General features: G+C 37.8%; 32 protein-coding genes and 1 long non-coding RNA gene across 45 annotated transcripts; 14 read left to right on the top strand and 19 right to left on the bottom strand.

Annotated features, from left to right (window-relative positions):
• The first annotated feature begins 8,628 nt into the window (after window positions 1-8,628).
• Window positions 8,629-13,027, top strand: LOC137722644 (probable LRR receptor-like serine/threonine-protein kinase At3g47570). 2 transcript variants are annotated; one of them, XM_068461693.1, is made up of 3 exons: window positions 8,629-8,837; window positions 9,497-12,216; window positions 12,318-13,027. In XM_068461693.1, the coding sequence occupies exons 2-3, from the start codon at window positions 9,498-9,500 to the stop codon at window positions 12,752-12,754; spliced, it is 3,156 nt and encodes a 1,051-aa protein (XP_068317794.1). In that variant the 5' UTR covers window positions 8,629-8,837; window position 9,497; the 3' UTR covers window positions 12,755-13,027. The 2 variants fall into 2 exon arrangements, with proteins under 2 accessions (XP_068317794.1, XP_068317795.1); XM_068461694.1 differs by having other exon boundaries at window positions 8,629-12,216.
• A 4,062-nt stretch (window positions 13,028-17,089) lies between these two features.
• Window positions 17,090-20,616, top strand: LOC137723287 (uncharacterized). Its single transcript, XM_068462442.1, has 5 exons — window positions 17,090-17,411; window positions 18,034-18,073; window positions 18,194-18,354; window positions 18,441-19,193; window positions 19,962-20,616. Exons 1-5 carry the CDS (start codon window positions 17,208-17,210, stop codon window positions 20,295-20,297), a joined length of 1,494 nt encoding a protein of 497 aa, XP_068318543.1. The 5' UTR covers window positions 17,090-17,207; the 3' UTR covers window positions 20,298-20,616.
• Window positions 20,617-21,563: 947 nt separating this feature from the next.
• LOC137723269 (RNA polymerase II C-terminal domain phosphatase-like 2) lies at window positions 21,564-28,971 on the bottom strand. 4 transcript variants are annotated; one of them, XR_011066886.1, is made up of 11 exons: window positions 28,535-28,971; window positions 27,776-28,246; window positions 26,024-27,166; window positions 25,849-25,906; window positions 24,857-24,990; window positions 24,688-24,741; window positions 24,123-24,219; window positions 23,874-24,022; window positions 23,155-23,225; window positions 22,288-22,672; window positions 21,564-21,852 (listed from the first exon to the last, which is right to left on the bottom strand). XR_011066886.1 is itself a non-coding variant. In XM_068462425.1 (10 exons), the coding sequence occupies exons 1-10, from the start codon at window positions 28,802-28,804 to the stop codon at window positions 22,567-22,569; spliced, it is 2,553 nt and encodes an 850-aa protein (XP_068318526.1). In that variant the 5' UTR covers window positions 28,805-28,971; the 3' UTR covers window positions 22,055-22,566. The 4 variants fall into 4 exon arrangements, 1 of the variants encoding a protein (XP_068318526.1); XR_011066888.1 differs by lacking the exon at window positions 21,564-21,852 and adding an exon at window positions 23,644-23,796 and having other exon boundaries at window positions 22,606-22,672; XM_068462425.1 differs by lacking the exon at window positions 21,564-21,852 and having other exon boundaries at window positions 22,055-22,672.
• A 6,915-nt stretch (window positions 28,972-35,886) lies between these two features.
• LOC137722923 (cold-responsive protein kinase 1-like) lies at window positions 35,887-39,808 on the bottom strand. Of its 2 annotated transcripts, none has more exons than XM_068462047.1 (8): window positions 39,404-39,808; window positions 39,100-39,233; window positions 38,148-38,260; window positions 37,769-37,979; window positions 37,339-37,576; window positions 36,872-37,022; window positions 36,482-36,670; window positions 35,887-36,395 (listed from the first exon to the last, which is right to left on the bottom strand). In XM_068462047.1, the coding sequence occupies exons 1-8, from the start codon at window positions 39,577-39,579 to the stop codon at window positions 36,213-36,215; spliced, it is 1,395 nt and encodes a 464-aa protein (XP_068318148.1). In that variant the 5' UTR covers window positions 39,580-39,808; the 3' UTR covers window positions 35,887-36,212. The 2 variants fall into 2 exon arrangements, with proteins under 2 accessions (XP_068318148.1, XP_068318147.1); XM_068462046.1 differs by having other exon boundaries at window positions 39,100-39,275; window positions 39,404-39,807.
• Window positions 39,809-42,998: 3,190 nt separating this feature from the next.
• On the bottom strand, window positions 42,999-46,290 carry LOC137723068 (endochitinase A-like). The gene is made up of 5 exons (XM_068462222.1): window positions 45,919-46,290; window positions 45,691-45,811; window positions 45,157-45,271; window positions 43,815-44,768; window positions 42,999-43,634 (listed from the first exon to the last, which is right to left on the bottom strand). The coding sequence occupies exons 1-5, from the start codon at window positions 46,121-46,123 to the stop codon at window positions 43,380-43,382; spliced, it is 1,650 nt and encodes a 549-aa protein (XP_068318323.1). The 5' UTR covers window positions 46,124-46,290; the 3' UTR covers window positions 42,999-43,379.
• A 3,676-nt stretch (window positions 46,291-49,966) lies between these two features.
• On the bottom strand, window positions 49,967-53,634 carry LOC137722959 (pentatricopeptide repeat-containing protein At3g54980, mitochondrial-like). Its single transcript, XM_068462094.1, has one exon. It carries the CDS (start codon window positions 53,492-53,494, stop codon window positions 50,912-50,914), a length of 2,583 nt encoding a protein of 860 aa, XP_068318195.1. The 5' UTR covers window positions 53,495-53,634; the 3' UTR covers window positions 49,967-50,911.
• A 791-nt stretch (window positions 53,635-54,425) lies between these two features.
• On the bottom strand, window positions 54,426-57,125 carry LOC137723006 (protein yippee-like). 2 transcript variants are annotated; one of them, XM_068462159.1, is made up of 6 exons: window positions 56,996-57,125; window positions 56,631-56,770; window positions 55,488-55,531; window positions 54,954-55,062; window positions 54,795-54,850; window positions 54,426-54,723 (listed from the first exon to the last, which is right to left on the bottom strand). In XM_068462159.1, exons 2-6 carry the CDS (start codon window positions 56,724-56,726, stop codon window positions 54,642-54,644), a joined length of 387 nt encoding a protein of 128 aa, XP_068318260.1. In that variant the 5' UTR covers window positions 56,727-56,770; window positions 56,996-57,125; the 3' UTR covers window positions 54,426-54,641. The 2 variants fall into 2 exon arrangements, with proteins under 2 accessions (XP_068318260.1, XP_068318261.1); XM_068462160.1 differs by having other exon boundaries at window positions 54,426-54,748.
• An 8,141-nt stretch (window positions 57,126-65,266) lies between these two features.
• On the bottom strand, window positions 65,267-67,389 carry LOC137723647 (uncharacterized). 2 transcript variants are annotated; one of them, XM_068462844.1, is made up of 5 exons: window positions 67,068-67,389; window positions 66,699-66,915; window positions 66,538-66,610; window positions 66,278-66,464; window positions 65,267-65,757 (listed from the first exon to the last, which is right to left on the bottom strand). In XM_068462844.1, exons 2-5 carry the CDS (start codon window positions 66,862-66,864, stop codon window positions 65,650-65,652), a joined length of 534 nt encoding a protein of 177 aa, XP_068318945.1. In that variant the 5' UTR covers window positions 66,865-66,915; window positions 67,068-67,389; the 3' UTR covers window positions 65,267-65,649. The 2 variants fall into 2 exon arrangements, with proteins under 2 accessions (XP_068318945.1, XP_068318946.1); XM_068462845.1 differs by having other exon boundaries at window positions 66,278-66,443; window positions 67,068-67,381.
• Window positions 67,390-68,055: 666 nt separating this feature from the next.
• Window positions 68,056-69,773, bottom strand: LOC137723535 (chlorophyll a-b binding protein CP29.1, chloroplastic). The gene is made up of 2 exons (XM_068462737.1): window positions 69,229-69,773; window positions 68,056-68,578 (listed from the first exon to the last, which is right to left on the bottom strand). The coding sequence occupies exons 1-2, from the start codon at window positions 69,727-69,729 to the stop codon at window positions 68,219-68,221; spliced, it is 861 nt and encodes a 286-aa protein (XP_068318838.1). The 5' UTR covers window positions 69,730-69,773; the 3' UTR covers window positions 68,056-68,218.
• Window positions 69,774-70,794: 1,021 nt separating this feature from the next.
• Window positions 70,795-73,341, bottom strand: LOC137723061 (E3 ubiquitin-protein ligase AIRP2-like). Its single transcript, XM_068462217.1, has 5 exons — window positions 72,980-73,341; window positions 72,207-72,357; window positions 71,989-72,055; window positions 71,641-71,875; window positions 70,795-71,204 (listed from the first exon to the last, which is right to left on the bottom strand). Exons 1-5 carry the CDS (start codon window positions 73,102-73,104, stop codon window positions 70,997-70,999), a joined length of 786 nt encoding a protein of 261 aa, XP_068318318.1. The 5' UTR covers window positions 73,105-73,341; the 3' UTR covers window positions 70,795-70,996.
• Window positions 73,342-76,075: 2,734 nt separating this feature from the next.
• LOC137722974 (protein root UVB sensitive 5) lies at window positions 76,076-79,823 on the bottom strand. 2 transcript variants are annotated; one of them, XM_068462113.1, is made up of 15 exons: window positions 79,439-79,823; window positions 79,290-79,349; window positions 79,024-79,181; window positions 78,822-78,922; window positions 78,673-78,731; window positions 78,416-78,462; window positions 78,256-78,334; window positions 78,096-78,168; window positions 77,806-77,895; window positions 77,578-77,637; window positions 77,351-77,464; window positions 77,184-77,244; window positions 76,979-77,097; window positions 76,783-76,875; window positions 76,076-76,688 (listed from the first exon to the last, which is right to left on the bottom strand). In XM_068462113.1, exons 1-15 carry the CDS (start codon window positions 79,612-79,614, stop codon window positions 76,458-76,460), a joined length of 1,521 nt encoding a protein of 506 aa, XP_068318214.1. In that variant the 5' UTR covers window positions 79,615-79,823; the 3' UTR covers window positions 76,076-76,457. The 2 variants fall into 2 exon arrangements, with proteins under 2 accessions (XP_068318214.1, XP_068318215.1); XM_068462114.1 differs by having other exon boundaries at window positions 78,822-78,881; window positions 79,439-79,520.
• A 436-nt stretch (window positions 79,824-80,259) lies between these two features.
• LOC137723192 (probable envelope ADP,ATP carrier protein, chloroplastic) lies at window positions 80,260-83,752 on the bottom strand. The gene is made up of 10 exons (XM_068462363.1): window positions 83,231-83,752; window positions 82,646-82,702; window positions 82,293-82,355; window positions 82,128-82,184; window positions 81,956-82,039; window positions 81,649-81,717; window positions 81,456-81,568; window positions 81,198-81,367; window positions 80,886-80,964; window positions 80,260-80,716 (listed from the first exon to the last, which is right to left on the bottom strand). The coding sequence occupies exons 1-10, from the start codon at window positions 83,579-83,581 to the stop codon at window positions 80,617-80,619; spliced, it is 1,143 nt and encodes a 380-aa protein (XP_068318464.1). The 5' UTR covers window positions 83,582-83,752; the 3' UTR covers window positions 80,260-80,616.
• A 2,853-nt stretch (window positions 83,753-86,605) lies between these two features.
• Window positions 86,606-92,832, bottom strand: LOC137723704 (vacuolar cation/proton exchanger 3-like). Of its 2 annotated transcripts, none has more exons than XM_068462896.1 (12): window positions 92,480-92,832; window positions 89,515-89,582; window positions 89,250-89,278; window positions 88,890-89,086; window positions 88,453-88,671; window positions 88,050-88,175; window positions 87,847-87,963; window positions 87,652-87,705; window positions 87,441-87,557; window positions 87,249-87,339; window positions 87,093-87,161; window positions 86,606-86,989 (listed from the first exon to the last, which is right to left on the bottom strand). In XM_068462896.1, exons 1-11 carry the CDS (start codon window positions 92,750-92,752, stop codon window positions 87,100-87,102), a joined length of 1,353 nt encoding a protein of 450 aa, XP_068318997.1. In that variant the 5' UTR covers window positions 92,753-92,832; the 3' UTR covers window positions 86,606-86,989; window positions 87,093-87,099. The 2 variants fall into 2 exon arrangements, with proteins under 2 accessions (XP_068318997.1, XP_068318998.1); XM_068462897.1 differs by having other exon boundaries at window positions 86,606-86,992.
• A 9,143-nt stretch (window positions 92,833-101,975) lies between these two features.
• LOC137723143 (vacuolar cation/proton exchanger 3-like) lies at window positions 101,976-105,539 on the bottom strand. The gene is made up of 11 exons (XM_068462314.1): window positions 105,169-105,539; window positions 104,851-104,918; window positions 104,733-104,761; window positions 104,190-104,386; window positions 103,834-104,043; window positions 103,319-103,453; window positions 103,113-103,229; window positions 102,967-103,020; window positions 102,746-102,862; window positions 102,562-102,656; window positions 101,976-102,288 (listed from the first exon to the last, which is right to left on the bottom strand). The coding sequence occupies exons 1-11, from the start codon at window positions 105,448-105,450 to the stop codon at window positions 102,276-102,278; spliced, it is 1,317 nt and encodes a 438-aa protein (XP_068318415.1). The 5' UTR covers window positions 105,451-105,539; the 3' UTR covers window positions 101,976-102,275.
• A 1,277-nt stretch (window positions 105,540-106,816) lies between these two features.
• LOC137723609 (uncharacterized) lies at window positions 106,817-109,101 on the bottom strand. Of its 2 annotated transcripts, none has more exons than XM_068462807.1 (7): window positions 108,910-109,101; window positions 108,764-108,825; window positions 108,153-108,286; window positions 107,801-107,946; window positions 107,535-107,606; window positions 107,255-107,359; window positions 106,817-107,172 (listed from the first exon to the last, which is right to left on the bottom strand). In XM_068462807.1, exons 1-7 carry the CDS (start codon window positions 108,968-108,970, stop codon window positions 106,982-106,984), a joined length of 771 nt encoding a protein of 256 aa, XP_068318908.1. In that variant the 5' UTR covers window positions 108,971-109,101; the 3' UTR covers window positions 106,817-106,981. The 2 variants fall into 2 exon arrangements, with proteins under 2 accessions (XP_068318908.1, XP_068318907.1); XM_068462806.1 differs by having other exon boundaries at window positions 107,252-107,359; window positions 108,910-109,098.
• Window positions 109,102-109,857: 756 nt separating this feature from the next.
• On the top strand, window positions 109,858-113,128 carry LOC137723016 (26S proteasome regulatory subunit 10B homolog A-like). Its single transcript, XM_068462169.1, has 10 exons — window positions 109,858-110,276; window positions 110,509-110,628; window positions 110,733-110,869; window positions 110,963-111,124; window positions 111,248-111,334; window positions 111,483-111,569; window positions 111,654-111,791; window positions 111,952-112,143; window positions 112,220-112,318; window positions 112,809-113,128. The coding sequence occupies exons 1-10, from the start codon at window positions 110,171-110,173 to the stop codon at window positions 112,881-112,883; spliced, it is 1,203 nt and encodes a 400-aa protein (XP_068318270.1). The 5' UTR covers window positions 109,858-110,170; the 3' UTR covers window positions 112,884-113,128.
• Window positions 113,129-114,463: 1,335 nt separating this feature from the next.
• LOC137723017 (GDSL esterase/lipase WDL1-like) lies at window positions 114,464-116,673 on the top strand. Its single transcript, XM_068462171.1, has 5 exons — window positions 114,464-114,579; window positions 114,975-115,052; window positions 115,361-115,501; window positions 115,623-115,846; window positions 116,063-116,673. The coding sequence occupies exons 1-5, from the start codon at window positions 114,469-114,471 to the stop codon at window positions 116,292-116,294; spliced, it is 786 nt and encodes a 261-aa protein (XP_068318272.1). The 5' UTR covers window positions 114,464-114,468; the 3' UTR covers window positions 116,295-116,673.
• A 1,450-nt stretch (window positions 116,674-118,123) lies between these two features.
• Window positions 118,124-123,593, top strand: LOC137723018 (GDSL esterase/lipase WDL1-like). Of its 2 annotated transcripts, none has more exons than XM_068462172.1 (6): window positions 118,124-118,362; window positions 121,995-122,072; window positions 122,360-122,500; window positions 122,629-122,705; window positions 122,801-122,950; window positions 123,091-123,593. In XM_068462172.1, exons 1-6 carry the CDS (start codon window positions 118,252-118,254, stop codon window positions 123,320-123,322), a joined length of 789 nt encoding a protein of 262 aa, XP_068318273.1. In that variant the 5' UTR covers window positions 118,124-118,251; the 3' UTR covers window positions 123,323-123,593. The 2 variants fall into 2 exon arrangements, with proteins under 2 accessions (XP_068318273.1, XP_068318274.1); XM_068462173.1 differs by having other exon boundaries at window positions 118,149-118,357.
• Window positions 123,594-125,911: 2,318 nt separating this feature from the next.
• LOC137723019 (LIMR family protein At5g01460) lies at window positions 125,912-130,119 on the bottom strand. 2 transcript variants are annotated; one of them, XR_011066837.1, is made up of 15 exons: window positions 129,519-130,119; window positions 129,312-129,397; window positions 129,010-129,119; window positions 128,797-128,907; window positions 128,328-128,426; window positions 128,116-128,238; window positions 127,928-127,990; window positions 127,781-127,845; window positions 127,227-127,336; window positions 127,027-127,141; window positions 126,850-126,915; window positions 126,618-126,728; window positions 126,453-126,519; window positions 126,073-126,359; window positions 125,912-125,997 (listed from the first exon to the last, which is right to left on the bottom strand). XR_011066837.1 is itself a non-coding variant. In XM_068462174.1 (14 exons), exons 1-14 carry the CDS (start codon window positions 129,866-129,868, stop codon window positions 126,312-126,314), a joined length of 1,524 nt encoding a protein of 507 aa, XP_068318275.1. In that variant the 5' UTR covers window positions 129,869-130,119; the 3' UTR covers window positions 125,912-126,311. The 2 variants fall into 2 exon arrangements, 1 of the variants encoding a protein (XP_068318275.1); XM_068462174.1 differs by having other exon boundaries at window positions 125,912-126,359.
• Window positions 130,120-133,911: 3,792 nt separating this feature from the next.
• On the bottom strand, window positions 133,912-137,988 carry LOC137722080 (uncharacterized). Its single transcript, XM_068461066.1, has 3 exons — window positions 136,491-137,988; window positions 134,826-135,497; window positions 133,912-134,570 (listed from the first exon to the last, which is right to left on the bottom strand). The coding sequence occupies exons 1-3, from the start codon at window positions 137,986-137,988 to the stop codon at window positions 133,912-133,914; spliced, it is 2,829 nt and encodes a 942-aa protein (XP_068317167.1).
• An 8,325-nt stretch (window positions 137,989-146,313) lies between these two features.
• LOC137722808 (E3 ubiquitin-protein ligase APD2-like) lies at window positions 146,314-149,985 on the top strand. Its single transcript, XM_068461904.1, has 10 exons — window positions 146,314-146,822; window positions 146,916-147,022; window positions 147,127-147,252; window positions 147,348-147,441; window positions 147,948-148,022; window positions 148,105-148,187; window positions 148,545-148,691; window positions 148,777-148,849; window positions 148,933-149,272; window positions 149,531-149,985. Exons 1-10 carry the CDS (start codon window positions 146,498-146,500, stop codon window positions 149,604-149,606), a joined length of 1,446 nt encoding a protein of 481 aa, XP_068318005.1. The 5' UTR covers window positions 146,314-146,497; the 3' UTR covers window positions 149,607-149,985.
• Window positions 149,986-153,311: 3,326 nt separating this feature from the next.
• Window positions 153,312-154,504, top strand: LOC137722479 (pyridoxal 5'-phosphate synthase subunit PDX1.3). Its single transcript, XM_068461488.1, has one exon. It carries the CDS (start codon window positions 153,374-153,376, stop codon window positions 154,301-154,303), a length of 930 nt encoding a protein of 309 aa, XP_068317589.1. The 5' UTR covers window positions 153,312-153,373; the 3' UTR covers window positions 154,304-154,504.
• Window positions 154,505-155,948: 1,444 nt separating this feature from the next.
• LOC137722082 (uncharacterized) lies at window positions 155,949-170,404 on the top strand. The gene is made up of 16 exons (XM_068461067.1): window positions 155,949-156,154; window positions 156,258-156,405; window positions 156,554-156,658; window positions 156,734-156,839; window positions 156,923-157,091; window positions 158,055-158,229; window positions 159,079-159,136; window positions 160,554-160,744; window positions 160,842-161,141; window positions 161,319-161,414; window positions 161,508-161,588; window positions 161,673-161,744; window positions 169,599-169,682; window positions 169,955-170,058; window positions 170,149-170,173; window positions 170,237-170,404. The coding sequence occupies exons 1-16, from the start codon at window positions 155,949-155,951 to the stop codon at window positions 170,402-170,404; spliced, it is 2,088 nt and encodes a 695-aa protein (XP_068317168.1).
• A 360-nt stretch (window positions 170,405-170,764) lies between these two features.
• On the bottom strand, window positions 170,765-173,107 carry LOC137722864 (uncharacterized). The gene is made up of 6 exons (XM_068461966.1): window positions 172,705-173,107; window positions 172,193-172,321; window positions 171,981-172,101; window positions 171,809-171,890; window positions 171,350-171,503; window positions 170,765-171,245 (listed from the first exon to the last, which is right to left on the bottom strand). The coding sequence occupies exons 1-6, from the start codon at window positions 172,984-172,986 to the stop codon at window positions 171,120-171,122; spliced, it is 894 nt and encodes a 297-aa protein (XP_068318067.1). The 5' UTR covers window positions 172,987-173,107; the 3' UTR covers window positions 170,765-171,119.
• Window positions 173,108-176,643: 3,536 nt separating this feature from the next.
• Window positions 176,644-180,118, top strand: LOC137722973 (uncharacterized). The gene is made up of 3 exons (XM_068462111.1): window positions 176,644-176,967; window positions 177,068-177,498; window positions 179,394-180,118. Exons 1-3 carry the CDS (start codon window positions 176,803-176,805, stop codon window positions 179,830-179,832), a joined length of 1,035 nt encoding a protein of 344 aa, XP_068318212.1. The 5' UTR covers window positions 176,644-176,802; the 3' UTR covers window positions 179,833-180,118.
• An 864-nt stretch (window positions 180,119-180,982) lies between these two features.
• On the top strand, window positions 180,983-182,835 carry LOC137722367 (uncharacterized). The gene is made up of 3 exons (XM_068461354.1): window positions 180,983-181,198; window positions 181,590-181,996; window positions 182,214-182,835. Exons 1-3 carry the CDS (start codon window positions 181,091-181,093, stop codon window positions 182,644-182,646), a joined length of 948 nt encoding a protein of 315 aa, XP_068317455.1. The 5' UTR covers window positions 180,983-181,090; the 3' UTR covers window positions 182,647-182,835.
• Window positions 182,836-182,864: 29 nt separating this feature from the next.
• On the top strand, window positions 182,865-183,338 carry LOC137722368 (uncharacterized). The gene is made up of 2 exons (XR_011066756.1): window positions 182,865-183,018; window positions 183,100-183,338. It is a non-coding gene; the product is annotated as an uncharacterized lncRNA (long non-coding RNA).
• Window positions 183,339-184,055: 717 nt separating this feature from the next.
• On the top strand, window positions 184,056-186,580 carry LOC137722494 (PHD finger protein ALFIN-LIKE 1-like). The gene is made up of 5 exons (XM_068461509.1): window positions 184,056-184,365; window positions 184,471-184,503; window positions 184,916-185,138; window positions 185,660-185,780; window positions 186,088-186,580. The coding sequence occupies exons 1-5, from the start codon at window positions 184,275-184,277 to the stop codon at window positions 186,337-186,339; spliced, it is 720 nt and encodes a 239-aa protein (XP_068317610.1). The 5' UTR covers window positions 184,056-184,274; the 3' UTR covers window positions 186,340-186,580.
• Window positions 186,581-188,551: 1,971 nt separating this feature from the next.
• Window positions 188,552-190,334, top strand: LOC137721893 (myb family transcription factor PHL7-like). Its single transcript, XM_068460917.1, has 6 exons — window positions 188,552-188,816; window positions 189,099-189,175; window positions 189,295-189,334; window positions 189,436-189,493; window positions 189,624-189,696; window positions 189,909-190,334. Exons 1-6 carry the CDS (start codon window positions 188,705-188,707, stop codon window positions 190,332-190,334), a joined length of 786 nt encoding a protein of 261 aa, XP_068317018.1. The 5' UTR covers window positions 188,552-188,704.
• Window positions 190,335-195,734: 5,400 nt separating this feature from the next.
• On the bottom strand, window positions 195,735-198,397 carry LOC137722656 (jasmonate-induced oxygenase 1-like). The gene is made up of 3 exons (XM_068461707.1): window positions 198,266-198,397; window positions 197,641-198,179; window positions 195,735-196,445 (listed from the first exon to the last, which is right to left on the bottom strand). Exons 2-3 carry the CDS (start codon window positions 198,144-198,146, stop codon window positions 195,863-195,865), a joined length of 1,089 nt encoding a protein of 362 aa, XP_068317808.1. The 5' UTR covers window positions 198,147-198,179; window positions 198,266-198,397; the 3' UTR covers window positions 195,735-195,862.
• A 40,098-nt stretch (window positions 198,398-238,495) lies between these two features.
• On the bottom strand, window positions 238,496-244,853 carry LOC137723045 (calcium-dependent protein kinase 13-like). Its single transcript, XM_068462196.1, has 7 exons — window positions 243,850-244,853; window positions 242,310-242,453; window positions 242,042-242,194; window positions 241,493-241,608; window positions 241,233-241,400; window positions 239,212-239,442; window positions 238,496-239,090 (listed from the first exon to the last, which is right to left on the bottom strand). The coding sequence occupies exons 1-7, from the start codon at window positions 244,469-244,471 to the stop codon at window positions 238,941-238,943; spliced, it is 1,584 nt and encodes a 527-aa protein (XP_068318297.1). The 5' UTR covers window positions 244,472-244,853; the 3' UTR covers window positions 238,496-238,940.
• An 11,761-nt stretch (window positions 244,854-256,614) lies between these two features.
• Window positions 256,615-258,273, top strand: LOC137723590 (trihelix transcription factor GT-3b-like). Its single transcript, XM_068462786.1, has 2 exons — window positions 256,615-257,321; window positions 257,647-258,273. Exons 1-2 carry the CDS (start codon window positions 256,992-256,994, stop codon window positions 258,181-258,183), a joined length of 867 nt encoding a protein of 288 aa, XP_068318887.1. The 5' UTR covers window positions 256,615-256,991; the 3' UTR covers window positions 258,184-258,273.
• Window positions 258,274-277,715: 19,442 nt separating this feature from the next.
• LOC137723283 (uncharacterized) lies at window positions 277,716-279,536 on the bottom strand. The gene is made up of 2 exons (XM_068462439.1): window positions 278,496-279,536; window positions 277,716-278,269 (listed from the first exon to the last, which is right to left on the bottom strand). The coding sequence occupies exons 1-2, from the start codon at window positions 279,391-279,393 to the stop codon at window positions 277,911-277,913; spliced, it is 1,257 nt and encodes a 418-aa protein (XP_068318540.1). The 5' UTR covers window positions 279,394-279,536; the 3' UTR covers window positions 277,716-277,910.
• Window positions 279,537-280,270: the final 734 nt, after the last annotated feature.

The following is a 280,270-nucleotide window of genomic DNA, read 5'->3' on the forward strand; positions in this document are numbered from 1 at the left end:
TTTCTTCCTTTTTTATGTACTTTCATCATCTAAAAGTAACTTGTCTTCTGATTTTATCCGTAACTAGAACAAAAAATGGCGCATTCACGTACCTGTTCTTGCAAGGTTTTCTTCAAATTTCTTCTCCTTTTATGCATGGCCACAGGTCTGCAATCTGCAACACTTTCCACTTATAGAAATGAATCCGATCACCTGGTGTTGCTAGACTTCAAGAAACGAATTACTCAAGATCCTCTCCAAATCATGAGCTCATGGAATACTTCAATCCATTTCTGCAGTTGGGTAGGGATTACATGCAACCACGCCACCAAAAGAGTCATGATTTTGAACCTGGAAGCTCAAAAACTGGTAGGCTCCTTATCACCTTCCATTGGAAATCTTACTTACCTTGCTGGAATTAACCTGATAAACAACAACTTTCGTGGTGAAATTCCTCAAGAAATTGGCCGACTACTGAACCTACAACATCTCAACCTTTCTTTCAATTCTTTCAGTGGAAAAATACCAAGTAATATATCTCATTGTACACAACTAAGAGTACTCGATCTTGTTTCCAATGAGATTATTGGTTCGATCCCAAACCAACTCAGTTCATTGTATCATTTACTTGGTCTGGGTATTTCGGCTAACAATCTTACCGGAACTATCCCAGCCTGGATTGGACACTTTTCATATTTGGAAATTCTATTGCTTCCTGTCAATAATTTTCAAGGAAGCATACCCTGTTGGAAATTCAACTCAAAACAAGTTGGTGCTAGCCATTGTTGAAAATCAATGTCAAAGTTAGGCATTGAAAGTTAGGCAATGTTAGGTATGGTTGAATAAAAATTATTAGGTGCAATTAATGTGTTTTGTGTGGTAATAAATAATCTTAGTTTAATCATTTGGTTTGCTATAAATACCCAAGCTCTCAAGCATTGTAAATCATCCCATCCAAATCCCACTTCCAATTGTGAAGAAGCTTGTAAGCTTTCTTATTCCAATAGTTTGTAAACCTTTTTCATATATCAAAGTCCAAGTGTTTTGCCAAAGCTTGTTGCTTCCCTCCTTTCTCTATTTCTTTCTTTGTCCAATTTTATTTGAGAGTGCAAAGTGAAAGAGGTGTGATAGAGTTTGTAAACTTATCACCCACATATTTTGGTATTGAGTTAGTAAACTGTCAAATACCAACAATTGGTATCAGAGCCAGAATACCATTCTGGCAGGTGCAGCAGTTATGGCGTCCAACTTAGTGCAACTCCAAGTTCCCACATTGAAGAAAGAAAATTATGAAAGATGGTGCATCCAATTCAAAGCATTGTTTGGATCACAGGAGCTATGGGAAGTTGTCAGTAGTGGGTATGTTGTACCCACTGCCGAGCAAGAAGCCGTATATACTGCGGATCAAAGGAACACTCTCAAGGACTTACGAAAGAAGGACCAAAAGGCGCTGTATCTTCTATACCAGGGTTTGGAAGATTCAACGTTCGAGAAGGTTGCAGAAGCAACAACGAGCAAGCAAGTATGGGATACACTCAGTACAATCTACAAAGGAGTAGATCGAGTCAAGAAAGTAAGGTTACAATCACTTCGAGCAGATTTTGAAACTGCTCATATGAATGAAGGGGAGAGCATCTCCGACTATCACTCAAGGCTCATTGTGATAGTAAATCAGATGAGGAGAAATGGCGAGAGACTCGATGAAGTACGAGTTGTGGAGAAGATACTCCGGTCACTCACATCTAAGTTTGAGCATGTGGTGACTGCCATTGAGGAATCCAAGGATTTGGAGGTGATGAGCGCAGAAGAGCTACTAGGATCCCTCCTAGTTCACGAGCAACGCATTCAGAAGAATGCAAGCCCCACAACGCTAGAGCAAGCTTTGGAGTCAAAGTTGAATATTGACAAACCAAATAAAGGTCGTGGGCAGTGGAACTCACGTCGTGGGAGCTCATCCAACCGTAGCCGAGGACGAGCCCGAGGAAGAGGTCGAGGCTATGCACAAAATCAAGGTCAGTCTCAGGAGTGGAGATTTACTCGAGGAAAGGCGCATATCCAGTGTCACAACTGTAAGCAATATGGACATTATGCCAATGAATGTTCACATAAAAATGGTGAGCATGTCAACATGGCAGAATCAAGTGGAAATACTGATGAAGAACTTACAGTCTTACTAGCACACCATGATTCCAGTAGCCAACAAGATGTTTGGTATTTGGACTCTGGTGCAAGCAATCACATGTGTGGAAAGAATGAGTTTTTTGCCGAACTCAAAGAAGGGGCCTATGGATCTGTAAGTCTTGGTGACTCCTCAAAGTTGCCAGTTGAAGGCAAAGGGAAAATCAAGATCATCCAGAAGGATGGAAGAGAAGAATACATCTCCGATACCTACTACATACCAGGTATGAAGAGCAACATTCTGAGCATTGGTCAACTGCTCCAGAAAGGGTACATTATACATATGGAGAACATGCTTCTCACTCTCAGGAATGCAAGGAGAAAGCTTATTGCACGTGTTCGAATGTCAAAGAACCGGATGTTTCCGTTGAATTTGAACACAAAGATTGGAAGCTGCAACATCGGTGTAATGGAAGATGAGTCATGGAAATGGCATCTTCGATTTGGCCATCTTAATTTCAATGGCCTAAAGTTGCTGTCAAGTGGAGGAATGGTTCGTGGTCTACCCCAGATTGAAGCCACACGCCAAGTATGTGAAGGTTGTGTGCTTGGCAAGCAAGCACGACTATCGTTCCCTGTTGGTGATACATGGAGAGCAAAGGCACCACTGCAGTTGGTGCACACAGATATATGTGGTCCATTGGATCCCATGTCTTATGGAGGTAATAGGTATTTTATTACCTTCATTGATGATTTCAGTAGAAAGACTTGGGTCTATTTTCTCAAGGAGAAGTCAGCTGCCCTAAAAATTTTCAAGGAGTTCAAGGCACTCATAGAGGCAGAAAGTAACCACAAGCTTGTGGCTGTGAGATCAGATAGAGGTGGAGAGTACACCTCCAATGCTTTCCAAGCATACTGCAAGGAGCAAGGAATTAGGCATCAACTTACTGCTGCCTATACCCCACAGCAAAATGGGATAGCCGAAAGAAAGAATCGAACCATCCTTGACATGACAAGGTCCATGCTTAAGGAGAAGAATTTGCCAAAAGAGTTATGGGCAGAAGCTGTAGCTTGTTCGATTTATTTGTTGAATCGATGTCCAACAAAGAGTGTCAAGAGGATGACACCACAAGAGGCTTGGAGTGGATACAAGCCGAATGTTACACACCTAAGAATTTTTGGGTGTGTTGCATATGCTCAAGTTCCAGAAGCCAAGAGGAGGAAACTTGATGATAGAGGTGAGAAGTGTGTGTTTGTGGGCTATAGTGAAGAGTCCAAGGCATACAAGCTCTACAACCCACTAACTGGCAAACTAGTGGTTAGTAGAGATGTCATCTTCAGTGAGGAAGAGACATGGACGTGGAACAACAAAGAAGTCAGTAAAGAGAAGATCGTCTCCACTGATTTTGAAGAACCAGAAGTTGTACCACCGATTGAGCAACAGCCTGCTCAAACAATCACAACAACTCCAGTGCACAGAATTGCAAGGAGTGGTCCTACATCTAGTGAGGAAAGCAGCTCCTCAACTCCAGTGAGGTTAAGGAGTCTCACAGAGATTTATGGACAAGAAGAAGAAGAAGAAACCAACCTTTTCTGCTTGTATGCAGACCACGAGCCTTTCTCATTCAATGAAGCTGTGGAAGAAGATTGTTGGAAGAAAGCCATGGAAGAAGAGATCCATGCCATCGAGAAGAATGACACTTGGGAGCTGACAAAACTCCCACCAAATCAGAAGGCTATTGGTGTCAAGTGGGTTTACAAGATCAAACGCACTGCAGATGGGAGTGTGGATCGATACAAATCAAGGCTTGTAGCAAAGGGCTACAAACAGAAGTATGGAGTGGACTATGATGAAGTCTATGCTCCAGTTGCGAGACTTGACACGGTAAGATTGCTAATCTCTCTTGCCGCACATCATAAATGGAAAATTTATCAACTAGATGTCAAGTCAGCCTTCCTTAATGGAGTACTTGAGGAAGAAGTGTACGTGGAACAACCGGAAGGCTTCCAAGTACAAGGAGAAGAAGATAAGGTGTATCGTTTGAAGAAGGCTTTGTACGGCCTCAAGCAAGCACCACGAGCTTGGAACTCAAGGATCGACAACTACCTTCACCAAAATGGATTTCAGAAATGTCCATACGAGCATTCAGTTTACATGAAGAATGGTGAAAAAGGGGAGTTCTTAATTATTTGTCTCTATGTAGATGATTTATTGTTTACAGGAAACAATGAGGCAATGTTCCATGAGTTCAAGCAATCCATGTTCAGTGAATTCGAGATGACTGACAATGGATTAATGTCATACTTTCTTGGCATAAAAGTGAAGCAAGAAAGTGATGGTATCTACATCTCTCAACAAAGGTACATGAGAGACATATTGAAGAAGTTCAATATGGACAAGTGCAACACTGTCAATACCCCAGTCGCAACTGGATTGAAGCTGTCCAAAGGAGGAGAGGGTGAGTTTGTAAACTCAACAGTGTACAAAAGCCTCGTTGGAAGCCTAAGGTACCTTACAATCACAAGACCTGATATAGTTTATGGTGTTGGACTCGTGAGTCGATACATGGAAACACCAAGGGAGTCTCATTGGCTGGCCGCCAAGAGAATTTTGAGGTACATAAGAGGTACTCTAAACTATGGTCTATTTTATAATTTTGGTGAAGATGCAAAATTATTTGGTTATTCAGATAGTGATTGGGGAGGTGACCAAGATGAAAGGAAAAGCACAACTGGCTATGTGTTTTTTCTAGGATCAACAGCTTTCTCATGGACTTCAAAGAAGCAATCAATTGTTGCTTTGTCATCATGTGAAGCCGAGTATGTTGCTGTAGCCTCAACCGTGTGTGAGGCAATTTGGTTAAGAAATCTGTTGAAGTCAGTGTGTCATCCACAAGTGGAATCGACTGTGATTCACGTAGATAACGTGTCTGCAATCAAACTTGCAAAGAATCCTGTTCAACATGGAAGGAGCAAGCACATTGATACCAGGTTCCATTTTCTAAGGGACCATGTGAAGCAAAAGACAATTGAACTTGTCTACTGTCACACCAAGGAACAAGTGGCAGACATCTTCACAAAGCCATTGCCAATTGAAACATTCCGACTACTGCGTGAAATGCTAGGAATGAAGGCGTTTTGATTTGAGGAGGTGTGTTGGAAATTCAACTCAAAACAAGTTGGTGCTAGCCATTGTTGAAAATCAATGTCAAAGTTAGGCATTGAAAGTTAGGCAATGTTAGGTATGGTTGAATAAAAATTATTAGGTGCAATTAATGTGTTTTGTGTGGTAATAAATAATCTTAGTTTAATCATTTGGTTTGCTATAAATACCCAAGCTCTCAAGCATTGTAAATCATCCCATCCAAATCCCACTTCCAATTGTGAAGAAGCTTGTAAGCTTTCTTATTCCAATAGTTTGTAAACCTTTTTCATATATCAAAGTCCAAGTGTTTTGCCAAAGCTTGTTGCTTCCCTCCTTTCTCTATTTCTTTCTTTGTCCAATTTTATTTGAGAGTGCAAAGTGAAAGAGGTGTGATAGAGTTTGTAAACTTATCACCCACATATTTTGGTATTGAGTTAGTAAACTGTCAAATACCAACATACCCAATGAGCTAGGACGTCTAACAAACTTGAGAAGGTTTGTACTGTGGGGAAATAATTTGTCTGGTACGGTACCTGCTTCACTCTATAATATATCATCCATATACTATTTCACTGTTGCTTCAAACCAGCTGCACGGAGAGATACCACCAGATGTCGGCATTACGCTTCCTAATCTCGAAGTATTTGCCGGTGGGGTCAACAAGTTCACCGGAACTATTCCACTATCATTGGCAAATGCTTCTAGACTGCAAGTGCTTGATTTTGCTATAAATGGTCTCACCGGGACACTCCCTGCTGAAAACCTTGCAACCTTGCAAAGCTTAGTTAGACTGAACTTTGATGAAAACAGACTAGCAAGGGGGATAACTGGTGGCAAGGATTTTCTTGGTCTCCTCGCTAATTGTACGAGTCTAGAGGTGTTGGGTCTTATGGGAAATTATTTTGGAGGAGAATTGCCCGGATCAGTAGCCAACCTTTCTACGCAACTGAGAATTCTTACTTTGGGGTCAAATTTGATGCATGGCAGCATCCCCAATGACATGGGAAATCTTGTAAATCTGACCAGTCTAGGACTGGAAGGAAACTTTTTGGGTGGTCGTGTCCCCGATGGAATTGGGAAGCTTCAGAAGTTACAGGGACTGCAGAAGTTACAGACGTTACAGGGACTTTTTCGTCTAGCTACATTCAGAGGGGCACCCAAACCTGATATTAAAAAACAAAATATCCAGTATAATGCAAACAAATCAATATGTAGTATCAATTTAGGATGCATAATTCAAGGCTCTAAAGCATTGAGAAAGAGGCACAACTGAGGATGCAAACTTTGTCCAACTGAGCAAGGGGCTTAATTTTGGAAAGACGGCTAAAATGAACACCAATGTATTCACTCGAAGTAAATGTGCCTAGAAAACTCTACTCATAGTTTACAAATCTGCAATTCTCAAAGGTTAATCATATAAAATCACACACACACACACACACACGTATATGTATATATTATGTATATTATATGTATGTAGTAGCTATTATTGCTAACCTTCGGCAGAAGTAGAGTTCTGTGTGATAAACTGAGGTATATTTGACCTTTACCCTCATTTCCATGGCCTTAGGTGGAGCAAACTTCACCCTCTCCATCACCAATGGCTTCCCTGCCTTCCATGCAACTACTGTTGCAAAATCTACAACACCAAAATCCCAAATTGAGGAGTATTAAATCTCTAACCTCAAATATCCATCGAAAGACATTCAAAATGAAGAACAATGGACCTAGCGGGCAAAGAAGCTGATTGGTGTTCATAAAAAGGATATTTTAGTTTTAATTACCTTGTATTTGATAAGAGGTTCAAAACTCTATTCAATTTCTTTTGGTTCTGGTTTGGCTTCAAGCCTAGCCTCCTTTGTCGCCATTGACAAAAGACGGGCTCTTAGGAATAGAAGTGGATGTGAATGGAGCTTGATATGATCTAATTATGAAAAACATATACTAAGCAAACATAAAATTTAAGGTGCATGGACGAATTTATCCAATGAAATTATCTAAATATGTTGAGAGGGATATCATTTTTTTTACATATTTTCTTGACAACCAAACAACAATTTTGTCACCGGTGTTCAGACGAAAAAAATTCGCCGAAATTTGAAGACCGAACCCCTAAAACCTTAACACTTGAGATCGATTCGATTAAATGTCGATGGAACGGGATCCCATGTGTTTCAGAATGCTGCTGCACTTGACAGCAAGGCAAAATGGCAAAGTTGAAAAAAGGGGAAAAAATAGGGGCTAAAATCGGAACAACATTGTGCTTATAAATAGTGCTTCAGTTCATTTTCTCTTTTAGTGTATGTGTGTGTGTGTGTGTGTATATATCATTTATATTAAATTTATTAAATCCGTCTAGTCTGCCTAACCATCCGCCTAAGTTCTACCTAGCTAGTCGCCTAGGCGCTAGACTCTAGTCTACCGCCCAACTAAGGCCTAGCGTTTTTTAGAACCATGTTATTCGGTGAGAGCATGAGCTCCTTTATTATTTTAAACCGCTAAGCTTTGTTCCTTTTTTAATTCTTGTTATTATTTCCAGAGTTTTAAATTATTTTCTCTTATTTTCTTTTAAAGTTGAGAGATGTTGAGTTTGAGTACTTGTTTCATGATGTACAAAAAATTTGTGAGGAAATGATGTAAATGACTTTAAGACCGTTTTCTGCTATGAATATTGTCAAAACATCATTGCATACAAAATAGGAGATCAATGATTGAGTGATAGCTTTGTTCTTAACATTGAGAGAAATGTTTTTGTTTTTATTGATAATGAGCTTATTATGCGGCGTTTTCTGATATGAAACCCCGTCGGTAACCATTATAACTTGTTTGTATTGATAAATTATGAATGACATTAATATTGTCTAATATCTAAAAGGATTTGGTTGTCTACATTTTTTTAAAACCTTTTTCACATTTAAATTTTACAATCCCCAACAATTTCTGGCTTCGTCACTAATGACACTTCACCTTCTTGACTAGTAGTCTGTGTTATATGATTTTTTTTTATCTGTATCTTGACTAGTAGTCTGTGTTATATGATTTTTTTATCTGTATTTCGAACAGGATGAAGCGTTCGTGAAGTCAGTCATCATGATCGACTGCTCTAATACCATCTCAGAAATAATGGGTTTGTGGTCAATTTTCTGTATATTCCTTTGTCTCCCTTAAGACCTCTTTATATCACAATCTATACAACTAATATCTAAAGACTCTATAATTTGGGCGGCTAGTATTAACTACATTTCCCACCCCACTTGACAATATTTATAATAGGTAGTAACTGATGTTGACAATATCCATGTTGGCAGATAGCAACTGTTGTCAACATCAGCAGCCCTTTTTAACAAAAAAAATAGCATCCAGAATAAATCAGTGGATCACGCTTATCTTATCGTAATCAACCGACGAACAATTTAAGATCAAGATTAATAGCAGCAGTGGTACCAAGCTTTCAGAAACTCAGATTTTTTATTTCTAGCAAACAAGAACGGAAAAAATCACAAATTTATAGCTGCTGCAGACTGCAAAATGTTGAAGGCATGATCTCCCCTTCCCCCAGCTGAGTATTTCAATCAGGCACTAACTCATCATTTAGGTCAGTTTTTCTATGATCTTTGCTTATTTCTGATAAATTTCAACTAAAACAATTTTGATATATTTTCGGGCAATTGAATTTCGGTGCATTGTTGACGATTGTTTGTCTTTAATATAATACATGAATATATGAAAGTGTTGTGGTTAGGACTACTCACACTAGTTTTTCTTAGAACATTTTGCACATTAAATATTTGAATTTGACTATCACATCGTCACGTTGTTCATATTAACTAACATACTATATTAATCGTTTACAATAAGAGTAGACAACATGATTGATATTTGATCTCTCGGCTATGACACTTCACCTTCTTGACTAGTTCTGCAGATGCAAGAAATACGCATATAAGTCTTAATTGCTTCTCGACTAGAAATCTAATCTCCACAAACCAATTGAAAACAAAATCCACATTCATATTCAACCAAATCACTATAATCATTTTTCGCATCATAGAATAACCCTACAATTAGTCTAGTCCTTGCGAAATTTTCGAAAGCAATTAGAACTGGGAAATGAGATCTAAATTTTCTGTCTCACAAGTTTTCCTAACGCCGTATAGGACGTGAATGCTGGTCTTTGTTGAATTCCTCTCCATGACTCTGTCCTAATCATGTATACAAACTTGGTTGCTGTTTTTTTATCGGTATTTCAAACAGGATGAAGCATTCATCTATGCACGATGGGAAGCAGATTTTGTCTAAATTCCTTCATGGGTTCATTCTTTTATACATGAGCAAAGGTCTGGAACCTGCAGCACTGTCAAGCAGTACTTTCGGAAATGAATCCGACAGACTGGCACTGCTAGACTTCAAGAAAAGGATCACTGAAGATCCTCAAAATATCATGAGCTCATGGAATGATTCCACCGATTTCTGTGGCTGGAGAGGTGTTACATGTAACAATTCCAACAAAAGAGTCCTGACATTGAAGTTGAATTCTCAAAATTTAGTAGGCTCCTTACCCCCTTCTATTGGAAACCTCACTTATCTTACTGGGATTAACCTTACAAGCAACGGCTTCCATGGTGAAATTCCGCAAGAAATCGGCCGATTAAGAAGCTTGGAATATCTCAACCTGTCTTACAATTCCTTCGGCGGAAAAATTCCAACCAATATGTCTTATTGTACCCAACTAAAAGTGCTCAGTATTTATTTCAACAAGCTTACTGGGTCGATTCCTGACCAACTCAGCTTGTTGTTGAACTTAAACCATCTATGGGTTGATTACAACAATCTCACCGGAACCATCCCTTATTGGGTAGGAAACTTTTCTTATTTGAAAACTGTTTATCTTGGCAGAAACAATTTACAAGGAATCATACCTAAGGAACTCGGGCGTCTAACAAGCTTGGAGATATTCTCACTTCAGGCGAATAATTTATCTGGTACGGTCCCTTCTTCAATCTATAATATTTCTTCCATAAACTTTTTCGATGTTCCTGAGAACCAGCTGCAAGGAGAGATACCACCAAATGTGGGCAATACTCTTCCTAATCTCATAGGGTTTTTCGCTGGTGCCAACAAGTTCACAGGGCGTGTTCCTGTCTCATTTGGAAATGCTTCTAGACTTGAGAGGCTTGATGTGTTCGGAAATTCTCTCACTGGGGCACTCCACGGTGAAAATCTTGGAAGCTTACGGAGCTTAGTTTGGCTAAACTTTGAAAAAAATAGACTAGGAAGTGGAAAACCCGGTGACTTGAATTTTCTTACTTTCTTGGCTAATTGTACTCGTTTGGAGACTTTACGTCTTTATGGTAATCGTTTTGGAGGAGAACTGCCAGGATCGATAGCCAATCAGTCAACCCAACTAATTACTCTTACTCTGGGGGATAATATGATACATGGAGTCATCCCTGAGGGTATTGGAAATCTTGTGAACTTGACAGCCCTAGTACTAGAACATAACAATTTTGGTGGTACTGTCCCTGATACAATTGGGAAGCTTCAGAAATTAGTGGAGTTGTATCTGAATAGAAACAAACTTTCTGGGCCAATTCCTCCCTCCCTGGGTAACTTGTCTGCATTGACAAACCTCTACTTGGACTGGAATATGTTCGAGGGAAGCATCCCTCCAAGTCTTGCCAACTGCCAATTTCTACTGCTACTTTACCTTTCTCATAACAATCTATCTGGTTCCATACCTAAACAGCTGCTTGCGCTTTCATCCCTTTCCATTTCTTTGAACATGTCTCACAATTCTTTGACTGGTTCACTACCATCCGAAGTGGGTGATTTGGTAAATCTCGCAGAGCTAGATGTATCAGAAAACAAGTTATCAGGTGAAATCCCACAAACTCTTGGTAGTTGTATAATGTTGGTGCGCCTGCATTTAGAAGGTAATAAATTTGAGGGAATAATTCCTCAATCTCTTAAAAAATTAAGAAGCTTGGAAGAAATAGATGTTTCGGGCAATAACTTATCTGGGCAGCTTCCTGAATTTCTAGGCAAGTTTACATTACTTGAGAAACTTAATCTTTCTCATAATAATTTTGAGGGTGAATTACCTAAAGAAGGGATATTTTTGAACGCAAGTGGCGTGTCAGTTCTTGGAAATGATAGGCTCTGTGGTGGCATCCCACAATTGCGTCTACCTGCATGCAAAAAGCCCCATTCAACTCGAGGACTACTTGCCCTGAAAGTAGTCATCCCTATAGCTTCTTCTCTTGCACTCATAATTGTTGTATCGTGCTTTATTGCTGCTTGTTCAATGGTGAAAAGATCAAGACGCAAACCTGTGACTTTACGTTCTTATGAGGACTGGAAATCAGGTCTCTCGTACTCTGAACTCTCTGAATCAACTAATGGTTTCTCTATGGACAATCTGATTGGTTCGGGAAGTTTTGGTTCTGTTTACAAAGGGGTACTGTCAAGTGATGCAGCAATAGTTGCTGTTAAGGTATTGAACCTTCAACAACCAGGAGCTTCCAAGAGCTTTATTGATGAATGCAAAACTCTGAAAAGTATAAGGCACCGTAATCTCCTCAAGATCATAACTGCATGCTCAAGCATTGACAATCAAGGTAATGACTTCAAAAGTCTAGTTTTTGAGTTCATGGAAAATGGAAGTCTAGATCCGTGGATTCATCCCAAAGGTGATGAGCAATTTCAAACAAAGAGAATATTGAGCCTTACCGAAAGACTAGATATTGCAATTGATGTTGCTTCTGCATTAGATTATCTACACTACCAATGTGAAACGCCTATTGTTCACTGTGATCTAAAGCCAAGCAATGTGCTTCTTGATGAAGACATGGTAGCCCATGTTGGTGACTTTGGATTAGCAAGGTTCCTTTTGGAAGCTTCAAATTCGAACAATCTTGCCGCAAGTCAAACAATGTCAGCAGGTCTAAAAGGTTCCATAGGCTACATTCCTCCAGGTATGAGTTTCTATCATTTTCTTTATTGAGCCAACTCTGAAACAAGACCTAAATCCAAAAGGTCATTTGACTATGGCATTCTTTTGTGTATCCATTGGCAGAGTATGCCATGGGAGGCCAAGTTTCTATACTCGGAGATACTTATAGCTACGGGATACTGCTGCTAGAAATGTTCACAGGAAAAAGCCCTACCGATGACATGTTTATAGATGGTCAAAGCATTCACCGTTTCACAGCCATGGCGTTGCCAGACCATGTCATGGACGTTGTTGACCGTTCATTGCTCCTTGAAATATATGATCCGGATGGTGATGATGAAGAATACAACAATGAAATACAAGAAGGACCAATTACAAAATATCAAGATCGGAGCTCAGCCCAAGCGAAAAGATTGGAGGAGTGCTTGGTTTCTGTGATGGAAATAGGGCTCGCATGCTCTTCAATATCGCCCAAAGAGCGGATGCCAATGAATTTTGTTGTTAACAAACTGAAGGCAATTAGAGAATCATACCTCAATCGAAGACGAACACGCTACTGATGCTCAAGTAAGTATGTTGCCTAATTTAAACATGCATCCCCATATATCTGCAAGCTATTCTTCCACAGTTCGTTATACGTCAGCTCTAATTTTCTTTCGAAATGTCTTTTAATTTAAAACCAATCTGCTTCGTATTAGAAGGCATTGCAGTCGTGTGTTTTTTTTGTTTCTTCTCTTGCTTTGTAGATTACACGTTATATATTCAGTTCAAGCAGACGATGTGAGCTTCTGAATTTTTATGTCTATCTTTTGTAAACATATTCGTTAGTTGGTCCCGAGCTCGATATTCTTTCCCCACTGAATATATCGCTTGTTAACTTTCTGTAAACCTCAAAATCAGTTGCAACTTTCCATTCAAACTTGCTTCTTTCGGTATTGAATTCCCGAATATTTGAGACATTTGGATTAAGATGGTAGAGTCTAGCCCATACTATTTATTCAAGATTTAGAAATTTAGTCACGCGCGAAACCCTGTCTAGAACTCCAAAAAATGCGCAAATTCTTTATTACTAGGCTTATTTCATTTCTTGCACACACACCCTTGTTTTCTCCTTCAATAAAGTTCTCTGTAACTTACATCACATTCATTTCATGTTTTGATACCACCTAGTATCTACTAATGGGAACGATTATATGACAGCCTGTCTAACAAAGCTACTTATGCTATGTTTAATCATATTTATTTCTTGCATGCACCCTCTTTGGATATGCGTTTTTGAGGCATGTAGTAGTTTTGATATATATTTTTCTAAAATTGTCAAAATAACTCATAGAGTTACGAATTCTCACATCATTGACCTTCCATCGCCAAGTTATACTTTATTATTTGGGTGTAGTATTGAAATTTCTCATGTTTTGCACCAATGGACGTTGTACCATGTTGAATAATGAATCTCATTTGATTGATGATAGTTAATTTTTTGTGTTTGATGGATGGAGGGGTCAACGGTGTAATAGCCTATAACTTTAAAAGTTAATTTTGGTTTGTCAAAAAAAAAAAAAAAAAAAAATCTTATAAGGATGTCACATGCTATGCATGCGTTGGATGTTAAATTGTAGAGAAAATAAAAAGAAATTGAGTTAGAGGATTGACTGAAATTTCTGAAAAAGACAAAGTGGGAACCAATCAAACCCTCACTCGACATATTTCACATTTTTCCTTTTACGTCATCCATATAAGTCGAACTCTATACCTTACACTTATAAGTAAAGTAAACCAAAGTTTAATTGAAACCTTTTCTTATCTCCTTTCCTAGAGGGGTTGATTTGGGCCTATATCTTTTTCTCAGTAACAAACGTGTGCTAGCAAGCTAGTAGTGGGCTTTATCAAGATTTCATATCTAATGGGTTTTGTGTATTGTAGGCCCAGAAGGCTCTTCTAGCCATCTAAAGTAGACTTTTTAGTCAAAATAGTCTATGAGATTTGCATAACTCCTCAATTTGGTCATTGAGATTTAAAATCAATAGAATTAGTCTCTGATTTTGTCCACCATCAATCGTACTAGTCCTTCATTGAAAAATCTCCATAAATAAGAATAGAATGGCTGAAATACCCTTAATTTTTATTAAATCATTTTGGCCCATTGTTTATTAAATTGAGGGTATATTTGTTACTTTGATCCTTATTTAACATAATTTTGCACGGAATGACTAAAATGATTAATGGTGGACAATCTCAATGACCACTTCTATTGATTTCAAATTTCAGGAACCAAAGTGATGTGTTATGCAAATCTCATGAATCATTTTGGCTAACAAGCCAAAGAAAATTACTGGCACTTTCTCACGAAGTTTTCTCTAGTGTACATCAAAAGTACAAATTTATGTTGCACATGTGAGCAACTAAATTGTTTGATCTAATTAAATTTAACGACTCTTATTTATATATAACTTAAATGCACACTTTTTCATGTGTGAGAAAATTCAACTTTCTGACTCATTGAGTAATTGACTGGGAGAAGAAAGTTGCCTCAACTAGAGGCAAAGAATGCAAGTCACCCTGTCTAAAATCCGACCCGAAAACCATTCAATATTACGATCTGGTGATATTCCTCTTTATTTGAAAGTGAGAGGTCTTAGATTCAAATCTCATGGATGAGGAATTCAAGACCAAATTAGGCTACTCATTGTGTGGCTTAACCGAACTTCACATCCCTTTAATGTAAAAATATCAAAGTATTAAAAAATATATATATATATATATTCCGACCCAAAAATCAAATAATATTTTCAGCCAACCCAACCCAACCCAACCCAATCCAAGACCAGGTCCAGCTAACTAGTATTTTAATTTTCCTCGGGTCGATGACAACCCGGTAACCCAGGCGGAAACCAAGGCCTATGGCCCATTTACCATGAATTTTTGAACAGTTTTTAATATTTATAAATTACCAATAAATGACCATCAGCTGGGTCGCGTGACACAGTAACTGTCCAAAGAGTAAACTCTACTACAACTATTTTTAAATAAATAAATTTCCAAAATTTTATGTGATCAAGTGAAGACCTGTAGGGATAAGGGATGAGTTTTGGAGGTTTTCTTGTTTATCAAAGACATTTAAATATTGCTAAGGCCAGGCTATTTCAGAAATATTAAACGATAATAACTGCTTATGAGAAGATGGAGCATACTTAGAGTGAACTGAACTAGAAAGATGAGAGAAGCTCGGGTTGGCCAAGTCCTTAACAACAAAATTCATCTCACAATAAGTACATGCATCATATTATATTTCCCGCGACGTTATTTTGTAATTTTCCTTTTGTCGGGTTATTAGCCCATTTACTTAAAAAAAATATTGATCAATGGTAAGTCTTGTATATGCTAAGTAAAAGTTATCATTTATCCATTATATTATTCTAACAAGTTACTTTTTATAGATCGAGAGACATAATTTGAACCTATGATCGTTCTCAATATCAGAAGGAGAAATACCACTAAAATAAGAGCTACTTGATGTTTTAACAACCTTCAACATCGGAAGAGAGAATCAAACTTGCTATCAAAGTGCAATAGAGGATCTAGATTTGCTACTTAGCATAGCATAGAGGGTGTTGGATAGAGGAATCAGCTTCTCACGACTAATTACATAATACTAACGCCAACTTGCATTTGCCAATATATAGGATAGCAAGTGTGATGTTTTATCGTAAACTGTCTCGGTACAATGCACAATATGATAAAGATCTTCATCAACAGGGCGACAAGACCATTGGCACATTACGGTTTCTTTCAACTAGCAAGTGATACCTCTCGATCACTGTCAAATTCTGCAACCAAGGCTTATTATGTCTTTCTTTCAACCAGCAAGTAACCGAAAAATCCACAATTTTTGTCATATGAAAGTTGGATTAATGCAATGAGTCGAATGACGTTCGAATCTCCCAAAATATTCAATCCAAAACTTGATAGGCATTAGGCATTTTCCCTTTTTGTTTATCTACTCTACCCTTGATTCATCAGCCACAAATATTCACAAGGCCCCTATAAAGAATGCAAACCTAATGGCGTGTTTATGAAACCGGAATGAAATAGAAATAAAGTAAATTATACTTCTTGAAGCATTCGAGCGTTTATCAACATTTTAGTAACAAGTAAAGGTGGGATCCACTCAAAATCAAGAATTGAATTCTAAATCTCTTATAATTGGATCTCCTTCAAGGAGGTGGTATCTAAATTCCAAAGAGACGCCTCTTTCAGGAATCCAACTTTTCTATTCAAACTATCCCTGCAACTTCTACCTTTCAGCCAAGTCAGCTGACTCTCTTGAACATTCACCAACTCAATCTCATCCATCATCGATGAGTTTCAAAGTTGAAGTTGGTGAAGAATAGGTTGTTGTTGGCAAATATTAGATTTATAACTTATTTGGTGCACATCTAACGAATACGAGATATAAAACTCGTTCAATGCGCATCCAGCATTCCAAATTCATCCAACACTTAACAGGAATTAATTAGGCATCCAAAATGTTTAAATTATTAGTAATGATAGATGAGTGAAAGTTACTAGTTACTAGTTCAACTTAAACCTATTTAGGCACACCAACGTAACGTTTGCCACTTTTTTCGTGCTTACCATTTGACACTAAAACAAATTAAGGGTTGAGATTGTCCGATCTGAAAAAGCAGTCATCACGGAGTATATGATGCTCAAACAGTTAAAAAAACAGTTGGTTGGGGTTGCAAAGCAAGATTCGATTCAATTCAACCCAAATTACCGATGACGTGTCCCCAAGCTACACGTGGCAACGGATCCGATCCTTTATCTCCCCACGAGGACCCACCGCTATATATACCACTAGAACTCGATTGCTCATTAGGAAAAAGTGACAGAGACCCCCACTAGCAAACAACCCAATACTCTCTCGCTCTCTCTGTGGAAATCCAGAAAGCAACAAACTTTGAGTGCAAGAGCAACTCGGGAGGGTTGATTCAGTGAGTCAGTGACCGAGTCATGAGAACCCTGTCGAGTCCGAGTTCGAGGGTGGCGGCAGAGAAGAAGTGGGTCGGCGGAGAAAATGTCTTTCTCCGCAAGCTTGAACCTTGTTTTCTCAGGCCAAAGAGAAGCAGCGAGAATTTCCGGTTCTTGAATTTGGTGTGTTTTCTGAAACAGAGCAAGCCCATCAGACCACTCATTTGCCTCTCGTCAAAAACCCAGGTGGAATCTTTTTTTCGATTTTCTGAAAACCTTTCGTAATTTCAGTTATTTCGTTTCTTGTTTTTTGAAATTTTGGTGAAGTTTCCATTTTTGTTTTCTCTGTTTTCAAAAATTCTAGAATGTGATGTTGTTCTTGCTTTTTGTGATCATTCTTTTCTTTGGGTTGCCAAGAAAGTTTGGAATCTTGCTTTTTCGGGTTGGGAAAGTTTGGAATCTTGCTTTTTTGGGCTGGGGCTAGATTCTTATTTTTTGTTTTTGTTTTTTGTATGTTTATTTATTTTGGAGTAGATTATTAATTGGCAGCTTTATGATGCATTGAAGATTATATAATCATTTTATTCGTTTAATTTATTTTTAATCTTGTTCTTGAAGCATTTTGTATCAGAGAATCAATCATGCAGTGTAATCGGATGTACAATATATACATATATATATATATATATGTATGTATATTATAATGTATGTGTGTATATATATTATATATACTCAAAGCAATATGATTGTCTAAGATTTATGATCAGTCTAATAATTTGTTTTCATTCTTTAGGAATGTTGTCATAATTTAAAATATTTCTTTGAAGAAGTTGTTTCCATATCTGATTTCTGAGCACTCTCTTTGCAGACAGAATTGGAGGTTGCAGATTCTCAAATGCAGGAAGCATGTAAGTTCTTGCCTTTTCTTTTAAAATAATATATATATATATGTGTGTGTGTGTGTGTGTGTGTGTCTATGTTTGTATATATGGGCATATTAATCTTACTGACAATGCCATGTTGTGCAGATCATACAAAAACTATTCATGTGAAATTCCAGTTGCAGAAAGAGTGCTCGTTCGGTCAGGAGTTCCTCATTGTGGGGGATGATCCTATGTTCGGTTTGTGGGATCCTGCAAGCGCAATACCGATGAACTGGTCGGATGGGAATGTGTGGACTGTTGAGATGGTGAGTGAAATCTACCAACAAGTGCAATTTTTTTGTTAGGTGAATACCGGATTTGTGGTTTAATGTAAGTCTTTGTGTTTGATTAGGATATACCAGTTGGGAAATCGATTCAGTTCAAGTTCATACTAAAAGAAAGCACAGGGAATATCTCGTGGCAGCCTGGCCCTGATCGGATTTTCCAGACCTGGGAAACTAAGAATGCGATCACTGTTTGTGAAGACTGGGCAGATGCTGAGCTTCAGAAAATAATAGAGGAAGATCGAGTTTCAGATGAAAGCGATGGTTCCAATGCTAATGCAGATATGTTGATTGTGGATGAGAACCTGACACAGCCGAATGATGAACTGGCTTTCAATATAACCAATGAACCTACGATCACCAATAGTAACACTGATCCGGCAGAGAAGCCATTAGTGGAACCATGGAAGGAACAAATTGGTGCCGGAAATGGTTCTCCTTCACAAGAGAATGTGACCCCTAAATGGCCAAATGCATATGTGGAATCATATGAGGAACCAGTTGCTGCAAGAGCTGCAGTGCTTAATGAAGAGAGAGTTATTTTTCCGAGCGAGGATTGTGCAGCCATCTCAAGTAAGGAGTTGTTGGTGGCAGACAACATTTTCGGAAATAATGGTGGAGCTGCAACAGTAATGAACCTTTCAAGCACTCAAATCGAGGGAAGTCTAATTAACTACGAAGAAGGTCCTGTTCTGGTACCTGGGCTGACTCCTTCACCACCTGTTCCAACTGAAGAAGCGAACAAAGAGGGCATCGACAAACAGATGTCTTTTGATGGTTCGGTTGGAGCCTTTGAAGCTAAGGATCGTAATATGCCAGAGGTAACTGCTTGATGAGAGTGACGTATCTTTTATCTTTTTCTGTTTCTTCTTGTACTGCATTTACCTCATCCCTGAAATAACAATCCATTCCATTTCCGTAAAACTGCAAGTTGTCCAGGGCTATAGGAGAGATTCTTTACTACTAGGTAGTTTTTGGTTTCATCTTGTATGTTGTTGGAATCTATGTTTTCCTTGAAGAGAAGTTCATGATGATGGTGTATGGCAAGGCAATTATTTAATTTCATCGAAATTGAGCAATCGTCTATAAATTCTCATGAAGAAAAGTTCATGTTATATCTTACAATCATTAACCAACAAAGTAGACCAGCTTCGCACAATATCATTGCAGTGTAATTAACGTTGTAAATATAAATCCCGAGCCAAACATTCTCCTATTGCAAATCGAAACTGCGCTGTCTGATTCAAATCGAAACTATTAACACTCTGGAATATGACACCAAATTATCTATCAAGCATTTTGTTTATATATTTTGTTTCTGCTGGCAATTCATGAGCATTTCCATATGGTCAACTATTCATATGTAGAGGGACCCTATTCCTAAAAACATATGAAAGAGTTCATATAATCATGATTATGATCAAAGTTAGACCGCCGATCATGATGAATAATTTTTCCTTGCCATGCATAAGGCGATGTATTGTTGCCGAACAGCAGTATTTGATTTAGATGTTCTTGTCCCTTGATTATGCTATTATTGATGTTCTCCTTTCTGTTATCTTTTCGTGGCCTCAAACAAATGGATTCAGCTAGAAGAGAAGCAAGAACAGTACAGTGACTTACCTCAAGAAGTAACTAATGTAATGATCAACGCTAATGAGGAGAATTTTGACGATGAAATCAAGCAAACACCTCACCCTGCAAATAAGGAAGAACAGTTCCACTCAGAGCCAGTCAATGATAAGGTCTTGTGCAATGACCAACCTCAAGTGGAAACAGCTGCCGCAATCAATGATAATGAAGAGAATTCTGCTAAAAAGGAAGAACAGTCCGACTCAGAGCCAATCAACGAGGTCTTGCACAATGACATGCAATGGGGTCGTAAGATGCTGCAGAACCTTCTGTCTAACTTCAGATTGCAATAGCATGCACATTGCCGATAACCCGGGAAGAAATTTAGGGAATTCAATTGAGCCTGTAACTCTCCTGCTTTGTAGCTGATGTTTTCTGGTGGCCTACAAAGAGGGGGGAGAGAGAGAGAGGCAATCTTATAAGCAAACTGTTATATGTGCATATGATATGAACATAGTTGTTTGAGACTAATATTGCCACTTTCCTGTGATGTAAGAGTGCTCAGGTTTTTGTATTCTTTTGGTTTGGCATATTAGAATTTGTTCCAAATACAAAGTTTTGTAAAGCTTCTTCACAATGCTGATTTGGTGAGGATTGGGTTGCTTCTTTCTAGTACTGTCATAACGTGATGTTGGTTGAAAATATGCTACCCTTAGGGTTGAGCCCCGGGGAGGGGGTGGGTGGGAAAATGAGTCAGGATTGAAATAAGTCAAGACTCGAGAGTTCGATTCCTTACATTGTCTGAAATGGTATCAACTGATTAGCCAGCCAATGCTACCAACACGATTTATTTTCTCACCACATTTTATATTAATCCCTTATAAAACCTTGAAATTAAAACGCTTTTTTTTTCACCCATCAATATTGTTAAACTGTCCGTGCATCAATTTAAATATTTTCCAAAATTTTAAAATTAGAACTGAAAATAAAAAAAACCCTACTCCAACACCACCCAACACAATTTAACAACGCCCTTCGCCCACCACCACCGTCTCTCCATCTCTCTCTCAAACTGGAAAAACTGAAAATCTCCCTCCTCATCACCCACCACCACTCCATAACCCAGCCCCCACCCCACTGTTGTCCACCTATGTTCCATCAAAATTGCATTTCAACCATCGTTGACAAAGAGAGGGTCTTCATTCTCTCTCTCCCGTGCTTCTCTCTCTTCCTCCCCTCCCGTTTATCTCTTCCTCCCTTCCTGTTTCTCTCTCTACTTCCCTCTCCCATTTTTCTCTCTTCCCAAAGGAGATGCCACCAAGCAGGTGTCAAAGGTTTTGGTTGCTTACCGGGGTGGGTGAAGTTTTGAGGGGGTGGTGCGGCCAGGGTGATGACATTCTAATAAATTAAAAGAAAATGAGTTTAGATATAAATTAGAGGGTATTTTAGGAATAATAGTGGGTGAAGAAATAACATTTCAATTTTTTAACTTTTTATAATGGGTCAAGTTATAAGTTGAGTAGAGAAATAAAACAATGGGGTGGGTCTAATAATAGTTTTTTGTTTTTTTGTTCTTTTTTTTTTTTTAATATATGAACGATATTGAAAAGAAGAAATCGAAATTATAACCTTTTTGTGTTTAATGGTGAATATTCTTAAACAACCGAACTACAAACTTATTGAGGTCGGTCTATCCTCTAATGGGATTTATGATTTCAATCACTACAGCTAGATTATATTCTTTTTATCTGAGATTCTGAAGCTGGATTTATATAATTTTTTTTACTTTCGCTTCAATCAAACGAGAATATTTTGGACATCAAAACTCACCATATCCTAACATATTTTTGGGGCAAATGACTCCCACTTTCCGTTTCTTTTTCTTCACCCCTCGTTCATTTCTAACACCTGGATTGGATAAATCAACAGAAAATCGAATAATATAAATGAAACATACGGGGTGTGCGAAAATCATTTCCGGACCCAAAAATAAGGTCGATATTTAATTTACTTCTCCAGCGATTAGGGAAAGAGCTAGAGCTTCTTACATACTCGGAATCTGTTTGTATCTAACATACAGCCGGCATACAAAGATAAAAAAATTTAGAAAGGAAGCAAACACAATGTCATTATTTATCGACTTTGACGGCATAACAAATTTGTTACACGTCTTGGGAACAAGATGGGTCTCAAATTTCAGTTTCCATGCTCAAAATCTTATGATCAACCACATTTACGTAAAATGTATGTTGTATTCAAATATGGCAATCCCGAACCTCAAGACTCACGACAATGTATGCAAGCAAGAAAAGATGGAGCAAGATGAAAAGAAATATAGCCCACCTTTCCACCAACAAAACTTACACGCCGCCTTGGCGATATTGAAACCAGCATTCCGCAAGGGGAAAAGATATTCTGAATGTACAAGATGCCAGAGTCGTGCGCCTCAAAACGCCAATCTTTTCAATTTTACTTGTTCCTTTGTTTTCCAAATCTTCAAGCTAGTGGTAAAATCGGAGGCTGGGAAGAGATGGAGGCACTGAACCTCTTCGAGACCTTCGTTTCATTTGTGAGGAGAGGAAGAATGTGCTAGCAGGAGCCTTGATTGAAATGACTTCTTTCTCAAAATTTGTCTGTAACCCCATTCTTCTGTTGCCGTGAAAATGATAAACTTCGTGAACCATGCAGTATTTCTTCCTTGGATCGTTTTGCAACAGACTCTATCAATCTGCAAAAGGACAGTGGTAAGGACAGTGGTAATGAAAAAATTTGGGGAACAAAGATTTGTGAAATAAGAGCAATGAACTCATAGATCGTTTTATTATTCAAGAAAGTTCCATGAGAATATCGGGGCCTTTTATTCTAGATCCCAGGCAGTGTCTGACCATCATCTTGTCCTATTCGTCAATCTTACAGATACACAATTGCGTATAGGCTAGAAGTTTGCTTTGTTTGGCTTCTAGCTTAGCAGCGGCAAGCGGGAAAAGAAAAAAAAAAAAAAGAACCTCATTGAATGCTTAAAATGGACCATGAAGACATCCAATAAACAAGCAGAAAGAAGCAGCCAAAAATCAACATTAACCATAACTTGGCCGTGCTCTGTCCAGCCAAGAACCCTTGAGGATTCCAGAATTAGCCCAGAAAATAACAGAGAAACTCAGTTTCGGACGTGTCTCAACTCAAACAGGGTGAAAAGACGCTTAATGTTACCTTGGGGAACTGGCACGCTTTAGAACTTGCTGACTCACCGTAGAAGTACTCCCAGGTTCAACTTCAGCAGCCTGTATATTTCGCATTGAAAAGACAGGAATTTAATAAGGAAATTCAACAAAGTCAAAAAGTTTACACGCTAGATTGAGGTCTCCTGTTTTCTATTCCTCCAGAAAAGGAAGAAACTTTGGGTTCAGAAGCATCTCTTTCACAGGAGGAAAAAGGAGATGGTTTCCACAATGCATAAGTTAGATCCAGCACAAACATTGGGAAGAAAAATGAATCTGTGAGAAGTTTAAAACGAGTCTATGTGAAGTTTAACATTCAACTAGAAGTGATAATGGTGATGAGGATGTCTAAAAACCTATCGATTGAGGTACAAAATAATTGTTCACTCAAACCAAAAAGAGAAAAGAACATAGCTAAATCACGCACGTTGGAATACTTGGATAACGGGTAGAAATGAGGGACTGACAACCAAGCCCATACCTTTCAAAACAGGAATTGATGGAGCCAATAAGGCAGCAGTAGCAGACATTGAAGCCAGCTCAATCCGCTTTCAGTGTTTTAGCCATCACATCTTTGTCAGATGCAAAATTCAAAATGGGAGTGGTTCTCCTTTCAGTGTCTTGCCCACATACCCTTTATCCAAGCATCACCTATGTTTTTAAACATTGAAAATCAAATCAACTAATGAAAGCATCATCAATTATCCCCACCTCAGAAGTGCTTTCTGTAGGCAATCCATCCCTTAGTAGCTCAGCCGATCCTGGACCAACCATGTCCAATAGAAATCCGTTTTCGTTTCCTTTATCTAAATCTCTGTCCACGACACCAGTATGAGGTGCAACATATGCTGCATATTTATCTGCCACCCCACACAAGAAATATATTCGGCACATGCAAACAAAAACATCTCAAAATATTGCAAGGAAAAAAGAAACTTGTGGTTTTCAGAATAACATTACCAGCCAAGCTGTGAAGGGCATTCTCAGCAGCCTGTTGTTGAGCATCCTTCCTCGTCCTACCGGTTCCAAAACCTATCTTCTCTCCAGTGAAAAGAACCTTTAAAACAAAGTTAACAATGAGCACATTAGAGTCCAAAACTGATAAAAGATCACTCCTCAAATCAAAATTAAAACATAAATACAAAATGTATAAACAAACAAATTGAGAACGAAGCGAAGTCTTGAATTTTTCTCCAAGTTTTCTCTTTTCATTCTACCAAACTAAAAAACATTTTTTTTATGACACTGTATTATTGATTTGACATTTTTTTTTCTGACTCTATTATTGATTTGTTCTGCTAAAGAAAGAAATATGACAAATCAGGGTCAGCTTATGTTAGGAAACACCACACCCTAAGACAACATTTTAGTTTTACAATATCTATTGTCTATAACTAAATCATTTCACAACAACTTCATGCATTTAACGCATGTAAATAATAAGTACAACAGCCGTGATGTAAATAAGTAGTAAAAACTACCAAAGTACAAAGGGAAAAAAAGTATAGAAGGAAAGTTCACTGACCTCAACAGAAAACTGCAAATCATTGCTGGTGCTTAAAACAGACCTGAACTCAATCTGAGCAATGGGCAACATCATGATAAACTCCGTTACGAAAAATAAGAAAAGAGAAGAGAGAGAAAGGACGGAATGGGGCACTGTGTTGGGGAGATAAAACTAAAGCTATTTGTACCTTTGAACTGCACCTCCGTCCAATTTCCTGCAGCACTCCAATAGATAAAGGGGATGGCAGCAGGGTCACTTTACCAGATTCTATTTGAGATTCTCTATTCAAAGAAGATGCTTGATTCTGGGATACACCCGCCTCTGAACGAAAAAACTAAGTTATAAAACGATAGGTATCACTCATAAAAAATACACCATACTATTAATCCTAAAGGAAGATTATAACTTAAAACCATACAAAAGCGAATGATAATCCTATTCCCATCCTCCAAGTTGTGAGGTTGGATAACAGGCTAAAACTAAAACGAAAGGATGGAAAGATAAAGAAGAGAGGAAGGCTCATTAGGCACAAAGCAGAAAACTTTCAGTCTCAAAACCAACACAACAATAATCTATACCAAAACGGAAGGACAGTAGCCTCGGACTCTTGATTTCTTCTTAATATCTCAAAAACATTCCTCATATAAACTTCAAAATTAAAAAGTAGAATGATGATTAGGCAGCAAGCATTTCAAAAAAGAAAACCTTTCAAACCACTTGAGAGAACAAGGACACATCAAAAGGAAACTTAACAATCTATATCTAAGATTTTCCAAGCTCCAAGGAACATCAACATCTCACATCTATGTTTAAAATTTGTAAATATATGGATTAATGCATTGACCACTCAAATCCAACACATCATTCAATGGATCTTACAAATCCATATGATACTTTCCATTTGTTTGACAATCTCTTCTCAGGTTACTTAACTTGTGCATGAAAAAGAGGACATAAGAAGACTCATTTGCACAGAGTGTACCATGAAACTTTGACTGCAAGCTATAGTGTTATTCTATAATATCATCAAGGTGACATGACCTAAAATACAATGCAAAGCCCAGCAACCTACTATTCAAAAGATGATGGCTAGGAAGTGAAAGATACATTCTAATGAAATCATCCAATTCATTCCAGTTCGACATGTAGGTTTCTATACCAGGCGATAAATTAAATTACCTGACGGCTGACTTGGAAAAGGAAGATTCTGTTTTTGCAAATCACGCCCAGAAGATACCTGCAAATAGAGAAAGTTTTGGTCACTGAGACATTTCTGGAATTCTTATAGTAACACCTTAATTCAAATTGTCAAAACAAGTGACTCCGAAAGAAATTTAACAAATTCTGGACATACCTCTTCCCTCTTCAAATCAGATTTGTGTGAGAGCAAACCAGTGGGTGTAGAACCTGGTGTAGCAGGACCGAAAGGATTCTGGTAAACTAACTTTTCAGGTTTTGAAACACCAGGCTGTTGAACAAGCTCAGAAGTGTGATTACTCGAATGTCCTCTGTTGTTGTCATCATCAACCAACCATCCTCCTTGTGCATTTATTGAGAATGCTGGCAGTTGTGCAGGCACTTTAGATAAAAGAGGGGGCTCAGCAGAGCTTTGACTCCTTATATCTAGACCAGGATTTGTACCAAGGAGTCCTCTCCTCATTTCATGGTCACGATCAGAAAAGCTATCTCGTCTAACAGGAAGTCCAAGCAGACCAGGTTTCTGAGAAGGTATGACCGGCCTCAAAGAAGTCGTACCAGCAGCATTGGGAAGAATTGCAGCCGGTGCTTGAGAGTTGTCAGATCTTGACTCAGCATGATTTTTCACAGAATGAACCACCGACTCCACACCACCCTTATCATCAGATTGGTTTAATCTTCGTTCCACTTCGACACCATTCATTCCTTCACTAATGGGAGCATTAGGATTTCCATTTGGTGCAAAACCAGCATCCTCGGACATCAAGTAATTGCTCACATCAGGGGCAGGAGGCAAATTTACCACCTCATCTTCATAAAAAACTCCAGAAATTCTTCGCAACAAAATTTCATCAAACTCTTTGAAAAAACAACCTCTGACATTGCATGCAACATTTCTTGCTACACAGAGGACTGGAACTGCACTAGCTGTCTCTGCTTGAGGAGCATAATAAGGGCTGAAAGCCGGAACAACATGGACTCGAGGTTGATCCTTATCTTCCCAGACATTGGAACGGTCATCAATAACCAGTGCCATCTTTGGATGGCACACTCCTTGTTGGAAGACATTCAGTAAAGATTTCTTGGAACCTGATTTAACACAAACAACACGGTCCAGAAGTTGCTTTGAGCCTATTAAGTGTGACCCCGGGTCAAGAAGCCTCCACATTTCTAAGGCATAATCTCTTTCAGCCATAGTACAGACGTAAACTTCAAACCTCTTGCGTCCTTTTGCAGTTAAATAACTTCTCAAATCTTCCCATGCAGGTCGTAACCGCACAAGCACACTGGTATCACGAATCTGCAATAAACAACAAAATTGTATTGTAGTCTTTTGCACACTTGTATGAGAATATGTAGCTATATTTGCAGCTACTATGACGAGATTGACTTATCAGTTATCACCCATTCTACTTTTTTGTAAGATGACAGTTGTTTTACTAAATAACTTCTAAAAGCTTCCTGACTAATCAAACTGCCACATGAATTTTGGAGAACTCAAGGGAACATATCGCACAGATAGGTGAATGTATCAATGGATCAAAAAGTTAACAAACATATGTTGATCAAAAAAGCACTGCAAGTGTTTGGAAAACCTACCGAGGTCTAGCCAAATGAAAAAAAATCTAAAATTCTGCAAACAACATTAGGCTACACTCCTAGCGTGCAGCTAAATTATCTCTGCCTAAAGAACACACTACGTTGTTTTCATAAATTTTACATTAGGATGGTGTTGTTCTCAAGTCCTAGCAATGAATGATATTGCAACATATTGTCTCAATGCACTCATTCATTATCTTCAATAACAGCATTTAGGGTATTGAATTCCTATAAAACAAAAGGGAAACAAACATATAAAACATACAGAAATAAAAAATTAAAAAATAAAAAAACATGACTAGAGGATCACCTCGGGATTGATGCGAGTGAGCACAATGTTCTTCTCTGGCAATCTAATGATAGGCCGAATCATTTTCTCGTGGTTATCAGACAGTGGAGGAACCTCCTCCAGTTGAACTTTATACAACTTTCCATTATCCATCACACAATCGTTATCTATATACTGCTTCAACAGCCACCTCTCGTCCATGTACCGCTTCATTTCAGCAGACATACCGGCTATTCGCATCCCATCACTCTCCCGTGTAATCCAACTTCGTAAAGCCTCAATCCTATCCTCAAAAGACTTCATGGTGTTGGCAACAATCAACGTCTCATCGAGATCAAACACAATTGAGAGAACCCTCAGATTCAGCATTCCTAGAGAAGCACTGTACAGACCAACAGGAACCGCATAGCACCAAAAGCACGGAAATTTCTTCTGCTTACTCGGCATGGCTACCAAGTGAATCTCCTCATCCCCTACCAACACAATCGCCGTCTGCTTAAGACAATTAATCACCTTATTAGTACATTCCGCCTAATTAACTCGAAAAAAAGAAAAAAACTAAATCTGGATCACATTCTTGATTTAACCACGATACTAACTGAGCTAACTTTACTAGGTCAGTTAACTAAACGTTTATCCAATCGAATTCCCACCAAAAACTTCAGATTAAAATTTCTGTGCTGCTGGTACATTTTCTTGGGAGCCAAACAGAAAGCTCAATCTAAACAATCTATATAAACAAATGCAAACATCGAAAAATGGAAGCAATTGAGTGGGAACCTTGAACTCGTAGAAGCAGGAGGCGTGGAGATTGATCAAATGCGGCTGTTCGGCAGGGGAGGCCGATTCGAGTTTGCATCGAACAGAAAACGAAGAAATCGTCTGGAGAATTGAGAGCGGAGGACACCTCTCGCTTTGCTGCGAAATCCGGTGGATACGAATCTCATTGTTCGGGAACTGGAAATTCCCGTCCGCCACCGGAATAGCGTCCAGCTCTCCCAAACGCAGCTCGCCATGGTAGACCACGGACTTGAACCCTAAACGGCTCATTAATTTAGATCAAATTTAAGAGGGAAAGCGCGAAGAATTTGAGGTCAATTCGTAAATGTTGAAAAGATCAGGGGGTTTCTGTGAAAAATTGGGGAGTAATTCTCCAGTTTTGCTCTCTGCTCCTCCTTTCTCTCTCACTCCTCTCAGACCTCTTCGCTCTCTCTCGCTCTCTCTGCCTTCGGTTTCAAACAATGAGACTCGCCGGTTATTTATATGCCCAAGGGGGAAGTTATGTGTCCGAAATTACCATTATATCCATTCAGTCCGGAAGTCCGTTGATTTAGGATGGCCGCCTCTGGACCGTTTGATCAAAGGTAGGATTTTGGACTTTTGCGCATCCTTCAGTTGTTTTTTTTTGTTTTTTTTTTTTAAAAAAAAAAAAAAGACAATTGACACAGTTATCCATCATTTTTGAAAATCAGAAGACTCACAAATGTATTTTAGCTTTTTGTTGCCATAATCAATTAGACTCACCAGCTTGGGTCTCAAACCTAAAATTTCCTTGTCTTTTTATATTTTAAAAGCCGAAATTCACGTCTTACAACTAGATCACTTGTTGTGGTTTGTGAATCTTTTAGTTCAAGATGCATAAAGTTATAAGGTATTATATTTTATTTTATTTTGAGTTTAATTCTTTTTTATATTTTATTTTTAATCCATGGGAATAATTTAATTTTTATCAGCTAATCAACGGAAAACAGGCTGAATTTTGTTGTTAATTAACCATGGTCTTAAACATTAATCTTAGTAATGTTGGAGTATTTGTAATGAGATCCATTGGGCTTTATTTAAATGGGCCACTAAAAATTGCTTGCAGCAACTTGGCCCTCAAAATCCAATTAGAAAACCCAAATAGCATTTGACAACTCAATTTATTGAATGGAAAAAACCGAAAAACCAATTATGCAACAGAAAGTTCTAAAGCTTTTATTTCATAAATAAGAAGTTGGTAGGTTAGTTGGGCTAGTTTGGTATTCTTGTGTTCTAAAAAAAAAAGATTGTTTTAAAAATAAAAAAAAAAGGTTGTTTTTGTTGTGTTATGAGAATAAACAGCTGTAAAATAAAGTTGTTGTGTGCTTAGTAAATTTTTTTTATTGGTAATAGTGCTTTTAACAAAAAAAAAAGTGTCAAAGCTTTTGATAAACTTTTAGATAAATTGTTTTGAATATGTAAATAACTAAAAAGGATATGGTATTTAATGTGATATTAATAATTGTCACAAAGAATAATGTAGGGGCAATCATTGTAATTTTGTAAAATATGGTGAGATATATTTGTCATTTGAAAATTTCATTAAACGAGCACTGATTATTATGCTTTGAAAAAAAAACACTTTTTTCAAAGGCATGATAAAACCTGCCTCTGATTTTCTATGATTTTGTACTGTCACTTACAGCAATTTTTTTAAAAAGTACTTTTTTTTAAGGGCAAAAGACTGTTTACTACCCTCATGTTTCGTGGTTTTCAACATTTAGTACATCAAGTTTTTTTCGTCTTAAAGTCATACCTAAAGTGTAAATTTTGGAACAATCTCATACATCCGTTAGTCAAACTGTTAAATCTCCCGTTAACTGTGACGCATCCCATGTGGACAATGACTGGGCTCCACGTGGGTCCACGTGGATTTTTTTATTTTTTTTATTTTTTTAGAGAAGGGGTTTCAATGACAAAAAAAAAATTCAAAATTCAAAATTCGCAACCCCCTATCTCCCCCAGCAAAAGTAAAAAAGTGAAAAAGTGAAAAGTAATCGCGACCCCCCATCTCCGTCCGAAACCCTACCCACGGGTCGTCACTCGACCTCGCCGTCACCCCACCTTGCACGCCGTCGCTCCACCTCTCACGCCATCGTACGTTGCGCACACGTTTCTGGGAAAGATTGTTGTGAAGTCATCGCTAGCGATGGGGTGGGAAAAAAGGAGGATCGAAGTGGGTGAAACACCACTTTATTGTAAGTAACCTACCTTTTTCGAAGTGTAGATAATATGGGTTTAGGCTTTCCGATTTTTCAATTTTGAATTTTAGGGATTAGGGATTAGGGATCTATGAGTTCCAATCACTTTTTTTTGTATGGTTTCTGGAATTGTGTTTTGTAGTGGGTTGTGCATGTGGTTTTGTCTTCAATCGTGGTCCCCATGGTTTTGTTTTCATCTTTTTTTCTATGGTTTCAGGAAAAAAGGTGGAACTGTATTCATGGTCCCCATGGTTTTGTTTTCACCTTTTTTCCTCATGGTCTTACTAGTGTTTTCACCTTTTTCCCCATGTGCTCTAGGATTTTATGTTGTTTTCACCTTTCTCCATGACTTTGCAAGCATGCCCAAATTATTTAGCCTTAAAATTAACCATGGTGAGAAGTGGTCTAAAAGTGCATATACGGGAGGGTTTGAGGCTTGGTTTGATTACGTAGACAAAGACTTCATGTCATTTTTCGAGATTGATGAAATGGTTAAGGAGTTAGGATATGATGGGTTTATGTTGTATCACTATAGGATTCCTGTGATGTCTTATTGGGAGGGATTAAGGCTTATTAAACGGGATCAAGACGTGGGTGAAATGTGCAAGTATGTTCCAGGGGTTAGGGAAATAGAAATGTACCTAGAACATCTAAGCCTGAAGCAAGCTGCCTTGAAACATAAGCTTTTGATGAATCTAGATGAGAGTGCCATATTAAAAAAAAGGTGTCATTATAGAAGATATTGAGGAATCGAGGGTGGCGATTTCGATTACAAAAGGAAGTGGATCAAAACTGAAGAAGGGTAGAGCAAAATGGGGTGCGGATGACTTAGAAAAATGGCTATATCTTTTAATTGACATAGCCTAAAATGGTGATGATGAACATGAGGCTAAAGCAACTGAGGGAGGACAAGGAAGTGGAGATGAGGCTGAAGATGGTCCTCTCAATGCTGATAATGAAGGTGAAGAAACTGAAGAATGTCACGAAGCTGAAGAAGTTAATGAAGGGACCAAAGTAGAAGCTAATGCTAATGAAGGTAAAATTTTTGAAACATTTATTTTTACAATTTTAATTTCAGTATTCACTTATTTTTGCAAAGTTTAGGTATTTAACAAATATTCATTTTTTGTGGCAGTAAATGCAGAGGATGACACAACAGATAGTGAGTTTTTGGATAATGACTATAGTTTGGAAGATGATGATCATCATGAAGTAGATGATACGGCTGTAGAAAATGTCGTTGGAGATGCTGAAAGGGGTGAAGGGGTTGGGAACCAACATCCAGAAGACGTTATTGATGAAAGGGATGTAGAAGACGTTCCTCTTGATGATGAGAGACAAGACTCAGATGGCCTGCACAATGTTGACGATTCAAGTTCAGAATGTGACGAGAAGGTCATTTATCCTGAGTTTAATGAAGAAGCCGACAGGGATGATCCAAAGTTTGGAAAGGGATTGAAGTTCAGAGATGCTGCATAGTTGAGAGAGGCAATGTGGTCTCACTCCATTAAGAATGGTGCACCTTCTATTAAGCTAAAAAGGAATGAGAAATGGAAGATTAGTGCAAGGTCTAAGAAAAACTTTCCATGGAGATTGTATGCTTCCAGGATGTACAATGAAGATTCAATGCAAGTGAAAACCTATGTTAGGAAACATGAATGTTCGAGGATTTGGAAGGAAAATCCTCACTGCAAAGTGGCATAGCTTGTGAAGAGGTATGTGGACAAATTCAGACTCAACCCAAGCATGCCCATCACTACATTTATGGAGACAATGAAAGATGAAAGAATGGTTGAGATCCACATCAAGACAGCCTACAAAGTAAGAGCACAGTGTTTGAAAATCCTTGAGGAGAGTAACATGGATCAGTACACAAAGTTGTGGAAGTATTGTGATGAGCTTATGAGGACAAACCCGGGTAGTACAGTTCAGATGAAGGTGCTACTCTATGATGATGCTCATGTGATATTTCAGAGGATTTATATTTGTTTGGGGGCTTTAAAAATGGATTTAAGAATGGATATAGGCAGCTTGTAGGGTTGGATGGTTGTCACTTGAAGGGAGTGTTGAAGGGTCAGTTACTATTTACAGTAGGTATGGATGCAAATAACCAAACTTAGGTATTGCATATGCTATAGTAGAGCTCGAGAACAAGGACAATTAGGTTTGGTTTCTGGAACTACTAGCTGCTGACTTGGGAATTGTGAACCAGCATGCATGGACTTTCATTTCTAACAAACAAAAGGGCTTATTACCAGCTTTTGAGAAGGTGGTGCCTAATTGTAATCATCGATTCTGTGTTAGGCACTTATACACCAACTACAAGGTAGATGGGTTTAAAGGGAAAGGATTAAAGGATGCTTAGGGAGAGTATGGCTGAGGTGAATAGGATGAATGAAGAAGCTTATAAATGGTTGGAGAATAGACCAGCCTTGCATTGGAGTAGGTCACACTTTGAGAGACACACTCAGTGTGACATTCTTTTAAACAACCTCTTTGAGAGCTTCAATTTTTTTAGCCTCAGGTCTAGGGACAAGCCTATTATTACCATGTTGGAAACAATAAGAGTTTTATTGATGAAGAGGATATGGTTGAGAAGAGATGCAATGAGGAAGGATAAAGGAGCTATCTACCCAAAAATCTAGAAAAAGTTGGAGGAGTACAAACTGAAAAGCTCACACACTATAGCTACATGGTCTAGAGGAGAAAATTTTGAAGTGGATGAAGGCAAAGGCAATGTATTTGTGGTGGATTTGAATGGGTGCACTTGCTCATGCAGAAGATGGGATTTGACAGGCTTTCCTTGCATACATGGTTGCTCGGCCATCTATTATGCAAGGAGACAGCCTGAGGAATTTGTTTCCTCTTGGTATAAGAATGAGAAGTACTTTGAGGCATACGAAAACTTGATTCAACCCGTCCAAGGCATGAAATTTTGGGAGCCATCTGAAAACAAATGCATTCTTCCTCCAACTTTTAAAAGGTAGTCGAGGAGACCAAAAAAAAGGGTACATAGAGAGGGTGATGAAAATGAATTCAAGTTAAGCAAGAGAGGGCAAAAAAGTGTGAAGTGTAGTGTTTGCAAGGCCTCGGGACACAACAAGGCCAGATGCCCTACCACTCATCCTCATCCAACTGCTAGAAAAGGAAGAAAAAGCAAGAAAATGAGGTATAATTTTGATATTTTTTGTTGATTTTTCATTTGAATTTGTTATTTGTGAAGTGTAGTATCTGTCAGTGCTAAAGCTATATGGGTTCATTACTTAGGCCTCAACATCTAAGGCATCATAACCCTTTCAGTCATCGCAGCCATGCACTCAGGAAGCTTCACAACCTTCATCTCAGCCAACTCAAGCCTCTCAAACCACTTCAAAGTCTATTGCAAAAGGTCAGAAAAGGAGGAGGAATGTTCCATGATGCTGCTTTAATGTTTTAGGTTGTTTAAAGGTTCATTTTGTTATAGTTGAATATGCCCTTAGTTTTTTTGGAAACAACTTTTCGATAGATCTTTAGTGTTTTGGATAGAGTTCAATTAGTTGTTTAAGTTGACCCATTAGTATTTTGGACAGTGATTTGGACAGATCTTGAGTGTTTTTGGAAGAACACCTTGACCTATTAGTTGTAAAAGTTGTGGTCTTTTGATACTTTTGTCTGAATTGAAGGGTGTATATTGAACTTTGTTGTGAATTGAAAGTTGTTGACAATTCAACTTTGTTGGTAGTTTAAATGATGAATTTGCATATTTAGAATTCAAAGTTTGTTTAGAATTGACTTTGCAGATTTGGAATAGAAAGTTTTGGCCTTTTTTCCTACTTAATTTATTTGTTTTTTCAAAACATTTTGGCGGGAAAAAAAATGTAAGTTACATGGTTGTGGGAAAAAAATTTTGGACGGGAAATTTTTTTTTGAACCCCTAAAAAAAAAAATCCACATCGACCCACGTGGCGCCTAGTCATTGTCCACATGGGCGCCAAGTCACAGTTAATGAGAGACTTAACAGTTTGACTAACGGATGTATGAGATTGTCCCAAAATTTACACTTTAGGTATGACTCTGGAACGAAAAAAACTTGATGTACTAAATGTTGAAAACTACAAAACTTCAGGGTAGCAAACAGAGTTTAACCATTTTTTTTATTTTACCAAACACATTTTATGTTCCAAATTTGTTAATAAGCTTCTTTTTTTAGAAGCACCACCCCTTAACTAAAAACACCTCTTATATTAGAGGTTCTAAATTCGATACCTCCTCCTTGCTATTATTTGTATTAAATTTTTTTGAATTTTTATAAAAAAAATAGTTCCACCTCTTCAAGCTAGTTCCTGCAATTGAAAATCGTTCAATGTAGTCTTTGAAATGGATGTCTGAAATTAACGTGGTCCTTCCTTCACAATTCTATCAAAGATTCTATTATGTGTTGATGTGGCACGTAATCAGGTTTCATAAGTCTAATTAAATATTACCATGTGAAATAAAAATATTTAAATAAAAAAATGTATAAATTTGGCAACGCACGAACCACACTGATAAGACAAACATGGTTTAGCATAAAATCTCGAACAAAGGATGTGAGGGTTAAATCATTCATGCGGATGTCGCCTGAACACTAATCAGTCTAGAGAAATGTTGAACAAAGAAACAATGTTCTGAGAACTATAAGCCAAAAATGATGTACTTTGTCTTAAGTTACTCGGGTAAGTCTTAATAGTCTGAGTTTTAGAGCTGTAAATTGGCTCGAAACAGATCGAACTTGTACCGGTTTCTACTGGTGTTTGGCTCGTTGAAGCTCGGCTCATGAAAGAACCAAGCCAAGCCTGATTCAGCTCGATTAAAAAATAAGTCAAGTTTGAGCATTAGTATGTTTGCCTTGTAAAACTCGTGAACAACTCAAAAATTTTCATGAGACAGGTCGAGGTAAGCTTGAGCTCGGCTTGGTCATTCAAGCTCGACAACTATTGAGAAGTACGCATCCAGAGTCCCAAGTCTAACTAGCTCAATTAACAAAACAAAGAATATCCATTTAATATTACAGTTTGATTACAGCCTAGTGGTATTCCTCTTCACTTGAAGCGAGAAATCTTAGGTTCAAATTTATAGAATGTGAGTTCGCAACTAATTTATTCCACCTGCTTAATGTAAATATATTGTTGTATTAAGAAAACCTAGAAATGATACTTTGATGGGGGTTCTTTCTCATGGAACCAAGTACAAATAGGACTTCATGGTTGTCGCTCAAAGAAGCCTAAACCATACAACAAGATAAGTAATGCCGCACTACGGAAGTTACAAGTTTTCAAGAAATCACGCGTCACCTAACAAGATTAAAAATCAGCAACCGCTTGCATACTATAAGCTTTGTTACTCATTTTATACTAACAAATAAAAGGAAAAATGTGAAGCAGCCAGGAACTTTTGCAACGTTCCCGCAAAACAGTTATACGACACCGTGCGAACGATCATCTGGGAAGTATTTGTGTTTCAGAATCATCAAAGATCAACGAGCTGGTGGAAGTTACATCCGGGTTTGCTGTTGATTTCTTGCGTTTCTCTGAATGAGATGATGACGATGTCTCCTCCAACGAACTGGTACCGCCAAATTTTCCAGATGCATGCATCCTCGGCCTTGGTTTTGTTAGTGCCTTCTCATGTTTCAATCGGAAGAGGACGTTTATTAACGATTAAAATGTGTAACATCATCATTCAGCACCTGGGAAATCATAAGTACCTTCTCGTTTAGGTGGACCTCTTTGGAAAGCATTTCCACAACTTGCTTCATTGTTGGTCTCTGTTGTGCAGTGGCTTGAGTACAAAACAGTGCAACCTTGATGAAGCGCATAACCTCGGCCTCTGGATATGCAGTCAATTCTGGATCAACAAGTTCCAGGAGCCTTTCTTCTTCTCTTAGTTTCCATACCTGAAAAAGCATTTATACGATTGTCAAGGGACTCGGAATATACCTCTTGTAAGTATGTTTTAAGTTAAGATGAATGCACGCAAAACATCCTGTTAACGACCATTGCATCAAAACATGAAAAGGGTTTCTATGATTCATTGCCTAAGAATTTTGTACTTTGGCTGAGCACAATGTAAAAATTTATACATAACAGAAGCATACCCATTCGACGAGAACCAGCAGTTGCTCCCCGAAGGCTGCCTTACTACTACTTCTGCCACTAATTATCTCAAGCAAGAGCACCCCAAAGCTGTACACATCTGCTTTCTTCGTAAGTTGTCCCAAAAGCGCATATTCTGGGGCGAGATATCCCCTGCAGAAGCAGAACATTATTGTTGTTAGTGCACAAAACATTAGTAGGAACATTTATATTATATCAGTTGGTAATGGCTATTGGTTCCTACTCTCCTACGCAGTACGCACTACAAGATTATTGACTAAATTTCTGGCAGATTAAGAGCAACTATGTACTTCGTAAACTCTGATACTGAATTGAACTTGAAGTTACTACTCAATCATATTGGTCATTCATTTTAAAGTGGAAACCTCCAACACACCACATTCAAAAACTAAATTCTGAACTACATAGCTGGGTTGCAGTTGAATTAAATGTTATAAGAAATTCTTACTCCGTTCCAGCTACTCTAGTACTAAGATGAGTGACATTATCAGGAAAAAGTTTTGCCAGCCCAAAATCTCCAATTTTAGGACGAAAATTTGCATCAAGAAGTATATTGCTAGCCTTGATATCTCTGTGGACAATTTGCTGTTCAGCTTCCTCGTGAAGGAATGCAAGACCGGTAGCTGTACCAAGGCAAATCGAAACTCTCGTTGGCCAATCTAGAAAAACATATTTACTTCTCGAACCTGGAAAGATAGTTGTTGCATATTAGCATATACAGAATGTTTGACAGATTAGAATAAAAGGGAAAAACGATGAGATAAACAGCTCAACTAAGCGAATTAAATCATGTCAATTCCCCCGCGGGTGGGTGAAAAATTAACTTTAGAAAATGAAATCTGAGATAAAACATAGAACTTAAACATTCCAATAATTACCAAGCAAAGATTTAGAAAGACTGTTGTTCTCCAGATATTCATATACCAATATCCGATGATTGTCCTCCACACAGCAACCAAGGAGCTCAACAAGGTTCGGATGTCGTATACGCGATATCACATTAATCTCTGTCAAAAATTCATTTGCTCCTTGTCTAGATTCTGCAGAAAGACATTTGATCGCAACTTGGGCATCGTCTCTTAGAACTCCCTGATGTGATAAATGATATTAAAGTATCAGAAATAAAGAAACCGTACAGTAGTCAATCTTGAACCTTTAGACCTAGGATTAAAAATCTTTCATTTTTAAGTGCTTCAATGCTGGCCATCATGAAGAAATTTAGACCTACTACACAAATAAAAGCTTCATTGACCTCACCCTATAGACAACTCCATAACCTCCTCCACCTATCCTGCTCGATGGATGAAAGTTCCTAGTAGCTGATCTCAGAGAATTATACGAGAAAAGCCTTACGTTGTTGTTGATAATCCCTAATTTCCATACATACAGACATAAAAACCCTTGTGAGATCAATTTATCCAGTTCAGAAATAATATAAGAAAACTTCTAATAGCATGTATGTATCCGACAGCATAATCTAAGCCTAACACAGTAATCTGCATACACATTTTTCGGTCTTTCTTTTCTGCTTCATATATGTGATTTCTAAATTCATTAGTTGAACAGATGGTCAAAGAGGTGGAAGTAGAAATAAATAAATAAATAATTAACAGGGTCTTGCAGAAATTAAGGACATAAGACATACGAATCTGCATAATTTTACTCTTCTAGCTTGCTATGAAAATTCAATTTATCAGGGAAAGAAAATAGAACTTGGACACAACCATTCACCATGGTGGTGATATACAAACACGACACTACCATTCGTCATGGTGATGAAATACAGACACAACACGACCAATTAATTTACGCTACAGCAACAATAGGAATCATTGTATTCGGGGAGCTTGCGTTCTGCTAGATTTGAGAACTCTCATTTCTTACATGCAACACAATAGATGTTTCACAAGCTCAGAACTTGAGCTACATTGCGGCCGTTGCCCACAAAAATTTTAACCCTTGTACATCCACTGAAAAGGTACAAAGGTGCAAACTAAAGCTCTAACAGAACCCTTTTGCATCCACTTGAAAAAAACCTAGACTTTGGTTCTGAAATTCAATAGAGACCCAAAAATCTGCAATCAAAACAATAATTATGCTACAAGCAACTCACAGAAGGGAAACACACAAAAATGGAAAGTATTTACTATTTTACTGCTTTTACCATATAAAGAGTTCATTTGCTAATTAATTACTAACAAATCCTTACCTTGCTCCTGGAAGGAAGACGAGGAAGCTCTCTCTTCTTTACGCCATTTCAGCACAGAGAAGCAACCACAAACCATTGCAGCACACAATTTAGTTGCCCTAAAACCCTCACACCATATCTCCTTAAACCCTAATCTGAAAATCACAGAATCAAGCTCCAAAATCCAGCACAACCCACTAAAAGCAAAAGCACAAAGAACCAAAATTAAAGTCGAGAACTTTTTGTTCTACAAAATGAAAATTGAAAAAGCAAAAGCTGGGAACTTTGAAATAAAGCAGATCACTGCGGAATCTGGAACCCTAACCTGAATTGGGAACCTCTGGAATTCTTCTTCTGCAACAGGAAAAAGCCAGAAAAGTGCTTTTGCTTTTCTGGGCCTGTTGGGTTTTTAAGCAAAAACAAAAACCCAAATGGCATAGTAACAGGGAAGGCAGATGAAAGGTGGGCAATTAATAGTGGAGGATTAAATTGAAAACCCATGTTACCTATGAACAAGGGTATAAGAAATAACAAGAAGTGGGAAACCTGATAAATTTGAAGGGGTCAAAAGTCTGCTATTTACAGAAACGAGTGAACGGCTTCTGATGGTGACATTGTTTTTCTTTGGTTAAATTTCTTACCCGAGTTGCAAGAGAAGGGAAAGATTAATCAAAATTAAAGTTGGGGTTTTGGCGGAGAGGGACATAGTGGGAGTGATCACATTGGTAAGTCAAAGTTGAAGATTTGGGCGTTTATCCTCCGTAATACTTTAGGCCTTTTCTGGTGCTGGTAGGTAATCGGTCACACACGAATTGCTGTAGTTTCAAACTCACCCACCAAGTTTTTGATTCTTTTTTTTTTATACGCGGCAACCATTTTCTTCCCTTGACCCCGACAATAGGTTTTTGGGAAAAATAATGAAAGTGGTTTAAAAACTTTGAGTTTTAACGATAAATACAAAATAAAAGGTAAAATAAATAGTACCAGAATTGATTTTTTTAGTATAAAAAAGTGGATTTTCGTTAAAATAAACAATACCGGAAGTTTTTCGTTAAAATCCCCTAATTTTTTTAGTGTATCCAAAGACCATCACATAATATTAATTTTCAACGCATGACAAATGTTTCGAGTACACATAATTTCTCATATCCCACATCAATAAGCTACCTAAAATTAGTATAGACCAGATAGGAAAGTTGGCAAAACTGAAGTTAAAAAAAATATAAAAATAAAAATAAAGAGGGTCATCTTGGAGTTGATTGAGAATCGAACTTAAGTTAACATGTGGACGTTATCAACCCACCTAGTTATTCTTAATCTGTTTATGTTAAAAGGATGCACACAAAATTAACATTCTTTAATTTATATTAGAGGTAGACATGCAAAATTGACATTCTCTAATATAAATAAGATCTCGTATTATGAGTTTTCTTTTCTTTGCTGGACTATGATTGAACACACAACACATCCATCTTTCTTTGATTTGTAAAAGTTTAGGAGGAGATTGGTTTCTCTCACTGCTAATGTCAGGACACACCCACAATCTCGAGCATGAATAATTTACGTTTGGTACCTAACTACCGGTTGTCACCGGTAAGGATTTGTATAGGAATTTACAAATAGCAAACCAACAAGGACTGCTGACAGTGGAACTCGAACTTTGAGAGAATGACACACAAAACAAGAACCTTATCAATCATTTGTTACTATTGAACAAATTTCTCCTTTAGTTTTCTTCTTATTCTTTGCCTTAACGCCCATTCGGGACAAGTTGGAAGAGGAATTCCCAATTCGTACACGGACCAGACCATTGAGCCAACCCTTGTTGGCAACACATCAATCTTTCTTTCAAAGGTTTCCTTGTTAGAGTTGAATTAGACGAACCAACCACAGTCCACACCCTTCATTTCCCCTATGCATCATACTTTGACAAAACCCAAAGGTTTTTTTTTTTTTTTTCTTCTTCTTCTTTCTTTCTTTCTTTCTGTCAGATAATAAATTTTTAACTCGGTTAACAACATAAAGTGCTATAATAACAACCATCAAAATTCGATTTAACCGTTGCACAAGCTGTAGAGCAGGTTACTACGATCAGGATTTTGCTTCTTTTCTTTTCAATGTACACCAACTTTAAAGTCGGTTATGATTAATGAATAACACAACGTATACATCTTTAATTTAAAGATTAATTACCTAACCAGTCCTTGGAAATGGATTAGTTGAACTAACACCTTTCCCGCATCTGTTATATAAGAAGGCCCACATCTCATAGTCTTTAACGATGGAGATTAACTGCTTAAAAACCATAACTTTTTAATGTGTAATCCTATGAAAGTAATAATGTTTTTGAGTCCCCATATTACTGTTCTAGATACATGATGCACATAGAGAGAAATAAACACAAGAGAATATACAACTGATTACATTGTAGAATCTTTTATGCACGTGTGAGCAATTCTTTTTTATTAATTCAAGCATTTTTTTAAGGAGATTTTTTCAAAGTAAGACTCTCAATAAATTATTAACAGTTTAACGTCAATTTTTATACCAATATTATAAAAAATTATGCTAAAAAATAAGTGACATAAAACGTACAGAAAATCTCACGTCTAAAAAAGTTTTCTTAGCATTTCTCCTTTTCAAAATATCTGTAAATAGGTTGGGTATTCTTGCCAGACTAGTGGAGTCTGCACTTCTGAAGCAAAACGAAAAGATTGAAGTTTGAACGTTTTCTTCCTTTTTGCTAATTTTTAGTTTATTACTGAGTGGGTTCGGTGCGGAAGCAGTAGGGGAAGAACACGGGAAAATGTTGAATATAATATATATGCAAAGGGATCCGGATTAGGTGTGGACCTCACTTCACGTCGAACTTTAACAATCCGAACCGTCTATTTTATAGGTCTCGATTGATAGATCATCCTTGCAAAAGTTCAATTGAATCCGAAACCATTTGTCTATTTAATTATCAAGATAAAATTTCATTATTTCTTATATATCAAAGTATTCGTTAATTTCTTTGAACTCAATTAAATATCTTAAACATTTCCGATTTAGCTAATATCTTTCAAGGATGATCTATGAAGTGCAACTTAAAAAATAGATGGTTCGGATCGTTAAAGTTCAATGTGGTGTAGACCCTACAACTAATCTCATTTTTATAAAATAAAATAAAAAATGGAATCCCTTTCCTTAAAGGTTCCTATATAAGAAAAGGATTCTTGCCGGATCTTTTTCCTGAAAATCCTGTGATCGTGACCGTTCATCATATATCATGTGGTCAGATTCCCTCTATACATATGTGTTGACAATTGACAGGGACATGTATTCATTCACGCAGAGCATATGAGCACTTGTTCGATTGTCAAACGTTTGTAATTTTGTCTCCCTCCGCAATATATATGTTGACAATTGACAGGGACATATTCATTCATGTGGAGCATACTTGAACAATTGTTCGATTGTCAAACGTTTGTAATTTGGACTCTCTTCGCAATCCGAATTGACTTGTTGTCTCTAGTTTTCAATTGCTTGGCCTTTTTCAAATAGAAGTTTTAACAAAAAACTTACGTACTGTTTATTTTAACGAAAAATTATATTTTTACACTAAAAAGTTAATCTTGATACTATTCACTTTATCCTTTATTTTGTCTTTATCATTAAAACTCAAAGTTTTTAAACATTTTTCATTAGTTTTCATTTTTCAAATTGCTTTAAACACCCGTTTCCTTCATTTGGTTGTCTATTGTCAAGATGCACAATTACGCAAGAACTGATTTCCACACTCCCATTTTCTCTTTTGCACTCCACCCTTTTTCGTTGTGTTTGAATTGAATAAATCAAAAGATAATGAACGGGCAAAGAAAAGGGGATAAGTGCAAAAGTAAACGGGAGCGTGTAAGCAACTCCCATGGAATGTCATGTCTAATATGATAGCAATATGAAGAATGAAACCTTAATAAATTTCAATTTTCAAGTTTCATAGTATGAACAGTAAATTGTAAATGCTGAAGGAGGTCTTCAACTTCCAAATCATCGAAATCTAGTACAAACAATCATGGCTACGGATAATATGGTTCATCAAAAGCACCTGATACTTGTTCTGGCATAGCGAGGACTGATACTCAGAATCGACACGACTCACAAACTTTCTCTAACATTTACAGATCAGCTTCGTTCAGGTATGCGCTGTAGCATAAATATCGCGCTGAGTATGCCAATCCCCCGTGTAAAATAATACTGCTGGGAGAATGATGAGGTTGGCTGCAAATAATTCGGGGTCGATGGTCCCATGGGGCGGTCAGCTACCTTGGTGTCTTGCAGGAGGAGTTTCCTCTCTCACTTCCAAGATCAATATCTTCAATTTCACACCCCTCTAAACTAAGAGGAATGTTGTTGACACTTGGTTCGGAGCTAGCATTGCTGCATGTGGCAAGAGGAGAGTCCATCGCACCAGTTGTATTGCTTTTTGTTGGTTTAATTCTGACACTATACCCAGAGGAAGCTGGAACATTCGTCAGAACTGGCCGTAGATTGCCTGGCATGCTTCGCCTTATATCCTGTATAAAGAAAATTCCAAAATTTAAGTTAAATGCTATTTCTAAAAACGGGTTTTGCTAGTCATGTGGATAATTTATGTATCACACCAAGCATAATTTGGAATTGGATAGTATAAAGTGGAATGCAAGATCCAAATGAAGGGAAACAACGTGCACTTGAACAAGGAAAGTGATGCATACCATGTGCCTCATAGCCATATCAATGGACTTCTTTGAAAGATTTCTTCCAAAGCCTGAGCTTTCAGAGGATGAAGACTTCCCATTGGAACCGTTATCAGTATTATGATGGTCATAATGCTTAGGTGGTGCCAATTTCCGCGAGTTTACTACCCTCTCAACCATTTGTGTTCCAATAAGTACAGGGTTCACATCATCATTGTCATGAGAAGATGCTCTGCTTATGACTCGATGAGAGTTCCCATTGGTAGTGGTACTAACATTTGAAGCCCGTGCTCTAGAAGGTGAACATGATTGCTGTCTTGGTTTTCCATTAGAACCAGCCATAACAGAAGATGATTTAACACTTGGCGCTCCAGGCCTATCCCTAGAGGCTGAAGCCGGCCTTTGTGGCACTGATGTTCTTAATGTTGGGGGCGCATCATGTGAGAAACCAGGAATCTCAGAGGATTTCAAGGGCCTTGGTTTTACTGTTGGAGAACTTCCACGTGATGAAACAGGATTTTTTGAACTTGTGGGACGTAACTTTGATGCTGAAGAAGATCGACCAGGAGGGGCAGATACAGCAGATGCACTTGATGAACTTGGTCGATGGGTTGGTGTTGCTGATCTTGATGTTGACCTGGAAGCTGGTGCAGAGGGTCTGGTAGTTGGTGCAGAAGGTCTGCCAGTTGGTGTAGAAGAACGAGCTGTGGACCTAGAAGGAGTTGAAGACCTTACGGGAGGAGCCACAGGCTTTGCGGATGATAAGGTGGCTCGAGAATTTGGGGTGGAGGATCTTGAGGGCTTGGTTGTTGAAGGTAATGTGGACCGTCCAGTTGGTGTTGCAGATCTACGAGTAGCAGGTGATGAGGGCCTTCTTTTACCGGAACTGGAAGAGTTCAGTCCAGACGGCAATGTTGGCTGCTTAGATGTTATATTGTTCCTTGAAGCAGATTCTAGCTGGTTGTTTGATAGCTGAAAGTCCCAAGTTATGGGAAACATGACAAAATAAATTTGCAAATGACAACTTCATAAGTAAAACGAAATGTCTCCTAAAACAATCAATAGAACACCATTTGCAGTCGTAAGTTTGTAACTTGTAAGTAAGGAAGACTAAAAACTATGGGAAGATTCAAGTCCAACCTTACTATGACACACATACATCTCATAGAATCTACTATCAATGAGTCAAATGTACAATTGCTGCACATACATTTCGTAGAATTAATATCAATGAGTACAGATGCTGCGCATACACTTCATAAAATTAACAACAAATGAGTCAAATGTCCGAATGCTACACATACATCTCATAGAATTTAACGCTTATATGTATTTAGAACGTGTTAGCTAAAATCCTTACCCGAGATTTTGGGGCGGATGCACGGTCATTGGTAATCTCACTCTGATTCGTTGTAGTTTTCTGCACTTCCATATCCAAGGATGAAAAAAGTGGAGTAGCAGGTGGAGTAAGAAGCCTGGACACAGAAAAGATCACCGATAAATCCGATACCACAACAAATGACTCAACTTTACTACGACGCCGGAGTCCAGACCAAAGCATAGAGATTAGAGTGAGAACTAGAAGTCTACAAAATTGAACAAGGATTTCTGTCATATGAAGGCTCAACCAGTTTTTCTTGAAAACAGTCCTTAGAAGCAGAACCGCCCCTGATTTTTCAAACACCTCAGCAAAATGTTTCAGAAATCAGATCCCAGTTCATTAGTCCTAGGATAATTTAATCCCACCCAATTTAGAAACCCAACAGTTTTCTTCATCAATTCAACAAGCTACCATAACCAGAGACTTAAACTTTGATTAGTCCTACGGAAATTTAATCCCACCAAAAAATAAGCATAAAATCAAAGACTTAAGCTTTGACAATAATTTACTCACCAATCGTAATCAGATTTCTCATTCTCCGAATTTAAAAACTCATCCACCCGGATCTTCGGCTGGGGCGGCGCCACCGTCCCAACAGTCCTGGAAACCGCTGCGCCTCCGCGGTTGTCAGATTCTGCAGAAACCAAACACAACCCACCATCAAAACCAACCTCAAAACCCAAAAAAACAACAAAGACCGAAACTTGAAACCAAAAACAAGAAACCCAAATGCCGTCGTACCCGGAGGAGCAGCAGCAGCGCCAATAGGGTCGAGCTCGTCGGCGTTCTTGTTCGGAGGAAGGAGGAGAAAGCCGGCATTTTTCTCCTTGTCCTTCTCGCGCCTCCGCATCTCAAGAAACAGAGCGAGCTCTTCGTCTCTGTCGTTGACGTTCACCACCTTCCCGAAGCTCCGTTCTCGCGCCCTCGACTCCACAGTAACTTCCATGGTCGTCTCTGCAGCTTAGCAAACACAGAGGCTTCAAAAAGAGAGAGAGAGGAGCGGAGTATTTCTGTAGCTGAAATTTCGGGTGCTGAGTTTTTTTTGTAGTATTTTTCTGATTGCTTTGACAAGAAATAGAATTTCTCAGTCAGTCGCTCTCTCTCTCTCTCTCTCTCTCTTTTTGGAAGCATTCAGAAATTTGAACAAAAAAACAAGGCATTGGGAAATTAATATTTTATTTAATGTGGGTAATTTATGAAGATTAGTGCTGAATATGGGCTGAGATATGGGGATAATTACGACTGTGCCATTGGATTTGCTCTTGCGAGACGTGGCCTTCTCTTGATCATTTTCCTCATAAACGGTAGACATGTGAAGATACAAGATTCGTGATGCATGTGAATTTTATTGAAAGCTTTTTTATTTTGTTATTGTTTTAGTCTTTGGGATCCAACAGGATCGTTACCGAGGAACTTTTATTAAAACAAACACACATTTACAAAACAAACAAAGACCCAATTTATTCCTATAAACAAACAAAGAATTGGCCTAAAAACAAAGAAATCACAAAAAATGAGTCCAACAACAGTGAAGCCCAAACATAACAGAACGTCCGAGAACCATCCACTGTGCTCTCCACCACCGATCTAAGAATCAGCTAGCCATCCGATTCTCTGTCCACCGCCAATCATCACCTCCATAGACGCCACTTGCACACAGCCATCAACAAGAGATAGTTGATGAGAGAGAAAACAACCATAAAAAGAAGCTCCGGGAAATTCCCGAGCAACACCACTGAAAACGGCAGACAACAAAAAGAACGTGGTGGTGTAGGAAACACCTGAGCCGGATAAAACACCGGAACTCTACACACGAACTCAACAAAAAACATGACTGAAAATAAATGATTTTGGGGTTAGTGAAAAGCTTAGAATTCCTGTTATAAGATGCTCATAATATTTGCAAGGAGGATGATCAAGATTTGAACACGTAATTTTAAGTGTGCAAGGCTAACGTTATTAAAAACTTGAGTTACAAAATTTTTAATTTAACAATTTAGCTTGTAAGAAGTCATTGGGAGAGGATTACATGGGGTTAATTTTCACATTGTTTGTAACTATAGTCTATTAATTTGGTATATCTTATGTTCTTGATTTTTAATATTATGTATGATTAGTGATCACGTAAAATGTGTGATTAAGATTGACAATCTGACAACATAATATGTTGAGTGATAGAAAATACTATGCTATGACAGCAACCTCAACCATACCTAGGTTTTGTAGTTAAGCATAAGATAAAATCAATCATCAATTAATAGATAACCCTATGAATTTTGATGATAAACAAGTTTAATTTTATTAGAAAATATCTCCATACATCACAGTATGATTCTCTCTCCTTCAAATCTCCTCCCCTCCCTTTTAGTCTCCTCCTCTCTCACTTTCCTCTTTTTCTTTCCCTTTCTATAAAGATGTCAACACCAGATGTTAACGTGATTTAATCGTAACTGTTCAAATAGAAAATGGTAAGGACTGAGTCACTAAGGGACTAGAGTGGTCCCGGTCCCACCTTGACTACGGTGTGAGAAATTTCTTAGCAGTCCCAAGCCTGCAGTTACTGTGAGACATGAGGAATAAGATGGATTGTTCTTGTGAAGAAGTTGAGTCGGATCATGTTGTACATTTTTGGTGAGTTTGTAAATGGGGGTTTAAGATTTTAATATTATTTCTAAAACAAACTTGAATTATTTGTGTATGTTCTTTCTATATTTTTAAATTTTTTAGCGGTTACCCTACTCTTTACCTCCCACTAAGTTGTATTGCAAAGTTTTTTTTTATTCTCTCTATTAAACTGAATGGGTCTTTCAGTTTTGTAAAAATTACTTCAATTACTCACGTGATGAGTTCAAATTTTTTTCCCATACATATATGAAAGGCACTTCCTCATGTAGAACCCTGACTCTACCACAGTGAGAGGACCATAAAGAAGAGGAATTTGAAAGGAAGAGAATCCTACTCTCCGTAAAAGATTGAAACTTGCATAAAATACTTGATTACTTGCAATAAAAGTAATCTCATAATTAATAGGTAACATTTCATTTTCTAATAATAATTGAGAGAACAATATCCGTATCCCAGATTTGAAGTTAATGACGAAATCTGTGGCAATATTGTAATTAAGTGCGACGACAAACCCATTTAATTATGAGATTTAAAACGGGAGAGAAACATTCCCGTTAACAGTGGCACATGCTAGAAGCCAGGAGCCTTGACACGACACGTCGTATTAAAACGCCGAGGAATTTAATTCAAACTTCGTTGCTCAAAAGATGCTCGGATTTAAACGTGGGCTGTTGGATTCCTTTCCTCGAGATGACCTAAGCATCGGACGGATGCTGTTGGTCGGCGAATTTAAAAGGGGCGCATGGCGTGGGTCCCGCCCCGAGAATCGTGTGGTTTAAATTTTGGGTATCTTTCTCAATTCGTGGGCCCCGATTAGATTGCAGATTGCCGTGATTGGTCACTAACCTATGGCCCAAAAAAAGCCCAACCTGAAAAGGATCATTCATATGGCTCTTATTTTTGTTCAGCTAAAAAGTTCTTTAATTCTTTTCTTTATCAATAAATCTACACTTTTAGGCTTTTTTAGTTTAAGATAATTTTCACTTTGAATATGTAATTTAAGTTTTAGAAAATTTTAAACATGCATTTTGTGTACTAGTGTAATTTTGAGTTGCTAATCTCATTAGAATTGACGATGAAATATGATATAGCAGTACATACTTGTTTCATATGTTAAATTTTAAGACAAAGTCTTTCCAAATCAGTTCGAGAAAGGATTTTTAGCATTTGAACTAGATTTCCAAGGTTCATGATGAAATATTAAATATCATTTTAGGGCACGTTTTTCGAAATCAACGCACTTAAAATGTCAACAAAGTACAATATAAGTAACAAAAATGATCCTTCCATTTTCAATCCTCAAACAAAAAATCTAGGAATCGATTTTTATCAAATTTCATTTTCGCATACCAAACATAGTGTGTTTTTAAGTTTCGAGACAAAAATGAGATAAGACCAACATTTTGAGTATGGATAGGAATACATGTTTGTGTTACTTGTGGTATTTTCGGGAAAATGATCATCTCCGGATCCCTTCCACTAAATCACCTGATCCGGGCCTTGGAAATTTGATCAAACAACTAAAGTTATTATAACTTTTAAAGAGGCCTCATGTTTATAATCGTTGGATCAAATTTCAAGGATTCGGATTGATTGATTTGATGGAAGGGATCCGGAGAGGATCCCTTTCCATTTTTGGGGTCGGAAGCGAGTGAGACGTAGGGCATGTCGCATGCTTAATCCCCGATGTTTTGAGCCCCATGCAGTGGGTAGGGGCACGTGGTTGTCAGATTAAGTGTGGAATTTTTGGTGATGATCCGAGCAATCAGTGCCAAAGACACAAACAAGACAATGATCAGGTCCTATCGTCCTCAACACATATAATGCATCTCTGGCTGCAGGGAATAAGAACAATAATTGCACGGTGGTGGGCATCACCACATAATTGCAAGGGAGAAGTTAGCTACCTTTTCAATCCAATATTCTCGTCTTACTTTTTTGGTTATCTTTTTCATTATTGATGATTTACATTGATTAAAATCGTTTACTTTTTAGATCATCCTTAACAACCAAATTATGAATCATTTAATGCACAGCTAACATTGTCAAGATTTTGGTGCTTAATTGTAAAACATGATTTGTCTATGATTAGATGAATGTTAGATGACAAAAAATTTCGGATTTGGTTGATTTTGGCGAGTTGATCTTTAAAGAGTGATCATCGTGCAACATTGCGGATTAAGAAATAGAGCCAAGAATCTAGAACGACAAAGTTCAAACGAGAAGGTTGCTACCAATCCTTTAATTGCAATATCTGATATTTCTGTCCATGTTCCTGATAGGCAACTCAATCACTGTAACGCGAATGTAAACTCAAGTGCTTAAGAGCAATTATTCGCTCCTGTCGCGGTAGGTTTGTGTCAAAAACTGTCGCAGGCAATTAGATTCATGCATAAATGATGAGCTCATAAAAAATATTTTGTTTCTGTTGGGCAACTTTTTACTAACTAGAAGCAACAGTTACAGGAAGGTGAACCTCTTCTAACCAGAAAAACAAAATGATCCATTTAATTAGACTCGCTCGGACTAAACAAAATCATCCGTTTCATCCTAGGATTTTCGAAGGTTCTTTGTCGGAAGAACCGTAACGCTGTCAGTTGGTTCTTCAGGAAAAGCGTCCAGCAACTCAATTCGCCGTGGACTAACCACTGCTCCAACACCTCTCAACCCCGAAGAGGCACTGCATCCATATTAAAGCACTGAACGTGAGGAGCCTCCGGTGGAAATTGGATGAGGCTATATGGGAAGATGAAGAATGGCGATCATGAAAACGGTCACACCACAATAGCCATCACAGAGGGGAGAAGAAGTGCAGACCATTATTCCTTTCACTCCAAAGATACCAATTGATGAATAGGAACCAACAAAGGTCCCGCCCTGACAAGACATGCCGCAGCTGCTTCAATAAATCCACACCAGCACCTCAACACCTTTAGGAAGTGCATCAGTAACAGCCGTCATCTCCTACTTGCCCAAACCATACTGCATGTCAACGGTTCAGAACTCACCCCACATCTGAAGCATGAGGCTGAAAGGCATTTTTGTTTCCCCACCCAGTGCTTGGAAACAGAATGCAGGAATGCAGAAAGGCATGTCATAAACAAAATAATCAAATCCTTGTACCTTGGAACTTCCCATTTACAAGAGTATCATATGTATTGTCATCTGGTACAAGGCCCTTGTCAAGCATTTCATCATGCAACCTAAAAGCCTCTTGCAAATTACCCTCCTTGAAGTTTCCAGCAATCAAAGTATTATAAAAATGAACACTAGGAGTCATACCCCGCCTATCCATGTCTTCCAAGTTCTTGCGTGCACTCTCTAGCTGTCCTTTGTTACGAAGGGCATTTATCAAAACCGTATATGTGTTTGTATCAGGTATAATTCCCTTCTGAAGCATCTCTGAGTAGAGGTCTGTAGCAGATTGTAACTCACCTTCTCTTAGCAATCCATCGATTAATATAGTGTATGCTTTCACATCACAAGGAATACCGTCTCTAATCATCTTGTTGTGCATGTCAAGAGCTGCTTCCATGTTATTTAAATTCCGGAAGCCAGATATCATGCTACTGTAAACAACTACATTTGGAGATAAACCAACTTGAAGGAGTTCTGAGAAAAGTTCACGGGCAGTTCTCATGTCTCGTCTTTTGCAAAACCCATCAATGAGAGCAGAATATGCAGTAACATCCACTTCAATGCCCTTGTTTTTCATCTCATTCCACATTTTCAAAGCCATATCAATTTGATTGCTTTTGCAAAACCCATTAATAATGCTGGTGTAAGTGACAACATTGGGGGAGACTTCACGTTCACACATTTTGCTGTACACAGCCAGTGCAGAATTAATGTCACCCTCCTTGATATACCCATCAATAATGGTATTGTAACTAATACATCCAGGAACAAAACCCCTTGCAACAATTTTCTTTAGCATCTCACTTGCCTCAGACGTACGACCAGCTTTGCACAAGCCATCAATGACAATGTCAACTGTGAAGCCTGTGGGAGAAATCTTGGCAGCCACCATATCATCAAAGACATCAAAGGCACGCCCTACATCACTATTCTTGAAGTAGCCATTTATCAAGATAGAATAAGTCACATCATTTGGTTTCAAACCCCGTTTAAGCATCTCCACGAATACACTATGTGCATGCTCCATATTCCCTATTCTGCAATAGCCATGTATCTTGCTATTGTAGGATACAACATTAGGTACCACACCTTTAGACATCATTTTATCCCATAAACTACAAGCTTCACTTACTTTACCCTTCCCACATAGCCATGATAAGATATTATTATACGAGAAAACATTAGCAACACCACACTCAACGGCCTCATCAAAAGACTTCGAAGCATCTTCAAATGACCGATATTTCAAAAATCCTCGTATCAAATAATTTACAATGAAGACATCAGGCAAAATATCCATGTGTTTCATTTGCTTGTAAAGCTCATACGCCTTTTCCATGTTCCCATTCTTACAGCAGTATTCTATAAGAATTGCATATGTAACCCTGTTTGGAGTAAGTCCATCCTCTATAATCGTATTGAACAAAGCCAAAGCACTCTCCAAATTCCCTTGCACACAATAACCCTTCATCAAGCTTGTAGCAACAACCAAATTAATTGGGTTCCCACAACTTACCATTCCATCCTTAATCCTTGTGGCTTCAACCATATTCCTCTGCTTCACACAAGCTGCGATGACACTACTAAAAGTGACCACGGAAGGAACCCACCCCATTTCTCTCATTTCATTCAACAACTCCAGAGCCAAACATGAATTGGGTTTCTTACAAAAAGCCTCAATAGCAACACTATATGATGCTGCATCAAGTTCTACCCCTCTTGCCCTCGCCTCTCTAAAGTACTCCTCTGCCTCATCCGGCTTCCCCTGCTTCAAACAACCACGCATCATAACGTGTAGAGTGACACGATCACCTCCAATTCCTCTCAAAGCCATTTTATCATACACCTCTCGTGCTTCCCCAATCATATTTCTCCTAACCAATTCTGTTAAAAGAATATTCACATACGTAACACAAGGATACATCTCAAGCTCTAGCATTCTATTAAAGCAATCAATCGCACATTCGATTCGATTGGCTCTAACATAACTGTTCAATAAATAGCCAAAAACCTGAGATTCTAGTTCAAAATCAAACCTTTTGGCGCAGTCCACCAAGTGATCGACAAAGACTCCTGGAACGGGGCCCGAATCACCTGAAACGTACTGGTTAAGCAACATCTTGGCACGCTCCTGAGTATTCGGAGAGCCCATCAAAATGTGAAGCAACACACAGACGGCATCGACACCTCTGACAAAGCCTCGCTCCCTCTCAGCCCATTTGAAGTATTTAACTGCCGAATATGGCTTGCTTTTGTGGCTAAGAAGAGTGCTAATCACACTGGTTTGTGTTAATTCGGAGTCTTGTGAAGTTGGGGCGGCGAACTCGCCCTGATTGGGGTCTGATGCAACTGGGTTTTCGTGAAATTCGTTTTCTAAAGTGGGTTTCCCGGGAAAATCAGATTTTGGAGCGATTTTCTCTGGAAAACCTGAGCTCGGATTGGGATTCTCGGAAAATGGTGGCGATTCTGAATGGGGTTTGGAGGATAGGAATTTAGGGTTTAAGAAAGGAAGGCGACGTAGTGGAGGAAGCGGTGAGGAATTGAGGGGCTTCATTGTTTTAGGGTTTTTGCTGCATAAGAAGAAATAGCAGAAACCCTAATCGAGATTAAAGGTTTCGGCTCGGCGGCGAGAGTGATGAAGTGAGGAAGGGGACGACAACAGAAGCTGTGGCGCGAGCTTTGGCCATTTTACGATTTACCCCTTTGAGTTAAAATTCAAAAGCCAAATACATATCAAGGATTTTTTTTATTTTTTTTTATGGGCAAATCAGAAAATGGTGCTTGCTTTATAAAAAAATTACCACTTGATTATTTGTATATATGTGAATGTGTTAGGTTGGATTTTCGGATTGGGAGTTGAATACCACATGCATATGGTGGGCAAATTATGTGACATAAAAATACTACTATATTCCACGGAAAATTATTAAAACTTAGTGCTAATGGACGGAAACATTGACTTGACGAACTTATTTACTTCACATTTGCATTGCTTCTTGAATCATCTATTTTGTTTACCAAATAATTTGAGTGTTTCTTCTTATCCAGCGCCTTTAAGTTTATTTTGTAAGGAACTTGTAGCTCAAGTGGTTAAGAGTATTTAATTTAAAACTTGTTTGTTTTTTTTAAGAAGAGAAAGTCAAACCTCGAGAGTGCAGAGGCAAATGCTTTAAATCACTTCTCCTACAAGCCTGAGTAGTCTCTTTTTAAGATTAAATTTACTAATCCATATAGTTTCTTTTACCAACCGAGAAATCAGTTGAATATGATAAGCATCGAGAGTGTACTTAGTTCAAGAACTTGAATCCATGAGGCCATTTGCCCTATCTTTCGGAATATATCCCCGTACGAGTGTCTTACTCGTCACGTAATTTGGCTATGCGAAAAAGACTAGAGATTCAGTCTCGTCACATGGGGATTCATCTCCAATGAACCTAAAAGCAATAGCAAACCAGATGTACACTAATTTTTTTTAATCCGAGTACTTGATTAACTGTACTGTATTGGTATTCAATGACCATGTTCTAAAACAATTAGCAATTCACGACGGTACGAAGAACTTAAAGAGTCCTGGCCTACATCATCGATGAAGACATTTTTAATCCCAGTAGCCTACTCGACGAAAGAAAATAGGTTGCTAAGAATTTACATTTGAAATTAATAGTTCAATTTTCCTGAATGGATGGTAAATCAAAGCCTCATCAGTCATCACCATCGCTTCCACCAATCTGAGCTTCGAGAGCAATCGAGTAGTTGCTTCCATCAGGACCGAGAATCTGAAATCTGCTAAAGAACAAAGAAAATCACTCTAAAAATTTTTAATGCAGCAACCACAGACACCAATTTGGTTTTACCTCTCAAGGATAAACTTTCCTTCCTTGTACTTCTGGGATTTCTCATGTGCAGCCTCCTGAAACCGATAACCAAAATATGAGTTTCATACAGCCATCAGCGATGAAAGTACTGTAAATATCCACACAAAAAACATAGTTTTGGAGAAAATATCTTCTTACATATTTCCACCCCACATTTGAGCCACATGAAACACAAAATATGTCAGCAACGGTATGCAATCCTGTTATCATGATCCGCTCTTCTTGCTCTCCAAGTGTGACATTTACACTGCCATTGGGGAAACGAAAGGTTAATTCAGAATTCATATGTATAAGCTGCAGTTGGTGTGAGTTACGCATAAGCCGCCTTCATAGGATTCAAGTGAACGAAAATGCTTTTTTGAGACAAATACATTATGCTGTTATCGATTCATTATTCTCTTTCTTTTTCCACCCTCAAAGTTAAGCTCTCAAATTTATCAACATGAATGAATCTTCTGGCCAACGTCAAACCATGTTTGGTTTGCTGCTATAAGTCATTCTGTATCGGTGGACAAGAAAAAATACGTGCACATAGAATGAGCAAGTTTTTTGTCACAAGTGAGACCAAAATAACTTGCACACCCATGACCCTAAAAGTACATAAGCATGCATCAGCATAGCTATGGGTGAATCAATTTCAAAATTCCAACATTAAAATAGTACTGCACTTACACTTTATCGAAAAGATAAGCCTTTCCATGCCTGCAGTGAAAAGACTGGAACAAAAACAAAAGCAAATCACAGGGTTAGAATGTCACTAATCAATCCTGATATCAAACACATAACATCATAAAAGAGGGATTAATGTACATAAGCATCAAGCAAGAAGTGGGAAGATATGATTGAAAAAGACAAGCCAAGAAAAACCTTGCTGCTCTCAGATGGGTGATGAAATCAGGACAGTATAAATACAGCTTTGCCGCATAAGTTTTACACCGATGCAATATTTACAGGGATGTTCAAGCTACTTACAGTTAACCAGAATTTAAGAGTTATTATAGTGCGCAAATAAATGATTAAAGAGCTACCAAACTGCATCGCTTTTGTTTCCATATAGTTGACGTTGAAACAACAATAAGGCAAGTACCCCGGACAACATTTTGGTCTAGAATTAGAGTCTTAGAGAACAGAGACGCAAGTTCCCATCTAATCTTCCAGCCAAATTTAACTATTAAACCAGGAAAGTGTAAAGTAGATATCTTCGACCTAATCTTAGCAGGAATTAAGTACCTAATTCTTCTCCAGCAAGTAAAGCCATAATCTGTGTTTCTAGAATTGCATAATTAAATCCAATATCATCATAGAGGCTTTACAGATAAAGGTTCTAAATTTTGAGCATTTTGCCCATCCGTTCATCAAACGTGCAAGCCATTTCACAAGAAGCCAAAGCTGATTGTAATGAGCCATAAACACAATTAGGAAATGAAACCCTGCACCACGAATAAAAGAAGGAACCGAGAATCAACCCAATGTTTAAGCTTCCAATGTCAACCACTTTGAACATGAACGATCGCATTGCACTACGGTATAAAGGTACCCCAACTCCTCAATATCACAAACAAAACACTCCAAAAAAATACCTAAAACCAACAATGTACATATCACAACTCCTATATATCCAATGATTAGACCCCCACAAATTACATTCATACGCCTAATACCGATAAATCTCTCTTCGAAAATCGCCACAGATTTACATATCACAACAATGCATCCCAATTTCACAGAGTTCATGAATGTCTAGGTAGAGTGCATTATGCAAATAAACAGTAACAATCCATAACAAACAGAATCACGGAGAAGGCGATTTCGGACCTTAGAGATTACGTCGTCCACAAGACCGAGATGGGTTCTGCAGTGCTTGCAGCTATACATGTTTTCCTCAAGAGTGGTCACAAACAGCCTTCCCATTTTCTCAATACAATTCAGCTTCCTTAATTTCTTGATTTTCTTTCCTGCAAAAACACCAAGATCGGCCGCCATTTTAGAAATTCAAGCATTCCAAACGAAACCCAGAAATTATGTCGACGAAAATTTGAGAAGCATCAATGTGATTAAAACCTGAAAATTTAAGGGAAAAAAATAACGAAAAAAAGAAAGAAAAGGTGTACAATGCAGGCATGTATTTCCAATAACTGTGTGATATGAAGAACAAGAAGAAGAACAGAACGACGACGTACAAATGGGTTTTGTGTGATCTTTGCCGGTAGTTACAGAGGTAGCTGAACAGAAACGAAAGCTTTCATCGAGAATTGAGAAGACGAGAAGTGCCAGCTTTTAAACAGAGAAAGTGCTTTTCCGAGTGTAAATATACAATAAGATAATTAACTTTTTCCATTATTTCATTTTTATTTCTTTTATCCTTTTTAAGTAAAATAATTTGTCTTTAAATTATAGAAATGTAATTTTTTTTTAAAACAAAATTAAATTACAATGAATCTGATAACTTCAAGGAAAAAAATGTAGATTTTAAAGAAAAGATTAATACCAGGAAAATCTTTGTGTTGGGTGGATTTCGAAGGTCTTGTTTTGGTATGTTGGGTTGTTTATCGCTAATCTCTCATCCCTTATTAGAGTTAGCAAAATAAATGATACGTTTTTTTTTTTAACAAATGTTATTATCTATATTAAAGGAAAGAGATGTAAGTTTAACTTCACAATGATTAGCATTAGTGCTTTTCAAATTTGCTTGTATTTAAAAGTTAGTATCCTTCTGCCACTCAGTACTACGGTTTGATGATATTTCTCTTCACTTGAAAGTGAAAGGTCTTACGTTTGAATTTCACGGATGACGAATTTGATACCAAATTAGGCTGCCTATTGTGTGGCTTTGTCGATTTACTAAAAAACAAAAAAAAGTTAGTATCCTTCTTTTAATTTGATCTGTTAATCTAGAAACTGTTAATTAATAGTCTTTGCATCACTATCGGATAACGACTCGTCAAATTAAAAAGACAATGTATTTCATTATTATTCTTATACAAACAGTCTTTAACTCTAATCTAATCTAAACTGCACTAAGAGGGAAAAAGAGATTCAAACTCAAGCGTTAGGAGATCACTCCACTCGCTAACGTGACTACGTTCATATGCATCACGTTATTATTATTATTTTTCTGAAAGAAATAAGGTTTGCACATGTTTAAAACTTTTCAAAAGAAAAAATACCTCCATTTGAGGAAAAAGAAAAAAGAGGAAGAATTCTCATGGCCTATTGTATGTTAATCTAGAAACTGTTAATTAATAGTCTTTGCATCACTATTGGATAACGACTCCTCGAATTAAAAAAACAATGTATTTCATTATTATTCTTATACAAATAATCTTTAACTCTAATCTAATCTAAACTGCACTAAGAGGGAAAAAAAGATTCAAACTTAAGCGTTAGGAGATCACTCCACTCGCTAACGTGACTACGTTCATATGCATCAGGTTATTATTATTATTTTTCTGAAATAAATAAGGTTTGCACATGTTTAAAACTTTTCAAAAGAAAAAATACCTCCATTTGAGGAAAAAGAAAAAAAAGGAAGAATTCTCATGGCCTATTGTATGTTAATCTAGAAACTGTTAATTAATAGTCTTTGCATCACTATCGGATAATGACTCCTCGGATTAAAAAGACAATGTATTGCATTATTATTCTTATACAAATAATCTTTAACTCTGATCTAATCTAAACTGCACTAAAAGGGAAAATGAGATTCAAACTCAAGCGTTAGGAGATCACTCCACTAACGTGAGTACGTTCATATGCATCACGTTATTATTATTATTATTTTTCAGAAATAAATAAGGTTTGCACATGTTTAAAACTTTTCAAAAGAAAAAATACCTCTATTTGAGGAAAAAGAAAAAAGAGGAAGAATTCTCATGGTGTTGAAAATACTAGTGGGTAATGAATGCCCACAGTATTGAATACCTGCCACAACATTGAAAACATTGCCAAAGGGTTGAAAACCTTGGCAGAATATTGATATGTGGAGATTGTAATGTCAAAGATGTGTACTTGGAGTTGCTCTATAAATAGAGCACTCCGTATACTTTGAAGAGAGAGCACAGAGAGAAAAAGAGACGAGGGAAGAGAAAGAGAGGAAGAGGAGAGGAGAGAATTAATAGAGTTATCTTTGTACTCTTATTATTCCAATTATAATGAAAGCATCACTACTGCCCGAGGACGTACTCCAGTCACACTGACTGTAGAGGAACCTCGTAAATTTTGTGTCTTATTCCACTGCACACACACTGTCGATTTTACAACACGTTATCAGCACGAAAAGCTCTCATGTCAGTGGAAAGCATAACGCCATAAATCCGGTAAAGCACTATCCACCTCTCACCTCAGTCATCTAAAATCTTACAGAATAAAAGGTATGTCCATTTTTCGTCTCTCCCACTGCGCCAGAAGCGCCCCACCGAATTCCGGTGAAAAAATTGAAATTTACGACCTGAAGTCGTCACGAGATGAGAAAACTCGTACTTGACAACTGGTTTCCAGAGATCCAGAAGAATCTCATCAGACTTGGAAACCCAAATCACGTTGTTTTCGACGGATCTTGAGAACTCCCATGAATACTTGGTTGTTTGAGATGGTGATGGCAAGAATGAATCCACACAGGCCTCCCTCTCTTGTGCCTTCGTCAACCCCACTGTCATATATGTCTCTGTAAGGAGGTTCTTGCTTAACGATGACATGTTCCCTGGGTCATGCAAGAACCACGCCAGCCTCTGGTAGCGTTTTTTGGAGTGAATTGAATTTTGAGCAACCTCCATAACTACCCAGCAGGTCCTGCGTTTCGAGATTGGCAGAGACAGAAAAGAAAAAAAAAGGGAGATGTTGACTGCAACCTAACAAAATATATATATATATATATATATATATTGGATTTGAATGGTGCAGAATGGTGCATGACACCATTTAGTCAAAATGACATAAATGGTTTCTGTTGGTGCATGGCACCATGCTACAGAAATAAGAAAAGTAAGGTTTGAATAAGTGCTGACAAAAAGAAAGAAAAATAATAAATAAAAGGAGGTATGATACTTTTTGTTATTTATGTGAATTGGTGTTGGTTTAAAACCCTTTCACAAGTTCTATTTCCTTTAAATCAATTTATTTATCATGGACGGTTTTACCGCCTACTGCTTTAAGTTTTGATTTATGTGAATGGTGCTAAATTAAAGTCATTGTCACAAGCTTTATTTACTTAAATGCAATTTATTCATTATGGCTGGAATTACCGCCTATTGCTTTAATTTATTTATTGTACTTCTTTTTGTTACGATGAGTACATACTGGACCCGAAGTTCCTTGATTAGATCAGAACCTGTAGTTTCTTGATTCTCATCAAATAAAAATGATTGGACCTGAAGTTCCATCAAACAAAAGGATCAGGACATGAAGTTCCTTGATAAGTACCTTAAGTTTGAAGTGCCGCAGTGCCTCAACTTAATTACAATAAAAGCCATAAGAATCTTAGTCTACAGACTATTAAATAAGGACCAGAAGTTCCTTATGTCCATCCTCAAAAATGGTTTAGCAGAAGCATTTATTAAGCGGATGAAATTGATTACCCGCGTTCTGCTGATGAAAATAAAATTGCCAGTTTTTACATGGGTACATGTCATTTTACATGATACATTATTGATTTGGTTGAGACCTGTAGACAACCATCAATACTTCTCAGTACAACTCGTGTTTGGGAACCAGCCAAACATTATACATTTACGAGTTTTTGGTTGTGTTATCTATGTGCCTATTGCACTGCCACAACATACTGAAATGAAGCATCATTGCGGATTAGGCATTGATGTTGGACATCATCTATCATTCAATATTTAAAACCCTTGACTGGGGATATATTTACCTCGTGGTTTGCGGACTGTCATTTTGATAAGATAATTTTCCCGCCGTTAGAAGGAGAAAATAACTTCGTTTTAGAAGAACGATGAACAAATATCATTCCAGAAGAATGATAAGAAAAAACCGTTCCAGAAGAACGAAGAGAATTTGTCTTATTTTGATTCATGAAGCAATCAATATACAAACGAAGTGAGAATAATTGAATGATGCATTTAATGATGCAACGAAAGTGATGAAATCACATATACTTGCTGCAAATGTGCCTACAAGAATTAATGTCCCTGTTGGACAAAATAATATGGCAGCAAATGATTTATCTGTTGCACGCCTGAAGTGTGGCAGACCCTCAGACTCAAAAGGTTCAGTCTTTCGAAAGAAGAAAAATATGGCACTACTGAACTATTGCATAACTGTCGCATGCCAGAAGCATGACAGTTGTTGCAAGGATACTTGTCCCGGAAAGGTCAATCCGCAGACATGAGAGTATTGATGTCTCATGCATGAAGCATGATAGACGTATAGGTTCTAATGACTCAACTCCCGAAGTGGAGATTAAAATCCAAGCTCTATAACGCTCAAAAGGAGGTTATGATCCGCATTCTCTAAATTATAACTATCCTGGAAGAGATAGTGTAATGCCCTTGAAGAGGCAATGGATATCCCAAAAGAAATGAAAAACTTTTATGCATGCGCATGCACATGAGAATGTGGGATCACAGATTGATAATAACCAATGGTAATTTTGGTTTTTACCAGTAACTACTAAATTCATCAATGAGCTGTGGTGATATTGAGTCCCGTTTTTTTTTCCATCAACAAAATTATGGGCTAAAGATGGAGAAAGGCAAATTCCATTATAATTTTGTAAGAACTTAGAAAAATAGACCTATATACTTGGATATAATACAAATAGCCAAAAGATGTTGAACCTAGAAGGTTACATATGGGCATTTGTAATACCGTGAAATACACTCATATGATAAGACACAGGGTTGGAAACGAGTTCATATGAATGGAGAATTATATATGAAGGGTTATGAGTCGCCCACATAATATCTCCATAAATAAATCCTTCAAATATACATGGAAGCAAATTGCTTTGTATAAATTCTAGAGGAAAATGTGTCATGAAATGTAGAAAATCCCTGAAGGATTCAAATTGCTTGAAGAAAGCCTCGGAAGGGTAAAGCATGAAATATGTACTCAATACCAATGAATGGTATGAATTGCCTTAGTGAGTACTTCCATTATGGTATTGTTGCAACATACTAAAATCTCTTGCAAGAGTTGATGATGTTAAATTGGGACTCCTGAAGAGTTAAGAAAGATTATAAAGTGTTGAGAGAAATATTGTCTCGAACTGCAGAATCGAACAATATGTCAACACGAATCTTATCCATGATGTTTACGACATTAAAGAATCATATGGATTGAAGATTATGAGTTGAATACTCAAATAATTAATACACTAAGAATGATCATTTATCTTCGCGAGGGGTAAGGATAAATTGATATTTGGTCCAGAAGTACCACATCTTAGTGAAATATATGCTTTATTGTATTTAACACAATACACTGAATGAAATAAAGCTTATATCTCCGAGAAATTACATACACATGAGTTAAAACAAACAAATAGGAGGGATCCTTTACAAAGGTTGCTCATGTGAAGCCTCAGTACTCGGAAGTACCCCAGAAGGGGAAGACACCAGAAGTTGATTATTTGGAGTCTCAATACTTGGTGGAACTCCAGACAGCTAAGACAATGGATGTCTTTGGAATAAAGACTCGAACCCCCGATTGTCATTTTGAGTCCGACCTTCGGATTCCAGTAGCTGGTCGAGTTTTCTTTTCATGCTCGTAGAGTAATTATTTGCAAGCATGTGTAACACTTTATTCTCATGCTTAAGCCCTCTAATCTCTTGTTTAAGACTTGCCACCTCAGCCATTAATGATTCAACTTGGTGGGTTCGAGCAAGTAAGCGCTGGCCCATATTGGATACAGAGCCCGCACATTGAACACTGAGTGCCAATGAGTCTTGAACGGCCGCTTCATCAGACCGGTTTGAAAGGATTATGTTGTCCTTTGGAGTGAGAAAATTCCTGGCTACCACTGTAGCAGTTATGTTATCCTTCATCACAGAGTCCCCAACCGTAAGAGGACCATTAGAAGATGAGAAGGACGAGCGCCATATGTTATCCTGACGCTGCTCGTCTGTATCAATCCTGAGACTCAAATCTAAGCAAATGTTAGATGGGCAAGCCATTTTCAGAAATGATGAAGGAAGTCAGATAAAATCTCAGAAGTGCAAGAAAGGGAAATTTCTGCAGGCAACAATTTTCTGAGTGTTTCTGAACAAAATTGATATCTCTATAAAAGGAGGGGCAACATGACCACTTATTCAAAAATCGAAGAGACACCGATTTTCGAATTTCAAAAGCCGGATTTCTCTGCATGATGTCTGTCAACATTTTCTCAGACGCAATCTCAGCTCTTGGATATCACGTGCAACTTTGTCAAAGATCTCTGATAAAGTTGAAAACGCGTGAATCTTACTGTTCTAATTACACCACAGTTGCTGATAAGAGTAAAGGCACATCACTACTACCTGCTATTGGGAAATCCATATATATGTCAACCTCTGTCCTCCATGGCAAGGCAGAACTGAAAAATATTTAACTCTTCCTCATCTCCGAGAATGCATCTTTCACAAAGTATCTCGAAATACTCAGTTTTCTTCCTCTCTGAAAATACATCTACAAACAAGTCACACCAGAGTAAGAGTATCTCATATCATCAGGGATGAGAGCAAGAGTATCTCATATCATGCAATCTCCCTGTCCTTTCCTTTGTCCTTGTTCTTACCTGCCAAGACAAGGACAAAGAAAGCAATATGTCGGAACCTCCACTCAAACTTTCGTTGCCACCAAGAAGTGATGGTCCATTCAAATACAAGGTTTGCATCCCACTCCTGTATCAGAGGACAAATACTACACGAGAAGATGCCAAACCTGCATAAGGAAAATACCACTTCTGCAAGGGGAGCAAGTAAGGCAAGTGAAAATGATACATTGAAGCCTGTGGAGACAACCACAACAAACACATGTCAGTTCATCCCCGACAAAGTCTAAGATCACTTGTCACATGAAGCTCCTCATGGTCCAATTTCATTCAAGATCAAGCCTAGACGGTCTTTGAAGAAATCACAAGTCCGATTCAAGATTAAGTGTCCACCACCCTTGAATCAAATTCAGCTCCAGATAAAATAGGTAAATTCAGACCTTTGGAGGAAGTCTAGCAGAAGACCCTCTAACCCAGTTCAAGAACAAGTCTGTGGAAAGTTAACAACAAGTGAAACACCTCATTCGACAACTATCACCGCTAAGAGACTAAAGTAGCAGGATCAATGATCAGCCTAAAGAATGTGAAATCAGGGGGAGAAACTCATCAAGGGGGAGCATCCAAAAATAGATCAAGATTTTAACGAGGCAACTAATGTTGATATGTGGGCATCCAAGGGGGAGTGTTGAAAATACTAGTGGGTAATGAATGCCCACAGTATTGAATACCTGCCACAACATTGAAAACATTGCCAAAGGGTTGAAAACCTTGGCAGAATATTGATATGTGGAGATTGTAATGTCAAAGATGTGTACTTGGAGTTGCTCTATAAATAGAGCACTCCGTATACTTTGAAGAGAGAGCACAGAGAGAAAAAGAGACGAGGGAAGAGAAAGAGAGGAAGAGGAGAGGAGAGAATTAATAGAGTTATCTTTGTACTCTTATTATTCCAATTATAATGAAAGCATCACTACTGCCCGAGGACGTACTCCAGTCACACTGACTGTAGAGGAACCTCGTAAATTTTGTGTCTTATTCCACTGCACACACACTGTCGATTTTACAACACATGGCCTATTGTTTGGTAAAACAACTCGTCGCCAATAGGAAAAGGCGACGGTAGAAAGGGGTTGGCGAAAGAGTGCGAGGAGGAAAATGCCATTATTTAGCGGGACATGGCATGAAGCCCAATGAGACTCTGATTTGGCTGGAGAACGGAGAGAAATATACAATTCACCAATCCCTTTCCCAAGAAGGTGCCAAAGGACACGAAGGAAACGTTTCACTTGGTGTGACTAGACCAAAGCAGAAAAGGCCAACCCAATCCAACTAGACATGGTTCCACAAGTCTAGCGCCTAAACATCTAGGCGGCTGTAATTAAATATATTATATAACATATAAATACGTAATTGCTCTTAGAACTCGGTGATCCCACATCCAACTAGACATGGTTTCACAAGTTTTATGCGGTCATGTGTTTACATTTGTTATCACGCGACTATTCAAGCTGTGATGAGAGATAAATACGTAATTGCTCTTAGAACTCAGTGATCCCACATCATATAACGTACCTTAATTCTTGAAGTGGTTTAAGGAGCTCTTGGTCACCCTTCCCTTACAAGTAGAATTTTAGGGGCAAGTTTCTGCTCTTAGTAATCGGTACTAGAGCTAGTTTCACCACGCAACTGAATCCAACTCCAGGGAAGGGGCAAGCCGCCTCAACGAAGGGCTACCGCTAGGTCAGGGTACAAAGCAAAACTTCCCCAGCCTCTAAATGAAATCAAACCAGTTGACAGAAAATTAACTCACAACGAAACTAAGTTTTTCTTGAAACGAAGTTTTTGTTGAATCAATAATCTAGAGACTGTTAAATTGACCAGTGGACGAGATTTAGCACAAGAAAATAACTAGATAGAGAACCAAACAAGAGCTAAGACAAAGGAACTTGATGAGCTGATGGCTAAACCTCAAGGAGGGCCGGAAGTTCAAACGACCTTACTTGATCTACCTTGACTAACAATATTCCAATAAAAGGCTGCTGCCATGGCAAATGGTCAAAATAAAAGAACTCCAGAAAGAAGAAGTATATGTTCTCCCGTTCAAAAGTGGGGATCAGCAGGTGTGTCCAACTATGATGATGAAATCGTGTCTTGCGGTGTTATTCTCTCAACAGCACCCATTCTCTGAGGAGGCCACACAATGTGGGTAACCCTTCCTTGAACTAAACCCAGAGGAATCTGCCAACAACAGCTTGTTTAACTTAGCCAAAGTGTCCAAAAAGTAGAAGAAAGCCAACATTTTCAAATTAATTTGCAAAAATGCAATATGAATTCTGATGCAGACAATTGAACAAAAACGATCATAGGTAACTTCTGAAAGAAATTCCTAAAACATGTCAAGCATTACAAAAACATCTAGCATAGCCTCGGGTTGCAAACTTCTTTCAAAATGATAAGTCTTGTGCTAATGCCAAACTAATTATCTATACAGCATTTCAACTTCATCGTGTCCTGAAATAACATACTGTCTCATTTAAACGATTTCCATCCTACTCCGCATTTCAAAATTTTTTAGAGTATGCATAAACAAGCAGAGTGATTTGCCATAAATATACAGAAGTAAGTTCAGATACCTAGTCTGCGAAGGGTTTCACATCTTTAGGCAGCAAATCAAAATAATGAAGGCCATGATGATAAATTATACTATCACTAAACTACTTGTTTGTAGTGCACAAACTTAGCAGTAAGGGGAACTTACTGGTCCAAACGACTTTGAATCCAAGCTAGAAGATGAATTGTCTCCCTCAACCCAACAATGTCCTTCTGGAATTTTCACCACATCATAGGAACGACGTGTTCCAATCCACTCACCAGGTAAGGCAGTTATTCTCTTTATGTGACTCTCCTTGTGGTTACTTGGGGAGCTGCAAAATGTTCCAACAAGTCTAGTTTCTTATTACAATTCACCAGACAGGCACACACAAATGGTATTCGACCAACATTGGGGGCAAAAATTACCGGAAAACTACCACGTCACCATGTGAAAACTTGTAGCTTTGAAGACACCGTTTCTCCACCAAAACATAGTCATCTGCAACCAAATCACAATCAGACCACTAAATAAACCATCACATTGCACAGCACAACAATCTTAATAAGATATCTTTCAATATACCAACCAATTGGCAAGCCCATCAAAGAAGTAGTTCCAGGGTTTAACGTAGGCGACATAGAGGAACCACGCACCGGAGCAACACTCGCAAATCGGTCTGAAACATATAAGCCTATGATCCCACATGTGAAAAACTTGTTGCCGAAATTCCACAAACCACTCCGAGTTCCCATGTCCAATCTTTTTCCGTAAATATTCACATTTCATGTGCAAAATGCAACCATCTGTAACATTATCATCAAATTTACCAAACATAAAAGACAGTTCATAACCAACGTAAAAGATTTATACAAGCAAAAACAGTATCCAGTCTCTCAGAGGCAAACAATCAAACACCTGGTGAGCCCAGTGGACGAGAGGGAAAGGAGAAGGTTACCATTAGGAATGTTTCGAATTAGCTGTCGAAGAAGCTTCCTTCGCCGGCCGGAGTCTTCTTTAATGGAGATAAGGCGGGAGGAGGTAGGTCGTGTACTGCCGCCGTCGTGGACTCGTGATTTGGAGGAGAAGCAGAGTCTGGAATATTTTTCGGATTTGAGCTAACAGATGCTTTTTGCTCAAAGGGATTTGAATTTTACCGGATTTGGGCCGTTTGAAGTTGCAAAAGTGGGAATTCTAAGCCCAATCCAATCAAAGAGTTAAGATTCTACTGGAGGAGGGGAGTTTGAATCTACAACGGTTGTAGTGATAAACACTCTTTGTGAATTTGAGCTATAAGACCTTGTAGAACTCTATCTTTCTTTTACGCGATAAAAAATGACTCCAATTAAGTTGATTTATTGTAGTTTCAATCGTTTTTTTAAAAGAAAACGACATTTTATAAGGAGTGAGATTCTTATTCGTCGCCAAATTGGTAAGTTATGTTATTATGCTTGAATCTCGAACTTGATATGCTATGTTTTCTTTTCTTCAATTGGGTCCTTAGGGTTTTGAATTTTTCAATTAGATAATTGTAATTAGAGTTTATTCACCCATAAGAATATCTTAAATAGTCGATCAAGGCTAAAAGAAAATTGGTGAATGCAATATGTTTATTTTCAATCAAGTTTATAAAGTGAAAATAGGTTAACTTTTTCTACCTTAAAAAAGGAGTAGTTGATGACTTCATGATTTCGACACATAAGTCTATCGTATCGGATATTGGGAAGACTCATAAAGACATTTCCACATTCCCTATCCACCATCATGTGATTCATCAGCGCCAGAATCAAACTCAGAACGTGTCATATAAAATACGAGTCTAGAATTCATCTCCAACCACTGAGTCGTCTCATGGTGGTTAAAAAATATACTTATTAACTCGAAATAAATTGTTTTACGTCTAAAGCAAGCAATGTAACATATCAACCATGTAGTCATTTAGCAAATAGGAAAAGCTCACATGCCATTGCATACACTAATCCTTTGATCCCATCACAATCTTTACAAGCTTAAGCAGTACATATCATGATTCAGCTAATTAACCAACGGTACATGATCATGGTCTACTGATTAAAAAACCAAACATGATATGCACATAAAGATACTTCTCTAAGAAGAGAAGGCGTCAATAATGGTGGTGTGGAGCGGGTCACTCAAATGGGTAGCCCAGTTATTAAGTGGTCCCTTCCCGGTGACGGCGGCTTGCACGGCAAACCCCAGGAACGCAACCATGGCGAGGCGGGCGTGCTTGATTTCGGCCAGCTGAAGAGTGGCCTTCTTTTCCGGGTCAGCAGCAAGACCCAACGGGTCGAAGAACTTGCCACCCGGGTACAACCTCTTTTCCGGGTCGAGCTCGGCGTTCCTCTGGAACTCGATGTAACCAATCACTAGAACTTCGATCCAGATCAACGTGGTTAGCGAGAAAGGGAGTGGCTGACCCAAGTAGGATGATCCTTCGATGAGCTCCACCTGTACAAATAGGTCAACATAATTAGTGTTGACTGTGTGAAGTGAACAGGCGAAAAAAATACACTTCATGTAAGCATTTTAAAAGATACTAGACACTAGTTAGGTGGTGGATTAAAGTCTAGGGCTAAGGTTGGATTTAAGAAAATTTGTTATATATTGTATAAATAAGTGTCTACTTCTACTTAAAAAAAAATACATAATTTTATTGAGATACTAACTTGCAAAATAGAATGATATATAAATTATAAAGTATTAGAAGTTAATGAAAATATGAGAAACAAACATATAATATGTATTCATCTAAATATTTAACAAGTTTTTTAAAATTTATTAAAAAAAAATGCAAACTGAAAGTTATGTATTTTATGTCTAAATGAGAGATATAACTTAGGCGGATGCTTAGACAAATATGAGCAGATTAAACGAACGCCTAAACAGGTCTAAACGTTTTTTATTAATTTTCAAACGACTAGAGATTAATCGACGTGGTAACCATAGAAAGAGCCTAATTTGTTTCTTTGTTACTCTCTGAATTTTTTCTATTTAAGTGATCGTGAGGAGTGAATCAAATGACGAACTTCGTAACGAGGGAGAATATAGTCAATTTGATTTGGCGCCAAATCAAAACATGAAAAATGGAAGTTAAGTACCTTTCCGGCGTCTTGCCATGTGATACCGGTGACGGACTCAACAGTGAGAGCACCGAGCGTGGCGAGCATGGCCCACCTTCCATGAATCAGCTCGCACTCCCTAAACCTCTGCAGCCCAAACACCTCCGTGTAAGGCTGAAACGGCGTCGACTGGACGTCCGCGGTTTCGGTTCGGGTCCCGATAACGTCACCCGCCAAGTTCTTGGCCAAATTCTGGTCCAACCCGTCGTAGTCGTACTGTAAATACTCCGCGGGTTTGCCCAAACCGAACGGGTCGAACCCGTAGTCGCCCACCAAGCTCCCGTCCAGCCATTCAGGAGCCTTGGCGCCCGGGTACCAGAGCGGGCGGTCTGTTGAGAAAGTGGGTTTTGTTTTCTTGGGCTTCTTGGCGCCGAATCCGAAACGGGCCTGGACCCGTCCCGAGTTCGAGTACGCGTCGGTCGGAAGGCGTGTCCCGATGAATGAGGATGCAGCGGCGGCAGCAGCTGTGGTTGTTGCCATGGTTGTGTGCTAAGATTGCAATGTATGTTTTAAGTGAATTTGGTTGGGATTTATGTGGAGGTGGAAGTTGAAGTATTTTATCGGGTTCGAATGGATGATCCGATGTGGCGGGTTCGTGGGCGTTGGATTGAGGAGAGTATCCATCTGACGGCTGTGAGGGTATCGGCCTTATCTTTGCCTTATCTGAAGAGAGGGGGGGGGGGGGGGGGGTTTTGGAAATTTGTACACAATTGACTGTTGTGGCATTTCTTGTGGCTGAGGTTACAAGTACCATAAAATCTAGTTTGTTTTTTTCTTGTGGTTGCCACTTCCTCAGTGATTTCTTCCATTTCGTATTAATTTGGTACAACAGAGCATTGCTCGACTTTTTTTTTTCCTTAAACGAGTAATTTATTTTTACCACTACTTTTAACTTTTTTTTTTTTTTTTTACCTAAAACTGTGAATTATGTGAGATAAAGGTGTTTTCCTAAAGCTCAATCCACAAGGAAGACCCAAGGTGTCTTAGCATAAACCCATAAGATTAGAAAATAACTTACATATCAAGGCTTATTTTTATCACAACTTTTAGTTTTTTTTCATCCAAAACTGTGAAACAAAATGTTGAAGTTGAATGTTTACCAAACACAATTTTTTTTTTGATATCCGTTTTTTTTCTTTTAAAACTCATCGGTACCAAGCTAGTACTACATAGGATCAAAGCAATGCCATCAAAATGCACTTGTTTCTGTACATATATGCCCACCTCTTTTGGATATTAATATCTGAACAGTTGATTCTATGTTGTAATGTTCAGCTTTAGATGCGTCTTTGTCTTTTTAAGAGAGCTTGTGCATAAGCATCTGAAAATTGTAATGTCATGTGTAGGTCACTATCGGCACGGCGTCTACCGCGGTCTGGATGATCGACGTGTGTGCGGCAGCGCCGCATCTTCCACCAAACAGGTTCCCGGCCCTTGGAAGAAAAATCGGAAACTGGTTGCTTACACACCGTGTTCCGCCTTGCCTTTCCACCAATAAAGAAAACAACTTTCATGCTTGCTTACAAAGATAAGGAACCTCTAAACTAACACAAATAAAATGGTAGTATTGCAATTAATTACAAATTAAAGAAAAAATTGTCAAAGTAATGCAACACTATTTACATTTTCCAATTTAAATGGGAAATATGGAAAGAATTGTAACGAGAATGTCCCAGTTGATACTCCAGCCCCTGTTAATTGTCCTTACTGATAACAAGGACCGAAAGAACATGCGAGTATGAACCCCTTACCGACGAAGATCATACGAAACAAACGCAGGATTTGGGGCGATGAGAGGAAGCTTATCGATGTACATAAAAAGTCTCTTCGAATTCTCCCTAGAGATTGCAGACAGATCAACAATCTCGCTGTTGCTGGTGTAGATCCAAAGATCACTTGAGTTGACTCTTTTGAGACTGTCCCGACAGAAGGGGCACGATTGAGACCGCGTACGCCTACACAAATCAAAGGGGAAATCTTCTCAGCTGTGCATATTTGCATGAATTGGTGTAGCCAAAGGAAAAACATACGTCTTAGATTCCGATTATATATGCTAGTGACGACTCGACCTTCGTGCTATGTTATCACTTATGAGAACCGAACATCATCTTCTCACTTTCAATTCATTCTTGTTAGTGTTTGTCTAACTGTAATTCACTCTTGCAGTATAGAAACGTCTACCCTAGAAATATTTCCGTCATCTGGTATATCGACTGCTAAATTTCGAAGTATACCGATCTAAATTATTGTGTTTCAGCCAAATTTCAGCCTATCTATGTGCAAGTAAAGATTACTAGAATCTTCAACCACTTGTGCTTTCGTTAAGAAAAATGAGAAAATAAAATCAACAAGCAAAAGGGGAAAACGAAGGACAAAGTAACAGCTGCTTACCAGTTTCGGTAGCACTTCATACACATAGAATGACTGCAATTGGGCAATACGACCTTGCTGTTCATCTCCATGCAAATACCACATTCTTCTTCTCGCTCTAAATCAATTTCAGTGAGCTTTCCTTTGTCCGTCTCATTTTTTCTCTTGTACTTGGCGGATAAGATTTCTTTCTGTTTCCTATCTTCTACATCAGTCATTCCTCTCTGGAGTTGCAATAACGAGGGAAATATCACGCCTGTTTTGAAACAGTCAAAATGGCATTGCTAAACAGTTGTACATCGTTATTTTATAAACACTTCTGTTCAAGAATTCGAATAAAAGAACACAAATCGCCGTCAATTTACTTACCATAGAACTCTTTTAGACTAGCTTCTCTTTCATGAATAGACATGGTGGTCTTCCCATCCTCGTACGCCTGCGACAAAATTGACACCATCACAGCAAAGACAAGAAGCTACCATTTCTTTATTACCAATACACCAGATTAAAAGTTGGACGGAGGGGTCACTATCTATCAACTAAGCTAAAAATAACATTACATAGGCGTGGAATAAACTGCAATTCACCTTGTATATTAGAATTCTGAGCAATCCCAAGGCTCCAGCAAGGTGACAATCAGTCCACCGAATAAGAAACCAGAAGAATTGTGCGGCCGGCCTATAGGATAATCTCATTTGGAGGCAGGCCCCGTCGTATTCCCTCGGATAATCAGAAGCCCTGTATACAATAAAATTTCAATGGATAAAACCCATAAGATACATCTCTCCCTCAGAAAATTCCAAAGCAAATGATGCATCAAAACAAAATTTTAAGAAAGTAAAACATTAGATTATGCAGTGCACCAACAAAAGTTCCCAGATTGGCAAGATGCGAACAGGATCAGGATATTATCCTATATCAAAATTAACTGCAGATTTAAAGTTCTACCGAAATAAGTTATCCAATCCACCACACAAATCAGTGTAAAAGCAGAAAGAACAAGCTCAAATCCCCCTATACCAAATAGTAAGAATTTGAACAAGAACAACTACCAAATCAAGAGGCAGTTTGGATACATCGAGCCTAACATCGGAAACAGAAGTGAATTGTTCAACATATAAGTAAATTCTGCAATGCTAAGTACATGAAAAAAATCCAGAAACATAAGAGATTAACAAAAATTATGTGAAACAGAGAGCCCAAATTCTGAAAAATCATCAAATTGCTAATACGATAATTTTCCATAAAAATCACATAAACCCAAGGGAAAAATTGGGAATTGGGTACGACCCAGAATCTGAAAGTTTTATAAAATTAACAAAACGGGATGAAATTTGAGAGAAAGAACAGGAGTTCTTACAGAGTGTTGGCGAACTGGATATCAGCTTCGAGCGCCTTGATAGAATCCTTGAAAGACTTACGCATTTTGCTTTTCTTGATCGTTTTTACTATTTTCTCATCCCTCCCATAGAAAACCCTAAACATCCATCACTCCCAACCACCTCAAAAATCCTCTCTCTCCAAAAACAGCAGAAAATATATGACCCCTTCTCTCTCTACAACCGGAAGAAAAATCTGATCAAAACTTATAAAACTGGTTTTTGTGTTTGTGAATCTGTAACTCCTCAGGTGTTAGAGAGAGAGAGAATCGTGCACACTGTGAAGGGTTTTAGAGAGAGAGAGAGAGAGAGGGGTTGGGGCTTACTTGGTTTTCGCTTAGAGCACACGTAACAGTCTATTAATGAAGAAAAGAAGAAGAGCGAAAAAGAACAGAAAAGAAAATATTAATTGTGAAATAACTAATTTGCCCTTCTCTACCCGCTTCGGGATTCATGACGAGACCGTTTGCCGATATCTTTCATCATCACCGCGCGAGTGACCGTTTGGCCTACCGACTCGCGATTTATGTTTGCGGAAAACGACGTCGCTGAGGCGGTGGGTTGCAGAGGTGCTACGTGCACGGTGACAGGGACGAAGCTATATTCGAGCTGTGGGTGTGACGATCTGGTGCCACCGTTTGTTTGTGGGTCCCGCGCTTGGTGGTTGCTTCAAGCGCGACGTGTCGTGATTGGTGAAGGGACGGGGCCCTTTGAGCTGTATTGTAACCATTGTTCTCCGAATCTCTCTCACTAGATTTTAAGGATTTGAATATTCAGAGTTTTGAAATTTCATCCAACGACTATAAATAGAAAGTTTTTTTAAAAGTTATAATAATTATAATCGTTAAATCAAATTTTAAAGATCCAAATTTCCAAATTCCAAGAATTTGGTCGAAGAAATCCGTAGGAATCTCTTCCCTTGTTCATCATGGAGTCGGGAGTATGCTATTATTATTGGCCTATTAAGTGAAAAATAATTGATATAATATAGCGACTCGGACATTTGGTTTTCATGCCCCATGTGAATGGAACTCTATCAGTTTGTACAACGAATAGAGTTCGTTTTTCGTAGAGATTTTTTTCGTAGAAATTGTATTATTGAATTAGAACGTTGCATAATGATAATTTTATTTTACATAAATTACTTTTCTTTTATTGCTTCAGTCAATTTTGTTTGAGCCGTATGAGGTGCATTTCTTTTATGCAAGGCATAAATACAGTAAAATAATCAAAGTAAATTAAGGGAAACCTGAATGTATGATATATCAACTTATAAATAGCACCACATGTGATGAGTGTTCTAAGTACACATAAAAATATTATCATCAAACATAATATAGGTAATCAATGTTAAGACAGATTAACTATAGTTAATATATAATGTATCTCATTGTTAATGTATGGTAATGCTAGAACCATATGGGATGGTGGTTCCCTGATGGGGAAAGATAATATATATATATATATATGCCATTAAAAAGGAGGTTTCTTGCAAAGTTGTAGTCCATAATCATGTATTTCTATTGCTTTAGAAATTAATTATTGTCCACCAACATTGTTTAACAAACACTAAGCAGAAAATAAAATAATTATCAAGATTAACACATTTTTTCTTATGCTGCACGGTGCGGAGTTGCCAATAAAAAATATCATAAAAAAATTACGGCATTTTGTACTGCTAAAACGTGCATAAAACTTCGTACATGTTGGTATATGAAAATGATTAAGTTAAAGACAATATTAATATTGATTAGAAATGAGAACTACTAATTTAAAATCTTAACGTGATATTAGAGTAGACATGCTAAAATTTTGACGACCAACGTATAGTTATTAACAAGATGGTGTACAAATTAGAATTATCTTCATCAAATACCACTACTAACATACATTAAGCATCGAACTGACAAACGCAAGCAAATGCAATCAAATAAGGATTAGAGACTTAATGATTGGTTAATTGGATGATAATGACAAGGCAACCCAAGAGAGATTGCATATGTGATCAACAAATTAATTAACTTGGCTGCAAACAAGGGCAAGCATTCCCTTTTTGTGATTCGACGTCAAACCACTAATTCAAGTTGTATATAATTAAGTGCTCCATGGACTATTATGCATCACAAATTCTTTTCAAATATAAGATCAATAGCACTGGGATCTATTAACCCTTATATTTTTTATGGTTAAACCGTGGTTCAATCGCGTGAATTATTATCCCATTGGAAATTGATTCTCTGAATTTTTTTTTAAATAAATTAACTCTGTGAACCAGGGTTGATTCAGTTGGTAAGGACGTGCTTGTGGTTGACCTCAATCCAAGTTGGATCCCCGCTGCCAACAGTTCTCGTTGGTGCGCAGCTTGTAAATTCTTTCGTAAATCCTTACCTGTAGCAGCTGGCAGTTAGATGTCACGCATAAGTTTTTTCTGGCTTGAGGTTGTGGGTATGCCTTGGTGCTGGTGGTGAGAGTAGGCAATCTTCCCTTAAACTTTTTGTTACAAAAAAAAAAAAAAAAAAAAAAAATCAACCAATTAACCACTCACTGAAATATTCGATGACATTACATCCACTTTGCCCTTAAATACTGGCATGACTTTACCCTCAAAATTGATTCACGTGCCAGTATTTGACGACAAGGTGGAGAAACTTCATCAAATTTGACGGGAAGGGGTTAATGGTTAATTTCAAATAGTTCAAGATTCAATATCAACTAGGATAATAATTTAGAGGTTAAACATCAATTTACTCATTTTTTAATACCAAAGATATTAAGGGAGAGAAGTACAAATATGGGATGTGTGCTGAAGTAAAAGCTTTTACCGTTTGAGCTACAAACTCTTGACAATCGCTTCTTTAGTTAAATTATATAGGAAATATTTGGTTTAATTCTTAATTCTTTTACTTTGCCACTGATTGGATGAGTAGTGAGTGGTAAGCTGTTTATTAAGAAAATCCAAAGCTAGAGTATGGGCAACAGGCAGAAACCTTCTAAAATGATCCAAGTTGAAACCTTGCCGTGCAAGATCCTTATCACTAGATTAACATAAAATGTAACTTCTAAGACAATATCTCTAATAGTATGGCCAATTTAAGTAAATAAAATTATATAATATAGGTTGATGTGGCATGTTGCTTACTTAAATGTTTTATGGGCAAACTTGGCTGTTCCAAAGTGGTACAAAATCGTATTTTTTTTGTAATTTTCTTTTACAAAAAAGGATCAGCTAGTGGCTTCGTCACGACAGTCCATCATTCTGGGGGTTGGGAAGACTCATAGAGGTATTTCACCCTCACCTTTTTACTACCATTGTGTGATTCCCCAGTGTTAGGAATTGAACCAGACCTCACCTTGGTACAATTTACTTCTTGGAAGAGCTATCCAAACCTCATCATCCTTGGTGCTTGTTCTGTCATCTGTGAAACCTACATGCCTATTTTGATGCCGGTATATGAAATCTCAAGCGGGGTTCAATTCATCAAGGGAGATTTCCTTGGGGACCTTCAGATTCATTTGATTTGTATCCCATCCACTTCCATTTAACTGCTGGATGAAGTCCTCGAACCGGTCTTCCATCTCCAACCGGCTTTCTGTAAGTTGGTCAAATGCATTTCCTAAGCTATTCCGGTTGGCATGGAGCCAATAAGCCTGCCACACACTTCGTAAGACCGAGATACTCGTAGCTCCAACCTGCATTAATATTATTCTTTTGTCATTTCAAGGTGGATGAAAAGTTGAGAACAACAATCTTCTGTATACCCTTACTAGCAATTTATATGCATACCTTGAACGAAACAAAGACCTCAAACTCGCTTATTTGTCGGTTCACGACAAGAATATACTTCTCCTTTGCGTATAATTCCAGAAGTTCCTTCACCTGTTATTAAGGGATGAAAGACGAGAAGATAAAAGAATGAAGGACTGTATAACAAACAACTGACAAACAGAGATGGTGAGATGTTTGTAAGCGTAACCTTTACCGTAGGAGCGGCTCTCTCTCCAGAAATCATCTCCTCCAAGGGCACACCAAATGTAATTCGTGGTTTCATGAATCTTTGCCATATTAATATGTTTTCTTCCCTATTGCAATCAACAACACCTAAATTAAACCACCAGAGAGAAAGGTCATTGTTTATGATCTAACATCTCTATAAGCAGAGGATGAGAAAAAGGTACATATCTTACCAGGTACAATAGAATGTAATACATGCGATTTAATCAGTAGACGAGCACGCTTAAGATTTAGCTGTAAGAAAGTAAAACAGAAAGAATAGTTTGTATATGAACTAACCCTTAAATCAAATCTCCTAGTTTTCCCCTTATTATCCAGTGCAAGAGAGAGACAGTCTTACCGAGTCAAATTGGAGAACAGAAAGTGATTGATAACGTAACCAAAGATGTAGTAGTCGCATGAACATCCATGTCGTTGCCAATACTGGGTATGCTTTTACAAGGCCTGGGGTGTCCTGCATTCACGATTCTAGATCATTTAAATACATCAACAAAAGAAGCTGGTCACTGCTAAGTTCACATTACTTTCTAGAGAATAAAGATCATCATCAGAAACAAAATAACTTACGAGGAACAGTATGCCCAAGCCCAAGCCAAGCAGCTGAGCAGCCACTTCCCATACTTCCTCCTGAAACATTTGATCAATTAATTATGAGAAGAGCGGTCTCTTTTAAAAATAGTTCAATGAAAGGGGGAAAGATATAGCGAGGCAATATTGCTTTACTCAAATCACGAGAAGTTTTTGTCTTCTTTTGTTGATTAAATAATTATGTGAAGTTTGATTAAAAAAAATGACCTTTGCTGCTATCTCCCCAAGATTTCCCTCAACTGCAAAATGATTTTGAATAACACGGTTTGAAGGATCTTTTAGCCCTCTCGCAACAGCCTGTTTAGATGCCAACATCATGTAAATATTGGAATTCTCAATCATCAGCTGAATGCTGCTATGGTGGAAAAATATAGAATTAAAATGACTAGAGGGAATAATGCATTTTTCAGGAACCAAACTTATAGAGATAACAGAAGCTAGTGCAGCAGATGTGATTGTACAACCAATCTAGGCAACATAGGACAGCAGTTCTATACCTTTGCAAGATTTCCGAGAGATGCCAATGGCAGGAAATAGGCAGGATACAATGGTGTAGTAAGATCGAAAATGCTGCATAATATATTAAAAATCTAATTACCCAACAATTCATTTTAATTTCAATCATGCAATATCCAACAGAAAGTTTGTTAGATGAACCTTCCAGCACTGCCAATAAAGTCTGCATACAAGCGCCACTGCTTTGGATCATCATCAAAAACATTTCCAAATCGCCCACCTGAAAAAGGAGAGCATAGTCACTGACAAAATTCAGCACATAACCTTGTATTCCATTTAGCTCTCTTTATGATTGGCAAACCGATAAATAAGCGTCCAACAGCTCCAATTCCATCTTTTGAAACCCATCTGCAGAAACAATCTTATAGCCTACAGTTCAGTCTAACAAAAAGAATTGATACACAAACGTTGCTTTATACATAAAAATGCTGAACAGATGATGTCCTTTGCTTTCGAGTCTTAGGCAAATCTCTAGATTCAAATCCTAGAAGTTGAACGTAACTTGCACGTATGATTCCACAAAAATTAAAGATACAGAAAACAAAAAGGAATATCCACCTTATAGCAGCCGCTGAAGCAGCAGCCGTACTGCCTGAGAAAGAGCCAACACCGACAGCCTGCAAGTAGCGCACGATTACAATGTAAAACACCATTTTCAAAAGACAAATGATTCATCCACTAACTAACTAACTAACTAACCAACCAACCTTTAGGAGACTAGATGTGACTAAGGTATGGCATATCCATGCAGTAACATTGGTAGGGAACTGTAACAACATGTACAACAAATAATCATCAGAAACCGATCCTGCACGAAAGTGAAAAACACGAAGTTAAAAACTTAGCACCGCGAATCATGTTTAGGTCTATTCTTCTATACAATCTATTAAATAAAGGTATGTCAGTCACCTGGGAAGCCTGCAGGAAAGATAAAATCTTTGACAATATCCGGAAGCCATGATAATTTTTCGTTGTTGAAATGTGAGCTCCCGGAACTATCTGATACCGAACCAATAAGTTCGTCCTCGACAAATGTCTGCACTTGAAATTCATCATCTACCACATACCTGCTCGCGAAACCAAACCACAATTCAATAAAAACAGCACAGAAATCAACACCATTTGGGGGTTTAAAATTTGAACAGGTTAATCAAATTTCAAATTTGCAATCTGACCTCTTAGCAGTGCCATTTCCATATCTCTCCACTAAAATCACTTGCGTCTGCCGTTGATTTCTGTTAAAAAAACACGAATTTACAATCCAATCCTACTCTTTTTCTTTTCCTGCAAAAATTTTCTCGGGAGCCAAACAGAGAACTCTTACCTGCCGTTTCCGGCTCGATTTTCGTCGTTAACATCTCCGTCTTGAGAGGAGGAGGAGGAGGAAGAGGATGCGACGGTTCGGAAACGGCAATGTCTGAAATTGAGAGGCTTTCGAGAAGATTTGTTGAAAGCGCAGGTAGGAAGCGAGAGTTGCAGAGCAGCAGCGCCACAAGGCATTGCGATTTGTTTGAAGGACCTTGAAAAGGGGGGGGGGGAGTTTAATTAGGGTTTTTGAGGTTACAGAAGCTGCAGAGTCAGTCTTCTTCTTCTCCAAATCTCCACTGCTCGCTGCAGCAAAACGGAATTAACGGTCAAATCTATCTTCCATCTCTCTTCGATCCTCTACCACCCAAACTGTACGGACATTGAAAACGGAGTTTATGCCTACTTACCATACCCACCTTCCAAAACGACCTCGTTTGGCCCCCTGAATGGAGGCTTTAAAGTGAGAAGGGGATGCCAATGTGGTGGTGTCCAAACCCGTTACCCGCATTTTGACTTACGATACCAACAAGGTGTCTGTGATTTTATTTTTTTTTTTGGTCGAAGTTGTGTGATTAATTTAAGATACCATCATTTTGAGTTATCGTTTCATGCAGTTCCTCCTAACATATACCGTCAATGTATTTTCACAAGACTTTGTATCATTAGCCTGGAAATTGATGCATATAACTCAGAAATTGATGAAACATAAACAAGTTTTTTGCAGTAATACTTGCCTAGACACATTTTTCAGCAGTCATAAAATTTATGAACTAAGTGTCACAAACATGTTGACGTGTTATAATATCGTGTGTTCAATTCTGATAGAATTGAGCCAAGCAAAGAATTACTACATGAAAATTATATCAGAACAGCTTCCATTACCTGTAGCGATTACATTACAACAAGGGTTTCTACCTAACATAATCTCAAACTCACTGCATAGCCAGGTGGAATACAAAATTCCACAAAAAATAGGCAACCTAACTAGAACTAGAACTAGAACTAATGATTGTCCTACAAAAATAGAACCTCGGGACAAAGCATTCACTAGGCAGCTCAGTCCTCACAATACAAGTCCCACCTGATGTCGGGAACAAAATTCGGTGAAGGTTAAGCCTCCTAGTACTCGCGTAGTTTGGTGAGCCAAAAACAATACAGCAGCACAAAATGTTGGACAGTTCAACTGACAGCCTTTTAACTGTGTTTACTGCGATTTTCCTCCACAATTCTCTGAAACTCTTTTTGGCTGGTTGAAATGAGACGCTTGACCATGTCGTAAGTAGTGAGCCTAATGCTGCAGTTGAAAGAAGGAGATTTCATCAGCTAATACAGTACGAGGATTGAAAAATCGATAGATCCCCAAGCATGGAACAATAACCAAAACTGCGCTTAGGAATGAGATCATTCGACATATACTTTAACATAATGCGAGAGGGAAAAAATAGACAGGGTGTGCATGGAACCTGCTGTTCGGTAAAGTTTTCAAAGCATTAGGCAAGAAACCCCTATATAAGCCTACAAGTCCATCACGCTCCACAATACCTGCACAAGCAACATCAACTCAGATCAATGACTTTGACTATGGACCTAAAAATGTAACTTCATTACAAACAGAGACAGAAGCGACGAACAAGATAATAAAATTTTCCTATATACCATAACTTGAGTCCCACACACACACACAAACCTGTTAATAGAGAGAACATGTGTGAAAATATTTAACACCATGCGTCACTTGTATCTCAGTGCCAGATGGTAAAAATATTTAACACTACCTGGAATGGCATCCAAAACCGACTTGTAAGGTGTGCCCTTCATTTGCATCTGTCTTCTCACAGTGTCCAAAGGATAACATGTGAGTGTGGCAAGGGAAGCTGATACCAAACCCGTTAATAGAGATGCTTCAGCTTTCTTTTGAAAATCCTCCGGTAGAGACTTCTTCACCCTGCAATCCAAAGACAACTATAACTAACATAGAATACATTATCGTATTATCCTTATTGTGACAAAGAATGAGGTACGAGTGGACTCACAAGTCAAAAATGCAAAAGTTCATAGCAATATATGGAGCAATTCCAATCAGAGAAGGTCCAAGACCATAGTAGAAGGATGCAACTCCTTCCTCTTTTAGCATGTTTAAGGCAATCTGGAAACAACACTTCAAAATTCATCTTTCATGAAGATAATGGCAGCTATTCATAAATAACACTATCAGGTCAGTCATACCTCAGACATAGTTCGGTACCCTGGTTCAACTGCTAGGCGCAACCTCAGAACATCCAATGGATATGTTACCTACAAGGAGGAAAATGGTACATCTTTGAATAGTTCGACATAACAGGTAGAACGAAAAAAGGTAGATAAAAAAATCAACAATATTAAAGACTACCCATAGAGTAGACTTTAGAAGTAAAATACACGGTTTACATGTTCCATGGAGTACTACCCTGACAAACAGGTTGACGATAACACGAAAAGGCTCATCAAATAAAAATGTCGCAGTACCACAAATGACCATAAATGTATTACTCACAAAGGTGGATGTCATGCCAGCACAAGCACCTGCTGCAAGTCTTCCTAGAAGAGATAGCTCACCATCTTTGCCCCTAAAGAGTTTCTTCAAAATCAAATTAAAAAAGAAGCTTTAAGATCTGAATACATGGAATGTTATACAAACATTTTTGTAAAGAGGGTTTCACTATTACCTTGTAAGCTTCATAAGCAAAAAGCTGGACAGCACTGTAAGGGAGAATCCGTATCACCTAAACAATCAAAAGAATTTTCAAAAATTAAATGCAACTCAAGCAAACCCCTTCCGTAGAGCATGGGAAAGTAATATAACAAAATGGGAAATTTAATCAGCAAAGAACCTGAGGAAGGTTGCCTTTCCAGTACCCTTTAATCCCTTCTTCCTTCCCTATCATTGTTATAGCCTGCAGGGTATGACCCGACATTAAACATGAGGAGGTGATCATACAGGATAATGTCAAATGCTTCTAAAAGATATGTTAATAATAAAGTAATAAAATTTTGAAAGACCATAAACTACGCAACTCTTGAAAAAATCTTAAATCTACATTATGTAAGCCACAAAACCACAATATGAGAAATTAGCGAGCAGGCAATGGACTTGAATGCATGACTGTAAGACAAATGCATATAATTTATGAGGTTTTAAAAACTGGGCAGAGCCAGAGGATGGTCCGGACCAACCATAACATACCTCGACAAAACTGATAGCCTTCTTAGCGCTTTGTTGCCCAACTCGCACGCCATGAGTCTGCAAAGATGTGAACATATTTTCGAGTACTGAACATTTCCAATTAAACTACTACTTGATTTAGATCGAAAGCAATAGTGAAGAATACGATTTGCTGCTAATTTACGGCCCTTAACCACAATGCAATTAACAGAATAACAAATCAAATATTGAATTTTTTTTCCCCGCAATCAGAAATCTTTGCCTTCCTTGCAGCAAAAGCAACCACCCAGAATTACTTTTGAAAATTCCAGAGTAATGTATTCTGTTCTATGCTATTTTCTCAAATTAGCTACTTCCAAAATTCACAAATGCAAATAAAAATTCTAAATTTTGTAACGAATGCCTTCTTTAATTTCCCAGAAGCAACAAATTTTGAACATTCTATCTGTATTTTCACCGAAACCAGAAAGCAAAAGGCAAAGGGCCGCTCAATCTCTTGCATACGACGCCGTACGGAAGCATATCGGGTAATAAAATTGTGGGAAATGTAATAAAATTAAAGGTAGAGAGAGAGAGAGAGAGAGAGAGAGAGAGAGTTAAGAGCACCTGCATAAGAATCTTGATGCGGTCAAGCGGAGCCGTGACGCTCTTAGCGGCGGCTCCAGCGACGGCTCCGGCAGCAAACAGAGCAACGTCTTTGGGCACGCATGCGAGAATAGCCAACGGATGCTTCAACAGCTGAGCCGAGGTCGGCGAAAACTCGTTCCTCTGTTCTCCCCTTTCCGCCACCGAAATGCAGGCGAAATTGTACCGAGTACCGCCGCCGCTGCTGAAGCTGAGCTGCGCGGTCGTCCACAGCGTTTCGTGGTGGTCCGCGGCGTCGGTGAGGGCGCAGCGGGAGGCGTTGAGGCTCGGGATTCTCCGCCATGATACAATGGCTCTGGAATCTTCGGCCATGGCGCGGGAATTTTGAAGAAGGGAGGTGGAAGAATGAAGGGATAAGGCGAGGAAGGCAGTTGCAGAGCGAGAGAGAGCAGAGAGCACGGGAAGGCACACTTGTTCCAACTCTCAAATCTGTAGAGACAGGCGCGTATATGTTATTTGCTAATTTGGTAAGAAATGCGCGTGTTCTAAAAAGGAGGCGACCTTTGGGGGCCTTGTTCATTTGCTTATATTATGTATAATTCGGCTTTGTATAATATCTGACAACTAACTTTTTTTTTTTGGTTTTTTTTTTTTTTATTAACAAATGATATTATCTATATTAAAGAGGATGATTAATCTCACAATAGATTAGTAATAATATGATTTAAATTTACTTTTAGCGAGAATCAAACATAATACCACTTACTTACAAGTGAAGAAAAATATTGATATACCGTAATATTAAATAGCAATATACGAAAATGACTTAGATGGACGGAAAATTTTCACCACATGACTAATTTATTCACATGGTAATGTATTGTTGGATTGGAATATTACAATGACCAGGGCAGTTTGCCTTTTTATATTTTTTTATTTGAAAAACTAATTTATATTTTTATTAAAAATTATTAAAAAGAAAGAAATAAAGCAAAACCATGAAACCTAACCACCCACTAACATGGGAGTTTTTTTGTTTTTTTTTTTTTCTAAAGTTTTAAATTTAAATTCATTAAAAATTAAAACGTGGTGAATTATTTTAATTTTTTTGGTTCAATTGTAAATTTTGAAATTCTTAAAGGACAATTTATAGTATTTTGAATGTTTCACCATTTTGGGATACTCACTTTATGTACATAGACTAGCCTATTGCCACACGAAAACATGAAACCTAGCCACTCACTAACGTACTAACGTGGGAGTTTTTTTTTTCTTTTTTTTCTCCCTAAAATTTTAAGTTTAAATTCATTGAAAATTAAAATGTGGTAAATTACTTTAACTCATTTTGGTTCAATTATAATTTTTGAAATTCTAGAGGACAATTTAAGGTATTTTGAATGTTTTCACCATATTGGGGTGCACTTTATATATATAGAAGATGATGATCTCATTTCATAAAATTTGAGAAACTTTTTTATGTTATCGCAATACTGTTACTGATTTAGTTGATAACGTATAATATTTGTGTAGAGTTTAGTAGTTAGTAATGACTAACATGTTGTGTGGTTTAGTCCTTTTTTTGTCAACAGTTTAAGTGGGGTTTTGTGAAGAAGGGAATAGGGGGTAGGGGAGCCTCGAACTCTAGTGAAGAGGGCCACAAGGGTTCTTGATTTTAGGGTTCTTCGCACCTGGATATACTAGGACTCTTGTGCCCCGACCCTTGATCAGATAAAGCTTCCCACCCTATGACCCACAATTAATAATGAGCCTTGCGACAAGACGTGGAAATTCCCCATGCTATAGTTCCCCCCAGTTTGTTCCTGAGTTGGGTTGGGGGACATCTGAGCGATTGCCTTCGTAGTTCCAAACGTGATCACAAGATGCACAATAAAAATAAGACCAATAGAAATTTCAAAAGGGACCATTTAAGTTGCAGATCGTAATGCTCCTAGAAAGGCATATGCCCTCCTCAGCTTAGCCCTTCTCTAAAGCAGAATACCTTGTGAGTTAAGCCATTAAAAATCACATATATGTCTCATATACGTTTAATGACTTATCTCATTAAATTAGAATAATTTAGAATATCAATCTTGTATAAAAAAAATATGCTTAATTATTTAATGCTATATAGAAAATATGAACTGATCAATATATTTTGTCGCATGTGGATTAATGGCTATATTAAAAGGGTGCACAACATTTTTATATTATGGTGGACAAAAAGGTGTATCGGCAATATTTGTATAGTGGTGGACAAAAATTACTCTTGTTAATAGTATAATAATCAACATAGAATCAAAATGACAGATACTTAGATTGAAAAATCAATTAGAACTTACAAATTTTGTCTCACAACCAAAATAGTGAAAGAGATTGAATAATCGAAGAGTATGAACGAACAAAGATATAAAAAAAAATGGGATGAGTGAGTCAACTTGTGAACTAAAACTTAAGTAAAACCGAGTGGCTATGCTTATCTCTCAGATGCGTCAAATGAGATGAGAAATAGGCATAAAATCGTACGTGCTCAGTTGTATATAAGTTTCTTCGTTGTTTATTAAACGAGCAAAATGGGTTAATTCTAGACTAAAAAGAAAGACCTAACCATTACCTTGAAAGAAATAGGAGTTAGGCCGGCCCAACCTTCTGAAGCCCAAGTACAAAAACAAGCTGACCCAAATCAGGGCACAATGGAGTCCATTCAAGAGGCCCAATAGTAACCTTGAGTTCTCACCATAATCTCAAGTCAATGCCTCTAGGGTTAGACTGGTTAGATTTTTTAGGATTGAACCCCATGAAACTCATGCAACTCCGAGCTATCTTAAGGAATGAACCCCATGAAATTCTAAGGCTTAAGGGAGTGTGGTCAAACTCGGATTTGAGAAGATTTTAAAAGACTTTAAAATCTTAGTGCAGTCAATTAAAAGATTTTTAAAGGATTTTAAAATCCATTCAAATCTAAGTGTATTAAAAAAATTAAGATTTTGGAGGATTTCAGGAAGTTGTGGATTTTGTGGGATTTGAGAGCTATAACCAAGACTAAAAAGAATCCAACCTCACTCCCTAGGATTTCAAATCCTTCCACCACAATTCATTCAAATTCTTTGAAATCCTATAAAATCTATCATTTTTAAAATCCTTTAAAATCTTAGTTTGACTACACTTATAATTTCAGAGGAAATCTTTGTATGAAATCATAATCTGTTTGCTAAAATCCAATCATTTTGGCCTCTCGATTCAATCACTTTCAAAATCTAAAGCATGCACTGTTTTGGTCCTTTTTGGCAACATATATACGAGTCGGTTTGTACCTTAGATATTGTTAATTAGGTACATAAAAGAAATTAAAGTGCTTAAACAAGCGTTTTCCCTAAATCATACAAGAGAACAAATAAATTACAAAACCCACACCAATCTTGAATTTATTTATTCTTTTATTGGATTACAAATCAAAGAAATGGACATCTATGCCATGTGCCACAACTTTATTCAGAACATGAAATGAAAAATCAGATGATAAAACAATCTGATCATATCGATACGGAGCTATACATGACATATTTATTATATATATTCTGTAGCCGGTCATCATCAAGCTTCAACAGTGCTTCCAATTCGTTTTGGATCCCCAAGCAAAACGAAAATTGTTTGCTTTTAGACAGGCTCAAGAACACAATCCAAAATTGAACTAACATAACAAAGCTGCATCCATCCAGCAAAACCTGCTGATCAAGGCTCAAACTTTTGTAATCGGGAAATAATGACCCCGAAACGCCAAATCTGCTTCAAAACCGATCAGTTGAGTTAATTCATGTGTTAATTAACTTTATAACTTGCTAGCTGGAAAGTAAACATTTGCGTTGAAGTATCGTAATGAACTTACATTTTAATTAAGCTCCACGAACTGCTCCAGTGGACGTTTGAAGTCCCGGGTTCAGGATGTTCGATTGATCTAAAGGGAAAAAAAAAAACACATGTTTTAGATATGAAGAATTTTAATTGTTACATTAACAAGCAAATTAGATTGCTAAGTACTTACGAAGCGGAGATTTGTTTACGAAGAAGCAGGCTGCAATGATAATGTAGCACAGCAAAAGAACCAATCCCTTCAGGTAGTGGGAACTGCCATCCTATAAAATCAAGGAGAAAGTGAGATAAATGGTTGCTTGCCAGTTAATGAAGGAAAGCTGATTAGGTTAAGTTTAGCAATATTAGATTGTTAATTAATTACCTGTAATGTGAAGGCCACAGCAAGTATTGATAAAGCCAAAGAACCAGTCTCAATGACACTGAAATTGAGATCCATGTTAATTCCCATTATCCAAGCAATGATCACGCACAACGGAACCTGAAAGTTCATTTAAATGGCATTAGAAATTAAGCTTGAATCAAATTTGAAAAGAAAAACTAGCATTATATATTCTTAGTGTATATATACTTACCACAAACATGGCAATTTGAGTTGCAGACCCCAAAGCAACCCCAAGAGTTATATCCTGCGTTTATCCGAAAAAATGTACTGGAGAACTTAGATTTCCAAATAAATAGTGGCAACAAAAACGTGCTGGAAAGATTAATCTTAATTATGTTTAGAAATGCACTGAGAAACTAATCGATGCGATTGATTGAAGACTCACCAGCTTGTTCTTGAAAGCAAATATGATTGCTCCTGCATGTTCTGCTGCATTGCCAACAATTGGTAGCAAGATTATGCTGATGAAGCTGACAGACAAGCCCCAAGAATCTGCTGCTTCCTGTTGAAAAAAGTTGTGAGGAAGTTTATATTAACATAGTAAACAACATAAGGTAACAAATTCAATCAGGGTGGTCTGACTTTTACCTCAATTGTTCCCACAACATACTCAGACAACAAGGCAATGACAGCAGTCATCCCAACCAGCCACACAATTCCACTCCAGAACCCTATATCAGGCGTTTCTTCAACAACATCATCATCGTCCGCTTCCTGATCATAACACCATAAACAAAATGTCTAGGTTAGTAATTATCAATGCTGCTAAAAATGTCCCGCAAATTTCAGTTTCAAGAGTATTGCATAACAATATTCTCGCCATGCTTGTGCTGGAAGACTGTGAATCTGAACGACACATTAGGAAAGATTCCGACATATTTTGTGGTCCAAATTGGCAAAAGAACATTTTCCCACAATTTCCTTAGTCGAACACCAGATTGTGAGATCATGAAAGGTGCAATTAAATTAGTTAACTTATTTAATTATTTACCTCCTGAGCTTCAAATAATTCGCGGTGTGTCCACAGCTGGAAGACTATGTATGCAGCGTAAGCTAAGAGCATCACAGTGCTGCTGGCTCTGGACAAATGGAGTGTGGAGTCCACTCCCATACCAGTAGAGCTCCCTGCAGCAGCAAACGTGAACAGCATTGGCAGCAAGTGGCACAACAGAGCCAGAAGCAGCATGAGGGAGTTCACATCAGCTTGTCTCTGCATGAACAACAACCAAACAACATATTTTAGATAAGCATGAAATGAAACCATACACTATCCAGGACAAGGATAAGTTTAAAAATGAAGAGATAATTGTTGGACTGTTATATAGACTTAATACGTCGACTTCCAACATTTATAAATTTCACCGAACAACGGCCATAACATTTATACAATTCGATTGAAATAGTCTAGTTCAAGCCGAGCCAGCTTACCCTGTCATATTTTTGTTCTTTTTTCATGTTGGCAATGCCACCACAAAAGAGAGAAGTGCCGAGGACTAAGAGAAGGTTTGAGAGAATGGAACCCAGTAGAGAGTACTTCACCACTGCTACTTTGTGTTGGGCTAGGGCAAATATTGCAATTATGAGCTCTGTAGCATTGCCACAGGTCGCATTTAGAAGGCCTCCCACTGCAAACCCAAAAATAAATAAATTAGAATAAGATAAATCGATCATTTTCCGTGCGTATATGAGAAATTCATAAATCAAGTTCCTTCTTGTCTTGCCCTTTTGTGTACTTATAATTACATATATATGTATGGTAGGGCAAATAATAAGAATGAAATGAATTACCTGTTGGACCGGTGTAATAAGCAATTTGTCTGCATTTTTGGGAAGAGAAAAGTACAATATTAGTGTGGTTTAATGCTTAGTTTATGTCAATGACAATGAAAATTACACTACTATAAGTACTAACATAAAATAGTGCGAATGAAAAGTTAGCACTCCTCATTTAATTTCTCGCAGTCAAAACCATTACGGGATTTTGATATACTTATGTGTGAGTCCGAGAATATAAGTTGTGCGTCAAAATCGCTACTAATAAAATTAGACTTACTCTGTCAAGAAGCTGACTCGTTCCGCTAGTGGCATGAGTCCAATTAAGCTCAGCGCAAACACCCAAGGCTGTTTAATATAAATTAGAATGTTGTAGTTAGAGAAAAACAGTCGGAACGGTTACAATCACAAAAGAATTAAGAACGGTTACGGTTATAGAAAAGAAATCAGAAGAGTTACAAGCACATAAAAGAAGTCAGAACGGTTATGGTCAAAAACATTTGCGTACATAATATATAAACGATATAAACTCATTAGATTTATGCACCAAGTTTAAACTCATTAGATTTATTTACCAAATGATATATTGAAATATCATTTAGTTTATGTACATGTATACTGGAGTAATCAATATATGCATAATTATTTGGCTCATTCTTGTAAGGAATCATTTCTCCTAACCTTAAAGGAAAAGTTTCTGCATAATTGTAAAATGGTAAGTAGCGCTGCAAGGAGGAATGAATTTTTCTAGAGAAGGAGCCAGATATTTTCTATTTTTATGCATAAGACATTAATGTAAGGATATGAAGGTAAAATAGTTTCACATTGGCGAAATGAGAAACTTTGTAAGGGCTTATAAGAGGTTGGGCTACTCCCCATATTGCCAATTGGTTTTATAGTAGAATTTCAACTTTCTTCATGGTATTAGAGCAGGTTGGCTCACGTGTGAAGCCCAACGGTCACACATGCTCCACGTCAAACCTTGCAAGGGCTTCAGTGGTGTAGCCATGATTTTCAAACAACGGGGTCATAATATCAACAAAAAAAGTTTATGCGGCCATTTTGCTGAACACCTAGTAGGCACCTTTCAATTCTTGTCAACATATGCTGAAAATTTATGTCGACATTTGTTAAGCTTGTCAAGGGTGATGCAGGATACTGGAAAGTAATGTTGAAGATTGCCAAGGCCTAGTAGGCACTTTCCAATTCTTGTCAACATATGCTGAAAATTTATGTCGACATATGTCGACATTTGTTGAGGTCTGTCAAGGGTGATGCAGGATACTGGAGAGTAATGTTGAAGACTGCGAAGGCCTAGTAGGCACTTTCCAATTCTAGTCAACATATGCTAAAAATTATGTCGACATTTGTTGAGGCTTGTCAAGGGTGATGCAGGATACTGGAGAGTAATATTGAAGACTGCCAAGGCTTTTCAACTAAAGTATTTCATATAAAAAGAGAGAAAAAGAAGATAAATATGACAGAAGAAAATAGAAGAAGTAGGAGGTGGGTGTTGTAATTTAGTTTGTCTTACCTGTTTATAGAGGTGAAATACAATACATTAACAAATATAAATGGGTTTTGAAGTTGTTGGGGTCAAGGACAACGAATAACTCTTTGTTGGCTCTGCCACTGAAAGGCTTATAAAAGGTTGGAATACTCTCCATATTGTCAATTGGTTTTATGGTGGAATCCCAACTTTCTTCAATTAATCTTTTAATTGAAAATATGACTGTAACCCCTCAAATTCAATTTTTTTCCATATAAAACTCGACATAATTTTTTTACTCAAAAAAACCCCAATGATTAGGATACACCTAAATGAATTCATTAATTACATATTACTTTACACATTTTTACATTTTTTAGATGCTTAAAATACCCCTATTGCATATTTGATGTGCACAATTAATTCTATGCAGATTGTAAGGAGAGAGTTAATGATTTTGCAAAATGAAAAATAAGACATTAATGTTAAAAAATTCATTGCATATTAATATCAAATATGAGAATTGTTGGCTTAATTCTATGTGACACACCCCGACCTGGAATGTCCGCTAGGACTCCGAATCAAGCTGTGTTGGCCCAAACTGACACATCCCGACCCGGAATGCCCACTAGAACTCCAAATCGAGCTGTGCTGGCCGACACTTAGAAGGTGACGAAGCCATAGAATGTGATAATGTGTAAAATGTGAATAAATTAAAAACTAAAAGCGCCTATATACACAATTGCGCGGTGAGCGGGTATGGACTAGGTGTCGGCCATCACAACTTGATTTGGAGTCCTAACGGACATTTCGGGTTGGAGTGTGTCACTATGTGCATGACATTATGAGTTCATATATATATTTTTACACAAAAAAAAAAAAAAAAAAAAAAAGAAAAGAAAAACCTAATATATGTAATAATACATAAAAAAAAAAGTAATTTACCTACCATGTACAAAAATGTTATTTGATTCAAAATGTGTGTGTGTGTGTATTTATATAATTAGACCATATTAATTTACCTACCTACTATTTGAAATATTCATTTCCAATTACACAAAATATTGTATACCAACAACAAAATATTGCCTAAACTTAGGAATTGGATCATGCTTTTGATTTTATCTTTTACCTACAAACAATCATATACATATTACTTTATATATTTTTACCAAAAAATGCCACTAATAGGCTAATATATGTAATAATACATGAAAAATAATTTACCTACCATGTATACAAAAATGTTATTTGATTCAAAATATATAATGTAGGTTTTCTCCAAAAAAAAAAAAACAATATATATAATCTAGGTGTAGAGTGTGTGTGTGTGTATTTATATAATTGGAACAAATTAATTTACTTCCCAATTAATGCAATATATATATATATATATAAAGGTAAATTTTTGGTGTGATATGGATAAAATTAATGCAATACAACATTTTATATATTTTATTTCAATTTTTCTACAACTTTTAATTTCAAATAAATTTAAGGATTAGGAAAAGTGGCATGGGTGTAAATAAATTGTATTAATAGGTCAATAGTGTTTTCATGTGGCTGCAGATTTTAAATTTGGATTTTTATTGGACATTTATATGTAGATGGATTTTCATCTAGGAATCATAAATTGTAAGGGCCAAAATCTAAAACATCATAATTTTAATCAAGTTTGAAAAATGACGTTTTAAAATTAACTAAATAAAAATGTTGTTTTTCACTGTTTTATTGAAACCCCTAAAGTGAAACTCACTCTTGCAAAGCCAAAGCACTGAGCAGCGATGGCAAGAGGGATGGCTGGGAATAAAACAGCGAGTTTAGTCCCCAGTAAAACCTCTTGCAAATTCGCCAGAAACTGTCTGAGAAGGGCACATGGAACTTTGGAGACAAGTGTGCGGTCGGACTTCTTCCGAAGTGAAGAGGATGACATGTTGTGCGCAGTCCGTCCGGTCCGGCCAGTCTCCTTGGTTAAACCCTTGAGGGTGCCATTTTCTAGCAGCCATGGCTGGTCGGGGTTTGAAGCCATGATCGATGGTGGTTCAACACAAAAATGTAGAAGAAAAACAAGGCAAGGTATGCAGCAGGCTCGCTATCTAGCTAGCTCAATAGTATATGTTGAGATGAAGTAGACTGGAGTTATACGGTTTAAATAGAGGCTTGCAATGTCTTTTGAATTTGCCAACTAGGCTTTCAGGAAGTTCTTTTTTTTATTTTTTATTTTTTATTTTTTATTTATTTTAATTTTTTAAGTTTTAATTTATTTTTTTAAATACAACTTACAGACTTATTACGGCACGTATTTCTTAAAATAAGAGATAAAAAATAGAGTAAATTGTAGCAAAGGTCCATCAATTTTAATCAAATTGGAGCAATGGTCCCTCAACTAAAAATTCATTACCATTGGTCCCTCAATTCATCAAATGTATAGTTATGATCTTTTTCATCAACTTCGTTAAAATTTTGTCAAAATAATCTATGTTGGAATGATCATTGCTACAATTAGGGTCCCTTAACTCATCAAAACGTATAGCTATGGTTCTTTTCGTCAACTTCGTCAGAATTTTGTCAAAACGAGTTATGTTGAAATGACCATTGCCACATTTGGGTTAAAGTTGAGGGATCATTGCTCGAATTGGGTTAAAGTTGAGGGATCATTTATCCAGTTGGAATAAAGTTGAGAGATCAATGATAATTGATTTTTAGTTGAGGGATCATTACTCCAATTAAGTTAAAATTAAAGAATTATTCCTACAATTTACTCTAAAAAAAAATAATAATATTTGGATCAGTGCCCATTTTACTCATTAACTTACTTGGCCCAATAAAAACTAGACATGTGTTAAATGTTTAAGTTTTATAACTAAATAACCAAACATCGTTTCTCTTATTAAACCCTTAACCAAATAGACCACTTGGTCTTTCTCCACCAAGTATGCGAATCTTACAAGCCATGGCCGGCATGGCTTCTCTTCTCCGGCGACCCTAACAGGCCACCTCCACCACCAATCCTTCTTTTCTCCAGCGACCCACCTCCAATCCCTCTCTTCTGCAGCAACTGTAAATAGTCGTCCTCCGTCGTGGACGACGGCCATTGTTAAGGACGGTCTCCCGCCACTGGATCGACGTCGTCGTTCCAAAAGAGTATTGCTCCGCGATTGCTAAAATCTACAGCTTGTATCTTGCAAACGATGGCGGCGGAGTCGACGAGGTAGCCGTGGTCGCGGACTTGTTGTGGAGGACGGAAGATATGTTGGACAAGGGAATGGAGGTGGGGTTGACGGAGGAGAGATGAATTGGCTGGTGAGATCTGCCATGGAAGAAGCAAGGGGAAGAAGATGCTGCTGTTTAGTTAGGGACATAAGGTGACAGTTGGGTGTTTGGGTATTACGTCAGCAACTGTTGGGATAGGTTTCAAATGACAGATGTTTAAATTCAATTGATCCACGTAGTGGTCAGTAATATTGGTGTGCTGATTGTCCAAAAAATAATATGTATATTCGTCCTGCATTAGACAATGCTACGCTTCTTAATCCTTTTTTTTTTCTCAAACTAACATGATACTATAACGCAGTTGATTTTTCGATACAATAATATAACGTGCAATTCAAATTCAATTCTCCATAATATCGTAGTAAATCTGGTGGTTAAGATTAAAAGAGGTCCAAATTCAATTCTCGATAATAACTACACACAAATATCTTACTTTGGTAAATGTTGATTATATGAGAAACCAACTAAATAATATTTGCAGTTTGAGGAATTTTGGTGTGGTAGTGTTCCTTTTATATGGTGATTGAGATCTATGTGCATATAACAGTATGAAATTTTGAGTACCCATAAAGTATGAAATTCTTTTTTTTTTTTTTTTGCATAACTTAGCTTTAATAATTTATATCTTTTGCACCTGAATTTTGCAGTTCAAAATATACATCTGATCATATGTTTAATTAAAAAATGGTCCAGAACATTGCATTTGCTCTGGGTAAGATATAAGGAATTAATAAACCAGTGTCGGCAGTGGCAGGCGTGTGTATAGGGTATATCAAATTAGAAAGGTACTCGCAAATCGACAATTTAGCAACTTGACGTTTATTAATTACGAACATAATAAGCCAAGGGCTATAGACTTGCAACAGATAATTCATAATATATGCCCCTTACTACTTCGTTCTAGTGATATTTTTCTTTACTTGTAAGTAAGATATCTTAGATTCAATTATCACCAAAGACGAATTTGAATCATATTAGTGTAGATAATATCATTTATTTAAAAAAAAAAAAAAATCATGACATATGTTGTTTGGTATAGAGGATTGTATTAGAATGAGAAACACTCTAAATTCAAGCACTACAAGAGGCGTAAGTTATGGAATTTTACGTGATGCCCAAAAATATAAATGAATCATTTTTTATTTTGAGGAGATTGTCATTTTATGGTGGATAGGAATCTATAAGTTTTCTTTTTGAGTAATATTCATCTCCTACCTCCAAGATAGTAACAAATTTACCATTTCTTCCTTTCAACATACCTTGCAAATATTGTGTTATCTATTCAAATCTAATCCTCATATTGCTAACTAATTAAATGAGTAGTATATTCATAGCAATCAAGAAAGAAAAAAACGGCATCCTATTTTTTACTGAAGATAAAATACTTGTTGTGCAATTCATGAAAGAATAGGCAAAAATTCAGTAGAGAAAGAAAAGTTGCATAAAACCCACTTGAAGAAAGAATACAGATAGAAAATTATTATAGAAAGTTGGGGTTTCACTATAAACTAAATTTACAATATGAAGAGCAATTCAAAATCTTATAAGTTCTTGCAAAGTTTTTACATTCACTGATGTGGAGTCTTTTACCTTTACATCCTCCAAAGGCCTCTCACGCGTGGCGCATTTTCCAGCCAAACATGTGAACCACACGAATTGGGTGAAATGAAGCATGTGGTGCCATTTGGCAAATGTGGGTAACATGCTCTGATACTATGAATAAATTTGAGATTCTACCGTTAAAGCAATTGACAATATAATGGGGAGTACCTCAATCTCTTAGACCTGCTCTAACTCTTAAAGTAAAACTCAAATTTTAGATTTTAAACTTACCCAAATTTGCTCCAACCCTTGGGCCAAATATAACTTTTAACCCAAAACTCATTTATAGGGCAATTTAGCCTATAATTTCCCCTAGGTTAGTGGGCTTGGTCAATATATGTATTTTTTTTTTTAGTTTTTATATTTATGCATTAAATCCAACGGCTAAGACCTAAAATAATAAAGTCTAATGGTAAAAAAAAAGATCTAATGGTCAAAAATTTAAATCCAACTGCTAAATTAATTCGAAAAAAAAAAAAATTCTTTCATGTGTATCATATTCTTCCATAGTGTTCCACAAGTTTCATGATGTCGGTTTAGTGATTTTGAATATTTACCTGAATCTACATATTTTTAGGTTAAAAATGTTTATAAAATAAAATTAGAATTACATAATTTTTTTTTAAAGTTACTTCAAGAACAAAATTATCCTAAATTGTTTCTTTAATAATTGCAGGCTAAAAATTTAATCTAGAAGGGTTGGTCCAGAAAAACTGTTTTTAGATTAAAACCTAAATTTTCTGGTTTAAAAAATTTAAGTTCTAACCTAGAAGTTGGAGATGGTTTTGTAAGTCCTTACAAGATTTTCCTTTCACCGATGTAGGACATCTTCACAAATCCTCTCACGTGTGGCGAATTTTCAAGTCAAGCACGTGGATAACACAAACTAGGCAACATAGAGCATGTGTTGCCGTTGGACACGCGTGGGTTAGCATGCTCTAATATTATGAAGAAAGTTGGGGTTCCACCATGAAAGCAATTGATAATATTATTGGGAGTAGCTCAACCTCTTATAAGCCCTTGCAAGAGACATTTTCACAAGCCTCTCACATGTGGTGAATTTTCAACCTAAACACATGGACAACAAGATTAGGTGACATGAAGCATATGTGGCCTTCAAGTTTCACACGTAGGTCAACCTGACTTGATACTTGAAGAAAGTTGGAGTTCCCCCATAAAACAAATTGGCAATATGGGGAGTAGCCCAACTTATATAGGTCTTTACAAAGTTTTTGCTTTCACCAATTTGGGATTCTTTTGTTAGAATGTGAAGGGAAAAGAGTCCTACATTGGTGAAAAGATAAACCTTGCAATGACGTACAAGAGGTTGCGCTACTTCCCATATTGCCAATTGGTTTTATGGTGGAACCCCAACCTTCTTCATGGTATCAGAGCAAGTTGGCCCACATGTGAAGTCTAACGGGCACACGTGCTCCACATCACCCAATTCGTCTTGTCCATGTGTTTAGCTTTAAAATCCCCACACGTGAGGGGACGTGTGAGAATATGAAGATAAAAGAGTCCTACATTAGTGAAAGGATAAACCTTGCAATGACTTATAAGAGGTTGGCTACTCCACATGTTACCAATTGATTTTATATGGAACCCTAACGTTCTTACCTTCACATCCTCACAACTATTAACGTGTTTTTTTAATTATTAATTAAATAATTTCACATTGATTTTAAACCACGTATATCCAATATAATTATGAGGAAAAAAAAAACAAATAAGTCCAAAGGTTAGCACATAAAAAATTATACGCAAAATATTTTCTATGGAGACAACAAAGAGAAATAATATTAACGATGGTGATGTCATGACTCATGACCATACATATGCAAATATACAATTGCGTATTATTTTTTTTTTTTAGTATTAACTGGGCCAAATGCATGCCACATATATCAGATAATGATTGAGAACTCTCAGAAGTAGTTGTGTACACAACCCTGCGTATACTTACATACGAACCTTCCTGGAAACTCCTCCATGGATCGATTATCTCTGATCATATCTCTAAATTTTAATCCCAAGTAGAACAACTTTAGACGGTTATGCTTAGCTTTCCATGCTCGAACAAAATCTCGAGTGAGCTATATCATGAAGTTCTTGCTAGGCAGGAATGGCAGGCTCACATGGAGTTGCACATGAGCATATACGATCGTTTTTGTTTTTGATTTGATATTTGTTTGTTTGCTTTGGATGGTCTCCGCCTATTACGGTATTACCCCGTTGATTTTACGTTGGATATTCACATTCCAGCGTGACGATGTCTCTCGAGATGCCTATGTTGGAATAAGAGACTGCTTAGGGAAAGAAAAGATTAATTTACGTATCAACTATCAAGCCACTTTCTTGCTTAATTGCCATACACATACAATACAAAACTACCTTCTTTTATGCACTTGGGTATGTTTATAATTTGAACAAATTAATGAGTCGTAATCAACTAATTAACAAGAAGCAAAGTGACAAAATTAGGGAAGGTAGAAAGAAATTTCGTGCTATATCATACTATTTAAGGACAAATTCCTATATATATGTTTGCGGCTCGATTAGATTTTCAATTTTGCACAATATTTACAGGTGAATTTCGGGTGTCCAAGTTTGAAACTGCGCTATCAACGGTTGTGTTGTTTGAAGGGTTTAATTCTTGCTAGTTGCTTATTTAGTTGTAGAATTTATGCTCCATTTAATTTGCTTATTTTGACTGCATTCTATCATGTGTTCATGAACGTATATATGTACACGTATGCTCATGACCCTACTCTTAATTTTCAGCTTTGAATTTCTGACATAAGTTGCTTTCACAGCTTCTTAAATATAAAATCTTCTTTGGGGTTACTCTATTCATGAAGATTATTAAGCAACCAAATTTACATTTGACTAGTATTTTCTTATTCATAAGTTGATCTCTACTGTCTCTGATAGCCTTTTTAAAATAAAATAAATATGTGTTTGAGATATAAGGAAAGTATGTTATAGAAGTGGTGAAGAAGAGAGGTGGGAGGGAGAAAGGAAGAAACAAATTAAGAAGAATAATTTTTTTTTTTTTTTTTTAAAAGTCTTGAAAGTATAACAATTTTTTTTTTAACAAACAATAATATCTACATGAAGAGAGTGAGGGAGTTGGTTAAGTTTTAAAATGTGTTTGCCATAATAATGTGGTTTAACTTCGCATTTGGCGAGAATCGAAACCTCTCACTTACAAGTGAAGAGGAATATCACTAGCTAGGCCGTTGTATTAAGCAGCTTAAAAGTATAACAATTACAATTGTTTTTTTGTTTTTAGTTTTCTTTTATGTGCATTTCGTCTACCTCTCCGTAAAAAAAAAAAAAAAAAAAAAATACCAAACACAACGTTATATTGTGTGCTTTTCTCCGCTCTTTTATCTTCTATATATAAAGGGAGCACACTAAAATGGTGAAGCTTCAATGTCCCCAAATAGCCCTCCCTAATTAGAATTCTAAAATAAAACAATTAATTAAAAAAAATCCAAGCTAAACAAACTGTCACACGCATGTATATCTAATTTTCTCATCTATTATCCCTTTATTTATAACACAACATAAGAAAAATAATTATCAAACGGATCATTTATTTATCGTCTTGCGCTGCCATGCTCAATTAATTTGGTAATTAAAATTTTTGAGGCCAAATTAGTATGTACTGTAATGAGTGTGGTAAAATTCTGATGTGGTCCCTTTCGTTAAGAACGATATATATATATATATATAAAAACCTTTGAATTACCACTGTTAGTTGTTCAAAATCTATATTGGTTGCTTGGAAAAAAGTACGAATTGGTTTCATAGAAGGGAAAGAAAGAATTACTTTGTCATATATCAACCTCAATCATACTTCGATCCTTATAAACCATTGAATTATTAGAGCTCTTATCACATTATTTAACATCTACCCACACTACAAAAACATGTCTTGCTCTCGTTGATTATGTCTTCGCTAGAATATCCACATACACCTCTAAGTATATCTGCCCTCCACTCGATCCCTGACTGTGGAACCCTAGACAGAAGTTTCCACGAAGCTTCCTCCATCTGTTTAGGTATCCAGCCCATATCTTTGTGGCCACGTCCGCGACTCCGTACACATCTCCATCACGTCGTTCTCTATATGTACATGCAAGATTTGGTACAAGATCTCAGCTGGGTCGTGCATGCGATTTACGGAATACGTTTTGGATGCATAAGGACGGAACAGTTGTTCTGGGATGTAATCATACGTGGGGTGTTGGGAACAGAAATTTCCACGAACTTTCCTCCCAATCAGGGGTCACACTCTTAGGGCACGTTTGGTTGAAGTGAAGGTAAATTTAGCGATTTACATGACATTACTGCTAGTTTACTGTGTTACGTTCGATTTTCGTTAAAGGCGAATTTGAACTCTATAATTACTAACTCATTGTAAAACTTAGCGCACTCTTCACGTTCTTAGTGTAGATATTATCGTTTGCTATAAAAAATTAAAAATATAAAAAAAAAAGATGACATTACGATTTAAGTTGCGTTTTATATATTTAACTCTATGCACGCATGTCAATATTTAGACTAAAAGAGAAGAAAGAAAACAATCGAATTAAATTAAAATCTACAAATGATGCAGAAGAAGTCGTTCAAGATTTGGACTGTGTGCTGCTGATAGTGAGAAGGTTCACGTCATTACCATATTAAAGCCTGATTAATGTACTAATTGTACCATCCACAACTTACTTTTCTACTTCCGTACCAGTCACACCTAGGGTGGTTGACTATACATATACTGGTAAAGCTCAACATCAAAGGCAAATCTAGAAAAATTTGGATTTTGTACTTTAGCTAGTGGAGAGTTTCATATATTTGGATTTCCTAATTATCAAATAATTGAAAGAATCGGTAAGATTGGGAATCGAATGATCCCAGAAGAAATAAAAGGTTGGTTGACAAAATGAAAGGAAATAAATAAAAGGTTACATTGTAATTTTTTATTTTTTATTTTTTTGAAGAGAGACGATAGCTTTTATTGAATCAACAAAATTCAAACAACATTAATGAGGGCCTTCACAATCGGATCCGGAGGCTCCTCAAACCAACAAAACTCAATAGGAAAATACATAGCCAATTTGGCCATACCATGTGCCGCAACATTCGTAGAACGGTGCACATAACAAACCTGAGAATCCACAAGGTTCACAAATTAGCACAAATGTCATCCAACAGAAGATCCATAGGAGAAGACCCATGGAATCGGTTGCCAACAACTTGAACCACCTGCAACGAGTCACATTCCACAATAATGCGATCCAAATTCCTTTCCACTACCCAACGAATTCCCTCATGGATTGCCAGAAACTCTAGCATAGTGGAGCACGATGCAAAAGGTATTTGGCAAACAAAACCTCCAGCATAGGTACCAGCTTCGTCATGAAATACCCCTCCTACACCACCCACATTCGACGTAGAAAGGAAAGAACCATTAACATTGACTTTCACCCATCCGGAGTGGTATATGTACACTTCAATTTGAACAGTAATACTATAAATAATAACATTTAAGTATAATTTCCTATTTTAACAATGTAATCTGACGACTACACCGTAAATGGTAACTTTGTTATTTAGTATTTTTACGTGTAATTAATTATATTGTTAGATGATTATGTAACTTAAGAGTGTAATTTTGAACAATTATAGTGTAACCTTATCTCATACATTTGATGTGAACTTCTTGTTGTATCTCATACATTCGATGCTGTAGTAAAACCATTATGATGCAATGTAATTTTATCATATTACTATTAAGGGAGGAGGAAGGTTCAAAACTTTTACAATAATTTAGGAAGAGGAGTTTCAAAACCGAAACACATGAGTGAAACCCAGATACTATTCATTAGGATAGTGAACCACATGCTCATTTCTTGGAAATGTGAAATGTGATGAAAAGAATAAAAGTAAAACCACTTAGTACTACAGTCTAATAATATTCATCTTAATTTATAAGTGAAAGGTCTTCGATTAGAATATTATGATTGGCGAGTTTGATGTCAATTTATTCTCAAGCATCCTTTAGAGCTTGTTTGGAAGTTTTTTTTTTTAAATGACTGAAAGCGTTTTTAACGAAAATATTTTTGGGTTCTAAAAGCAATTAAAATGTTTGCTGTAAGAAGCACATAACTGGAACTTGGAGGAAACATTTTAAGTGTTTTTTTATGATTCACTTGTTCTAAAAACATTTTTAACAAAAACGTTTTCAGCCATTTTAAAAGCACTTCTAAACGAGCTTTTAACTATTAAACTATAGTACGAAGTATTAGATTTAATTCTCGCGGATTGTGAGTTTAAACTAATATATATGATTGGCCCATTATGTAGCCTAATTCAAATTTCCGACCTCTTAATATAAATAAATAGTCATATTAAAAGAAAAATAAAAGAATAAAAGAAAAACCGTAGCCAGGGCTGGGAAGCCCTTTATTTGAATAACAAATCAATCTGGCCAATGTTAACGAAATCAATTGGGCCCAAATAATTTATCTCATCGCAGGCTAAGGAAGGAAGCATATTTCCACTTTTGGGAGTGACCTTGAACCAATCCTGCCCTCAAGTTTCTCCGACGTCAATCAAAGGATGTGAATACTGCCTTTAATTCATAACTGGTCTCATCAAGTTGATGCTAGCTATTTGTTTGTTCTGCGGAAACAAATCAACATGTTTCAAATATGGTTTATATATATATATATATATATATATATATATGCGTGTAGAGAGCTTTGAGAATTGAAAAGGGTTGGTGTTTACGGCATTTTTAATTACCGGGAGTGATTTCTACACGCCTCTTTTTACCTTCCGTTCACGCCTATTGAAGTTGACCACCCTTGATTCAAACCAAAGACCAAAATAGAATAGTGGTGTACAGGATGTGAAAAAGTGTATGCAGAAGTCATTTCTCTTCTAACGACTCACCGATCGAGGGGTGTTTCGTATACGAAGAAGCAGATTCCAATGACAATGTAGCAGAGAATAAGAACCAATCCTTTCACATAATGTGAAGTCCCATCCTAAAAAAAATCAAGGTTAAAAACATATGAGAAAGTATGATATACTTAATATATATGAAGTTATGTATGATTAATCATGTGAGTATTACTTGTAGAGCAAAGGCTGCTGTGATCACTGCTAGAGCAAATGACACTGTCTCAATCAGATTGAAGTTCAGATCCATGTTAACTCCCATTATCCAACCAACGACAGCGCAGCACGGAACCTGCGTCATGCGTATATAAAGAAAAGAGTTTTAGTTAATGGAACTTTTGTTCTTCTGGTTTGGAAAGACACTACAGTAATTGAGCTTAGGTTATGAACACGAACCACGAACATTGCAATCTGAGTTGCAGACCCCAAAGAGACTGCTAAAGATATGTCCTGCCATTGTGCAAAACAGAAAAATGTAAACTTAATTATAGCTTCCTGCAAGAAGAGGAGATCAATTAATCAAAGATAATAGGATTACTCACCAACTTGTTCTTGAGAGCAAATATGATCGATCCTGCATGCTCAGCTGCATTTCCAAGAATCGGTACAAGGATGAGGCTGAGGAAGCTGACTGACAAACCCCAGGATCTTGACGCATCCTAATATAATACACGAATTCAGTGAATGTGCATGTCTTGATGAGAAGGTTTACAAACCCACTAAACAACATAGTGTACTAATTAATTACCTCAATTGTGCCCACCACATACTCAGACAGCAAAGCTGTGATGGTAGTGACAACAAACAACCAAGAAAATCCACTCCAGAAACCGACCTCAGCCACATCTTCTTGAACATCCTTGTCGCCATCAACTTCCGATACCTGCTAAGTTGCATTTTTCCTAATGAATTAGCCGAGCTCTAACATTTCAACAACTTGTTTTTGTGAAGGGAAGCACTGAAAATGCAAGTTTAATGCACATATCATCAATTGCTTTAACATAAATTCTCTTTGTTTTGGGATCTTCATTCTCTTATATCAGTTCAGTATGAAGACTTGCATGACAAGTAAGCAGAAAAAAAATAAACAGATGAAAAGTTTCATCAATGGTAGCATGAATTTTCATGTAACGATTCTTCTGTATTATATAATTAGATTGATGCTTTTATTATATCATCTATTTCCTATGCAGTACTCATCAGACAGAGGGTGGAATCATGAAAATAAAATCATGATTGCAGCAAAAAAATTAGGATAATTACTTGCTGAGATTCGAAATATCCATGGTGAGTCCACAGTTGGAAGAATAAGAATGCAGTATAAGAAAGTAGCATTACGATACTAAAGGCCCTTGAGATTTGGAGTGTTTGGTCCGCTGCTACTGCAGAGTCCCCAGCGTATCGAAGCAACATCGGTAGCATGTGGCAGAATGTGCCTAGCAGTAGAAGGAGAGAGTTCACATTCGCCTGTCTCTGATGAAAACAATATGCATATAAAGTTTATAAGAAAAAGCAATTCAGGTATACGCAGCAACATATAATTCGGATAATTTAAAAAGAAAGTTCAAACCAAAGAATTACGGAAGTTAAAATCCGAAAATTATTCTTAGTATTCTTACTCTTTCAAATTTTTGCTCCCCTCTGAGGTTGGCAAGGCCACCGCAGAAAAGGGAGGTGCCAAGGACCAAGAGAAGGTTGGAAAGAACTGAACCCAAGAGAGAATACTTGAGCAAAGCTATGTTATTTTGGCTTAGAGCTGATATTGCTATGATCAGCTCTGTGGCATTACCAAATGTTGCATTCAGAAGCCCCCCAACTGCAAACCAAAACCACAAAATATTGTGAGAGTCAAATTCTGTTAATGTCAATTTCATACTTCAGTCTCGTTCTCCAAGGGTTCGTCTTGTCAAGGATTGGATTAGATTCGATAACTCACTATATTCAAGATATGTTTAAAGAAGTAACGAAGAGATTAGAAGGCATAAAATTCATTCGAGTCTAATCCCTTCTAATCCATTCGAAATGAAAAATTATTCAGCTCTACGTACGTTCGACATAACCTTGAATCGTATGTTTTATCCAATACCATCAAATCCTAGGCACCAAACGAGCCGTCATAAGTAACAATATAAAAAATAAAATAAAAAATGAATACAATTTACCTGTTGGACCAGTGTAGTATGATATTTGTCTGCAATTTGAAGTACAAAATCATAGTGGCAAAGATTAATCCAAGCATAATTTTGAAGAAAGTCTAACTGATTGTGTAGAACGCCTTACTCTGTAAGGAAACTGATCCGCTCAGCAAGTAAGGTTATTGCAAGTAAGCTCAGAGCGAAAATCCAGGGCTGTCAAAAGACGAAGGTTAGTCGTTTTTAACACGCCTTTTTATAGCCCGTAGTGATTTTCGTACTCCTGTTAAGTCACTTGATTCTCTTTTGATTAAAATGAAAATGGGTGCGAAAATCACCAAAAATGCTGAGTGAAAAAAATATTAAAAAATATTCAATTTAGAGTCCAACGGATAAAAAAAAGAAGTACGAAATTCATCACCAAATTGTATGGAATATTTAATGTTAATTAAGTGAAAGCACTCACCTTTCCGAAGCCATAGCACACAGCAATAATGGATAGAGGAATGGTGGGAAGGAGAACTGAAAGCTTAGTCCCAAAAAGAACAACTTGAAGATTTACGAGCAACTGCCTAAGGTGGCGGTTCTGGACACCATTTGCTAGTGAAGGATCCGACTTTCTGCGCAGCGAAGACGCTGACATTTGCCTGGCTGTCCTGCCATGGTGGTTGTTCACCTCCTCCGCCTCCTCCCTTGTGTCATTGATAGGGTTGCCGTTTTCCAAGAGGCATTCTTGGTTGGAAGCCATTTTTGGTTTGAGAGTTAGAGATCAAACCCCGGTGCAAGGGGACGGACATAAACACTCTGGTTGAGAGTAGAGAGAGAGAGAGAGAGAGAGAGAGAGAGAGATTATTATGTCATCTGAGTAATGAAGGGACACATATTGTATCGGCATGCATGTTGCCAGATGTGGAGACGGTCACAAATGCATGTCAGTCACAGAGCAAGCAAAACATTAACTCCATCAGTTTATTGTTGAGGTGTGCCATGAGTTTCAAGGCCCATTCATATTGTTTCCTTTTGTGCATGGAAAGAGATCATCTTCGAATTTCTTCCACCTAATTCTCTTCATCAAATAATTCGGACCCTTGAAATTTGATCCAATGACTACAAATACAGGCCCACTCTAAAAGTTATAATAACTTTAAGTGTTGGATCAAATTTCAAAGACCCGAATTGTTTGATAAGAAGAATTAGGTGGAAGGGATCTAGAGAGGATATCTTTCCTTTGTGCATATCATTTTTTTCAATACGATGTCATGAGTTTCATGGCCCATTCATATTGTTTCCTTTTGTGCATATCATTTTTTTCAATACAATATTCTAATTTACGAGAAAAATTATTTAAATTGAAGTACAATACGATATTCTCTATATTATTCTAATTTCCAAGAACGATGATTTAGATTGAGATGCAATATGATATATTCTTTACATTTTTTTAATTTAAGAGAAAGATGATTCAGATTGCTATACAAAAGGACGGGTAAATTGACCTAACCCACATCTATCCGGATATCTTATTATGAACTACATAAATTGCTCAAATATTCGTAGGAAAAGAAGAATTTGATCCACTGACCTCCCAACTTCCAGAAGCCACCAATCCTCGACTAATGTTTTAGGCAATTTTGACAGTTGCTTGAGTTTCTCCTTTGCAGAAATTAAAAAAATATAAAAAATCCCATTCGAAATAACCATGTTATTTGGAAGCATTGGCAACGGCTGTCTCCACGTCCCATGAAGAGACAAGCCAGGCTTCTTTTGGGGCCTATATTTGTTCAAATTACCTCAACCATAACCTTGCATATTTTTGGCTTAATTTCTTAATTTGGTGGATTAACATTAACCAATTTTTGGTAAATATTATTAACCATCCATCCAATTAGTATTATGATGGATATTCTTGGAAAATCTAAAAACCACCACACTAACGAGAATTAGAATTCACTTTGGCCAATCGATCAAGATAATGTACCCGCATTCTTACAAGTTAGTAGTGTAGAATATCAATTTGTCAAAAAAACAAGGGAAATGTTAATCCTTCATGTCCAAGTCTTTATGTGTACTTAATTATCTTTAAACAACATCAATAATAATTAAGACATAATCAAGACAAACTAAGGATTGTTTAAATATCTTCAAAAGTTATTCTGCTACTTCCTACATTCCCATATGCAATTGCAGAAAGATCAAATATTGATATCAGCCACCCAAAAAAAGGGATCGCCTTGCCAATTTGGGACTTCGAATGGCTACTTCTCAAACAAATATAGCTTCTAAACCTTCTCTATTTGGTCGCCGTGGGAAGTTGCTTCTCTTGGTTTGATGCAGTATACACGAGATCCCAGATGCTTTACTTCAAGGCCAGCATCCTCGCAACCAGTGAAGAAGAGTGATTCATCCTCTTTTCCGATTCTGCGTCTCCAACTCATCAGAAATGCTGGCCGGGGCAAACTAAAAGAGTTTCCTGTGAGCAAGAGGTGAACAAGAATGAGCATAGTGTCAACATATACTACTTATACTGGACAAATTTGTCAGCATAGTACCACCACTTTGTTCATCCTTTGCTTGAGGCTGTACTTTACCATCCTTCGGCTTGTAAGATTTGAGGAGAAACAAAAGGGTTTTTATCAAATTTGGATACTGCTTCACATCTGCAAGTAGTCAAGAAAAAGGAACCATTAGCATACCGTTAATGTGCAGCTCCATGAGCATCAGTTTATTTACAATCAAGAGGATATTCAGTACTACAAACATCGGAATAAAGATTCCGACTCTCCAAGGTTTGAAGAAAGATAACTGAGTGAAATCACAACAGGAGAAACTTACACAATAAGATATCACTAGCAATGATTAGGTCCCAGTCTGGATCAGCAGTAGGGAAACTGTCGCCCCATGTATCTGAAAAATTAGCATCCATCTTATGAATTTAATAGAATCCCAGCACAAATTTAAGAAACAGTCAGTCAATTAGAATTTCAACACACTATGTTTTTAGGCAGTAAAAGAAACCCGAGATAAAAAACAATAGTAAAATAAAATGCTCAAGAGTGAAGAAACTGAAGGACAACTCAGTCCAGAAAAGGATGACATACGCTTTATATGAGGAAGGACAGGTGTAATTCCATTTACCCTGCAGTTATGAGCTATATTATCTTCAATTTCCTGATCATTATAGTCTGATGTGGTAATGTCAAGATTAAACAATCTTCGTAGAAAAATTGCCAAAGCACCCGTGCCACTGCCAATCAGTAGACAAACCAACATCAGCTTACAAGCAACAAAGGGTTTCCCCTATGTGAAAAAAGCATCCATGTGATGCAGTCAGTACCTATGATCAACACTAAAAAGTGCGAGGAACAAGAAAAAGAGAAGGATTCAAGTAATCCTTCCATGCAGGAGTAGATGATTGCATACACATATGGAAGAGAAACAGTCGAGAAAAACCTGCCCAGTTCAAGACAATGCCTTCCTTCAATTGATGGCCTGTGTTCAACTAACCATTCTGCAAATGCAAATGTCCCAGGCCAGAGTAAATTGGCATTCAACTGATGAAACGAAAATTCTCGGACGACCAACTCCTGTACCAATCCGAACCACTTATCTTAGTTTAGAGTACTAAAAGTTCTATACTACCAAACTCTACAAAGAAGCAATCAAGAACCAAGCTGAAATATAAACTAAAACTAGAACTCGAAATAATTCTTTTGGCGTTCAACGAAAGGTCGAATACCCCCTGAAACGAATGCACCTAAGCACTCAATTCCACGGAATCGAACTCATATATGTGCTTTTGAGTTTTGATTTATCCATGGAACAAATGATACATATGAATGTAAATGTTGTTTCTAAACTATAAATCGATCGCGTAAAATTAAACTCTAACCTGTTTACGAAATTTCATTTCATTAAGTGATTTCAAATGGGAAAGAGATTAAAAAAAAACACAAATTCAACAAATCAGAACAGAAAAGAAAAAATATGAAAAATTACAGTTAGAGGAAGTGAAAGACAAATTCACGTTTCTGGGTGTTACCCAGATGAAGGAATAGACATACCATCCCAGGAAACTCGTGCCTCCTCTCTACGAAGTTTTGCTGGCTCTCTGTGTTTTCCTCACCTGCAACTTAGACCCACTAAGTTAGAGAGAGAGAGAGAGAGAGAGAGAGAGAGAGAGAGAGAGAGAGAGAGAGAGAGAATATACCACTGGAAGAGTCATCGTCGTCATGAAAAAGCGAAGATGGGGAAAAGAGAGCAATGTCCATCGTCGTCGTTCTTCTGCTCAGAAACAGAAGCTGCGAGGAGGCAAAACCTACCCGGAGAAGAAAACAAGGATTGGAAATTAAAATCCTGCCCCCAAAACAGTAAAAATTCAGAAATCAGTCTCAATATTTTGAGTATTCTTCTTTTCTTCTTGTATTTGAGGGAAAATATTGTTAATTCCCCCCTTATATTTGAGAAACTCTCGCGGTTTACCCAATAATATTTTATCATTTTGTTTCCAAATACAAATAGGTTTTCGTTCACAAATTAGGAAATTATTAAATAATTTATGTTCTTGAAATTTAATCCAACGGTTACAAATAGGAGCAAACTCTAAAAAGTTATAATAATTTTAGTCATTAGATCAAATTTTAAGTGTCCGAATTACATAATAAGGAGGATTAGGTGGAAGAAATCTGACCACAAATTAAACATCAAATACTTCAAAGTTTGAATTTTCTGTTCTTTTTATTTTACTTTTTATAGAATGATTTTTTATATTAAGATTTGAAAGAATAAACCTCATCATCCACTAAATTTGTAACTTAGGAACACTTCTAATTTTGCTCTTCAAAATTTTTATATTTAAAATTAAAATACATTTTTTTAACAAACGATACTATTTATACTAAGGGAGTAAGAGTGGAAAAAAGTCTCACATTGAATTACCCATAATAATATGGTTTAAATGCATCTTTTGCGAGAATTAAACCTAAAACCTCTTACTTACAAGTGAACATAGAAATACTACTATACAGTAACATTAAATGACAATTAAAAATATACTTTAAAAAATGTAAAATAATATTTTTAGAGTCCAAATAACAGTACAATTTAAATATATATATCAAATGGGAAGGAAGGATTGTAATGTTTGGCAAAAAGGGAACGAAGAGGATTCGAACCCCCAACCTCGTGCATAGAGTTAGAAAGACTAATAAACCATTGAAACAGGTCAGCCTCCCTCCCTCTCGCCTCTCTCTCTCTCTCTCATATCGGCGTCGCCGGAGCCACCGAATCCATCGCTGCTAGGGTCATCCACCACCACCACAAACCCAGCCACCAGACTAAAAGCCCGAGTCCATCAGGATTCCATAGTTTCGGAACACAAGGACCACCACTATAAATAAATTTGCCCACCACTCTCTCTAATTCAAAGAGTTACTATATACTTCTCTCCACCAAAGAAGCGCTGCGCTGCGATGACGACAGAGACATCAGAGGACGCCGTACGCCGTCGCACTGCGGTTTTCGACTACCGCAAAAGGTTACTCCAGCACAAGGAGCTCGACTCCCGAGTTCGCGCAGGTCAATTCCGCACCCTGAAACCCTATCCCCTTTTTCAGTTATCAAATTAATTGTTCAAATTAGTAAGCTTTTAGTAAGCTCTGCTCTCCCTTTTAGGGTTTCGATTCACATTTCACTTGAGCGATTCTGCTCTGATTTAGGTTTGTTTGGAGCTTTCTGTTGTGAATTGGGAAATTTAGATATTTTGAAGAAACACAATTGATTTGTTTTGCAATGGTGGGACGGTTTGCAGTGAGGGAGAACTTGCGGACTGCAAGGAAAGAATTTGGGAAAACTGAAGATGATTTGAAGTCCCTTCAAAGCGTTGGACAGATTATTGGTGAAGTTCTTCGGCCTCTCGATAATGAACGCTGTAAGCAGATTGTTTTCTTAACGCTTGTTTCATTGTTTAAAGTTTAATTGTTGGAAACCCTGTTAGAACTGCCAATCTAATGGCCATTGTGTTTGCTGCCTCAGTGATTGTGAAGGCCAGTAGTGGCCCTAGATATGTCGTTGGGTGTCGCAGTAAGGTTGACAAGGAAAAACTAGTGACTGGCACGCGTGTTGTTTTGGATATGACGACTTTGACAATCATGCGGGCTCTTCCCAGAGAAGTAATTATTATCCGCTATCATCTGATTATTTGTTATAAAGTTGGACACTTTACTCATCTATTCATGAACATTCTTTCATATTTTTGTTGGCAGGTTGATCCCATTGTATATAATATGCTTCATGAAGATCCTGGTAATGTTAGTTACTCGGCCGTGGGAGGACTATCAGATCAGATCCGAGAACTTAGGGAATCCATAGAACTGCCGCTAATGAATCCTGAACTTTTTCTTAGAGTGGGGATCAAACCTCCCAAGGTAATTTTAAACTGTTGTTGGTGTTCTTCGTATTCTTAGCAATATTTTCAGAAACCTAGAAACTTAGAATTTTCAAATAGAACTTTTCTTTTCTTACTGTATTCACCTTTCAAATTTTTTCAGGGTGTTCTTCTGTATGGTCCTCCGGGAACAGGGAAGACATTACTAGCCAGAGCAATTGCTAGCAACATAGATGCTAACTTTTTAAAGGTTATTCATTCTTCTAGATAGCAGCTTGTTTATGACGTTATAAGTTGTATTGCTGCATATGTAGTTACGTGTTTCTTTGAACAAGACTAGAATCTTTTTAATTGTTTCAACTTATCTTTGATATTGGCTACTGCTATGCCTGGCCTAGGTTGTATCAAGTGCCATTATTGATAAATATATCGGTGAAAGTGCAAGATTGATAAGGGAAATGTTTGGTTATGCCCGTGATCACCAGGTATGAGCTGGAAATTTTTTTTAGCATTATAACATTAAATATTCCTATTTGAAAGATGCTTAATTTTGTTGACTTTGTGTCTAGCCTTGTATCATTTTTATGGATGAGATTGATGCTATTGGTGGACGGCGTTTTAGTGAAGGGACTAGTGCAGACCGAGAAATTCAGCGAACTCTCATGGAGTTGCTTAACCAGTTAGATGGATTTGATCAGCTTGGAAAGGTAAGTATATTTTGATTTAAATCAAGATTGATTTTTTTGGTTTGGTCACAACAGACAGATGAAACTCGCTTACTGGTCATGCTTGTGTAAACCTTTAATGGCATAAAAGTAGATCATAGCTTGGCATGGATTATGGAAGTTGATTAATTTCATTTCGCAGGTGAAAATGATCATGGCAACTAATAGGCCTGATGTCCTGGATCCTGCACTTCTGCGTCCTGGGCGACTAGACCGCAAGATAGAGATCCCATTGCCTAATGAGCAATCAAGAATGGAAATTCTCAAAATCCATGCCGCCGGGATTGCCAAACATGGGGAAATTGATTATGAGGCAGTTGTGAAGCTTGCTGAGGTAAGCATGATTATCTATTTCAAAAGAGTCTGTTACATGCTTTGCCTCAATGATTTGATGCATTGTCTTCATTCAGGGTTTTAATGGAGCTGATCTCCGTAATGTCTGCACTGAAGCTGGGATGTGTGCAATCCGTGCAGAGAGGGATTATGTCATCCATGAAGATTTCATGAAGGTACGCGTTAAATATATTACTGATGTTTTACTCTATTAAAAATGATGAGTAATGAGATGAAATGAGCCTTAAAAACTACATGGGCCATGGTCTCAGTTGTGTGGCATGAAAATCGATTATGTCCATTCCTGAAAATTATGGAAGTCCCAATGCTTCATTTGCGGAGCTACTCCCATACCTTGTTCTAACAATTAGAGATGGAACCCAAGAATGTCTTTGGCGGTGTTTAGGGTTGTCTATTTCATGTTGTTCTAGGTCACAATCTTTAACTTTCTCTTTTGATGGCTTTGTTGGGTTTGACACCTATGGGGTTTGACTACCTACTATCTTAAAGGTCATCGAACCCAAGACCTCAAGGGACAGAATAAGAGTGTGCTACTAAAGTCAAGTGTCGTCAAATATTTGGTGTTTGTCTTGCTCGTTTGGCACTGTGCATGCAAACAATCGATTTTTTATATCTTGCTTCTAAGGGTGTGTTTTTATGTCTCAGGCTGTACGGAAACTGAATGAAGCAAAGAAACTTGAATCTAGTTCCCACTACAACGCAGATTTTGGGAAGGAATGAAACCAGATTTGAATTTTGAACCTACATGAAGAGTTACGTAAAAGTTAAAACTCCGATCATGATCGGGCTGTTGTGCTATATTTTCTCTACGAGATGTGGCTACTGCCCGGTGGTACTGCAACATAGCTTCTAAGAATGTGTTTACCACCAGACTCACATTTTGAATTGCATTTTGACTCACATTTTCTTTACATGAAGAATGTAAGTCAATGTTCAATTCGGGGTTCAAAGATTAATTATTTTCACGAGTGTGCTTCTTTCATAAGAACACGAGCAGAGGCTGCAATGATTCATCGGCATTAAGCTGGATGCTCTGTCTCCTTCCAAATCGTCTTTCTCACCGTTACAGTCGGGAATGTCGCTAATGAATCCAACTCCTCGTCGGCATGACATCTACAAATGTAGTAACTGCGTTGATAATACAAGCTTTCGCAACACAAAACTAAGTCGTTATATGTCGCTACAATGGTTGGCAACTCATCAAACGTTGAAAACTCATGATTCGTCTGACTACCGTTAGTACACTGGGCGACGACCTTTTTACTGTAAGGGGAAACCCTCCGCTCTACCGCTCTACCGCTTATCAGCGTGCGTATCTTCGGAGTTCTCTTAGCACTTTGGGCATTTACAAAGCGGCCAATAAAATAAGAATGTCTGATGATCGAGCTCCAATGCTTGGACACACACTTATATTGTAAAACAAATTTAGTGCAGGTAAGCCGGTAAAAGATTTCAACCTACACACCGTCAGGAAGATCATCAATTGATGATAGTCCTCTCTGTGATGATGAAGACGATCTGTTTGATCTTTTGAACTGACTAGAGGTTGGCAATCCGAGAGACGTCCGGGATGTCTTTCCTTTTGTATTGGAGGACAACATTCTGCTACTCTTGCTCAACTCTGGTGACTTTGCAGATGTGGGTGGCAACATCTTTAGCCGCATCACTTGATGTCTCAATCCCTGCAAGATTAGGGTACTCATAAAATAAAACAAGAGTCGCTGACGCTATGTTTTTATTCAAGTATTGAGTTTGAAGTATATTTTAACATAGACCTCAAGAAAAAGTTGGGGTGGACATGTTGGAATAAAGGAATTCTCAGAGTCGATGCTCTCTCGGAGTTTCCCAACGTAGTTCGAAAATCTAGATAAATTATAATTCATCTAATTTTTATTTAAATGTTCTGATAGATTCAAAGAGTAATACACCTCTAGTATTTCTAGAGCAATCATTTTAAAATTATTTTTAATTCAATTGAACACAAATACGTATGACATGAGTTGACTAGTTGACTAGGATCGTAGCCATTCCTTGGAAGTTTGGACATCACTTTATCCAGAAAAAGAATTCTTTAAAATTTCCGTTGGCCTTGCACACTATTTGCAGCTTGTTTGGTTTTCCTGCCCTTTAAATCCGAGTTTGAATCCCCTCCCCCTATATCTAGGGTAATCAACTTGGTGCCAAAAATTGTTTCTGATTTTTCTACTAGCGTTGTAAATAAAAAATCAACTATATATATAGAAGCCTAAACCTAATCCAACCATAACGTAAGAAAAAGGAGAGAGAGAGAGAGAGAGAGAGAAAGATGGTCGGACCAACAAGACCTCAGTTTGTGATATTTGGCTCGTCCATTGTCCAGTTAAGCTTCTGCAATGGAGGATGGAGTGCCATTCTCGCTGACCTCTATGCTCGTAAGGTACTTCATCAAATTTCTTTCTCGTCATCTCTTTTCCTCAAGAATGTTTATATACACATGATCAATTAATTTCACTTTTATAATTACTTACAAAAAAAACTAGTGTGATTTTTTTTTCGAAGACGTAAATTTCGTGCACTCTTTATTAAAAACCGTCTCTTAATTCTCTTTTACTTTGTGATACAATATTGCATAATACTAATTGGAAAGCAATGTGTGAACCAGCATGATGATGAAATCTGAATTTCTGGTACAATTTCTCCTCCAATTGTAACACAAATATGAAAACTAAAAACTAAAGATGAAATGCTTATCAAATAGGCCCTGTATTTTCATGTCCTAGATAAAGTTCCATGTTAATGGCATTACCGACCTTAATCTCTTCGGGAATATAGGCCGACGTACTGGTGCGAGGATACGCTGGTTGGAACTCGAGGCGTGCTTTGCTGGTTTTGGATCAAGTATTTCCCAAGGTAAGTGTATATGGAGATCTTACCTGAGGGTCTTTAACCGAGGGATAATACATTCAAGGACTTTATTAATTCACTTTAATGAGTGACATGTTTGATATCTGTGTCAAAGCCATACGAGCAGTACTTCTAATTGTATGTCTGTGCGTTTGCGGGCGTATGTACTGAATTAGAACTCAGGTTCAAGAACATATAGAATATAGCTCATACAATTGGTGTCCGGAAACTGCATAGGAGATGCTTCTTCCTAATACGTACTTATACATGTAGTTTTGATGCTGATGTTGTGTGATTATAATTGACATATACAGGATGCCACAATTCAGCCATCTTTGGTGATAGTCTATTTCGGTGGTAATGATTCGTTGGATCCTCATCCGTCAGGGCTAGGCGCTCATGTACCACTTCCTGAATATAAAGAAAATATGAGAAAGATTGGTAAACATTTAAAGGTAATAATCTGTAGAGAGGTGAAAATCTGCAAGATATGGATGACATTTGTATAAACAACTTTGTTGGCGCGTAATGCATATAATTCTAACAGTATAACTAACAGATTCATCTGGTTGCCAGAGTCTTTCAGAAAAAACTCGCGTTATCTTTCTTACTGCTCCTCCTGTCAACGAGGAACAAATTCATGAAGCCAGTGACTATGTTCCGCCAGAGAATCGAACAAACGAATCCTGCAAAGCATATTCAGATGCTTGTTTAGACGTGTGCCGGGACTTGGATATCAAAGGTGTTGATTTATGGACTTCAATTCAAAAAAGAAAAGACTGGTCTACTACGTGCTTTACGTATGTTCAATTTCATATTATAAATTATCCTTCCACTTAATCAGATAAGGAGTTGTTATTGGCACTTCGAAAATATCATCTTCCATCTACTTTATTATTTATTTCACAAATGCAAAGTGCATGATGACCTTTTTGGAGTGTCAATAACAGCTCCCAAGCGTTTAACAATTCCACTTATCTAACAATTTGGTGCGTGTATGATGCTGATCTGTCCAGGGATGGAGTCCATTTTTCATCCGAAGGGAGCAAGATTGTGGGGGAGGAGATACTGAAGGTGCTTAGGGAAGCAGAATGGGAGCCCCGCCTACACTGGAAATCATTGCCAACGGAATTTTCGGAGGATTCGCCTTATGATCCGCCCGCTGCTGATGGAAAAACAACTATAAACATCGCTGAGATCAGCGTTAATGAGGGTGTCAAGCATTGGGGACTAAGCAATGAGATTTAAGATATAGTGCAAGTTTGTTTTGCTTTCCCCCCCCCCCCCCCCCCCCACACACACATATGTAGATATAATTCAATAGCAGAACCCTAGCTGAATCATACAGCCGAAGGTAGATAATGGCTGTATAGAATTCGGCCTGTTAATTACTAAGAGTACTTTGCATAAGTGATAATAATTGAGGACTTGTACATACAATAGTAGAGAGTATTCAAGCTCAAGAGAAGAGTTCAACTCCCGCTCTTCCTCAACCTCGGCCTAAGGCCTCCTTTTTACCGATGCTAAAGGAAAATTATAAGTGAATGATATTCTGAATTTACATATGATAAAGATTCAGCTGCCTGAAATGTTTTGAGACAAATGGTTATTAAAACCCTCCCCAGAATCCAAGCACTCATCAGTCATCACTACGTGCTCGTCAGATGAACATGCATCTTCTTGTAAGTGAGATCACTGATACAAATACTTCTTTCACGGCAAAAATGAATTTTAACATGTGAAACAAATTAATCGGAGATGTTAAACTATTACATAATAAGAGATATTATTGACACTCTAAAAAAATTATTGAATTGCACAATGACCTTTGTTAAGGTGTCAATGGCAACACCCTAAATAATATCCACGTAACGCATCTTATACTAAACACTTGTTGCTTTTATAGATTTGATTAAATTCTTTTTCTACAACTTTGGTGACATATGACTCATATTTCGTATACCAAAATTACAAAGTTTGCCACACTCTCCTCGTTAAAAAATAGAGAATTGTTACTGTCACTTCAAAAATTTATTTTGCATTTCAAAATTTATATATTTAGAAAGAAAATACAATTGTGAGGAGTATAAAATAAGATTTTTAAACTACAAGTTCAAAAAGAAAAACAATTTTTTGATTTAGAGAGAACTGACTTCGACCTGGTTTGGTACTGAGGTGATTCTGACAAAAGCTGCTATCAAAAAAAGCTGGGAGCTGTTTTTGTGTTTGGTAAACACTCAGCTTCAGCTTTTTTTCATAGTTTTGGATGAAAAAAAGCCAAAAACAAGAAGCTGCAAAACCTAGCTTTGAAAAACTGGCTTTTTTCACATCTGTTTTACATAAAAGTTTACCAAACACTCTAATACTGCTTTTTTTTTTCAAAAGCACTTTTACAAAAAAGTTTACCCAAACACTCTGCTGCTTTATTTCACAGCTGCTTATTCTCACAGCACAGCAGAAGCAGCTTTTTTTTAAAGCACAGCAATACCAAACCAGCCCTTCTTATAATCCAGCTTTTTCATTCCCACTAACAAAGGTGGTTTTTTTTTTTAATTGAGAAAATTTTATATTAGTGTTGGGCCAATTTATCTGACAGGGGAAGAAAGAGGGTGCGGCAAGAGATGGGAGAAAATGTAGGGATATCTTTGTGTGTGTGAGTTCTTGTTATCCCCTTAAAGAATGCATTTATTTATAGTAGTAAAGAGGTGAATAATGTCCTCAATTAATTATAAAAATGTCAGATTTTACTAGTTGGTTTGAGTTGTACCTGTTCCCCTCTGCAGTTCGAATTCCTTCTCCTTGCCACTTTGTTCGAATCCCCTCCCATTTGAATTAGTTAAAATTTCATCCCCAATATCTACGAAAAAGATATATGTAACATGATACAATGTTTCGTATCAATAAATAAAAAAAATGTGTTAATTTATCTTCATATTTTTGTATTATTGACACGTGATGTTGGGGACGAATAATCGCCATACAAGATGCTCTACAGAGTTGTCAGCTTGTGTACGCAACCAAGCGGTGAATAGTATGTTTCGTATCCGAATTACAAATATAAAATAGAGAAAAGTAAGAATATGTTTGTAAAAGCTACCGACCTCGGGCATAACGTTGTAGTGTTTGCAGCAAAGAAGGTATCCAGGTCAGAGAGAACTACAGAGAGCTAGTGGGAGACACTGTTCTGAGAGAGAGAGAGAGGGAGATGGTTGGACCAGTAAGACCTCAGTTTGTGATATTTGGTTCGTCCATCGTCCAGTTCAGTTACAGCCATGGAGGATGGGGTGCCATTCTCGCTGACCTATATGCTCGTAAGGTGTTCTTCATCAAATTTCTTCTCATCATCTCTTTTCCTCACGAATTTTTATATATGGTTAATTAATTTCAGTTTTATAATTGCTTATAAACAAAATTTATAGCGATTTTCTTTATCAAATTTTCAAAGACATGCATTGATGCCTGATAAACTTTTCATGTTGATTGATGGGCAATTTTTATTCTTAGTCGTGGGTGAGTCATCACGCTTTTTATTAATCTCTCTAAGTTTATACATATATACATACATATATATATATATATACATATTAATGCATGTATTGCCGTTGACGTGTAATTAACTAATAAGCATGAATTAAAATGATTTGTTATGTGGAGAGTAAATAAAGATGGTGAGATTCGTTACCATCTCAAGTTGCAAAGCACAAATTAAGCACGTCATAAACTTTCGGGTTAGTAGGTAACCCTCAACTTGGCAAATCAACTTGACAATGTATGCATTCTTCATTCTTATCTTTTTAGATGTCCTTATATGCATGATCTTGTTATCTTTATTTGAACTCTTCTAGTTCACACATTCATGAACTAGCTAGAAAAAGCTTTCTTTTAACTGTCAGTTTCCATCAATAATTTATGTTATTTAATTTTTCTTTAATGTTCCATTAGTGTATAATTATCATTATCTAGGACAAGGATCTTCTCCGGATCCTCTTTATGGGGATCCGAGATTCAATTAACCGTTCATCGTACATCATGTGATCAATTTTCGTTTAATATTATTTATATTTAATTTAAAATTTAAAATGATTTATAACCACACGATGTACAATAAATGAACACGATTGATTGATGAGGATCCGGAGAGAATCCTATTCCCATTATCTCGACCACCAGCAACTGAGTCTGATATTTATTGGGATTTTTTAATCTGGGAAATGTATAATCTGACTGTATTTATATTGCATATAATAATCGTTGATGCCCTTGACAATAAAGCAAAGTGAAAGTGGTGAAAGATAATCATAGTTTAATTACATCGACCGTTCAGCTTTGAGTTCGTTTTTTACGTAGTCCATAAGTTTTAAAAAATTCACATTGCATCTTGAGATTTGACATTGTATTAATTCAAGATAAAGTACAAAAAACTATCTTAATTATTGGTGTTACGATACTTTCATACCTTATTTTTTCAAATTGACAATGTCATACCTCATTTTTAGAATTTGGTCAAATGTTATACCTTCCGTTACTTAGCCGTTTACTTTTCAGTTAAATGCTGACGGGACTTGATTTGGGATCCACTTTCTATTAAAAAATTAATAAAATATTATTAAAACTAAAAAAAAAAATCTTATTTAATATTTTTTTTTAAATAATAAAAAGTAAATAAAAAAAAAAATTCCAACCTAACCCTATGTTCGTCCCTACCCATTCTCTCTCCCCATCTTCATCTTATTCCCTTCTTAATCTTCAACCAAAAAAAAAAATTTGCCATATAAAAAAATTAAAAAAAAAAAAAAATCCAACCCAACCCAAATCCACCCCCCCCCCCCAAAACAAACCCCTTGCAAACCAGAAAGAAGAAGGAGGAAGAAGAAGGGGAAAAAAAATTAAATAAATAAACCCAACCCAACCCAATTCGTTCCTCCCCCCAACCAAACCCCCTGCCAACCCTAAATCCACCACTCTCATCCATTCTTCACATCCTCTTCCGCACCCATCTTCCTGCCGACGGGATCTGGGTTTTTTTTTTTTTTTTTTTTTTTTCTGGGTTGCAGGAGGGAGAAGAGGGGGTGGGGAGGGGGGAAGACAAACTGAGGGTGGGTGCGGGGAGAAGACAAATTGGATTTTGATTTTTTTTTTTTTTTTGGGTTGCAGGTGTTGGGAAGAAGATGAAGATAGGGATAAGAGAAAGGAGGGGGGAAGGGGGAGGGACGAACGAGGGTTGTTTTTTTTTTTTTTTTTCCTTTTTATTATTATTTTAATATTTAAAAAATATTAAATAATTTTTTAATGATTTTTTAATAGAAAGTGGGTCCGAATCAAACCACGTCAGCATTTAACTGAAAGGTAAACGGCCAAATAACGGAAGGTATAACATTGGACCAAATTCTAAAGATGAGCTATGATATTTTCAATTTTAAAAGATGAGGTATGAAAGTGTCGTGACACCAATAGTTGAAGTAGTTTTTTGTACTTTACCCATTAATTTATATATGGATTTGAATCCTCTCCTGAACCCAAGAAGAGGATTCTTGATCAAGACACGTGGGCCGTTGGATTTTATCCAACAGCTATAATTATTATAGTTTTAAAGTAATTCCCTTGTTTGTAGTCGTTGGATAAAAATTCAACGGTTCACATGTCTTGGTCAGAGAATCCTCTTCTTGGGCTCAGAAGAGGATCCAAATACTTTATATATATATATATATATATATATATTTTTTTTTTTTTTTTTTTTTTTTGGCGTTTGAACCTCTAGTCATTTGTTAAATAGACGACCTGTCATGTGTGGGACCTGTTCTTGGGCTCTTGTATATTACACCCCCAATAGTTTGGACCAAAATATACGATTGGTTATCTCTTTTTTTTTGTATACACAACATTGATTTAAGTGAAGCAAACGCTGATGATGATTCATTTGTTCGTGCACGTGGTGCAATGTGGCTTATACGTCAACCTAAAAGCTGGTCGTACACTCATCACACCATCAATTTCAGAACTAGTACAATATGAGAAAATTAAAATTTTATGGTATATTTCAAAAATCAGCTTAAACATGAAGAGATGCTAACCCAAGTAATTATTATGGAATTAATTATGGTAGCTAATTGGAACTAGTTGTTAAAGCAATGTTTGGACCACCATTAGGATGAATTATGGATTTTTGACAATGGGGACCTCATACTTTACTTTATGCCCTCTTCTTTTAAACGAAGAATCAAGAAAGGAAGATTCAATGAATGACGTACAAAATATTGGATTTATCTGATAGTTACTTTTCTAAAGTGAAAGTAGTTTTGATTTCCATGTATATATTTGTTTGTGCATCTTTGTCAAATATACTGGTGTAAGAAGGAAGGTTGTGGCACGATTAGTTTTTTCATATACGTATTATTTCAAAATTATTACGCATTGAAATGGCGAGTCATGTACAAGTAAGATTTCTCTCTTTTTTCTGAAGACCAATACGTATTTCTTTTATTTATGTTCTTTTTCCCAGTTTATATTTTTTTTTCCATTCTCCTCCAGGGTCTCTTCAGTTTGTTGGTAAATTTGTACTGTAATTGTCTTTTAGTTTTATCCTTGTTTAAGAGAACTTCTAGTTTGTGCCCTTTTTGTTTTTTGTTTTTAATTTTCTCCTTTCATACTTGAAATATGAGAAATGTATATGAGCGAAAAAAAGAGATTAAGAAGAAATAATGAAAACAAAATCTTGGAAGTGAAAAAACCTTAAAACGATTTTTCGGTTTTAGTCTTCATTTTGTGTGCCTTTCTATTAAATTTCTTCTACATCTCTATCATCTTTCCTCCATTCTTTATTTCCGTCATTTCTCTCGCATACTTTTCATCTATCTCTCTCACAAAAAATGAGAACTGCTAAAGATTAAATGTTTATAAAGTTTCATGTTAATTAATAACATCACTGATCTTAAACCTTTTCGAGCATAGGCGGACGTACTGCTGCGAGGATATGCTGGTTGGAACTCGAGGCGTGCTCTGCAGGTTTTGGAGCAAGTTTTTCCTAAGGTATATGTTCATCAACATCTCGCCTTGGGGACTTTATGGGCAATGCATTCAAAGGGCTGTATAAATTCACATCAACGACGCACTGACTTCAACATTTGTGTCAAATCCAACTATCAGTATAGCATGTCTGCTCGTTTATGCTTGCATATACTAAATTCGAACTTAGGTGCAAGAACATATAGATCATGGCTCGTACGATTGGTGTCTGAAAATTGCATACGAGATACTTCTTCCTAGTACGTAGTAGTTTTGATGCTGATATGTGTGATTAAATTTGACATATACAGGATGCTACAACTCAGCCGTCTTTGGTGATAGTTTATTTCGGTGGTAATGATTCAATGCATCCTCATCCGTCGGGCCTAGGCGCTCATGTACCACGTAATGAATATGTAGAAAATATGCGGAAGATAGCTAAACATTTAAAGGTAATAATCTGTAGAACAGTGAAAATATACAGATCCGGAATCATGGATCATGACATTTATATAAGCAACTTCTTGGTGTGTAATGCATATAAATCTAACAGTACTAACGGATACATATTTTTTGCCAGAGCCTTTCAGAAAAAACTCGGGTCATCTTTCTTACTGCTCCTCCTGTCAACGAGGAACAAATACGTGAAAACTTGAGGTGTGCTTTGTAGTGATGAGTTCTATCTTTCATTTTTTTGATCAGTTCTAAGAGCTTTGTTTTCTTTATTTTGTTCTTCCTAAACACAAAATCAGTGATCAAACTTCGCCGCAGAAGCGAACAAACGAGTCCTGCAAAATATATTCGGATGCTTGTTTAGAGGTGTGCCGGGAGTTTGATGTCAAAGGTGTTGATTTGTGGACTTCAATTCAGAAAATAAAAGACTGGTCTACTACTTGCTTTAGGTACGTATAATTTCATATGTAAATTATCTTTCCAATTAATCAGACATTATATTGTTTATCAACTCCACTTAATTAAGCTAATCGTTGGACTTACCATTTGTGGGGTGGGTGGGTGTGTATGTTTGGTACTGTTCGCCCAGGGATGGAATCCATTTTTCATCCGAAGGGAGCAAGATTGTGGCGGAGGAGATACTGAAGGTTCTTAGGGAAGCAGACTGGGAGCCCTGCCTACACTGGAAGTCGTTGCCAACAGAATTTTCGGAGGATTCACCTTATGACCCGCCCAGTGCTGATGGAACCACAACTGTGAACATTGCTGAGCAGAGCGCTGCGGCAAGTCCCATGAAGTGGGGGCTAAGCAATGAGATTTAAGATATATGATTAGCAGAAACCTAGCTGAATCATATAGCTGAAGGCAAGGGATGTATTAAGCCTGTTACTTTGCAGAATTGATAATAATTGACGACTCGTATGTAGATCCAATAGTAGAGAGCATTCGAGTTCAAGGCAAGAGTTTAACTCTCGCGCCTTCGGCCTAAGGCCTCCTTTGTACCAAAAGGAGAATTGTAACTGAATAATCTGATTTATTCATGATACTAAAAGATTTTACTCGGATTTTTAAGGCAAATGGTTATTTTGGAAAGGCGTCTGCAGAATTAATCCATGGAAATTTTTTTGTCGCCGGCCTATTATTAAGGGTATTGGTACCCTTCGTCAGATAGAGTATGTGACGTTAAGGCTGTCACTATGGAGACACATAAGGATCCAAGTCAGCAAAGCGAACCGAGTCCAGGTCATTGTACGGCTTGTCCTTGTCATCTCTTAGGAGTTCTATATTATTGGAAGAAGTTCTAGGGAAGTTCTAGGGTTAGTCTAAATCCTAGTCGGCAAGCATGGGTGTATGTATGGTACATTGGCTGTCATAGTTGTCATAGTGGTGACAGTTGTTGATTGTCCTCACCTTTAGTTGTAGGTAAAGCATAAATCAAGGAAGTGCTTTTCCATGTTTTCTACTTTACTTTTCCATGTTTTCTGCTTTGCTTTTCCTTTCTTTCTGCTTTGCTTTTCCTTGTTTTCGGCTTCTGTTTCTTTTCCTTTCTTCCGCTCATTTATATGAGCTTTCCTTGTACTTGGTTTCATATAATACAAAATATAGACATTCAAAATTCATTATATATGTCTGCAGAAATGATCAAACTGTAGACATCCGTACCAAGGTTTCTGATACTTGCAGTCCAAGTTTTCTCTTGGTTTCCCTCCATTCAGACACTAACTACAGATTATTGACTGAGCTCCAGCACTTCTATAAGTCTCGATCCATCTGTACATGAAAATATGCAGATTTTAACAGTGAAGAGAAACATTTGGTTTGCCAGATCTTTCGGAAAATATTCGTTTTATCTCTCTTACTGCTCATCCTCTGGACGAGGAACAAATACGTCTAAATTACAGGTGTTTATGGGCCTAGGGTGACGATTTTGTGTTAGTTTCTTTATTTTCCTAATCAGCTCTAAGAGCTTGGTTTCAAACCAAAATCAGTGGCAGGATTCTGGAGCAGGTTCGAACAAACGAGTGCTGCAAAATGTATTTAGATGCTTGTTTAGAGGCGCGCAGGTAGTTCGGTGTCAAGGCTGTTGATCTATGGACTTTCAATTCAGAAAACAAAAGACTGGCCTGCTGTTTGCTCTAAGTATGTGCAGTTTCCACATGGTAATTTATCTTCCCACTTAATCGGATGTTAATCGAACATTAGTCCTTGGTAATGGCAGGGATGGAATCCATTTTTCGTCGGAAAGGAACACAGTTATGGTGGAGGAGATACTGAATGTGCTTAGAGAAGCAGACTGGAAGCCCAGCCTACAATGGGAGTCATTACCAACAGAATTCGCATAGGATTCGCCTTATGAACCGCCCCGGGCTGATGGCACTGCAAGTCTGCAACTGTAAACACTGCTGAACACAGCATCGCGGGCGAGTCACATGAATTGGGGACCAAGCATTGAGATTTAAGATATATTCAGATGTGATTTGCAGAACACTGTTGAATCATGGTTGAGGACTTGTAGAGAATTTAACTCTCGCTCTTCCCCGTCCTCGGCCGTGGGCCTCCTTTGTAACAAAAGGAAAATTTACAAGTGAAGTGAACTATCTGATTCATGATGATTACAAATCCTGCCCTTGCAAGTGGCCCTTTACGTGGAAAGGAGTTGTGCCTTTGCAATTCGGCGTGGATTTGAACTCCGTCGACTGTCTAATCTAACATATAACCACTAATGCAATCGTTTTATAATAAAAAATAAAAAATCCTACCCTAATTTTTTCAAGGCAAATGGTTACTTTTTGAAAGAGTAAATTGTAGTAATGGTTTCTCAACTAAAAATTCATGACTATTGGTCTCTTAACATGCAACTATGATTCTTCCGTCAACTGTCAGAATTTCGTCAAAATGATTCATGTTAAAAGGACCATACTGCAATTGGATTAAAGTTAAAATGATCATTGTTCCATTTAGGTTAAAGTTGAGAGACCATTTCTCAAATTAGGTTAAAGTTGAAGGACCATTGCTACCATTTTTGTCATTTGGTTTTCCATAATTATCTTTGATTCAACCTCATGTGCCACGCATGTATCTCATTTTGACATAAGTTCTAACGGAGTTGACGAAAAAGACCATAGATACACGCTTCGATGAGTTAAGCGACCCATAGTCACGAATTTTAATTGAGAGACCATTACTCCAATTGAGTTAAAGTTGAAAAACCATTGCTACAATTTCCTCTTTTCGAAACACTAGTGTGTGTTCGGAGACTGATGAAGCGGTATATATCACATCTCATAAAGACAAAACGAACTGCTTACCATAAAGCAAATATGAAGTAAAATGGTCATGACTCGTGTAGGGGATTTTGAGTCATATAGAGTATCGTGTCTAAAATCGCTACCCGTAAAAGTGAGCAAATATGAAACTAAAATGGGTGCTCGTACAATAATTTGTTCCCAGTGGTTATGTTACATCAAGGGCAGTTCCAGGGATCCAGTTTCCACGTCTGCAAAGGATTAACACGATTACAAGACCAAACCAATTTATAACACAAGAAGTCAAATAAAGGAAATTTACATACAAACGGGGGGAAACAAACGGCCGTGGCAGCAGGAGAACACTGAACATGCTACTCCCCCGGGCCCCTGCACTAACCCAATGCATACTCCGATGATATCCGCCTACTCCTCCAAAACCTTTCAACATTAGATCAAAACTCGGCGTATGCATCCAAATGTGAAAACACTCCGAAAAGAGATGATAAAACCGGGAATTCCAACAGCTACAAGTGGGTGCATGCTGCTCTAGGGAAAACGTAAATTAAGACGAAAGTTGGAACCTGCCGCTAGGTTTTTTTCTTCTCCATCCCTGAAATTTTAAACCAATAATACTTTACTCTTGAAAGCCCGTAGAAAAGACTAATAAACCAAAAAAAAAAGAATATACAGTTAAAAAACATACAAAAGCAGCATAGTACACAAACGTCAGTCCCGCCAGGACAATAAATGCAATTTGGAACACATTGTACCTGTAATGCAAATACCAAAATGTATAACCATATCAGTAGAACATACATACATAATACAGGTCTAATTAGATTGAATCGGAGAAAACAGAACAGCTCACTTGTACAGATATCTAATTCCACGAAGAGATTGCAAGGTGTGACCAAATATTTCTTGTGCTGCAGTTGCTTGAGCATAGTATGCAAACGCTGTGGAGCAGAACTGAATCACACTGAAACAGTGGAAACCAGTAATAATTACAATCGTGATTTATAGAAATCTTCAGAAATTTAGGGAACCATGAACATGCAGTCTTCATCTCATATGTAAATGAGAATCACAAAGATACTAACCTGATGGAGCTAAGCAGTATAAGTCCCACGTTAAATAAAAACGAATTCATTAGAGTAGCACCCCACCTGAAATGAGTAAATTAAATTTATGAGCAACCAAGCCTTTTGGTGATTAAACTATGAAGGTGCATACAAAAACTGTTAAATAAGTAAGGCCGGAAACAGAAATATCATTACTTCATCGGATGAATTGTGATGAAAACTAATTTCATCCCAAGCATCATGGCCCCGGCAATAACTGCAAGCAGGAGGTAGAAGCAGAAGAATGCAAACGCAACAGTGCCTAAAAGACCTGATGAAGAAGATAAGCAGATCAAACTCATTCAGAAGAAGAAACTATATAATGTAGAGGCAAGAGAAATATATTATGACAGTACCCCAAACATCATCCAGCTTGATGAAAACTTCATTCAAGAAAGGAGAAAATGGAGGGCTAATCAATAGATATATGACGATATGAGCAATCCAAGCCACTGAAACAATCAATCTGAAAAACACGGGCAAAAGGTTTCAGTATGAATAAATCATCAGTCATTAAAGAAAGCGTGACACACAAGAAAACAAGAACTATGGCAGTAGATGCGATGACAAAAATCATGAATGATAACACGTCATAGCCTTACAGAGAATAAAGTATTCCTAACCATCCAAGCTATTTAAATGTTACAGCATAATCAAGCTATATTCAAACATCACTGCCTACGGTGAGCACGAACAAAAATATACCATAGTGAAATGCATATATTATAATTATAAGTTATATCAAATGCTTGAATTTCTCTTCCACAACATAATCTTTCTTCTTCCTTGTCTAAGACTTTCTGCTCTCAAATATCTATCTCATCTCAATCACCTCAGGAAGCCAGAGCTGTTTAAATCACTAAGCATAATTAGATATTACAATGATTAAATGGACAACATCAGCACTCACCCTAAAATTCCCAACACAAGTTTTGCCAAGTACCCAAGAACCGTCATAGCCCAAGCAGTCTCAGCCTGAACTGACGCAGGACAATTAGAATAGAAGAGAGCTATATATATCAAATGTACAACAAGTCACATGTGTAATTCCCCTTACTTTCTCTCCTTGAGGATACACCTCTTCTAGAAGTTTTACATCTTCTTCTAATTGAAGCAGCTCCTGCAAAATTAAGCAAAGAAAACTTTTGATGACTTAAAGTTGTTAAAACAAGACAGAACAAAAAAATAAAAACTGATGCCTAACTGTGAAATAAAATTTACACTATATGCAGAAATTGGATATACCTTTTCCACTGCCTTTACATTTTTACGCCATTTTCTACCCTTAGAGCCGCCTCTTTCTTCTTGATGAAGCGCATCAGCTGCTTTCTTCAACTCTTTCGCTTTCTTGCCCAGTTCAGTAGCTTCCTAGAATATAACAAGGAAAACTACCCATAAGCAATCAAAACAATCTTCATCATCTTAAACTTTACGCTTGATAGAAAATAAAGTAGTACCTTGATATACTGTGACCGAGTAATAACAGCCTTTGGACGCCGGATGAATGAAAATATGAGTCCTAGCGGTAGACAAGCAATGCCAATACCACCGAATATCTGGATGATAAAGAAGGATGTGGATTTAATATATTTTATACTATATAAAAAGTAGATGGGAAAATGCAATGTCACTATAATATCTTTGTTGACTATACACACACGCATAAAAATTAACATATTTCCACACAGACATACATAGTATCTTGCAAAAGAAGAAAGGCAGTCTAATCAACTCATGAGAGGCCTGTTGCTCCTCTGGACCGTAGCCAAGTTAACCAAGCAATAGTTCTCAAGATTTAAACAAAAGAAGCTGATCTCTTTTCATCATCCACACTCATTTATCTAAAAATGGGTAAAGACTCCCCAGTTATCACATGCATATTCAATAACAACACAAATATGTGACAAATTCTGGGAATAAACTTACGGTAAAAAGCACGGATCCAACAATGGTAGCAAGAGCAACGACATATTCTGGAAAGGTAGTACGCATTGTCCATGTTTTCTCTGATGTATCACTTGCAAGATATGCAGAGCACTGTAAGAACAAGAGAAGCAGGACACAAATAAAACCAATATGAGTAAGAGGACCAAGTTGGTGCAATCATAGGCCAATAAAACACCTGTGACAAGCACATACCGCCTTTGCGCCATTTATGCATTCATTACTGCTAGAAAAGTCAAATGAACTAAAGGAAGCTGTGGAAGAAGAGAGGTGCCTAATAGTAAAGTCCACCTTCCCAACTAGCCCTGGTAAACAATCAAAGAGTAAACAAACGATACACAATCCAGAGTCTTCTAACAAAACATGTACAACAAAGAATCAAAATTTACCCAAACAAATACTTAAAACTCGTGACGCACAGTTGTCGAGAAAAGAACAATTCTTTCAGTGCAAAGCAATAAATGTTCAGATGAAAATGACAAGTGAAGCGAACCAACCGTATAAGATTCCGAGCACAAGAGCGCAGACAATGGCAGTCACCCCTACCCACAACAAAGCGCTTCCAATCCGTTTTCCAACACTCCTGAACACAAAAACACAAACTCAATTCACAAATCAGCAATAGCAAGCTGAATAAACACAAGAATCTGACAAGCATTCATAAGAAAATCATAATTTTGATCAAAAACCCTACAAGTACCTACTTGTCCTGGTCTCCTTCGTAGTAGAACATAGCAAAGGGGATGATGAAGAATACGAGCACGGCGTCAAGGATATAGATTGCGAGCCACAGATCCTTCATCGGGAGAGTGAGATTGCACGCGCCATTATATATCGCGTGGCGACACGCCTGGCGGTTGGCCACGTCGGCCGGCAGCATGAGTATTGAAATTGCGGCGACGGAGAGCCCCAAAACGACGACGAATTTGGGGAAGTATGCCTGGTTCTTATCGTCGGGGTGCTGGTAATTGACGAGCAGGTAGACATTGAAGACGAAGACGATGATGCAGAGAACAATGGCAACGATGACGAGCGCGAGGTTGAAATCGCCCATCGCGGCGGCGTCGTTTCAGCTGCTCTCGATTCGAATCGAATCGAATCGGAGAGATCGAGAAGGGGAATCAGAAATTAGAGTTAGGGATGTGAAATTGCGCGTTCGAGTGATCGCAGATCTCTGTCGCTGGTTCGAAAAGAAGCAGAGCCGTTGAGGGAGAGAAAGGGAAAACCGGGAAAGGTTGAAGTCTCGGTTCCAGTGAGGTGGTGTAGGACCTGTAGGTCCGTTTAGCCGTTGGAGTTATAATTACGGTTCTGTCCTTGAAGAGATAAGGGCGGCGAGCGAGGTGGTTCGGGGGTTTTATTGTAAAATGAGGGGGTGTCCGCGACAAACAGCGACAGGCTGTCAAACATTGAGGCAATGCGGCTAGAGGCCGGTTCGAGACATGTATAAATCGCTCGAAAGCTCCACGGTGGAAAGCGTGTGACGTGACTGACGTCATCCCTTTATGCGGGAGAGTGTTCAAACTAAAGAGTGGGACCGTCTTCAATTTATTTTTGAAAGTTTGAAGGAAGGTTTCAGTACTGTTTATTTTTAACGAAAAAATACATTTTTAACTGATACTATTCATTACACATTTATTTGTTATTTTTTATTCAAATTAAAGTTTTTTTGAATTTTCGTTATTTTTCTTTTTATGAAATTTTTTTATATTTTATGGATAATTTCATATTTGCTCCCTATACTGTTGAGGATTGTTCACTTTGGTTCTTCAACTTCTTTGGTGTTAGTGCAAAATGCTTCCTAGTTAAAATGTGTTCAAAGTTCAAACGAACAAATAAACCAAATTGAATTTGCACTCACTTTAAATCTTTTTGTTTTTTGTCACTATTATTCTGATTTAACACATATTTAAGAATTTAATTGCTAGTTGGAACTAAAAAATAGTGAAACAACTATCTCGAATTTGCTTATTGAATTTCTCCCAAATAAATAACTATTTTCAAATTTGCTTGCATACCCCTTCCGTACATTCTAGCCTTTTATTCTCCGTAGATTTTTTCAATCAATGGCTAATAGAGAGAGTTGTATAAGAGATGGAAAAAAATGTGCAGAAATCATTTTCTTTTGATAATACTCGATAATCTGTAGACTATTAAGTATCTAGAGTAAGGTAGTTGATGCGAGATTTATACGCGCACAAATTAAACCCTCTTTTTATCAATTGTAGTAAGTATGTAAGTAGGGATCGTTCTGGACCGGGGATTAGGAGGGATTGTTAATCACTTGGATTTGACTCAAAAACGTAAAAACGCAATATAAAACACTAAACTAGACTCAAAGAATGTAAAACTAAACTTTAAAACACTAAAACAAACCGAAAGACTCAAACAACACCCAAAACACTCAAAACTGCCTAAAAAACACTTTCTGGGCAGTTTTGAGCACTTTGAGTACTTTGGACGAATTTTGGAAATAAATTGATTCAAAACACTTAGAAACACAAATTAAGACACTTTCTAACTAATTTGGACAATAAAGTAAAGGGGGATTGAGGTTTTGGACAAAATTAAACTAAATGCACAGATTGTAAATCAAAACAGATTGTAAAAACGAAATTGATGAAATGGAAGGAATGGATGATAGAATAGCTAAGGGGTTCATCTCCATACATGTTACACTTGCATAATAAAACGATTTCCAATTGCATTTCAACAAACCATGAATTCTCAATGCTCCAAGTTAATTAGGTCCGCTTAAATTAACTTTCAGATTTCCCTAGATTCATTGGATTGAATGGAATACGCATTACAACCAAATTATTCCTAATCAAAGTCCCTAACTATGGAATACGCATGATAGAGACATTCAACAAAGATCATTAAGTTCAACGGAAATCATAAACATCGACGAGGCATTCGTTACTATGGAATACGCATGAAACTTATGCCAAGAATTCGTTTAACGCGATTGTTTATAAGCAACCTCCACTACTTGTGAATATAAGTTCGTAACTATTAGGTGAAACTCACTTATATTCTAGCGTCATATTCATGCATGAAAATTAAGTGTGCACTCTCAATAAACATACATAAATAAGTTATCAATCAAACAGTTAAACGAATTGAATCCACAACTTATGAAACGCAATTAGAAGTAATCAAATCAAAATGCAAGCATAAACATATATTTCGAATTCCCCCCTAGCCAAAGGGGGTTTAGTTGAATTTAAACATTGGAATCAAAGAAACACCTAAACATTCCAACAACTCAAACTTGAATTGTATGAACGTTTAGGCCCTCTTCTCTTCCATTCCTCATTCATACAAAACAAAGAGTATTGAAATTAAACATTGAAATCAAAGAAACACCTAAACATTCCAACAACTCAAACTTGAATTGTATGAACGTTTAGGCCCTCTTATCTTCCTCTTCGTTGTAGCACAAGGTCTAAGGATGGTTTGATGGTGTGAATGGTTTGGGGAGTGGTTGGAGTGGCTGCAATGGAGGAGAAAAGTGTTTTGGTGGCTGCTGCAAGGGTGTGGAGAGGTTTTGACGAATTTCTGGAATATGGAAGAGTGAATGAGAATGAATGAGTGTGAATGAATGTTGTGTGAAGTGTGTATGGTTTTTATAGGGAGATGAATGGATGGGAGAGGGAACATGACAGCTAGGTTAAGTGAATGCATGTGCAATGTTGGAAATCTGATGGGAGAAAGGTGGATGCATGTGTTGGCTGATTTAAAGAATGTGAGGGAATGATGAAAGGGGAAACATGACAGCTAGGATGAATGCATGTGGAGTGCATGTGCAATGTTTTAAAGGATGGAATGCATGTGAATATGCTAGAAATCTGATGGGAATGAATGATTAAATGTGAATGGCTGATTAGAATCTAGGGTGCATGTGGGTGAATGTTTGAATGATTAAAGGGGAAACATGACAGCTAGGTTGGTTGGTGGCTGCCATGGAGGTGTGGAATGATGGAATTGCACAAGGGGAATGCATGTGCACGGTTTTGGTGTGGAGAAATGATTATGGATGCATATGTTGAATGATTTCTTGGTGAGGGATGTGGAGTGGCTGGAATGATGAAAGAATAAAGGGTGCATGTGGGTTAATTAATTAAAGGGAGTGCATGTGCAATGTTGTTGTTGGTGCAATGATGGAGGAACAAGTGCATGTGGCTGAAATGTGGAAGGTGTGTGGCTACTTCAAGTAGGCATCCTTGTGACATCAACTCTTCAATTTCGTCCATTCCTTTTGCTCCAAGTATAAGTTATCCCTTCCAAGTCCAATTTTGCTCCAAAATGCTCCAAAATGCATCTTTTTGCTTCCTTAGCCACATGAACCTAAAAACACACGAAAATGGCTTAAACGCCAAAAACAACTATGAATTAACAATATAAATGCACGAAAACAAGCTAAGTAAGTCGCCTAAATATGCTCCTATCAGTAGTATTTTAAGGTGATTATATCAAATTTTCAACAATATATGCAACCTAAATTCTTCTTATCATAAAATGAGAAACATAGAAAATTAGGGTTTGAGAGAGCCGAGAGTAGAGAGAGAGATGGAGGATATTGAATTTTGAATGTCTATATTTTGTATTATGTGAAACCAAGTACAAGGAAAGCTCATATAAATGAGCGGAAGAAAAGGAAAAGAAACAGAAAACAGAAAGAAAGGAAAAGCAAAGCAGAAAACATGGAAAAGTAAAGCAGAAAACATGGAAAAGTAAAGGTGAGGACAATCAACAACTGTCACCACTATGACAACTATGACAGCCAATGTACCATACATACACCCATGCTTTCTTCCAATACTCCCCCTCAAGCTGGATCAAAGGGATTAATTGATCCAAGCTTGAACAAAAGACGTTGAAAATCAGCAGAGGGTAATCCTTTTGTGAAAATATCCGCAAGTTGATCATGACTGCGCGTGTAGTAAGTGTCGATCACCTTGGACTGAACTTGATTTCTGACGTAGTGACAATCAACTTCAATATGTTTAGTTCGCTCATGGAATACAGGATTCGATGCAATGTGCATCGCGACCTGATTATCACAGTGTAGGGACATGGGTTGTTGATGAGGAAAACCTAAGTCAACAGAAGGCTTTTGAGCCAAATAAGTTCACAAGCAGTGAACGTCATAGCACGATACTCTGCCTCTGCACTAGAGCGTGCAACAACACTTTGTTTCTTTCTTTTCCAGGTAACTAGGTTGCCTCCCACAAACGTACAAAACCCAGTGGTAGACTTGCGATCGAGAAAATTGTCTGCCCAGTCAGCATCGGTATAGCCTGAGATCTGAGTGTGACTATTGTTGCGCATAAGAATTCCTCTACCAATGGAACCCTTAAGATAACGTAGCACACGATGAACAATCTTCAAATGATCCATGCTTGGAGAGTGCATAAACTGGCTAACAATGCTGACAGCATATGATATATCAGGACGTGTGATAGTCAGATAAATGAGTTTGCCAACCATTCTTTGATAGTAACTTAAATTGGGAACTGGATCACCGTGAGTTTTTAGCTTCAAGTTGCTATCCAAGGGGGTACGAGCAGGCTTGCAATCTGTCATTTTTGCTTCGTGAAGAAGATCCATGACATACTTGCGTTGGTTGAGGAAGAAACCCTTGTGAGAGTGTGCCATCTTGATGCCCAGAAAGTATTTGAGAGTGCCAAGATCCTTGATAGCAAACTTGTTGTTGAGATACTGTTTAAGAGCATTAATCTCTGACATATTATCACCTGTCACAATTAGATCATCAACATAAATGAGCACAACTAGTTTACCCACTAAGCTGGAATGAACAAATAGGGAAGAATCCGCAATACTTCGACAAAAACCAACCATTTCCAGAACATGACTGAGCTTGGCATACCATGCACGTGGACTTTGCTTGAGACCATAAATGGATTTATGGAGTTTGCACACCATTTCTGGATTGTTTGATTGAGGATGACCTGGGGGTAGCTTCATGTAAACCTCTTCTTCAAGTTCACCATGCAGGAAAGCATTTTTAACATCCATTTGAAAGAGAGGCCATGCATTGTTAATTGCAACCGACAACAATACTCTAACAGTGTTCATTTTTGCCACCGGAGCAAATGTCTCTTTATAATCGACGTCATAGGTTTGTGTAAAACCTCGAGCAACCAAGCGAGCCTTATTCCTTTCGATTGTGCCATCTGAATGAAACTTAGTTTTGTACACCCAACGACTCCCCACTGCCTTCTTTCCTTTTGGAAGTTTCACTATAGTCCATGTGTTATTTTCATGGAGGGCTTGAAGCTCCTCTGCCATAGCATTTCTCCACTCACTGTGAAGATTGGCTTCTTGAAAACTTTGAGGTTCTCGAGCTTCATTAATGGCACTTAGGAATGTAGCAAAAGAAGATGAGACTTTGCTATAATCAATAACATCAGTCACGGGATACCTAGCAGTGTAGGTCACATAATCATGCAACTTGGATGGAAGTTTCCTCTCTCGTGCAGGATTGCGACGAACTGTAGGAGATTGAACTACAGGTATTTGAACAACATCATGGTTGGAAGGATCACTGGAGGGTGCAATGTGAATCTCCGATGAGGAAGGGTTTTCATCTTCAAGATGTTCCACCGAGTGAAGGTTAACATCATCCGGCACATGATCACTAGGAGTGCATGTTGCATCTTCTCCGTTTGGATATGGAAAAGGAAATAAGTCCATCAAATGCTCCCCCTGTCTAGAGTAATCCAGTGATTGTGAGAAATAAGGAACATGTTCTTCAAATTTAACATCCCTTGAAACAACCATTTTTCTAGTTGTTGAATTATAGCACTTGTAACCTTTTTGGGTAGATGAATAACCTAGAAAGACACATTTGGCAGCCCTTGGGTCTAGCTTGTCACGATTTTGAGTTTGAATGTGAACAAAGCATGTACACCCAAAGACTCTCAAATGGGAAAAGTTGATCTTTCTATTTTTCAAGACCTCATAAGGTGATTTAAAATTCAACACTTTACTAGGCAATCTATTGATGAGATATGCCGCAGTAAGGACTCCTTGAGACCAAAACTTCTTAGGCACATTCATGTGAAACATAAGAGCTCTAGTCTTCTCAAGTAGATCTCTATTCTTCCTCTCGGCCACCCCATTTTGTTGAGGTGTTCCAACACAGCTTGTTTGGTGTAAGATACCATGCGTGCTCAAGTAGTGTGACATGTTATGAGACATATATTCTGTGCCGTTATCTGATCGTAAAATATGAATTTTTGAAGCAAATTGGGTGGCCACAAGTCTATGAAAATCTTGAAAAACTTCCATCACTTCACTTTTAAATTTCAAAAGATACAACCAAGTAATCCTTGTGAAATCATCCACAAAAGTTACAAAATATTTGTATCCATCAAAAGACTCTATAGTTGGTCCCCAAACATCGGAATGCACGATTTCAAAAGGGTTACTAGCCCTAGACAAAGAGGAAGTAAATGGTAATCTAGTAAACTTAGAAAAATGACAAACATCACAAGGACTTGTAACTTTGCACATATTTGGGAACAAGGTGGATAGAACTTTTTCAGAAGGATGTGCTAGACGTTGGTGCCAAAGTTGTTGTTCTTGAGCTAAGCTTGAAGTGACTTGAAAAACCTTGGGAACTTGAATATGCTTGGAAAGATAGTAGAGACCATTTAAGAAAAATCCTTCACCAATCGTCTTCTTGGTGACTACATCCTGAAAGATCACATTTTTGGGAGAGAAAATGGCAAGACAATTTAATGAGTTTGTGATCTTGCTAACAGATAAAAGTTGAAAAGGGAATGAGGGAACATAAAGAGCCTCATTCTCGACATCACTTGAGATCAAATGTATTTTTCCTTTTCCCACAACCATAGCATTTTTTCCATTGGCAACTGACACTTGAGATGGAATAGAAAATTTTTCAAATTTATGCAAGTTTGTAGACTTGTTAGTTATATGATCAGTGGCTCCAGAATCTATAATCCAATAATCATGCACATTACCAATGTTGAGAGCAGTTGAGAAGGAGTGTAAGATACCTGGGATGTCCCTTTGTACCACGCCTTCATTTCCAGCCAGGAAGCCAGCAAACTGTCCTAGTAGTGCAGTTTGATTGTTGTCACACTGATTTAGTGGTCCTTCACTATCTCCAAGACCTTGTTTCTTGTGAAGAAACATAGCAAACTCATTGATCAGTGCAGCTGGATTAGTGGTGAACTTCAGTGCTCCATCAAAAGAAGTTGTGGCAACATGATTTGCCTTGTAAGAAGGGTTGTACGAGCCTTTCGAGACACCTTTGTTATCCCTAGGAAACTTTGGTTTTAACTCTGGATGAAGAATCCAGCATCGGTCTCTTGAGTGCCCACCAGCATCACAATGGCTACATTTTAAGCCAGTTTTCTTTCCTTTGTAGCCTCTCTCCTCACCAAATTTTTGGTTAGAGAAGTAAGCCCTAGCTTCTGGTATATTTGCCTTCATGTCCAAGGTCATGACTTTCCTTCGAACCTCTTCTCTTTGAATTGTGGCACACACACTTGAAAAAGAAGGCAGGTCGGGATTCATGAGGATATGGCTTCGAAGATCTTCGAATTCAGGGCTCAGGCTTGCTAGGAGTTGGAATATTTTGTGTTCCTCGGCTCTTTTAGTTAGCACAGCAGCGTCGATGGTGTGTGGTCGATACACATTCAGCTCATTCCACATAATGGTCAGCTTTCCAAGATGTTGCACAAATGGCTTCCCTTCCTGTTGCAAACCAGCAATGTCCTTCTTTAACTGAAACACTCTAGCCGCATTGTTCTGATTTCCATACATTTCCTTGAGATTTTTCCAAAGAGTCATGGAGGATTCAGCATAGCTAAAAATTTCTGCAATCTTATGATCCATGGAATTGAGTAGACACGACATGACCAACTGGTCTTTGCATAGCCAAGCATCATACTCCGGTGAGGTAGTCTCAGGCATTGGAATAGCACCATTAACATAACCAAGCTTTGATCGTCCTCCCAGAGCAAGAGAAACTGCTCTCTCCCATGGAAGATAGTTAAACTCATTTAGCAAGACAGAACTAAGACGTTGATTTGGGTTGATATCAATATCTGAGTGTGGTGATGGTGGAGTAGCATGAAAGCCGTCTCCTTCCAAATTTACTAAGCTTTCTTCAGCCATGATTGAAGGACAAGAAGCTCACAAATCTCTCAAGAGAACACCACAGAGACAGGCCGGTTAGGGTCACTGCTCTGATACCATATTGAATTTTGAATGTCTATATTTTGTATTATGTGAAACCAAGTACAAGGAAAACTCATATAAATGAGCGGAAGAAAAGGAAAAGAAACAGAAGCCGAAAACAAGGAAAAGCAAAGCAGAAAGAAAGAAAAAGCAAAGCAGAAAACATGAAAAAGTAAAGCAGAAAACATGGAAAAGTAAAGGTGAGGACAATCAACAACTGTCACCACTATGACAACTATGACAGCCAATGTACCATACATACACCCATGCTTTCTTCCAATAGAGGAGCTGTAGACTCAGAAGGTGAAACGAGGGATCACCCTCGTTACATTGTCCACGCCATCGATTTCGCAGATTTTGTTGTCATGCTCCTGTAAGATTCACGCTCAACCTCCTACTGTTGACGGCGATGAGCTCGTGACAACCGAAGTATGCGACTTCTGTTCCTCCGGCTCCGGTGAATTGCCGCTGCTGCGGAATTTGGCCTCCATACATGACGAGAATCTTTGCTACTCGCCTGGCTGTGGCGTCCTCGGCTCCCAAATTAATTACTTTTGCCGGCGGCTTGGAACCCGATAGGATACGGTCAGGACCCTCATTGACTGCAAGTAAGAAGATTTATGTGTTTGAGACAGGTTCTATTGTCGAATCGAATCCTTCCATTAAGCCCCTTTCTGAAAGCAGCCGGAGGATTATAACCGAGGAATTCATAGGGCGAAAAAACCCAACCGTGTATGGTTGAGTTCAACGGGGACGACGGGAAGAATGATCTCTATGCTCTCTCCCGTTCTCCTTTTTCTTTGTGTCTCCCTCCCACTTTTGAGGTACTTTATGAGACATCCAAGGAATGGGTTACTCTGCCGGAAACTCCATTCTTCCACCTTCGTAGTGGTCCAAGGATCCCGAACGGCAACACTGGAGACAACTGTCTTCCATGTTATTCAATGGCATGGACTTTCCCTTCGCGGGCACGGCTTCAGTCCTCGACTTGGATGATAGTGACGATGAAAAGCTAATGTTTGCGTATCAAGAGAGGCCTAGCTGCTTACCGTATGTGCATGATGGAAGACAATGAGTCTGTTGAGCACCTTGGCTCTAATCTGATCCTCCTGGTCGGTTGCCTTTTCAATTTCGCAGTTATGGATCGCACAAGTATAGAAGGCAGCGCTCCAAGATGCGTTTTCTTGTCATAAGATTTCACTTTTCCGTTTCAAGGTCGACTAGTAGTATCTCTGTCGACATCCTAGCGTCTTGCACCTTTGAATACTATTTCTCTATGGAATCGCCTTGCCGCACCTCCATTGCCCAAATGGTTGGTTGCTTTCTGATAGCCAAGCCAACCTTAGAGAGCGAGTGCCATCCATGGACTCGTGAATGATGAATTGACCGCTCACGCTCCACCGCTGGGTTGCTTCTGCTTTGTGCTGTACAACCTTAAGAAGCTTACCTGTGAGGATTGAGGAAAGGCCAACAGCTGCTCAAGAGGCCGACGATAATTAGGTCTTGTTTTTAATTACCAGATTATAAGGTCAACTATTTCTACTTATATTTTTTATGGGATGTTCGTCTTGTTTGGATTGGATGTACGAATTTGTTACATATTTATAGTAAGAGGATAAGAAGATGCAAAATATTTGTGTTTATATTTCTAGTTCAAGGGTTTTGTCAGACGCACCATGTCATTAGCTGCCTCTAATTTGTGCACGTCTGTCGCAGCGGGAGGCAACTCGGGCAGCAGCAAAGCGTTTTGTCAGTGTGGCGAAGGGTGGGAATGTGTCATCACTAGGACCGGATGCTGGCAAGGCCTTCTTCAGCTGTGGCGTAAATTGCACCTGGGTTATGTATGTCAATCAGCGTAGGGGCAAACTAATCTAAATTATTTACAGTTTACAAGTACAATGAACAATACTTGGCTCAGGATTCCTTTCAATGACGACGTGACAACAATTTACTGTACAATCGTTATAATCGGAACTGTTCATTCTTTTTATGACCTTAAATATTGATGTTCCGTTGTTACTGAAAGAGGAATAACTCCTATGTAAAGAGCCGAGCAGTGTCCGTAAATTAGTTCATATATGGTCGTGACGATAATGCCTAATTCTTTGACAGTTATGAAGACGGGATAGTGACAGAGGAGGCCATGATGGTGAAGGAGGAGGTAAAAAATTTTGGTACAAACGAAGCGTACTGCGAGTGTGGCGAAGGCTAGAAATGTGTCATCTCCAAGGTTGAACATGAAGGACCTGATGCTGGCAAGAGCTCCTTCATCGAATGTGCTGGTAGTTACAGCTGTGTGACTGATAGCTATAGGGCGCACCAAGAAAGTGCATATGTAATGGGTTGAACCCTAAACCCTAAATTATAGCTTGTAGAAATTAAATCCTACCCCATGCATGCTTGATATTAAATTATTAATGGCCTGGTAAACATGCATATGCATGTTCGATTCTGTATGTGTTTCCTATACAAATAATCAGTTCATGTTTGGAGAACGCTGTTTTGCTCGTTGAAATGTGCTGATTCAATTAACAGTGCTGTAATATATTGGATAAAAGCTGTTGATTTTTCAAATAACCAAATTAATTTCACTTGTTGTGCAAGAAAATAAAGATAATTGAAGGTGAGAAATACAAGGCGTCAAGCCTTGAATTCTTGAAACCCTAATTAAATAATTGAACCCTTCATATTTGATAATGCTCTATAATCTAGACATGTACATATAATTATAAGGCTAAATTTTTTTCTTGATCCCTGTGGTGAGACATTACTTTTAAATTGACCCATGTGATGAAAAAAGTGTTAATCTTAACCATGTGGTGAAGTTCGTTATCAATCGTAGTCCAAATTGAAATTTCTGTCAAAATCTCATCCACATGCAATGGTAAAAAGATCATTCTATTCTTTTTTCTTTTCTTTTTGGTAATTCTACTTTTTATAATCAACAAAAATAGAAGGAAAAAGAAAAATGAAATCCCTCCCCAATCCCTACCCATGTCAGCCACAGCCCACCCACCACCTTCCCCCCTCTCTCACATAACCCTAGACATCCTGTCCATCATTGTTCTTAAAATGAAAGTAAATGCAATGTTTGCATAATAACTTATATTCTAACCTAAACGCGGTGAGGTACTTTTTGATTTTTTAAATCTTGAATTTGAACTCTTGGTTCTCTTGAAATGAGAAAGTTTGATAATATGAACCTTGTAATTTTATTGTTTATTTTTTTTTTATTGTAGCTCTAAAAGTTTTAAAAAAATAAAAAAATTTATGTCCATATGACGCTTTATGATTGGTTGATGGAATCAATAAAAATGAAAATAACAATTTTGCCCCTACAAATAACAGAAGAATGAGGAAAAATCCAATTTGGACTATGATTGATAACGAATTTCACCACAATATTACAATTAATAGTTTTTTCACCACAGAGGTCTATTTAAAAGTAGGGTATCATCACAAGGATCACGAAAAAAATTTGGCCATAATTATAATGATATACACCAACACTTACACTATGAACTCGACCATGGGGATCAAGCAAGGAATGACGTTTTCTCAACGCGTGCATTTTTTCTGTCTAAAGAACAATTGGTTTTTATATATCAAAGTATCAACGTTGCATACATTCTAAATTTTTACGTTGAGATTCTCAAGGGCATCATTTGGTATATCGATCACTTCTTATATTTTGAGACGGATTCGAAGACACGGATTCGAAGAGTGTACCATCCTTTCTTGCATACTGTGACGACCTTCCCTCCATGTGTGCTAAACACCTTCTTCATTTTCTTAGTTTTTTGCTTAACCTGCTCCGTCAGTTCTGCCATCTAATTCAAAACAAGTATTGAATGAGATCGACGGGAAAGTAGGCAATCCTTTTTTTCCAAAATATATGATATTAATCGCAGCTTTTTGAGAACATATATAGCTTGCTACTTGCCACCTTAACCTTTCTAAATTAGCAAACCGAGATTTCTTAAAATAGTTGACATGCGAAATTAGTTGATGTCCTGGATGGTTGGGTTGTTTTTTTTGGTTGACTACGTTTTTTTTATGTCAGAAAGTTTTTTTTTGGGGGGGGTGGGGGGGGGGGGTGGTGGCTCCCAGGACCAGGCATACCACAATCCTTTTTTAGGACTTACAGATGGTTTTGTGCCCCCTTTGTTGGTTTTCCAGATCACCTACCAACAAAAGACTGCAAGCAGCGGAATGCGAACCTTAGTGGGGTGACACACAAGGCAGGGACCTTACTAACTGAACCAATATGTGTTGACTTTTGGTTGACTACTTTGCATAAGTGTCATCGCTTCAAAACGCTAATATAAGTTATAACTAAAAAGGTATTAAAAAAAAAGTTAAAAAAGTGTTTCTGTAACGAAACTTATGTGTGTTCTCTTGTTTTTGAAATGGTAGGGCAAAAGAGCAAAAGTAAAAATGTTAGGATACTTCTTTAGTCTAAACAGCAACAAAAAATAAGATCAATAATGCAGAAATACAACATTTCCATGTGCAACACAGAACATTTTGACAAGGATTGTCAGCAGCATTATTGCTGACTTATGCTTCCTTCAATAAATTTCTATCTCACAACGTTGACGCTTTAAAATCCATTAACGATAATTTTTTATATGTGTGAGCAACTTAGATAGACTGAACACACTTTTAGAGTAACACCTTAATCTAATAACGCAATAGTACGTGCAATATTATTTCACGCCACTATATGTTACAAACTTTTATGATACAACTCCTCCTCATATGTTACAAACTTTTATGATACATATGGTCAATAGAGATGACAATAATATTTGGGGTGGCTATCTACACACATCCTTTTACTTCTCTCACACCTCTTATTAATTTTTGTCATTTTATCTTCTTTAATTCAGTAGATCTGACAACCGCAAATTAAACACACACCCTGTAGTATTTTATGTATCATTCAATAGCCATGGTTTCAAACATACCCCATCAAATTGGTAGACGCCGAAAACTTGAGGTTCCAAAATGAAGATGTGAATAGAATGCTGGATAAATTATAAATGTATACTGCAACTGCAACCTCACTCATTATAAATTAATCAGAGATAGATACTGAACAATGAAATGATGGGAGGTCTTCGATCCTAGGACCATCTACAAACTAAGATTCTAAAATCATGTTACACGAATTATTGCAACTTAAAAGTACAAGTTGTTATGGAATAAGCCAATTGAAAAAGAAGACGGCATCCGAGAATCTGGTTTCTTGTCCTCCAAGCTATATCTTGAGGTTGGTTCGGACTCGGTACCACCCTCTTTTCCAGACGCCGACGACCTTCCATCCTTGTTGCTCGAAGAAGGACCGAAGATCTCGACTCATTTCCCTCATTTGTTTACGTCGCTCTCCCGTACTGAAAGCTACAATTCTCGAATCGAATCGATTTAAATGGTGAATTTCTTTGCTCCCTTCACTTTTGATTTCGCTTTAATTTGCCTATGGCTATATATGTGGATGGTAGAACTTTCCTTGCCCTAATTAGTAGATTCAGTTTTGTTGGAAGCTCGTTCACTGGTTTGCTCATTTAGTATGTAGAGGAGAAGGTTCGAGCCGTTTTCTCCGTTTGGTTAGGTGGCTTGGAGAATGGAGGCTCTTACTTTACTAAAAGTTCCTTAACAAACAATTTCGTTGGACATCATAGCTCCAACTTGTTTCATTGATTTAAAAGGTAAAACCATTTTTTATCCACTAATAGAAATTACCGTACTCTTTTTTTTTTTTTGGCAAAGTAATTTAGCATATTTTTAGACACTAACTTCGAAACGTGTTTAGTCATTTTTAAAAAAAATTAACTTTGATGGTAAAATTGTTAAAGTTTTGAAGAGACAGATTTCCATTATTAATAGCATTAATATTGTCCGCACTTAATCACTCGTGCAATCAATAAGTGTGTAATTTTTATGCTTAGAAATGGAAACATTTAATATAAGTTATGGGTTATTTCGTAAGATTGCCAAAGTGGGACTTTTTGCTTTATCCAACACTAATTCCTTTCACTTACAATGAAAGTTCATTTTAGAGAAACTAATATGCAAAGTCTATCACATCTATTTTATAAAGAAATTATAATAATATAATGGGTAAATTACAAAAAACTACCTCAACTATTGAGTCATTATCAGTTTCATACCTTGTTTTTTAAAAAGTTTCAATGTCATACCTCATCTACGAATTTTTTACAATTTCATACATTCCGTCAATTTTCTATCAATTCTTCTGTTAAAATATTAAAAAATTAATTAAATATTAAAAACTAAAAAATAAAATTATTTAATAATTTGTTTAAATGGGGACCCACCCTTCATGCCTTCTTCTTCTTCGGCTCTTCCCATGTTCACCCCCCACACCACCCCGCCCCCCCCCCCCCACCACAAGCTTCTTTCACCCCTTCTTCTTCTTTGGTTCTTTCCGTGTCCCGAAGAAGATTAAGGGAGAATAAGTAGAGGAGAGGATGGTTAATCAAAAGATATAGCAATTCCAGCAGCCTGGTGAGGGCTGGCTGTCTGGGGACAGGTTAAGGCTGGGCCTGCTGGGCTTGCTTCTCATGAGATTGGGTGAGGGAATCGGAAAGGGGGAAGTGGATGGAGAGCTTCCTTCACCGCCCCACCGCCGCCCCATGTTCACCCCCCCAACAAGCTTCTTTCACCCCTTCTTCTTCTTTGGTTCTTTCCGTGTCCCCTCCCCCCAAGCTTCCTTCACCGCCCCATCGCCGCCCTTTCTTCCTCCATCTCCACACCTACAACGCACCCAAACAGTCCCTTAACTCCATCATCGCCGCCCTCTCTTCCTCGTCCTTCAAATTCAGCCTCAGCATCGCCTCCCCCAACCCACAGCTCGCCTACGCCAAGACATTCGGGTCTCGATAGGGCGGAGGAAAGCGACTGGGATGAGTTTTCAGAGCGGAAATCGGCTAGGAAGAGAGGACAGAAGAGCTAGGAATCGGACGCCACCGAGGACGACGAAGCTAGGGATGGGGAAGGCGGGGGAAAATCGACGCCGACGAGGGGTTGATGCGGGAAAATCGGAGAAGGGAGGTGGACAACCAGTGGCGCTTGAGAATAGGGTAGAATGTGATAAAGGGGGCAATGATAAGGAAGAAGCCATCGGCGCCGAAGAAAGAGGAGGATTGAGGGGAAGGTGGGGGAGGGGAGGCAGAACTAGAGGTTGGAGATGGGGTCGAAGGTGAACGACTGGTTGAAGTTGGAGGAGGTATTGTGGGATCTAGGTTTGGGGAAGTTGGGAGGGAGAAGAAAGGGTGAAAGGGATAAGGGGTGGGTCCCTATTTAAAAAAAATTATTAAATAATTTTATCTTTTAGTTTTAATTAATTTTTTAATATTTTAACGGAAGAATTGACAAAAAACTGACAGAATGTATGAAATTGTAAAAAATTCATAGATGAGGTATGACATTAAAACTTTTTAAAAATGAGGTATGAAACTGTTAATGACCCAATAAATGAGGTATAAGACTTGCATCTCATTCTTTAATTGAACATCATGTCCACCTCTCTCATTGACCATGACCAATCAACTCTCACATGTCTCTTTTCTATAAAAATAACATAAATATTATTTTTACCACCTATTTGTACCAGCATTGTATCATCTTTTAATAAAGGTGAGACCCACATGCGTTGACGAACCTATACCTCTAAAAATAGATGGTAAGTGTAGCGTACTTTAAAAACAAAAGAATAATCTACATTTGAGCACATTATCCAATTCAACATTCGATTACTACTACAAGCCAACTTTTAACGTCAAATTGTAATAGTCGTCGGAGTTGGAGTTGGAGGTGTGTGAGGGTGGGAAGCGTCATTGGTTGGCAGAAACACGAGTTTAAGAGCATTTTTAAAAGAGACATCACAAAGTCAATATCAACAATAATAATAAAAATGATAATATTAATATTTTTAGCTGAAATGTCAATTTTTATGTGACATGACGTGGATTGGCAGCAAAGTGGTTGCGGTAAAAGTTGACTTCAAATCTATTGTTTCTAAGAAATTATTTATTACTTTGGAAATGCTCTAAAACACCGAATTGGATCCGCTTCAGATTTTGGTGTCCGGAGTCTAAGGAAAAACTAATCTACCGCACAAATTGAATCCACCGACCTCCATTAACTCATTTTTCTGACCTACCCCTCGCAAACCAACCACTTTAATTTCTTTTACAGACGAATCCACGGTCCATATGCATTGTTTCTTGTCGAAGATCCGGAGCTAATCCAATTTACTAGAACACCATAAAAAACCGTCACCCTTCGCAGCTACCAGTCCTTCGGAGAAGAAGAAAGACTGACTGGTGAGTGGACCAGTTACTCACCCGCGCCTCCTTCCCTCCATGGACCTTCTTCCTCAGACCCCCACAGGTGCGTTACCTTTCCCTCTCTCTTTGCAATGGAAGACCAACCGTCGTCTTCCTCCTCCTCCGCCTCCTCATCTTCTTCTTCTGCTGCTGCTTCGACCAGTAGGGACACTTCGGGCAGTGCTGCTGCTTCTGTCGCTACGACGTCGTCTTCGAACGCTTCCCAGGTGCGGGAAGAGGAGGACGATGACAATCGGTACCAGCAACACAACCATTTCCGGCATCCGGAGCTGGAGCAAAACCACGAATTCGGCACTTTGTACGGTGGAAATGTGCCGGCGTTCGATGAGGTGTCGACGGTGATTACGGATGACACGTGGTCCTGCATCATCGTCCTCCTCACCTTCTGGTTCTTCGGTTTGTATCCAATTGTCAAATTATCTGTCTCAAGTTTTTATGGTTAATTAATTACTTGATTATCCATAATTTGATGGTAATTGGATGTTTCAGTGTCGATGACTTTGATTTTGGGAGTTTACGGGTCTTCGAGTTTGGAACTTGGCCCTAATACTTCAATTCTTCTGCAACCTAACCCATTTTTTGTGCAGTCTATTCAGGTAGTTTTTGCTCTAATTTTTGCCATTTTCCATTTTTTGATGGAATGCCTGCTTTTTTGTGCTGTTTGGCAATCTGGGTTGGTTTTTTGTTTGGTCTTTGTTAGGTACAAGAGCTGAATATATCAAATCCCGGACCTATACTATATGGTTTCTACAGTAGTCCACCTCTTGATACTGCCACCATTTGGTCTGAAACGCGTACTGTCTCGGTTCAAGCTGATTCCCATACGGCAAGTTTGCATTCTATCACAAGAATTTTTGAAATCTTTTTTAAGCATGTGTTAGTTGTTGATTAGGATGATAATTCGTTGTGCTTCTTCTTCAGGACTGGATATATTACCTAAATGCGGGGTCTCAAATAAGTATATCATACAGCGTGAACTCTCCGAGCTCATCTGTTTTTCTTATTATCGCTCAAGGTATATAACCTACATTTCCTTTTCTTTCCCACGCAAAATGCTCCTCATTTTAGAAATATTCATGCTTGTTAGTATCTATACTTTATATATACTACTACAGCGATTGAAGTTTAATATCTTTCCTGGTATTTTTTGAGTAAGTTTGAGTATGTTTTGGTTAGTGTAATGGGCTGCTGAGGAAATTGGAATACCAATTGATTAGTTTCGTGATGGCTGCTATGCAGTCATCGACCCTTCACTCAAATTCCTGGGTATATACCTATAAATACTGTTTTATAGATAGCAAGCCACATAAGTGAGCGAAGACTGCAGACCAACTTTTTAACTGAAGTCATAATTAGCCACTTACAAGACCTTTTATTCTTACTACATTTCTCCGATTTCTTTTTCTGTGGTATCTTTGTGCATTATTTGAAAAATAAGAATTTTCTGCAGTTGTCCATGCATTTTTCTTTATTGCAAAGTTTATTCGACCTCCATAGCATTCTGAAGCCAGAACGTTGTAGGTAAAGAAGGCCTTGCTCAGTGGCTCGAAGAACCGACATACCCTAATACTACTTTATCATGGAACCACATTCATGGTGAGACGAAGTGTGGAATATGATCTTATTGTCTTCTCAACACAATCGTACTATACTAATGTCAGTAATTGCTTCCTCACAGGTAGTGGTACGATTGAGCAGGACCTATCAAAGTCTTCTACCTACTATGTTTCTGTGGGTAACTTGAACGCAGATGTTGTGGAGGTAATTGTGGAACATGTAGAATAACTATAACCTAGGAATTAATGCAGATGTTACTATGGTCTGTACTCATCCGATTAAAATATTGGGAAATGGTACTTATGAGATTAATACAATCCTTGTTGCCCGCAGCATACTGCTACAGTGAGTAACAGGTTGAGTGAGTAAGAATGCAAAACCTTATTTTACACTAGACATAGATCCTGATTTGTTGGTCTTGGGAGTATCTCTCACAAGGGTCTCTATTTTCCCCTTTTCCGAATGCTATTATAGCTCACATTAAAGAATTTTGTTGCTGGTCTGATGTTGATTTGTTACCCATTCACGGTATTCATTTGTGTTCCTCTTGACGTTGAACAGGTGCAATTAAACTTCACAATGAATGCTTTAGTGTATAATACAAATACGGCTTATTCCAAATGTACTTTCATGGATGAATCCTGTACTTTGAAAATTTTGTTTCCGGAGGGAAATGTGGCTGTGTTGACCACTCCTGGTACAGAGCAGGTAAAACTAATCTAGTGGATTATCAAATAAATAGGGTACGCTGGAAGTTGGTACTCTTTCTTCTTACGTTTTTTGGTTTCCTCAGGATACTCCTATGGCAAACCAGTATGTCAAACTATCATATGGCCCAAGATGGACCACATATATCGTTGGTATAGGTAGGCTCATTTTCTTATTTCTTTTCATAATGTAACCTTTGTCTGTTAATCTGTATCATATTTAATTATTTCAGCCTGTGTAGGTGGGATGACTGTGCTCATGTTGTTGGCCTTCAACTTCTTAAACAAGTACCGATGTACCAATGAAGATGGAATAAGAGTACAACATGATGAGTTCAGATCTGAGAGAGCCCCATTGCTTGCCTACAAAGATGATGATCAATCAAGTTGGGGCTCATCTTATGATTCTGCCTCAAACGATGAGGGGGATCTTGAAGACTTTCTGGCTGGAGAAGGGAAGTCGTCAAGAGATGGTGAAAGTAATAACACTCGTCGTCTTTGCGCAATCTGCTTTGATGCTCCCAGGGACTGCTTTTTCCTTCCCTGCGGGCATTGTGTGGCTTGTTCTGAGTGTGCAACAAGGTATTTTTCTCAATCGTTTATAACTTTCTATAGTCATATCTAACTAAGAAGTTGCTCTGCGCTGTACCCTGCAACAATTTCACAAACTAGTTTGGCGAGGCCAATGCCCATTAGGCTATCAAAAGTTCTGATTTCATACAAGGTTCATCCAATAAGCTTCTAGAATACTAGTGAACTGTGTTCCACACGTCATATTTGTCCTGTTTATCTGTTTCAGATCCAATTTAGTGATTGATTACGTTTTTCAATTTTTCACAGGATTGCGGAGGCAGCTGCTACTTGTCCAGTTTGTCGGAGGAACATAAAGAAGGTGAGAAAGATCTTTACAGTTTAAGTAATTCAACCTCCTTGTAGTGCTGGTGTGCGCCATTCTTTACTACCTGTCAATATAACTGATCAGAGCTAAATTTAGATGGTTACATTCTTACCTGGGTAGTTTCTGAGTGTGGATTAAAAAAGGCCATGCCCTGTCGTTTTACAACAGCTTACCCATATGTATTATTATTTCCGGGTATAGAGAGCCTCGATACACCTAAATAGGATAAAGAATTCAAAATTCTCGATTCTTTTCTTTCCCACGTTGTAGGTTGGGTTAAGTTAGTTGATTTTAAGCTGTAATCTTCAACGATAATAATGTTGTTGATGTATATTGTTTGTTCAACCCCTTTTCAGACTGCTCTACAAATTTATGCATCTTATTTTGTGTGATTGAACTCAATTTGTCTCTAGACCTTGTTAATGTAGGGAAAAAGAACTGGTTGTAAAACCGGTTCATGAATGTTTGTTCCCAAGTTTAATCTCCTCCTGTTCAAGTGTTTGAGAAGGCTGATGTGTTGGCCAGGACAATGTTGCTCGTCTGTTTGTACCCAAGTTTGATCGTTTCCTGTCTACGTGTATATGTAGGGTTTGGGCAGTTGGTCAGAATAATGTGTTTGTGGTTTGTTTCTGGTGAGACCCTCTCTCATTAATTAGAACTAGAGCAGCCTTCTCAAACAAAATCACTAGCAACACGGGCATCTTACTTTTCGAGGTTTGCTCACCCATGCACCTGGATTGTGTGCACGGTGTATTGACTGCGTATCTCCACTATAGTGTATCGTCATTATACTGGACGGATGCATCCGCAAACCGTACGCACAATGGCCCATAGCAACGGAATATATTCATTGCTAATTGGTAAACAGTTAGAAATATCTAAGATGAATTGCATTGATGAAAGTCAGGTCATCTCTAATGGAGAGGGTTAAACGTCTAAAAGTCAAAAAATTACATGATTTGCCCAAAAATTCATTTTCAACCGATGACTAGGCTATAGTTTTATAGAGCTCACCAGACTATTATTTGGCCAAGGGGGCATTAGATTGGCCAAATATAGCCTTTCTCTTAGCCCTTTTTTGGGGCTCAACTCTTCAGTTGCAATAATTGATTCAAATTGACCTACTAGATTTGAAAATATTCAACGGTAGTTTAACTAAATTAACCAATAAGTAAAGTATAAACTTAAAACTAATAAAATATTGAGGCGGCTATGTTTAGCCCATTCGGTTGGAAATGGTATATGAATATGGGCATGACATTGTTAAATTAAAAATAATTTTTGTAGGGCTATAATTCTATACAAGGTTATGTTTAGCCATTTTGGTTTGAGACCTAAAAGGTTTAAAAGTGGAACAAAGATTTGGTTTTGTCCTTTGTCTGTGTGTCGGCGAAACAGACTGTCCAATAAATGTAGTCCTCCAAAACTGCCCCTCCCAAAAATCCAAATTGAAGTAGCTTCGGCCCCCTCTCTAAAAACCTCATCTTTTCTCTCTCTAAAATGCTCTATGTGAAACACAATTCTAGAAACTTTCGCCGCCGGCCCTAGCCTTTGGCTTGGGTGTCGGAGGCATCCACCCCTCCTTCCTTCCTTTCTTCTTTTCCTCTCTGTCTTCTCTATTTCCTCTTGAGTTTTTCTCAATTTCTTTCTTCTTTGCCCTCCCCCTCTTTTCCTCCCCTCTCATCTTCCTTCCCCTCCCAGCTTCCTCCTCTTCCTTCACCTTTACCAGTTTTCTCCCTTCCTTTTTAATTCTTGGTTCTCCCCTGAGTTGAATCTCAATTTTCCTTAAGCCAAATCTCAACTATCTCGGACTTCATGCCTAGTGTTTTTCGCCTGCTTTTACTACTTTTTGTCTTTAAATTTTCCTTCCTCCCCCTCCCTAGCTGTGATCCCATCCCACCATGTGCTCGAATTGGTGAGCTTCGATTAGAAATTGGATATCAAATCCACTTCCCTCCCTCGCTTTCCCTCCCCCACCAGCATGCCGGATCCCCATTGAGGCCAAGTGTTGGGTATTTCCCTTAGTCTCACTCTCTGCCCATATGTTACTTTGTTTGTATAGATTTGCAGGGGTTCTTGAAGGGGACTTGGATCTGGTGTCTACTTTCTTGGTTTGGCTTGGCTTCCTCTGAGGATGTGACGGCAGTGATGATGTGGTCTTTGTTGGAGATTAGGGTCTTTATTGTTTATTTTTTTTGCAACCTTCTGGCCTAAGCTTGTGTGGACCTCCCATTGTATCTTGGGTTGCCGCTTTCATTTTGCTTGGGTTTTGTACTTTATGCGAGGTTGTTTAACTGGTTCTTTTTAGATCTTTTACTAGTTTTTAATATAATGAAAGATAATTTCGTGATAAATAAAATAAAATAAATTCTCAACTGAAAGATAACATTAAATAAGAAAAGAGGCCAAGTTGAAGCCGCCTTTCTCCTCTTACTAGTGCGAGTCTGCGAGCCTGCGACGACGGCAGAAAATATGGTGAAAGCATGTGTTGGTCAAAAGGTGCCCGTAAACTGATGGCTAATTTCTTTAATAAACCCATTGTCTAGTTCCATTTCTTTAATAAACCCATTGTCTAGTTCCATTTTCATCACTTTTTTCGACTTGTTTAAGAGAAATGGGGTGTATGTTAAAGACTGAGGTTGAGAAAGAAAATTGCAATTTTTGCTCTTTCACTAGTCTTATATTTATCTACTTACTTGGAACCAAAGCAACAAAAATCATGAAAATAAGACAAATAGTAAATTAATCATATTGTTCTTTAGGTTTGAATCATGAATTATAATGTGACAGCTATATATCTTTTTATTCATTTATTATGGATGTGTTAAGTTATGCATTTGAATTCAGGTAGCAATAAGCCTAATATTTGAGTTCTACTGTCAGCAATTTTTTTTGGTGGACGTTCAGTAAAAACTAAAAGGGGCTAAGACCTCTTCTATAAGTCTTTAAAAAGGGTTGTGATATGTCATGGTTCTGGGATGAGGTAGCCTCATCTCTCCCTAAACTTTTTGTAACACAAAAAAAACTATAGGTTGGTAAACACAAAGAAAATCATCCAAACTCATTTCAAACAAGTAAACTTGCTATTATTGTCACATACTAATCCAATATCTCGCATTTGCTCATCATATGAAACAAATCTCATACATTCAAACCTTTTGTACATGAGTTACATACCAAATAAACGAGAAATACAAAAGATAAAGAGTGTTTGGTTCTGAGTTCATAAAATAAACACTTGTAACTATTTGAACTACAGATCCTTACACTGTACGATTGTAAGGAAATCTTTAGAACTTGAACGGTTGAGATTAAAAATGTTAATTGCATATTTATTTATGAATTGATAGAGAGAATTAATAATTCGAAAAATAAACATATTCTAAGATTCGACGCAGCACAGTCACAGTCTCTACATTTTTATCACCAACGATTGGAACCCCCACTTACCACGTAGCTAACCGATTCGGCTCATTAAATTGCGTGGCCTCTACTCAAACAAACTACCAAGCGGGCCTCTCCACAACAACCAGTGTCAGCTCCCACCCTTCCAACCGTCCGATCAACATACTTCCCAACATTCAACCGATGACTCCGAAACAAAAACAAATCCAACGCTCAATGTTAATCACACGACCCAACCCCACCGTGTAACCCCACGCGACTCCATGCCACCCTATATAAACCCCCCCAAATCCTTTCCCCTCCCAAAACCCTCGCCAGTCGCCACCCTCTTTTCTCACTCCCCTTTCTCTCTCTAGATCCTTCACTCTTTCTCTCTAGAAATGGCAGGTTCAGGGGTGGTCGCGGTGTACGGAAACGGCGCAATTTCCGAGAGCAAGCAGTCGCCTTTTTCCGTCAAAGTCGGCCTCGCCCAAATGCTCCGCGGCGGCGTGATTATGGACGTCGTGAACGCCGAGCAGGCTCGGGTCGCTGAGGAGGCAGGTGCATGCGCCGTCATGGCCCTGGAGCGCGTCCCCGCTGACATCCGCGCCCAAGGCGGCGTCGCCCGGATGTCCGACCCCCAACTCATCAAAGAAATCAAGCAGGCTGTGACTATCCCTGTCATGGCAAAGGCCAGAATCGGGCACTTCGTCGAGGCCCAAATCCTCGAAGCTATCGGCGTCGATTACGTCGATGAGAGCGAGGTTTTGACCCTCGCCGACGAGGAACACCACATCAACAAGCACAATTTCCGGGTGCCGTTCGTCTGCGGGTGCCGGAACCTCGGCGAGGCCCTCCGCCGTGTCCGGGAGGGCGCGGCGATGATCCGAACAAAAGGCGAGGCCGGAACCGGAAACATCATCGAGGCGGTGCGGCACGTGCGGTCCGTGATGGGGGACATTAGGGTTTTGCGGAACATGGACGACGACGAGGTGTTCACCTTCGCAAAGAAGATAGCGGCGCCGTACGATCTGGTGATGCAGACGAAGCAGCTGGGGAGGCTTCCGGTGGTGCACTTCGCGGCGGGAGGAGTGGCGACGCCGGCGGACGCGGCGCTGATGATGCAGCTGGGGTGCGATGGGGTGTTTGTCGGGTCGGGCGTGTTCAAGAGCGGTGACCCGGCGAAGCGGGCGAGGGCGATTGTGCAAGCGGTGACGCACTACCAGGACCCAGATGTGCTGGCGGAGGTGAGCTGCGGGTTGGGGGAGGCGATGGTGGGGTTGAATTTGAAGGATGAGAAGGTGGAGAGGTTTGCGAATCGGTCTGAGTGATGGAGTTAAGGGACTGTTTGGGTGGATTGGTGGGTTTAAGGGACTGTTTGGATGGGTTTAGTGGGTTTTTCACATGTAAAAAATTAAGATAATGTGGTGGGTCACCGGGGTTTTGGGTTTCTTTGTTGTTGGAAACTTGGATGTTGTATTGATTTTGTTTGCTTAATAATGGATTAAGTTATGTTTTCTGCTTTTGGCTTATTAATTAAGCGTAATTTGCGACACAGCATGCAATTTTTGCTGGGTGTGATCTTCCCCAACAGGTTAATTGGGCTCCAAGTTTTCGGCCGAAACCTCTTGGGTGCTCGAGACTAACGGTACTCCGGTGTTTTAACTGTTAGATGCTGATTTTTACATTTTCAACCGGGGGAAGTTATAGGAAGTTCAAAAATTTCATTTTACATTAATTTGAAACGTAGAATAAGAATCTCATTTTACATTAATTTGGAACGAAGAATAAGAATTTTGAAATATCAATAACAAATCATTTCAATAAAGATTTAACATTTGGAGTATCAATACTTTTAAGTACCCAAGAAAGTTCCAGTAAGATTCGGGTTTGAGTTTGGGTCATCGGCCCAAGTTTGAGTTTGGGTCAATGGCCCAAGTTTAATTTATGGGAAGTTTTCAACCGTTGTGGTGTTACTAATTAGTTGGATAATGTTATGTGTTGGTTTGATTGTCACATTGACAGGTTTATCAGAAATTACAATATTGAAAATCAAAATATTAGTTATTAGACATTATCCCATCTAATTCTTCACTACCATATTATCAGGTCAGGAGTTGTTTAGTTACCATGGTAACACACTTATGCCCCAACATCAATAGCATTAGCAATTGTAGATCATTGATATTTATAAATAGACACTTCACGAAGTCAATTGAAGAAGGGGAAAAAACCCTTCAACCATGGCAAAGTAAGAAGGATTTTATAGAATATTGCGTTTGAAATGTTTTTCACAAGCGTAATATAATTTTGATGATTAGAATATGAACTAGAAGATAAAAGAAACAATAATTTTCCTCTCATAAAAGGAAATATGGATGAAATATCGTGGACTACTGTTTTAATAGGCAAGTAAGGGAATGGTTCTAGAAAAATCCGTACATACATGGTCTATGTAACTTTATTAAGGGCTCATTTGGATGTTCTTTTAAAATTACTAAAAGCGTTTTTAGAGAAAATGTAACTGGGGCTTCTTTCAGAAAGCTTTTTTTTAAGTGTTTTTTTAGGATTTACTTGCATCTTTACTAAATAAAATAGTTTTAAAAATATTTCCACAAAAAATGATTTCAGTTATTTTAAAAACACATCCAAACGAGTTATAAGTTGCAAGAATAAGAATTCAAACTTAAATACAAAGTGTGGCATATTAACTTAACCAACTAGACTAATCCACGTCTGTAACTCAGGTTCACTTAATTATGAAATTCAAAAATTTTCCCTGTCCGTGGTCAGGAACCGCGAATTTGGATTCTCCACTTTCAAACTTCCTACCCTTTTCCCTCCCCCCCCACCCTCTCTCCCCCAAGTTTCAAATCTCTCTTCGCCCCCTTCAACCCTATGTCCGAACCATCTCACTGTATCGACTGTGAGAACAAAAAGAATTAGGGTTTCGTTTCTGCAATGGTGGGCATGACGATGACCGCCAATTCCCACGAAAGGCTCGCTTGTCTCATGGACTCCGCCATCTTCGCCTCCGACATTCCGTCGAAGCTCGACCGGTTGCGCCAATCGAAGCACGATTTGGTCCGCCAACAGGACCCTGATTTGCGTTCCGAACTCCTCACTCGCTTCTTCGAGCTTCAGTCCGACCAGTTCGGCCCGGTTGGTAAATTCGCCACCGAGTGCGTTTTTGTAAAACCCTAGTTTGTACTAGTTTAATATCCTTCTCTTTAAATTAACTGTATCGTAATTATTGAGAAATTTCGCTTTTTTTTTGGAATGTAGAATGCTTGGCGAAATTGGATTGATGCACGTTGAATTGTTGCCAGAAATTGTACGCTCCTTAATTAATGTTTTGAGTGATGGAACACCGGCAGTTGCTCGACAGGCGATCACTACCGGGATTCATTTATTTCGTTGCGTTCTCGAAAATGTTTCGATTCAGGTAATTCTATTGGTTGAACTTGAAACGTTGTGTAATGCCTTACTAATGGAGTTTTTGGTGGGGTTACTTTTTATGGTTAAGTATTGACTATGTAAATCCAAGTTGAGTTTGTAAAAATCGACATTCTGATTCCCAGCTGACCTTTCAGGGTCTACATACTAGTGAATTGGACAGTTTGCTTGAGTTGGCTTGGGCATGGGTGTTAAAGTTGAAGGATGAAATATACTCTATAGCTTTTCAGGTAAGGGAGGATTCTTTTAATGATAATATGATCGGATTTTCATTGATGTCTAGTTCACTGTATCATGCTTAACAGCTGGGAAGTGGGGGAGTAAGGTTGCGAGCACTGAAATTTGTTGAGTCAGTCATTCTTCTTTATACTCCTGACCCTAATGGCTCCCCGGCGCCCCCTGCTCATGAAGGTAATTAAATTTGATTCTGTTATTTAGGCTCAGAACTGAACTGGCTTGTTTTTGCTTATGAAGGATGCTTGTCCGCTTTGTAGGGGACTTGGTGGATTTTAATGTATCCTGGCTTCATGGTGGTCATCCCCTACTCAATGTTGGAGATTTGTCAATTGAGGCTAGTAAAAGTTTGGGTTTATTGCTTGATCAACTCAGGTTCCCAACTGTGAAATCGCTTGGTAGCTTAGCGATCGTTGTGCTTATTAACAGGTATCTTGGTTTTCTTGGGCCATATTCAATTTTCTACCACTGTTATGCATTACTCCATACAGGCCTTGTATCATAAATTTTAATGCTGATAAGGTGTAGATGACCCTCTGTAATTTCAACTAGTTTTGAAGATTAAACATTTGTAAACCATATCTGGAGCTCCATAGGAGCTGTTCTCCATGAGAAAAGTAAGGGAAATGCTAGGGAGACCATCGTTTTAGACCATTATTTTGTAAACCACATTATGTGGTGGTTGTTTGTTGGATTTCATTTTTAATGATTTAGACCAACCATCAACTGCTACACCATACAAAATATGGTCTAAAAAGATAGTCTCTCGAACATCCACCTGAAAAGTAAAAGGTGTAAAAATTGTTCTCACTTTACAAACACTGCCTCTCAATATTAGGAGGAAGTGCATGTTATAAGGGAATTTTCTTTTCGTTTCCTCTCTTTCGTCATTGGGTTTGGTAAGAAAAAAGTTTAAACATAACATATGTATGAACCTAGGTCATGGGTGTTGATAAGTGATAACTATGTCTCCTGATATCAAACAGTTACCCGAAATGATGATGTTTAAATTTATAAAGAATTGTTCTCTGAGTGGCGTGATGACCTATGTTTTGGGTAACTGCCAACTTATTAAGGAGTTAGGTGGTTGATTGTTATGTACTAGAGGACTGTATTTTAGGATCATATATAGGGTGAAGATAATAGTGGCACCAGTAGGGTTATGCAAATTTTGAGGACAAAATATCTTGGAACGAGAGTAGATTGTGGTGACCGATATATTCTTTTGTAAAAATATTAAATCATTAATATAGTATTTATTCTGAGTCCTCCAGGGTGGGAGCTTCCTTATATTTTTTTTTTTTTTGGGTACAATTCAAACCATTGGTGTCTGCTTGTTTATATCTACTGCAAGTTTTTCTTTTCTTTATTTTATATGATGGGTCTTGCCAGTCTTTCAGCAATTGCAAAGAAGAGGCCTGCATTCTATGGTCGTATTTTGCCTGTATTACTTGGATTTGATCCCTCAAGCACTCTCATTAATGGGGTACATGTTTCTGGGCCACGTCATGCCTTAAAAAATGCCTTTCTCACCTGCTTAAAGTGTACGCACCAGGGTGCTGCACTGGTATGTTGTTTTATATGATTCTATACTAAAAACTGGAGACTTTTATTTTATACATTGTCCTTGATATACCTGTGGTACCAGTTAATTATGAGTAAGGCAGTGAAAGTTAATGAATAATTGCTCAAAAATGCTTGATAACATGTGGCTCTAAAGAGCATTGGGCTCCGGTGTGTAAAGGAATAATTGTTTTGACAAATGATAGGTGCTCTCTCTTTCAGCAAGGATGTTGTTACAATTGAAGAACTTTCTACAAAACGTGAAAATGTGTCTGTCATGGTATTGTTAGTGAGTACACGCTGTCCAACAATGGATTCTAGAAAAACCCCATAGAATTTTCCCTTTGCATGATCCGTTGTGGTGGAGTAGCAGCTCGATCTTTGGAAACCAATTGTCTTATTCCGTTTCAGAGACTGTGTTGGTACTAGATATTCATACGGATTCTAGTTTGGAAACCTATCTGGTAGATTTGGTTTGACATTTGTCTTCTCCATCACCCTCTGTAGGTATTTGCGGTGGTGGGTTGGTGGTGGTTGATTTGGGTTGGGAGATTCCATATCTGCGAGAGAGATAGAGAGAGGATCTGGGTGCTCTTGAGTTTCAGCTAAGTTGAAATTCTTGATGGTATTTGGGTGGAAGTGCAGAACTTCCTGAAGATAAGAAATATACCAGACCAACTACCATGGCACTCTGCAGCGTCTCAATCTGCGACAGTTTCTGTTTAATTTTTTTCCTTTGTTCAATCAACCATAACCAAAGTCTATTGTAACACAGTAACACCCAACTAAAATCACATTCTCCAAAATCGTCCACCCAGATCTCTACCTCTCTAAAGTTTCCCTCTCCGATCAGTCCAACCCGTCTACAGCTGGAGGCCTGTGCAAGGTTGATTCAGGTTTGGAGCCAAGAGGTTTGTTGTCGGTTCAAAGGGAGAGAATGGAGAGAAAGGCAGGGAGAGAGTGATGAAGGGAGAAAAGAGAGAGAGGAGGAGGAAGATGTGCGCGGGGAAGGGGTCGGGGTGAGGTCATTGGCCTCCTTTCTAGATAGTACTTTATAATACCGAGCTTTGCTCATGATTAGATTATGGGGTTTAGTGAGGAGCAAAGTCTCTCTTAATCCGTGTTAGTCTCATTATTGTAGTTCTTGACCATACCAAACATAGGACTGTAATCCTAGTTAAGCCTGCCCCTCTTAAGGATGTGTAACAAACGGGGCCTTACTCAAAAGATTTCTATGAACAGTTTGCACGTGTATGTTCAATATTTTATAACAAAAGTGGGGAAAACTTCTATCACCATCTTATTTAGTCTAGCAATGGATCAATGATGGTGAATGTCGATTAGTGATTACCCAAAAGATTTCCAACCCAAAAGAATTGTCAGACAAACTCTTTCAGTAAAGGTTGAAAGAATATAATTAGAAACCCACTTGGAGGATTTTTTTTATGCTTGAATAATTCCATGAATTTTGTTGCCTGTCTTCAGCTTTGAAAACATTGATACCTTTGGAAATACTGATAGCTTTGAAAACATTAATAGCTTTGAAACATTGATTTCTTGTAAAAGGAATAGTTTCATTATTCTCATTATCTGTTGCAATACAATACAGTTTGTTTTCATTAATTGATGTAACCTTGTTTCTACTTTGTCTGATTTACTTTATTATAAAGAATCTGAATAATGGAGTTTGCATTCTGCAGTGGCGGGATTGTTTGGTTGGTGCGATGAGAAAGATGCAAGCTGGAGGGCTGGTAGAGCTAGCCACCCAGCAAGAACGCAAGATTAATGGAAGTGTGGAAGACGGGCTAGATGATTCTCTAGTTACTAAGGTATTCCTTCACCTTTTCTTCCTATTTCATATTATATTAGATCTGTAGAGGTTAAAAAAAAAAAAAATGGATGCTCTTGCACAAGTACACATTGGGCCATGGGCATCATGCATCTTGAAGCTTCTTGAGCATGAGCTTTATGTTTTGCAGGAAGAGAAGCCCACTATTAACATATATAATGCTGTGCAAAGTAGTTTCGGGAAGAAACGGTTAGGAGCACTTGATAGTAGTGATCTTGCAGTGGATGAAGATGTATCAGGAAAGCGTGCCAAATCGACATCTAGTGTCTCTGGGGATTCGGCTAGAGAGTGAGATAGGAATGTTTCTGTGTCTCAAGATGATGTTTCTTCAAGTGGAACTACCACTTCTAGAGGAGATGGTGATAGTGGACCTGTACAGCAACTTGTTGCTATGTTTGGTGCGCTGGTTGCTCAAGGTGAAAAAGCTGTTGGTTCTTTGGAAATTCTTATCTCAAGTATCTCTGGTGACTTGTTAGCAGAGGTCGTGATGGCTAATATGTGCAACCTTCCGCCCAATCTTATTGGTACTGAAGGAGATGAATCTCTGATGAACATGGGTATAGTCGGCGGTGATTCTCAAATTAAATATCCACTATCATTTATTGCTGATGTTCTTTCACTTACAAGTACTTTCCCTCCAATAGCTGCACTCCTAGATGCTCGTGAGTCAGTGTCCAATGATATAGTGGTTTTCTATTCTCATTTTGGTTTTCACCCCTTTTTATTCCTTTGTTTTTCTAGAGTTGAAATGTTTATGATTATTGCAGAAATCTGAAAGGGAGAAAGAACATGTAGCAGCTGTAGTTGATAGCGGTGTTGCATCTACCGGCATGGATTATGTTTTTGGAGATGATACTGCTATCTTACCTATGGGTTTACCAGCTTCATCTGAAATGGAGCATAGTTGCCCATCAATTCCATCTGATCATGATATGGAATATCTTGAGAGTGAAATACCTGGACTGGATTCTTCTGCTTGTAATAGTGGATCAGAACCTATTGTTACATCCTCATCAGCCTTAATGGATGTAGAAGATGCAAGCCTAGAGCAATGTACCAGTCTTAGGGTAGAAAATGCAAGCCAAGAGCAAGTTACCAGTATGGATCAAAAGACTCCACTTAATATACCCAATCTATAGACATATATTTTGTAATCCTTTAGATGATTTTGTAAGTAAGTTTGCTATTAATATGCTTGTGAAGTACTCTTATTCATAGCTTGATCTTTAATCCACCATGCACAGGGATTATCCCAATCTGGTCCTCTTCTGGCTCCAGCTGAAATCTTGATTGCTATCCATGGAATTGATCCAGACAAAGATGGAATTCCACTAAAGAAGGCATGTCATCTTTTTTTTTTTTTAATTTTCTTGATTTTAAGTCTTTCTGAGTGGCAATAATGGATGTCTGGACAATGTTTTTCTGATGAGCAGGTCACAGATGCATGCAATGCCTGCTTTGAGCAGAGGCAAATATTCACCCAACAAGTTATTGCCAAAGTTTTGAATCAGTTGGTTTGTACAATTGGATGCTTCCTTTTCTTTCTTTTACACCGCTTTCAAGCAGAATGTAAGGATGATCAAGCTTCTTATTTGCAGATTGAGCAGATTCCTCTTCCCTTACTGTTCATGCGTACGGTATTACAAGCCATAGGTGCCTTTCCTGCACTGGTAAGATCTGAAGAAATCTTTAAACTGATTGTGAACACGAAAAAATTTCTTGAAACAAGAAACAAGAATAACGTGGCACAAAATAATATTTTTGTGTTTATGATTTTGGGGTTACGATCTCTCTCAAATTTGGTCCTCTGATTCTATCTTCGTAGGGTGTAGGTTTGTGGATGAGTTGTTGATCCAAAGGGCCGTCGGGACTTGATCTAAGGATGAACAGTTGATGAACGGATCTTCAAGGGGCGTTGGGCTTGATCTTGAAGAATGGGTGTATGGATTTCTTCAAGGGCTTTTGGGCTTGATCTTGAAGGTTGATGGATGAGCAGATCTTCAAGGGTTTTTGGGCTTAGTCTTGAAGAACGATTGGATGTGTGGATTTGTTTGTGCTGTTGATCCAAGGGGCCGTTGGGGCTTGATCTTAGGATGAACGATGAACACTTTCTTCAAGGGCCGTCGGGGCTTGATCTTGAAGGTTGATGGATGAGCAGATCTTCAAGGGCTTTTGGGCTTAGTCTTGAAGAACGATTGGATGTGTGGATTTGTTTGTGCTGTTGATCCAAGGGGCCGTTGGGGCTTGATCTTTGGATGAACGATGAACACTTTCTTCAAGGGCCGTCGGGGCTTGATCTTGAAGGTTGATGGATGAGCGGATCTTCAAGGGCTTTTGGGCTTAATCTTGAAGAACGATTGGATGTGTGGATTTGTTGAGGTTGTTGATCCAAAGGGCCGTTGGGGCTTGATCTTAGGATGAACAGTTGATGAACAATGAACACTTTCTTCAAGGGCCGTCGGGGCTTGATCTTGAGTTGGTGGAAGTTCTTCAAGGGCCGTTGGGGCTTGATCTTGAAGGAGGATTTGACGAAGAAACGAAGAGTGCTTTCTTGATCCTTCGGGATTTTCTTGAGAGCTTTAGAACTTTAAGGCTTCAAGGTTTTGGTGTGTAGAGAAATGTATTTGTGAATTGGTTTTGGTGTGTGTTGGCTTTTCTTGGGAATTTGGATGGTTGGAAGCTTTGGAGTTTCAAAGCTTCAAGGATTTGGGGAATTCTCTTCCAATTTGGGAGTAGAGAAATGTATTTGTGAATTGGTTGATGCTTGATACCTTGATGGAGAAGCCTATTTATAGGCTTTGAGAATGAATCACCACCACAAAATATTTTTTTCCTTTCCAAGCACCATTGCCTAATTTTCCCACTTAATGCAATATTGAAATTGAAGTGGTGTAACTTATGGCCTAATTTCCCACTTAATGCAATATTGAAATTGAAGTGGTGTAACTTATGGCCTAATTTCCCACTTAATACCATTTTAAACTTGAAGTGGTCTAACTTATGGCCTAATTTCCCACTTAACACCATTTTAAACTTGAAATGTGTATGCTTTGTCATTGCCCAAAATGAGAAGAACTTGTTTTGATCCTCAATGGATTGAAATGTACTTGCCTTGTCATTGCCCAAAATGAGAAGAAAAACTTGTTTAGTCCTTCAAGGGTATTTCTTCCTATTTTGTTGAGTCACACGCCATGTGTACAATTTGTACAACACGTGGCGTATGCCATGTATGCCTTGACACGTCAAAACTTTAATGCATTGGTGAGCATTTGTTTTACTGAAATTTCGATGTCTACAAATGCCCCCACTTCAAGGCGCGTCGTATACATGTGCTTGTCACGTGTAGAAGATGCGTTTTGAAGTCCCTTAATGTAGATGTCAACCCAAGGGCCGTCGAGGCTTGATCTTGAATTGGGCTGGAAATTTCTTCAAGGGCCATTGAGGCTTGATCTTGAGTTTGACTGGAAGATTTTCTGGTTTCCTTCAATCGTTGATTTTCCACAAGCTTAGTCTTGAACTGGGCTGGAAATTTCTTCAAGGGCCATCGAGGCTTGATCTTGAGTTCGACTGGAAGATTTTCTGGTTTCCTCCAATCGTTGATTTTCCTTTGTGCTACTCTTGAACTGGGCAGCAGGAAATTTCTTCAAGGGCCATCGAGGCTTGATCTTGAGTTCGACTGGAAGATTTTCTGGTTTCCTCCAATCGTTGATTTTCCTTTGTGCTACTCTTGAATTGGGCAGCAGGAAATTTCTTCAAGGGCCATCGAGGCTTGATCTTGAGTTCGACTGGAAGATTTTCTGGTTTCCTCCAATCGTTGATTTTCCTTTGTGCTACTCTTGAACTGGGCAGCAGGAAATTTCTTCAAGGGCCATCGAGGCTTGATCTTGAGTTCGACTGGAAGATTTTCTGGTTTCCTCCAAAGGTCTGAGCTTTACTCCTTTTTTTTCTGTTTCTTTGTTCAATCTCTCCAATTCGTATTGAAGAGGGTTAGAGGATAGCTCAGCATATGCAGTTGTTGCCTTTTATGCTCATGCGGACCAGGAGCGTTGGTTGTCGCCTTTTAGGCTCGTGCGAACGAGGAGCGTTGGTTGTCGCCTTTTAGGCTCGTGCGAACGAGGAGCTTGTGGTGTCGTTTGCAGTTTCAACTCGTGCAGACAAGGAGTTTTTGGTTGTCGCCTTTTAGGCTCGTGCGAACGAGGAGCATTGGTTGTCGCCTTTTAGGCTCGTGCGAACGAGGAGCTTGTGGTGTCGTTTGCAGTTTCAACTCGTGCAGACAAGGAGCTTTTGGTTGTCGCCTTTTAGGCTCGTGCGAACGAGGAGCATTGGTTGTCGCCTTTTATGCTCGTGCGAACGAGGAGCGTGTGGTGTCGTTTGCAGTTTCAACTCGTGCAGACAAGGAGCTTTTGGTTGTCGCCTTTTAGGCTCGTGCGAACGAGGAGCATTGGTTGTCGCCTTTTATGCTCGTGCGAACGAGGAGCGTGTTTGAATTTGTCAAACGATCTTAGAGAGGCATTCCTTGCAATCTTCATAGCAAGGAGTCTTGACCGAGTGATTGAAGAAGTCTTTGGGGAAGAAATCGCGCATTGTGATGGCAACGGACGATCTTTGTGTCATAACTTCCTCATCCTCAACACTTTCATGTAGCTTTGAAGGTTGACAGTAGCTGCTTTGCCCCCTTTCCGATTGGTGAACTTGTGGAGGAGACCTATGTTTCTTGTGCATTTTCTTTGGAGTGACATAAGTCCATCCTTCAACTTCACTTGACGTGACTGACATGGTTTTGGAGCATGCCCCCAGCGGTTGAGGTGAAGATTTTGAGTTCAAAGAGCCAGAAGTGACGGTGGTATAGTTTGACTTCACCACATCATTAAGATCTAGCTCGATGATCCCTTTCTGAGCTAACTTCATGATGAGATCTTTTAGCATAAAGCACTTTTCCGTCGGATGACCAATGAAGCGGTGGAATTTACAGTACCTTGGACTGTCAGTACGGTTCATCTCTTCCGGCCTTTTGCACTCAGGTAGGTCGATCACCTTTTTGTCAAGCAAGTCTTTCAACATGGCAACCACATCAGAGTCGGGGAATGGATAAGTCTTCTCCTCAAGCTCCTTCAAAGTGCGTCTACGTATCTCTTGATCACGAAAAGCTTCGGTTTGAATCGCCTTGCCTCGTGTATAGGTTTTGACTGGAGTTGTGTTGACCGTCATTGCTTCCTTGGTGGGTTTCCACGCAGCCTTATCCACCTTGGGCCCCAAAACTTTGTCATTCTTGTAGTCGGCGATCTGTTCTTTCTTCCCATGACGGGTGATGCTTAACTCCATATCATGGGCGCGGGTGGCTAACTCCTCAAATGTTCGTGGTTTGATGCCTTGAAGGATGTAGTGTAGTCCCCACTGCATGCCTTGAACGCACATCTCAATGGCAGAGGTTTCAGAAAGCCGATCTTTACAATCCAGACTTAAGGAGCGCCATCTATTTATGTAGTTGATGACAGGTTCATCTCTCCACTGTTTCGTACTGGTCAGCTCTAGCATGCTTACAGTACGACGAGTGCTGTAGAAACGGTTGAGGAATTCCCTTTCTAGCTGGTCCCAACTGTTGATAGACTCGGGTTCGAGGTCGGTGTACCAGTCAAAAGCGTTACTTTTCAGCGAACGTACGAACTGTTTGACAAGGTAGTCTCCCTCTGTCCCAGCATTGTTGCAAGTTTCAATGAAATGGGCGACATGTTGCTTCGGGTTGCCTTTTCCATCGAACTGCATGAATTTTGGGGGCTGATAACCCCTTGGCATCTTCAAAGCATCAATCTTCTTGGAGTAAGGCTTTGAGTACAGTACGGAGTCATGCGAGCTTCCTTCGTACTGTGTCTTGATAGTGCTTGCGATCATCTCCTGTAGCTGCTGGATAGAGAGAGATTCCATGAACGCCGTTGCTTGGTCTAGCTTCAGCTTCTCTTCGACTTTCCCCACTGGAGGCTCCTCTTCTTCGTCGACTTCTTTCTTTAATAGGCCAACATTTGGGTCGACTTTCACGTCGAGCAGCGCATCTAGTTGGTTGACAAGTGCGGCAATCTGCAAGTCCTTCTCTTCCACAGTCTGTGTAAGCTTTGCAATTGCTTCGCTCATCTGAGCCAGTTGTTCTTCAACAGAGGTGACGCCGATGGTCATGACTTGTGCAACCAATAGACATGACTTTCCTTCAGACATCCATAGTGCTGATGAAGAACCCCATTGGCCATTTTGGGGTGTCATCTTGTGTGCCTCAATAGCATGTTTTGGGGCCCCCATCAAGGTCAGGTGGATGACCGACTCGCGCCTTTGATGCTGCTCTTGCTTGCTTAGCAGTACCAACTTTGCAGCGGCATGTTGAGAAGTGGTTGTGGCACCAATGGATGCTCCATTTGTGGCGGAAGTGCTTATGCTTCTTCCCTTGGTGGTTGCAAGAACGGCTTGTCCCTTGCTTGATGCCATTGATTTTGGAGGTGTGCTTTGGTTGTTGTCAACTCCGTAACCATGCTCCTTCAACTTCTTTTGAGTCTCGGTGAGGTCGCGATCTTTGTCGTTGACGGTGTTTGAAACCTTCTTTCCAAGATTTGAAGAGGAGGCAAAGTCATGCCTAGCCTTTGACATGAGTTCGTAGGCATTTGGGTTAAAGCCTTCTTCGGTCTTCTTAGTTGGAAGAGAGCTTGGTTTCACTTTGACGCCATGATGTGCCTCCAGACGGTTGATGAGTCCAGCGGTTTGCAAGTTTTTCTCCTCTGCAGTCTTTATCAGCCTTGCAACTGTTTCCTTCATCTGAACCAGCTGTTTTTCAATGGAGGTAGTGCCGATAGTCATGACTTGTTCTTTGTTTGAAGCCATGGACTGTGCTTGAATATCTTGAACGGAGACAGAGATGAGAGGTAGAGATAGTCCCACCGGGCGTGCCAAATTTGTGAACACGAAAAAATTTCTTGAAACAAGAAACAAGAATAACGTGGCACAAAATAATATTTTTTGTGTTTATGATTTTGGGGTTACGATCTCTCTCAAATTTGGTCCTCTGATTCTATCTTCGTAGGGTGTAGGTTTGTGGATGAGTTGTTGATCCAAAGGGCCGTCGGGGCTTGATCTAAGGATGAACAGTTGATGAACGGATCTTCAAGGGGCGTTGGGCTTGATCTTGAAGAATGGGTGTATGGATTTCTTCAAGGGCTTTTGGGCTTGATCTTGAAGGTTGATGGATGAGCAGATCTTCAAGGGCTTTTGGGCTTAGTCTTGAAGAACGATTGGATGTGTGGATTTGTTTGTGATGTTGATCCAAGGGGCCGTTGGGGCTTGATCTTAGGATGAACGATGAACACTTTCTTCAAGGGCCGTCGGGGCTTGATCTTGAAGGTTGATGGATGAGCAGATCTTCAAGGGCTTTTGGGCTTAGTCTTGAAGAACGATTGGATGTGTGGATTTGTTTGTGCTGTTGATCCAAGGGGCCGTTGGGGCTTGATCTTAGGATGAACGATGAACACTTTCTTCAAGGGCCGTCGGGGCTTGATCTTGAAGGTTGATGGATGAGCGGATCTTCAAGGGCTTTTGGGCTTAATCTTGAAGAACGATTGGATGTGTGGATTTGTTGAGGTTGTTGATCCAAAGGGCCGTTGGGGCTTGATCTTAGGATGAACAGTTGATGAACAATGAACACTTTCTTCAAGGGCCGTCGGGGCTTGATCTTGAGTTGGTGGAAGTTCTTCAAGGGCCGTTGGGGCTTGATCTTGAAGGAGGATTTGACGAAGAAACGAAGAGTGCTTTCTTGATCCTTCGGGATTTTCTTGAGAGCTTTAGAACTTTAAGGCTTCAAGGTTTTGGTGTGTAGAGAAATGTATTTGTGAATTGGTTTTGGTGTGTGTTGGCTTTTCTTGGGAATTTGGATGGTTGGAAGCTTTGGAGTTTCAAAGCTTCAAGGATTTGGGGAATTCTCTTCCAATTTGGGAGTAGAGAAATGTATTTGTGAATTGGTTGATGCTTGATACCTTGATGGAGAAGCCTATTTATAGGCTTTGAGAATGAATCACCACCACAAAATATTTTTTTCCTTTCCAAGCACCATTGCCTAATTTTCCCACTTAATGCAATATTGAAATTGAAGTGGTGTAACTTATGGCCTAATTTCCCACTTAATGCAATATTGAAATTGAAGTGGTGTAACTTATGGCCTAATTTCCCACTTAATACCATTTTAAACTTGAAGTGGTCTAACTTATGGCCTAATTTCCCACTTAACACCATTTTAAACTTGAAATGTGTATGCTTTGTCATTGCCCAAAATGAGAAGAACTTGTTTTGATCCTCAATGGATTGAAATGTACTTGCCTTGTCATTGCCCAAAATGAGAAGAAAAACTTGTTTAGTCCTTCAAGGGTATTTCTTCCTATTTTGTTGAGTCACACGCCATGTGTACAATTTGTACAACACGTGGCGTATGCCATGTATGCCTTGACACGTCAAAACTTTAATGCATTGGTGAGCATTTGTTTTACTGAAATTTCGATGTCTACACTGATGTAGGACAAGAAGGAAAATACATGCATTTAGAACTTTTTTTGGACTATGTTTACTGATGTTTGTTTAAAGTGTGAGATGCATGCTGTAAATTGTTGAGAATTGAGTTAAAATAGGAAAATTCAAGAAACAGCTTGGAATTATTACAATAAACGAATAGAAATTACCAGCATCATGCTAGTGTGATACTAGGTAGGAATCACTCGTTGACACAAGGAGCGTCTAGGCAAGTTGGATCACAACAATTCTGGGAACGCATATGCTGCTCAGAAATTCTTTCAATCATATTCATCTCGCCCTTGTAAAATCTAGTTGGTCTGACACTGATATGCCGTCCGCATAACTTGCAGAAAATAAAAGTTATCTACTAATTATTTACTAATAAATTAACTACGAGTTTGAGTAGTACTGCTGATTTTGCTTTTGGGGATAAGGAACCATAACTTCTCTATTACTGTCACACCGTAATAAAATCTGTCAAAGTAATGAACCAGATTAGATCTAAACAAACAACAGTTCTTCATAGTCAACGTTATGAAATTACATTTGCATGCCCCGCCTTGTTCTTATGATGTCCAATTTAGTTTTATGACCATGCGCAGATATTTGTATATGTGGGATTCGATGTAAATATTGTTGTACCTTATTAGATCTTCGAAATTTATGCACACATCCTACATATATGTTCGATGGTTATGGAAGCCTACTTGCAAATCTGCTGGATTTCCTATTAGATTAATTGGTTACCATCTGTGAAGGCTGTGATTCCTTACCATTAAAATTAAAAGAAAAATTCACTATACTTTTCACGTTCAAACTTTGGATGTGTTGCTGACTTGTCGAGTTTTTGTCAATAAATAACATAGGTGGATTTTATAATGGAAATCCTTTCTCGAATTGTGAGCAAGCAGGTAAGTTTCAGTTTCTTAATCTTGTTTCTTTCCATTTATAATGTCTAGTGTGTTTATGTGACTGACGACATTTTGTAGATATGGAAATACCCAAAATTGTGGGTGGGATTCTTGAAGTGTGCGTTCTTGACAAAACCTCAGTCATTTGCCGTGCTGCTTCAGGTGTGTCTTTGCTGCTAACATGTTGCGTCTTTATCCTTGCAATCTTTTATCACTACCTTTTGCACTAGAAGCCCCGACTCTATGATTTCACTCTGGCGATCTTTTTGAACGGATAATAAACTGCATACTCATTGGACTATTTCGTTCACTCGAGGGAAGAAAATCTAAGTTAATATGTGATGAAATTGCTTAGTCTAAAATATATTTTTGGACTTTGAAACAAGCGTTCTTCACATCTGTATGAGCAGATGGTATATAATTTATTGTCTCAGCTACCTTCAGCACAGCTAGAAAACGCACTGAAGAGAACTGCAGCTCCGAAAGGACCGTTGGTTGCTCATGCCAGTCAACCGGACATCCGATCTTCCCTTCCAAGGTGAATGAAAAGTCGCTTTTGTCTCATTTGACATTAAAGATCTCTAGAACGGGGAAGATCAGCTCTGATATTTGGATTTTCTTTTTTCAGGTCAATATTGGTAGTTTTGGGAATTGTTTCAGATTCGTCGGCACAAACAGGTCAATCTCAGGCCGAGGCACATACAAGTCAGACTCAGGCCGAGATACAAACCAGTCAGTCCCAGGCCGAGGCACAAACAAGTCAGTCCCAGGCCGGCGATGCAAGCAACTTGGAAAAGGACGCAGTCACAGAGAAATCAAAGGAGTCATCGTGTTATTATCAAATGGGGAATGCCGTAATAAGTACGGACCGCATAGCCATGTAAAACCGATTTACCGCATTCTTAGAAAAGTTACAATAAGAGAGATGCATGGTAGGCAACATTCAATTCAATTATGATCAAAACTTTGCTGCTTCCGTCATTCTCGCGATTGTTTTTTCCTCTTCGGTGAACCTTGTAGTTCCGGTACAAACAAGCTATATAATGCGTACTTTTGCTAAGAAGTGCTTTTCCTAGAAGTACAAGTGCTTCTCCAGAAAGCGGTTCCATGACCTTGAAGTACTTTTCAAGTTTCACTGAGCAGTAGAAGCAGTCCAAAAACAGGCCCTAAAAGTTTGTATCGAAGCATGGAGTAATACTCCGTTCAGTCGCAGTTTATGGTCCAGCATATGTCTTAAAGCCTCGTGAAAACAAAACGATTAAATTCAGAGATGACATGCTAACATTACACTGTCAAAAGAATAAACCAAAAAATTTCCCAGAAGTTTCCGAACGCATTACATCCTATTTGAAATCTCGTCTAATTACAAAAGAATAGGAGTTAATCCTACCATGAGACAGCCTTCGTAATATGTTCCCAGGTCAAAATTGTTGGCCTTGGAAGCAATATAACGAATTGGATTTTGCCGGCACCTGCGGAATACTAATTTACGGGGGCAGGATACCCCTTGAGAAATGCTTCCACTGGACAACTATCTGGTTGGCTGCCCCGAGACAAATTGCAGCTATCCATTAGGTAACCGAATTACCATCCATATTCTCAACCAGAAACGGGGAATCCATGCATTTGAAACCATTCAGGCATGTGGAATCTCTCATGAAGCATAGGTCTCACATCGTTTTGCAAGGAGAGCTGCTTGAGGAGAGGATGCAGGACCTCCAAAAGCTATACAATCGACATGACGGAATGAAAGGCAAAGAAGGTTGTAATCAGAGCATACTTCAGATAACTAATAAACTCTTTACTCAAAATGCGAATTAGTGAATTACCTGATCATCGTATGGCTGTCCAGCAGAAAATGGAACGCATGGAATTCCATTCAACGGTTGCAGCAAAAAACTGAATGGGTTGTTGTCAACAATGACGATTCGAGAGAAATCTTTTGACAAACATGACAGATCCTTCACATGCTCCCGAAATTCCCTATGGTTTACACAAGTTCAAACATCATTCCTTGCACACAGTATAACAAATTCCATGCTTAGACTTATGACTAAAATTGGAAAGAGTCCTTAAAAATAAATCACAAAGGCTTTTCCTTTGCAGACTGGCACTAGTTCACATTGTTGACAGCTTTGAGTACAAAATTCGGCTATATTTATGTTTTCATATGTGTGCGTGTCCGTGTGTATGTTGATATATCGCACAATGGGTCAGCACTTATTATGAATTTGCACCGGGCATGCTTTACATGAAGAGGTGTTACATAAAGGAAATCACAAACTTACGTGCTAACTGTAGAAGGCCGATAAAGACGAAGCTTAAACAGATTCTCCACATCAATTCTGTCAACAAGTGGTCTAGCATAATCTGTTTGGAGTCATCAAATAACAAATCCAAAATAAATAAACAACTAAATAGAATAAAAAAAAGATTGTGAAGACGGGGATACCAACAAACCTTCAAGACCAGCAGTGAATAGCACAAGATCAGCAAACTCACAAACTCGCTTCAAGAACTCTCGCAAACCAGGACGTTCAAACACTGTCACATAATTGACCTTTGGTTTACCATCAGACTCCTTCAACCCAAAGAATTATCATATTAAACGCACTATCAGATGGCAAACAAATTTCAGCATGAAAGTTGCAGAGAACGGGCGGTCTACATACCTTCCCTGAAGATAGACATTCTATTTCAAACCACTTCAGCCCAGCTTCCGTTGCTTGAGCACGAACAACCGCAGGCACGCTACATGTTTCATAAGCACATACTAGAGTCTCATCCAAATCAAGAACTACCTACATTACAAAATCCAATTAGTAATTAAATTAACAACTCACAGAATTACTAAACAAGCCTAAAAGTTCCAACATTTTTAAGCTTAATTAACTAAATCGAATTAAATTCTATCCGTAAAATTTTGAAAGGAAAAAAAATTAAGAACACCATGGTGATTCATTTCACTTGAAGCAAATAAAAATCCCAGTTTTTGCAATTAACCCAGATAGTTTTATTGATAAAGCAAAGAACCCAGATTGTTATTTCGCATAATTAACTGCATCCGATCATAAATTTCAGTTGTATTACCCCAGAAAATAATAATGCAACGAAATTAACTTCCAACAGTAAAAATTAACAACTGCGATAATAAAACCAGGAGATGAAGAAAGAAGAAGCGCACCGTGAGCTTTTCGACGGGGCGACCATCAACGACGCCGTTTTCGACGTGGGCGGAGGACGACAAGTCGTTGAGAGGGACTTCGGCGACGGGCAGAGGCCTGAAAGCAGGAGGAGAAGATGAAGAAATGCAGGACAGCAGGTGAGGAAGGCAAGGCGCGCCTCTGAGGATCTGAAGAATAATCTGGAAGAAGAAGCCCACCCAGTTCACGAGACCTCGCCATACTTGAAGGGTCATAGGCACGTACACTTCGGCGGCGGCGGCAGGCTGTCCCATCGGCGCCATAGCAGCAGCCGAACTCCGATCGGTGACTGAACGCGATTCTAGCTCAGAGAGGCAATCATGGTAACGTGATATGATTCGTCACTTTTTGGAAAAAATTAAAATATGGGATGGTGGTGATGGACCTTTTGCTTTTTAACTCGAAAAACTATGTCTCCTTGTGCTTGGTATATTTATTTTTTCCAAATTTTGACCAATTTTAATAATTTTTTCCCTTTTTATGGGACAGAGTTATTGTGTGGGTTTATTTATTTATTTATTTTAAGATGATCACATGGTGACTTCTTCATTTATCTTTTTAGCGGTTGAGAAGATTTATATAGATATTTTAGCCTTCATTTGATTATTATAGCGCGGTTTACCAGTGCTATAAATCGAATCCAAAACATGCAGTATGAAATACGAATATGTAATTCATCTCTAATCTCTGAACCATTCCATTAAGGTTAGTTATTGGGTGGGTTGGACGTAGCGTAAATTTGCAGCTGGTAATGGCGTGGTTATAGCCTATAGGAGTTTTGGGTTTGGTGAAGAAGTTTGGTCATGACTCAATGACTCATGAGAAAATCTGCCATCAAAGCAAACAAAAAATATTTGGGAGTTATATGTCACTCTATTATTTAAAGGAAGAAATTCTTATTTTATTTTAAAAATGGAGATTAGTTGTAGGATTCATTCCACGTCAAATTCAATCGATTTTGTAAGTCTCAATTCAAAAATTATTTTTGCAAAAATTCAATTTAATCTCAAGTCATTTGCTTATTTAATTACCATGAAGAAATTTCAATGTTTTCTCATAAGAAAATGTTCGTCCATTTCTTTGAACTCAATTAGATATATTATGTGATATCCCACATCGCCCATGAGAGTGATCCTTATATGTATATTCTCATCCCTACCTAGCACGAGGCCTTTTGGGAGCTCACTGGCTTCGGATTTCGTAGGAACTCTGAAGTTAAGCGAGAAGGGGGCTAGAGCAATCCCATGATGGGTGACCCACTGGGAAGTTGCTCGTGAGTTCCCAAAAACAAAACTATGAGGGAATAGTAAGCCCAAAGCGGACAATATCGTGCTACGGTGGTGGAGTGGGCCCGGGAAGGGATCCGCCCCGGGCGGGGATGTAACAATTTGGTATCAGAGCCTAACCATGGTCGCGTGTGTGCCGACGAGGACGTCGGGCCCCTAAGGGGAGTGGATTGTGACATCCCACATCGCCCATGGGAGTGATCCTTATATGTATATTGGTAAGCCCAAAGCGGACAATATCGTGCTACGGTGGTGGAGCGAGCCTGGGAAGGGATCCGCCCCCGGCCGGGATGTGACAATTTGGTATCAGAGCCTAACCATGGTCGCGTGTGTGCCGACGAGGACGTCGGGCCCCTAAGGGGGGTGGATTGTGACATCCCACATCGCCCATGGGAGTGATCCTTATATGTATATTCTCATTCCTACCTAGCACGAGGCCTTTTGGGAGCTCACTGGCTTCAGGTTTCGTATGAACTCCGAAGTTAAGTGAGAAGGGGGCTAGAGCAATCCTATGATGGGTGACCCACTGGGAAGTTGCTCGTGAGTTCCCAAAAACAAAACCGTGAGGGAATGGTAAGCCCAAAGCGGACAATATCGTGCTACAGTGGTGGAGCGGGCCGGGGAAGTAATCTACCTCGGGCCGGGATGTGACATATTAAATATTTTTTATTTGGTTAATATTTTGCAAAGATGCTATATGAGGTGTAACTTGAAAAATAAATAGTTTAGATCAGTAAAATTCGATGGAGTATGGCCACATAACTAATCACTAAACAATTTAGTATTAGATGTTGAAATCCATTAAACATGGTACTTTGAATGTTTTGTTTTAATACAACTTCTACTTTGTAAAATGTTTTGCATGAAAATAACCAACAAATTATAGGTTTTATAAAAAAAATTTATAAATTAGTTGTTATATTTTCATACAATCAAACAACTTAATTTCATCACATTGATGGAATACAATTATACTTATGCTCTTTATTTGTGGATTTGATGCCTACCAATTTTCCTTCTCCTTCCCAACTAATTATTTAGCGTACTAACTCTATCGCTCGACTAAAATACAACTTAACTTCAGGTTAAAAAAAAACTTAGTTGGGCCTTAGAGCAACTCCAGCGTTGGAGCCCTCCCCCTGGCAATGCACTATTCAATCCACCTAATGAACAGTAACTGCCTTTAATAAACAGTAAATAGCCCTGGTAATAGAATTTGCATCTCCACCGTTACACTTCAATAGCCATGGCAATAGGCAATAAAATATTAGTATTTTTTTTATTTATAAAATAATACAAAATAATTTTAATTGTAATATCGGATAAGATTTTTAATCGTTCTCGTTGCGCCACGTGTCATTATCTGAAGTATTATTAAATAATACAAAATAATACAATTACTGGTGATGGATTTCTAATAAGATTATTAACCAATCACGTCGCGCCACGTGTCATAATCTGTTCACAATCTTTGAGGATAAATTTCCATCAGATTTTTAACGAATGACGGCATGCCACGTGTCATAATCTGTTCACAATCTTTGAGGATAGATTTCCATCAGATTTGTAACGAATGACGGCATGCCACGTGGCATTATGCACAACCTAATCCTTTCTGAATCCTCTATATAATCCACCATCCATCCTCACAAATCTCACACCAAAATTCTCAAGATCTCTATCATTATTCATAGTTTATGCTTCCTTATTCACAAAAATCTGTATCATTATTCATAGTTTCTGTTTCTTTCTTTCAATGTCGTCTTCTTCTTCCTCAAGGATGATGTGGGAATTCAATCAGGAAGAGGAAAAATTGTTTAACGAATCAGAAGCAATGTTCAATCACCAGGGGGTAAGAAATGAGAGGGAAGAGGATGAGGAGCGTCAAATGAGAGATGATGAAGTAAGAAAGGGCAGAGCCTCACATTCCTGTCGAGTCATCCAAGCTGCGGCTCAGATCTGCAGGCCCAGCCGTTCCGGAAACCTTGATAGAAGCAGGCAACGACGAGGTATGGAACTCTTGGATGATTATTTTGTTCCTAATAGTGCATTCCCTAATACGTACTTTAGACGTCATTTATTTTTTTATTTATAAAGCATTTTAATATCCACTGTTGATCTCAGATCGAACGGTGGATATTAAATCTGACTTAATTTTTTTTTTTTTTTTACCGTTGAGATCGAACGGTCCAAATTAAGGGACCGTTGAGATCTAACGCACCGTGGGAAGCCACGTGGCTTCCCAACAGTAACTGACAGCTTTTTTTTTCTTCTGATTTTTGTGTCGGCGACGCGCCCCCACGCGCGGGTGGGGTGCACGCGCCTGACACAAAAAAAATTAAATATTGCGCTGACTCCACCCTGGCGTCAGCCTGACGTCACGCCCACCTCGGACTCTTGGGCTGACAATCCCCCACGGGCCCGGAGCTTGGGCCTCCACCTTCCATCGGGCTAGCCCACGCTGGAGCCCTCCCACCGGCCCTCGGGCCCTTGTTTTCGAGCCTGTCCCCTGAGCCAAACCCAACGCTGGGAATGCTCTTATAGTTTAAGAAATAAAAAAGTCCAAGATAATAAGATCTGCTATCTGACGGCCCGCATCAGCCCATTTTATAAAACGGTGGTTGTCGAGACGACTCGTCACTCACGTTACACCCCAGTTCCTTTTCGGAACTCCGGCCAGAACAGGCCAGGTTTAGCACCAAAACGCAGCGTTTTCGAGAAGAAATCTTCCCAGGCTTTTGTACCAGAGAGGAGCACAGAGGGAGGAGAGAGAGAAACAGAGGAGAGAGAAGCATGGGGGTCGACTACTACAAGGTTCTGCAGGTAGAACGAAGCGCCAAAGACGATGACTTGAAGAAAGCGTATCGGAAGCTCGCCATGAAGTGGCACCCCGATAAAAACCCTAACAACAAGAAAGCCGCCGAGGCCAAATTCAAGCAAATCTCCGAAGCCTACGATGTACGTTAATGTTAATCTCCCTCAATTCGATTTCGATATTTCCCAAAATTCCCCAAATTTTAGGCTGAGATTTGTTCCAATTTTTGAATTGATTGGTTAGGTTTTGAGTGATCCCCAAAAGCGAGCAGTGTACGATCAGTACGGGGAGGAGGGGTTGAAGGGAGGGGTACCGCCGCCCGATTCGTCCTGGTCCGGCGGACAAGGGCATGAGGGTGGTCCGACGACGTTCCGGTTCAACACCCGGAGCCCTGACGATATTTTCTCCGAGTTTTTTGGGGTTTCGGGTTTTGGGGGGATGCCGGACATGGGTGGGTCAAGGGCAGGCGGGTCGAGGGCTGGCGGGAACCCGTTTCCGAGGAGTATGTTTGGGGAAGACATATTTGCGCAGTTTAGAGGCGGAGCAGAGCCTTCTGCAGCTGCCCCGCGGAAAGCTGCACCAATACAGAGGACATTGCCTTGTACTTTGGAGGATTTGTATAAGGGCACCACCAAAAAGATGAAGATTTCTAGGGATGTTCCTGATGCTAGTGGGTAAGATTTTTCGTTCTCTGTGAGCATTGTTTGATTGTACAAATCATCTCCCTACATATCTGTCTTAGCAATGCCATTGTCTGTTAGTTGTTAATATGCTTCATATTACCTTTGCTACTGTTCATAGTTAAGTGACTGGTACCTGTTACTATGTCTTCTCACATCTTTCAGGTGGCTTTTTTTTGTTTGGGTATTTAGAATTCTAGGTCAGATCTCCGTTAGTTTGTGTTATTCTTAATGTAAGTATTGCATCGTACTTTGTTTACTATCCTTGCTTGCGAAAGTACGATCCTTGCTTGCGAACATATGATCCCTGCTTGCGAAAAGTATTGCAGTGTCATACTTTGTTTACTATCCAGAGGCAGGAAAGGTGGGGATAAAAGCATTTATTTTTGAAGTATACAAGGATGATGATATGACTACTGATCTGGGTACTTGTTTGCTTGAGGGTCTTATCTCGATCTTGGGGTTGTTTTAAGTTTTTAACTTATATTGTTGTCTTGTTTCCCGCATGAGATCACTTCTCATTTGATTAAAAGTATCATTAATGGAGCAGGAAAGTTCTTGTCGACAAATTGCACAAAACATCAGTATGTATTAGTGGTTGCAAGAGCTTGTTATATCACCGGATGTGCATCTTTTTTATTGATCTCATTAACAAAATTTAGTTAATAGTGCTACCTAATGCACTAAATCTGGATTATGGTTATTTCCAGTACTAACCTTATAATTTCCTCCAAGGTGATTCTTGGTCTCCCAATACACGATAACTAGAAAATTTGGATACATCTACTTAGGAATCTGGCTATATATAGGAGCTTTGTGTAGATGTTTCTTGTTGAGTAATGGTTTACCTGATAGCCAGTGCTGATGAAGAAATAAACTAAAGATGAACTGACTGGACTAAGCCTTAACCTTACTATTTCTGTTTCAAGTTTATATAATCTAATCTCCACTATATCCTTGATAATCATCTCATACAACTTTACCTGTCACTTATAACTCATTTTTGAAACCCACGACGAGATATTACTTCCTTCTTTGGATCCTTTCATATGCTTGAAGTAGTTTGACCTAATGCCAAATCACATTAATTTATGATTATTTCTTAGTTGTTAGTTGTTACTTAATTCCAGTTAATTGAGATTACAAAACTGTTGGAAGGCACTATCGAATAATCTTGGGAATTTTTTACCGTGGAATAGTAAACCTCATAACACTTATGGATGTATATTTCCTCATATTTATGTATTTGGTGTCTTTTATTGTCTCACAGTCAAGACAGTCATCCAAAATGATGCAGAGTACGACAAGAAACTTTCTATATTTGGATATCTGGCAGCAGATAGGGAATCCAAGATGCCCAAATAACTATAAGACATTGTTTATCTTAATGCTTTCATGTACTGTGCATGCTTATTCCTGCTTTATTAATGATGGATTCTTGTGTCTGCTTATGTGGTCAAGTTTTGCATTGTTCCCTATATTGTGTACTATGATTATGTATTCTATCCGTGTCTACCTAGGCGTACTAGTATGTTTAGACTTTAGCATTGGGGTGACAGAAATATCTCTTTGGTTTTGTGGGCATCATAGTTTTGCTGATTGATACATGAATTATGGTTGTGGTTAGATTAATTTGCTGATTGGAAGGATGAATATTTGCTTTATCTAATACGTGTTGACGTCGGAAAGAGACTCTTTGGGAGGTACTGTGGCTTTAGCATGCTGTTCTTGTCCTTAGTAATGTTATTGTTTATCATCCAGGTGTCAAATTGGCACCTTTTGGATCAATTTAATCGACTAGAGGTAAAAGTATTGAAAAACGATGTACATTAACAAGTCTGTGTTGGATCCATATGCTATTTATTCTTGTTTCCTTTCTTTGTTTACAGGAGAACTACCACAGTGGAGGAAATTCTAACAATTGAGATCAAGCCAGGGTGGAAAAAGGGCACGAAAATCACTTTCCCGGAGAAAGGGAATGAACAGAGAGGAATCATACCAGCAGACCTTGTATTTATCATTGATGAGAAGCCTCACACCCTTTTCAAGAGGGACGGTAATGATCTTACAATCACTCAGAAGATCTCTCTTGCGGAAGCTCTGACAGGTTACACGGCACAGCTGACAACCCTCGACGGCAGAAATCTTACGGTCTCCATCACCAATATCATCAGTCCCACCTATGAGGAAGTGGTTAAAGGGGAGGGGATGCCTATTCCCAAGGAGCCTTCCAAAAAGGGAAACTTGAGAATCAAGTTCAACATCAAGTTCCCGACCAAGCTTACCTCGGACCAAAAAACCAACATGAAACGGTTATTAACATCTTAGTAAAGGCCAATGGTAGCTCTCCCTTCTCCCTTCCATCCCGCCGAACTTGTGAAAGTTTTGCATTTGTTTGCTTTCTTAGCGCTTTTTGTTTTTGGGTTTGGAAATTGATGCCTCGTCGAATGAGGGTTCGATGTTTGATCACAATATTTGACTAGGAGGTTATGTTGATTTCCACATTCCTCTTTCGTTGTCCAATCTTTTTGTTGGTTATGTAGAAATGCTGGATAGAATCTGCCCCCTTCTGTTTAACATTAATAAATAGCACAGTGGATTTTAAAGTGTTCCAGGAACTTTGTTGTGCACTTTGTGGAATATTGCAAAACCTCGCTTTGTCAAACCAAATGTTTGTGTCTCGTTTTGGTCAGGCAGCTTGATCATGTGTGGAGGTTTATAACCCAAGAATATTTTTTATCTTTTTTTATTTTTTATTTATTTATTTATTTTTCTTTTAATATTATTATCACCATTTACTCTCAATTTAGACTTCTACTTAGGCTTGCAGAGAAACTTGTTAGATATTGAATGGTCGGACATGTTGCATGGTTGAAGTAGTCTAGAATAAATTTTTCGCCTAAATTTCCAATTATCCTTCAATCCCGCCAAATAACCAAAAACAATAGAGTATTTTTGCTTACTACTATAAATTATAGTCTATGTTTATCATACAGCGTATTATACGTCTCACGTGTTTTTTCATTTAACCAGATGACGAGGAGCATGATGAATATATAACGTAATTTATGGTGGTGATTGAAAATACTTCGTAAAACAAAAGCTAATCACACTTTTTCCAATATGTCGAAACATAGCTCTGTACATCAAGTATAATGATACAAACAATTAGATACGTGAAAAGAAAATTTCCAACCACAGTGTAACAAGTCATGTTCCGTGTACACCAACCATGAGGACACAAATAGTTGGATACATGAAAAGAAAATTTTCAACTACACAATGTAACGAATCGTGTTTCCGACACATTGAAATATTTTTCGGTTAACAAGTCTTCTGCTACAGAAGTCAAGCCACTGTACTAGTACCTTGTCTCGGAAGTCCCACGAAATTACCCTTTGCCCCTCTGCTTTTGCAGATTCCATCCATCATTGTGACTCTGCTTTGTTTCCTTGGTGCGATCAATAATTGAGCTCGCTATATAAACATGGTAGCACCCGAAGTTTAACGCACAACAACGCAGAGAGTTTACATCAACAGAAGATCCGACGGTTTTGAGTGAGCAGAGAAAAACAGAGAGGGAGGAATGGCCGTCGATTACTATAAGCTTCTTCAAGTTCAGCGAAACGCCAGAGGCGACGACTTGAGGAAAGCCGCCGAGGCCAAGCTCAACCTAATCAACGATGCCTACGAGGTATGTGATCATTCCGATTTTTGTTTTCTATCTTCTCATAAGCGATATTTTAGACTGCTCTAATTTGTTGGCGGTGTAGATGGTCTCGATTGGAACTATTGTTTACAGAAGCACTTCTGTTCATAAGCGCTTATAAATATGAAATGGTCACTTCTGAGACTATTTATGTAGAAAACAATTTTATTTATAAGCGCTTTTTTGTTAGTAGTGTTTTAAGTAAAGCCCATAGAAAATTTCAAGCACCTGGAAGTGGTGCTTCTTCATGAATCAAAAAGCGCTTTTGGTTGTTAGCATGCAGAATGGGCGGGAGCTGCTGCAATATTACGTTTAGTTTATTTTAACTGAACTTGCTAACTGAAATTTGTTGTTAATTTGATGGGTAAATGGGCAGGTTCTGAGTGATCCCATAAAGCGAGCGGTGTACGATCAGCACGGCGAGGAGGGTCTGAAGAGAGAGGCAGCGACGCCTCCTGATTCGCCCGGGTCGACCCGCTTGAACTTCACGGACTTTTTCGGGGCAGGAGCCTGGGGGTCTCGGGTCAAGGAGACCCGGCAACCGGAAGAGATATTCTCGACGTTTTTCGAAGGTAGACCGATGAGGGAAGATGTATTCCAGTCGTTTGGATTCGCGGACTCGGGACCTGGAAATGGGCCGAGGAAAGCAGCGGCCATTGAAAGGACGTTGCCTTGTACTTTGGAGGAGCTGTACAAGGGCGCCACCAAGAAGCTGAAGATCTTCAGGGATGTTCTTGGTGCTAGCGGGAAAGCCCTTGTTCCCCCCTTTTTTATGAATATTTTGTTTTGTTTAATTTTTTGCTAAAAGCCTAAGACTTGTTTGAAAGTGTTTTAAAATGATTGTCGCTTCAATGAAAATGTTTAGAAAATATTTTTGAAACCAATTATTACTACGAATCGATACATTAGCACCATCAATCAACTTGGTTGCAAGGTTCCAAGTCAAAGAAAATTTGAAGTAAATTAAAATGCTCGTTTTTATTCGGTGCAGAAGAAAAAGCACGGTGGAAGAAGTTCTGACAATCGAGATCAAGCCGGGATGGAAAAAGGGCACAAAGATCACTTTCCAAGAGAAAGGGCACGACACACAGCGAGGTGTGATACCAGCAGACATTGTCTTCATCGTCGATGAGAAGCCTCACAGTGTTTTCAAGAGGGACGGGGACAATCTGATCATCACTCAGAAGGTCTCTCTCGCGGAGGCTCTGGCGGGTCACACCGCGCAGCTGACAGCCCTAGACGGGAGAAATCTGAGAGTCTCTATCGATTCCATTATCTGCCAGGCCCATGAAGAAGTGGTTAGAGGGGAAGGGATGCCTATCCAGAAGGAACAATCCAAGAAGGGGAACTTGATCGTCAAGTTTGGCGTCAAGATCCCGAAGCTCACCTCAGAGCAGAAATCCGGCATCAGAATGTTGCTGCCATCTTCGTGAACGCAGGTCATTGACTCGTACAAGTCCGTATTATCTTCCAAGCTAGTGTTAGCTTTCCTAGGTTTACAAAGGTGTTTGTTGTGTTTGTTGTGTACTAAGTAGATTGCTGCTCTATCAGCAACGACAATAAATCCGTTCTAATATATTTTCAGTGTGTTTACTTTCCTCGTCAATCTAAATATATTCTGATGAAAACTTGATGCATGAACAAGAAATTGATGCAATTGAAGAAACGCCGAAATGCGATGCAGATTCAGTTGATGCAGTTTCCTCATCCACCTATAGAGCAAACGGCCACTGAAAAACTATCAAAACAATGACGGTCCTTACCGGAACTCAAACCAATTGCTGGAGCTGCCGGTTTTCTTTCCGGTTAGACTTAAATAGTTTCATCAGCTCAGCTTGGTTTTCCAGCATTGCACTCATCACATTCGACATTACCATCTCTTGTAGATGAAATTGTCCTAACCATTCTATACGAAGGTTCCTCAAATCTTCGTGCACGGACTTGCGAAAAGAATCGGGAGTTTCTTCTGGTGGAGTACGTCGATGAATTGAAATGCAAGGGAATTTCCCTGCTGTGCATCTTAATGTGTTGTCTTGTTCTTAACTCTACTACATAGTGTCCTATGATTGGTTTGGGACATCATCACCTTGACGTCCCCATTATATATAAATTCTTCTTCAATTTTCGACATGACCTCGATTCACCAGATTAGCCGATTTAACACAGTTGCTACCCATTGGAGGTGGGGAAAAAAGACCAAATCATTCAAACCAGCCAAATCAAACCAGTCCAATCACTTTGGTTTGATCTTAAAGTAAGAAAGTGTAATCTTGGACTAAATCGAACCAGACCGCAATTAATTTGGTCCATTTCGGTTTGCCTTATTTGAAAACTGCTTAAATTGAGCCAAATCAATAATAATAATTTTTTGATTTTTGACACTTCAAATTTCCTTAGTAGAGTTACCATTTACATTTATATTTTAGATCCCCCATTGATATCAAGCAATTAATAGTTTAATACAACAAATTAAATTCAAACATTTCGACATCTCTTTCTCCAAACTATTTTCGTCTGCAATGGTAAAACACATTTTAAAAAATCGTTCATTTTACATAATGAAGGTCCATGTAATTATCAAAGGAACATAACCAACCAAATCAGTAGTCCCTAATAAATTGGCTTGGCTTGTTTGTGCTTTTACTAATTTTTAAGTCTAAAACGAACCATGGCTGTTAACAAATACCCCAAAATCACCCATACAAAAAAACCAAAAGAATTTGGGGTCAAATTGCAAATAAGAACTGGTATAGAGGCGTCCATGTGAAATTGATACAATATATGTCCTTGATGAATTAAAATTTCTCAGTATTTTGGATTCTCTATAGAACTCGAAGGGGGGAGTGGATTTATCAAGTATCCGCGACCTAAACACACCCCCGCTCTCTCTGTCTCTCTCTCTCTCTCTCTCTCACATCACGTTTACATGCATCTCTCTCCTCCTCCGATCTCTCTTCATGCTCTCCTCCTTCCCTCTCTCTAATTCGAACTCTTCCCCTGCACTCAAACCCTAATACTAAATTCCCAATTTCTTCCCCAAAACGCTGCGTTTTTAGATCCCATGGAGATGGCCTCGAGTCCCCGTACGGTGGAGGAGATCTTCAAGGATTACAGTGCTCGGAGAAAGGCCGTCGTCAGTGCTTTAACTTGCGGTACTCCAATCTTTCTTTCTCTCCCTCTCCCCTCTCTTTCTCTCTCTTAATTTTCTTTCGGTTTTGGATATCTCTGACCTTTGCGGTGGTTTTGTTTTCTCGCAGATGTCGATGAATTTTACGGACTCTGTGATCCAGGTAAATGCCTAATTGTAGATCAGACTTCTAATTACAATTTGCTTGCTTTGTGAAATTTTAATTGTATTTTAGGGTTCTAGCTTTTGTAATTTTGTATGAATTTGTGAATGTTTTTTAGGTTAATTAAATGCTTAATGTATTTTGTAAAAAGGATTTGTATATGTTTCCTAGAGACTAAGAATATGGAAGAATCTAGGGAAAGTAATTTGTTTACTTTGCCTGTTATTTCGATTCTGCTAAATCTTAATTTACTGTAATTGTGTGGTAATTAATTGGATTAATTGTTAAAACCGCAACTCCTTTTGACCTTACCTGTATTTAAATTCACTTTAGTTAGCTGAAACCAATTCACAGATTCTTTGTTGACCCAATTCATGGTTTTCCTTGGTTCTAATTACTCTGGTTGGTTTAGAAAAGGAGAACTTGTGTCTGTATGGGCACCCGAATGAAACCTGGGAGGTGACGCTTCCAGCAGAAGAAGTCCCACCGGAGCTTCCTGAGCCAGCACTTGGGATCAATTTTGCAAGAGATGGCATGAACCGCAGGGACTGGCTTTCTCTGGTTGCTGTTCACAGTGATTCTTGGCTGCTGTCTGTGGCCTTTTATTTTGGAGCACGTCTGAACCGCAATGAGAGGTACCTGAGATTTTTTTGTTGTTGCTCCATATATGGGGTATAGATACTTGGTAGTGTTCCTTGTTCTGTGTTGTTGATGCATGTGTGTAAGATGTCTGAACTCTAGATGCCGAGTTGAAATTAGTTTTTAAGCAGATGCAAAATAGCAGCATGAGTGGATCAATTGGTTTAGTGTTAGTTGTCTCCATTGATGATAGTAGTGATAAAACTGAAATCATATATTCATTGATAGAAATCCTTTAGTTTAACAGTGAATTCTCCAATGTCCCGCTTGACTATAATATCAACGTGAAATGAACCTAAAAAAGTCCCTTATGGTCATTGAAGAAGTTTTAGCACTTGATCCCCTTTTCTGCAATTTGCACCAATGCACCAACGATAAATTTATTATATGGCTCATTTTTTAATATCTTCCATTGTTTGGTATCGAGGAATTCCATTGTAGCAAGTTTTTATGCACCATGCCCCTTTGCTTGAGTTCTCTATGGCTTTATCCATCATGAGTTGGTTCTGTATGACAGGAAACGCCTATTTAGCTTGATCAATGATCTGCCTACTGTCTTTGAAGTTGTTACGGAACGGAAACCTGTCAAAGAAAAGCCCAGCGTGGATAGTGGAAGCAAATCTCGAGGCAGCACGAAGGTTAGATGAATCATTTCTTGTTCTTTTGTTTTCCCTCTTGGAATCTTAGAATACCCGTTCTTGTGTAAGGTTCTTACCTAGTTCAGAAGCTTTTTGCTACGATGTACAGTAAGATTCTTTTGTTATTTCAAGAAAAAAGAAAAGGAAAAAAAAGAAAAAATCTTTTTATTACAGAAAATCGCTGATGTTGGTGTACTTAAAAGATGTCATGTCTTATAATTTGCTTGCTTTTCAGTACTGCTGATGCAGGAATTTGGAATATTTGTTTGTTACGTAGTGGCCATTAACTTGTTCGTCTTCTCTATAGAGATCTGGTGATGGACTAGTGAAAAGCACTCCTAAGCTACCTGACGAGAGCTTCGAGGAGGAGGAGGATGAACATAGCGAAACTCTCTGCGGTAGCTGTGGTGGAAATTACAATGCAGATGAATTTTGGATCGGGTGTGACATCTGCGAGAAATGGTTCCATGGAAAATGTGTTAAGATAACACCTGCTAAGGCCGAGAACATCAAGCAATACAAATGCCCGTCTTGCAGCTTGAAAAGGGGCAGGCAGTAGTGGACACTCAACCATCAACCCAAACCGTCGGACGAGAAAAGGGCAGATAACGTCGTCTCCGTGACTGACAAAGTAGTATAGGAAATGTCACTGTTTAATGTACTGCATTTGTTGTTGTGATGTTTGTTCATAATAGATGCTTTTTTTCTTCTTCTTCCCTATCAAACGTTGCTTCGGCTTTTATATAACCTTCCAGTTCTTAATTATGACAAATTTTATGAATTATATTTGCTTCTTGTTAGTGTTATTGTTCCAATCTTTCAACCTTAGGAAATTATGACAAGTCTAAACCAGGTTTGGCAAATCTGAAATTTACTCTTCAGGTACGCATGTACATGTGGTATTCTTGGTGCAGGGTACAAGTTTTTATTGTAAGTTGAAATAAGAGAAAGTCATGAATCGAGAAAGTCGGGAGTTCGAGATGAGGAAGGGATCGACTACCTATCTCCTAATCAATCTAATTCCTAGATCTTTGATGTCATATGTATTGTTTTATTGAGTTTTGAGGGGTGGGCATAAAAACCGTCGAACCGGATAATCAAATCAAATCGTGACAAAAAAAGATAAAAAACTATGTTGATCAAAAAAGTTAAAATTGTGACAAAAACCGAACCGGACTGTCTCAAACCGGTATTTGTTTCAGTTTGAAAATACCAAGAATCAATGGAACCGGATCGAACTGCTTTTCTTCACTTCTCTCCCCCTTCTTTATTTCTCTTCATTCTTTTCTAGTATATTATACCTTATGTACAGTTTGGTTTGATAAGAGGTTTCCTATCTTTTGATTTATATTTATATGTACACTTTTTATCTTTCGGTCACAAATCTTGTAAATCTAGTTGTGTGAACTCAAATTTGCTTGAATTCATGGTTAAAATATGTATTTGGTATTGAAAATAGAAGATTCAATATATATATATATATATTTTTTTTTTTGTGGTTAGAACCGTAAACCTGCATGAATTGAACTGGAATAGGCGTGAACTGAGTCATACGTTTTAGTGATAAATTTAAGAAAACTGTAACCAATTGAACTATTGATATTTCTGGTTCAGGTTCCAATTTGAGGGTGAAACCGGGCCGAACTAGACCATACACACCCTATGAGTTTCGATCTATTTTTGGATATATTTGGCCATCTGTCTAATAGACACTTGTCAAATCATCCAAATTGCTGCGATGTGCATTGGCCTCCTCCATCATCCAGATTGCTGCAACGTGCGATGGCCTCCTCCTCCTCCTCCATCGTTAATTTCTCAGTTCTCCGAAGCTTCATTGAGTAATTTCTTATTCTTTCATGGGTATTTATGGGTTTTTATTTTTCTTCTTCTGGTTTTCAAAATCTGATTTTCATGAAATCAAACAAGGAGTATTGAATGATTTGGCTTGACAAGGCATGCATGGCGGCCTATTTGCACTTATCTGTCTGTAAAATGAGGTTTTTTTTATTTTATGTAATTTCATAAAAGGGCCAAAATAACCCAACCAAGGAAAATGACAGTACAACTCAAAGAAACTGTCTGAAACTAAATCTGAAGCAATTGTTGATAAACTGCAGTAGATTGGTTTATCCTAATGAGGGCAGGAAAGGCCATCGGGGCGTTTAAATGTTATTAACGGCAATGGAAGTTTGATAGACTTTCTTGTCTCTTCGGTTTTTCAAGAATGCAATTTAATTAAACAAATGAAGAGCCACGTGTGTAGTTTCCATTTGTTGGAACACCAGGTGTCAGATGTGTACGGAACCTGGAAAAATTTCTCTCCCAATACCATTATTTGTCCAATAAATACTTATTACATGTAAGGTGCACGACCCGTTCAAAAGTTGCAACATAGTATTTCTAATCGGTTGGGGTTGACTTGCTTGGGAATGTCGACATGTTTATTCGCAATTTTACCTTTATCAATCATTACACAACTCTATTACGCGTACAAAACCAATATGTGCAATGTTAATTTTATTTAAAAAAAATATAATATGACAGCAGGGCATATACAATTTCTATCAAGCTGCCCTACTATTTTCCTAGTGATTAAGGTTTGGGATTTGACCAAGGTACGTTCAACTTCGGACAGAACACTGCAACCAATGAAACCAAGTCGAAAAATTTGACTTACAAAGTCTTAAGACGTAAGACATTGAAGTATGAAATGTTGTGGACTCTGCTGCGTTTTCTTCGTTTAATCCGACAGTTGGAGACAGCGTAAGGCATATATCCAAATCCAGCACTCACCACTTTGTTCACATCGTCATTTGTTTTGTCTCCAACTGCTGCTTCTCGTACATGTTGATCCTTCTATTATAATCGTGTTCCTCCTCTCCGCAGAGCTCGGGAGCAGCTGCTGATCTTGGTCGAATTTTGAGATGAGTTCGAGACGATCAGAGAGCTCTGCGGCAAACAAGGATCGCCTGCGGTGGACGCAAGAGCTGCATGATAGGTTTGTGGAGGCAGTTACTAAGCTTGGTGGCCCTGATCGTAAGTCTAATTAATCTTGGTTCATGAAGTTTATTAGTTTAACGTGACATGAATATTGTCCCAGTTACTTGAGAAACACGTTGAGTGTAACCTATGTTTTAGCCCCTCTCTTTATATCACATGATACGAGAGGTCACGTGATGTGAGAGAGAACGAAATGCGTATACATACGAGGTTACAAGAGTTCCCCGGTTATTTGATGCGATGTGCCTGGCTTGTGCTGTTGCTATAGCCTGTAGCTGGTGCGTATTATTTAGGTTTATAATCTGTTTGGTTTTATAGGGGCAACACCAAAGGGTATCTTGAAAGCTATGAGTGTTTCCGGACTGACCATCTACCACATCAAAAGCCATTTGCAGGTTCTCTCTCTTTCCCTTTGTCACGTCCCGATTTTGACATACTGTGTTTAATTTTCAATAATTTTTCTAGGATAAACTATCTGATTGTTTTATTTTTCTTTTCATGTGATGATTTTCAGAAGTATAGAATCTCAAAGTTCATTCCAGAGTCGACGAGCAGTGAGTTCAATTTTAATTTCCCTTAAAAATTTTGGTACATATGATGACATCTAAACCCTAATGCTTACTTATCTTGTGGTACCATTGTTTAATTTGCACAGAAGGCAAGCTTCAGAGAAAAAACATTACGGAAATGCTGCCTAATTTTGGTACAACATCGTGAGTAATCATGTCCACTCTCCCTAGGTTTTGAATTAAAATGATAGTTATTATGCTGTTTGTATCAATTAATTATTGGCTTAGTACTAACTTACTTTGTAACTGCTGTGTTTTTCTAAACAACTTCTAGTGCAGCTCAGCTCAATGAAGCCTTCAAAATTATGCAGATACAGGTACACAGGAGATTCAGTGATCAACATGAGGTACATATATAATATCCAATTATAGTTATGTAAAAATCTTTACCTCCGTATAAATAGTTTGCTATGGAACAAATGTTCGTTCTTCATTAAATTCATACTGTTACGCCATCTATTGTGTCGATATATTTATGGGAAATAGAACCTAGAATTTCTGTCACATGAATACCAAAACAAACCAATAATGGTTCTTTTGTTGTGGGTTTATTTTGAAGGTGCAAAAGAACCTGAAACATAAACTTGAATCCCAAGGAAGGTTTCTTGAAAGATATTCAGCAGAACGCCATAACACAAACAAGAACCGTCCTATCGTGATCACAAAACCTAGAAAAGCACCCTTGTCGCGGACATCGCTCCCTTCTCTCTGTGACGACTTGGAATCAAATGCAAAGGACTTTGCATCCGACTCGGAGCCTGACAGAAGCGAAACACAGTCATCTGCAGAACAATTCCAAACTCTGAAGAAGCTCAGGCTGCACCATCATCAAAATGACCCTAATGTCCAGTTTGCATTTAACTCAGAGTTGTATACTGCTCAAAGCCACAGCTTGCTTCTCCCTCATGAGGAGGACCACATCAGCTTTCCTTGGAACTTTGCAGCCTGCTCATCTCCTTTAGCAGTGCCCAGCTGCTTTCTATAAATTAAATTTTGATGAGTCCCATATGTTAATATATATACAGTTTGCTACGATAAAGGTGATATTTTGATTTTGTTGCTTCCATTTTGCTTTGCTTGGAAGTTTGTGGAAGCAATCAAAATATCCATCATAGTATAGTTTTGTAGTTGAAGATGTTTCCTAATAAGATCATCCGCATGAACTTGGCACCACTTTCTCTATTGCCAAATGGATGACTACATGTATAAATATAAATATTCGATATGGGGTTTAGGTTGGTTTTGTTTCTGAAATAAACTCACACTATACTACATTGGTATTGTATTCTTTTGTTTGGATTGACCATACAAGAGGAACTATTCTTCTTTTGTATGTGGTGAGGAGAGATTTTAAATACCGAGTATTTAAACGGTACATCACATGTTATAATATAAATGAAGAAAATGATATATTATTTTGTGTCCCTCCACTTATTTTATGACACGTAAAGTACCTACTTATAAAACGAACGAGTTTACTACCGCTCTTATGTCTATGCTCCACACTCATGGTAATGATGTTGCTAATTACTTGGATTTGATCTCTAATGTTCAGGACGAAGGCATTGCAACAGGCTTCAATTAGCCCAGATATTTCCAAGTCTTGTGAGGCAAATAACAATTTCTAATTAGGTTTTGGTTTTCTGGGCCGAAAAAAGTAAATAAACACTTACAATTAACTAATTCACTTGTTATAATATGGGTGAATTAAAAATTTATGTTTCAAAATATATTATTAACATTGGTGGCACAAGATGAGGTTCCTAAAAGCATTGAGGTGGGAATGTCAAGTGGCGTGCTTTGAGGCTTGACACTGGAAACTTCTCCTGGAGAGTCCATGGAGAAGCTGCTAATGTAGAGGAGCTTTAGGAAAGTGAAGGCTACAAATAATTAGTCCACTCTTTTATTTTCTTAGTGTAGATAATATTATTTGTTAAAAAATGAAGATTGAAAACTCAAAAAAGTAGTACCAAACTAGTTGGGCCGCACAAAACCTAATTAATGTAGATACTCCCCTCCCGTGTACTATTGGTTACAAAAAAGAATGAGAGGAATTTTGGGTCAAGTTGGGCCTTTTTGTAAAATTGGTCAATTCAGTCAGGTTGGTCCAACATAAAAGCAGTTGGGCTTCACAAAACTATTTCCTATATATAATAAATTAACAGTTTGATGACGATTTATTATTTATTATTTTTTTATATAGAAAACCTCGAAAGTATAAGAGGAAAAAAAAAAGTTACACTTACTAGAAGGACATAAACTTAATCCATCATAATGCAAGAAAATTAATAATAATAAAAAAATACATGAAAAAGAAGGGGGACATAAACCTTATCTCTTGGGCTGGGCAAACGGGTACAGGACCTGCGGGTCGGGGTGGGGCCAAATTTGGTAGGGACAAAGCTAGGTCGGGCGGTTCCATAATTTTAGAATCTTAGGGCCCCGAACCGACCCGTTCTACCACCAGAGTCACAACTCACGAAATCACCTCACCATCAAAGAACACGAATATTGCAAATCTCCAGATCGGAGAAAACAATAGGCTCAACTCGGCTGCTGACCACCCAATTTGGTCGCTCTTGACTCAATCGACGACCTCATCGCCACGATTCAAGACTAGATAGCCATGGCCGACAATAAGTCCATCGGCGTTGCGAATCCTAAGGTTATTCAGCCTGCCATATTACGGCTTGAGGACGAGTTCTCATACAGCAGGCCATGTTCTGAAATTTTGTATGCAATTTCTAATTTTTGAAGAATATTCATCGGTCTTTGAATCTGGTTGTTTGGTTGCAGTGACGATCTTGTCATTGGGGAATATGACTTTGGTATTTTCCTTTTTGTGCTGAGGAAACACGACCTTCAGTTCGTCCCTTCTGTGCTGACCTAAAAAAAATTGTAATTGGACCTGTGGAAAAAATTGTAATTGGACCTGTGGACTCGGCTTGAATCGGCCTCTTTCAAACGAGCTGGGTTAGGTTCGGTTCCAAAATTTGAAATCCCATTACTTGCCCTGACTCGCCTCGTTGCATTTTCGTACGGGTCCAATTCGGTCCCTCCAAATTTGGGACCGGCCAGTGCCCAGCCCTACTTACCTCTCTAGAAACGAAAACAACAAAGATAGAAGAGAAAGGGGGGAGGGGGGACATGAAACCCTAACCCCTCTAAAGTTGAACCTAAAGGTCTAAACCTGCATAACAGATCGAGCAACATCACAAGGATAAGAAGAAAACAAGAAAGTGAGACAAAAATATATGTTGAGATGCACATTAATTGAAGAAGCAGAAGTCAGGAAAGCCAATATAGTTCGAAAAGCAAAGTAGCATGAACCGCCAAATGAGGGGAATCATACCATACCAACGTTGGAGAAGACAATTCCATGTTAGTAAAATTGTTTGCAACAACGTTTCCTTTGCGATATATGTGAGAGAAGTAGAAAGTCATCTTCCAATTGCGGTCCAAACAAATAGACCATTGCGCATGAAGAGTCTAAAGAGGATTAAAAAATAGTCGATTGGAGAGCAAAAATAACACAAGAAGAGTCATTTTTTCAACTAAAGACAACGCCAACCTTTCTAATATGCAAACTCTATACCAATAATAATTGCTGAAAATTCTGCTAAGAAAGAAATTGCAATGACCAATCCCTAGATCGTAGCACACCAGCCTCAACTCTTAGTCTTAAGTCTTAACCCTATATATGTGTGTATTATTTTGTATCTTTTACTATCAACGGTTTGGTTCAGTTAACTCAGTTTGTAAAAATCAAAATCACATACTAAATTGATTCTTCTTGTTTAATCGAGTTTATAAACTGAATTGACCCAAAAAAAAAAAAAATCAAATCAACCCAAACAATTTGATTTGGTTGGTTTTTCAATTTGTTACCGATCCCTAATTTATTTCATACTCAATATTTCTCTTCCTAATTTCAGACTTCCTCATATTCATGTAGAGATGTCATTAGGATAGCCCCATCTTGTTAATGCATTCATGGTGGACTCCACTCAAAGAAGGAAGAAATGAATATAATCATAATCCAAGAAAACCTACTTCTAGAATGCAAAGAGTGTGTCGACTAGTCAATATATAAACGTATAGAGGAAATATCTTTACTCTATTAGTAAGTGTAAACTTGAACATCATCTTTCCTACTTCTAAATATACAATGCATGATCCTTAATGGGAACGAGTGCGTTTCCCATTGTGTATAACTTTGTTGGCCAACACCTGCATGCCTGTAATGATCGATGAGTGGATGGTCAATGATGGTGCCTTTGAAAGTGGGATATTTAGTGAGCGAGTCAAAACCCCTTTTGTAAAAATCAAACTTCACAATTTAACATAAAATAAACGTGCATGAAACAGTTGCACTCTCTCTTACGTTTGGATTTCTTTTAGCATTGTCTTGTCAATGCTTTTGTGCTTGCTTACACTTCATTTTCTCTCTTACTTTCAGCCTTCTTTGAGAATTGTCTTGTTAATGTTTGTACTTTACACTTCATTTACAATCACACTAATTTTGATCTTATCTTTATTTAAATTTCCTTAAGTCCTATTTCGATTCTTCATCCTACCATTATTATATGTTCACTCGATATTGGAGTATTTATAGACTCATTGCAAATTTGTCAGGAGAAAATTGGAGCAATGACCATTGATTTTGGCTTTATTGAAGTTTTTATCTATAAACTAAAAATCTTTGGCTACCGATCTTCTAAATTTGTCACAATGTGAAGCCATGATCTTTTTTATTAGCACTGATAGAACTTTCATCCAAAATAAGTGTTTAAATGGCCAAGTAAGAAACAATAAAGTTTGATGGAATTACCCAAAAAATCATTGCTTGACATTATTACAATTTAAAGATTAAATAACCACATAATTTTAGAAGGATGCTTAAGAAATTGAGTTGTGGGTTTGAATTGTTAATAATAAAATATTTAAAATTTGTTAAAATATAAAGTGTTGATAGTAATGAAAAATTAAACTGTTCACTAGCTAGTATAACAAAATTTTAGAACTTCTGTTAGAGATACTCTTATGTATTGATCAAGACTCTAATTTTGTCTTTTTCCTTAAAGGTGTTGTTTGACATTATCCAATGTGCAAATGCATGGCCACTTTTTAAAGTGGAGTCCACCTAAAACCCACATTTACAGTTCTACAATCAGTGCGTACGGAACTAAAACTCCACAACTAAGCCTTGGCACCAAAGGCATGCAGACACATCTTCATTGAACATTTCATATATAATGATATCTTGTCTGTTTCAAGTATACAAGTATATTATAGGGGCCGACTGATCGAGTTCAAACAACATGAAACTTATGCTTATTTTATCAAAAGAATTGGACCACTATACGAATTACCAAGTCTTCGGACTCGTGAGTTTGAGTCGGCAAAGAGAGAACGTACACTTAATTAGGTATATTGAAGAGAAAGGGTAATCGTCGTCCTTTCAACTAATATTGCAAATAACTACAAATAGAAATAAGTGATTTGCAATGGGATATTTCCACATCATGCATAATTTTTATTAATTTTGTACCTTAACTCGTTGCAGAACTTGAAGTGAGGCCGGTGTCATATGATCTCGCATGAAAAATACTAATTTCAGGACCGATAGCATACAATAACAGTCAACTCAAATTTAATCTGTTAAAAAATTCGGTAGTATTCACTCAAAGAAGATACATATTTTTGGATTTTAAATATTGCATTGTCCAATCTTCATTAAAATAAGTTCACTATAGGAAAACAGAGGCCTCCATGACCAAATTCTATGCAACGCCTAAAAATATGGATATGAGAATCATTTCAATTTTTAGCATTCTTTGTGTTTACTAACACATGGAATCGTAAAAATGTGAGTTTCTCCTTAAAATCCGTAATTAGATACCAAAAAGCAAGAATTAGATCCACAATGGAGGTGAAGGGGACTTGAACGACTTAGGGATTAGATTTTCTGTTTTTGAGTGATGAAATTCCTGATCAGTTGGGAAAAGTAGTTCAAAGCATAAGTAAGATCTTTGAGGGTGATTAGGATTTAGAAGAAAGGAAAACACCACTACTTAGAGAGAGTTCCAGCTGTGGAAGAAGGTGTGGTTTTGTTAATCCATTCTTGTACTGATCAACTTCCGACCTGTCAATTATATTTTAATTTGGACATTTTTTGGCGAGTCAGGCCATTCCCGCGCCGACTTTAACCAGACCGGATTTGTGCCAGATTCATGCCGGAGTAGCTGATTGTGCATCTCTAGTGAGAAGCTAATGCTTGAGGGAAGTATAACATTAATAAATATGCACATAACATAAGGTGAATTTACAAATATCACATTGAAAGTCTAGTACTTGACTTATCCCATGCAATAGTTCCACGTAATTCTTTGGAAAATATAGAATAGCTTTATTAATTGGTGAAGTCTATAACAAATTACAAGATTATTCCAGTGCACCAACACCACCATTTATAATATGTTGTGTTCTAATAAAAGAACATGGAAACTAATACTATTCATAGGACTTTAAAGATTCAACTTGCGCCTTTCCACAAGGCCCCTTCATCCTAATATAAAGCCGATACTCATCAAATGTCATAGGCGAGTAAAGGGCAGGGCGATCATTTGTGACAAGAGCTTTGGCAGGTTCAATCATCAAATCACTTTTTGGGTTGTAAAACAAGGCCAGTGAAACTCTGTCTTCAACTGAATTCACAATCACTCTATGTTCTACACTTTTGTAAATTGCATTGCTCAGCACCTGAGTTTGATCTCCGATGTTCACGATGAAGGCATTAGGAACAGGCTTCACAGTCACCCAATTTTCACCTTTACGAACTTGAAGTCCAGCAACATTTTCATCAGGTAAGAGAAGGGTCAGGCCACCTGGGTCAGAGTGTTCTGAGAGACCAAGGGTTAGATCTGGTTGAGGGCATTTTGGGTAGAAATTGACCCGTAAACATGCCCCAACATTCTCTTCTCCTCCGAAAGCATCGAGAAGTTGGTCTTCCCCAAGGCCAAGGTTTAGAGACAACACCTTCATCAGAATCCCACACAGTTTAATTGTTTCTTCGCTGTATTCTTCAATCAATTTCCTACAACAGAAGCTAAATATTATAGCCTGGAGTGGATTTACAAATATCACATTCAAAGTTAAATTAGTAATTTGACTAGTCACATGCAATTTTCCTAGTAATTCTCTAAAAAGTACAAAATACTTCTATTAATTGGCGAAGTCTATGGCAAATTACATTACTAATTATTTTAGTACAACAACAATCACATACTTATTACACACACACACACATATATATATATATATATATATATATTTGCAAATATTTAGATTGTTTAAGTTTTTTAGCATACGTTTATGAATTTATAAAGAATGCAAAGGTTAGTAGTGTATACGCATGTGTCATCATTAGTTAGAATCAATCGATACGTATTTTCCTTATTTCATGTGTACCAAATAAGGATTCTTATAAATCAAAAAAGGTAATTTGCGTGTTGTAGTTCGAACCATGTGCTTAGGTATGACCTTCATGGAAAAGGCGAAAATGCCACAAGGTAATACCATAGATATGCTTTGTGGAAAATTTGCCTCACGACTTTAGTCAGTTCATTTTAGTAAGGATTTTTTTATTTTTTTTTATTTTTTTATTTTTATAAGTTAGTGGGGAAATTTTAGTGGATGCATGACTAAAAGACTCAGATCACTAGGTGAGAAATATCGGCATGCCCAAAGTTTGGAAATATGAAGTTATGTATCTAATAAAACCAAAATTTTCTTTTTACATTATTTTTCATATTCAACATCAAATATTTGGTAAGATATTGATATCAAATATATAGATATGTTCACATAAGAGATTTACCACATTTTGAGAAAAAAGTTTGATCAATTTCTGTTTATATATATAGTAACATGTTACGTTTGATTAATGGTTACACAAAAAGAGTTGTGCTATACACAATTTATAAACCTAATAAAAAGAAAGCACAACTTACATGTTAATTCATACATGCTTAATAATACAAAAATAAATAATAAGTCGTCACGACTAATGAGACTTTTACACACAAAAAGAATACTCTTAACAAAACAAGCCCATACAAGGCTTCTTTCACAGTATCTGATAACATAATTTACGTGTCTAAAAAGCCACCTAACAAGCAAAACAGACCGATTCTATTTAGGCATTATATAATTAGAAAAAGAAAAGTCATAACAGGCACGTTTTCAATGATGAAATACTTTCATGTCAGAAAATGAAAAATGAAAAGTACCTGCATGAAGTTGGGAGAGCTGGCCATCTGTTGTGGTTTCTGATCTGAGGAGGCATGTAATGAAGAAAGTAATAATCACTCCAATCCAGAATAGCCCCCTTCTCAACTCCCAGCCGACTTCCGTACCCTTCGTACGTACTCGGCTTGTTGGAGTACTCCTGCTTCACCTCCAGAGGCAGGCTGAAGAACTCGCGCCATGTGTCCCTCGCCCGCTTCATCAGCTCGTGGCTCACCCCGTGGTTTACCACCTGAAAAAAACCCCACTCCCTGCAGGCGCTCGAGATTGAACGCATCGTTGCCTCGCGGAGGCACCGGTTGTCGCTCAAAAGGTTTTGGAGGTCAATGATCGGGATGTTGACGTCAGCATCACGGTGGTTGTTGGTGTTTGGCGGTGATGGTCGTTTGGATGGTGGTTTGATGTAGAGATCGGGGATAGCGGTTATGCCGCTTTCTGCTAAGGACTGGACTCTCACGATAGGCTCAGGCCAAGACTGCAAGCAACTCATTGTGGTTATGCTTCTAGTCAGATAAGTTTAAATCTGCAATGCAAGAGTGAGACTGTAAGAGGAGGAGACGGGAGGTTTATATAAAGTAGTTGAAGGAGGGTGAGGGTGGGGGAACTAGCCATGGTTTCGGCGCCGTGAGCAACTTGATTTTCTCATCACCATAATTTTAAAAGAAAATAATACTTATGAATAATTTGATATGCATATCAATTAAAAATAAAATTTCAAACAAAAATACAATTAAGAGGAGAAGAAAAAGGAGAAGAAAAGGAGAGAAATCAAATTAAAGCTGCTTGGAGGGTCCATTTCTTATGTGCTTGAACCCGAAACCATACTTTCACTTTTGAGAATTGGCAGCTAGCAAGACAGCATGTCCTAGCTTGGGCTGGCTGACATGGCCTGCCTACACTGCATGACTACTTGTGGCTGAGCTTGTGTCGCTCCATCTGCCTTTTATCTTTGTGTACCACTATGATTGAAATATATCACAATACATTTATTGATTTGTGCTGAGATGTCTTTTTCCAATTAAAAAAAAAGGGAGAAAACTTGATATAAAATAATATTAAAAATATTCTATTTTATTAAAATAGGTCCCATTTTTTTAGTTTATTATTTTATTATCAATAATTATTTTTTTAATGATATAATTTACTATAGGATTTAAATCTCTTCCTAATTATTATTTTTAATTATTTCTTGTTATTTCTTTTTCTTCTTCTTCCTCCTCTTCTAAACACCATTCATATAGGTAATTTCTTCTTCTTCTTCTTCCTTTTTGATAATCAACTTGTACACATATTAATGTGTCTTACTTGTAAGTATATTATTGTGACAGCCCGTTCCGAAAATTTTAAAACGTACGCGTGAAAAGATGATTTTGCCCCTAGTGTGATTTTTACGTTGTGTGGTTGTTTTGAGCTTGGTGTGGCTGGTTTTGCACCACACATTTTTCCCACACCTTCCCTTCACCCTTTCCCCTATCCTTGCACCCATCCCGTGCCATTTCCCTTTCCATTTTCTATCCCATGTGTACGGACACACTCCAAAACCACCCAAATCTTCACAGATCGAAGAAACAAAGTACATATCCATGCTTGTGAGGTCCATTGGAGTCTAACCATACCCATTTCAGGTAAGGATACCTTCGTTTTCACGTCGAACTCGGGATACCCGATTTTTGGTACTGTTCATGCACACGTAAATTCTTATGTTTTTGGGAATTTCAAGCTTGTAGGAAGCTTGGTGAGGTCCTTAGGAGGCTCGGGGTGGTTCGTTTGAAGGTTTTGGACGTCGGGATCACGAGTTTCGAGGTTGGCCGGAGTTGGGGGTATTTTCCAGGCGAGATTTTTGTGGATTTTAGCACTTGAAAGTGGTATTATTTTGTTCCTCTCGTTGTAATCTTCATTTTGGTACCAATTTTGTGAAATTTGGTTGAAAAACGAAGAAGATAGGACGATTTGAAATTTTCCCGATTTTCCGGCGCCGGAGCCTCGCCGGAGAAGACGACGAAATATTCCGTCATTTTGGACGGAATATTCCTAACGCCGTTGACGGAATCCGTTAAAGTTAACGGAATATTCCTGACGGCGTTAATTGACGCCGTCAGCGTGCCAGGCACGTGCCTGCGCGTGGCCGGGCCGTGTGGCCGTACCTTGGCCGGCACGTGGGGGCGCGTGCGACGGTGAAAAATTATTTTAAAAATATGGAGATATTCCTGAGGTTGAGTAGATCACGTTGGTGTATTCATACACCCCATTTGAGCATGGTATGAGAAGTTATTTCTTAAGTTTGGTTATGTGCTTTAAAATTAACGTTTTTAATAGTTGTTTCGCATATAGGTGAATCCTATCCCGAGGACGAGCGTGGTCACTCTAGGCAGGGGGTTACGACCCTTCCACTTACCAGTGAGTGGGCTTTTGGTTTTCCGTATATACCTATATACTTATACTTTTCCCAGAAATTTATTTAGAATGTTTATTCGTTATATGCCATGCCTATAGCTTTGCCGTTATTTGTGCATTGTTAATTGTTTATATATATGTATGTTTGGTGCTGCGGACGCACAGGTAAGTGCCAGGTGAGTTGTGATTCATGTTTACTTTCAGTAGTGATTTGAGATGCATAGAGAGCTCATAACCTGCACCCCCGATGTTAGTGCTCCCGCCCAGAGTTGGGCACAGTCCTTCACGTGATGTTCACCTCCCGCACCACACGCTCAGCTTGGATCCAAGTTAGGTGCACAGTCCTGTCGTACATACCACTTTAGGTGGTTCCGACTCGTAGGTGACCCGTGATTATTCGCACAGCCTTCACGTGATCGTAGCACTTGAGCGTATATATATGTTACACCCAGGCCTGTCGTACAGACCACTTTAGGTGGTTCCGACTCGTGTGCAGGTCTAGTTAGTGAGATGGAGATTTGAGCTCTAGATTTAGTCGTACAGGTCACGTTCGGTGACTCCGGCTGACAGATTATATGATACTGATGTGATATTACCTGAGCACTTGCATTTTACTTTGAGGTTTTGGCATAGCATATTCTTGAGCATGATATATATATATATATATATATACACTCTATTTTCTGGGAAGTATACAGGTTTTACAGCGATGGGTTAGAACTTATTTATTAAATGGTTTTCGAAAAGCTTTGTTTTTGCCCACTCACGCTTTTGTTTTGCGCCCCTCCAGGTTCTAGTTGGCTAGCACGTTTGGTGGTTTCCCTTAGGATTTCCCCAGCATATCTGACAGACGATCACCAGTGTAGGACCACCTTCGGGTGTACTTTTGTTGCGTCGTTTTCTCCTGGACTGCATTAGGCTTTTATGCTCTGAACTTAACGTCGCACTTATGCTTGCACTCGTTGTTCTTACTTTATGTAAGACTAGTTTTTATTTATTCGTACTATTTATATTATTATTTTATTAGCTTCCGCACTGTGCACATGGTTACGTCACTTCCACGTGACAGCCAGCATGCCCTGATCTCGATCGGGGTGTGTCAATTATATTTTTGTACCTTTTAGTTAGATTTCATATCTCGTTTATAGGTATATTATCCATTTAGTTATTTGTTTCTTGAATTAGGTATGTTCTGCAAGTGGGTTTATATATATTAGTATATTAATTTTTATTTTGTCAAACGATAAATTTTGTTACTAGATGATTAGTCACCAACGGAATTAGAACCCATGCCATCATGTAACGACTCAACTCCTTTCCACCATTGTAATAAAGGGCCACTTGCTAATTTTTTTTTGTTAAAATATAATAAGTAGATTAATTTTTTTTAATAAGTAGATTAAAAATAAAGTAATTTTCAAATATTCAAAATTCAAAAATACAAACAAAAAGATGCATGAAATTAGAGGATTTTAATTATCTCTAATATTAAAAAATGTAAAAAAAATATAAAAGTGAAGAAAAGGTAATACTAGACTTAATCTAATAGCATGTTGATTTTTTTGACCCATATCTAAATGCCTCTAAAAAAATTATAACTACACTATATCTTGAATCTGAACTATGATTAAGATTAGGTCTTACTGAAATCGGATTTCCTTTGCGTGTCATATGCGCTTAGACTTTACTTTACCCCTTTTTATTTGTGGTCCAATATTTGTTCTCGTCTTTACACAGTTCTGTTTAATCTTCTATGTTGTTCTTGTTGATTTCTTCAATTTAATGGCTGGATATAAATGAATGTAAAAAAAAAAAAAAAAAAAAGAAGAGACGTGTAATTATCATTTCCCTCTGCAAATTCTACATTTCTTTCTTTCCTCTGTGTTCAACTAGTTAGTTGAATAGTTTAATTGATATGTGCATGCACATTATCCATTAAGTTGTATATGCAATTTACCACTTGAATAACGCAATATGAATGAACATGGGTTGAGTTGTAAACTAAACGATTAACCTATGTAAAAATTTCGTTTATTATTGTGCTTTGTAGTTGATGAGACTATTTTTTATGAAAGTTGATACCTCTGTAAAATCTTTTGTTTATTATTGTGCTTTATTAAGTTGTTTAGGTCCACTCTAAAATCTAAATCATCGAACCAAATCGCAAGGTTCCAACTGATGTATTAGTAATATTTTATGTTTAGGTTAATTCAAAACCTCATTTATCTCTAACTATAAGATAGTCTCATCTTCTCTCTGTCGCACCTTTCTTGGCTAAATTTGAAAGTAATTTTTCAGAATTATTGTTCTTTACTTACATTTCCTTATTCTTTCTTTTACTTCTCAACTACTTGTATTCTACTAGCTGATCTTAGCTAATATCAAATGAATATCCTCCATATATTGATAAATACTAGTTTGTGGACCAATATGGTGCCCTAGATAAAAAAAGTAGACAAGGCATGTAGTTATCCAAATTCCTTTTCCTTTTTCCTTCCTCTCACATTGCTAAGATATATATATATATATATATATATATATATATATATATATATATATAATTTTTTATATCTCCCATTAACTTTTTGTATAATATATTATCTATGTAATTCTAAAGTATATATACATAAACAAAGGCGGACTGACTTAGGGGGAAGCAAGGTCGGCTGACCCTCTGAACTCTCGTGAATCTTCATGGATGATTTGGGTATTGCTCTTTTGAAGGTTGGAGTTGCCCTTCATATATGGCCTCCAATTGCTTGATAAAATGCATTAGAGAGGTGCTGCCTCTTTATAGTCTAGCCTTAACATAATTTATCTTTGGTGTATTTGTTGGTTGTGATTACAATTGTAGGAAGAAAAAAAAAAAAGAACCAAGTAAAAGACTATCCAAAAATGCAAAGTAAATGAAATGGTAATTTCAGAGAATGAACAGAGCATCATCATTCTTGGACAAACATATTAATGGGATGCAATGATATCAATCAATTTGTTAGTGTGTTCAAGATAAGCGTGTTATTTTGTTACGCATTCATATGGGAGCAGCTTTGGAACATGATAGTTACCCATGCAACTGAGGCATTAACAGGTGTGTAATATGCCTTTGCAAATGACTTCAGACTTACTAAGACTCGATAAAATGGCGATATGCATGCTATATTTGTTTAAAAAATTTTGCACGCTGCGCACGTTATTCTTGTGAACCCCTAATAATATTTCTTGAATCCGCCACTGTACATGAACTGTAATGCATCCTTCCTGGATTATTTTTACTAGATTACACGGGCTGTCTTGCACGTGTATAGAAAGTTATACAATTCATGTGCATTTATATTTCGTTACAAATGGGATGAGAAATGTCATCGAAACTTCACTGCTCTCCAAAATTAAAATACATCGAAATATTAATATTAATATTGGGTTTTCCTTCAAACGAAAAAAGAGATATCTCCTTCCTCTTTATTCTTTATTCTTTTTAATTAAGAATATATTCAAAACATAGGTCTAAAGCGTAAAATCTAAATATTTGGTTTTAGGTTGAAAGAAAATATTAAAAGTTTAAGATTTGCACTAGAAACCTCTCCTCATTGTCACATCCCGGCTCGGGGCGGATCACTTCCCGGGCCCGCTCCACCACCGTAGCATGATATTGTCCGCTTTGGGCTTACCATTCCCTCACGGTTTTGTTTTTGGAAACTCACAAGCAACTTCCCAGTGGGTCACCCATCATGGGATTGCTATAGCCCCCTTCTTGCTTAACTTCGGAGTTCCGATGGAACCCGAAGCCAGTGAGCTCCCAAAAGGCCTCGTGCTAGGTAGGGATAGAAATATACATATAAGGATCACTCCTCTGGGCGATGTGGGATGTCACAATCCACCCCCCTGAGGGGCTCGACGTCCTCGTCGGCACTCACGAGACCAGGATTAGGCTTTGATACCAAATTGTCACATCCCGGCCCGGGACGAATCACTTCCCGGGTCCACTCCACCACCGTAGCATGATATTGTCCGCTTTGGGCTTACCATTACCTCACGGTTTTGTTTTTGGAAACTCACAAGCAACTTCCTAGTGGGTCACCCATCATGGGATTGCTCTAGTCCCCTTTTCGCTTAACTTCGGAGTTCCGATGGAATCCGAAACCAGTGAGCTCCCAAAAGGCCTCGTGCTAGGTAGGGATGAGAATATACATATAAGGATCACTCCCCTGGACGATGTGGGATGTCACATAATACTCAAACCTAAATTTTATGGTTGGATGTGGGATGTGATGTATTCGTAATGAAACAAAAAAAAAAAAAAAATCTTAGTTGTCCTCAGTTCCTTTTTCTTAGATAGATATGTTAGCCTACTTTGGATCAAATAATTAACTAAAATCCCTCCGCATAACACATCACCACTATAAGGAAGAAGTTTATAGTTGCCTTGGTCTTCAACTCGCAACAAACCTTAAATCCTTAAATCCTGGCTTGGTCTTAACTGATAATTTAGCCACACAATCTCATCATTTACTCCAATTATATAGGTTAAGAGCTTCCTTGATAACAATTTCATTTTTGGTTTTTGATTTCACATACTCTTGTTGTAACATCCCACATCGTTTAGGGGAGTGGATTCTGTAAGCCTTATATGTATCTTCCCATCCCTACCTAGCACGAGGCCTTTTGGGAGCTCATTGGTTTCGGGTTCCGTAGGAACTCCGAAGTTAAGCGAACAAAACCGTGAGAGCGTGGTCGGGGCCCAAAACGGACAATATTGTGCTACGATGGAGTCGAGCCCGGACAGAATGTGACACTTTTTTTTTTTTTTTTTTTTTTTTTTTTTTTTTTTTTTTTTTTTTTTTTTTTTTTTTTTTTTTTGTGAAGATGTAAAGGTAAAAGAGTTCGGCATCACCCTTCTTTCCATATACACTTTCATCATATCTTAAGCCACAAAACATGTAATCAAAAAACGAAATACCGAAGCAATTATTAAACATGTCCGAATTAAGCTTTTCACCTCCATATATCAAGATTCAGATGTCATGCTTGTGGTTTTTGAATAATTAACCTAAATATGTAATTGTAATATTAGTGGTTGTGCGCTTGGCAAACAATTAAGCTTTCGTGATATATGCAATTTCGGCTGAAACACAACCATCGTTAGGCTTATGACGGCATCAACCTCAATGACTCGATCACTTTAATTTGTTAAGGAAGCTGCAAGCATCACTGCCTGCAGTGTTGCCTTAATTATAACTAATATTTGCCTACACACTTTGTGTGTATGAACACATTTTTTTAGAAAATGAGAAGGAGAGAGGGAGGGAGGGAGGGAGGGAGAACATGGGGGAGTGGGAGGTTTTTGTTTTTGGTTTTTGTTTTTTTTATTTTTTTTAATAATGTTGGAGGTATTTTAACATCAGCTGTAGGTGAGGTTTCAATAAAAAACAGTAAAATTTGGACTTGTGAAATTATATTATTGCTCATAATTTTTTTTATGTGATAGAAGACTAAGTTGTTTTTTTATCATTTTTCAATTGACAAAAAAGATTTCATTAATTAGTAAAGATATTACAAATATAATACAAAGTCCGTTATTAGATAGTCTTTGGCCGACATTTCGGTGGAGGGCTTAAGGTTTTTCATCACGTGGGAAACATTGGCTAGAAAACATTAAGAATATGTGACATAGTCGAGATGATATCAGCCAGGCCATTCCTGGCCTTCCAAATCTAATGTCCCCCCGAAGGCCCAATATTTCCACAGAGTCCCTTTCAATTTTATTTGTTTATAAGTTTATGTATAGTTATGTGATAGAGATGGCATATAAGAAATTAAACTATTTCTATTTAAATACTTTTATAATTCATCTCGTAATATGTTTATTTTATTTTTATAGGTAGGCATTATTTCACTCAACGATATTAAAAAGAGTTAACAGTTCAAAACTGCTGGGGCTCTTGTTCTCCTGCCTTAAAAAATTAGAGGTGTAATAGAAAGTTTCAAGCTAATTAGCTAGTTTTTAACTTTTTGTATTGTTTTTTCAAAGTACACGTGAAATTTAATGTGGAATTATATATTAATAAAGATGTTGATGTTCTAGCAAATCATGGCATCTCTTGATCATGTTTGGTAGGCTCCTACTTTCATCCTTTTATATTAATATCGAAATGATATGGGTTTTCCAAGCTACCGCCTTCCGTAGATTTTCTTTGTTTTTTACTGGTGTGGATTTATTGAGGCACTTAGTGTACTTGTTTGTTTTTCATGGTTTCATTCATTGCATGATTAGGGTTCTTGTCACGAAATGTTGTATTTTTTTAATTTTCTATTAATAAATGTACCTCATAGTTATTTTTCAAGACAACAATGTTGGAGTGGGATTGACTTTGTGGTTTTGACGAAAAATTAAAATGTGGAGTTATAAATTGTTTTAATTGCATTAATTTTTGTCATGTTATAAAGGGTTTCAAATGTTTAATATATGCAATGAGCAGGGCGATTATTCTAGCATAGATTGCACAACGATGTTGTTGTTAGACATGTCTAAGTGGATTTCTCTTCACTTGCACTAATTATTAGCATATATGAGCATTATTGATGTGTTACTAATTAAATTTGTACTTTAATGCAAGTTGAAATTTGATAATAATTGTAGGGAAATTTTATATGATGTACAATGTACCATATTATTTGATCCACAAGTTTAATATAGGTAACACCACCCTATATTTATATTATACATGCTCCACCATTTTGGAAAATGGTTGTTTCTACTTTCTAGCCACGAGCAATATTATAGTCATGAGATAGACAAAAAAGTAGAGTAGGTTTGAGTTTTAAATAAGAAAAAAAATAGATGGATTAGAGCAAAAGTTAATAAAAAAAAAAAAAACTTAGCCGCCTGAGAGAAAAAAAAACCTAGCCGTCTGGAGAGAAAAAAAACCTGGTCGTTTTGGGGTTGCCGTTAATCTCTCTCTCTCTCTCTCTCTCTCTCTCTCTCTCTCTCAAATTTTCCTACTTTTGATTTTGGGGTAGAAATAGCTGGGATAGTCGCCACTTTTTGGCTGACACACACAATTAATATAAGAACTTGGTTACAGTCGTCATCTTCGAAATGGATAAGGAGCCACAAGGCGTGAAATATGTCAAATCATGATTTCAGGTTTAGCGAGTACGATACTAAGAATTTAGCCTGGTGCTACGGATCTCTTCGGGATGTCAATAGGTTGTGAAGCAGCGAAACTGTTTGATTTGATGGATCTACTACTTCCTTTTATGTTTTAGGCTCATGGGGCGGTGATTAGGTGATGTAGTAGGCATGTGTGCATCATGCAACTTGTCCTGATATGATTTGAGAGTTATTGTTGTTACACGATCTCGACGTAATACGGTATTTATCAATTCAACTGATCTCTTTAATATTGTGCTTCCCAGCTAATGAGTTAGGTTTTCAGCGAAGTGTTTGAAATCTACTCTTTGTTTTGCAATTGATCATGTTTTATTGTAAATTTCAAATCAAGTTTGCAAGGACTTTTTTCGGGTTGAATTCTTCATGAATATGTATTTGTAATGTCTTTATTCTATGAATAGAATATCGTGCTTATTCTTTTTCTTCTTCTTAAAAAAGATGTAGATTAAAAAATCTCTATCTTTGTTGATAGTATAAATCCTACATGTATTTTTTTTATCCATGTACTAAGATTGCCTTTGGGCTTACATGTGAATAGCTGTTGGATTCACTCGTGAATAGCTTGCCTAATAGTTTAAATAATATTGGGTGTCTCTCTTTTATTGTGAAGTGAGATTTGAGATGGATGCTCACATTCTAATAGGGTATCAGAGCATGTTATTTACATGTGAACCTAATGATTCACGTACTTCCACATTATCTAATATAATGTTGGCCATATATTAAGCTTATAACGATATAAATATTTCCCTCCTATTTTCATTAGTTTTAAGATAGAAACTCAAATTGAGTGAAATAGTTTGTCGGGAAAAAAGAAAAAAACCATATACGGCCACTTCGTTTGGAGGTGGACTTCGTAACAACAATGTTGGTACACCATGCATGTCGACTGGGAGAGAGAGGAGGTCACTACAGGTTGGTTTCCTTTGAAACTTAAAGCAGGCCACCACATCTACACATTTTTTGTGATGATATTGATTAGCTTGATCTCTTTATTGCAAAAAAAGGTATGAAGCAGATGGTTTGATAAGGGCTAAATGACACCTACTAAAACTTCCAATCACATCGAAGGATGCACTGTCTCACGTGAAGTTCATGGCCCATCCATGCTCGTGGTTCATGCCGCTGGTCCCGGTGTGAGGGCTCACCCTAACCCACCGTGCCTTTCTGAGCCATGAAATTATATAGTGGATTGGTCATAATGTCACTCATCAACGTCATAATGTCACTCATCAATAATGATGTAAAAGTAACAAATTAATACATGTGTCAATTTTTTAGCTTTTCCATCTATTAGCGTTTCTCTTCTAAATATCCTATATTTTGATCAATACTAATTTCAAATCTCTCTTTTATATTTTACTTGTGACTCGAAACCGTTTACGAACAATTTGAGTTTTCTATTGAGGAAATGAAATTTTTACTGCCAGTTGATGCCATTGTAGACTTGTGGCAATTGAGAACACAAGAACATGGCTACATACCCAGTACATGCAGCATGTTTGGCATAAAAGTATTAACCACCACACTAAGATTTCACCAATGTTTTGCCTCACCCAACATGGGAATCAAACTCAATGATTGAAGCCTCTTGTGCCCAACTTGATCTTAGAATGTGAATCGAATCCAACCAAGGGTGGAAAACTAGAGCTTAAAGTATACTAGAATGTCGACCTTATTAGTTGTTTCACAATCCAACGCCAATATTTCTTAAAAAATTAAAGTTGTATATATCACCCTCTAAGCATTGCTTTATTGCTTATATGTGCATAATAAGCTAATCATGGAAACCCATTAAAGAGCTATTGAAAAGCAGAAAGTTATGTCTGGTTCATATGGTGACAACAATTAGGGGGAATACCCAACAAGCACTTTACAGAAAAGCCAAGGGGGTGCATGTGCACTAAAATGTTTCAGGTAACATCAACGGTGATGCTTCACTTTGGACTACAAGATCGATTTTCCAATTTCCACCGTTTGGAGAAAGGCATTTTCACTTTGTCCCAATTTACAAGTGCTTTTGAGTTTGACCATTCAATGATGCAAACCAAACATGGGAAATGAGAAACTTATTCGTTTTGCTTGGTTTTTGCTGGTGCAATTTATTTGACCATTTAAAGTAGCAACTTTTCATCTTTCTGAACGTGCAGGAACAGAATGATTAAAGCATGATAACTTGAAGATGCCATTATCTTATCGTCATGTTTTGGATTTCAAATTTTATTTGTTTTTTTTGTAAGGTACGAGATGGACGCAAACCTATTTCTTGTCTGCGGAGTTTAGGGCTGTATTAGTGAGGTATCTTCTCAGGGACAACATATATTCTTGTCACTTACAAGATGATGGAGTTTGATTGAGTTGTCTACTGCAAAAAGCTAGTGTGAACTCATAACAGAACAACAATCAATTATGAAAACATGATTTAAGAGGGGTTTTAAAACGTTGTAAGATATCTGGCCTTGGTCATGCTGGAAAACAATAGGGGATTGATTTAAGCACCCCTTCTAATTCCATTGATTCTCCAACCGTTTATTCAATCCAATGGTTAGAAACGATAAAGAAAGTGCAAAAGATGAAAAACGAATGTGAAAATCAATTCTCAAACATTAAATTACTGATCACTTCAGCCTAATTATTCTTATAATAATTGATGATAGTAGCTATAGCCACATATTCTTACAAATTAATGAGTTGCAAGTTGGCCTAGTAACCTTCTCATTTCTCTTTTTTATAAAGCAATTCTCTTGTATTTCTAGGGTTAACCTAATGATGAGTCTGAGTAGGGTGATGAGTGAGAGCAGGCTACAGATCCAGAGTTCAAAACCCCTATTTTTTTTTCAAATTGTCTTAATTTCTTGACCCAAAAAAAAGTCTAGTATCCCAGTTAAATAGAAAGGCCCTAAGCTCTGATTCTCTTTAGGGTTAGCCAAAATGCTGATGAAGGATAGTGTAATGAGTTAGGATTATAACAAATTCAAAGTTCGGTTCCTTCCAATACCAAGCAGCTGACCATCATCATCCGTGTGACCTTCCTTAGGGCTGCATCTAAAAATTGGAGCCTAGATGGTTAAACTGATATGTTTTCCAGGGGTTCAATTTATAAGCATGGGAGAGAGACAACAGGTTAGATAAAATATAAAAATATAAAAATATAAAAATATTATCCAAATTCACACAATGAATCTCTAGAAATTGAAAATCAATTGTGCATGAAATGATTTCACGTTGCATTTTGAAAGTCCATGTCAAACCCAGAGATTGGCTGCCATGTAAATGGTAAATGGTAAATGGTGAACGCCTGGCACAGAGCCGTCCTAATGCAAATTATGGCCTGTGACGAAAATGAAATGATGGCGTCCAATACTTTAAATATGATTTTTTTTTCTTTTCAAAACAATATTAATTTGAGATGCATCATATTAAATTTATGAGAATACAAGATTCTTTTTCCTTCTTTTGAATCAATAATAATGAAAAATTATATAAAGAAAATATAAGGCATAATTTAAAGTAAGATCAAAGACGCATACTTTGTTCGTCTTACTTATGAATTGCCTCCTCCTGACATAAAAATAAACATAAACATAAACACAAACTTAAACAATAAGGGGTGATATTGAAGAAAGTTGAAGTTCCACCATAAAACCAATTGGTAATATGCCAATAACTCCCATCTTATCAACGTAGATTTCATTCTTAACACGCCTCCTCACCATAGAGGGAGGCAGCTAAGGCCCACTGGGGGCAACTGCCTTCACTAAAGTTTTGTGAGGGGAAAAGTTATGATGAATTTAGAAAGTGCGAAGAACATATAGGTCATATTAATGCTGCTCCTTTTAGTGGAATATAAAGAAAAAGACTTGCAACTTGAATTTTTCTATAATTTTAGTACTTTAAATAATTTCAGTTTATATTCCCATCACTGTAACTCCTACAATTTATGGCATAATGAAGCTTGCTAAAAAAGAAAGCTCTGTCTATGCTCTTCACGTGAATTTTCAAGTCTAACACGTGAACAACACAAATTGGATAACATGGAGCGCGTGTGATCGTTTGACTTCACACGTGAGACAACTAGGCTCTGATACCATGAAAAGATTTCATTATAAAACCAATTGGCAATATGAGAAGTAGCCTAACTATTTATAAACACATACAAAGTCTCTCTTCTTATCAATGTGAGATTCATTCTTAAGAGATACGTAAAGATTTCACCGTGTGTGGGAATCCATCCAAGTTGCTTTGTGTTTTATTTTATTTATTTACTTGTTTTGTGAGAATGATCATGTTGATACATGATATGTAGCAGCCACAGCAGCCAACAGCAGCCAGCCATAATGTGGGCATTATCTGATTCTGTAGATTATAATGGTGCGAAATAAACTTTATATTATTAAAGTGCATAGTTTTTTTTTTAAACTATTAAAGTGCATAGTTTGGCAGATTGGGAGAAAAGTGAATGTGTTTTACATGGAGATGATGTGCCTATTTGGCATGACAGAGACTAAGAGTGACTGTAGACCTGGCTGCGCCTAATAAGACACTGAAATTCATGGAGTTTTTGGAACAGATTTGTCAGATGTCTTTTTGGGTTTCTTCGACATATACAACTTTTCTTCGGTGCCATTAGGTATTTGTACTGAACATTTTGTGGCCTTTAGATCCCATCCAAGGGCCCAGAATCATCACTGGGTGACCGGTTGTTCCTGATTTAATCGCAAAATTGGTTGTCAAAAGGCATAGTTGGAAGATTTGCATAGCAAGTCACAAATTTCGAATAAGACATTGCAAAAGAGTCGACTTTTGATGCAGAACGTGAAACTCTTGAGTTTTCCGACGAGTTTCTGGTCGAATTTTGTTGAAATCGGTCGTCTCCACCAACCGGCCAGATCACTTCATTTCGCTCTTAGATTTGTAATTCGTCTATTGCATGTCGCTTTCTATTTCGTTTTGAAAGAAATCGAGAATAAAAAAACTAAACCGTGTGCCACCACCATCAGTTAGATTGTCTCACCCTCAGGAACTCTAAGCCAATTTTCGATGAGGTCCATGGATGTGCAATGACGATGTTAGGACATTGGATTATTAGGCAGCTGCTAGTCTATCTTTTATGGTATTTTATTTTATCCTTGTAAGTGTTGGTTTCATCCAACGGTAGGGAATATGGTGATGTGTTCCAATTGTGAGCACTTCCCCTCTAGGGTTGTATAGAAGCTTCATTTCACCATTTGGGAAAGGTATGAATGAAAATCAAATGTTTTAGTTTATACCTTTTCCTTTTTTCTCCGTACCCTCCACACTGTTTCAAACTTTGCTCCTATCATTTGGTATCAGCGACAGGTTGTTGCCATCTATGGGCAAAAGCAAAGCCTCCGTGGTAGTGGTTGACATCACGGAGGCTGACCTGGAATTGGAGTACCAATAACACCAAAACCTAGAGCAGCTTAATGGGTTTCATGATTCGGTGTCTCTGTTAGCCATTTGCCAAGAATCCTTCCAGTCGAACTTGACGAATATTCAAGCTTCATTGGCTAATATCAGTCTCGTCTAGAACCATTTGATGGAGGAGCTCCGTGCCTCCAAGCAACAGTCGCCAACAACAACCCCTATTTCCTAGACTCTGATCGGCTCTTTCCACATTCCCCTGGGCACAACATCCACTCTACTGCCCCAAACCTCCCAACCCCCTTCCGTTGGTCCACCTCCGACATAGGGTACCTATTACTCTCACTCCCATTCTCTCCCATATTCCCTTCCCCAAGTCATAGGTTACCTACATGCGTCCTCTCTCATCTCGACCTCTACCACCACACTCCGTCCCCACCTCCCATCCTCTTTGTTTCACCTTCCCCAACCGCCATCCTTTCTTTTGGGGGCACCACTAACCTTCATCGGCCCGAAATACATGAAAATTGAGCTCACTTGATTTTTCGGGGACGATACGTATAGTTGGCTGGCTCTAACGGAGGAATATATGGATTATCACGGTGATGCCACCAACCGGGTCACAATTGCAGCGTTCCATTTCACTGTAGATGCTGCCCTTTGGTTCAAATAGTACAAGCTGCACATTGGGTCCGGGCTTTGGGCCATCTTTACTGAAGCTTTTGCTCCAACGATTTGGGCTGGGTGACCAACTAGACTTCAACACGTTCTTTTTCCCATGTCTCTAAAAAAGGCTCATTAGAGGCCCACATCAACGATTTCATTGGTTTGTCCTGTTGGGCCCAAGGTTGGTCTGACTCCATACTCTTAGGGGTTTTCCTTGGTGGACTTAAGTTGGAACTTTAGGATCACATTTTAGCCCAGGCTCCTCGCTCTTTGACCCGTGCCATCAAACTCTCCCGTATCTACGACAACAAGCACCAACGTCGCTAAGGTCCATTCTGCCATTTCTTCACCTGACCCACCTTTACAGTACTGGCCTCATCATCATCTTCTCCACCTCCACCTCCCAAACTAGTTTCATCCTTTCCGGCAAGGCCACCACTGCCCCTTTCCCCTGCGGAAGTTAAGGAGCGTCGTGCCTGGGGCCAATGTCTTTATTGTCCCGACAAATACTACCCCGATTATACATGTGCCACCCCTCATTTGCTACTTCTAGACGCCGCCGCCTTTTCTGCCGCCTCTGAGGCCGCTTCTGAAACATATACTAACAACCTTCTACTGGCGCCTGATAAAACTCAACTGGAGGACCCCATTCCCATCACCCTCAATGTACTGGTTTTTCCCAAACGTACTCAATGTCATGTTATACGCTTGGTGGGTCATATTAGGACTCTACCTATTCAAGTTTTTGTGGACTCCAGGGCCGATCTTAACTTTCTCAACCCTACCATAGCAACCCACCTTGGCCTCCGCATCGATAGTTCTCATATCGAACCCGTCGTGGTTGCTAATGATCACATTTATTAGATCAATGAGCTTGCATACAATGTCTCAGTTCAATTGTAGGACTATATTTTTTTCCTCGGATATACGACTTTTGTCCGTTCTAGGGTGCGAATTAGTTCTGGGGGCTGAATGGTTAGAATCCTTGGGTTACATTGGCTGGCACTTCAAAAACAAAATCATAGAATTCCAAGTTAATGGCAAAAACTATCGCTTGGTGAGCCTGCGATCAACTGATATCTCTCCCAACCCACCCTTATCCTCATTTGTCTCCTCATGGGGGGTCATGGGTCCCTTGGTTGCCTCCTTAATGCACGATCATTCATCTCTTGAGGGAGTCCCGGCCATCCCACCACCTATTGAGCTGCTCCTGCACACCCACTCAGACCTTTTCACGCCTCCAACAAGTCTTCCCCCTCTGCGGCCAATTGATCATCGTATCACCTTATTACTGGGCACCCACCTAGTGAATGTTGGCCCATATCATTACACTCATGCTTAGAAAGCGGAAATTGAACGATAGGTGGAGGACATGCTCGCTGCTAATGTTATTCGCCCCAACTCGAGCCCTTTTTCTTTCTCTGCTTTGTTGGTCCATAAGGAAAATTGCACTTGGTGATTTTGTGTGGACTACCGCGACCTTAATTTGATTACGGTCAAGTTCCTTTTTCCCGTCCCGATCAACGATGAGCTATTAGATGAACTTCCCGGTGCTACAGTTTTCTCCAAACTGGACCTTAGATTGGGTTTTCACCAAATCAGGATGTATGGCCCCGACATCCCCAAAACCTCATTTCACACACATGATGGATAATTTGAATTTTTAGTGATGTCGTTTGGGCTCTGCAATGCCCCTTCCATTTTTCAAGCCTTAATGAATTATATCTTCAAACCATTTTTATGGTAGTTTGTCCTGGTTTTCTTCGACGATATTCTCGTCTTTAGCCCGAACTTGCAGACTCACCTCACACATTTGGTCTTAATGCTTGAGGTCCTGCGTACTCACAACTTTAAAGTCAAGCATTCAAAATGCTATTTTGGACAAACCATAGTGGCATACCTTGGGCACATCATCTTGGTCGAGGGCGTGGCGGTCGATTCTCAGAAAGGCCAGTGCATTTTGGAGTGGCCTCACCCTCACACGCTTAAAGGATTAAGGGGATTTTTGGGTCTTGCAAGTTATTACCGCAAATTTGTATGTAATTTTGATTTGTATGGCAATTGTGTTTGCGGTACAAAAGTGGCACCCTTACTTGCTTGGGCACTCATTCAAAATTCTGACTGACCACTAAACCTTAAAGTACTTTCTCAACCAACGAATCACCTCCCACACCCAACATAAATGGCTTCTTAAATTGTTGAGCTACAACTACACACTTTAATAACGTTCAGGGTCTTCGAACATAGCTGTAGATGCATTATCTCGGCAACATGAGTACTTGGCCTTTATGGGTATTTCCCAACCCATCTTTGATAGTATTTCAGAGATTTAAGCCGAATATTCCCAAGATTCGGAGGCCTCTGCCATTCTTCAAGCCCTACAAAACTCTAGGCTGACGTGTTCCTATTTTTCTCTCTGAGGATGATCTCCTATATTACCAAGATGGCATTTTTATCGTGGCTTCTTCTCTACGGCGCCATCGCATTTTACAGGAATTCCATTCTTCCCCTATTATAGGCCACTCAGGATTCCTTTGCACTATAAACGAGTTTGCCGAAATTTCAATTGGCGGGGCTTAAAGAAGGCATCGACATGTGATACCTGCCAGGGCACCAACCATGAATCAATTAAGCCACTAGGGTTGCTTCAACCACTTCATATTCCATCTTAAATTTGGACCGACTATGGATTTTTTTGAAGGCTTTCCTTTTACCCAAGGACGCAATGCGATATTGGTGGTGGTCGATCGGCTTTCTAACTATGTGCACTTATCACCATCAAACACCCCTACTCGGTAGAAAATGTGGCTGATATTTTTCTCCGCGAGGTGTTCCGCCTCCACAGCATGCCCGCGACAATTGTCAGTGACCATGACCCTATTTTCATCAACTATTTCTGGGAATCTTTTTTCAAGCTACATAACTCTCAGCTTTGCCGCAGCTCGACTTACCACCCCCAATCGGATAGCTAAACTGAGGTCTTAAACCGTACCTTTAAGCACTACCTGCATAGCTTTGTAGGTGATAAACCCACCTCTTAGGTTGAATGGTTGTCATGGGTAGAATGGTGGTACAAAACAACTTTCCATTTGGCCACCCAAATGACTCCCTTTGAAGTCATCTATGAATACCCCTCAGCGCGTGTTTCCTCGTACTTGCCTTGGTCTTCACCAGTACACATCATGGACATCACACTTCGTGACCATGATGCTTTGCATTCCCTCATTCCTGAAATTTTGCAGCTCATTCAAGATCGCATGCGTCACTGTGCTAACAAGAAGCGCCATGAGTGCGAGTTCACAGTTTGCGATTGGGTCTTCCTCCACCTCCAACCTTATCGCCAATCTTCTGTCCACTACACCAACTACCCCAAGTTGGCACTCAGGTTTTACGGCTCCTACAAAGTCCTTGCTCATGTTGGGAAGGTTGCCTACACCTTGGACCTGCCTCCAGACTTCCGCATCCATCCCACCTTCCATGTTTCTCTTCTCAAGCCTAAGCTAGGCTCTAATATTGTTGCTTCCTTCGCATTTCCTCCTACGTCCGACAATGGACTGGTGGCTTGGACACTGAAAACAATTTTGCAGCACGACATGTTTAAGCGCGGGAACAATGTTGTCATGAGTTGGTTGACCAAATCGTTGGGTTTACCAGAACATGATGCTACTTGGGAGGATGCTGATGCCATTCTCGAACTCTTTTCGGATTTCAACGCTTGTGGGTAAGCTCCTTCTTAAAGGGTAGGATTGTTAGGACATGGGATTATTAGGCAGTTGCTAGTCTATCCTTTATGGTATGTTGTTTTATCCTTTTAAGTGTTGGTTTCATCCAACGGTAGGGAATGTGGTGATGTATTCTAATCGTGAGCACTTCCCCCTTTAGGGTTGTATATAAGCTTCATTTCACCATTTGGGTAAGGTATGAATGAAAATCAAATGTTTTACTTTATTCATTTTCCTTTTTTCTCCATACCCTTTGCACTGTTTCAACCTCTGGTCCTATCAGACATCGCATCTACCATGAGCCAATCTTTTTTTTTCTTTCTTTTTTCTTTCTTTTTTCTTCCTTTTTTTTTCTCTTTCTTTCTTTTTCCTTCATTCTTCACAGGACATCGAACACTTTTGGACAATGAAGTAAAACAACAATATCAACAGTGGGCAAGCGAGTTTGATGGCTTTGCGGCTTTAGGTTTTTAGAGAAACAACGACTTTGCGAAGAAGAAGAGCTTTTTTTTTCAAGTTGTTTTTTAATGACCTAGCCAAAACGACATCGTTTTGAGCTAGGTCAAATAAAAAGAAGGATATTTTTTTTTGTGGAATCAAGAAAATGTTGTCAATGAGACTGAGAAGTACACTATAACACCTCAACCAAAAAAGTTTATGTTGTAAACTTCTAGTTTAAGTGTGATTGTGTAAATCCTAGATTAGATTTGATTGTAGTTATTCTTTCCTATATGGAGTAATATTCCTTGGGGATGAAGGATTTTTTCTCCCCCTTATAGTTATTACTATAAATAAAGGCACTACGTAGGGGGAATAACACACACATTCCTCTACACAATTCCACAAGCACATCTTTCCACAATCTTTCTCTTTGCCGTAGGCCCCCTTCCCTTATCAGTTAAACATAGGCCACAACACGTTATCAACATGTTGCTACCGTTGCGCCTAGGATTCTGATGACAAGGTTTTTTGCATCAAACCAGTTTATCTATATCATCACGCAATCAGGTTCTGCCAAAACAACGGTTTTTATCTTGATATTTTGCAGCCCTAATATCATGAACATTCACCATAATACATGACCCAACTTTACGTTTTTTGAATTTTAGATTCTACATAAATTGTGTATGCATTATATTCAAAATTGTTGAATTGTGTGACTTTGATATTGCCATGAATTGCATCAAATATATGTCCATGCATTAAAATATTTGATTGAATATGCATGCAAATTGAATTAAATTTCATAATCTGGAATTACGAAAAATTATTAGGGTTTGTTAAAAACCTTCCTTGTCATATCAAGAACCGTCGGCTTCCGAGCCTCGCCATCGTGCAAGCTGCCAGCACCAGACCAATAGCCTGAGTTGGCTTGGCGAACCTAGCCCAACCACGAAAATCAAAGCTGTAAGCCCAGAACCAAACTGGTGTTTTTTAGGCATCATCGTCCTCGTCCCAACTCTAGGCCTGAAGCCCAGCTCCTCCTCGTCGATTTTGTGAGTTTTGTTTTTCAGATTCACTCAAATCTCTTCGGTTTTCACTTCCCGACGTTGCGATTCAACCTCCGTCGTCCAATCTTGGTTCTTCGATGAACCAAATGCTTGCACCAACCATGGAACACCGCCTGAAGTGGTGTAGTCAACCATCTCCGAAAGATCCTGACACCCAGCACCTTTGGGGTAGCCTGAAGATCCAACCCAAGCCCTAACAGGCCTCGGATCCTTTTGGTCCATACACACAACACCTTTGTTATTGGGCCTACTTGTGCCTAGAGCCTTGACCCACATCACCAGCCCTTTGGGCTTTAATGATAACCTGACCCGAGAACTAGTTAAGCCCTTTTGGGCTCCTGCTGTTTCTTTCATGCACCCGTGTATACATCACAGCTGATCAGTGCCCTTCACGGGCCCTTCTATTTTGTGCTTGTGCATGCCGCCCACCTATTTTGTGATGTTGAGCCTGTCTACATGCTAGGCTCAATCCTAACCTTGCCTAATATTTGGGCCTAGGCCGCATGGCTTCTATTTGATTAGTCCACCCATGGGTTTTGGCCCCTTATTTTGGACCCCAAATTTAATTGCCTAATTATTTTAGGCCCTATGGGTTTTATATTTTTTCACCCACACTTTAAATTTGGCTCGAAGTCTAAATAATTAATTGCATTATAATTATAGACCTGAAGTTCTATTTGCAGATTTTCGTGTTGCATATTTTCATGTATATTTGTGCTTGTTTGCAGGAACATATGAACCTGAAGTTCAATTATTTCGAAACCTGAAGTTTCTAGAAACATGCCTTGTCTGAAAACCTGAAATTTTCCTTAAAAACATCACCCATGAAAACCCGAAGTTTTTCATGCAAATTTAAACCAATACATGTCTATTAGAACCTAAATGTTCTATTCCTATGTGTATGGATTTTTTCTCCGTTACACTAACCGCCTATTTTGTGATAGAAACATGTTGAATTTGAACAAACTCGATTTTACCATTTTGGAGGTCTTTGGAAGGAACTACCTCAAGTGGGTCCAAGATGTGAAGCTCCACCTCACTACAAAGAATTTGCGTCTCGCCATTGAAGATGAGATGGACAACCCGGTTGGCGAAGCTGAGAAAGCCATTGCCATGATCTTCATCCGAAGACATATTCATGATGCCCTACAAACTGAGTACCTTGCTGAGGATGATCCATGAGCATTAGGGGTCACTTTGGCTGATCGTTTTGATCACAAAAAGGACATCTTCTTACCTGAAGCAAGACATAACTGGCAACATTTTTGCTTCCAAGACTTTAAGTCTGTGAATGAATATAATTCTGAAGTTTGTCGAATCCGATCACTTCTCAAGTTATGTAACTAGAATTTGACCGTATAGATCTCCTGGAGAAAACCTATTCGACCTTATATGCTACTAATATTGTCCTGCAGTTACTTCTTGCTGAAAAGCAAAATCAGTTGTTGATGAAAAATCATCAAGTTCGACCTACTAGGGTGATTGTTGTGCCTGAAGCACACTATAACACAAACCAACGCCCAAAACGCCAAAAAAGGTGTGGTAGGGGCAGCCAGAAGCCACCCAGTCAAGGTCAACAGAGTCAAGGCCCATCTAAGGGAGGAAACAAAGCCCAGAAGTGCCCTAACCTCACTCCCAAGGCCCCAAACTTCAAGAATAAGGGCAAAACACTTGAAACCATGGATGCAGACATGTGTTATGACTGTAGTTCAAAGGACCATTGGTCTCGTGTTTGCTGAGCTCCCTAGAAGGTTGTAGTTGAATATCATTCTCGTCGTAAGAAGTTTGAATCAAACTTTGTGCAAGTGGACGAACTGGAGAGTACGAAGATGAAGGTTTCTAACTTTCAAGAGGTCGTTACCCTTATGGAAGATTAGAATCTTTGACATAAACTATTTTTCTAGTTGAAATTTAGACATTGGGGCCAAATTCCACCTAGTGGCCAAACCCCCTTTGTGTTTTTGGTTAAATTTTGAACAATTTTCCTTTATGTTTGGATTATTTGTTGATGATTTGTTTTTTGGAATTAAGTTTTAATTAATTACCATCTCTAAATACTTAAATTATGTTGAATGGATATTTGTTTAAGAACTTTTACGCATGTGACCGATTTAAATTAATTTTTCATTCTAGGTATGACTATTGGGGAAGTTAGTTGTTTAGAAGATAGTGCAACCATGCACATCGTTTTGCGTGAACGCAACTAACTTCATACCTAAGAATACACCTCTAACAACCCTCTCAGGCCGATCCAACTTGATCGAAGGATACAGTAAGGCACGTATAATGTTGTCCAATGGTACAATTTTGACCATTGATGAGGGGCACTTTATTCTCCATGTTTCGGAAGAACATTGATGAGTTTCAAGGACATTAGAGATAATAATTACCATGCTGAAACCTATGACGAAAACGGAGTTAAACTTTTTGTGCATAATTTCCTATAAATATGGCCAAAATCGTATTTTAGATAAGATGGAGTGTATCCCTAGTGGTTTGTATACTACGACCATACGCCCTATAGAAAGTCACTATGTGGCCAGCCCTACATCTAGGACCGTGCACAAAATCACACTTTGGCATGATTGTTTAGGACACCCTGGATGAACAGCGATTCGCTGTATCCTTAAGTTGTCACACGGGCATCCACCAGGCTCGGCCTAGGCCCAGTGTTGCCAGAGCAACTGTCTGGGGCCCAAAATAATTGGGGACACCAAAATTATTAGGGTAATATATTTATATATGTTTTCATAAGAGTATATGTAACGCCCCGCCAAATTAGTTCAGAATTTATATTTAGTGGTAGGGCTAAAATGTCATTATTACCTTTTGTTAATAACCATTCTAATATTTCTTTCTTTGACGAATTCCCACTAAAATTTAATCTCGTTTATTTTACGATTGTATCTGACTTCTTGTTAGACTGCCTACGTACCCTCAATACAACTCCATCTATATCACATTCCGTTCAAGCCGAAAGACCTAACTACCCCAATCAATCAATCAATAGGACTTAACAAGCAAGAAATTATTAGATTTAGGGCTACATAAAAAACCCACATGACAAACAAAATTTCTAATCCATCCATCATAAAAATCATTGTGCTTCACATAACACCGCAATTCACAGTATGCAACATCTCAAAGAAACATTCAATGAAGCATAATGTTATTCTCTAACCACATTGGTCAACGAGTCTAATAATAATAATAACAATTCAATAGAAATCACATTTAATAAACCAGTATTACTCAATATGGTGCCAGTAATACATAAATCGAGACACACGTCATCATGATGAGCACATTAAGCTCCATGAAATCCCAACAACACTCTAAGATAAATGACACGTCAGAATGATTTGGCCTAGTTAACTAAAAAGTCAACTGTAAATCAAGGTCGAAGGTTGGGTCCACAACCCTAGTAATCTAATCCGGAAGATTAGCCTATCAGATTTCTGATCCGTAACTTCCCAAGGGTCCCTTTAATTTTCTAGAACAATATCTTAAAATTTTCAAAACAACCCAACGGTTGGATTTCTGCCAGTCGCTAAAATTACGTGGTAGCGGACGTTTAGTTTTACAAACTTAGGAAACCAATCCGGGAAGATCCGTACGCTAGATTCCTAATTCGTCAGTTCCTAATATCCTCAAATGTTATGTTCTATTACGTATTTAAGTTTAGTGCCAATCCAACGGTCAGATCGTCAAATCATATAATGTCTAAAAGGCGGTCTCTATCAAAACTATAGTAATACGACGTGATTTCATTAATCGGGCGTCACATATGGAATTAAGGTATCCAAATTAGTCCAGGAATTGAAGGTGGGGTTTTGGCCCATGCGGTGGCCGGCCGTCCTGACTCGCTAGAAAATTCAACTATTTCCAAAAATTACCAAATTTTACAGGCAAGTAGATCTCAGTGAAGGGAGAAATTTTCATACCTAGGCCGAAGAGCAATTTTGTCGAGAAATGCCTGAAATTACCCACGAACCACCGTAACCCTAAAATTAGGTGTGCTTTGATTTGACCTCCATACGTGTTTCGACGCCTCCACCACTATCTGGGCTTTGTTCCTTGGGTTAAGGGGAGCCTATTAGTGGTGGTAATTGGCTGAGTTAGCTTTAAGATTTGTCACATCCCAGTCTGGCTCAGCCATAGCACGATATTGTTCGCTTTGGGCTTACCATTCCCTCACGGTTTTGTTTCTGGGAACTTACGAGAACTTCTCAGTGGGTCACCTATCCGAGGAATGTTCTCGCCCAAACTCGCTTAATTTCAGAGTTCCGATAGAATCCGAAGCCAGTGAGTTCCCAAAATGCCTCGTGCTATAGGGAGAGGAGCATGTACATATAAGGCACATCACCCCTTTTCCGTTGGTTGATGTGGGATGTCACAATCCACCCCACTTAAGGGGAACCCGGCGTCCTCTCCGACACATCCGTACCGAATGGCAAAGTGGCTCTGATACCATTCTATCACATCCCAGTCCGACTCTGCCGTAGCACGATATTGTCTACTTTGGGCTTATCATTCCCTCACGATTTTGTTTCTTGGAACTCACAAGAACTTCCCAGTGGGTTAACCATCCTAGGAATGCTCTCGCCCAAACTCGCTTAACTTCGGAGTTTCGATGGAATCCGAAGCCAATGAGTTCCCATAAATAAAACCGCGACGGAATTGTAAGCCCAAAGCAGACAATATTGTGCTACAGCGGAGCCGTACTGGGATGTGATAGAATGGTATCACCGGTACAATTCCTGCGAATCCAAGGCCAAATTGTATGAATTTATGGGTGGAATTGGTAGAGGGAAGATTAAGGAGTATTTTTCAAGTGGTGTCTCGGCGTAGTTCGCCGGAATTTGGCTGGAAATCCATCGGGTTCCATGGTTTCCAATCAGGTCGGGTGACAAGGGGAATGGGCGGGTGATTCCATGCTTCTATCTTCTTTTCCTTCCTCTCCCAGCTCTCTCCTCTCATTGGTCCCTTCTTCTTCTCCATTCTCCCGATTCGGCCAAACCCTATTTATTTATTTATCCTTCTGTTCCCTCAGTTTCCTCTTTTCTTTCCTGCCACCACCTTCCTTTTTCCCCCTCCTTCCTCTTTTTCCCTTTTTTATTTTTTTTCCTTTCTCTTTAGCCACTCATGTGGCCTCCTTTTACCAAAACAAGGCTCTCACAAATCTGGAGCCTTACATATTCCTAGCAAAATGACTATTTTACCCCTACTTTCGTTCGTTTATAACTTTCGTTATAACTCCGTTTCACAAATGGTTTGCGCCTACGCATTCGTTAGATTGAGTGTCACATCCAAGACCAGCTCTGTCGTAGCACGATGTTGTCCGCTTTAGGCCCCGACTACACCCTTAAGGTTTTGTTTCTGGGAACTCACATGAGATCTTCCCAGTGGGTCACCCATCCTGGGAATGCTCTCGCCCAAACTCACTTAACTTCGGAGTTCCGATGGAATCCGAAGCCAATGAGTTCCCAAAAGGCCTCGTGCTTTATGGAGGTGGGCACATATAAGGCACATCACCCCCTCTCCATTGGTCGATGTAAGATGTTACATCTAGCTCCATCCAAATATGCCAAGATATACGATAGAATATATGAGGATAAAAATACGTCTTCGTATAATTATGTTAATCAAACTAGGGGCATTTACGACATAAATAATAATAAAATCCGGAAGCGAAATTTCACATTTTCCCCATTCGAAATTCATAACAATAAATCGATTTATTTTCGATTTTCTCCACATATTCATAATTATGAATATCAAATTCATATATTTAAAATTTTTAGGGTATTGCAGTATAAATTTAAAAAATTTGGTTCAATGATAAAGAAATTTAACTTGAATTGGTGGTTTTGTTGTTTGAAATTAATGAGGAGGTCTTGGGTTCAAAACACCATGTGTGCTTATTTACCTTTCAATTTTTTACAAATTTCTTTTCATAAGAGTATAAATATATAAAATTTGGTTAAATTATCAAGAAGTTTAATTAGAATCAATGATTTTTGTTGTTTAAAATTAACGAGAAGTCGTAAGTTCGAAATGCTAAGTGCATGTTTATTCCTTTCAATTTTTATGAATTTTTGTTTGGTTGTTAATTTATTTTTAATTAGTAGCTAGTGGCTATGTAGATTATTATTTTTAAACATTTGTTCCAATTCAAGTCTAATCTTCAACAAAGAGTAATGCGTTGACCAAATTGCAAATCATATAATGCGTCATCAAAAAGTTTAATTTAGTACCCATTTATTACTTATACATATCAATTAAGGACTTAAAAATATCATTATTTTTTTAATCCCATATTGACAAGGTTAGTAAATAAGAGAAAAAAAAACACCTCACGATTTATACAAAAACACTTTAAAAGTTTAGATGGAAAACAAAAGTCATATCTATATACTTGTAAACCCGAAGTTTTTTTTGTTTCCTTCTCACGATACAAAATAAATTAGTTTTTTTGTGTTTCTAAATTATTAAGTTTGAAGTGATTTTCTAAGTATAATTTTATCGATGTCTTACGTGTGAAAACAAATAATTTTTTTATATAAAGTGAGGGCACATCTTTTGGCGTTGCCCCGGGCCTCATAAATCTCTAGACCGGCCTGGCATCCACTAACCTGAAGTTTAAGCTCGATTTAAGGAATCGCATGTCAAACCTGTTCTATGGGAAAGCTTATTATTAAGTCTTCTTATGACAAGATTCGTTCAAATCCTCACATTTTTCTATAAAGAAGTCAAGGCGACATTTGTGGACTGATTCACCCTTCATGTGGACCATTTAGATATTTTATGGTTTTGGTTGACACTTACACACGTTTGTCACACGTGTGCTTTGTTGTCCACAAGAAACGCTGCATTCTCCAAACTATTGGCTCAGGTTATCAAGTTCACGGCTTACCACGCTTATTATCCGATCAAATATATTCGATTGGATAATGCTGGAGAATTCACATCTAAAGCTTTTTATGACTATTGCATGTCTGTTGGGGTTGAAGTTGAACATCCAGTACCCCATATTCACACCCAGAACGACCTGGCAGGGGCATTCATTAAGCGTTTACAAATGATTGCTCGATCGTTGGTCATACATACCAAGTTCCTAATCGCTGCTTAGGGCCATGAAATATTGCATGCAACCATGTTGGTTTGCTTGAGGCCTATTGCAACCCAACCAGATAACACCATTCAGTTGATTACTGGATACGAACCCGACGTATTGCATCTACGCGTTTTTTGTTATGCGGTCTATGTGTCGATTTCGCCGCCCTTACGTACATAATATGGCCTCAACGAAGGATGAGAATCTATGTCGGATATGATTCTCCTTCGATTATTCATTACTTAGAACCCTTGACAGGCGATTTGTTTACTGCTCGTTTCGCGGATTGTCACTTTTATGACACAATTTTCCTATCGTTAGGGGGAGATAAGAATGTCAACGTTCATTATAAATGATGCAAATTATTGTGGACGACTCCCACTTTGTCTCATTTAGATCCCTGCACTGCTCAGTCTAAAACTGAAGTGCAGTGCATGTTAGATCTCCAGAGCATAGCTCAGAGCATGCCAGATGCTTTCACCGATCTAGCACGAGTGACAAGATCACATATTCTAGCTGCGGATGTGCCTGTAAAGATGGATGTACCAAATGTACGACGGAATTCCCTCCTGGAGGCTCTGGACACCACTTTGGCCGATCCACGTACATTAGCAGCTAGCCAATCATCTGCCTCTATACACAAGTGTGGTAAACCATTTGGTTCCAAGGATTTACACCCCTGGAAGAGTAAACCCACGGCACAGGCACCTGAAGAGCCTACTGTGAATCCGACTGTCACTTAATCATTCTATCCAACTCATGAGGAAATTCTAGATTATGGAAATGTCCTTAAAGAGACACATCCACCTCCTGAGAATCGTGAGATTTTGGTCTATTATAATAGTTTAGATGATGTTTGGTGTAGAAATGAGATGATCGTTGACAATGCATTAGCATATGTAGTAGCTATTGAGATTATGTTGAACGATAACATTGAACCCCGTTCCGTTGATGAATGTCGATGTAGAACCGATTGTTCAAACTTGAAACAAACAATCCAAGTTGAACTTGATTCACTTGCGAAACGTAAAGTGTTTGGACCTGTAGCTCCTATTCCTCCAAATGTGAAGCTCGTTGGCGACAAGTGGGTTTTCGTTCGGAAGCATAATGAGCAGAACCAAATTGTGAATTACAAAGCTCATCTTATTGCGTAATGCTTCTCACAACGCCCCGGGATTGACTATAACTAAACTTATTCACCCGTTATGGATGTGATTACTTTTCGCTACCTTATCAATTTGGTAGTTTCCGAAAAACTGAGTATGCAGCTGATGGACGTAGTAACTGTGTATCTTTATAAGGATCTTGATACAAAAATTTATATGAAAGTTCCTGAAGGTTTTACATTGATTGGATCAAATATTTCCAAACCTCGGAACACACTCTCAAATCGGCTGAGGCGTTAACTCTACGTTTTGAAGCAATCCAGAAGAATGTGGTATAACCGTTTGAGTAAGTATTTGACTAGTCGGGGATATGTGAACAATGAATTATGCCCTTATATGTTCATTAAGAAGTCACATTCCGATTTTCCAATTATTGTAATATATGTCGACCACATAAATCTTACGGCGTACGATCGGTATGTCCATCCTTATAAATGCATTTGCATCGAGTATATGTGATCTCATCATCTTTGCTAGATTAGTAAAAGCATCCGGCATGCTTTGAGCAATGCTCTGAAGATCTATAATGCGTCGCACTTCAGTTTCAGACTGAGGTGTGTGGGGATCTAAATGAGACATAGTGGGAGTAATCCACGAGAATTCACGGCATTCTATAGGACCGTTAATGATCTTATCTCCCCCTAACAACAGGAAGACTGTCTTATCAAAGTGATAATCTGCACAACATGTGGTAAAGAGATATCTTGTCAATGGCTCTAAGCAGCAAATAATGGATGCCAAACCATAACCGACATAAATTCTCATTTTTCTTTGGGGACCCAATTTGGTACATAGTGGCGGCTATATTGGCACATAGATTGTGCACCTAAACACACGTAAATGCGAGACGTCAAGCTCGTATCTAGTAACCAACTGTAATTGTGAATGAGGTTGGGTAGCGGTGGGCCTCAGGCGGACCAACATAGCTTGCGTGCAATATTGCATGGCCCCAGGCAGATACCAGCAAATTGGTTATCATAACCAAAGTCCGAGATATCGTTTAAAGGTGCTTTATGAAAGCTTCTGTCAAGCCGTTTTGGGTATAAACATGGGGTACATGATGTTCAACTTCAATCCCAACAGACATGCAATAATCATCAAAGGTCTGTGACGTAAACTCTCTAGCATTATCTAGTCGAATTGACTTGATCGGATAATCAGGGTGGTGAGCCTTAAGCTTAATAATTTGTGCTCGGAGTTTCACAAATGCAGTATTGCATGTGGACAATAAGAAGACATGTGATCATCGTGTCAATGCATCAACCAACACCATAAAGTATCTAAATGGTCTACATGTTAATTGGATAGGTCCACAAATATCCCCTTGAATCCTCTGAAGAAATTTAAGGGGGTCGTAATTTAAGGGGGTCATGAATAATCTTTGTAATTAAGGGTTGAATGTTCAATTTCCCTAACGAACCTGCTTTGCAAAGCGAATGGCTGGAATAAGATTTGAAGTGATGCCCATGAGATGCTTTGAGGATACGACACATCATATCTCGTCCGAGGTGTCCCATTCGATCATGTCAAAGCAGTAAAGTGTCCTGGAAGCCAGTACTAGGGCTGGCCACATAGTGTGTCTCTATAACTCGAATGGTTGTTATGTACAACCCACTCAGGAGATGTTCCAGCTTCTAGTGAAGATGCTTCCTGCCATATTGGTAAAAAGTGATACAAAGAAATTCAGAACAATTATTTTCAGTGGTTTCAACATGATATTGATTATCTCGAATATCTCTAAAACTCAGCAACGTTTTTCCAGAACGTGGAGAATAGAGTGCCTCTTAATGGTTAATTCAGTACCATTGGACAACATTATACAGGCCTTTCTGTATCTTTTTATCAGGTTGGATGGGCCTAAGAGGGTTGTCAAAGGTGCATTCTTAGGTACGAAGTTAGTAAAATACTGTTTCTCATGCAATATGGTGTGTGTAGTTGCACTATCAGCCAGACAACTAACTTCCCCATTAGTCATACCTAGAAATAGATTAATTGAATCGGTTACATGCATAAATATAACTCCATTCATTCAATTAATCAATTCAAGAAATAATATCCATAGAAAAATTGTTCAAAATTAAAACACAAGCCTAGAAAATTTAGGTGGGGATTCGACCACTAGGGGTTAAACACCTTAAAAACATGTCTAAAATTTATTCTTCCATAGGAACGGATACCTCCTGAAAATCTGAAACCCTCAGAGTTGTAGTAGCCACTTCGGGGATTTCTACATGCGCAATGTTGGACTCACGACAGGAATGATACTTGGCAATGGCATTGAGGGTAGCTCGGCATACACGTGACCAATGATCTCTTGATCCACAGCGGTAGCACATGTCCAATTCAATGGAATCCGATTGAACGGTATATTTTCCTTTGTTCTTGAAGTTTGGGGCCTTCGAGGCAAGGGGTTGGCGCTTCTAGGTCAAATTTCCTCCCTTGGATGGGCCTCTGTGTGGTGGACCTTGGGCTCGTGGTGAGGCTTCGCCCTTTCCCTTTCCCATGGCCACAACAGGATCTCTATCGGTTATGGCTGCTAAAAGTTGTCGCGTGCGCTTTAGGCACAGTGTTTGAGCTGGTAGGTCGAGCTTGATGATTCTTCATCAAAAGCTGGTTCTGCTTTTTAGCAAGAAGTAGAAGATATATCAAATCTAAAAATTTGGTGAACTTATGTGCCCTGTATTGTTGCTACAGGACAATAATGATGGCATTGAAGATCGAATAAGTCTTCTCCAAGAGATCCTGTTCGGTTAAGTCCTTGTTACAAAACTTAAGCAGTGATCAGATTCTATAAACTTCATAGTTGTATTCATTCACAGACATAAAGTCTTGGAAGCGTAAATGCTGCCAGTCATAACTTGCTTCAGGCAATAAAATGTCTTTCTAGTGATCAAAGCGATCTGCCAAGGCGAGCCAGAGGGTACGTGGATCCTCCTTTATGAGGTACTCAATCTACAGTGCATCATGGATGTGTTTTCGGATGAAGATCATAGCAATAGCTTTCTGAGCTTCGTCGACAGGTGCATCGTCAATTGGTTCCTCAATGGTAACTCTAAGACTTTTTACAGTAAGATAAAGTTTCACGTCTTGAACCCACTTCAGGTAATTTCTTCCGGAGACTTCCAGAGCGGTGAAATCGAACTTGTTCAAGTTCGACATGACCCTAAACAGAGAGTACAACAAAACATGGTTAGTCATCTGGAAAGCCATAGACATAGATTGTAGAACATTTGAGGTTCTATAGACATGTATTGGTTTAATTTATGCATGAAAGTTACAGGTTTCATGTGGTAAGTTTTGAATGAAAACTTCAAGTTTCAAAGGCACTAAATTCGAAACTACAAGTTCGATTTAGTTATGAACGTTTTAGTTCATATATATAAGGGTACCTGCGAGAACACATAATACCATATACAATAAAGTGTAGTGGATTTGTGGATTGCTTCAGGAACCTAAGTGTGAGTGTTTCGGGACTACGAAAGATGGTCAACGGTTCAAAGAGACAAAATAATTTATTGAATCGTTAATGCCAAAAAGTGAGCTTCATGCCAATAATTTCGGATTAATTGTCAGATTAGTGGACTGCTAGTCACTTTAATTAATTCAATAGATTGAGACCATTTGGGGTCGATCGTAGAAGCAAAAAAAATTAGAATGCCAAAACTTAGTATTGGGTTCGAAAAACCATGGTCAAAACATGGTGGGCATGGGTGCTGTGAGTAAGGCAAGGCCCTATAGAGTTTAATGGGCTCAGGTGGCTACTAGGAGCAGCCCTAATCATGGCTACAGGCCACAGGTCCAAGCCCAAAAGGCATGCGGGTGTGCAAAGAAACCCTAACCGCAGCTAGGTTTCAAATGTGGGCTTCAGGCTAGCATGGTGGTGCTAAAAAAAATTACCCAATTTTGGTTTTATTTATTTTATTTATTTTTTTTATTATGCGTAATGCATGAAAAATTATATATATTGACAAAATATATGAACATATATACGATATATATAATTGGAAGGAAAATATAAATATAGGGGGTTCATGCACCATAGGAAATGTTTTCATGCTTCAAGGTTTTTTCAAATATCTTAATTTATTTTAAAAGAACCTGATTGGCAGAAAAACAATTGAGAGCTCTTGAATATGTGGAAGATAGCCTCCTCCTACGATCCTTCAGTTCCTTAGCTTCTGGCAAGAGCGTTTTAATAATGTGTTGTAGGCCTAATTAACTGAGCGATCTAAGGAATAAAGAGAGGGGGCCAGCGGCAACAAGAGAGAGAGAGAGAGAGATTTAATTCTGAGATGTGTATTGTATCACCTCCTTATGCCTAGGCCTGGCAATTTCTGACACGACCCGATAACCCGACACGACACGACACGAAATTAACAGGTGTTTGGGTCGACACGATAACGAATCGGGTCTTATCGGGTAACCCGATAAGCACCTGTTAAGATAACGGGTTGGGTCGGGTATACACGTGGGTAAACACGATACACGATAAGCAGAATATTATTTTTATAATTTTATAACCCTAAAAAAATACTGTAATAATTATATACATTAATTTTACAATTTTATACCCCTAAAAATTATAATAAATATATATATATATATATATATATTAAATTAACTATAAAATTTATAATAATTATTGTGACATCCCGTCCCGGGATTTTTAAAAACGTACGTGTGAAATTACAATTTTGCCCCTAGTTCGATTTTTGTCACGTTGTGGGTTGTTTGGAGTGTTGGGGCATGTGTTTGGAACCTTACACACTCCCACACACACACTGACACTGCTGTCTCTCTCTCCCTCTGTCTTCTCCCTGTCTTTCTCTCCCCCGAGCTCCCATTGCCACTGTATACGTACGGACACACACCAAGAACCATTATTTCGTAGCAGATCGAGGAAACCAAGGGTGGAGTTGTGATCGTGAGGTCGAGGGGAGCACGAATATATCATTTTCAGGTGAGAACATCGACGTTTTCACGTCGATTTCTTAAACTCCGTTTTGAGTACTGTTCATGCAAAGTTTATACATTGAGTTTTAGGGATTTCTGAGCTTGTGGTTGTGTTCGTGAGGTTCCCAGGAGCTTGGGAGTGGCTCGTTGGTTGAATTTGGACGTAAGGATCCTTGGTGGTGGAGTTGGCCGGTTTTGGGAAGCTTGCACAGGTATAATCTAGTGAGTTTTAGACCTTAAAATGTGTTTGGTTGTGTTCTACTAGTTTAGAGCTTTAAATTGGTGCAAGAAACGTGGAAAAAGGTGGGAAAACGTGAGAGTTAGAGCGATTTGCAGGTTTCCGGCGACGGTGCCGGCGACGGCGACGGCGCCGGCGTCGGGGGGCTGGCCGGAGAAGAAGCAGGAATATTCCGTTAAGTTTAACGGAATATTCCTGACGGCAGGGGTTAAGTTTGACGGAATATTCCGTCAGTTTGACGGAATATTCCTGACGGCGTCTGTTGACACCGTCAGTGTGCCTGGCACGTGGCCGCGCGTGGGGGCGCGTGGGTCCGTGCCTGTGCTGGCGCGTGGGGGCGCGTGCGGGGTCCAAAAATTATTTTTAAAAATATGGTTGTGATCCTGAGGTTGTGTAGAGCACGTTGGTATATTCATTTGTCCATTTTGAGCAATGTATGAGAAGTTTTTACGAGAAACGGGTTATGTGCTTTAAAATTAACGTTTTTATAGTTGTTTCGCATTTAGGTGACACGTACCCCGAGGACGAGCGTGCACACGCGAGACAGGGGGGCTACGACCCTTCTACATACCAGTGAGTGGGCTTTTGTTTTCCGTATATACCTATATACATTTATATTCCCAGAAATTGATTTAAAAAGGGTTATTTGCCTTATGCCATGCATGTTATTATTATCGTTTATGCATCATTGCACGCATTAGTAGTGGCATACATACATATATGCATATTGGGTGCTGTGGACGCACAGGTAAGTGCCAGGTAAGTGGTATTCGCATTTACTTTCAGCAGTTGTTTGAGATGTTTAGAGAGCTCATAACCTGCACCCCCGGTGTTAGTGCTCCCGCCCTGAGCAGGGCACAGGCTTTCACGTGATGTTCACCTCTCGCACCTTAGGCTCAGCTTGGATCCAAGCTAGGTGCACAGGCCTGTCGTACAGACCACATTAGGTGGTTCCGACTTGTAGGTGACCCGCGATTATTCGCCCAGGCTTCACGTGATCGTAGCACTTATTTACACCCAGTCCTGTCGTACAGACCACTTTAGGTGGTTCCGACTCGTGGTCAGGTTCAGATATTGAGATTGAGATTAGAGCTCTATATGCAGCCGTACAGGTCACGTTAGGTGACTCCGGCTGCCAGATTACACGATGTTGATAAGATTATACCTGAGCACTTGCATATCTTTATGAGATGTCGGCATGGCATATTATCGAGCATATGGCATATATTTGAGCATGCTTAGCACTTGTACTATGCGTATATATATTTTCTGGGAAGTATACAGGTTTTACGGCGAGGGGTTAGAAAGTATTTTATAAATGGTTTTCGAAAGCTTTGTTTTTGCCCACTCACGCTTTTGTTTTGCGCCCCTCCAGGTTCTAGTTGCTTAGCCGTTGCGGTGGTTTCCCCAGAGGGCTTTTCGGCGTTTCTGACAGACACTCACCCTTGTAGGGTCGCCTTCGGGCATACTACTGTTGTCGTTTTTGTTGGGCTGCTATAGACCTGCTCTGGAATTGTACCGCACATACTAGCACTTATTCTAGTACTTTGTATGCTAGTTTTTAATTATTCGTACCTTTTATTACTACTTTATTAGCTTCCGCACGTGCACATGGCTACGTCACCTTCGTGTGACGGCCAGCACGCTCCGATCTCGGTCGGGGTGTGTCAATTATAATAATTATATATACTATAATAATTATACTCCCAAAATATTAAGTCTATCTATACTAATTATATATATATATATATTAAATTTTATAAAAACTATAATAATTATTAATTAATAATTTAATATGCATGATCATGCATTGCATATTTGCATGATTTTGCATCCATTGAAATTTGATGCGTCAGGACTCAGATGTGATTTGTTTCCATTCTCAAATTTCAATAATCAATTTCTTGCCATTGCCATTTGCCAACTTGCCGCCCTTTTTGAAAAAAAAAATGGAGGGAAAATGAAAATGTTAAGAAAAGTTGAAAATAAAACAAAAAAGTGAGGGAATTAGGGAAAGATGTTAGAGGGAAAAGTGAAAATGATAAGAAAAAGTTGAAAAGGAAACAAAAAAGAGAGGGAAAAATGAAAATTAATAGAAGTGGTGAGAAATTTTTTTTTTTTTAAAGTTATTAACTTTTTATCACACACATGACTGTCATGACATATCTCACTATTTTTATAATGACACACGTGACACGTGATGTATGTACTATTCCGTGTACCAGTCAATTATAATTTATACGTACAAAATAAATAGATTTAAATCTACTTAATAAATATATATACACACACACACACACGGAACTTGATTGATGGCATACGAATTCTCCAAAACTAATTTCAACGATCCCAACCGTCAAACTTGTTTGTATATGCTTTGAGATCACATCAACAAAAAATCATAAAAAATAAACATTCAGAGATCAAGTAACGGGACAAAGCTTTTCAACGGTTATAAACGAAAAATCACAATTTAACGGTTATTTTTAACTCTGATTTTGATGATTTTTTATAACTACACTCCTTGACCCTATATGAATACAATGAATGAATTCGATCTTCAATTTAAAATATTTACACAAGTGGATACCACAAAATCTTTTGTTATACTTAATGAAAGTATAAATGAACTCTAAGTGTTAGTCAATCTATCGTTTTACGAATTCTCCAAAACTAATTTCAACGATCCAAACCGTCAAAATTGTTTGTATATGCTTGGAGATCACATCAGCAAAAAATCACAAAAAAAAAAACATTCAGAGATCAAGTAACGGGACAAAGCTTTTCAACGGTTATAAACGAAAAATCACGATTTAACGGTTATTTTAACTCCGATTTTGATGATTTTTTATAACTACACTCCTTGACCCTATATGAATACAATGAATGAATTCGATCTTCAATTTAAAATATTTACACAAGTGGATACCACAAAATCTTATGTTATACTTAATAAAAGTATAAATAAACTCTAAGTGTTAGTCAATCTATCGTTTTACGAATTCTCCAAAACTAATTTCAACGATCCAAACCGTCAAAATTGTTTGTATATGCTTGGAGATCACATCAGCAAAAAATCACAAAAAAAAAACATTCAAAGATCAAGTCACGGGACAAAGCTTTTCAACGGTTATAAACGAAAAATCACGATTTAACGGTTATTTTAACTCTGATTTTGATGATTTTTTATAACTACACTCCTTGACCCTATATGAATACAATGAATGAATTCGATCTTCAATTTAAAATATTTACACAAGTGGATACCACAAAATCTTATGTTATACTTAATGAAAGTATAAATAAACTCTAAGTGTTAGTCAATCTATCGTTTTACGAATTCTCCAAAACTAATTTCAACGATCTAAATCGTCAAAATTGTTTGTATATGCTTGGAGATCACATCAGCAAAAAATCACAAAAAAAAAACATTCAGAGATCAAGTAACGGGACAAAGCTTTTCAACGGTTCTAAACGAAAAATCACGATTTAACGGTTATTTTAACTCCGATTTTGATGATTTTTTATAACTACACTCCTTGACCCTATATGAATACAATGAATGAATTCGATCTTCAATTTAAAATATTTACACAAGTGGATAGCACAAAATCTTATGTTATACTTAATAAAAGTATAAATAAACTCTAAGTGTTAGTCAATCTATCGTTTTACGAATTCTCCAAAACTAATTTCAACGATCCAAACAGTCAAAATTGTTTGTATATGCTTGGAGATCACATCAGCAAAAAATCACAAAAAAAAAAAAACATTCAAAGATCAAGTAACGGGACAAAGCTTTTCAACGGTTATAAACGAAAAATCACGATTTAACGGTTATTTTAACTCTGATTTTGATGATTTTTTATAACTACACTCCTTGACCCTATATGAATACAATGAATGAATTCGATCTTCAATTTAAAATATTTACACAAGTGGATACCACAAAATCTTATGTTATACTTAATAAAAGTATAAATAAACTCTAAGTGTTAGTCAATCTATCGTTTTACGAATTCTCCAAAACTAATTTCAACGATCCAAACCGTCAAAATTGTTTGTATATGCTTGGAGATCACATCAGCAAAAAATCACAAAAAAAAAACATTCAGAGATCAAGTAACGGGACAAAGCTTTTCAACGGTTATAAACGAAAAATCACGATTTAACGGTTATTTTAACTCCGATTTTGATGATTTTTTATAACTACACTCCTTGATCCTATATGAATACAATGAATGAAATCGATCTTCAATTTAAAATATTTACACAAGTGGATACCACAAAATCTTATGTTATACTTAATAAAAGTATAAATAAACTCTAAGTGTTAGTCAATCTATCGTTTTACGAATTCTCCAAAACTAATTTCAACGATCCAAACCGTCAAAATTGTTTGTATATGCTTGAAGATCACATCAGCAAAAAATCACAAAAAAAAAACATTCAGAGATCAAGTAACATTCAGAGATCAAGTAACAGGACAATGTTTTTCAACGGTTATAAACGAAAAATCACGATTTAATGGTTATTTTAACTCCGATTTTGATGATTTTTTATAACTACACTCCTTGACCCTATATGAATACAATGAATGAATTCGATCTTCAATTTAAAATATTTACACAAGTGGATACCACAAAATCTTATGTTATACTTAATGAAAGTATAAATAAACTCTAAGTATTAGTCAATCTATTGTTTTACGAATTCTCCAAAACTAATTTCAACGATCCAAACCGTCAAAATTGTTTGTATATGCTTGGAGATCACATCAGCAAAAAATCACAAAAAAAAAAACATTCAGAGATCAAGTAACGGGACAATCTTAAAAACAAAAACTCTTTATCCTTGCACATTTAATATTTGTAATAGATTAGTAGTGTATGTATTATTTTTTTTATTAGGCTTTCATTTTCGAGTGTAGATATAGTACTTGAACGAGAAATGTTTTAATGTTTTCAAGTAATATTTATGTCGCAATGTGTGGTATGTGCAAATTTTAAAAAAAATATATTTTTTTCTTAACGGGTCATAACGGGTCGGGTCACTTTACCCGTTGGGTAAAGTGACACGACCTGTTAAGGACCCGTTAAGATAACGGGTGTGACACGACACGACCCGTTAAGATAACAGGTGTTACACGAAAACGACACGAACACGACAGACACGACCCGTTTGCCAGGCCTACTTATGCCTTTATTTATAGTAGTATGAAGGGTATAATCATTGCCCTTATAGGATTACATCTCTTAATAGGTAATCAACTTCTAATATGTAACTACAAGATACTCCTAGATATACTAGAATTTACATAATCATATTCCTAATCTGATAGAACTGCAACAAAATATTATTTATTATACGTATAAAAGCATATGAAACTGTTCAACTGACAAAAAAAAAGGAAAAGAAAAAAGGATAATAACAACATATTAACATCAACAGGTAACAGACAAATTTTACTAGTTAATGTTTTGCAATCTGTTCCCTGGGATTGGATCAAGAAGTCATTAGGAGGAATGGCTTCTACCACTCGGTTCGGGCCGATCACTTCGATGCCATTTTCTTGTTACATTGGAAAAATAGAGTCTGCACATAGCCTTATTATGCTTGTCTAATTGGGTCGGGTTTCGGTTTGCAATCACAACCCACTTCTCTTTTACGGCCAATCAGATTCTTGATTAAAAATAATAAAGAATAGAGAGAATACTAACATAAATTAAGGCAATGTGAAGACTGGCAATGGGAAATGCTTTGAATAAGTTTTTTCTTTGTTTAGGTAAAATGTGAGGCTAGAAGCCCAATAACAAGTCAACAACTAAATAAATGATAATCACATGTTTACTTATTCATAATCAGAATCAAAATAAGAATTAGAATTTTAATGCAAAATGACAATACGAAAATGAAAACATAGGTGGGCCAACAGAATATGAGGACTCAACTCTTAATTTAACACATGAGAGTGACAGGTATTGATATTCTTCTTTAGTTGTGAGCAATAAATCTTTGCTGCGAATGGTATTCTAATTACTGGAGAAATAACTCATCAAGAATCCATTTCTTTGCCCATTATGCCCCCACGCTAATTTTAAACTTCCAAGTTTGATCATTTCTAACTATTTTAAAACGCTACATTTTAGTAACCAAAAAAGGTTTGACTCTCGTTCAGGTACGTCCCAAGGGTGGTATGAGGGTCTCGAGGCTCGGGCTGTATCCATGGTCGAACATGAAAGTCAAGCAACCGTGTTCAAGCCAGGATTGAATTGCGATGCACGCTTTCTGACGTTACTAGCATGGAATTTGGGAATGAAGAGGTTTTAAATTTGGGCTTGATTTTAATTTTAGTTCCCATTTGTTTGAAAATATAAAAATAGTTACCAAACAAGTTTTCAATATTCCATAAAAGCGAAGGTAAACATGACTTATTCAGCAAGTCACCCGATTACGGATTAGTGCTTATAAATGAAAGGAAATTCCAAGGTTTAGGATTTCGTTGAGTTGTGACTTTATTCAGCTAGTCCTTGGAGAAATGGATTTAATTGGGAAGGCCTTTTAGCCAAACAATGAGGTACTCGTGTTGTCCAGAAAACGCACGCTGATGTAGTTCAATCCAATATGATCAAGCAAAATACAGCTACAAAACGTTGGAGCGTACAAGATTAACAGAGAAAAACCATACATACATGCTGTGTCGTTGCCACGAGGTACCGTGTTTTTACACCGTTAGACGATTGCAGGGACAAACGAACGTACCCATCCCCCCTCCACGATCCAACTTGTATGGCACCCAAGCAAAAAGGAGCCCCGTCTAAATCAAGGGACCCTTACAATAATCACAATTGAAAGCAAAGAAGCTGATGTGCCGAAAAGACGAATGACTTCGCTGATGTGTCGAAAAGACCGAATTACTTCTTTTGCATCAACAATCCAATTACCAAACTTGTCTATGCTTTCACTCATTCCCCAAATTTATGGAACCATCCTTCATCAGCTTTATGCTTAGACTGTTGAATCTCCCTCTTGAGTAATGACGAGAAGCCTTTCTCCAATCTGTCCCGGTTTTCATCATGGCGACAAATTCTTCATAGCTGATACGCCCATCCTTCATCAACAAAACAATAACATCAGTTTGTCATCACAAGTTGGGGAAAAAAAAAAAAAAAAGTTCGTCATCGCAATGTCATGGTAAGAGTGTAAGACGCAATTGCTCCTCGAGTCCTCACCTTGTCTGTGTCCACTTCTTGGAATATGTCATTTGCTACATCTGTACAATCATCCGCCCCATCTTCCATCAATGCATCCCTGAGCTCGTCTGGTTCAATATAGCCATTGTTATTCTTGTCAAAGTAGGAAAATGCCTTGTGAAGGTGCTCATCATTTGCCATTCTCTGTAGGTGGAGGGTAACAGCAATAAATTCTCCACAGTCCAGAGTACCCTTCCCATTAGTATCAACCTGTTACCAACAAACTAATCAAATTAAAACCAGAAAATACAGATATACCTATGGAAATTATGTTTCTCATTCGGTAATTTCGAAAAAGTGACCATGCAGCAGGAACAAAGGTCATTGAGAATCAATGACACAAAGTCAGTGGTAAACTACCAAACACGACATGAAAACAGAAAATCCATATAAATTACAACAAGATATGTATGCTTTATCATCAGCTTCACCGATTGTTCCTTTTCCCTACACCTACATTACCTTTTCCATCAAAACATAAAATTTGCATTCAAAGTGAAAAATATTTGGGTTTAGAAGTCTGGGCCCAAATGGGGAAGAATGTATCTAGTACAGTAGTACAAATCTCCACGAAGGAATAATCTTACAATTTGGACCTACAGATGACTTAGTCATTATTCCTTAGAAGGCCAAATCAGATAAATGATCCCTGTGGTCATAAGGTATTCGGAAGATAGCCCTTGTGCTAAAAAAACTCGGATTTAAACCCCTGTGATGTACTCCATTAGCAAATTTAGTCCAAAAGTGATTTTTACGTTAACTATCTGTTAATACATGGGTAAAATTGTACTTTGACGTGTAAACCCTATTATTTACCCTATTTAAAAATAATAAATAAAAAAAAACCACAAACCCAGAACCTCCCCCCCCCCCCCCCCCCCCGCGACCCACTTCTCCATCTCCTCCCTCTTCACCTCCCATCCATTCTCTCTCCCCAAACCCACTCCTTCCTCTTCACCCCCAACCCACCTTCGTACTATCACTGTCCATAGAGACAAGGGTATACTAAGTTTCCTAGAGTTCCGTTTACATTTTTCTCACAGAGACAAGGGTGTAAGGTTTCCCTTTACCAAGATGCTTATATCCCAGATAAATTTATTCCTAAAATTCCTCTTGCTGGAGGCAAACGTTACGAGCCCCACAGATGTTGGGAAGACATCTTTGATGCAATTACTAATGCAAAGCACCTGATCTACATTACTGGTTGGTCAGTTTATAACTTTATACTGAAATTTCCTTGGTTGGGTTTGGGGAGAGAGAAGGGATGGGAGGTGAAGAGGGAGGAGATGGAGAAGTGGGTCGCAGGGGAGGTTCTGGGTTTGTTTTGTTTGGTTGGTTTTTTTTTTTTTTTATTTTTTATTTTTTTAATAGGGTTAATAATAGGGTTTACACGTCAAAGTACAATTTTACCCATGTATTAACAGATAGTTAACGGAAAAATCACTTTTGGACTAAATTTGCTAACGGAGTACACCACAGGGGTTTAAATCCGAGTTTTTTTAGCACAGATCTTCCGAATACCTTATGACCACAAGGATCATTTACCCAATTTGGCCTTCCTTAGAATGCATCTTTAGAGTATTGTTTCCTACTGTACACGGGACTAGAAGAAAATTTTGTTTCCTAGGTCTGTCCTTGATCTTATAAAGTGCATTGGTTGAATTTGTTAAATACGTAATAAATGAATATCTAACCCAAAAAATTTAAGCATTAGGTGCGGATATTTGATACCTAACAAATGTTGTATCTAAATCTAACTAATGCGTATTTGCTTTAACACCCCCACCCTAAGAACATGTCTAATTAATATAAGATTAATCCCTTTGAACAGAATGGATTGGAGGATAAGTATTGGTCTATTAACAAAGCGAGAACCATGTAAAGCTCAATATCAAATTATCAATATATAACTTAATTGCTTAATGCATACTAGATTATGTAATAGTTGGTGCAATGCTAGAACTAATTTTGATAAGAGTTAACAATGAAGCAATACTCACTGCTTCAATAAGCAACTGAATGTCAGAATCGGCAAGCTGGGATCCAAAATTCCGAAGTCCAGATTTCAATTCTTCAATTGAAACAATTCCATCATTATCAGTGTCTATCTTCTTAAACATCTCCTTACTGTCTTCAACTTCATCAACGGAAAAGAAATCTGCAATAACCTGTTTGAAGTTCCACGTAAATTAGTACTTGCATTGAAACATAGTACAATACACCAAACATATTAGAAAGTTTGTAAGAGCAGTCAACCAACCCTCAAGGCCTTTCTTTTGAATCTGTTCATCATTGAAAACTGCTTGAGCCTTGACTTGACAACATCTCCAAGGGGAATGTTCGGTGCTTTCTTAGCATTTTGGAGCCAAGGATGCTCTGAAAAAGGAGAAAGTAAGACACATTAGGTACTAACTTAAAGCAAGCAAGACACAACTATACGTTCTTCCTATACAGGACAAACAATACAAAATTCCTATAGTTCTTCAGTGGGAATCTAGGGGAAAACATAAGCTTTCCTCCATTTGGAGACTGGCATATTGTCATCCTTAAGATCAGAAATGTAGCTGTCCACACCATTGCATTGTTTACGCATGTCTAAATTTCTTTCTCATGTACCAAGATACCTATCTAGAGTTTTGTTAAATGCAATACTTGATATATATTTCAAATCATATGAAGAATACATTAACCCTTTTAACAGCATAAACTCTTCATAATATAAACAAGAGAGCTTGCTCAATTGCCACATTAAAATTGTGCAATGGATCCCTATCACAAAGTATATGAACATCACAAAAAGATGCAATACCAAGAACTTGCTTCGCAGTCAATCGTAGCTTTGGGTCTGGCTCCAACATTTGCCTAACTAAACTCTTGGCACTCTCCGAAATATTGGGCCATGGATCACGCTTGAAATCTATCAGCCCACGTAGAATGGCCTGTGCAACCCCTTGTTCAGACTCTGCATAGAAGTACACAATGTAAAATGCAAAGCTCTTTACAGAACAAACTCCCCTCCTCAAGGGGGTGAGGAAGATATTGGAGAGAAAGAGAGGGTAAATGGAAGATATAATTACCAGCCCAAAAAGGGGGCACCCCACACAACAAAATATACAGTATAACTCCTGCACTCCATATATCTATTTCTGGCCCGTAATTCCTCTTGAGCACCTCAGGAGCCATGTAGTATGGACTTCCAACAATTTCTGAGAACCGCTCACCTAAATTTTTTGTAGAAGTTAATAAGAAGATAGCAACATCCATGCATATGACAAGAAAATGTACCTCAATTAGCATAATTTAGAAAAAAAACAGCAGAAATTCATGCTTGCAATGTTGTAGTTACCAATAACAGTAACAAGACTTGGGAATTTCCTGCTTACCACACCCAATAGGCATTAGGAGAAATCTACTTATTTGGACTTCTTGTTCACAGTTAGATGTTATTGTTGTAACTCATAGCCTTTTCCACTTTATAAAGTCTTTATTTCATATCAGAAATAGAAAAATTTATTTCTTCGAATACCCATGTTCTGGTTCTTGGGTATCCATCATTCCATCTCTTCATATATCTCAAAAACCCATGTTCTCTTGAGTATCCATTTCTTCAAACCCTCATGTTCTGCCTCTGAAAAAACTTATTTCATTCAATGTCTGTTTAACGCTAATAACCTGCTTACTCTGTTGGCAGCTAATTGAAGAACTATTTCAAGCTTTGTCATTACTTGAATGAAGGAGTGAGATCAGATTTTTTTCCTAACTCATTTCAAAAGAGAACTTTAACTTCCAACCTCAGATACCTAAGGTTTGTTTAGCATTATTTGCTGACACACACAAGGAATCTACAAGATTCGAGCATCAAAGACAAAAACAATCTTTGGAAAGGATGTAAGTGTGTGACAAGTCCAGACACAAGTGTAAAACATAAGAGCGAACATTGATTGCAACAACAATGCAACTTCTCTAATATGAAACTGGGATAACAAGATTACAAGTTTATCATTAGACCCTTATTAAGTTAATTATCAAAGTCTTCATCTCTTAAACTCCCATACTTTGTTTTAAGTTGGAGTCATTCCCTTAATTCCCTGGTGCATTACAGCAAACCCAGCCAATACATTTTTGCACATATCAACCCTTTAAAATCGCATATCAAAGTAACAAATAAAGCTCATCGTAGTTCATATATTGTAACTTTAACTTGTGCAAAGCTGAAACGAATGCTTTTGCTACACATTTAAACCTTCGATAGTAACTTAACAATGTCAATTTTGAAATGTAACTATTTTAACTAAGAGCCGAATAGGCAGTCACTTGTGCATAGTATTGGACAACTGAATAAACAACAAAAAATGCGAGTGCACTACTGGCTAACTACTATAAATTATGGTCAAACTCAGTCCAAGCATTACGAATCGCACTACATTCTACATAGCAGGCAATTCATTGAAGATAAATACCATAGAATTCATTAACCAGTTATAATAAGCCAACGAAATCGCAAGCGTAGTCACAATCAAAACATTCAAGGAAGATACTATATATATCAGTGAATACTTCAATTTGAAGCTTAGCATCATAATTTCAAAACCCCTAAATTCGAAATTGGAAGCGTACCTGGTTTGAAGAATATAGACAAGCCGAAATCAATGGCCTTGAGAGGCGAATTCTCCTTCTTGTTGGCGAACAAAAAGTTCTCTGGCTTCAAGTCCCTATGAATCACTCCATGCTTGTGGCAGAGCTGTACAACCTCAACAATGGTCCTGGTTACGGCCGCCGCAGCCCGCTCCGTATAATGCCCCCTCGCCACAATCCGATCGAAGAGCTCACCGCCCTCGCACAACTCCATCACCAAATGCACGGCGTTCTCGTCCTCGCAAGCCTCCTTCAAGCTCACAATGCTCGAATTCTTCGGCAAGTGCTGCATTATCGCCACCTCGCGCCGCACATCCTCGACGTCCACGGCAGTCCTGAGCTTCCGCTTCGAAATGCTCTTACAGGCCAAGAGCTCACGACTATGGCGGTCAATACAGAGGTAAGTAACGCCGAACTCCCCCCGGCCGAGCTCCCGATCCACCAAATACTTCTCCTCTATATTCTCCTTCGGCACGCCAGTCAACACCGTCGTCGGAGCCTTCTTCCCGGCGTTGGAGTCCCTCCGGCCGTGATCGTGCCCGGAAAAGTTCGATTTCACGTCCTCTCTGGCGACAGCGGCCGGAGATCTGCAGCAATTTCCCATTGCAACGCCCTCTGTCGGTAGCTCTGCACGGATCTCGCCAAAACCCTAACTAGCCCTGGGCGAGCTAGGGTTTCACATGATAATGCCGAAACCCTAAGCCTGGAGGTAGAGAGAGAAAGTAGCAGAGAACTCCTGAAAGTGTGAAATCAAAGCAAGTTTAGAGAGAGAAAGAGAGAAATTGGTCTACAAAAAGTGGGAGTGACGGTGTACGGTGGACCGTTGCTGTAGAGTGAGAAGAAGTGAGGAGAGTGATAGTTTTTTGGAGATTTATTTATTTTATGAGTTTAAATATTAAATGTTTGGAGAATATTTTCCGTTCTTCCTTGGTTCTGCGATTTTTGTCGGCTAATCAAGCATGAGGGTTTAAACGGTCGGGAGCGGGACGGAGAGTGTGGGAACAACGAAGAAGACAAAGTTCCTCAATCACTTACATGTAACAAGTTTTATGATACATAACATTTAGCGTTTGAATATTTTTCTGTTGGTAGACCGTAACGCTATATGATTGCACAGATTTATAAATTTGTCTCTATACTTTGAACGTTGAAGTCATCTCTAATCGAAATGGTTAAATATAATTTCATTTAGAATTATAGTTTTGCAAAATATTATTTTTAAATAAATAATGTCAAGCCATACTCATTACCATCTCTAACTCAAGAGACTAAACATAACTCCTTTAATAATTTATTAGTTTTAAGTTTACTTTACATTTATTTGTTAATTTAATTAAACTACATTTGGATGTTTTCAAATTTAATCGTTGATTTTTGACAAAATATTGCAACTGACTAACTCAATTCCTTAAAAAGGCTAAGAGGGGGGCTATATTTGGCCACCCTAAAGCCCATTTGGCCAAATAATGCTGATGAGCTTCATAAAATTATAGTCCAATCCTCAATTAGAAATAAGTTTTTAAAAAAATTAAACCATTTTTTAGCTTGTGAACTTTTAGTCCTCTCCAGAGTGTCGTCTATAGTTGTTCATTTACTTGGTCTGGAATTTAATTAATTTTTGTTATATTTAACCCAACGCCTATAGCTAGGTGGCACGGTAGAGCCAGAGAACAGACAATTTGATAGGGTTAATTACAATTTAAATAATCAACTTTATTTTTGTGCCCCTCAACTTTTGGCTATTGATTATTCTGCCTTAATTAATTTATTAATTTGCATTTCTATATCAATTCTCAAATTTTGATCTTTTTGTGTAATATCTCGACCCTATTCCCTCCACCCTCTTATGATGTTCTTCTCAAAATGTACAAACAAGAGTGATCTTTTGGGTTTCTTATTTTTTTTGTTTTCTGTAGAGTAGAATAAGAAAGAATTTTAAAGTGCTCAATTGAATATTACATTTCTTGCTATCTATTACATGTTGATAACGTGATCAGTTATTGTAAAAAAAGATGTAAAAACGTGAGCTAACTACTTCAAGTGTTTCGTAGGAGTTTCGTTCTCTCACCTTATACAACATACGTTTTTGGTTTTGATACAAGTGGTAGTAAAGGAAATGAAATTTGAACATAGAACTTCGAACGCGGCTATAAATGTTTTTAAGCATTTGAACTACAAGTGTATTGAGTTTTATCGTAAAAAGAATGGAAGTGTGGTGGTTCAGATTTTAATAACAAAGTTTTTGAGTGTTTAAAGGAGAATAAGGAGAATAATTTTTGCAGCCTGAGAAAAAGCCAAACACAAAAGAAAGTGAGTGCGAGAATTAAGAAGAGAAGATGCTACTTGTTGTCTGTAAATTAGAGATTAAAGGGGACCTTGTTGTCCCTCTCCCTTTGAGTGGATCTCATTTGACACTCTACCAACCAGCTTTCAACTTTTTTTTTCTGCTTTTGCTTCCAATTATTGCTTAGTGCTTATTGCTTATTGCTTCTTGCTTCTTGCTTCTTGCTTCCCCAGAAGAACTTGATTTGTGGGGGCTTAAATCAATGATGTTCAATGACTAGTTTGAATGTTATGGGCTTTATGTGAATTACTGGGTCCAATATGTTGTATAAAACAAGGTTACATTTTCCAACTTTGATTTTCACTGAAATTGCTGGTAATTATTTGTTCAAAGATAATTATAAACCAAACAGGATTATTGAGTGTGGTGAGTGAGGAGGAAAAGCGATTATGACATAAGTGCTTCTGTAATTAACGTTGGAACGAAAGCATCATTCAAATGTCACAGAAAGCACATAATGTAGTTGAAAAAAAACAGATAACATGAAACTTAAGTCCTCCTCAATCTTGAGAAGTCAAATCCCTCTTCTAAATAGTTCAATGGAAGAAAAATTGAGCTGTCTCGGTTGCATGCACTGCTCGTGTGAATTGTACCTCAACATTTTTCAACTAAATTTTAGACGAAATGTGCACAAGGCATGAACTTATATATCTCGTGTCCACTAAAATTGATAACTTTTATGCAGTCAGTGTATATATATATCAGGCCACCATCACTTTGCTCATCTTTCTCTTCACATGCTATCTCATGCTCATAACACTTAATTCGTGCCATTTCTCAGTTACGTGAAAAAAACATATGTAAGAAAAGAAAAGAAAATGCTATAACATGACAAATGCAGCCCCTACACCGTACCTAAATATTGTTGTGTAAGGATGCAACAACATAGTGTGTGGCATGTGCTTTAGTAGGTCAAATCACCATGGTCATTCCTTTTAAGTTTATAGGGAAGTTCCCCAGTAGAAAACTCGATCTTTATGCAGTTTCCCTAATGACTTGGACTACTTACAACAGAAAACTCGATCAACTTTGTGGTGTTGCCAAAATTCTTTGTTGACTGGAAAAGCAAGGCACGAGGGCTTCTGTGAAGTTGGACAAAGGCAACATGCAATGTCACCAAGGATGTACACAATGCATTATTGCAGCTAAAAACTAAGAAAAACTCATTCGACTCACGGTTAATTACTCTCGAAGCCTTGTCATTTGACGCATTTTTCTATGAAAAAAAATTTATTATATATGTACATGTACACCAGTTAATTATAAACGTAAATGATACCCTTAAAAAAATATCTCCAAGGAAACTCATAAAATATCTATGTAATATGATCAGAAATGGAAGAAATCCTATATCAAATATCAATATTTACGTAATTAACTTGTCAGTGAAGACAGATGCATGCACAATGTTTTCAACTAAGTTTTTATCGAAGAGTGGAGAGGTAACTAATATTTGAATGCGTATAAGGCATAAATTTATAGGGAAAATTAGAATATCCTACATCTTTATTATAGTTGTTAGATTAAATATTCATCCCTTTTAAATATTTGATTAAGGTGCTTTGATCAATTGCCACCTCAATAATTTTTTATTTATTTAATTTTCATGTCATTAATTTAAATGCATTTATATGGAGGCATAAGGTGGCTTAGCAACTAATTACCTATAATATAAGAATTTAATTTCGTCAATCCCCTTCTACGCATTAAATGATATTTTTTTTTAATAAAATAAAATAAAAAATTAATTAACTAATTCCTCCTTGTTATCAGTGTTTAAAAAAAGAAAAAGAAAAATTCTCTTTCTATTAAAAATGTCTCAATAAAAAGTCTTCAATACATATATTTTCACATATAGATATATAAAAAATATACTTAAAACTTATGGTACATTTGAGAACAAAAGTATCGCCTTTTGGTACGTTTAGATTTCAAATGCACTGAGAAACCAAATGTACCAAAAATTCAAACGTACCATAAAACCAAATGTACCCATTGTTATGTAACCCTTTTGGTACGTTTATATTTCAAATGTATAGAGAAGCCAAATGTACCAAAATTTCAAATGTACCATAAAACCAAATGTGCCCATTGTCAGGTAACCTTTTTGGTACGTTTAGATTCAAAATGTACCAAAAGACCACATGAACAAAAAATCACAAATGTACCACAAAACCAAATGTCTCTATCAGATAACCCTTTTGGTACATTTACATTCCAAATGTACCAACAAATACAAAAAATCAAATCCACTATAAAACTAAACGTGTTCCATATTATAGGCAATTAGACGTAGCTATATAATCAAACAAATCTTTATTATGTGTTGGGTCTTCTAAATAATAAAATCTGACAATTTTTTTTTTTATAAATATTCTACTATATTCACAAAAAAAAAAAGTCAAATTATAACAAACAATAAAAAAATGCATAGAGATGGATAATAAATGCATAAATATAGGGATAAGAGGAAAAGAAAAGAAAAAATGAAATGTCCAGGAAAAGTCGTGAAAAACTAAAATTCTAAATAAAATTGAATTTATGTGAAAAACTGAAATTAATAACCAAAATTTTAGGAAAATGTTTGATCAAATTTTCAAAAAGAGTGTATGTTTAGTCTAAAAAATTAAAAAATGAGGCGCCTTTATCAAAACGCCCCAAACTTATATTATGTCCAATGTCATGGAAAATAACTTTCATTGAGTGCATCGGTGCATATGAACCATCACTTCACTTCTCTCTTATTTCATGTGAACTCTAGTGTCCACAACACCGATTTCATGCTGTACATCAATTACGCGAAAAAAGCATAGGTAAGACAAGAAGAGAAAAAAAGTTCCTAAGGTTATGCCATAACAAATGCAATCCATATGCTCCCTACCTAAGTGTTGTTATGTGAGTGTACAGAAACATAGTGCATTGTGTCATAGTCGCTCAGTTCACCATGGTCAAATGCCACACTTTGAGCATTGAATCGGATGAGTTTAAGAAAAATCAACGAACATAAATATTGCAAAAAAAAAAAAAAAAATGTGTGAAAATCATTTCCGTTTCTCTAATGACTTTTAGACTTAACAATGTGAAAATAAAACTGGGTTGAGGCTTACTTTTTTTGATGGAACACATCAAATATGTACAAAACAGTTGAAAACCATATCTAGGGTTGTACTTGTACCGCAAGAATCCGCACTTTATTTTGTGGTGAAAAAGAAAATTTGATAACAATGATTGTTCAGATATATACGATTTGCCTATGACTTGTTTTTTCAAGGGATCACCGGGTCATGGTTTGTTTTTTTCCATCGCAAAATGATATCAAGTTGAAGGCGTTTTGCGACTCACAATGGGTTACTTGTCCTATCATTAGACGATCGGTTACGGGCTATTGTAGATTTTTTTGGGACCGAAAGCCAAAAAAAGTACTGTTGCTACCGAAATCCAAAAAACAAAGTACTGTTGCATGCTTCTCCGCTGAAGCGGAGTACCGAGCCATGTCAAATATACGTTGTGAACTCATATGGCTTCAATACATACTTAAGGAGTTATGAGTTAAACATCTTGAAGCAGCGACTTTGCATTGTGACAACCAACCTTCTTTACATATTGTGAAGAACCCTGTTTTTCATGAGAGAACGAAACACATAGAGCGTGACTTCCGTCTAGTCCAACAACATCTCACATCAGGTTTAATTTCCACTACCTCCACACCAACAAGCTGGAACTTGGCTGACCTGTTTACAAAGCCATTAGGAAAGGCTACTTTCGCAACCCTGCTTGGCAAGTTGGGAGTGTACAATATCTACTCGCCAACTTGAGGAGTCACATTGAGATACGATTAGCCTATGATTATGTCGAGACATAATTTCCTTAAAGGTTAACAGCAAGAAACTAGCTAGGATCTCCTTGTACCATTCTGATTCAATGAAAACTATTTACCATTTTCACAAATGATATGGAAAAATTCAAATAATAATAAGCTTCTGCATCTTTAGAGCTAAATATTTTGGCTTGACTTATAAACCTATTGGACTTTTAAGCCTATTGGACTTTCGGATGATGAGAGGTTAAAAACGTAATTTCAGAAAATGATGAGACCATACACCATCCCTTGTCAATTGAGGAAGCAATAAAGTCAAAGTGTAGAATTGATTAAGATCAAAGTATCGTAATCAATCCAAGTAAAAGTTCTAATGTTGTGCGTATGCTAATTCGTCATATTTTGTGTTTTTTTTTCAAAGAAGCAAAACCTTCCCAAGTGGAAACAAAGGGAAGGGCGCTAGTCGATCAGACTTGGGTGCATGTCGTGTTGTGTCATGTAATTTATGCTAAAACTCAAGTTTGAGTCGTTAACTTATTGTGCCTGAATATATAAATTTAAACCATTTACAAGTTCATCATAGTGTGTGTGTGTGTGTGTTTTTTTATTGTTTAGAAAACATCGACAGTACAAAGATAATTTTATTGATGTCGAAAAAAAGGTACATCTAGTCGCCGGGGGAAGGGGGGGGACATAAACCTAAGATGAAACCTAACCCCTCTAAAACCGAACCTAAATGTCTAATTCAGCAAAACAAAACGAGCAACATCAATTTTATCGTGGCTTGTTATTTAAATCTCTGCCTTTTTTTCCTCTTATCGAATACCCAACTATGAAATGTATTATCATAATTTTAATTTACAACGTAATGAAAACACCTTGGATTACCATACAATTATTCCAAATACATTATACAACTTTGTTTTTTGTGGCTTGTATTAATCTTCTAAGTTAATAAGTTGATGCACGAGGTTGTCACATATTTTGTAAGGTCTCATGTTTAAATGTGTAAGATATTACTTGCATCACTCACTTATAATTTTATAATCATAACCTTTTAATTCTTTTAATCTTCAATTGAAGATCATTCTTACAAAATAATTATTTTAATCGAAAATTGTTTAGTTATCTAAATGTATCAAATAAATGAATGATTCACCACACATATGTACTTGGTACTCACACCGTCGATTTATTTGAATCCGCTCGTAAGAAAAATATCATCCAAATGTGAATACCAACCAAATTTTTTCTTGAGGGTTTCTAAACGGGTCAGGGTAATACTTTGGATTGGACTTTTTTTCTTGGGTTATTTTTGTTCCGGTCCCTAACAATTGTTAGATTGAAATCTTATTGTTTTTTATTTTTTTGATCAAAGTCCTTTGACTTTATACACCTCAGCATTTTAATTAGTATTACTATATTTCCATGTCATCTTTTTGATATCTTAAATAAAAAACTGTAATTTAAAATATTGATTGCAGTCCAACATTTAAGGGATTTAAATCCAAGAATTTATGTAATTCAAAATCCTAGTATTATGAGATTCAATCAATCGATCAACTCTAAAAGAAATTTAAAATTTTTAAAATTCAAAAATTTATGGGATCATATATGCACAAATCTCACGAATTATGAGATTTAAAATAAAAATAAAAACAATTTCTACAATAAAAATTCATGCACACTGCACATATTTTTGTGAATTTCATTGAGTAGTATTAAGGGAAATAATGTACGTCATGAATTCATACATACAAAAGCAACGTACCCACGAACTTATACCAAAAATAATGTATGTACCCATAATATAAATAGCATATGGGTACATACAAGAAAACTCATGGGTTCATTTAAAAACTCAAGAAAAAGAATGTACATCATACCACATTGTTTTATAGACATGCATATGTGGGTACATAAAATGCAGCAACCTTAAAAACCCTTTTACATAATATTCTCCAAAAACTTTGTACCCATATATTTATGTAAAACAAATTTGAACCAACCAAAACATATTATAGCAATAGATATATTTGAACGAAACATGTAGATTAAAAATGTACCCATGGATATAAGTATAGCCAACCAGATATTGAATAATCAAGAGTAATATATAATAATAAAAGGAAAAGAAAATATATAAAGAACAAAAGAAGATGACTTCAGAATGGTACATTTTTCACATAGCCCGCTCACTCTACAGTCTCTGCATGTTTGAATCAACCAGATTCCTTGAGAAAGTGATGCTTGCATTGCCTTGCCTATGCCACACAAATCTCACGAGCTGATAAAACCATTGATGCTAATTTGTATTTTAATCACAATAGGTTTATTCAACATATATGCATTGGATCAATTCAGGAATGGAGAAAAAATGGAGAAAATTGGGTTTGGGGTGTTGTAGATTCCGGATGTGCATAAGGGAAGAAGAAGAATGGAGGAGTTCGAATGGATTTTCCTTTTTTTAAACTTCCTCATATAGTTTATTTTACCTTAAATGCACAAAGAGATGATATTTCATTTAGGATGATGTATAATATTTTAAATACTAAAATGATGATATGGAATAAGTCAAAGAATCTAAAATAAAAAAAAATAATAAAATTTTAATCAATATAATATGAAAATAAGGAAAGAAAACCTAATTTTTTTTTTTTTTTTTTTTTTTGTCCTCGCTGTACGGAAAACCAAATTGACGCCAATATCTTTGATTAATTATTCACTGCGTGAACGCTTAATTTGGTGGACAATTTGACGACACCAACTGAGCCCACGAGGTCGCGCTCCCCATTTCGGATAATATACATGGAAGCCAACCATCGGTTTCTTGCCGCACACCCTTTGAATTTGACTTGTTCACCTTCACCACTTATAATATATATTTTCAACCCAGCACAAGTCTTGGAATTTTGAATTAAAAACTTTGAATTTGAAAGAGTAAAATTATATATTTAGTACGATTTGCTTTAGTCAAAGTCGTTTCAATTTCCAACTACAAATATTGACGTTTGCTAAAAGAAAAAAAAAACTGAAAATATTGTCAATCTTTTGTTAATTTTCCTTTCATTTTCCACTATTATGTAATATAGTAGGTGAAGTGTGTCAACCAAGTTAATTTCTTTACAATTGTTTTGTGGGAAAATCTTAAACATCGGACTTCTAGATTTGAGAATATATAAAGTATGAGAAAATTACCAATCAATTACTGGTATTTGCGGGGATGTTACCGATCTTCTTAGCCAAACCTTTTGTTTCCACCATTTAGGTTTTTACTCTCGTCTTTTAATGTTGCACAATGGTTTAAAATGTTTTCTAATCTACTTTTAAAGATCAACTCTGCAAAGACTTACCTAATAAGAAATCGTGTAATTGTCAATTAACGTTGTCAATTTTAAGTGCTTAACTGAAGAATATATAATTCGTCTATTTATTAGATAATTGTTAAATACTTATATTTGCAATATTTTTGGCAATCTTTAAAGGGTGAACTGTAAAATAGAAGTCTCATGTCATCTTGAAATATGCATGATGAGAAAGAAAATTGGAAAAAGTTAAGCGAGAAAGTTTCAATGAGAAAATTATTAACGCCTTTCAACATCTCATACTTACGAAATAATATGACAAAGAGAACATTAACTGATCCTCTCGACTCATAAAAATTAAACAAATTAGGTAAAATTAGGTTTGATGACAAATTAAACTTGATTAAGGTACCTTTGAGGTCACTGCGAAGAAATTGGCTTCACCCTGGTCTCACCATAGAAATACACAATTACAACACCATCTCCTTCGACAAACGACGTTTTACCACTTTTACCTCCCAATTCAAACTCGTGAAATTCCACAAAATCCACGTAAGTCGGTCCGTCCATCCCTCCACTTCTGCGCCAAGTGTCCATGACCATTTTGGTAATCTTACCGACCAAGAATATGACGTGGCGTGCTGGGCCACAGCAGCCACATGTGTGAACCATGAGACTGGTGGGTCCAAGGTATTCTTGTTTATCATATCTGCATGCAGGCCACGTGGAAGGAGGTGGTAGGGGTCGACACACGAGACATTGCAGAATAACGCGTAGCTGATTAAAATAATAACGGCCCACAAAGAGTGTCTAGAGAGAGTAAAATTTTCTTTTGTAAAAGGATAGTAAATTTTTTTTTTCTTCCAACTTTATGCTATTATTATATAGTTGGAAAAATGAAATCCTTTTTATAATCAAAATTGTACATATATTTTAGTGGACAGTGTGTTGCTTGTTGAGATTCTACCATATGTTTCGGGTTTGAAATTTCATCATCTCCTAAATTATTTTAATACTTTTGAACTATCATTTTCTAATAATAATAAATTTCTTTTAAAATAGTTGTACATAATTGAAAAATTACAGAAATATATACAAAAAGCTTATAAATTGATTTATAAAAGTAGTCAGTACCGTTTCTGAGAATTTAGCAGCTATATATGTGCAAAAATTATAAATAGAGCCCTCTTGATAGTTTTTCAAGAAAATACTAATACGTACGAATCACATATTCACACTATGGAACATGAAATAGGTGAGCCATAATAATTTAGTTTGAACATATTTTTAACTAGAATCTAACTTAAAGCCTCTAATTTACAAGTAAAAAGAAAACCGTAGTATCAAGTTGTCAAATACTATTTTGCATTTTATAGAAACAGGTACTATTTTTTTTTTATTTTAAACATCGTACAAATATTCAATAAGAAAATTTAATTACTAAAACTAACATAAACTTTTAAACCTAAAAACTAATTAGCAATTAAGAGACAATTGTCAAATTCATAAAACCAGTAAAAACATAAATTATACGGACTTCAATCGAAACTGTTAGCATCTCTCACTCCAAATAATTAGTGATCTCACTTATTTCGAGATTTTCTTAGAATAGGAATATGATTATAGGATTATGTGAGAGAATTAATCAAATATTCTTTTTTTATTATAGGATAAATCATATATTATGAGGTGCAAAAAACTTTGGCGGCCTCCTCAGTTCAGCCCTGTGCAATGGCTCACATAGCTCGGGAGTATTTCCTCACTGCCATAATTATGGTGTATGCTTATCATACACCTAATCATATGTTACGTGTTCTTTCACTTAATTCTAATTAACTTTCACATTCAATGTTACATTTTCAATTTTGAAAAAAAATGACCAAAGTGCTAGTCGGGCAATGGGTAGGGATCAAGCGTCTAGGTGATGGGCTAGAGCCTAACGGGTAGGGATCAAGCGTCTAGGTGATGGGCTAGAGCCAAAAATAAGTGCTTATTTTATACAAATACATAATTACATTGGGATATATAAATTGAAAACTAAAATGCCTTATAGATTAAAACATTATAACATATTAAAATATGGGGTCCAAAGCATATAATAAGTGTTCATCCAAGTATTCAACAAGACTCTTTTAATTTATTGAACAAAAATAAAATGCAAAATGAAAGTTAACAATTCTCTATCTAAGTAAGAAACGCAACCTAGGCGGGCCAAGCGGGTGCCTAGGCGGGTTAGGCGGACACCTAAGGAGGTCTAGGTGCCCCTTCTTAATTTTCAAAATCCCCAGGATTAATCAGTGCGTTACCCAGCCGCCTAGCACGTAGATGGCGCTTGGCGGCACTAGGCGCGAATTTTTAAAACAGTGAGATTAGATAAAAGGACACGTGACAGATAATTATTTGTATGTTAAACATGTACTGTAGTTGAAGGCATGCTTCCATATAGCTCTTTCCTAAATCCGCCACGGGGACTGGGAGTAGTTTACATAAATTGGATTTGTTTCACTTATCAAAGAAAACCCCCAAAACAATTGATGCTAATTAGTAATTATACATCGAAAGCTCACTCTTTTTTTTATGAAAATAATAAGAAAGACAAAGTTTCAAGAGTACAAGGGTATAAGCGTTCTAACTATTCAACTAAATAACTTTTAACTTCTCATACACTTTTTTTTTTTATTTCTGAACAACTAAAAGCCGTTTCTTTTTGGTAAAACTCAGCATATTAACATGAAAATACAACATCACAAAAAGAAAGTCCGATCAAGATATACATAAAAGCCTTTTGCACCTTTAGATTTAAAAGTTCATGCAAAAGCTTGCAAATCAAGGCCCTTTGCCGCCTTGCGAGTTTGCGACACACACAGTATCTGGAAGCCTCCCCTTATCTTTGTTGTCACCTTCACACGCAACAAAAAGCAAATACCAGAAGCTTGAAGAGCTAAAATAAAATAAAATTAAAATAACTAAAAGGCTTGGATTGCAAGATTCAACGAAAAACAGGGTGCGGAGAATTTGAAAATTTTCATTATGATCATAACACGGGTGGTACATTACTTCTTTTTATATAAATGGTGATTTTTTTTAAAAAAAAATTATTAACTTTTCAACACACAAATCATACTATTTATATACTATTCCGTATTTTGGTTCCATTGAAAACCTCTCTCAGAGAATAAGACTTTTCTCGTAAGCCTGACGACACGTAAACGCAATGGGAACAAATGGGATCACGTATGTACACAAAAACAAGAAATAGAGAGAGAAAGTAGAGAGAGAAAAGGAAAAGGGCAATGAGTTTCCGCGTAGACAGATGAGAAGCTCAACAGCAAGAAGCAATAAAGATTTTCTTTTCCTTCCTTCCTTCCTTGTCTTTCTTACTTTCTTTTTGTTTTAATTCTTTTTTTTTCAGAAATCTATCAAATCTGAACGAAGAATAATTAAACTACGCCTTCTTTGAAGCGATTAAAGGAAGAGATGATCAAATTCTCTCTCTCTTTTTTTTTCGTCCTTATGGATTCACACCTTCCATTCACACCATCCTTCATATAATCAAAGCTTTATCCTTCTCTTTCTTTGAATCCCATCGGCTTTTCCGAACCCCAAAAGCTTAATCTTCACGAAAGCACTTTTGTTTTTTAAGATTGCGTTTGTGGTCATGGAACATCATCCTCATCATTATCAACGTCATCAGCAGCAACACCATCAGCAGCTTCAGCTTCAACAACAACAGCAGCAGCAGCTTCAGCAGCAACATCTTAGTACTGTGACTGTACACGTGGACACGAGTGATAGGTTCCCTCAATGGAGCGTTCAGGAGACGAAGGACTTGCTTCTGATCAGAGCCGAGCTAGATCAGACTTTCATGGAGACGAAGAGAAACAAGCTTCTGTGGGAAGTGATTTCTACGAAGATGAAGGAAAAAGGTCACCATCGCAGCGCCGAACAGTGCAAGTGCAAGTGGAAAAACCTCGTTACTCGTTACAAGGTAAACATGTTATTAAACCCAAATGAATACTAGATTAATAAAGTTAAACCAATCTAATCAAACTAATTAATCTTCCATCTAATCAACTTACACTTTGAAGAACACACTGATTCATTTAAGGATTTCCTTTTCCTTATTTCCTCAACCCATATCTTCAAGACTTAAGGAGAATCAAACTGAAGACCCTAGGTGTAGGAGTGAATGTTCTTTGTAAGCTGAGATACAAGCCTATTGCAAATCTTCAACACATACCCTTCATGTGTTTGATAAATATACAGTACTATTATGTAGGTATTTATTTCTTGCTTTATGATTATATATTTAGGGTTTTGAGACAATGGAGCCGGAAGCTATGAGGCAGCAATTCCCGTTTTACAACGAGCTACAAGAGATTTTCGCTGCACGGATGCAGAGAATGCTGTGGGCAGAAGAAAGTGGAGCTGCAAGCGGGTCGAAGAAGAAAACGCTTTCTTCAGACGACGAGGAAGATAACGAGGATAGCGAGGCAGAGAATAAGGGAAGCACGGGGAAGAACAAGAAGAAGAAGATGAAGATGAGCAATATAGGAAGCAGCAGCGCAAGCGGAAATAATGTAAGGGAGATATTGGAAGAGTTCATGAAGCAACAAATGCAAATGGAGATGCAATGGAGAGAGGAGTTTCAAGCGAGGGAGAATGAGAGGCGGTTGAAGGAGATGGAGTGGAGGCAGAAGATGGAAGCATTAGAGAACGAGAGGATAATGATGGAGACGAGATGGAGGGAGAGGGAGGAGCAAAGGAGGATGAGGGAGGAGGCTAGGGCTGAGAAAAGGGATGCTCTTATTACTGCTTTGCTAAACAAGCTTAGAAGAGAGGATATGTAGCAAGCGTTATCTCAAGACATGCTTTGAGAGCTAGGTTTGTTTATTAATTAATTCTCAATTAGCTAGAAACTGAATTGATCATTTTGGACATGTCCATTTCCACGATATACTGGTCCATCTTCTTCTGTTTTGCCCACTGAGTCTTTTCAATTTATTGCATAATATCCATTCTTTCGTTTCCATATATAATTTTATGTTTTACCCTAGTAATTGTGATCTTTAATGCACAGCTGTTAACTTTCACCCCAAGTGCATGCTTAAAACTTTCACTTAGAGAATACAAACAATCCGAACAAGTAAAATTCTTGGATTATTTGATTGCTACATGCATGAAGATTGAAGAATTGTAGTTTTCAACATTAGCAGGAAGCACGCGAAGTCGAAATTTCAATCATGCAAGTCACTGAGTCCTACTGCTTCTACTTGTAGTAAGGGTAGATGCGTGCATGAAATATATCCGGTTCTTATATTTATAGGTTTGTCACGTGCATGTAGCATGTGTAGTGGCTGAAGAAAAACGCATTCCATGTGGAAAATCGAAACATCTAGATATCATCTGCATGAATTATGCTGCGTTTGAAATTGTATTGAGAGGTATAGTTTTGTTTCCTCCATCCCTGTTTTGTTATATATTCAAGTACTGTAGTCTGCATATACATATGCAGGTGGGGCTACGGTGGATGAGTTATGAAGATTTTAATGTATTAATACATGATCTAATGCGACTGTATAATGTTCTAGCTATTTTAGACAATTTTGCATATTATGTTGTTATTATTGTATCATTCTAGTCATTTTTTATTTACGTCACATTTCTCTTTGTTAAGTTCTCAATCATGTTGCATAATCGTACTTCCAACCTGGAATGTGCTTTTTCTTCAGTAGACTTTCTCGAGCATATTGGGAATTTCTCGTGGGGTATAAGTGGAGCAATTTTGTATGATCTTAACGTAGTAGTTTCAGTTTGACGGTGTTCATAATCATGGTTATTATCTTCTTTTTTTCATTTGGTGTTGTACGTGTGGCGATCCTGCTTATATCTCATGAAATGTGATGAGAAATTCCGTTTATATCTCATGAAATGTAATAGATAACGTGATGACAGATATAAACATAGTGACAATTAATATATAGCTATATGTCTCTGAAAGTTTTACTTCTCTTAGAAAGTATACACACGAGTGTGAAACTCCAAGACACATTTCCAAGACCCTTTTAAGAGATTCTCAAGCTTTGGTTCCTTTTTGACATTCTATATTCTGGCGTTTTACACGGTTTACACCGCTCGGTTTCAAGCTAACAAATATATACATGTATTTCAACTTTAGCTACAAATTAAATATATACGCGCGGCACATATCAGATGGGCTGTCGATTCGAATTTAAACTATTTATAAATCCCTACTTTGACATCTTACATTCCATGACAATGCCCCACTTTGTCTTGTAATACAAATTCAACGGAAGCCAGCTACTCTATAATCATTTAATTTTTTGTTAACGAAACAACCATTTCACTGCAATTTGGGGAATCCCTACATTTCTTTGTCACATTCTGACTGCCATAAGGTAAACTGAGAATGCTAAAATCACTACCCCAATAAATAAACTATCTAAGAATTCTCGGAATAACGTGGTTTGCGAACGTAATTGAAGAATTCTCGGAATAACGTTGTTTGCAAATGTAATTGCTCCATATATTCCTCTTGCAATTCAAGGTCCAAGCTCCCACTGCAAATTTTACAGCAAATACAAGAACTAGTCATGTGCGATGTGTCATAACCTAGATTCTTCCATCTTCTATAGCAGCAAACAAAAGCGTTAGTCAGTAGGCTTGTCGGTTTGGGGACATATCAAATAATGCTAATAACAATCTTCATCTCCAAGTTTCAGATTGAATCTTTTCAATTGAGGTCCAGCTATTTTCAAACGTACGGTTACCGTGTTTTTCCCTCTCACTGGCTCTCTGCTTCTCTATCTCTAGCTGTCACATATGTTACAAGTCATGACTTTTGTATTTTTCACCGACGCGTATGTGTGTGTGTGTGTGTGTGTGTGTGTGTGTGTATACACATATATAATAATAATGTATGTGCGTACGTGTGTGTGGGTATATAGCCTTTTGTGCCAAATAATTTGGTGTGCCAAATAATTTGGTGGTCCAAATATGTGTGCATGGATGTTTGCTCCGTGCAGAACCTTATTTTTGGTTGCAGATATGTGCACATATCGATCGGATAGAGACCCAAAGATGTAATGACGGTACCATTTCTGTTGGACCACTGATCTCTTTCACCAGTCAATTGGAGCCTACGATTGCCTTTTATTTTGTCTTCCATTTTTGCTAGAACAGTACTCATCGATTAATAACATTGCTTATCGAAAAAGAAAAAGAAAAAAGTTCTCACACGAGTTATCTTCGACGGGAGAAGTTAAATTCGGCGAGTAAAGTTGGTTTTAGCTTCTTCTTCGTACTTCCAGATAGAGGGATGGCGATGAAAGGAGTTTTTAATATGCTCCGACATTGGAACTGTTAAATGGGTTTAATTTCAAGATGTGAAATCTGAATCTACACATTTTTCGGACAACAACCCTATGTATTTACAGACAGTTGAAGCATGAACAATAACAAAAGATGCTAAAAGAGATGATATAGAAGTTCTCATTACATTCCTGGATATGCTCTAAGTTCAAACTTTTATCGTTTTGGAACATTTAATCTGCAGAACTTATCAATAATAATTTGGTACAACGATCCACTTCGCTGCGATGAACTTCTAAGTTTGTGAATTTGTGAGTGAGTACGTAATAATTTTCCTACAGAACATTAGAAAAATTAATTTTATAACGTCTGCAACTATGCAGGCAACTTCTAAATTTGACCAGCTTCTATGTTGAGGTAATTAATCACGAGTCCGGATCTTCGCCTGTTCTTGATCCCGGAAGTTTACAAATTGTGTCCGTTTATCGTATATCGTGTAATTACAAATTATTTTAAATATTTTTATTTAAAAATAAATATAAACAATATTTGACAAAAACTGATCGTATGATGTACAATAAATAGACATGATTCACGAATTCTCAGAATCCTCATCAAAAGTATCCGGAGAGGATTTGTCGGATTAATCACATGATTACTGTCCACTTGTTCTATATAATAATATTAAAAATAAAAGTAAAAATTGGTATCGTATCATCCATTGGTCTTTCTACGAATCTGGACAGTGTACGTTAAATGGAAAATGGGAATGGACTTTTCTTGATGTGCCCCTACTTTTGTCAAGCATAGGAAAAATTCGTCAATTTCTTGGATATTATGTGTTTATTACTAATTAAAGGGAAATTTTATTCAAATCCATCTTTTGTATTTCTACATTAAATTTAAATTTTTAACATGTATTGTATTTTTTATTATATTATATATACAACCATTAGGCTCCACCATAAATGTGAGATTCATTCTTAATACGCCCCATCACGTGTGTTGAATTTCAAGATTAACATGTGGACAATACAAACGGAATGACATGAAGTACGTGTGGCTGTTGGTTTTCACATGTGAGACAACCTACTCTGTTATCATGAAGAAGTTGAGGTCTACCATAAAACCATTTGGCGACATGGAGAGTAGCCCAACTTACTTCTATGCCTTTGCAAAGTCTCTTCTCATATCATTGTGAGATTCATTTGCAAAGTCTCTTCTCGTATCATTGTGATATTCATTCTCAAAACTCTCCTCCAACCCTTCCGGCCAGAGCCTTCCATCATCTTCGTTGAGTAAATTTAAAAGGTTTTGTTTGGTCCGGAGTTATGTATTTTTCAACGTTTTTTTTTTTTTTTTTTGATTTTCATAGATGATTTTTTTATTTTATTTATTTTACGTTTGGTTTTAATCAGGGTTTCTTTTAAGAGAGAAAGAGAGATTGATGCAGCTAGCATGATCGTAATATCAATTATGTAGAAGAGAGTAAATTGTAGCAATGGTTTCTTAACTTTAACTCAATTGGACCAATGGTCATTCAACTAAAAATTCATTACCATTGGTCCTTCAACTTTAATCCAACTAGAGAAATGATCATTCAACTTTAATCCCAATTGGAGCAATGGTCCCTCAACTTTAACCCAATTGTAGCAATGGTCCTTCCAACATAATTAATTTTGACAAAATTCTAACAAAGTTGACGAAAATGACCATAACTACACATTTTGATGAATTAAGGGACCAATGGTAATTGATTTTTAGTTGATGGACCATTGCTACGACAATGGCATACAACGGAAATACATGCCTTTTGAAACTAATGTTGGGCTAAAGATATAATAGTAGACAAACCAAGTAGAATGTGGGTGTGGACAGTAAGTGGGTGTCGAGATACATACTACGAGTTTTGAGCGCTTTTGGTTTTTCAATAGATTTTGTGGATTGGATTCGTTCTATTCTAGCTTCAGCTCATCTCTCTATCCTCACCAATGGTTCAATTGAAGGTTTTTTTCACACATTCTCGTGATGTTCGGCAAGCGCATCTTTTTATCTCCGAACCACCATAGTTATATATGTAATAACCTATCATTATAAATGAGAGCTAATTGCTCAAATCAAGGTGTTTATATATAAGGTTAACATTCCAAGTTGACAAGCCACTGCCATTGACCTAATCGGAATAAGAACAGACAAGATGTGCCTCAAGGGATTCGCCACTTCATTTCTACCGGCATGCTCGACAAATTTAGTAGAAGAGTGAAAAAAGCCATGGAAACACACAAAAAATGCTTACTTGGCCATCCCGGGTATACAATGTTAACGTAGAAAGATCAAGAAATATAGCTAGGGTTTCAAGAACTAGAGAGAGATTGAAGAAGAGAGAAGATTGTAGAGAGAGAAAGAGATTTCACATATACTGTTTCTTATTTTTCTTTCTTACTATACAAGCTATAACATTGGTGTATATATACTGAGAATAACATTTCTAACTAACTAACTAAAAGATAGAATCTTATAACACTTGGCATGATCCTAACCATTCTTTATATTCTTACATTCCTCCGCAAACTCATGGTGAAGGAGACCAAGCATGAGGTTGAAGCAATGAGATCGAAATAAGGGAGTACTAAGACCCTTGGTGAGGATGTCAGCAAAATTGTTCGCGGGAGGATACAAACTGAACAAGAAGCTTATTCTGAGCAACCCGTTCTCGCACAAAGTGCACGTCAATCTCGATATGCTTTGTCCGTTGATGTTGAACAGGGTTGAACGATAGGGCAATAGCAGAGAGATTATCACAGAAAATGACAGGAGCAGTAGTAGGGCTAATATGCAGAAACTTCAGCAATTGCTGAATCCAGTCAAGTTCAGCAGATGTGGTCGACATAGCTCGATACTCAGCCTCGGTAGAGGAGCAAGAGACCGTAGTTTGTTTCTTAGAAGACCACGAGATGGGATTGCTGCCCAGAAACACAACCATGCCAGTAGTTGAACGCCGATCATTCGGGTCTCCTGCCCAATCTGCATCACTGAACGCCTTCAAGGATAACTCACCCCGAGTATAAGAAATACCAACAGATAACGTACCCTTGAGATATCTCAAGATACGTTTAACGGCTGTGAAGTAAGACACCATGGGAGACTGCATAAATTGACAGACCTGATGAACGGAGAAGGCAATATCGGGGCGAGTAAATGTAAGATATTGCAAGGCACCAACGATGCTCCGATATGCAATGGGATAGTTATAAGGGGTACCATCATCTTTAAGAAGTCTGATGTAGGGCAAGCATGGTGTATCACAAACTTTACAGTCGACCATCTCAACTTTCGCCAAGAGATCCTGTATATACTTTGTCTGGGACAAAAATAAGCCTTGAGAAGTTACGATAGAGGAACTCCCAGAGATAATAATATCATCGACATAGAGTAAAAGAATGACAACATCACGTCCAACAGCCTTGACAAATAAGGAAGAGTCAGAATATGTAGACTGGAATCCGAGAGAGGGAAGAAAACTTGTGAACCGTTCATTCCAGGCGCGAGGAGCCTGTTTCAACCCATACAGGGACTTATGCAGTTTACACACAAAATCAGGCCGAGAAGTATCCTCAAAACCCGGTGGTTGAGCCATATAAACTTCTTCATTCAATACTCCATGCAGAAATGCATTCTTGACATCCAACTGGCGAAGAGACCAATTAACATGAGCTGCCAAGGCTAGGACTACGCGCACAGTGGTTGGCTTAACCACTGGACTAAAGGTCTCCCCATAATCCAAACCAGGCTCTTGACTAAACCCCTTAGCAACCAGGCGAGCCTTATGTCGAGCAATGGAGCCATCAGAATTCTTTTTAAGTTTGAACACCCATTTACACCCAACTAGATTCTTATTGGAGGGTAGAGGAACTAAGCTCAAAGTCTGTTGAGACGCCAATGCAGCAAGCTCTTCTCTCATAGCACTCAACCAAACTGGAACTTTTAAAGCAGATTTATGAGTGGCAGGTTCCACTTGAGTGAGATCAAAGAGACTAGAATTAGGAACCGTGCTGATAAACACCTTCTTCTTGATTATACCATTTTTACTCCGAGTTTGCATAGGATGCAAGTTAAGGGGAGCAATAGGCAAGACCATTTGAAGAAGCTCAGTTCTAAAATCAGGATTCACAGGGAGTGTAGGGGATGAGCTTGTAGGGACAGTAATGGACTGAGGTGAAACATGATCAGGTGATAGCAGTGGTATAGGACCAGGAAAAGATGGTATAGATCCAGGAGACTGTGGGAGGGATGGTGAGGAAGTATGAGCACCAGTTGATGTCGAGGAAGAGTGAGGTTGGGATGGTGGGATTTGAACCTGATGCTGAACGAGTAAATTATCCAAAGTAGGAACAGGAGATGGAGTGGAGGGTTGAGACACATGGGACTGGACACACTTGGGTGTAGAAGGCATAGTCAAATGAGGATAAGGAAATCGAGACTCATCAAAAACAACATGTCTCGATATATATACTCTACCCTTTAAGACATCAAAGCAAATGAAACCTTTGTACTTTGAGGCATAACCAAGAAATACACACTCAGTGGTTTTAGGTTGTAACTTAGTGTGATTATAAGGTCGCAACAAGGGAAAACAAGAACAACCGAACACTCTAAGATGTGTTAAGAGGGGAGGGACTCCAAATAATCTTTCAAAAGGTGAACAGTTTTGCAAGGTTGGGGTAGGCATACGATTGATAAGATATACAGCTGCTTGACAGGCAAAGGACCAGAAAGGAGAGGGTAATTGTGCAGATTGTAATAAGGTGATAGTGGTTTCGATAATGTGTCTATGTTTCCTCTCAGCCAATCCATTTTGTTCTGGGGTATGGGGACAAGATATATGATGTAAAATGTCTGTGCTATGAAGAAAACGTTTAAGTTTACCACTGCTATACTCTCCACCACCATCAGATTGTAAAGTTTTGATACACACAGAAAATTGAGTTTGCACAAAGGAATGAAAGGCAACAAAGGTTTCAAAGAAATCAGATTTATTGACAATAGGGAACAACCAATAATATCGAGTGCACTCATCAATGAGAGTCACATAATATCGATATCCATCAATGGAAGTACATGGAGAAGGACCCCAAAGGTCACTATGCACAACCTCAAAGGGAATTACAGATTTATGATTACTAGACTGAAACGGGAGTTTCATGAATTTGCCCTCTAAACAACCATGACATAGCGAAGGGATATCATCATTTTTACACGAAATAGAGGACTTATGTAACATGATATTGATAGTGGTATTAGAAGGGTGTCCTAACCTACTATGCCAGAGATTAGAACTAACACTCTGGCCAAGAAATGCAGAAGCTTGAGAAGTGCTTTGAGGACGAAGGGAGGGATGAATGGCTAGTGAAGGAAGAGGGTAAAGTCCATTACTGCATTGCCCTTTGTATAATATCCTCCCTGCGGCTTTGGCCTGTATCCAGAAAGAATAAGCATCAAAGATTAACCAACAATTGTTATCGAGACAGATCCTGTGAACTGATAACAAGTTGTTGGAAAGTCTAGGGACATAGAGAACTGAATTAAGTTTAAGAGGATGCACAGGTGTTCGAATAATAGAACTACCAATATGAGTGATTTGCAAACCTTCACCATTAGCTGTTTGCACTGTTTCATTGGTAGGATAAGGAGATGCCAACGTCAGGTTACTAAGATCAGCCGTCATATGATTTGTAGCGCCCGAGTCAGTGATCCAGACTTGTGGTTGTTGATGAGAAGTAGATCCTGGAGATGCTTGAGAACTAGATGTGTGCAGTGCTTACATATGAGGTGGAGTAGGAAATGCTGATGCAGAAGAAACGTATGCACGAACATGCGATTGAGAATGATGAGGACCACCATAGTTAGGCCCTTTGTCATTGAAAAAACAATACCAAGTGGTATGATTGGCTTTACCAAAAATATGATAACCCTGTCGATCCATTTGTTTTGAAGTGCAAAATGGAGCAGTGTGACCAAAATTATTGCACAACTGACAAGAGACTTGTGGAGATACAGGCTGACCAAAAAACGGTGGTGGATGAGGACCAAGCACTCCAGAGGAACCATGATTCGAATTAGAAAAATTATTGAAAAACTGTGGTCGCGGATTAGGATTAGGATACCTATAGCCTTGATTAAACTTCCCTTTACCCTTCCTGTTGTTATTAGCTGATCTATACCTGCCTGGAGGACCAGAATAACCACCATGAGGACCAAGAGTATGTGGAGAAAACCCAAGATTAGGACTTGCAGACGGAGACAGACCTGTAGGGAGTTTAGGGCTAGAATTATCCGCAATCATTGCAGTCGTGAATTGAGAGTTCACGGTACTATCCACAATCAGTTCTTCAGCAAGCAGTTGCACACGAAATTCTTTGAGAGAGATGACATGCTTACGTCCCCTTATCACACTACAAAAAATATTGTACTCGGAAGGTAGCCCATTAAGAGCGAGGATAACAATATCCTCATCATCAAAGGTGACTCCAGCAGCAGACAAATAATCCCGAGCCTCCTTAATACGTTGCATATATTGAGACATCGAGTCGGAACCCTTTCGAATAGTCTGAAGATTGGACTTAAGCTGAAAAATACTAGTCCGCGAAATCGCTGAAAACTGTTCTTTCAACCGATTCCACAAATCACAAACACTAGTGCTACCAATCGCACAAGAAATTGCAACTGGTGATAAAGTAGCAGTGATCAGCTGCATTAGAGCACGATCATGCATTTTCCAAACAATGTAGGCTTCATCGTCAGATCGAGGAGAAGAGGTAGCAGAACCTTCAGAAGTATCAGAACAAGTCACATATCGAGGTGGACAAACATGCGATCCATCAACAAACCCCATGATACCGTGACCCTTAAGCAGCAATTGCATTTGAAAATGCCAATTCAAGTAATTAGACTCATCAAGCTTAACATTCACAGAGGTAGAGATTGTAGAAATAAGACTAGTAATCGGAGATTGTAGAATTTGTAATTGCGACGCAGTCACCATATTTGCAGAAGAAAGATGAACAACAAGATAGAGGAACTAGCACAAACACCTTGCGTGCACACTCGTAGAATCGCAGAAAAGAGAAGATGAAGGAATCCAGAAACCCTAGAGCTCACAGAAAAAGAAAATACCAGAAGTCTGCCAAGAACACAGCGAGATTCACAGACGGAGAAGATGAGCGGAAACAGCCAGAAGATCGGAGGAAGCAGCGTGAGCATCAAAGGCGAATGATACCATGTTAACGTAGAAAGATCAAGAAATATAGCTAGGGTTTCAAGAACTAGAGAGAGATTGAAGAAGAGAGAAGATTGTAGAGAGAGAAAGAGATTTCACATATACTGTTTCTTATTTTTCTTTCTTACTATACAAGCTATTACATTGGTGTATATATACTGAGAATAACATCTCTAACTAACTAACTAAAACATACAATCTTATAACACTTGGCATGATCCTAACCATTCTTTATATTCTTACATACAATATCCCTTCAATACGTCTCCCGCATGCTCTAGGGGTTCTCACTAACCATGTCATTTGCAACAGTTACAGCAATATTTTCATTGGAAAGTTTGACCCTCTTTGAAGGGGTTTCTATTGCATTTGTGAATGGCAGACATGCTTTGACGTCCTCATGAGAGGGAAATGTCGCATCACTTCTTTCTCCTGCATAGAATTAAGTCAAAATCTTTGAAGTATAATGTACAATATAAGAAAACTATATGGAATTAAAACCTCCGAAGCAAGTTGAATTTTTTATACTTATCTTCTTCAACAACACGTGTGTGAAACATCCTAAAAGTTTGAAAAAAATCACAAAACTGATCTATTGAAAAATGATGAGTCAGAAGATAATTTAAGAGAGACGAGGAAGAGATCGAATTTTGAAAAGAACACAAACCTTGTTCCTTTTACCCTCTCCTCAGTCCATTTGCTCCCATGCCACTCATTCTTATAGACAAGTTCTCATTAGTTTTTCCAAGTCTCTTTCAATCTGAATTGCACTAATTTTCACTTCCATCCCTATTCTTCCCCCCTTCCTCCTTCATCTTAAATGCTAAAACGCACTTCAGTTTTCCTTCGATTTCTAAGTTGATAACCATGATAAAATGAAAAAAAAAAACTAATTGTGAAGAATAACTATATTATTGACTTCATGTACCCATAAAAAAGTTGGAAGGTATTACTGGACGATGAAACCTATGATGCGAGTTAATAATTGTTTAGCTATGAACTAAGTATTCACTTGTTTCATGTGAACACAAAAAAATGGCAGACTGCATTACATAAAAGAAAAGAACAATGTATGACACGAATTACCTTTGGAGATCACATGATAGGAATATCTGGCTCGAAAAGGATTTCTTTATATATATATTTTTTAAATAGAAAATTTCAAGGCTTAGGACAAACTACCATAAGAAAAATAAAAAGACTTAGATTGCTGGTTTGCAAACTTGGGTTGGGCTCCGACTATATCGTGGAAAACTAAACTTGAAAATATAAAACATTTACGGAAAGTTTGAATCCCATTAGGCCCAACTAATTTGTTTAGAAATTGGAACTATAAAAGTGCAATCTAATTGGCACGATTATGACATCCACTTCTTCTCTTTTCTTTTATTTTTGTTACACCAATGCTATTTTATTAAGTGAAATGATAGATTTGTTAGATTAAATATTATATTAAAGAGCTGATGTGGATGGGGATTTTAGATACATAAACTAATATGCATGTATTAATGATCTTGACAATTTAAATTACCAGCCTGTTAGTATGCTATTGACTTGTAATTCTTACGGCATGTGCTAGATATATTTAATCTTCAAAAACAAATAATTTTTCTAGTTAACAATAACAAACTTGGCCACCTAACGATGGCAAGGTTCGAGTTGATTGAAAAACTGACGACATAGATGTAGACATCGAAATTTCGGTGAAATGAATGTTGACCAATAATTAAAATTTCAACGCTCACGTGTCACATAAATTTTACATGTAGCGTGTGACTCAACGAAAAATCGAAATAAATTGGAAAAGTCATCAAATAGGACACGTGTCATTACCTGGCAGAAATGATTGATTTCATCTGATTATTTAAATCCAAAAATCAAGTTTTGGAATTCTATAAATAGGAAGCCAAGGCATTCATTTTGGGAGAAAGAAGGAAGAAGAGAAAGAAAGAAGGGAATTCACATCACACCAAAACCTTGAAGCTTTGAAACTCTAAAGCTCTCAAGCAAATCCCGAAGGATCAAGAAAACACTCTTCGTTCTTCGTCAAATCCTCCTTCAAGGTCAAGCCCCAACGGTCCTTGAAGAACTTCCACCGACTCAAGATCAAGCCCCGACGGCCCCTTGAAGAAAGTGTTCATCATTCATCATCCGTTCATCCTAAGATCAAGCCCCAACGGCCCTTTGGATCAACAACCTCAACAAATTCACACATCCAATCGTTCTTCAAGATTAAGCCCAAAAGCCTTGAAGATCCGTTCATCCATCAACCTTCAAGATCAAGCCCAAAAACCCTTGAAGAAATCCACACAACCATTATTCAAGATCAAGCCCCGACGACCCTTGAAGAAAGTGTTCATCGTTCATCATCCGTTCATCCTTAGATCAAGCCCCAATGCCCCTTTGGATCAACAGCTCATCCACAAACCTACACCCTACGAAGATAGAATCAGAGGATCAAATTACAAAGAGATTGTAACCCCAAAATCATTAAACACAAAAATATATTTTGTACTCGTTATTCTTGTTTCTTGTTGTTTCAGGAATTTTTCGTGTTTACAATAGACAAACAAAATCATGCTTAAGCTAATTTCACGTGAGGATACTAAAAAAATTTGTGGCAATTGTTATAAGGAAAGTAAACCTGGTTATGGTGCACGTCTCAATAATTTTCAAGACATTTCAATTGATCAATCTTAAAAAGAAAAATAGATCCTTCCAACTAGTTAAGTTTTACCTTAACTATATATTGGGGTTGGATTGGATTGGATTTGGTTTGAATCTGGATAAAGTTCTTATATGTGAACGAATCTGTAAAATTAAGGAAGGTTTGTATCTTTTCCTTTTCAAATGATAGAAATTTATTAAATTCAATGGAAACGTTTACATCAAAGGCCAAAGTATTAACCAACAACTCTGGCTCAAATGGATCCCAGCCATGAAATCCCTTGAAACAAAAGAAGCCACTAAATGTGGTGCCTTATTACAAACGAGGAGCAAAAAGAACTTCTAATGACCTCTTTCACCAGTCAATTGGAGCCTACTATTGCCTTTTATTTTGTCTTCCATTTTTGCTAGGACAGTGCTCATCGATCAACAACATTGCTTGTCGAAAAAGAAAAGAAAAAAGTTCTCACAAGAGTTATCTTCGACAGGAGAAGTTAAATTCGGCAAGTAAAGTTGGTTTTAGCTTCTTCGTCGTACTTCCAGATGGAAGGATGGCGATGAAAGGAGTTTTTAATATGCTCCGACATTGGAACTGTTAAATGGGTTTAATTTCAAGATGTGAAATCTAAATCTACACATTTTTCGGACAACAACCCTATGTATTTACAGACAGTTGAAGCATGAACAGTAACAAAAGATGCTAAAAGAGATGATATAGAAGTTCTCATTACATTCCTGGATATGCTCTAAGTTCAAACTTTTATCGTTTTGGAACATTTAATCTGCAGAACTTGTCAATAATAATTTGGTATAATTAACGATCCACTTCGCTGCGATGAACTTCTAAGTTTGTGAATTTGTGAGTGAGTACGTAAGAATTTTCCTACTATAATGTCTGCAACTGTGCAGGCAACTTCTAAATTTGACCAGCTTTTATGTTGAGGTAATTAATCACATGGTTAGTGTCCTCTTGTTCTATATATAATATTAAAAATAAAAGAAAATATTGGTATCTTATCATCCATTGGACTTTCTACGAATCTGGATAGTGTACGTTAAATGGAAAATGGGAATGGACTTTTCTTGACGTGCCCCTACTTTTGTCAAGCATAGGAAAAATTCATCGATTTCTTGGATATTATATGTGTTTATTACTAATTAAAGGGCAATTTTATTCAAATACATCGTTTGTATTTCTACACCAAACTTAAATTTTTAACTTGTATTGTCTTTTCTATTATATTATATATACGACCATCAAGTTCTACCATAAATGTGAGATTCATTTTCATTACGCCCCCTCACGTATGTCGAATTTTCAAGACTAACATATATACAGTACAAACGGAATGACATGAAGTACGTGAGGCCGTTGGTTTTCACATGTAGGATAACCTACTCTGTTACCATGAAGAAGTTAAGGACTACCATAAAACCATTTAGCGATATGGAGAGTAGCTCAACTTAATATGTATTTGCAAGGTCTCTTCTCCTATCATTGTGAGATTCATTCTCAAGAATCTCAACACTCTCCTCCAACCCCTCCCGGTCAGAGCCTTCCATCGTCTTCGTTGAGTAAATTCAAAAGGTTTTGTTTCGTCCGGAGTTATGTATTTTTCAACGTTTTTGTTTTTTGTCTTTTGTTGATTTTCATAGATGATTTACCAAGTAGAATTTGGGTGTGGATTGTAAGAGGGTGTAGAGATGCATACTATGGGTTTTGAGCGCTTTTGATTTTTCAATAGATTTTGTGGATTGGATTCATTTTGTTCTAGCTTCAGCTCATCTCTCTATCCTTACCGATGGTTCAATTGAAGGTTTTTTCACATATTCTCATGGTGTTCGGCAAGCGCATTTTTTTATCTCCCAACCAGCACACTTATATATATAATAACCTATCATTATAAATGAGAGCTAATTGCTCAAATCAAGGTGTTTATATATAAGGTTAACATTCCAAGTCGACATAGCTACTGCCGTTGACCTAATTGGAAGAAAAGCAGACAATGATGTGCCTCAAGGGATTCGCCACTTCATTTCTACCGGCGTGCTCGACAAATTTAGTAGGAGAGTGAAAAAATCCATGGCAACACACAAAAAAATACTTCGCCATCCCGGGTATACAATATCCCTTCAATATGTCCCCCGCATGCTCCAGAGGTTCTCACTAACCATGTCATTTGCAACAGTTACAGCAATATTTTCATTGGAAAGTTTGACCCTCTTCGAGGGGTTTTCTATTGCATTTGTGAATGGCAGACATGTTTTGATGTCCTCATGAGAGGGAAATGTCGCATCACTTCTTTCTCCTGCATAGAATTAAGTCAAAATCTATGAAGAATAATGTACAATATAAGAAAACTATATGGAATTAAATATCTCCAAAACAAGTTGAATTTTTTATACTAGTCTTCTTCTATAACACGCGTTTGAAACATCTTAAAAGTTTGAAAAAATCACAAAATTGATCAATCGAAAAATGACGAATCAAAAAATAATTTAAAAGAGACAAGAAAGAGATCGAATTTGAAAAGAACACATTCAATCAACCTTATTCCTTTTATCCTCTCCTCAGTCCATTTGCTCCCATGCCACTCATTCTTATAGAGAAGCAAGTTTTCATTAGTTTTTCCAAGTCTCTTTCAATCTCAATTCCACTACTTTTCACTTCCCTCCCTATTCTTCTCCACTTCCTCCTCCCTCTTAAATGCTAAACAACATCTCAGTTTACTCTCGGTTTCTAAGTTGATAACCATGATAAAATGAAAAAAAAAACTAATTGTGAAGAATAAATATATTATTAACTTCATGTACTCATAAAAAAGTTGGAAGGTACTATTGGACGATGAAACCAATGATGCAAATTAGTAATTTTTTTTGCTATAGATTAAGTATTCACTTTTTTCACATGAACACAAAAAAAATGACAAACTGCATTATATAAAAGAAAAGAACAATGTATAACACGAATTACCTTTTGAGATCACATGATAGGAATATCTGGCTAGAAAAAGATTTCTTTATATATATATTTTTTTAAATAGAAAATTCCAAAGCTTAGCACTAACTACCATAAGAAAAATAAAAAGAATTAGATTGTTGGTTTGCAAACTTGGGTTGGGCTGCGACTATGTCCTTGAAAACTTGAAAATATAAAACATTTACGGAAAGTTTGAATCCCATTAGGCCCAACTAATTTGTTTAGAGATTAGAACTACAAAAAGTGCAATCTAATTGGCACAATTTATGACGAACAAATTTTTTTTTTACACCAATGCTATTTTCTATGTGAAACGATGAATTTCTTAAATTAAATATTATATTAGAGAGATAGCGTGGAGGGGATTTAACCTAATATGCATGGATAAATGATCTTAACAATTTAAATTACAAGCCCGTTAGTACTTGTAATTCTTACGGCATGTGCCAGATATATTTAATCTTCAAAAACAAATCATTTTGTTTTGCAGAAAACTCTACAATTAACATAACGATGGCAAAGTTCGAGTTGATTGGAAAACTGACGATATAGTTCGGCATACAAAATCATGCTTAAGCTAATTTCACATGATGAGGATACTAATAAAATTTGTGGATTGTTAAAAGGAAATTAAACCTGCTTATGGTGCACGTCTCAATAATTTTCAAGACATTTCAATTGATCAATCTTAAAAAGAAAAATAGATATTTCCAACTAGTTAATTTTTACCTTAACTATATATTGGGGTTGGATTGGATTGGATTTGGTTTGAATCTAGATAAAGTTCTTATATCTGAACGAATCTGTAAAATTAAGGAAGGTTTGTATCTTTTCTTATTCAAATGATAGAAATTCATTAAATTCAATGGAAACGTTTACATCAAAGATCAAAGTATTAACCAACCACTCTGGCTCAAACGGATCCCAGCTATGAAATCCCGTGAAACAAAAGAAGCCACTAAATGTGGTGCCTTATTACAAACGAGGAGCAAAAAGAACTTCTAATGACCTCAAATGCTTTTGTAAAGGGGTGTGCTATCCACACATTCCAAATTACTTCTCACACATCCATTGTTCATTTCTGTCCGTTGATCTTCTTCAATTCATTTGATTTGACGGCCGAAAATTAGAAGCGTGTGTGAGAAGTAATATGGGGTGTGTGGATATCACACCCCTTTGTAAACTCTGTATGTCATATAAGAGACCTTCAAGCATAGCGTCAGGATGCATTGCACCCTTAATTCCAACTGACCTCCAGAAAACCTTTCTCTACGCATGCCAAAATTAAGGAAGGTTTGAATCTATTCAGGAACTCTTTTATGTCGACTCCCATTCACGATATCACTGTGGTTGAATCATACAACTTTTTTGTTGTCCTTTCTTATTTGAGTTATGTGTAGAAAACAAAAACTTCTTCCATTTCGAAAAAAATAACTAAGGTTGGAGTCGACAATCGTTCAAATGTATATTTCTTTGAAATTCTCTTTTGAAGCTTTTAGCTAAAGTGTATATGCTCTTTTAGATTTCTATAAGATTAAAAACCTCTGCGATATTACCTCAAGTAATTTTTACTTTCAAACTCCCAAGTGGTAAATCACGATCCACAAAGAAGGGTGCGGATCAGTCATCAAGTATTGGAGAATGGAAGATATAGCTGGGTTTCTACGAAGAACTACGAGAAGATTATCAGCCACAGTTCAAGGGAGCAGACATTTTGATGTTTCCAAATTCTGTCATGGTTCATACATCGTTTCTATTTTTATTTATGTGGTAACTTTTTACTCTAGAAATGGTGTAAATTTCTTTACTAACAAGTACATGAGCAATATCCATTGTCGCATTTGTTAGCGTTGCATCCAGATGGGCATGTTGCCATGTGCTTGCACTGCCAGTCCCAATAACAGAAGTGGTGAGGGTCATCAGGTCCACGTCGACGTCGACGTTCAACTCCTGGATAAAAATTAAGAAAAAAGATTAATATCATCAAAAAATTAAGCAGGATAGTATAGCTAAGTCTCTTAATTAGTTACTATTAAGAATTTATAAAAAAATTAATCTTTTACTGTTTCATACCAGTGATTGCTTCTGCAATGGCGTTGTTGTTTGCACAGCCACAAACACATCGACCAGTTCTGCACTTGTTGGCTAGGCACCCATAACACAAGCTTATATAATCAACAGGGCGTTCACATTGCATTGCTGTGTCCTCCTTTATTGTGTCTCTTGCTTCAATTTCTTTTGAAAATCCTGCATTCGATTAACATTTTTCATCGATCTTTAGATTTTTCATTCAGTTTCTAAGCGTTATGATTTCAAACTTTGTGTGCATGTATAATGGTAAGGGCACGGGTCATGGACTCATGGGCTAAAGATAAAATCTCGCCCCTCAAACTAACATCATTCATGAAATTTAGCCTTTCAAATTTTGTGTTGTTTTAATGGCCATTAAGGTTAAAGGATAAAAAGTGTTAGGTGACTCGTTTTCATTAGCTACATGTATTGTCCAAAACATAAAATCTTGGACATAACCTGAAGGAGCCTTAATTGGGCTCCAACTAGCCTAGGCTGATTAGGTGCGTTAGAAAGCTTTCTTTGCAACTTGGGACTAGATCTTCTTGTCTGGGCTAAAAGCCATGTGTTATATATGCTCTTATTGTTTAAAAATACTATTCAAACTAAACTATAGAAAGAAAAAAAGAAGGCAGGTAGGGGTTTGCGGTAGTGGTTTGCAGTAGTGGATAGGGCCTTTCTCCTCAATTTACTTGTAGCGGTAACTGTACATTTTTTACAATGTTCATTTACTGATCGCACTCGATCCCAAAGAATCAAATGTTTCAAGTACCAATGCCATTTACTTTCTAAGAAGGTTGGTGAATATTAGGAGCCTAAGGGGCTTTCCATTTCAATGAATGTTCTTTTTCTTGGTTGTTTATTTTCTTTTCCATTTCTCTTTCATGTTCGTGGCTGTGTTCTTGGGTTTATTGGAAAGTGGAAGCGCTCTGTTCTATAAGATAAAAAATGTCAAAAGAGTTAACATTTATGATCCATATGATTCTCTTCATAGTTTATACAGTTCTCATTTCTTATTTACAATCGAGCACTTGTCATGCATGATTTGATGTCAATTTGCCGAACACATGTGGAGACACGCTCGTCGTGTCTAGATGAATGCTGCATGTGTTTTTGAGGGGAAAAATTTGAGTCTGTCAGCTTAATCCGTTGCATGGTTAAATATTTTTATAAGACAATAATTTATATTGTATTGGATATTATCAGTCTTATGTAGGAGAGATTCTTTATCGTAACTAGAACATAGTTTTAGTGGCACCACCTGCCACATAAATGTTTGACATGTGTTTAAAAAAATAAATCATTTGTCTAATGACCATTTGCCACTTGATGAGAAGAGAGTATCGCTCCTTGTATAAGTACAACTTCCAGTACTCACAGTCCTACACGTTTGTGAGAGTGGCTAGTCAAGCTACTATATGGATAGTTTTCTTGTTATTAGAATTACCAAAGTGCTAATGTGGCTTACGGGTAGGACTTCAGCTTCCGGTAATCCTTTCACGTTATGTGAGAAATAGAGAGAATTATCACATATCTCTAGTAAATAACTGCTACCATTGATCGTTTACAATTATAACTCACAATCTTACATACCGTAAAACCGATGCTATCATAATTCGATTCTCATTATAATTATGAGTGACGACTTATATCGATCGGACGTTAGCTTTCATAATCTCATGATGGAATTTGCAATAAGTGTACAGATTAATCACATGCAAGATGGCCAAGGTTTCTCTAGGATTGTTGACTTCTTGGACCTATGAAATACGACTACAAAAGTCATCAAAATTTCCACAAAAGATTCTTATGCATAAAGCTTTGTTTGTACTAGGGTGATTGTAATAGTTTGCTGTGATTTACTAGTGTAGACGTGACATAATATTGTAGCATTAACATTCTTTATCGTCAACATTATTTTTTGGGACCGGTTAGAAGTTTCGTCACGACAATCTACTCTTTTAAAGTTACCTACAATCTTATTACAGTGTGTTCATAGGTATATTTTAATTGACTTCGACTAAATTGGATGATCAACATTTCACAAGACAAGCATATAAAATTATTGAAATTAAATTAAATTTTCGTTGCTGATATACTTGCAGGCAATGCCTCAGTTGTCGCTAAAAGTCTCAAACTCTTTTCACACCAAAATAGAAGAGTTGAAGCTTCAACCAAAAGTCTAGGGTTTCAAAGTTCTGGACGGAGAAACTTGAAGAATATTTACAACATTTCAGAAGTTTCTTAGTTCTTCAACTAGCAGCATTGCAAGTCCACAGATTTCCCCACATATTTTCATAAGAAATCTCAATAAATTCATCAATGGCCTGGTGCAATAGCGTGTCAAGGATCCGCCCTTCAAATTCCTCGCAGATTTCATCGAAACCTTCGAACCCGACCACATTCTTGGCCACCCAGTTTGATTCTTTCAAATCCTCCTCCGTCCAATTTTGGATTTTGGAAGCCAGCAGCTTTGCGTAGTCTCTGGTTTCCTCTTCGTTAATCGGCTCAAAATCTTTCCTTTTTGCTGCCTTCACTTCTGAGCTGTCACTAAAAGGAGCTTTTGGTGACGGTTTCACAGTGGAGTTCAAATCCATGGGAATTGAATATCCTATAAGAAAAATTAACACACAAAAATGAATTTAGAATGAATTGATTAGACAATGTGCTAAATGAAATTACTTAGCATTTTGCAATGAAAACTGAGGAAACAAAAGCAGACATGCGCTTACTCAAGTTGATCAGCAACCAGTATCGAATCCATTTTTAGCAATTTCGATTAGAGTGATTAGAATATTTGTAATCAGAAATAAAAATTTGTTGGAAACAGAACAAACCTGATAACCAAGCTTCATGCTCGATCAACATGTCATCAATGTCAAGAACTGAAACAGGGCTTGCATCGTTCTCTGAGGAGCCATGAAATTCAGCAGCCTCTTTTCCCTTCTCAGCTTCATTTTTATGGTTTCTCTTCTTGATTTTTGGTTCCACCACAACTTTCTTCTTCTCGGTTGCTTTCTTCAATGCAAGATTTCCGCTCTCCCCCTTCAAATTCGCACCAGCATTTTTGTAACCCTTTGAAGATTTTGCACCAATTTCCCTTCTGGGCTCATCTTTTAACCTAGAAATCTTCTTGCTTTGCTTTATCATTACAGTTTTTTCCTTCTTCTCCTTCATAATCTCATCATTCTTCACCTTGTTCTTCTTACTACTCTGTTCCTTCTTCCCCTGCCCCAGTTCCCCAAACCCCACCTCAGATTTCTTCACCATCGACCCAACTCCCTTCGATTTCTCACCCACATTGTCCAAACACACAACCAGAAAATCATGGCTGTTCTTCTGACGATGCATAACCTCCGGAACTTCACGAAAAGAAACCGAGGTTCGAACCCTACGATGCGGATGATCCTGCTGATCATTCGAGTCAAAACCCATCAAGTAATCTGCAAAACTCAACGACCTACTTCGACTGACCAACTCCGGGGCTCTTGAAACCCAATTTGTTTCCGGGAACGAGTCCAAACCCATCAGCCTTGCCACGATTCCAGGCGTGACAGAAGCTGAAGATTGAATTTTGGGATCAGGGTTTTGTTTTCTGGAGGATTTTGCGAGTTGGGTAGTGTTAGATTCTGGAATTTGATCTGATGGGTGTGTTGGAACGCTTCCATTGCACAAAAGCCGGCGCAGGATGCCATTGAAACAGCCAGAGGTCTGATGAGCTGAGTTACCACTCATGACTGTAACTTTTTAGAGAGAGAGAGAGAGACTGAGAGATTTGAAGTCGTGTTTTTGGAGTGAGAGAGGGGTTTTTTTTGGGTGATTCGAATATGGTGGTGTTGTTAGTGGTTTATCAAGGAAGGATTGAAGACTTTGGTTTATCAAGGAAGGATTGAAGACTTTGGTCGTTGAGTTCACATTAGGGAAGTAGAAATTTATAAAAATATGGGAAAATTGGTGATCAGACGCGCACTTTGGTCGCGTAAAGAATGTATAGTTAAACACAAAATGGTCTGTCACCGTGTTGCTGTTGTCAGTCATGTTAAATAATATTTATAATTCATAATTTTTTAGTCACTGTACCTTGTCATTGTATGTATTCTTCTGTAATTTTCAAGTCTCGCTAACTTGGTATCGATGGGCTTTTAATAAAAACTGTTTTTGTTGTGCTTTTTATAAAAACTGTTTCTGTTGTAATGTAGAAATAAACAATTGTAAAATAAAAATAAATTTGTTAAGTATTTGGTAAACTATTTTTTTTAAAGTGTTTTTAATAAATAAAAAAATGTGTTCCAGTGTTTGGTAAATTTTTATATAAATTGTTTTGAATATGTTAAATGACTAAAAATGATATAGTATTTAATGTGATATAATAATTGTCAAAAACAATAATGCAGGGGAAAAATTATAATTTTGTAAAACATGTGGGGATATACTTGTTATTTGAAAAATTCATTAAATGAGCATTGATTACTATGCTTTGAAAAAAACATGGTAGACCATGCTTCTGCCTTTCTATACTTTTCCAGTTTTTTTTTTTTTTTTGCTTTACCAAACAAATTTAGGGCTGGTTTGGTATTGTTGTGCTTTGAAAAAAAAAAAAAGTGTTTCTACT

This window comes from Pyrus communis, chromosome 17, assembly GCF_963583255.1.
Source record: "Pyrus communis chromosome 17, drPyrComm1.1, whole genome shotgun sequence".
NCBI lineage: Eukaryota > Viridiplantae > Streptophyta > Magnoliopsida > Rosales > Rosaceae > Pyrus > Pyrus communis.

Bases quoted from the DNA above. Each gene is read 5' to 3' on its own strand.
- LOC137722644 (XM_068461694.1), top strand. From the start codon at position 9,498: ATGAAGCATTCATCTATGCACGATGGGAAGCAGATTTTGTCTAAATTC. The intron at 12,217-12,317 runs GTATGAGTTTCT...ATCCATTGGCAG, and splicing joins CATAGGCTACATTCCTCCAG to AGTATGCCATGGGAGGCCAA.
- LOC137723287 (XM_068462442.1), top strand. From the start codon at position 17,208: ATGAGAACCCTGTCGAGTCCGAGTTCGAGGGTGGCGGCAGAGAAGAAG. The intron at 17,412-18,033 runs GTGGAATCTTTT...CTCTCTTTGCAG, and splicing joins GCCTCTCGTCAAAAACCCAG to ACAGAATTGGAGGTTGCAGA. The intron at 19,194-19,961 runs GTAACTGCTTGA...AAATGGATTCAG, and splicing joins AGGATCGTAATATGCCAGAG to CTAGAAGAGAAGCAAGAACA.
- LOC137723269 (XM_068462425.1), bottom strand. From the start codon at position 28,804: ATGAGCCGTTTAGGGTTCAAGTCCGTGGTCTACCATGGCGAGCTGCGT. The intron at 28,247-28,534 runs GTTCCCACTCAA...TGTCTTAAGCAG, and splicing joins CCTGCTTCTACGAGTTCAAG to ACGGCGATTGTGTTGGTAGG. The intron at 25,907-26,023 runs GTATGTCCAGAA...CTCTATTTGCAG, and splicing joins CTGATTTGAAGAGGGAAGAG to GTATCTTCTGGGCGTGATTT.
- LOC137722923 (XM_068462046.1), bottom strand. From the start codon at position 39,579: ATGGGTTTTCAATTTAATCCTCCACTATTAATTGCCCACCTTTCATCT. The intron at 37,980-38,147 runs GTGAGGTCAATG...TTATCACATCAG, and splicing joins GTTATGGAGTTGTCTATAGG to GGAGTTCTAAGAGACGATGC. The intron at 37,023-37,338 runs GTAAGAATTTCT...CTGCTTCTGCAG, and splicing joins ACTAGAGTAGCTGGAACGGA to GGGATATCTCGCCCCAGAAT.
- LOC137723068 (XM_068462222.1), bottom strand. From the start codon at position 46,123: ATGGAAGTTACTGTGGAGTCGAGGGCGCGAGAACGGAGCTTCGGGAAG. The intron at 45,812-45,918 runs GTACGACGGCAT...TGGTTTCTGCAG, and splicing joins CGCTGCTGCTGCTCCTCCGG to AATCTGACAACCGCGGAGGC. The intron at 45,272-45,690 runs GTGAGTAAATTA...TTCTGTGTCCAG, and splicing joins GAGAAATCTGATTACGATTG to GCTTCTTACTCCACCTGCTA.
- LOC137722959 (XM_068462094.1), bottom strand. From the start codon at position 53,494: ATGAAGCCCCTCAATTCCTCACCGCTTCCTCCACTACGTCGCCTTCCT.
- LOC137723006 (XM_068462159.1), bottom strand. From the start codon at position 56,726: ATGGGAAGGCTGTTTGTGACCACTCTTGAGGAAAACATGTATAGCTGC. The intron at 55,532-56,630 runs GTCCGAAATCGC...TTTTTGTTCCAG, and splicing joins TGGACGACGTAATCTCTAAG to TCTTTTCACTGCAGGCATGG. The intron at 55,063-55,487 runs GTAAGTGCAGTA...CCCCAATGGCAG, and splicing joins GCTTATCTTTTCGATAAAGT to TGTAAATGTCACACTTGGAG.
- LOC137723647 (XM_068462844.1), bottom strand. From the start codon at position 66,864: ATGGGAACTCGGAGTGGTTTGTGGAATTTCGGCAACAAGTTTTTCACA. The intron at 66,611-66,698 runs GTTGGTATATTG...ATTTGGTTGCAG, and splicing joins TTTGATGGGCTTGCCAATTG to ATGACTATGTTTTGGTGGAG. The intron at 66,465-66,537 runs GTAATTTTTGCC...ATAAGAAACTAG, and splicing joins GGTGACGTGGTAGTTTTCCG to ACTTGTTGGAACATTTTGCA.
- LOC137723535 (XM_068462737.1), bottom strand. From the start codon at position 69,729: ATGGCAACAACCACAGCTGCTGCCGCCGCTGCATCCTCATTCATCGGG. The intron at 68,579-69,228 runs GTACTTAACTTC...CTATTTGTACAG, and splicing joins CATGGCAAGACGCCGGAAAG to GTGGAGCTCATCGAAGGATC.
- LOC137723061 (XM_068462217.1), bottom strand. From the start codon at position 73,104: ATGTTTAGGGTTTTCTATGGGAGGGATGAGAAAATAGTAAAAACGATC. The intron at 72,358-72,979 runs GTAAGAACTCCT...TATTGTATACAG, and splicing joins ATCCAGTTCGCCAACACTCT to GGCTTCTGATTATCCGAGGG. The intron at 71,876-71,988 runs GTAAGTAAATTG...GTTTCAAAACAG, and splicing joins TAGTCTAAAAGAGTTCTATG to GCGTGATATTTCCCTCGTTA.
- LOC137722974 (XM_068462113.1), bottom strand. From the start codon at position 79,614: ATGCCTTGTGGCGCTGCTGCTCTGCAACTCTCGCTTCCTACCTGCGCT. The intron at 77,896-78,095 runs GTATAGAACTGC...GCATCTAAACAG, and splicing joins CTCTCGGAAATCTTGCAAAG to GCTGTTGCGAGAGGGCTAAA. The intron at 76,876-76,978 runs GTAAAGGTTACG...CCTTAATAACAG, and splicing joins GAGAGAGAGCCGCTCCTACG to GTGAAGGAACTTCTGGAATT.
- LOC137723192 (XM_068462363.1), bottom strand. From the start codon at position 83,581: ATGGCCGAAGATTCCAGAGCCATTGTATCATGGCGGAGAATCCCGAGC. The intron at 82,356-82,645 runs GTATGTTATGGT...CATACCCTGCAG, and splicing joins AGGCTATCAGTTTTGTCGAG to GCTATAACAATGATAGGGAA. The intron at 80,717-80,885 runs GTTCCATGCACA...TTTCAACTGCAG, and splicing joins AAAACTTTACCGAACAGCAG to CATTAGGCTCACTACTTACG.
- LOC137723704 (XM_068462896.1), bottom strand. From the start codon at position 92,752: ATGGCTTCAAACCCCGACCAGCCATGGCTGCTAGAAAATGGCACCCTC. The intron at 88,176-88,452 runs GTAAATAATTAA...TGTTATGATCAG, and splicing joins AATTATTTGAAGCTCAGGAG to GAAGCGGACGATGATGATGT. The intron at 87,162-87,248 runs GTAAGTACTTAG...TTTTCCCTTTAG, and splicing joins CGTAAACAAATCTCCGCTTC to ATCAATCGAACATCCTGAAC.
- LOC137723143 (XM_068462314.1), bottom strand. From the start codon at position 105,450: ATGGCTTCCAACCAAGAATGCCTCTTGGAAAACGGCAACCCTATCAAT. The intron at 104,762-104,850 runs GTAAGGCGTTCT...TTCAAATTGCAG, and splicing joins CGGATCAGTTTCCTTACAGA to ACAAATATCATACTACACTG. The intron at 102,657-102,745 runs GTAATACTCACA...GATTTTTTTTAG, and splicing joins CAGCAGCCTTTGCTCTACAA to GATGGGACTTCACATTATGT.
- LOC137723609 (XM_068462806.1), bottom strand. From the start codon at position 108,970: ATGGACATTGCTCTCTTTTCCCCATCTTCGCTTTTTCATGACGACGAT. The intron at 107,947-108,152 runs GTTTTTCTCGAC...ACTGATTGGCAG, and splicing joins CATTGTCTTGAACTGGGCAG to TGGCACGGGTGCTTTGGCAA. The intron at 107,360-107,534 runs GTAAGTTTCTCC...GACTACTTGCAG, and splicing joins TGCTAGTGATATCTTATTGT to ATGTGAAGCAGTATCCAAAT.
- LOC137723016 (XM_068462169.1), top strand. From the start codon at position 110,171: ATGACGACAGAGACATCAGAGGACGCCGTACGCCGTCGCACTGCGGTT. The intron at 111,335-111,482 runs GTTATTCATTCT...TGCCTGGCCTAG, and splicing joins TAGATGCTAACTTTTTAAAG to GTTGTATCAAGTGCCATTAT. The intron at 111,570-111,653 runs GTATGAGCTGGA...CTTTGTGTCTAG, and splicing joins GTTATGCCCGTGATCACCAG to CCTTGTATCATTTTTATGGA.
- LOC137723017 (XM_068462171.1), top strand. From the start codon at position 114,469: ATGGTCGGACCAACAAGACCTCAGTTTGTGATATTTGGCTCGTCCATT. The intron at 115,502-115,622 runs GTAATAATCTGT...TCTGGTTGCCAG, and splicing joins AGATTGGTAAACATTTAAAG to AGTCTTTCAGAAAAAACTCG. The intron at 115,847-116,062 runs GTATGTTCAATT...TGATCTGTCCAG, and splicing joins TGGTCTACTACGTGCTTTAC to GGATGGAGTCCATTTTTCAT.
- LOC137723018 (XM_068462172.1), top strand. From the start codon at position 118,252: ATGGTTGGACCAGTAAGACCTCAGTTTGTGATATTTGGTTCGTCCATC. The intron at 122,073-122,359 runs GTATATGTTCAT...TGACATATACAG, and splicing joins TGGAGCAAGTTTTTCCTAAG to GATGCTACAACTCAGCCGTC. The intron at 122,501-122,628 runs GTAATAATCTGT...ATTTTTTGCCAG, and splicing joins AGATAGCTAAACATTTAAAG to AGCCTTTCAGAAAAAACTCG.
- LOC137723019 (XM_068462174.1), bottom strand. From the start codon at position 129,868: ATGGGCGATTTCAACCTCGCGCTCGTCATCGTTGCCATTGTTCTCTGC. The intron at 129,398-129,518 runs GTAGGTACTTGT...TTTTGTGTTCAG, and splicing joins TACGAAGGAGACCAGGACAA to GAGTGTTGGAAAACGGATTG. The intron at 128,908-129,009 runs GTATGTGCTTGT...TTGTTCTTACAG, and splicing joins GCATAAATGGCGCAAAGGCG to TGCTCTGCATATCTTGCAAG.
- LOC137722080 (XM_068461066.1), bottom strand. From the start codon at position 137,988: ATGGCTGAAGAAAGCTTAGTAAATTTGGAAGGAGACGGCTTTCATGCT. The intron at 135,498-136,490 runs GTCTCTACTATC...ATCCAAACGGAG, and splicing joins TGAAGGATTTTTCTTAAATG to AAGATGCAACATGCACTCCT. The intron at 134,571-134,825 runs GTGAACTTGAAG...TAATTGTGACAG, and splicing joins TAAAAATGCTTTCCTGCATG to GTGATAATATGTCAGAGATT.
- LOC137722808 (XM_068461904.1), top strand. From the start codon at position 146,498: ATGGAAGACCAACCGTCGTCTTCCTCCTCCTCCGCCTCCTCATCTTCT. The intron at 148,188-148,544 runs GTAATTGTGGAA...GACGTTGAACAG, and splicing joins TGAACGCAGATGTTGTGGAG to GTGCAATTAAACTTCACAAT. The intron at 148,692-148,776 runs GTAAAACTAATC...TGGTTTCCTCAG, and splicing joins CCACTCCTGGTACAGAGCAG to GATACTCCTATGGCAAACCA.
- LOC137722479 (XM_068461488.1), top strand. From the start codon at position 153,374: ATGGCAGGTTCAGGGGTGGTCGCGGTGTACGGAAACGGCGCAATTTCC.
- LOC137722082 (XM_068461067.1), top strand. From the start codon at position 155,949: ATGACCGCCAATTCCCACGAAAGGCTCGCTTGTCTCATGGACTCCGCC. The intron at 160,745-160,841 runs GTGTCCAATGAT...TGATTATTGCAG, and splicing joins TCCTAGATGCTCGTGAGTCA to AAATCTGAAAGGGAGAAAGA. The intron at 169,683-169,954 runs GTGTGTCTTTGC...TTATTGTCTCAG, and splicing joins CATTTGCCGTGCTGCTTCAG to CTACCTTCAGCACAGCTAGA.
- LOC137722864 (XM_068461966.1), bottom strand. From the start codon at position 172,986: ATGGCGCCGATGGGACAGCCTGCCGCCGCCGCCGAAGTGTACGTGCCT. The intron at 172,322-172,704 runs GTGCGCTTCTTC...TTTGTAATGTAG, and splicing joins GCCCCGTCGAAAAGCTCACG to GTAGTTCTTGATTTGGATGA. The intron at 171,891-171,980 runs GTTTGTTGGTAT...GACTCCAAACAG, and splicing joins ATTCACTGCTGGTCTTGAAG to ATTATGCTAGACCACTTGTT.
- LOC137722973 (XM_068462111.1), top strand. From the start codon at position 176,803: ATGGGGGTCGACTACTACAAGGTTCTGCAGGTAGAACGAAGCGCCAAA. The intron at 176,968-177,067 runs GTACGTTAATGT...TTGATTGGTTAG, and splicing joins AAATCTCCGAAGCCTACGAT to GTTTTGAGTGATCCCCAAAA. The intron at 177,499-179,393 runs GTAAGATTTTTC...CTTTGTTTACAG, and splicing joins GATGTTCCTGATGCTAGTGG to GAGAACTACCACAGTGGAGG.
- LOC137722367 (XM_068461354.1), top strand. From the start codon at position 181,091: ATGGCCGTCGATTACTATAAGCTTCTTCAAGTTCAGCGAAACGCCAGA. The intron at 181,199-181,589 runs GTATGTGATCAT...GTAAATGGGCAG, and splicing joins TAATCAACGATGCCTACGAG to GTTCTGAGTGATCCCATAAA. The intron at 181,997-182,213 runs GTTTTGTTTAAT...CAGAAGAAAAAG, and splicing joins CCCTTTTTTATGAATATTTT to CACGGTGGAAGAAGTTCTGA.
- LOC137722494 (XM_068461509.1), top strand. From the start codon at position 184,275: ATGGAGATGGCCTCGAGTCCCCGTACGGTGGAGGAGATCTTCAAGGAT. The intron at 184,504-184,915 runs GTAAATGCCTAA...TGGTTGGTTTAG, and splicing joins TTACGGACTCTGTGATCCAG to AAAAGGAGAACTTGTGTCTG. The intron at 185,781-186,087 runs GTTAGATGAATC...TCTTCTCTATAG, and splicing joins AATCTCGAGGCAGCACGAAG to AGATCTGGTGATGGACTAGT.
- LOC137721893 (XM_068460917.1), top strand. From the start codon at position 188,705: ATGAGTTCGAGACGATCAGAGAGCTCTGCGGCAAACAAGGATCGCCTG. The intron at 189,176-189,294 runs GTTCTCTCTCTT...GATGATTTTCAG, and splicing joins ACATCAAAAGCCATTTGCAG to AAGTATAGAATCTCAAAGTT. The intron at 189,697-189,908 runs GTACATATATAA...TTTATTTTGAAG, and splicing joins GATTCAGTGATCAACATGAG to GTGCAAAAGAACCTGAAACA.
- LOC137722656 (XM_068461707.1), bottom strand. From the start codon at position 198,146: ATGAGTTGCTTGCAGTCTTGGCCTGAGCCTATCGTGAGAGTCCAGTCC. The intron at 196,446-197,640 runs GTACTTTTCATT...CTTCTGTTGTAG, and splicing joins GCTCTCCCAACTTCATGCAG to GAAATTGATTGAAGAATACA.
- LOC137723045 (XM_068462196.1), bottom strand. From the start codon at position 244,471: ATGGGAAATTGCTGCAGATCTCCGGCCGCTGTCGCCAGAGAGGACGTG. The intron at 242,454-243,849 runs GTACGCTTCCAA...CAAAAAATTTAG, and splicing joins GTCTATATTCTTCAAACCAG to GTGAGCGGTTCTCAGAAATT. The intron at 239,091-239,211 runs GTGAGGACTCGA...TTGTTGATGAAG, and splicing joins AAGAAGTGGACACAGACAAG to GATGGGCGTATCAGCTATGA.
- LOC137723590 (XM_068462786.1), top strand. From the start codon at position 256,992: ATGGAACATCATCCTCATCATTATCAACGTCATCAGCAGCAACACCAT. The intron at 257,322-257,646 runs GTAAACATGTTA...TTATATATTTAG, and splicing joins ACCTCGTTACTCGTTACAAG to GGTTTTGAGACAATGGAGCC.
- LOC137723283 (XM_068462439.1), bottom strand. From the start codon at position 279,393: ATGAGTGGTAACTCAGCTCATCAGACCTCTGGCTGTTTCAATGGCATC. The intron at 278,270-278,495 runs GTTTGTTCTGTT...TTTTTCTTATAG, and splicing joins GCATGAAGCTTGGTTATCAG to GATATTCAATTCCCATGGAT.